This window comes from Panthera leo, chromosome C2 (assembly GCF_018350215.1).
Source record: "Panthera leo isolate Ple1 chromosome C2, P.leo_Ple1_pat1.1, whole genome shotgun sequence".
Taxonomy (NCBI): Eukaryota; Metazoa; Chordata; class Mammalia; order Carnivora; family Felidae; genus Panthera; species Panthera leo.
The window spans coordinates 52,523,717-52,812,074 of NC_056687.1; the positions used below are offsets into that span (position 1 = coordinate 52,523,717).

The window sequence follows — 288,358 nt, forward strand, 5'->3', positions numbered from 1 at the left end:
ATTCTTAAAATGATATATGATTATCGAGAGGCTATTTCATGTTTCACCTGAACACTCTTCCTGTGGTCCTATCTACCTGTAATATTCCCAGGAGCACCAAGAATTTCCCTGAGGATTGCCACAGTATCAAATTCACACTCATTAACACTATTTTAAGGCAATAAGGTCTACCTACCATTAAATTTCAAATCTAATCTAGAGAGAATCACAGTAGTATGTTTAAAGATCATAGCCCAAAAGTAAATACCTGTTCTGTCCATCACAGAGTAACTGATAATAAATCAACCTACAGGTCAATAAAAAGAAATGTGTGTGTGTGTGTGTGTGTGTGTGTGTGTGTGTGTGTGTGTTTTGGTGGTGATGATGATGATGATGATGACAATGATGACATTGGAGAGCAACTAAGCAGGGGAATAGAGCACAAACAAAAAGCACTGATTTAACCTGGTTGAAAATACAGACACCAGGGCTGCCAAAGGGGTAAAATCCCAGAGAGAATGAAGCCACAGAGAAGGGAGGATAGAAATCTATGTATCATTTCCCTTCAAGTTATTGACTCCTAAACTGCATAAACATACAGAAAGATTTTACAAAACCCAGAAGATAGTGGCTGCTAGAGATTGAAGAGCTGAGTAGAGATTTCAGTGCCTTGTGAGTGGCATGCAGATGGATGTTCAAATTCTGTTCGATTAGACAGGTCTGCTACAGTCAGGCATTCCCTTGAGGCCCATCCTGAAAGATCATATCCTAGGATTAAGAGCAAACCCCAAATAGGCCATATGTATGAAAGACTAAAACTAATCTTCAAAAGAGTAAGCGATCCATCTGATTTCTAGATATTTTTAAAAACATTTTAATGGTTTTTGTAGAAAACACCATCAAGAGCCTCTACAATTCTGCATCCACAATGTCAAGCTTCCAATCAGAATTATAAAGCAAGGCAAAAAAAAAAAAAAAAAAAAAGACTGAATACCAAGAAAAATAACAGGTAATAATAGGGAGAGACAAATAGATGATTCAGATATTTATATTTTCAGGAAAGAATTTTGTTTTATTTATTTTTAAATTTATCTATTTAAATGTAAGTTAGTTAACATATTGTGCAGTATTGGTCTCAGGAGTAGAACCCAGTGATTTTTATCATTTACATATACCCCCCAGTGCTCATCCCGACATCTACCCTCTGTAATGATGATTACCCGTTTAGCCCATCCCCCCCACTTCCCCTCCAGCAACCCTCAGTTTGTTCTCTGTATGTAAGAGTCTCTTATGGTCTACCTCCCTACCTGTTATCTAATTTTTCCTTCCCTTTTCCTATTTCATATGTTTCGTTTCTTAAATTATACATATTAGTGAAATCATATAACATTTGTCTTTCTCTGACTGGCTTATTTCTCTTAGCATGATACACTCTAGTTCCATCCATGTTGTTGCAAACGTCAAGATTTCATTCTTTTTTTTTTTTAAGTTTATTTATTTATTTTGAGAGAGAGAGAGAGAGAGAGAGTGCGCGCGCGTGCGATGAAGAGGCAGAGAGTGAATCAAAAGCAGGCTCCGCACCATCAGCACGGAGCCAGATGTGGAGCTCAAACTCACCAACCATGAGATGATGACCTGAGCTGAAACCAAGAGTCAGACACTTAACTGACTGAGCCACCCAGGCATCCTAAAATTTCATTCTTTTTGATCGCTGAGTAGTATCCCATTATAAATATACACCACATCTTCTTTATCCATTCATCAGTCAATGGACATTTGGACTCTCTCTGTAGTTTGGCTATTGTTGATAGTGCTGCTATAAACATTGGGGTGCATGTGCCTCTACGAATCAGCATTGTTGTATCCTTTGGATAAATACCTAGTAGTGCAATTGCTGGATCATAGGGTAATTCTATTTTTAATTTTTTGATAAACTTCCATACTGTTTTCCAGAGAGGCTGCACCAGTCTGCATTCCCACCAGCAATGCAAAAGCGTTCCCCTTTCTCCTCACCCTCACCAACATCTGTTGTTTCCTGAGTTGTTAATTTTAGCCATTCTGACCAGTGTGAGGTGGTATCTCATGGTATCTCATGTTTCTCTTGCTGTGCAGAAGCTTTTTATGTTGAGGAGGTCCCAATAGTTCATTTTTGCTTCTATTTCCCTTGCCTCTGGAGACATGTCTAGTAAGAAGTTACTGCAGCTGAGGTCAAAGAGGTTGTTACCTGTGTTCTCCTCTAGGATTTTGATGGTTTTCTGTATCACATTTAGGTCTTTCATCCATTTTAAATTTATTTTTGTGTATGGTGTAAGAAAGTGTTCGAGTTTCATTTTTCTGTATGGTGCCATCCAGTTTTCTCAACACAATTTGTTGAGGAGACTGTCTTTTCCATTGGATACTCTCCTGTTTTGTCACGGATTAGTTGGCCATACATTGTTGTGTGTCTCCTGGTGGTTTTGATTCTATTTCCCTGATGATAAGTGGTGTTGAGCATTTTTCCATTTGTCTGTTAGCTATCTGGAAGTTTTCTTTGGAAAAGTCTGTTCATGTCTTCTGCACATGTCTTCACTGGATTATTTGTTTTGGGGGTGCTGAGTCTGATAAGTTCTTTATAGATTTTTGATACTAACCCTTAATCATATCTCTATTCTGTATCATTGATCTATGTGTCTGTTTTTGTGCCAGTACTGTGCTCTCTTGATGACTGAAGTTTTTTAATACGGGAAAGAATTTTAAAATGAGTACAGTTGGGGTGCCTGGGTGGTTCAGTCGGTTAAGTGGCCGACTTCAGCTCAGGTCATGATCTCATGGTCCATGAGTTCAAGCCCCGCGTCGGGCTCTGTGCTGACAGCTCAGAGCCTGGAGCCCGTTTCAGATTCTGTGTCTCCCTCTCTCTCTGACCCTCCCCTGTTCATGCTCTGTCTCTCTCTGTCTCAAAAAAATAAATAAATAAACGTTAAAAAATTTTTTTAAATGAGTACAGTCAATATGTTCAAGAAAATAAGAGATTCCTGGAAGTTATAAAAGCAAGTAAAGAGAAATTCAGTTTTAGGACAGATAAACATAAGTCTTCAATATTCAGTAGATGTAAAGGATGTGTATTGTAATCTCTAAATGATTTTTGTTAACTACCAAGGGAATAATGAAACATTGTATTAAAAACTGATGATGGAAGAAAAGTAGAATAATTTTGAAAAGTTTTATTTACGCAAAGGAAGGCAAGAAAACATACACATAAACACAAACATATGAAAACAAATACCAAGACCATAAACTTAAACTTAAGAATCTGAGTAACTGAAATTCATTAGTATTGAACCTTCCAGTGAAAAGATGAAGGAGGTCATACTGGCTAATTATATTAATGTACATATATTTATATGAACTACACTTTAAATGTGTGAAGGAAAAGTTGAAGATAAAGAATTTTTAAAATGTACCATGAACACATTAGCCAAAAGACTGTGTATGTGGCTTTATTCATATCAGGAAAATATTTTTGAGGAAAAAATATTATAAGAGGTAGTGAGGGACCTGACATTTCATTATGATAAAAGTCAATTGATTAGGAACCCGTGACAGCTCAAATTTATATACATCTAATACCATAGCTTCAATCTCTATAAGGTTAATTAACAAAAAAGGAAATAGAAAAAAAAAACATAATTAGCTAAAGATTTTAGCGATCAAAAAATGAGTAAATACATGACCAAACAACTTGACTTAATTGGCATCAATTACATTTATAGAACATTGTACTATGTAATTGCAGAGTATTCTTTTCAAGCACACATGGACTATTTATAAAAAATAGTGCCTACACTGGCATCAAAGCAAATATCACCAAATTTCAAAGGATTAAAATTATTCAGGGTATATTTTCTAATTACACTGGAATTAAACTAAAGTAAGAAAAAAACTACCTAGAAAATTTCATTTGTTTGCAAATTAAGCAATATACCTCTTAATAACCAAATTCACTCAAGAGAAATGAATGCATATGTTCACTAAGAGACATATGAGTGTTTGTAACAGCTTTATTCATAATACTCCCAAACAGGAAATAATCCAAATGCCCTTCAATGGGTGAATGAACAAATTATATTCGTGCATAGCAATTAAAAAGAAGAAAGTGCTGCCACAAGGAACTATTTGGATGTGTTTTATAGACATATTGTTAAGTAAAAGAAGCCAAACACAATAGAGTACACACTGTATGATTTCATTTATGTGAAGTTCAACAACAGGCAGAATTTATCCTGATAGAAATCAAAATAGTGGTTATTTCTGGAAGAGAAGATAGTTTTGATTGGGATGCCACATGATGGAGCATTTGGGGTGAAGGAAATATTTCTATATTTTCTAGGAGGAAGTCACACAGGTGTTGAGTGTGTTTGTGTATATACATTTACTTTCAGCATGTTATTCTCCCTGTTAGGGACTGAACTGTGTCCCTCCCAAAATTCAAATGTTGAAGTCTTAACTGTCGGTACCTTAGAATGTGACTGTATTTGAACATAGGGCCTTTAAAGAGGTAATACGTTTAAATAAAGTCATATGGGTGGGCCATCATCCCATCTGACTGATACCCTCATAAGAGAGGAAGTTTAGACCCCAGAGACCCCAGGGTCACGTGTGCACAGAAGGAAGACCCTGTGAAGAGTCATCAAGAGGATGGCCATTTGCAAACCAAGGAGATAAACCTCAAGAGAGGCAAAGCCTGATGGCACCTCAGTCTTGAACTTCTAGTCTCCAGAAATGTGAGAAAACAAATTTCTGTTGTTTAAGCCACCTACTCTGTGGAATTTTGTTATGGCAGTCCTGGAAAACTAATGCAACCCCAAATTCAAAAATAATAATTTTTAATTGTTTACTATATGCTTATTTAATCCTTTCAACAATGCTATGAAGTAAATCCAATTGCCCTTATTTTACAGGTAATACTTAGGATAAGTGACTTGCCAAAGATCATGAAAGTAGTAACAAGCAGTCCAGTGATTTAATTATATGTTGCCTGACTCCAAGGTCCATACACTTTTATGTAGTTAGCTATTGGAGAGCAATGGTTGTGCAGGAGTTTCCATCAATATTCTTGGACATGAGCACTGATGGAAAGTCCCAGAGCTTGGGAGATTGTCAAAAACCAGTAATGTTAACAGGACCTCTAGCTTTGAGGGTGTGGGTGATGAGAGGTACCCTGAGAACACCCATCTTCTGTGTACCCATCAGCAGTAGTGAAGAAGCTGTTCACACTTGTAAGTTGATACTTGATTCATTCTACTCTAGCTAGTTATGAATGTTTCCCACCTTAGCCCTACACCATGAACTCTTGAAGCAAGGACTGTGTCTCATTTCCGTTATCTTATATAACATGAGACACCAAGTAAACACTCAACAAGTGTAGGCTGAATTAAATGGGAAGGACTGACAGATCTTCCCAAATGACCTTGCCCTACTTCACTTGTTTTCCTCGAAGCTAGTCCTACTCTCGTCTCAAATATCTAATGATGAAAAATAAATTGCGGGCTCACATCCTACTTCATGAGTTCTCTTGAGTTTTATTTGTTACTGCTAATCAATTATGCCAACTCTGACAAATGTCCCTGTTGAAAATAAAATGTGATGCAGCAGTGGATTTTTGGTGCCATATTTTCTCTGTTCTTTTAATATCTTTATTCTCCTCTAGAGCTTTATTTTATCTCTGTTTCTTGCATTCCCCAGATCCCTTCCCCTCTCTGCAGTTGTCTCCCTGTCTTTTTCTTCCATTTCCTCTGATTTACTCCCTTTTTTGGTGGATGTCACTGTTTCAGCATCTAGAGATTGATAATAATGTCTTGCTCTTGCACTGTAATTGCTGTGTCAAGACGGCAGGCGCAGCAGGCTGCCACAATTTTAACACTGACTAAAGAGGATATTTGCTACATGCTGATTAATTTCAGGGGAGGGATGATGCCTCACATGAGGATGTGGCTCTCAAAAAAAAATACAAAACCTCCTTGCTTCACTTTAAAGACAGAATCACTAACTATGCACTAGCACCCTCATTCACAGTGGTCAAAGTAATGTATCTTTCTTTTTTTTTTTTTATTTTTTTTAATGTTTATTTTTGATAGAGAGAGAGAGAGACTGAGCATGAGCGGGGGAGGGGCAGAGAGAGAGGGAGACACAGAATCTGAAACAGGCTCCAGGCTCTGAGCTGGCAGCACAGAGCCCGACGCGGGGCTCGAACTCACGGACCGTGAGATCATGACCTGAGCTGAAGTAGGACGCTCAACCGACTGAGCCACCCAGGCGCCCCAAAGTAATGTATCTTTCAATACATTATTAATTGGTGTTGAACCATCTTTTCAGAACTTTTTAAAGATAGTGCTTCTTTAATTTTTCCCAAGTTATTTTAAATAAATGAGAGACTGTACCACCATTTTTCTTTGTAGATAAGGAGACTGGGTCACAAATAATGTCATTATCTTTCTCACTGCCATGTGCAGAATCATTACTGATGACACAGCTAGAATTGCAGGGGATTCTTCCATTAAACCATTTTCACCTCCAACACACATACAGACGCACAGTTAATTAATGTAAAAACTAATAGAGATAATTCACAGTAATTCGTCTGTAACAATTATATTAAAGATTTTCCAATAAAGATCTGTGGGGTGGAATTTTGTTAAGCTAATGCACACATTCCATCTCACTAGACAGTGAGTCCCTGAGGACGATGTTTTTGAAGCAATTCTTCGGGGCCCTCGATGGTAAAAGTTGCATTTGCATAAATGAAGCATGGGATTGTAACTGGCACCCCGTGGCACTCCTAGTTCGAGATGAGGTTTGAGCAACACTGACCATATTTGCATTATAGGTAGCCAAAATATATATTTTAACCTAGGGGAAGCTTCATTTAAAAATACATTAAGAATTTGCACACGGCCTCAGTGTTGGACAGTCTTGTAATACGTCACGATTTCCTTGGTTTCAATTTACACAACTAAAAAATGCTGACTGCTTTGAACTCCCCTTCAAGTTGGAAGGAATATTATGAAATGACCAAGGATGGCAATAGAAATCCAGGCAAGCTCGGGTCTGGATGGCACATGGTGCGTATATCTCTTAAGATAAGGGCAAGGAAGATGAACACAGTGAGTTCTTGAGGGCCCTTCCGGGTCTACCCGTCTATGAAAATAACTCCTCAGTAATACCCCCAATAAGTTCACATTTAGCACATGGCCTGGAAAGGTTTCTTCAAGTGGGTAGATTTTGTACTGTGTGCTGTGGGTGTCCTCAGATAACAGGCATGAATGTAAAGCTCTCGGCGGCAACTTATCTCTAGGCTTCCAGAATTTAAGACTCGAGGATTTACAGCAAACCCACTGCCCTGATGGAAACCAAGGTCAGTTATCTTGCTCTGAACTAAACCAGGATGTGCTTAAAGTTAATCTCCCTAATAACGTACCAAAGACAGCTGCATCGTGAGCTGAAAGCTGGTGCAGAAGTTTCCCAGAAATTCTGCCTTAAATTCTGTTGGCTTTCAAATTCCTGCATTTACTGGAGTTTGCCTGAAAGTACACCCTCGTCTACAAAAGCTTCACACATATTGCTTCTGAATTCTCATTCATGGTGTACCAAAACCCAGACTGCGGTGTGTATGACGTGTGTATCATGAAGGTAGCCCCACCAGTCCTCTAATGGGAAGGGAACGGAAGTCTTCAACCTCAAAAAATATAAGATTTGATTGTCTTCATAGTTTTCATCAAGAGATGAAGTGGCTTATCTAGAATATTTTCCCCTTATAGATTTATATTTTCAGATCTCTATTTTGTCAGCTTTATTGAGGAATAATTGACAAGCAAAATTTTATATTTGAAGTGTACAACGTGCTCATTTGGTATAGACATTGTGAAAGAGTTCCTACAATTATCGCATCCATACCTCACATATTTACCTTTTTTTTTTTTGTAAGAACACTTAAGTTCTAGAAAATTTTAATTATAAAATACATTATTATCAACTATAATCACATTTTTATACATTAGATCCTCAGACCTTACTTATCTTATAACTCAAAGTTTGTACCTTTTAGCCAACCCCTTTGCTCCTCAGGGAAAAGTTACAGGTTCAGGGTTGCCTCTGGACCACCTGGCACTGTGACTGGCATGGGGTTTATGGCAAGAGTGCTTTTCCTTGGTAGGTAGGTAGGTAGCTTTTCCTACCTTAGGGATCCCTTCTCTAGGTTTTGGATTTCTCTCCGAGAAAAATGATCCGTGCGTAGCTGCGTATTTGCTGCGCCAATGGGAGGAGGGGAATTCAGAAGCCACTTATGTTGGTGTTCTTGGTGTTCTTCTCCCATATAGATTTAGATTCTAAAGAATGTATAGAAAAAAAGTCTAACCTTGATATGTTGTAGATGCAGAAACGTGCCTAGAGAGATGATAGTCACCGATTTGATTAACATTTCTCCTGGGTTTTTATATGACAAGAAAGTTGATACTGAATGATATCATGGACGAATGACTTCTGAAGTTATGGGCGAAGAATTTTAAAAGCCAGAATTTTTTCTGGGGCTTTTCTCACTGAGATGACCAAGACTTTAGAACTGCTAAGAACTTGAATAGCTGAAACTATGTATGGAAACCATAATACATGTATTATGGTTTCCATACATCTGTAAGCAATCAGTGAAAGAGTTCTAGTTCCTGATCGTTATAAAAAAATAAACATTTTATATATACATATAATATATATAACTAATATATATATTAATATATATATTAAAAATGTAGAGAGTATCACTGAAGCCACCGGAAGTCTTTTAAACTCAGCTGTGGATTTGCACAGTATCCTGTGGCATATATTCTTTCTAGATGAAGAAATTTGGGCATGAAGTAAAATCTGAGGATGGTAGAGTTTAACTTCGCTAAGGAACACAAAATAGAGTCTGAGCACTGCTACATCTATGCTGTGATTTAGCGCTTTTTCAGTGATATTTTATCAAATCCTTGACCATTCTCCTGGGGAAAGTGCAGCTTGAATCTCCTGATTTGTATCAGAACAGATCTTAATCAACAGTAGAGGGTTTGAACACTTTTGCATACTTTCAAATTTTCCAGGTGGAATGGTAGCGTGTGGTCCAAAAGGAAGCAAGTGCTCTTGTTCCAATCTTCAACTCCAAGTGAATTTAACGTAAGGGGTAACACCACAAAGAATTGACAAGTCACGCATCAAAGTGGTAGTGGTCCTTTGAGAAGAGAACAAGAACATTGGTCTTCTCAAGGCGCCGAAGTGCTGATGAGAGACATAAGTGTCCTTACATGCCATTAATCTGAAAGGCAAAGTATATTGAAGCTGAATTTGCAGTGTCCTTAACACGACAAGTTTATAGCCTCTCAGAGATTAATTGCATGATGGCCAAAGGTGCTTTTGTGTTACACGCTGGAGCTTTATAATGAAACAGATGTTTTTGGTTTAACCTGTGAGAATATTTGTTCCCCTTCCCTGCTTATTGGCTTTTCACTGAATCAATTATCTGCCTGTCTTTTGCTAAGAAATGGTAGGGTGTAATGTAATTTTTTTCCTTTTTAACATATACAGTGAATTAATAACAAAATAGGTACTTTATGCACATTGAAAATGGCTAGTTCGAATGACCCATAGTGTTAAGCCATTTTGCAATGCAGATTTATTAACTCCTGCACATTTTCAAGTTGTTATCACTTTGTGGGATTTGCAGTATATAGTTCAGCTTCAGCTACATGAGTATGTTTACTCATAGTGTTGACCAATTGCCAAATCATTTTTAATACAGAACAACTAGTCAATAAGGAAATATATTTATCTTGCCCACACTGCTGCCATATGCAATAATAGTAGTAGGTGAAGTCACGTGCTCATTTTCAGTTCCCTTGCTTGCCCACAAAACGATTGCTTAGATCTTGCCTGGCTGTTTTGAGATCTATTTTTAATATCTAATCTGTAGAGGGGGACTAATTGATAGGTTATAATTCGAGCTCTTCTTGTGAATTGTTGAATTGTTGAAAGTTATTCTTGACTCCGGCTTATGAATTCTCTTTATGTGCAGAGAGAAGATGCCAAGGATAACATACCTATTTCAAAAGAGCTTTGAGAACTAGAACCTTGAAAACAAAATAGAATACTTTCCCAAATCCAAAGTGCTATATAAATGTTTAATTATGTTAGCACTGATTTAAAAGCCCAATAGAGATACATTAGTCTTGCTTTCAACCACCTATTCCCCCTTATTTTGCAAGAAATTTCAGATAAATAGCATTGCACATCGCTCTTGATTAAACATTTATACAAATAACTGTCATGGTACTGCTGTTTTGATTCATGTCTGACAAGCCTCAGGTCTAGGTGCTTGTGGTTAAGTTTAATTTTCTGCAAAGATATTTTGCATCTTACACTGGAACATTTCTTCCGGGAAATGTGCGGTTCCTTTTGAGAGTAATTTCAGCACAATCAGTGATATTCTAGGTAAGTTGATGCCAGATGTTTATTTCATGCCCCACATATTTACCTCATAAACCAGCAAACAAATGAGGTTTGAATAGTTTCCTGTGGGAAAAGGAATGTCTGCCATGAAGGGAGGGAGAGTTGGGGATGAGGTTGGACCCCACACTGTTGGGTGATGGAGATAAGAGAGTCTTCACTGCAGTGACTGTGGGGCAGATAACTGGAGTTTTCAGCTAGAGGGCTGGACAGGGCTGAGCTTGCCAGGCAGGAAGTTACTCCAGAGACAGAAATGGAGTTGCCCAGCCCACAGCATCTTCCTAGTGAAGGACCTTGCAGTGATTTTGAATGCTTTTCTTTAAGCTACGGAAACCACCAAAGTCAATTTTAAATAAAATGGTTTTTGTTTTATTTTTAGTAACCAATTCACTGAACACTGTCAACCTGATGGGCTGCCAACACAAGTTATGCTGTAATTCCGCCCCCCGCCCCAATATCACGACTTTTGACTGTCAGTTCTCTCTTATCTGGTCACCAACATTCTAATCCAGTCTAGTCTGTTCAGGGTCTCCCAGCCCTGGCCAGGCTCCAGCCTCAGGGGTTAGAAGAAGAGAAGGAGCACGATCTATTCTTTTCTACCACTCCTCTTCACTTTTAGGTGTCTGCTGCTTCAGGGTTGGGACAGGGGACAGAGAGTTAAAGGGACACATTCTCTTTGCTTCACAAGTGCAACTGCAGCGAATCCTGGATGTTTTTCTTTCGTGTGTGTGGCAAGTCCCTCAGTGGAGGCTCTCATTGTGTTCTTATGTGAGTTCTTCAGGAGGTCGCTAACTGGGTTATTGTCTGACTCATAAGATACCCATTGGCCGAACTCCCTCATGACTGGTTTGGTAGCATGCACCCCAAAGTCTTTTGCTGCTTGGGTTATTGTGCCTGGTAGGTAGCCTTCATAGTTCCTGTCAGGATGGCTGAAGCTCAGAAGCCTTGACAGGAGTCTGCCTGTCCTGGGGGATATGATGCATCCTTGCCCTCCCCATGGTGGAGCTGCTTGTCAGTGATTCACTGCAGACCATTTTGTTTTCTTTTAACTCACATACTCACAGATGGCAGATCAGTAAGTCAACTGCACAGACATCCAATAGAAAGAAATGACAGTTTTCTAATCTTTGCAGTTGGCTTTCTGGAGCTATCCCTTGGATAGGGAGAGGTGGACTCAATCCTTAACATTCTTATCCATCACTCACTTCTCCCAGGTCAACCCCTGAATCCATCGTATACTTGGGAGGGTGCAGAAGAAAGTTCTGCTGCCAGCATCTTAATGAGTCCTGCAGAGGTTTGCTAGGTGGGTTTTTTAGAATATGGATGTGTTTCATCTGTTGTTTTATCTCTGGAGCTTTAGCCTCCTCATTCTAGGAGAAAAGGAAAAGTCCACATCAACATCTGGCCACATTTGGTATGAGGGGACTAAAGAACGCCACTAGTTTTCTTGCTTTTCTCTCTACCCTAAAGACAAAATTGATTTTTGTGCCTGAACTAGATTTTAAACAAATGAACAAAAAGGCGGCCTCTTGGCTGTAAATAAGGGGCTTCTGAATATTTGGTTTAGGTGGTCGTCAATGGGGAAGAAAACAGCTCTCAAGGAACCACACTGGCTTTGGCATTCCAGCCAGCTCACCAACTGTAATTTCTACCCTCACTGTTCTGGATTTTGAGTAACAAGCACAGGAAGAATGCATGAATGGTAGCAAAGGTTTTATATTCAAAACTCAACTCTGCAGTTTTTTGGCAGAATGTGTAGATCATTACCCTTAAAGTTTCAAATTTCCTGTTTAGCCACAACAGTCTTGTTCCACTGTTATCTGCCCTTTGCTTTGGCAGGCATGCTTCTCTCTGTGGTCTACTCTGGGGATTCCAAGAGATAAAATGTGGCTTAAGTGCCCTGGGTAGGGCATGTGGTAATGACAGCTGCCATTTATTGAGCATTCAATGGTACCAGGCATGTTCTGAGTTCTTTAGTGCATTTGCTCATTGAGTCCCCCAATTATCCTTTACTGTAGATGTGGTTGCCATCTTCCTTTTACATATGAGGCAACTAATGGGCAGAGAGGTTAGGATACTTGCTTAAGGTCACATAGCTTGGAAGTGGCAGAGGTAGAGATTGATCCTAGGTAATCTGGCTTCACAGCCTGTACTCTTAACCACTGTCATGTTGCCATAGGAATTTGTGAGCAGTAATCTCTAAAATAGACATTTGTCATAATCTCTTTATGAAGAAGTGAGTATTCTCTTAGCTTCTCAAGTTACTAAAAGACAGGTTTGAGCTTTACCAAAGTAAATTTTATAATCTCCTAGCTTTTACTTGGTGCATCTGAGTTTTTTGGTTATAAATAATTTTCCCTATCTCAACAGGGAACACAAACTGAGGTATCTACTGTGGTCATGTTAGTGAGTAGTTACATGTATCTTCTGGTCCATGGGTGAAGCAAGCAGGATCAAAGAAAGATACCATTTCACACAGAAGCTAGTGGCAAGCTGAAGCCAGAACTTAGGGTTGTTTCTAGCATTGGCTATTCAAGGGTGCAATTTTTATTTGAAACATCCTATTGTGCACTACGTACATGTTCTGTATTAGGAACTTGGGACACAGAAGTCAGATGCGCTACCTTTACGAAGGAAATTCAGTCTAGTTGGGACCATCTGTGGGATAAGGTGACTGCAGAACCACTTAGGTGTTATATTGCGCTGTGTTTGGCATAAAAAGATGGCATGCTCGACTCAATCTGTGGGATAAGATAGGGGGTGACTCACACAGGCAATGCTTGAGCTGGACTTTGAAAACTAAGAGTAGGCCAGACTGGGAAAAGGGAAAGGGATATTCAGGAGTAGCGCAAAGACATAGAGCATATTTCGGCAATTGTAAGCTTAGCAAAAGTGATGAGGGCCTTGGGTGGGAGGGGAGTATAAACAGGAATGCAGACAGGGAATCCCTATCATCGGAAGCCACTGGGGACTAACATTGGATTTGAAGTTCAGAACCTTCATTCTGTCTTGCATTGGAGCCTGGAAGTCAAATTCTAAAAGAGTCATAATTCAGACCTAAAGGAGGGTAGTGTCAGTAGGGATGACAAGGAAGCAAAAACAGGTAATTATGAATACTGTTCAAGTTTCATCTGAAAATCAAGCAAAAGAGGGACACGAAGAAAAGGCATATTAAAGGGAAATTAAATTTCCCTTAGCCTATTGCCTGCCATTTGATGTGGCAATTCCTGTTAGACACACCCTAATTCTAGTTATTTTCATGGTTACTGCCAACTCTGACCTCCAGCAACAGATTGCTAATTCAATGGTTCCTAGAATCTTAGATGTCTTGCACAGTCCTTTACTAAGAGGCACCAACATACTCTCTTCAGCCTTTTCTGTGTTCCTCAGACCCATTATTTCTCACCTTTGCCTAAGTAGCCATGTTTTAGCATGTGTGCTACTCTTAGTTGAAATGTTTTACCTCTGGAGTTTTCCTCTTTTAGGCTGACAAAATGTTATACAGCCTTATCACTAGTCAAAATTTCCAGAAGGAATGTGTCACTCCCTATTTTGCTTCTGAGGTCCTAGAAGAGGCCTGATGGTTGTTAAAAGTATTAAATGTTTTACTAAGTTCACATAGTAAGGGCCCATATAGTAGTACATGGTATATACAGTAAGGGTCCCATAAATGTTCTTAAGCATTTACTATAAATACATAATTCCAGTACAATGTGACCATTTCTTTGTAGCATTTATTGTATTGGAATTATTTGCTTATATGTATGCCCCCATTTAATTGTATGTGCTTGGAGGGCATAACTATTAAGGGCATAAATACTATTACAAAGATGCATGGGATTTTGCAGGTACTACTTTCACATTTTATGGTTCTTGATATAAAAGTAGTTATTAACATTTTTTTTTTCATTTCCATTGTTCCCTCCCCGTTATATACTTGCCCATTTTATATGCTCTCCATTATATAACAAATGATTAAAACTATCAAAAATTTAGAGAAAATTAGATGTTAGTTGATTAGGAATTATCAATTATATACCATGTCATCGGAAATGCTTCAGCCTTTCCCAGATAGGATTCTTGTAACCTTACCGGAACTCTGACTTTCACGTCTAAGACACAGAAGGAGCTTATTTATGTAAATATCTTAAAAGGATATGGTTTTGGTATTTAATAACTAATACCCATCTGGGATGGGCATTTGGTACCATTTTGTCCAGTTAACTTTTGAATCCAATGTCTTTTGTTTAACACAAAGAAAACATAGAAATGCTGTGAAAGAAATGTTTGTGTTCATTAGAAAAATATATACCAACTCTGCATTTTGTTAAGATTCATTTTATAAAATACCTTAAAAGAACAGATAAAGTACTTGAGTTTACATAATAACCAGAATTGAAAAAAGATGAATATAAATTAATTGAACACATAACTATTTTGCCACATTAGACAAGTTTTAAAAAGGCATTAAAAAAAAATAGTAATTGGGAAGAAACCCTTCACTCTATTGCTGTCTTTTTCTGGCAACTTTTCCTAGAAGCACTAAAATTCCAGGTCAACAGGCAGTACCTGTATTGTTGAAAACACACTGTAATTTGCTTCCAAATGTGTCAGCTTAAGAGAAGAAAATGAAAATTTTAACCAGGTTAGATAATTCAGTGCAAATTAAAGCTTCAAGTTGAAAATTCAAGAGGAAAAATAAATGTCCAAACTGTAGGAAATGCTTATGGAACTGAAAAAGAAAAAAATTCACATTATGAAGAAATCTTTGCAAGTGTTCTTGTGTGTGAAATATTGAGTTAACAAATGGACCCTTTGAAGTTGCAATTAGGGCTTTAGTAAGACTATTTGCAATGCGGGCGATGGGAGGTGAACAGGCAAGAGCTAAAGGTCATGTGGAAGGAGGTTCAAGTTAACCATAAGCACTACTCTGATTCAATTGTAGAAAATTTGGCCAGGGTATTGCAGACATCAAGGGGAAAAAAATTATGCAGACTAATTTACTGGGTTATCATTGAGGATAAGTACTTCTATCCCCAGAACATGTTGGGGGATGGAGGAGAGCAATATTGGCCATGATTTGAGTATATGGATTATATGGTGTACTGGCTCAAAAAATAATTGTATTACTAAGTCTTGAGAAATGGAAGGAATGTCTAACTTTCTGGATCACAGTGAAACCAAGTCACCTTCATTTCCAACCCTTAATGGGTAGTCACTTCTATGATTAAAGTATTTAGGTTTATTTCTACAAAAAATATATATTTTTTTTAGTTTGGTAGTCGTTGGTAATAGGTAGCAATGGGCTTTTCATGACTGTTTGAAAGTTTCCCTCTTTCCATTCCACTCAGGTTTTTGATTCATTCTTTTTCATGATAAAACTGATGGCTACTATTGGGTACAAGATGCAGAGATTTTAGTGGGGGCTAGCACATTTTCTTTGCAAAATAGATTTAAAAAGTCTGTCTAAATTTACTATATTATCACCAGTCTTTTTCTAATTCTCACTGGAAAATTTCACATATTTGAAAATTGTCTGAATGAAGATGTACTATGTTTCCTAACATTTGTAGTTTATCTCATTCCCTATTAAAGTTATAACAATGTTATCACAATGAATTGGCAACTTTTGGCTTTTAGTTGTACCTATGATCAGCAAGTCATAAAAAAACAAAATATACAGTGCTATTTCAATGTGACATCAGAGACTGGTTACACAAAAGTGAATAATCATGATATATGCAGAGTTCATAAATCAATGAAGAATTAGCTGATGCAATTTTTTAAAAGTACAAAAACTGCACTCCTCCACCTGGAGGAAGAACATCTAAGGAAAAGTAAAAATTCCTCTCCAGTGACATTAACCAGTGCAGAATCACTTGAAATTAAAACACCCAAGACCTGTGACTCCTCTCAAGGACCTCCTATCGTGATAGCCAAATTGACGAATAAGGATATGTGGCACATGCCTCTTTGAAAACAATGCATTAGTTCACCTCCTCAGGTTAACCTGGTGGCTGTTCCAGTCCTGAACATGGACTTCCCTGGGGTCCTGCTAGCTGTTTGGTCCTGTCCTTTCAAAGCCTGAAGCTCTCAGATGCATCCTATTACATCACACTGGGTGTGAAGTTTAGAGAGGGAATGGTAGAAAGGTGCACAAACCCGCAATTAGTCCATATTTAGGGAACCTTCTGTGGGTTCAAGCATTTTACACAGGCCTAGTTTTTGTCCCATTTCTCCACTACTCATTAGGCTTTGTCCATCAGAGAGAGACTTTTACCACCAAAAGCACAGATAAAGAATAACAAAACATTATATTGGAATCAGTTGCGAGTTTGTGCTTTAAAAACATAGTGCCTAATGGCATCAAGCACATCATAGATGCTCAATAAATATTTGTAGATTAAAATAATGTTTCTGAAGAACCAACCTCCATTTTGGGGGAGAAAAAAAAGCAAAACTAGATGAATTTCTTTCCCCTGACTGGATGGAGCAATGAGAATCTACAAATCAAATATGAACTCTAATTTGATTGCAGAGATTTTGCCAAAGGAAAAAAAAAACATTGCCACAGTAGCATTGGCACTTAACAGTGCATCAAAGATTTAACTTTTCCACTGCAATGTGAGCTGGTTCCTAAACCTGTTAGGTACCAGAGTATAATCACTCAAATAGGAAATGAACTCTATTCCACTTCGGGAAAGGTATGGTAATTTTATCTGAAAATTATTAATATATTTCAGGGAGACGGCCCTCTTACTCAGCATGCCTCAAAGTAATGCAGGCATAAATGTCAGGGGACCTCATTATATAACTTCAGTACGGCATTGTCATGTGCAAGTGTATTTCTCCCACATCTGCAGTAGTTGCTTTCTAATATTTTATATTTTTACAGAGTAGTGACACCCCTGGGATGGCAAAGATGAGAATATGGGAGGTTAAAGATCAAAAAACTTACACTAAAAAGGGATGTTCCTTTAGATCATATGAAAACCCCTTATCAAAAGGCAGTTAGTTCATTGACAAAAAAATGCTTTATACATTCATAATTTTCCCATCTCACAACAGCAAAGGTTTCCAAAGAAAAGACTCAGTAGTGAAGGCCACACACTTTTTTTTTTTTTGCATTAGTTTGACACATTGAAAATCTGAACCTTTAAAGCATCTTGTAAATGGGAGAAATGGAACTGGACCTGGGCAGGAGTGGGGACGGGGCGGGGTGGGGTGGGAGAGATCAAAATGAACATGTGACTTAGCTGTTGACGTGGACAGTGAGGGAGTTGGTGGGAGATGTTACAGCAGACCTGACCACTCTACCAAGGGTCTGTAAAGAACACAGTACAGGTATCAAAAAAACAAAAACCCTAAAACGAATCTAAAAACAAAAACAAACTGCAACTTCGCCAACTTGTAAACAAGGAAAAGCATTTCACAGACTCAAAGTTCAAGGGAAGTAAACGTCTTTAAATTATTTTTGTCAGTTCAACCCTGATTTAAAAGTATGGCTAGCAGAAATAAGCACAGCTGTTGACATCCTGAGCAAGCAGCTGTCTTCTGAGAAGCAGCACTTCCAAGCCTCTTCTCGAGATGCCACACGAGGAGACACCTTCTCTCACTTGTCTCTTTTCCATGATCCTGGAATATCGAATGCCTGCCATTTTGGTGTTGACAGTCTTGGCTGCTATAGATTTAGACGTGGAGAGACTGGAGGCGGGAAGGCAAATTCTCGGAGGATGCTACGTGCCACTTCGACGTTATTCTGAGCTATCTCTAAGGCTCTCTTCACTTCTTCAAAGGCATAACCCTCTCCCATGAGTTTTGCAATTTTCGCATCAACATTTTCCAATGCTGCCTCGGGCCCATGGGGTTTTCTGTGGTGGATTTCTGGTGCAGTCCTGCGGGGTCGTGGTTTAGGAGGTCTGGCTGGTGCTTGTGAACCATCTGTAGATTTTAAAAGAGAGACAGCATGTAAATAATGGGATAAAAATAAAGACAACTTATCGGTATGATCTCATTCTATATGAAAATGCTGTCATTATCTCCATAAAAAATTTTTTTTCTCATTTTTATATACTATTGTAGGGTAGGTTATATTGTCCCCATTTTGAACATTTAAAAAACGGAGTTAGAATGTGTTGGAAGTTTGAGAAATTAATACAGATTTCTTCCCAATTCTACATAGTATTCTTTAAGCCATATAAAATAAGGGATAGAAAAGGGGAAAAAAATTAAAAAAGAAAGGCTTTCAGTATGGGAACACAGCTTATTTTTTCCTACTATGGTGAAGGAACTTTTTTGGGAAGTTTCTACCAGAGGAAACTGTTACAAGGTTGTCAACATTCCTGGGAGGACATCCCCATCGGGTCCTCCATTCCACCCAGGCCACAGCACAGTTACTCTGAGCAATATGCACCGTAATGTCCTGGCCTGTCTGATTTTTTAAGTTAATCATGCTGTCAACTGTGCTGGGGAAGGGGGGAAATAGCAGGTGCTTCGGGTCTACTGTTAGTTAACCGGCTGAACAGAAGTAAACAGTGCTTTGTTCAAATACTGTATCCAGATTGCAACTTAGGAAGTTTTGCTAAAGAAAAAGCAAAGCCAGTGGAAACCTCAGCAGTGAAGATTTGGGCTCCATATAAGTCCCCTGATAAGTTTCTCCAAGTTAAATCAAATGACACTGGTAACCATGAATGGAGAGTAATCTTACTAAGAGAAAAAGTTACAGACCACCATGGCACACAGATCACCAGGGCAGGGACCAGTAGCTTGAAAAGGCACTTCTGTTGTGGAGTTCCATAATATCTATACTTGGTACTATATATCAAAAGCCTAAATTAAAAAAAAAATGAAAATAAAAATTGTCAAATTTATGCCATGAAATACATTTATGGATTTAAGACTCTTTAAACATCAATGCTTCTTTAATATCTTCCGCAGACCACTGACAAATGTCCGATGATAAATCAAAGTTAAGTGAATGAGGAAGTGAGGGTACAATCCAAATGCCTTGTGACTCTGGTCTCCATCCTCTCCTTCCTCGTCTCTGCTGCTTTGCCAACTTTCCCAATACCTTCATGGGAAATTGTAAGCAGATATTTTCAATAATAATCAAATTGAAATAAAAAATTATCTAGTCCATTCTTTTACATTTTTCTTACAAGTCTATTTTTCCATGAGAAGGTAGCTTGTAAAAAATACCCTGTTTACAATTCTAGCAATATAGCAGCATAGAATACATATGTGAAAGCCTCCGGTATGAAGATACTCAGTTCCACACCACATTGTATGGCAGTCTTAAATTTTCTTATAGGATACTGCCCAGTTTGAAAAAAAGATATAGCTGTAGATACAGCTTATTAAATTACGCTCATATACAAGAACATACATTAATTTCTGGTTCTTGCTCAAGTCTGTACTGTTTCTTGCATCCGTAACTAAACATCTCAAGTTAATTATGGTCTGCTAAATTGCATTTCTTACTGTGTTTTCAGGTTCCATTTATTTTCTATTAAGTATTTCCATTATGTCACACAGAGATGGACAATAAATTTTACTTCACTTCTAATCATTTCCAAAAAAAAAAAAAAAAAAAAAAAAAAAGATTAGAAATCCTAGCAAGCTTTCTGAGCTTCAACACAGAATTTATACATTGAAATCTTGTCTGTTCTGATTTACTTTTGGGTGAGAAAAGTACTTAGACTTAAATACAAGTCTAAATTCCTTGTATTCTATAGGTAATTCTTTAAGAGTTTTTTTAATACTGTTATTTTGTTTTTGTCCAAAATACGGAGAAAGGCACATGAATGTCAAGCATCTTTGAAAAGAACAGCTAAATATATCACATAAGTGGGAAGGCTACTGTGGCAGCCAGAGACATATTGAATAGTATAACTGACAATGAAGTCTTAAGATTTGGAACTTTTAAATTTAATAAGCTTATGTATTTTTAATTGAAGTACAGTTGACATAAAATATATTAGTTTCAGGTGTACAACAATGATTTGATATTTATATACATTACTAAATGCTCACCATAGTATAGTTACCATCTGTCACCAAAGTTATTACAATATTATTGACTATATTCCTTATGTTGTACTTACAACTGGAAGTTTGTTCTTCTTTTATTTTTAATGTTTATTTTTGAGAGAGAGAGCGCAAGTGGGGGAGGGACAGAGGATGTGAGGCAGGCTCTATGCTGACAGCAGAGGGCCTGATGCAGGGACTGAACCCACGAACTGTGAGATCATGATCTGAGCTGAAGTTGGATGATGAACCCACTGAGCCTCTCAGGTGCCCCTCGAAGTTTGTACCTCTTAATCTCCTTCAGCTATTCTGCCCATTTCTCAACCCCCATACAACTACTAGTTCTCTGTATTTATGAGTTTTGTTTTTGTTTTTGTTTTTTTTTAGATTGCACATACAAGAGAAATCATACGGTATTTGTCTGACTTATTTCATTTAGTATATATAATACCCTCTAGGTCAATCCACATTATTGCAAATGTCAGGATCTCATATTTTACGGCTAATATTCCAGTGTGTGACTTTCTGTGTGTATATACACCTTTATCCATTCATCTATGGATGGACACTTACATTGCTTTCATGTCTTGGCTATTGTAAATACTGCTGCAATGAACACAGGGGTGCATCTATTTCTTTAAGTTAGTGTTTTTGTTTTCTTTAGAAAAATACGAGAAGTGGAATTACCCTCTACCCTTTTAATGTGTTTATGTAATATTGCATATACTTTTATTATGAACCTCCCTTAACTAATTATTGTTGATACAGTTGATTTTACCACTTTATAAGTAATTGATCTACTAGTTTTACTATGTAAGGCCTTTTTTATTTTTCCACTTAAGAAGTCCCTTCAGCATTTCTTGTAACGCTTGTTTAGTGGTGATAAACTCCTTTAACTTTTGTCTGGGAAACTCTCTCCTTCAATTCTGAATGATAATCTTGCCAAGTGCAGTATTCTTGGTAGTAGGTCCCCCCCCACCCCCCACTTTCAGCACTTTGGATGTATCATGCACTCCCTTCTGGCCTGCAAAGTTTCTGCTGAAAAATCAGCTGGAAGTTTTATAGGTGTTCCCTTATAGAGGTAGTTGCTTTTCTCTTGTTGCTTTTAAGATTCTCTTGTTATCTTTAATTTTTGGTATTTTAATTATTATGTGTCTTTGTGTGGATCTTTTTGGAGTCATCTTGCTTGGGGCTCTCTGTGCTTCCTGAGCCTGACTTTAGCCTGAGCTACAGAAGCTTGTAGCTATTACTTCTTCAAATAAATTTTCTGCTCTTCTCTCTTCTGGGACTATTATAATACAAATGTTAGTATGTTTGATGTTGTCCAAGAGGTCCCTTAACCTATCCTCATTTTTTAAAATTATTTTTTCATTTTTTCTGTTCAGCTTGGATAACTTCTACTGTTTGGTCTTGTAGATCACTAATTCATTCTTCTGCATCCTCTAAGCTGCTGTTGATTCCCTCTAGTGTGTTTTTCAATTCAGTTAGTATATTCTTCAGCACTGACTGGTTCTTTTTTATATTTTCTTTGTTGAAATTCTGAGATCATTCGCTCTTCTCCCAAGTCCAGGAGCATCTTTAAGACCATTTATTTGAACTCTTTATCTGTTTCAATTAGTTTTTTTTTTTTTCCCCTGAGGTTTTGCCTTGTTCTTTCATTTGGAAATTATTCCTCTGTCTTCTCATTTTGTCTGACTCTGTTTCTACATATTAGGTAGATCAGCACTGTCTCCTGATCTTGAAGGTAGTGGTCTTGTGTAGAAGGTCTCCTATAGGGCCCAGAAGTACAGTCTTCTCCAGTCATCAGAACCAGGTGCTCCAGGGGTATTCCATGTGTGGTTTATATGCGGGTGGGGCTGGCCTCTCCCCACCCCAGGGCAGGAGTTCCTTCGGGGGGCAGCATGCTGGTCCTGACCATGGCTGCCCTCCAGGTGTGTCAGGGCAGGAACCACTTTGGAGGGACATCTGTAGGAAGTGGCAGGGTGGGTCCACAGGGGAATGCCAGGGTGGGATGAGCAGTGCTAGGAAAGTAGATGGAGGGTGTCTGAACTGGTGACCACCAGCATTGGGCTAGCTAGGCTAAAGGAGGGCAAGAAAGATGGTGCCTGCCAACACTTCCATGCCTGGAAAAAGTTTTTACAGATCTCTGTCCCTCCTGCGCATGTTCTATGATAATAAATTAACACTAATGGCACCGGTCCTTTTTAAAGTGCTGCTTCAGTGCTAACTCTTGGAGTGAGTTTATGTGTGGGCCCTTTAAGAGCAGAGTGGAGTCTGAATTTCCTATGGCCCTCTGGTTCTTCTGGAGTTAATCCCCACTGATTTTCAAAGATATTATGGGGTCTCATATTCCCGATGCAGATGCCTAGGGTCTGTGGGGGGGTACCCAGTGTGGGGCTTGAACTGCCTGCTCCAGCGAGGACCTCTGTCCCGTGATATCCCTCCTGCTTGTGGGCTGCCATTCCAGGGGTTTGGTTCACAGCCACATTTCCTCTCTGCCCCTTCTACCCTTGTCAATGTGGCTTTTTCTTTTTGTAGCTCTGGAAGAGCTGTTTTGCTAGTCTTCTGGTCATCCTCAGAGACACTTGCTCTATGTGTGGTTGCAGGCTTAGTGTGTCAATGAGAAGAGGTGAGCTCAGGATCGACGATGCTACCATCTTCTCACCTTAAAGGTATGTATTTTTGATCCTAGTAGATAACACTAAAAAAAAAATGGTACCTTTTACCAGGAAAAACCCCCAGGAAACCCATCTGTTATATAAGGCTGCTATAATTAATACTGGCAATGTAATTTGCGGATGACTCTTCTTTACTTGAAAAAAATTAGTAAACATAATTCAAGAAATCTAAGTTAAACAAGGAAACACACACACAATGATTAAGTCAACCCGAGGGTAGTGAAGGTATCTCTGATCCTGAAACTGGTATTTTTTCGTTTTACACACAAAATATCAACTAGGGAAAGTGATTCAAATGACCTCTAAAAGGAATCAGGACAGATTTTAAACACAGTTAAAAAAAAAAAAGACTTTCTTAAAGCAAAGATTTATTTTCCCAATTGATATTTTCCCTTGAAATTCAAAACTCACATATCCCAGCTCATTTAAACCTAGTCCTCATTGCAATGTTAGGGCAATGTTCCTCAAAACAATGCTGGCATCTCTTCAAAATCTCATAAATGCTTGAAATTTTAATTTTATCATGTATTGGAGCCTACAAATAGAAGTAAAATGGACTCTGTTTCAACTTTTGGCCACTTGTTATATATAAATTTCCATTTATTAAGAATATTTATTCAATTTGGCATAGCTTAATTTTTGTTCGACTGTTTTAATTGGATAGAATAACTCTGTACCAGGTAATTGACAGCTACAACAGAGACTTCACTTGATGTAGATGAGGAACATCACATAGAGATGGGACTGGTCAGATGCATCTCATTCTCACAACTAAGATTTTGAGTGACCTTGAGCTAAGTAATTTACTTGTACAATTCTCACTTTCTAAATCTACTTTCCTATCTCATTTTTAGAGGTATTATTTATCCCTTCTCAGTCAGGCAGTATGCAAATTAATTAATGTAATGGCCTCTTCAGCACATATATTGAGCATTAAAAAGAAAGGACAATGAATTCGCTCTCTATGATAACTGCTATACTTAAATGCTATGGAACAGTAATTACTCTAAATTAATAGCAATGTCAGAGAAGTGTGGAAGAGGGGGGAAAAAAGCAGGGGATTTGTTGTGAGTGCCTATTTTTATACAGAAAGCTTTTAAGGAAGATCTGTTATAACCTGAACTAAGAGTGGAAACTATTAAAAAAAAAAAGTGGGGAGGCATTTTCACGCTCATCATTAGAGCAAATTACTTAAAACCAATCCTTCTTTCTACACATCTTTTTAAAAAACTTACAGACAGCCTTCACTTTCCCACTTGTCATTTTTTTACAATGTCTAAAAGAGACACCGGGTCCTTATTCCGTTTAGAATGTGTAGGTAATAGAAAGCAGCAGTGAAACAGAAGATGAAACTATCTCATAGTTCCCGAAATGTTATTATAATTTTGGAGTCCGCTGGAATTACTATGAATTTTTCCAACTCTATGGGAATTTCTGTACCTGAATAAATGCCATCCTTGTGTATTCTGGTGCCGCTGCCCATGCTCATCATCGTTTTGAACTATGAGCAATGGCAATGATATCAAAGTAAGTGCAAGAATACTTGGAGCGTGGGTTATAAACAGTACATCTTTTTGAAGCACCAGTTTTACTCGAGGAAGTGAGAAAGTCAGTGTTTTTTTAAATACCAAAATGAATACAGATTTACCAAGGAGGAAAATGTAAAATTTGCCTAAGTTTTTAAGATAAAACAGACTTTGAAGCAACTTCCTGATTGTCCACTTTTGGTTAAAGCCACAGTCTCTGTGCTGTTCAGAGAAAGTGTATCAACAAATGATACAAAATACATACATATATATATATATATTTATAACTATATAATTACATGTTATATATATTATCTCTCTATACATAATCTATATATATTTAAAATACTCAGCCTAACATTTGGCCCACAGTAACTGCCTTTTAGAAATGATTATTATGTACAATCTGAGACATAATCTCTGTTAATTACTACTTCATGGCTATTTGATTACAGACACCAAGACTTAGACTACTGATTTTCTCAACTAATGATATCTGAGAATTAATGAAACTAATGATATCTGAGAATTAAAAGAAAAATACGAATTTAACTGATCAAGGCATTAGAAGAAATTTTAAACACATCATCATTATGACTTCGTTATTCTTTAAGATAGATCAACTAACTCTGGAACTTATTTATATCATAAGCTTCAATTGCTATCCATAGAGATACTCTGATTTTATAAGCACAGGTTTTAATACAGCTTTCACTAAATTACAAATAAAAAAATCTTCACATACATAGTGGTAGCTAATTATGATAGTTAAGGCTAAAGTTATGTAATTTTTTAATACATCCAAAAAACTGTTATAGGAGAATTACATTATTAAATTTTTAAGAAAAAAGATTCCAGATATTGTGGTTTGAGAACTAAAACTGTAAGGAAAGACGTTTGAGGCAGTTGAATTGTAGTAAAACCTTAACACTACGTTTTCCTTTATTGAAACACCAAACAAAATCTTATACATATAATTTATCTTTAAACATCTTATCACTAATAACTCCACAGTTCTAACCCTTGAGTGAAGTGAAGCCATGCTTTTCAACTGAGATCTTAATAGAGATAATTATAGAATATTTGGTCTTAATATAAAATTCACTCAATATTCTATGACTTTCCTTTAACCTAGTTAAAAAAAATAGTAGTATTGGAATTAATTCCTCTTCTGATGAGACTTCCTTTATTTTGTCAGTGTATTTGGTAATGAGAGCTTTTACCAAACACATTTAACATAAGTCATGTGCTGAAATTCTAATTTTTTAGTAGTATCTTCAACTGCCTTCTACATATTGAGAAAATGAAAAAGCTTCCCCAGAGCAAATGCCACATTTCAGCAGCACGAGCACAAACATACTTATTCTACTATAACTTGGATTCCCTAGATTTTTAAAGAATGGCATTCAAACCAAAGCACATTATCTCTTACAACAAGAGAAGAGGAAACTGGAAAATTTATAAAAATGCACACATAGCCCGTATAGTTATGGACCTATGTGACTAATATACCCATGTTAAGAAATAAGATTAAAAAAAAAAAAATGTCTGCCTCACATACAGGTATATATGCGAATGTTAACAGTCTGGTGAAATCCACTCTTCTTTTTTGGAAATCCACTTATTTCTGATGAACTATTATGACATTCATATCATTAAAAATCAACTGTCACATCTAATGTATTTTTGGGAAGCAATAAAATATTTGGAAGACTGTTGCTATATGTAGACATACATGTACCCAGTCTTTTTAGACAAGAAGATAAGGAAATATTTGTAATCAATGAAAAAGTATTTTTAAAATTATAAAATTTTTTTTAATGTTTATTTTTGAAAGAGACACAGAGTGCGAGACAGAGTCATAGAATCTGAAGCAGGCTCCAGGCTCTGAGCCGTCAGCACACAGAAAAATATTTGACCCCAAATATTTTTAAATTTTTAAAAAATATTTTTCACATAAAGTTGATATTTAGAACAACATAAAAGACAAGAGAAACTGAATTTGTAGGATGCAGCAGTTATACAAGAATCCTTAAAGGTCACCTTAAAAAGGCCTTAATGAAAACATGTCATGCAAAATAAGGACTATTAGAATCCTAAAGGCACACAGCACCTAGTCTCAAGTTTTCAATGGAGAGACCTAATCCAAAAGGCAAAGCCAGCCCCTTTGCTGCTGTGAAATACACTAGTGGACAGCCTGTTAGTCCTGTGAGCTACATGACAGCAAATTATCTTGATGGAAAAAAAGAATCTTATTTTTCTGTGGTTTGACTGTGTTTGTAAAGAGAGTTCAGGGAGAAGGTTGAAATGTTTGAAGTTACAGCTAGCTGAGGCCTTCAGAGCAATAATCAAGACAATTTTATCACTCAGGTAAAAGCCAGTTGAAGCTTCTGGTAAATCCCTATTTGGGTATATTTTCACAAGGTTGTGACTCAAAGTTCCTCCTTGAAATTTCTAGTGTAATGCTAATCAGAATTCCTACCATCTGAAACCGTATGTGAATGATGTTCCTCTGGGCTATACAACACCCACATATTATGAAGCAAAACTGTAAAGAAGCTGTGTAAATACAGCATTTTGGCCACAACTTTCAAAAAACTTGAATATATGTTTCTTTTAATCCAGAGTTGGTGGCAGTGAATATGTTATTTTAAATCAGTCATGGTACTTTCCTGAAGGTTATATTTTAATGTTATTCCTTAAGGGATTTGTTTCCTTCTCTTATATAGAGGCTGTCAGATAATGTCACTCCTTGAATTACACATTTTTTTCATCTGTCTGGAAATCCAGCCCTTTTGACTATTGTTTCAATGGCCACCCATCGATATATCTGAAATCTTGGAAGGACTAGAAGTTAATAGGCAAGACAGCGTGGACCAAAATTTGAAAAGGTTAATAGAATTTTCTATACTTTTCTGAGATATCTTAAAATGTTAAAACATATAAAACCATAGAGGGACTTCTACTTCTCCCATGCATATCATCAAGTACATAAGAACTACTGTGTTAATAATTCTTAAAGCAACTCATTAATTATCTTTATTCCGAGGTTACGGAATGTATGGCTGTCACTATTAACAAATCTTGTGTGAACTGAGCTGTGAGTTTAAAAAAAATCTTGAAAAAGGACAAAAATCTACATAGGAAAAACTTATGTTTACAATTGTAAGACAAAAATATTGTTTACATTGGTCAAAAAATGCGTGTGTTCAATTCTGGTCCAAAATGGTGACATAAGAAGACCCTTATCTCACCTTCTCCGTGGGGACACACCAACTCTGAACCTATTTATAAAGCAATTCCTCTTGAAGAACTGAGGGCCAACTGAACAGCTTCTATACAACGAAAGAAGGACCAGGCAAAACGGCAAGAGACATGGAGACTTGGTAATGAAGGGAACCCAGATTTGTCTGCCTTAGGGCACAGAAAAAAAGCTGTGGTTTAAAAGAGCAACTAGAATATAAAGGGACTAGCCCTAGAACCCTGCCCAACAACGGGAAAGCTGCTGAAACTCCAGGTTGGAGAGGCTGGTGAATGCACAGTATATTTCCCCCTCCACCTTGATAGAGAGGATGGGAAGCAGGGTCCAGGCACCCTAACTGGACTACCACCTCACTGAGCCCTCGGCCCCCAGTCCATACCAGCCCTAGAATCCCACAAGGCAGCTCCAACGTGGTGCACCCTGGTCAGCACTCAATACGGTTCCAGCTGTTGCACTGAGGTGGCAAAGGTACAAAGAACCCTGGAACACTTCCTACACCGCTTCAGCTTCAGACAGTTTGCTTGGGCACCCCGGGGTGCAAAGTGCTCTGGGACCTCCTGGCTCACGCCTGCACTGGCTCTGAGTGCCCTGGGCCCCTACAGCCGACATTGGCTCCAGTCACCCCTCCAGGGCAACTCCGCACTGAGCATCCTGTGACACCCTGGCTTGCACCCACTTCAGCTGTCCTGCCAGGGCGTTCTCTGCTTGGAGATCCCTGGGACCATGCCAGCCTGGGCACACTTCAACTTAGGGACCTCCAGCCAAATGCAACAGGCACACAGTCTATACAAAAGAGGACCATACACGAGACTGTTTCATCATGTTTAGAAGTTGCCATTCCACCTAATTCATAGACACCAAAATCACCCAAAATGACAAGACAGAGAAACATGCTCCAAATTATAGACAAAACCTCAGAAAAATAAATAAATTAACACAGATTATTAGGCATATTGCTTAAGAGTTTAATGAACATAAAAATGAGCACTGGACTGCAGAGAAGAGTAGAACTCAACTTCAACAAAGAGATAAACAATATAAAGAACCAGTCAGAGCTGAAGAATAGAATAAATGAAAAATACACTAGAGGAAATTAACAGTACTTTAGCAGATGCAGAAAAATGGTTCTGTAAGACAGGATAATGGAAAGCACCCAGGATGAACAGCAAAAAGAAAAAAAATAATTCAAAAAAGAAGGCTAGGTTAAAGGATCTCTTGGACAACATCAAGCAAACATTGAAAACATCTCTAACTTGGGGAAGAAAACAGAAGAATCTGGAAGAATTCAGGAAGCATATAGTTCAAAACAAGTTGAACCCATGAGGTCCACACTATGACACATATTCATTACAATGTTAAGATTAAAGATAATTTTAAACGCAGCAAGAGAGAAGCAAAATGTTATATACCAGGGAAACTGCACAAGGCTGATCTCTCAGCAGAAACTTTGCAGGTCAGATGGGAATGGCAGAGTACATCCAAAGTACTGAAAGGAAAAAACCTACAACCAAGAATACTCTACCCAGAAAGGCTGTCATTCAGAATTAAAGGATAGAGTTTCCCAGACACAAAAGTTAAAGTTCGTTGGCACTAAACCAGAGTTAAAAAAAAATGTCAAAGGGACTCTGAGAGGAAAATATAAGGTCATAATTAGAAGAAAATTGTGAATAAAAAGACATAAACTATGAAAACATATACATAAAATGTGGAGGGGGGAGTGAGAATGTTCTTTGAGCATAGGTTCAAACTTAAGTGACCATTAACTTACTATAGACTGCTATATACTTAGGATATTTATATATGAACCTTATGGTAACCACACACCCAAAACCTATAATAGGTACATAAAAAATAGCTAAGCATAACACTACAGAAAGTCATCAATCACAAGTAAAGAAAGAAGAAAGGAACATGAAAACTATAAAACAACCAAAAATTAATAAAATGGCAAAAAGTACATACCTATCAATAACTACTTTAATGTAAATGGTCTAAATGCTCCAATCAAAGGACACAGGACAGCCAAATGGATAAAAAACAAGACCCATCTGTATGGTGTCTACATGAGACTTGCTTCAGATCTAAAGACACATACAGCCTGAAAGTGAAAAGGTAAAAAAAAAAATTCCATGTGAATGGAGATGGAAAAAAAAAAAGCTAGGGTAGCAACTTATCAGACAAAATAGACTTTAAAACAATGACTGTAACAGGAGACAAAGAAGGGCATTACATAATGATAAACGGTTCACTCCAACAAGAGAATTTAATGGTTTTAAATATCTATGCCTTGAACATTGAAGCACCTAAATATATAAAGCAAGTATTAACAGACATGAAGAGAGTACTACTGACAGCACTATGATTGGGGACATTAACACTCCACTTACTTCAATGGATAGATTATCCAGACAGAAAATCAATAAGGAAACAATGTCTTTGAACAACACATTAGACCAGATGGACTTCAGATATATGCAGAACATTCCATGCAAAAACATCAAGACACATTCTTTTCTAGTGCACATGGAATATTCTCCAGAGTAGATCACATGTTAGGCCACAAAGCAAATCTCAGATTTAATAAGAATGAAATCATATGCTACATCTTTTCCAACCACATGTTATGAAACTAGAAATCAATCACAAGGGAAAAAAAAAAAGGAAAAAATTCAAACATGTGGAGGCTAAACAATACACTACTAAACACCCAGTGGGTCAACAAATCAAAGAGGAAATAAAATAATACATGAAAACATGAAAATGAAAACACAACAGTATAAAAATTTTTAAGATATTGAGAAAGCAGTTCTAAAGGGAAATTTATAGTGATCCAGATCTACCTCGGGAAACAAGAGAAGTCTCGAATAAACAATCTAGCCTTCCATTTAAAGGAACTAGAAAAAGAAGAACAAACAGAACCCAAGGTTAGTAGAGGGAAGAAATAATAAACACCAGAGCAGAAACAAATGAAATAGAGACAAAAAAGAAAAAAAAAATTGCAAAAGATCAATGAAACCAAGAGATGGTTCTTTGATGAAAAAAAAACAGACAAAATTGATAAACCTTTAGCTGGATCATCAAAAATAAAAACACAAAATTAGAAACAAAATAGAAATAACAACTGAAACCACAGTAATACCAAGGATTGTAAGAAACTACTGCTATAAAAAATTCTATGCCAACAAAGTCAACAAAGTAGAAGTGGATAAGTTCCTAGAAACATCAAATCTTCTGAAACTAAATCAGGATGAAATAGAAACTCTGAAGAGACCAATTACTAGTAATGAAATTGAATTGGTAATCAAAACCTCAAAACAGTAGTCCAGAAATGAGTTAAAAAATGAGGATTCATAGGTGAATTCTACCAAATATTTAATACCTATTCTCCTCAAACTATTTAAAAAAAAATAGAAGCTTCCAAATATATTCTGCAAGGCCAGCATTAGCTTGATAGCAAAACCACCAAGACAAGGACACCACACACACACACAAATATCCTTGATGAACATAGATGCAAAAGTCCTTAAAATATGACTAAACCACATTCAAAAATACATTAGAAGGACCATTCACCATGATCAAGTGGAATTTATCCTAGGGATGCAGGGATGCTTCAATATTTGTAAATCAACATGAATATACCAGATCAACAAAACAGGATAAATATCTTATCTTAATAGATACAGAAAAAGCATTGGACAAGATTCAACATCTGGCTGCTCATGATCAAAACTCTCAACTAAGTGGGGTTAGAGGAAAGAGACCTCAACATAATAAGAGCCATATATGAAAAACACACAGCTAACATCATACTCAATGGGAAAAACTGCGCTTTCCTTCTAAAATCAGCAGGAAGACAAAGATGTCCACTCTTGCCACTTTTACTCAACATAGTACTGGAAGTCTTAGTCACAGCAATCAGAGAAAAAAAAAAAAAAAAGAAAAGGCATCCAAATTGGTAAGGAAGAAGTAAAGCTGTCACTATTTGCAGACAACATGATACGATTTATAGACAACCCTAGACGCCACTAAAATCTGCTAGAATAAATGAATTCAGTAAAACTGCAGGACACAAAATTAATACACAGAAATCAGTTACATTTCTATACACTAATGATGAAGTAGCAGAGATACAAATGAAAAAAATCTCATTTACAATTGCACCAAAAAGAACACAGTACCTAGGAATAAACTTAACCAAGGAAGTCAAAGACCTGTACTTTGAAAACTGTTAAGACATTGGTGAAAGAAACTGAAGATGACACAAGCAAATGGAAAAGTATTTCATGTTCATGGATTGGTAGAATTAAAATGTCATACTACTGAAAGCAATCTACAGATTCAATGCAGTCTCTATCAAAATACCAACAGCATTTTTCACAACTCACAGAACTTTTCACAGAAATGGTACTAAAATTTGTATGGAACCACAAAAGACCCCAAATAGCCAAAGCAATCTTGAAAAAGAAAAACCTAACATGAGGTATCTTAATCCCAGATTTCAAGATATACTACAAAGCTGCAGTAATCAGAAAAGTATTGTACTGGCACAAAAATAGACACATAGGTCAGTGGAACAGAACTGAGAGCCCAGAAATAAGCCCATGTAATCTACAACAAAGGAAAGAATATACAATGAGAGAAAGACTGTCTCTTTAACAAATGGTACTGGGAAAACTGGACAGCTACATGCAAAAGAATGAAACTGAACCACTTTCTTACACCATACACAAAACCAAAATGGATTAAAAGTGAGTCTTGAAACCTTAAAACTCCTAGAAGAAAACACAGACAGAAATTTCTCTGCCATCAGCCTTAGCAACATTTTTCTAGATAGGTCTTCTCAAATAAACAATTGGGACCACACCAAAATAAAAAGTTTTTGCACAATGAAGGAAACCATCTAACATACTGAGTGGGAGAAGATATTCACAAATGATACATCTGATTAGGGGTTAACATTCCAACTATATAAAGAACTTCTCAAACTCAACACTCCTCCCCCAAAATAATAAAAAAATGGGCAGAGGACCTGAACACATTTTTCCAAAGAATACAAACAGATGGCCAACAGACACATGAAAAAATGTGGAACATCACTATCAGGGAAATGCAAATCAAACCACAATGAGATCACCTCACAGCAGTCAGAATGGCTAGAATCAAAATGAGAAGAAATAACAAGTGTTGGCGAAGGTGTCCAAAAAAGGAACCCTCCAGCACTGTTGGGGGGAATGTAAATTGGTGCAGACAACAGTCTGGAAGTTCCTCAAAGAATTAAAATGGAAATACCATATGATCCAGTAATTCGACTACTAGTATTTTGCCCAAAGAAAACAACAACACTAATTTGAAAAGATACATGTACCCCTATGTTTTTGCAGCAGCATTATTTATGATAGCCCAGATACGGAAGGAACCTAAGTGTCTACTGATAAATGAATGGATAAAGCTGGTGTGTATGTGTATATGTGTGTATGTGTGTGTGTGCGCGTGCACAGAAACAGACCCACAGAGAACAAACTGATGGTTGCCAAAGGGGAGGAGTATGGGGGGGATGGGCAAGATCAGTAAAGGTGAATTGGAGATACAGGCTTCCAGTTATTGAATGAATAAGTCATGAGGATAACAGGTACGATACAGGGAATACAGTCAATGAGATAGTAATGGCACTGAATGGTGAGAGATGGTAGCTACACTTGTGGTGAGCATACCATAAGGTATAGATTTATCAGATCCCTATGTTGCATACCTGAAACTAATGTAACATTGTGTCAACCGTCCTTCAATAAAGAAAACCACAATCCTTCAATAAAGAAAAACGTGTGTTCAGCATAACCCATACATCAGCCACTCCTCTACTCGGCCATCCACCTATCCAAGAGCCACGTGCTAGGCACTCTTGTGAACGTATGTGGATACAGCAGTGAAGCAAACCATACTCCTATCTTCAAAGCATTAATATTCTAGCAAAGAAGATGGACAAATAAGAATTCAAGCAAACGAATGGAATTTCAGGCGGTGACAGATGCAATGAAGAAAAATAAAGCACAAGAAGAGTGCAGAAAGGGACTGCGTAAGGTATGGGGAACCATTTTAGATATGCTGTTGGAGGAAGGCCTCCCAAAGAAGCAAAGCAGCGGCATTTCATTATTAATGGTTCCGAGTATGACTGGTATTTACTGAGACGGCACATTCTTCCCTCATTCTACGTAATAGCTGACAGGGGAGCACTGCAGTATCACCCTTAAGTAAGGTTGGAAAATTAATAGTTTGGTGCTAATATTAATTCTAAAGAGAATTCTCCCTTTAATAGAGAAACAAGAGAATGCAGCATGTTGATGCACGAAGAGATTTTTCCCATTTCTCATCTCTGGTATGGCAAAACAAAGGTTAGAGAAGGAACAGACTCTGAATCAGAATATGTGCTTTACTGAGTGACAAGGTTAATATGAAAGCTGCTTCTTTTTTTCTTTTTTTTTCTTATTTGTGGGGCAGTTTCGTAGGGATTCCACTTGTAATACAAGTTTTGTAAGCACATTGTAAAGTGACAAAAATACTTTGCTGGGAGTGCTCATTAAATTCTGTAACGAATAAAAAAGTGCTCTGAAAACCAGCAAGCACTGTATAAATGCAAGGAAGCAGTATTACTATTATTTGCTAACTCACCTGAAGATGAAGGAAGCGGATCATAGTCCTGTGATGCTCTGTTGGCTTTGACATTTTCGCCTGGTAATCTCCTAGCAGGAGGCAAAGGAACTTGGCCACTTGCTGGATCAAGAAAGGGATCTTAAAAGTAAAGATAATTTTCAAATTAAAATGATTATCTCTACCAAGTGGCTGAAGGAAAAAATCCTAGAAATTCTCTATAAAGATCAAAGGTTTTGGAAATAAATTAGAAAAATAATTTCATGACTGGTATTAACCATTTTCTAATCCACTTGCCTATTTCTAATTTATTCGTCACTCAAATATGCTCCTCCTATTTATTCCTAGATAATACAAAATACTAATTTTATATTTAAAATTTTCAGATCTTAATTATAAAATTCTTAGTGATACAAGCTGCTTCAAATTATTATTTTCTGTCCCATTCTGTCCTACACAATGAACAGAAGCTGTTGTAAAAAATTTTTTTTGACTTTTGCCTATAAGTGTCATTATCAAATCAGTTAATCTTTAAAATGGACCTGACATTCGGGATTTGTGACGATTAAATAAATTCATGTACATAAATTTCCTGTACATATAAAGTGTCTTTTAAAATACTACTATATTGGGCATCCTATGCTAAAAGTCTTATTTTTGAGAGAGAGAGACAGGGTGGGGGGAGGGTGGGGGTGGGGCAGGGAGAGACAGGGACAGAGGATCTGAAGCAGGCTCTGTGCTGTCAGCACACTTTAGGGCTTGAACTCACCAACTGTGAGATCATGACCTGAGCCTAACCATGTGAGCCACCCAGCTGCCCCTAAAAGTCATTTTTAACTGGCTCACTAAATAGTAAATTCAATTATTAAAAATTGTGCTATTAACATTAAGGTTTGCACATACACTAAAAAGTGACATTTTCAACCACCTTGGCAGAGAGGGGGTATCTGAAACAGTGCAAATTGTGAATTGTACACAAATAAAAAATTATTTTGCTACTTCTGATTATGTTTATTAACTGGAACTGAAGGCAGAAAAATAAATTTTGTCAGTGGTACTATAGTAAATTGTTAGGATCATAAACCTAACTGATTTAAAATTAGTAGTTTATGGATTTAAATCCATAGAACTGGTTTCAGTTCTGAGTAGGTCCACATTACCTCTGCCATTTCTGATTCACTGATAATTTACTTAGCCACACCACTTCTATCTCTGGTTCCTCTGTTTTCTTCTCTCATATTACTTTCTTTTATGTCTGTCAGTATCTCCAGAGGTACTCTAAGTTCTTTTGAGGGCAGGGGTCTTACGTTACTCATCATGTTTGAATTATGTCCTCTAACACACAGTACCAAGCACGCTGCTTGGCTAATAGCCTAAACTTCAAAAGTATTTGCTTTTAACTACCAAAAACAAACCCAAATAGATTAATATTTTTCACAAATTCAAAATCAGTGAAATCTGAAATGCTACCATAAGTAAAAATTGTAGATATTAAGGAACCGATTATATTTCATTGTTTGAACATCCCTTTAAGTTTGTCATTAAGAATATGTAAGGATTATTTATAAGAAGAAAATGAACACATATTTATACTAGTTTTTGACTAGATAATGTAAGGCAAGAGTTGAAGTCTTTGATTATTATTTTCCTCTCTTGAGTACAGTAATTATTCCTGGCTTTGCTGGAGGCTTTTTGACCTAAGTCAGGCTACTAAACTTGCTTTCATTAAATTCGAGATTAAAATTTGTGTTAGATTTAGCACTTTCAGTATTTGAAGAGTCAATGGTTCAGCCTCATTAACTTTGTTGAAATATTTTAGGAAGCAATGAGAAGATAAATCAAATTCCATGCAACAAATGTTAATCATTTGATTTGGAAGAGTAACCAGTGGAACCAAGTATGGTGATTTCTGCATAAGTTTAGAAATTTCCTCACGATTTAGATTTAAATATTCATAAAATTTACTTTCAGTTATTGTGCATTTTAAACATCACTGATATAACATTAGGTCAGAGGAAAGACTGCCTTTTACAATACACATACTTTTTAAAAATTTCTTTAGGGTAATTTATAGGTTTGTCAGATATGCTGTTACTAATCATGCATTTAAGACTAAACATTAGATTCTGGATATACTACAGGTCATAAGTAGACTAAAATATACAGCTGTATGATAATGCTCCATGAAACTATTTCACTTAAAAAGTCACTAGGTACACTAAAAATATTGTCATAAACAGCAAAAATACTTAGTTCAATTCTGAATCACTACCATACGTCTTCCTTCATGCTAACTTTGCTACTGGGCAGGTATAGGGCACACTGGGCTTCTATAGCAAGTTGTAAAGTTGAAAGTATTCATGCTTCATTGGGAAAAGATAGACAACACAATTACTACGGAGAGTACAATAATCATCAATGGTCTCCTGATAAAAAGAAAATTTGAAAAGCAATAAGGTTTTCAAAAATAAATTCTTCAAAAACTAACCGAAGTAAAATTTTGTATCCACACTTAGAATTAAAACGTACAAATTGAAAATACCATAGCCGATGTACCATTTATATAGTAATAAAAGTTTGAGAAATGAGTGAATAAACATGATGGGATTAATCTATTCCAAAAAGCAAAGTGCTATTGCCTGTGATTTACAGTATGGTAATGCTAAATTGAAAATTTAATACTTCATTTAAAGATTATAAAAATCTAAGGAAAGACAGGGAGGAAAGGTTTGCTCGCTGTAAAAGAAGTGGGAAAATTTGCATCGACCAAAATTATGCCGTGTAAGAAGGAAACCTATCGAATGGTTATCTCAAGGAAGAGGCATCATGGAATGTTTTTCTTAATTCTTGTTTTTGTTATCTGAAATACTTCCAAATTTTTACTCAAGTGTAGAAAAAGAGGCAAATAAAACTGGACAGTTAAAACAGTGGCATATTTCCTCTGGGGCTGTCCAAAGACCATCTGCAGTATTTACCAGTTATCCCCCAAATTTTAAAAGAACAATGCAGGATCTAATAGCTAGAAGGGTTTGAAGAGCTATGTAGGTGAAATAAAATTCCTCTCTCTCTGTGGCCCTCACTCTTTAACTCACATTTACAAAATCCACACTGTGTAGTGATCTGGCCACTGATTAAATCTTCCAGTATTAAAGAACTCACTACCCCTCTGAGATACAATAATTCTTTAAAAATTTTTTAAGAATTCCTTAAGAATTTAGGAAATTACGATGAAATTTCATTCTTAATTATTCTTCTCTGGTCTGCCTTGGAAGGAGACACTGAGGGTATCAAACCCTTCTTTCCCAAATATTGTAACTAGATACAATATATATATAGATATATAGATATATATATATCTATATCTATATATATATATATCTATATATATATCTATATATCTATCTATCTATCTCCAAGGTTGTGTCTCTCATTAAATGTTGCAGTTCTTTTAATCTGCTATAGTTTTTTGCAAGCAGGTGTAAATTCCCTTCAGCATCCTGGCTCTCTTCCCCCAGGAATACCCCAGCTCAGTATTTTTCAAAATTGAGCATGCCTCATAGTCCCCTAGAAGGCTTATGGAAACACAGATTGCTGGGTGCAGAGTTTCTACCCCAGAGTTTCTGATTTAGTAAGTCTTCTGTGGAGCCCAAGAATTTTAATTTTTAAACAAGTCCCCCTGGCAGGGGACCTGGCTCAGTGGCTCAGTGGGTTAAGCCTGACTTCAGCTCAGGTCAAGATCTCGTGGTTCATGAGTTCAGTTAGTCAGCTGTGCTGACAGTTCAGAGCCTGGAGTCTGCTTCGGATTCTGTGTCTCCTTCTCTTTCTGCCCTCCTCGCCCACCACTCGTGCTGTCTCTCTCTCAAAAATAAACAAACTTAAAAAAAATTGTTTTAAACAATTCCTCTGGTGACACTGATGATGCCGGTCTGAAGACTACAATTTGAGAACCAACCGCTGCTCTAGCCCATCAGTCCTTCAACATGTCACCACAGTGGTCCCACGCCAGCCGAGCACTGGGGAAGACCTCACCTCACCCCTCCAATCTGATCTCTGTGAGTGCAACCCTCAAATGTCACGAGCTCCCTTGGTAGCCACATCATGATAGTGTTTCATAAAGGTCATAGTTAACAAAACTGCCTAAATTCCCTTCAATAACTCTTGCTAACAATCCAAATATTCTATTTTACTTGTGAAATTGCATTTCTGGATCCAAATGGAAAACTTTCATTTTTGTAATAAAGTCAAATTTGCTGGCTTTTAGAGTTGAATTGTGACTTTAAGATTAGAAAAGGACTTCAAAAGAGATCCAGGTTAGAAAAATAGTGAAAGGAAGGTTCAATAAGGGCTGCCAGATGTGTTGTGTATTTTGCGCACTGCACAAAGACATGCAGTTATGGGAATGAGCAGAGTTCAAGACAGCCTGGGCTTTGTTCCAGGAGCACCGGCCCTGGCACAAAGTGGAAGGAGGGGTGCCTCTTTCAAGCCACCAGCACAAAAGAAGTGCCTCTGTGAATGGAACAAAAGCACATATATGCTAACAAAGTGTAAGGCTGTTTTTGAGGATTCTTGAGGTTTTGTGAAGATAGGACTATAGCCCGTCCAGAATGGATGCTCATGCACAGCAGTGGGCATTACTATTTGCCAAAAGAAATCTTGCATGAAGGCTGAAGACAGAAAACAGATAAAAGAAGCATCAGAGCTGTGCCCTGCTTTGCTTCCCCTCCAGCCCCTGCAGGAATCCTGAGGCTCCTTTGCAGAAACGCAGGACCTTGCAGTTTGAAAACTGCTGTTATAAGGCTGGAAAGGTGAACCTGACTCTGGTGTGCAGGGCACTGAATACTGGGAACAGAGACAGAGGTTTGATTAGGTATTTAATACAACGTCATGAGGAAATCCAATCTTTTTTTTTTAAGACATCTATCCTTTGTCTTTAATTAGGGAGAATGATTTCATCAAGGAAACCAAATCTCAATCATGCCAGTAAAGGTTACACTGGACTAAAATTCTAAAGACTGAACAATATGAAAACAATGGCAGTGCAATGCTCATACAGTCTGTTTAATGTAACAATCACCTCTGTTTACCTTTTATGGTTCTAGAATTATTGAGTCAAACTTTCATTTATCATTTAGAGAGTATTTCATGAAATTCAATGAAAGAAGAGTGAAGAAAGGTCAAAAGTCTTATACTTTAGATATACAGTGTGTTAAATAATTTGTAAAATGATACTCACTTATTTATGAGTGAAAAGAAACCTACATGTTCTATTGTTATGTAAGAAAAATTACAGTATTTCTTTTGAAAAAGAGGAGAGCTAACACATGTGGCTTAAGAGGGTACAAACTTCCAGTTATAAAATAAATCATAGAAATTAAAAGTGCAGCATAAGGAATATAGTCAATAATACTGATATTACACTGGATGGTGACAGATGGTGACTACACTTATTGTGGGGAGTACTGACTAGTGCATAGAATCACTGAATCGATACGTTGTACACCTGAAACTAATATGACATTGTATGTTAATTATGCTTTGATGAAAAATAAATAAAATTGAATAAAAATAGTCTCAATGGATCTCAGAAAGTATTTGGCAACAGACTAGAAATTTGTCATGTGAATGATATGAAAGGCTAGAAGAGGGAAAAAAAAAGTTTTTTTCTTGGAAGTATTTATGATCAAGGGATGCCAACATTATTCAGAGTGGAATTAGAATACCTCCATGTATAAAAGAAGGTCAAGAATGACAGTCCCAGGTTCCAACAACACCGCCTTGGCCCTATGCTAACCTCACACCACAGGTTAAGGCTGACTACTGCCAAGATGCCTGGCAGCCAAGCAAAATCAAAAACAAGCAAAACTCTATAGGAAATAAAACCGTTTATGTAAGTTTTGTTTTAATGAATAAAAGGGGCATTTTCATTCTGTAATTTTTTAATAATGAGAGCATTTTTGTGAAGTTTTTTATATGAAGCACCATGAAAAATTAAATTATGATAAAGAACTCAAATGTTTTACAACTAACTCTTTTGATTAAAAACAGGTAGACATCTGTATTTGTGTAAAATGTTCTCTTCCAACTCCTGGAAGGCTTGACTTAATTTTAAAAGAAGGTACTACACTGGCTTTTACTTAATGGGGCCTAAATCATATATATAAAAGGTAATAGATACACTGCAGGAATCTGACCAGAGACTATCCAGAAATTAGCCTTGGGAAAGGTTAAGATTTAGAGTAATTTTTTTTTTTTTTTTTTTTTATGTTCGAGTCCACGTGTAAAACAAAGATTTGAAGGAGAGAAAAAGATAGCAAATGTTATCAGTGTTTATAAGAATGAACAGAAGTCTCATAGTTATCTATGCTTTCTGCTTGGATTCGAAGGCATATGAGTTTTCACCCTCTGATTAGCAGTACCCAGTGAATTCACTCCAGGAGAGCAGGGAGGCATCCAACAGAGCGGGTGACACAGAAGACAATTCAATCAGTATTTACTGATGAAAAAGTGAACTCAAAATTATTTGTTAAACTACTTTTAGAACCTGAAGCTACCTATTCTAAGTTACAGGTGTGTAATTTGTGGGTCTTATCCATATATGACCTCAAACATTCTAGGTTATCAAACTAAGTGGAAAAGAAAACCCTAGAAGAAACATGAGTGCTGAAAGTGAATGATAATAGTGAAGATTCACAAGTTTTCACTGAGGCACAGAGGAGGCCAAAGCACAAATTGAGCACTTATTAAAAACTGATTTTAAAGTTTGCTTATTTATTTTGAGAGAGAAACAGAAAGAGAGTGAGAGAGAGAGAGAGAGAGAGAGGGAATCTCGAGCAGGCTCAGTGCTGTCAGCACAGAGCCTGACACTGGGCTCAAGCTCACAAACTGTGAGATCATGACCTGAGCCAAAATCAAAAGTCGGACAGTTAACCAGCTAAGTCTCCCAGGCGCTCCACTTATTAAAATCTTTTAATGATTTATCTAACATACAAATGTATCCAAAGTAAATTGAGATAAATGTTTCCGAACACAGATCAGTCTCACCAATATGACAGATTGGAACAGTTAATATCAGCAGATTCACTGTAACTGATTATTTTTTCCTGACAGTTCTGACTAATGGAGCAGATGGCTTATTAAGTCTCTTTATTTTTATTTTTACTCCTCACTTGAAAGGTTTAAAAACAAGGTATGTATTAATTTTTCCTGGAAAAACAATAATTTGAGTAGATATATTGAGACATTAAAAATAACGATGGTAACAATAAAATGTAGATATTTCAGAAAAACTTCTCTATTAATGCTGTAATAATGCAATTTACCAAAATATTCTCTTTTTGAATAAAATTATAGCCATAGCTAGTAAAATTAAAACTTATTAGAAAAACATACGGTACACAGAATCGGGACAGTCTAAATTCTGTCGTCATCACTACTAGGTTAATCACGGAGCCCTTTTGGTTCTCAGGGAAGCCTTTTGTGACATTAGGGTGTTATGTGGATTGGAGGAGCTCCACAGAATCTATGATTCCTATCGCTTTTGTCATTTGTGGAATCCTTTGCATTAAAATCAACCAACTGACAAGCAAACCTACGCAATTTCTCCTTTTCTCTACCCAGAATGTTCTGCTAGGGAGCTAGAAACCAATAAATTACTGATGCTTATTTGACGGTATGATCTTAGAAATATTCTTGCTTTAAGTGAAAAGTTTTCTTTGGCTTTTTCCTCTCACCTGAAGGAAGAAGGAAAAGGTCCTGTCCTGAGGATGGTCGGCTATTGGAGCCAGGAGGTTTTGAGTGTTCAATGAGGCTGTGCCTTGCAGGCGGTGGGGGAGGTGGCAGGGATGGGGGGAGGGCATCAAAAGCATCTTCACCTGCATTTAAAGAAAGGTGACTATCAACAGCAAAACCTCATTAATGAAAACACAGCACCAGGCCAAAGCAATGATTGATTTTCTCTTGCTGCTCCTACAGAACTTCACCGGCAGGGTTTATCTAGCAGTTTACCAACTTTGATAATGAAAGCTAATTATTTTCTGGGAGTGTTTGGAGAGAAACACAGGCACACAAACACACATGTACATGTGTAAACTTTTCCTATCACCCAGGCCTTTCTGTTAAAAAAGCAGTACTGCGGGTTATGAAAAAGCTGATTATCTACTTACAACCTTTATAATAGTAAGACACGGGAAGTTAGAACTAAAAATTATTATAGGTCATACCATCAAAAGCAGAATTCTTTATGTAACAATAAGCGTTCACAGCCTCTTATTAGAAAATCACAATATGCACAAAAATTTTAATGTTACAGAACAGAATAATCTTTTAAAGTTTGTTCCGAATTTTAATTCATTTAAACTAATGTTCCACATATTTCATTGTTAAAATATAGAAAATGAACATACAGTACAGGAATATATTTGTCTACTTATCAGATATTTCTAAAAAGGAACAGCTAAATATAGAACTATGTTCTGTGGTCCCCAAACTACTTATATCTGCATATTTCCCAGCTTTAGTAACTACAGAATATTGCAGAATGCTTTTATGTCTACTTATTTTTCCCCTGCCACATCTTACTATTCTACTCACATTTTCCCATATCTTGATTCTTTAAAACAATAAAATTGCAAAGTATGTATTTTTGTAAGTAATCTCAAATACTTTGTGAATCAAACAGGATATAAACAAACACGTACATGTTCCAGTAATAAAAATGCATGTATTTAAATTTATCGACTTAAGCCAAAGTTACATTTTAAAGAAAAATGGTTTTACCATTCATCTAACTTGCCTTGCAAAAAATATTCAAAACACATTCTCTAATGATCATAAATATTTGTCTAACTTAAAATATTTGAAGGTATGAGGATGGAGGGAGAGAGCTTTGCTGTCAGCCCAGCCTTCAGCTATTTGCTACATTCATCATCTTATTCATTCAAATCCTTTTTTCAGCCCCTAAATGTCAGGTCCCATGCTAGGCACGTGGGTAACTATGAAGATCAAAATCACAAGGACCTGATCCAAGGAGCTTAGAGTCCACAAGGAGATCTAAGAAAAATTCACAAAGAGGTATGATTCAGAGGTGAAAGTATCACAGGTCCCACAGAGAAAGCTACACGCTTAAGAGGGAAGGGAAATGTAGAAAGTGGCATTTAGCAAGGTGTTACCAAGAACAGGAAGGCTGGGGATATCAGAGCCTCAAAACCATTTATTCATCAAATGCTAGGATGGTGTCTTCTTGACAGACTGAATAGTATAAAATAAATAGTATAAATAAAGCATGAAATGCACATGAAGAGCTAGAGGAAGGTTGAGCTGTAAAGACAGGCGGGAACACTGATCTGCACTGTCCGATGTGGTAGTCAGCATCCACACATGGCTATTTAGCTTAAATTAAAATTCAGTTCCATTCAAAGTCACACATGTGAATATATACATTCATCACTACATAAAGTTATATTGGACGATGCTTGATTTAGATCATCAAGACTTGGGTAGCAGGTCAAAAACCAGCATATAGGAAGAAGTGGGAGGGAGAAAAAAACTGGAGGTAAAGAAGTTAGCAGGTGCTTGTAATTCATGTAGTTGAGAATGAAGCACTGAACTACAGAAAGAACAGGAGCAAAAGACACTGCTGTTACATAACTAGAAACACTGGTTGATGGGGTTTGTGGAAAAACTCAAGAGTCATTTCACATTTCTGGGAGCCTAATAATTAATTCACATAAGCCTATAAACAGACCTTCATCATACGTTATGTTATGGTGACTTGTGAAGTCTTAAGGTGTGTGGAGATTCTAATTGTCTTCCTCTAAAAATAGGAGAAGCTTCCAACTTAGAATTAATGAAATCAACACAGATACCAGCACCAGCCAAGTTTAACATATATACACACATGCACCTTCACGCATGTACACACACACACACACAAACTAGTGTACTTCATATTAAAATTTGAACCAGAAAAATTGAGATTCCTTGGATGTGTAGTTGCAATGATTCTATGACAGAATCTATTTCTCAGTTCTCTAGAATAAAATATGTAAGTTTCCAAAATGTAATTAGCTAAGTGAACGGGGTCATTGTATCCTGAAAGAAAAAGTAAGTACACATTCATTAAAGAATTGTACTTAAAGAAAATCTCAGATGAACATTTCAAGTCTAGTGGAACACAAGGCCTCAGGGGAAGGAATGATGCTCTGATAGGTTTTTAAGATTGCATTTAGTACATGAGGAGACATCTTGATAACACGCAGATTGATGGCCAACTACGTACACCATTGCTTCAATCATATAAATGGAATAATGGTTACATGAATTTAAGAGCCACCACTATCCAGAGAATCCATTCTAATTCAGACCAACTCATAACCTTGTAAATCTGTGTTACACTGAACTCTGAATTCTAATAATTCAGATATTAACTGAAAGAAGAGGCAGGGTGGCTTATTTGAAAGATTTTTAAAGGTTTCAACCTAATGGAGGGATGAGAAGATCATAATCAGAGGGCGTCCTGTTGAGTGAAGAACCATGCTTTGGATTGTCCCGAGTTGGAGGCCTGGCAGGTGGTAATGGCACTGGATCAGAGGCTGAATCAAAAACATCTCCTAGAGGATAACACAAAATCTTAATGTATTTTCAGTACAACAATGGCATGGAATTTTGCCTTTAAATTCTGACCATTAAGATGAAGAACACAAAGAGGATAGGTTTTATACATACCCTTTAAATATATGCCTAATTCAGGGATGTTTGGTTTCTTCATCTCTGAAGATGTACCATGTGTTCCATTCAATATACAATGACCATTATCACAGGACCTAACACAGAGATCAAAGAACAAAAATCATAAGGAAGATTACTTTCCATTTAAAAGTAATTTGGAGAGGTGATAGGAACTAGCAACCCTGCTCATATGCTAAAGTTTGAAAATAAATGTGATTTTCTTTTCTGGAAAAAGTAAAAGAAATATTATTCAAATATTCTTTTTAGATTTTTTTTTTGAAAGAGAGAGAGATGGTGCACACACACCTGAGCACACAGGGAGGTGGCGCAGAGGGTGACAGAATCTTAGGCACCATGTCCAGTGCAATGCCGGACCCAGGGCGGGATCTCATGACTGAGATCATGACCTGAGCCAAAATCAAGAGTCAGACACTTAACCAACTGAGCCACCCTGGCGCCCCTATCCAGATATTCTTACTGAACTATTTTTGCAAAGAAATAAAATAAGTAAAAAGATAATCTTTTTAAAAAAATGAAATAAAGAAATACAAGCACCACAAAAATTGTTGATTTCCTAAACACATCTGTGAAGTTAACACATCATTCTGGACAAGTTCAATAATACCTTGTCAAGTTTTTGAAGACAAAAAATGTAGTAAGGCCTATATGTGTGTGTGTGTGTGTGTGTGTGTGTGTGTGTGTGTGTGTGTGTGTGTGTGTATACACATGTAATAGTCCCAATGACTTTATTATTTGTTAATGATGTTTAACATATTTTTATTTCTGTAATTTAAGCTTTGCTTAAGGTAAACTAGAGCCCACAAAGAAGGAGAATTATTAAATGTTCTGTAATTTCATTAAAATTTTGACAGGCATATTCAAAGACCTAGGGTCTGTCACAGTTTCACTACTACTATGAACAAAACCCTGCCCTTCTGATAACTGTAGAAAAATGACTTTAGCAAAGGCTTTGGGTACACAACAAGGTGTCTGTAAAGGATAATACTTACTGAAGCAGTATTTTTGTTGTTAGTATTAATACTTTGAACTATGTGTTCATTAATACTATGAACACAATGGACAAAACTGGGGCCTGGGAAGATATTAGGAAGAGAAAGTACAGAGCATACTTTGTCTTTAGAATATAGCTGTGTAACAATGAACTCTCTGCTCACCAAGCTATTCTGTTCATAAAAAGCTATAGAAAACAGAGTTTACATTTTCCGTTTCTCTGATTTACTCTGAATTCTTGGGGCAAAGTAAAAGTACATACATAATGGAGGAGATAGCGGATATTTAAATAGTTATTGCAAGAGGGCTTCATCTGAAATTCATTTCTATTCTCTCCGGTGGCCACATCTGTTTCAGGGGCCAGAGATGGTTCGTTTTAAAATAGTTATCATGTATTGAATTTTCATAATAATGATGGATTTTTACTGAAACTGAATTGAATTATTCATCTACTGTTTAACTTTTTCTGCATATTGATAATTTATCTCTTCTGATGTTCCAAAGGGTGGGGGAAACATATTAGGATAGGAAGTATTTAAGCTTACAGAGTGCTCTGTGGAGGAAAGAAGGTACTTCATCCATTGGCTTTCAAGAACAAAAAGATAAAAAATTCACTCCTATTAAGTTTAGGGATAATCAACATTTATTACTTCTCTATAACAATGGAAAGATAGTAATGGCGGTCATAATTCAAACTTATTTTCAGGATTTGGGAGGTCTGCCACCAAAAATCTCATCTGATATGATCTAACAATTAAAATTCAAAGCATTTCAAATATACCTCTCACCTCTTCAGCAAGGAAAAAAAAAATGAAATCCCAAGAAGACCAAAAAAGCTCATCTTATTTCAGTCTTTACACATTACTATACATTTGTAGGAGCCAAAGGGACTAAACATTGTGACCATTTGTATTCGATATGAAGGAATAACTTTCCTCTAATAAGAGTAGTAGACATTTGGTTCTTCCAAAATAACAAATTGCCTCTCAGTCATTTATCTTCTCAAGGACACTATTTTATCAACAAATGTCTTAAACACCAGCGATTAGCAAGAAATGAAATGGTTCTTGTTTTGAAATATGAAGCCCTAGACTGCAGAATGTTAGTGATCCTGGTTAAGAATTCTGTAGAGTGTTGATAATTTTAACCAGGATCACTCATTTAGACAGATCTCTGGTTAAAATGAATATTTGCTTCTCTTTTCCAAGTACTGCATTTCACCTTGGTGTGATAGTCTAAGATAGACACTAAAAAATTCTATTTAGATTTTTCATCTGAAAAGGAGGGAACACTCCACTCACAGAATGCTTTCCATTGATGGACTTGACCTTAAAACGGAAACGACGCACGAAGATAAGACAGATGGCTGAAGTGTTCAGTAGTTTTCCTATCCTCAATCAAGAGGTGCTGGAAGGCAGCAAGGCTGAGCCACCAGCTGTAGTGAGTGAAACCCCGTGCTGTATGCCAAGCAAAGCTCCAGGGATTCCGTCATACAAAGGAAATGAGCTCACTAAGTTTTAAAACTGAGATTTGACTTATTGAGCACTTCATGTAAGTCAGATGAGATAAAGAAAAATAGTATTAGATTACAGATTAATAAATCAATTATACAAGTGCAGAATCATCCTACTTAAACACAAACTAATATTTCAGTACGCACCACCCAGTTTTAATAACTGCTCTATACCTCAGTGGGGCTGACACTTCAAGGTTGTCTCCATTACAATGAGAACAAACAACCGGCAAGAAGAAAAAAAAAAGAAAACCCTATTTCTCACATTCTTATTTGATCTAAGGAAAAGTAAAATAGTACCTCATTAAAAAACACAGTTAAAGTAAATACTTCTTAGTCTTTTTTTCTTAACTTCTTCAGGATATGATGAATAGAAGTAGGCAGCGTATCAAGAAGGGAAATGAATATAAATTATACTAGTGCTTACATCAAAAAAAATTCTAAGAAAGGTAATACTATAGTTTCTGGACACTGATTTTTCTTCATGAGGTATGTACTAAGAACTGATAAAATGCATTGGAAAATAGTATATTGAAAATTCATGAATTAATTACCACTATATGTAATATACAGCCAAGTTTTATTAGATTATAATTTGTTTTGGGGGAAGAGGGGCAGCAAGATGTTCCATTAGATTTACTAGTCAATTAGTTTAGTCAACTGACTTCTTGAGTAATGAGAAATCTGCATCTTTTAGTTTTCTATGAAAGGAATGCAGAAAATAGTACATGAGAAGAGGAGGCTTTGACGGAGAAATCAAGGATTTTTATTTAAATAGCTGTGATTCAGTTGCCTACAAACAAATACCACACATGATAATGCTTATGCAGATGTGAGATGATAATAAGCTGCCCATATGCTTACCTAAGAGGAGGTTTTACGTTATGGCAATGAGATGGTTGTGAATTCAGGGAAACAGGATGGGATGAAGGAACCTTGTATTCATCGTCATCTTCCTCTACTGGGTCTCTGGTTTTCTCTGAAAGGGAATTTGCTAACGGGCCAGTACACCTACCAGAGAGGGAAAAAAAAATCCAGTCTAGTTTAAGCATAACAATTCAGAACAGGCAAGTTGAATGTGATCTATTCAAATCAAAGGAGCTACTTTGTCACTTGTGTTCATTTTTCAATTACAAGGTAACATCAGAAGGGCTGTTCTTATACTAAATACAAATGAAAGGATTTTCAATCTTTTGTTAAGACTCTATTGACGAAATAAAAGAATTTCCATACTTATAATTTTAAATGGCAGAGTAAGAAAAACTAGTAACCTGTCAAATTAAATACAAAGATCTTGAAGTTAAAACAGAATGTATAAAATTATCCAAACCAAAGCTATTAAAATATTAACATTTTGTTCCAATTTAACTTAAATGGGTAAATTAAGATTATATATATATATATATATATATATATATATATATGTACATGGTAGTTTTATATATTAATGAAGTCTTTATAAAAAGGTCAACTTTGTCTCTTGTGAATATTACCTGTAGCTGAAAACAAATCCAGTTCAATTAAATGAATTATTTCTCCAGTAAGGTTCAAGTACAATTCAAATTATTAATTTTTTTCCCAACAACTAAGAACTAAAAATGACTGGAACAGTTAGAAGTAGATAATAAGAGAACTTATTAAGTCTTTGAGGTAGAGTACATTATTTTCACGGCTTCAATTCTCTAATAAAAAAGAAAGAAAATGAGTAGAACAATCACCCAATATCCAAAGAAGTTTTTCAAGCATACTCATCCATGAGAGCAAATAAACAAAAGAAAACAAAGCCAAACAAACAAGGAACCCAGACCTTTTTCACAATTTTTCACAATTGTTATTAATGGAGTTTAACTCTTGCTTATGCAAGTGAAAAATATCAAAGTAGAAACACACCAACATACCCTAACGTTAGGACACCCAACTAGTTTGCAAGACAAAGCTTTTGATAATCATAGTGAACGTCTGTTTCTTTCTTTCTTTTTTTTTTTTTTAATCTTTGGAACTGCAATTTTGAAGCACCTTCTGTAGAGGGAGCAAGAGTCCTTTGGTATATGTGCCATTGAACCTGAAATAACTTTTTCACTTAGATTTCTTCTCGCTGGTTAGAATGCGAAAATTTTTAAGGGCTTTTCTTTGTGCCCATTACAAGAAGGCATTGTGAAAAACCTCGAAGTTTTCAAGCTTCAACTATGTATTTGAGTCTCTAGAAAGTTCAAAAATTAAAGAAAAATCTCTCCCAAGATTTTTCAAAAGCATATTTCTACCTGTCTTTGAAGACTTCTTCAATACTGATTTTTGAATTTTTGTTTGTTTGAGCAACCTCTGAATTCAAATGACAGCTTACAGTGAGATAAAATCATAGTAACAGAGTGACAGAAAGTCCACTGTCACTGACCAGAGGCCAAGCTAATAACCTTATGAGGAACTACCTTCCTATAGTGTAACCTTAGAAGAGATACATTCCAAATGAAGGCTGGTGAGTACATGCACTGCAAAACTGTGATCTGATGGATATTATGGTAGGGATTTCAAACATGACCTTTCCACAAAATCTTATACACATGGACATCAATTTAGCTAACTCAAGGACCAGAATGGGTGCTATTAGCAAATGAAACAATATACATCCTTTCTGTGCCCTACTATACTTTCATTCATAATGAATCTTTTTTTGCCAATGCAATTCAAGCATATCCGGTATTAAAGAAAAAGGAAAAGACTTCTTGACCAAACGTTCAGCAACAACATCAATGTCAGAAATCTATCTGCCGGTTGGGGGTTACTTCCAAAGATTTAAGAGTTTCCAAAGAAGCACGGCATATTGAGGCAAGAATGGACAGTTTATGAAATCACATCTGTTGTGGATGATTCTATATTTTCTTTTCAATGATGAAGAATTTCGTCTGGGTAATTCCCCCTAGTCTTTTGCCTTGAAGTAAATCAACAGAATATTTCTGAAGAAAATGAAAAATAAAGCTCAAATAAGATTTTTGGAATAATAAAGGCTTACCACTAAAATTTACTAATCAGAGATTATTAGCTTAAATGGATTTTACTGGATTACATCTAGGAAGGGAAAATGTCTTCAAGTGGCATTTGTATCTAAATCCCAAAAAAGTGCTTCGATATCCCATTTATCACCTTTTTAATAAGTTCTAAAGAGTCAGATATTCTTCTTCTTCTTTGTGTTTTTAGTGCAAACTTCTGATATCAGTATAATAGTCTATTTACAGAAGCTAGTTTATAAGAATATCATTCCAGCGCATTTTATTCAGGATTACATAAATTTTTATATCAAACTAATCTTACCCAGTTCAAAAGGAAAAAAAAAATAAAAGTAGTTTCTATAATAAAAAATAGGAATGTACACTATGGGCTTCGAGTGATTACATATCAAAACAGGTTCATCCATTTTAACAAATGTACCGCTATGGAGGAAGATATTGATGGGAAGGGAGAGGGACGTGTGGGGGCAGGAAGTATATGGGAAATCACTGTACCTTCTCAATTTTGCTGGGAATCTAAAAAAACAAAGTCTTTAATCACTCTAAACTTGTCTAAAAAATAAAGTTCTAATAAAAAAGAAGGTACAAGTGAGATAAAGAAGTTGTATATAAAATATCAAAAAAGAAATCTCGATTCATGTAAATAATTACACTATTTGTAACTATACTTGGGATTTTTTCTCCTTCACAAACTAATTCAAAAAGTACATTCAATTTTACTTGAAATAAGTGGTAAAATAATTAGTGTAGCAATTTTCATAAGCTATCATGTAAGTTTACTTTTGGCAGTGAAGAAAATATCTAACTTAAGGGACACAAGAACACTTCATTCATTGATTTGGCTTCTGAGAAATGTTTGGGATATCAGAGGAATAAAACAGAGCAAATTATTATTTGGTTAGTTCCAAGTTAAAGTGGCCAAGTAAACCATCTTACCATTTATACCCATTACTTCATTCCCTTTGTATTATCATCGTACATCCATGGACTATTCTGCACTGTGGCTGTCATTCTGGAGTTAATACACGGGTAATGAACAAGGCCACATTCTCTCAAAGATGCACAGCCATCCTCTCCCCAACCTGCACCTCCTGTTAAATTCACTGTGTGTTAGTTATCTGAGCCTCCGGTGAGAAATACATCCACTTTCTGCAAGTGCACACTTGGAACCAACCAAGAATACATTTTGCAATGCTTTTCTTTTTTTACATATTGAAACAAACTCAGATACACTCCTCTATAATATTTGATATTCTTGGTGTGAGAGGCATATCATCAGAGGGGTTTATTTGTGTAACTTTTCTTTCAACTTTGATTCTTTTGATTAATGTAGATTTAGTATATGTGCCTTCATTGACATTGTGATTTCTATATATTCATTTATGTCTTTCTGTCGTGAATCGCAAAATGCTTAAGGGTAGACCCCGAGTCAACAAAGGCCTGGCATGGTATGCGTCAAGGGAGGCACTCCCAGCTTTTAGACAAAAATGAGTGGTTATCAGAGAAACAGATGACAAAGCTGTTAAAGGAGAGGGAACAATCATTTTTAGGATTCTTTCCTAATCTAGAAAAACATTTTTAAATATATTATTTCGCTTGCTTTCTACATGTAAGAATCTTTATTTAGTAATTTCTGAAGGCATTTTTTTAAAGTATCTTTTATTAAAACTAAGTCTTCAGAGCTTGCTATATACATTAGTCCATATTTCTTGTATTAACTATCAGAATCCTAACAGGGAAAATAAAATACTTAACTCAGAGAGATCAGTCCTGAAAAGTGGTAACACAAAATAAAGCTGTATCTGAAAGGATTGCATATATGCCACAAATAAGTAATTTCCCCAGTATATCAGAGTGAGTTTTATAATACTGATTTTAAGCGTTCTTTCATGACATTAAGAAAAGTCTGTGGTATATTATTAGGTTTAACACAAGCTTTCCTGTAAGATTTAATTATAAGCATTTCACTGACTTGTTTTTAAATTGGAGAAACAGATTTTAAGTTACATTTTTAAGTTAACTTAGAACCAATACGCATTTCTAAAATTTTCTGGGGTCTGCTTTAAAAATCAAGAAGACAGATACTGAGGAAACACATACTTTTCTTGTGAATCTAATTTTCCAGTATGTTGGACATTAAAGACTTCATGATGATATTTACAGTGGCATTATTTGTAATTGCCAAAAACTGGAATCAACCCAAATGTCCCTCAGTGGAGGGATGGATAAAGCATGCCTTATAATGGAATATGTACTCTGCAGCAATAGAAAGGAACCAACCATTGATACACTTGACAACACTGATGAATCTCAAATGCATTATACTAAGTAGAGAGAAGCCAGACTCAAAGGGGTACATACTGCATGATTCTATTTATATGACCTTCTGGAAAAGGCAAAACCGTACTGGACATAAATTAGACTGGTAATTTCCAGGGGTCTGGCGTGAGGGAAGAAGCTGACATAGGCACAGGGGGATTTTTTGGAGTGATTGAACTGTCCTAGAACTTGATTGTGGTGGTGATTACCGGACCATGCTTTAGTCAGAACTCACAAAACTGAATTTTACTGTACATAAGTTATGCTTTAATAACTGAAAATTTTCTTTTTAAGATTAAAAATTCATTTTAACTCATTTCAGGTATTGCAGATATGCATCCTTCACAAATATGCTGAATATTCTTAGTGGCCTTCACATAACTTATTTAATTCTATTTGAGACTACAGAGCAACGTTAACATAAACATGATAAATGCTTGACTGTTGTGGAATATGCAAGGATGCCTTCCCTTAATATGAAAATAAAATCTCATTTTAATCCTATACATTTTCTATCAATGGATCAATATGTTCATGGACAAATGGAGAATATAGGATAGATCATGCCTCTGTGGGACAAAAAAGAAACAATATAAGGAATATATTTTACATTGTATATTTAAATAGAATCCAGTGGCTCACATTTCAATGGCTAGGTTTTTTGTGATCATAAATCAGCTTTTTTGTAAATGATAACTAACAGGTTTGTCAGACTATTAGGATTAATGTATATCCGTTCTTGTCAGAGCTTTTAGTTAGAGACAATGAAAGATCAGTGGAATTAGTGATATTCCCCCTACCAAGATTATAGCCATCCACCAAACGTCATTTTCCCACAAAAGATGAAAAGGGATTACAATTCTATGTGAATTTAGAAGTTACAACACTAGAATAAAAAGGAGAGAAATAATACTCATATTACTGCTTTTTCTGTTGAGACTGGTTTAAAATGATATAGTGGCAACCCTCAATTGTTTTCATCAAGGCATCAACCAGTAGTTTCCAGGGATTCACCACCACAAAACACCAGAATATCTGAGTTCGGATGGTCAAGTTATTTTGCAGGAGATTTGAACAAAGTTTATTTTGCTGCATAAACTCACCGATTTATAAGTTAAGTCTGAGTTTCAAATATCAAGTCATATCAATAGGTCAGACTCAAATGCACAAACATTCTACATGATACAATGAGAGAAGAACACCACAGTGATCACAGTGAACAAACTGAAAAGAAAGACCCACCCTCCACCATCCCTTATATGTCATGTCAGTTGTTACCTACAGGAGACTGCCATCTTTGGTAATAATGCACCTTTCCATTTACCTAAGGTAGAATAAACAAAAATAGTGCAATATCTTGGCCAGTCTTAAAAAGATTTTAAGGTACTGGAGGAAAGCTGGTTCAGAGACTAATGAAAGAGCAACCATATTCATTTACTAGGATTAAAAAAATAGGGGCACCTGGGTGGCTCAGTCGGTTAAGCATCCGACTTCGGCTCAGGTCATGATCTCACGGTCCGTGAGTTTGAGCCCTGCGTCATGCTCTGTGCTGACAGCTCAGAGCCTGGAGCCTGTTTCCGATTCTGTGTCTCCCTCTCTCTCTGACCCTCCCCTGTTCATGCTCTGTCTCGCTCTGTCTCAAAAATAAATAAACGTTAAAAATAAATTAAAAAAAAATAGAGTAGCCTCTTAATTACAGCTTTACCTTCCATTGAAAAGTTTTCTACCATATTTGTCTTATACTTAAATCAATAATAATTTCTTATCATTGGGCATAAAAAGGATTCATGTAAAACCAAAGTACATTCAGTCTACAGGAATCTTCAGGTGAATAACAACAGAATATGTTTTCCTGCTCTTTTGACACTGAGCACAAATAATGAGACCTGGTATGCACCCTATACAAAATGACACACTTCCATCAAGCTCATTCCCTTTCAGTGGTTTTAAATTACAATGTGATATTTGGATTAATATCTCCCAAGGCTTAGTACTTTTTTCTCTTCTCTGTCTTCAAATCTTAGTCAAAAACAAAGCAAAACAAAACTCTCCTCTCTCCCATGAGTTTGCCAAATAATTTCGTTCATATTCATCTAACTTTATAGTTTTACACTTACATTTACATATAGACCATTCTGGAGACTGTTTAAAGACAAACACAATCACACGCGTGTTCACATGCACAGATGCTGATGTTTGGAAGTGTGGACCTTTTTGGTGACTCTGGAGGGTGGCAGTAGTTGAGGTTACATTCACAAAACTACATTTCTAGTTTATTTTCTGAAGCAATTTGGTAATAAATGGAGATTTTGATAAGAACCAACAATGTTTTTACAATCAACATTGCAGGGGTAAGTGGTATAGTCTCCTTCAAGGTAATGCTTTAATACGTAAGTTCGTATACTGTTGAAAATCTCAGAGTTACACTCGTATGCCTAAGAGCGTAGCCAATCTACTAAATTTGTGATTTGACATGTAGGAATAAATTTATTAGCTTTAGATAGTACCTGCTGAAATATTTACCTGAATATAATATTTGGATGTTATGTCTAATTGCTCCCTCAACACTTCAATTTAGGTAGGTGTGTGTGTGTGTGTGTGTGTGTGTGTGTGTGTGTGTGTGTGTGTGTGTAATAGGCATCCCAAACTCTTCAGGTCCCTCAGTCTCCATTTTACACCTCTGTCCTGTTCCCACATCTGTTCCTTCTCCAGTCTCCCTCACTTTGGAAAATGGCACCAACCATTCACTCGGTTTCTTTAGCCAAAAACTTATGTAAGACGAGTCGTCACTATCATACCTCACAGATATCCAATTTATTAATAGATACCACTGGACCAAAATATACCCCAGAGCTGACCCAGTAACTGCATCACTGTTACTCCAGTCAGAGCCCTGACCATCTCTGACTGGTCTACCGCATCAGATGACGGCACTCCCCACTGGTCTCCCTGCTTCCCCTTCTGCTTTCCTAAAGACAATTCTTTTTTTTTTTTTTTTAATTTTTTTTTCAACGTTTTTTATTTATTTTTGGGACAGAGAGAGACAGAGCATGAACGGGGGAGGGGCAGAGAGAGAGGGAGACACAGAATCGGAAACAGGCTCCAGGCTCCGAGCCATCAGCCCAGAGCCTGACGCGGGGCTCGAACTCACGGACCGCGAGATCGTGACCTGGCTGAAGTCGGACGCTTAACCGACTGCGCCACCCAGGCGCCCCCCTAAAGACAATTCTTCACACAGCAGCCAGGGAAATTCTTTAAAAATGCAAACCAGCATCATGTCATAATGCTGACCAAAACTTTCTAAAACTCACCAAACCAAAGTTCTTACCTTGGCTTTAAAGACAGTATACTATTTAGCCCCTGAATACCGTATTCAACTCTAGTCACACTGTCGTTGCTGCTCTTCAACATGCTGAAGGGATTCACGTGCCTCCCTTTTCTACACTTGAGTCGTCTAGCTTTCATGCTCTTTACCCAGATAACCTCATGGCTTGCTCCTTTACTGCTTCCAGGCTCCGGTCAAATATTACCTTTCCTGATGACTTTACCTAAAGTATAAACCTCCATATACTATTTATCCCCTTCCCTGCTTTATTTTTCCTCCTAGCACTTACAACTACCTGACAAAATACAATATCGTTATTTGTTTACTTTCTGTTCTCCTAACTAGAGCACAAGTTCTAGTCAGGATGGGATTTTATCTTGTTCATGCTGTATCTCCACTTATTACACATAACTGAGTAAAAAGTAGCTCAGGCAAAAATTAGGATTCTCTATTCACCGAACTGAAAATGTTGTTAGCACCTTATCTGTTTGGAAAAGTAGGTAACAGTGATCAACACCACCGTCTCCAACAGCAAACCTTTCTTTTTTTTTTTTTTTTTTTAATGTTTATTTATTTTTTACAGAAAGAGAGCACACACGAGCAAGTAGGGGATGGGGCAGAGAGAGAGGGAGACAAAGAATCTGAACAGGCTTCAGGCTCTGAACTGACAGCACAGAGCCCGACGTGGGGCTCGAACTCACAGACCGTGAGATCATGACCTGAGCCGAAGGCAGACACTCAACCCACTAAGCCACTCAGGCGCCCCTAAACCTTTTTTTTTTTAACAAAAGTATTAATCAAATAATATTTGTTCAGCATGCATTTGAAGGCTTAAGATTAATATTCCAAAAGTACAAAAGGTGCATTTCTAAAAGACAAGGTACCCAAAATATTCTTCTGAAAAAAGAAAATGACATTCGTCTGCATTCTAGAACATCTTACTTGAAAATAATCATTCCATTATTACTGGCAATAATTCTTCTGTTTATTTGTCAATATCTTGTGTCAAGTGAAATAATTTTTTTTAACTGTTTCAGATTTCATTTAAATTTTAAAAAATCAAATTATTTCAAGACAAATATAATTTAGTAAAAATTTAGTAAAAATGTAATAAAAACAAACCACATAGGATTTTTTTTCATTCTCCCCCTAGAAAATAGTAGGCACTCATGTTTCAAGCTTTTATTTAAAATTTTACATTTGTAGCTAAATGTCAATGATGTTAATTAAATAGAAACATTTAGAAAAACTAAAAAAAAAACCAAAAAACAAAAACCGAATCAATGTATACTAGTACAGTTTCAGCTTTCTTCTACAAACAGGATATTTCTTAAAAATAAATTCTGTATTCTTCTAGGCCTCAACGTAAGTCATACAATAAAAGTCACATAATTGCAAACAGTTTTACAAGAAAGTAAAACTATCACAGAGTAGCCTCTTATATCAAGTAAATGGTGATCAGAGTAACATCAAATAACTTATTACTCTTTAGTAAATATTTATAACAATACAAAGTACATTTAAAGGTAAATGCTAGCTGTGACTTTCCTGAATTCAACACTGAGGGTCTCAACGTTTGTGAGAACTGCAAAAGTCTGGGTAGTAATTTGTGATTTTGCTTTGGACTTATTTTGAAAGAGTCTAACATAGAATTAGGTACTTGAACATCCAACATCCCATTTTGTCCCTATTTGCTGAGACCTCTGTTCTATGCCCCTCCAGTACTAAGGGTCTATTCCTCACTGTACCCTGGTTTACATTCTAATGAGGCCCAGATAGATCAAACATAACGAACAAACGCAAAACTAGAGCAGTAATCCAACTCACGCTGGCTTCAGCAATGAGACACAACGAGCCACAAATGAACATTTAAGCTGCCAAATATTTCATGTAAGTCAGCATTATAGATGAGCATCCCTTAAAAAAACATATTGCATAGAATCTAAAAAGTTGAAGCTCAAAAGGAATTTGGAGATCATTTAAGATAAACACTCTTTCATTTATCAGATAGAGAAAGCGAGGCCCTGAGAAGTTACTTTGTTCAAAGACAAGACAAATATTTAATATGCTGGAGTCAGGTCTGGGACCAATTCTGATTTAATTTTAATGTTCACTTCAGAATTCCATGCTGGTTTCATAATAAGACAGTCCATAAATGACTATGGAAAATGCCTACTAAAATATTAAGTAACAAAGAAGGGCATGGAAATTATCTCTATAATATAATCTATGTCATGTAAAAAAAAGTCTAAAAATGTCAAAATGTTGAAACTCTGGACATGGATATTTGGAGTGTGTAGATGCTCGAATTTACATATTTGTTAAATTTTTGTCATTTCTAGTTTCCATATTTTATGCAATGAACAAATGCCACCCATATAGTCAGAATAAAAAAATTGAAGAGATAAATGTGCAATGAAAAGTCAACCCTTGCATTGTTAACTATGGTTAATTTGCAGTAGGCAAAACAAAACTAATTTGCTGTTAAATCTGCATTGTTTAAGTATTTCTCTGTTTAAGTAAAGCAACTGCACTGTTTCTGAGGGAAAAATCAAGAATAAATGGAGAGAAAATATACTTACAAGGACTTACAAACTGAAGTACTAGAAAAATGTCAATACATTACACTATGAATTTATTCTTACTTTATAGGAGAAACACGTAACTAAAATACATACGAAGCAAACTGCAACCTCTGCTTATCCCACTTGCCAACATGAATTTAATAAACAGAATGTGAAAATTTAACCTAATTGGCAAGGTTTTATTTACTTTGTTTTCTGACGTTCTCTGAATTATCAGAATTAATTGAACTTAAGATATTTTATTACATATATTCAGTGTTCATCTGAGGCTATGATATCATATGTTCTTACTGATTTAGAACCTACTATACAGAATATGTGTATTTGCTTCCAACTTTTATGTCAGCTACATTATCTGGCAGTTCCCAGAAAAGTTACCACTGGAGAATGCTCCAATGAGCTTAGTTTCCCACTGTCCCCTGAATGATGGCAAACTTCACACTCTTGCTGCTTCTCATCTGCTCCCTTTTTGAACTGTGCCTATTCTCCATGACTCAGGAAATTTCCATCTCTTTATGAAACATCCTTGACTTCCAAGGTCTATAACAGTCTTTCCTCCAAGTGAAAGTAAAAACTAACAACTAGAATTGTACAAGTCAACATAATGTTCTCCAGAGGTTTCATGTGTGTTAATTTTATTTTCTAGAGTAGAGTGCAAACTTCAGGGGCTGGGTTTAGCTTATCCTTCTTTTGCATCCATATGTATAGGGGATCTCAGTGACCAGCAGAGAAAGGAGTGAAGATGCTCTAAGACTTTCAGTTGGAAGTGAGGATCTTACCCGATAATCAACCAAGTAACCACATATTTGTGATATATGCACCACACAGCAAAACAGTAAAGTGTTAGGGAAGAATCAGAAAGGACAAGAAAAATATTTTGCTCTCAAAACCTTATAACCTTTTTTTTAATGTGAAGAAGCACTTTAAAATTAGAAAACAGTGGAGCAGAGTACATAATTAAATGTAGACAATAAACTGTAGGAAGAAGACTGAGAATTAGTCTTACCACTTATTATCATTATGAATGAAGAAGTCAGAGAAGTTTTCATAAAGAAACAGAGCCTGAGACATGGACCTATAGAATAAAGATTCTGAAAAGGTGGTGCATAGGAGGAAGCGGCTTAAAAATTCACAAAGCCAAAAAAAAATCAAGACAAGATTGGAGGGGAAACATTAGGAATTACTGAACAATATTTTAGTTGGGTAAAATTCTGTGGATCTTACTGCTAGCAGAAGAGCATAGATTAACTTAAAAGGAAAGAAAAAAACAATGCTGGGTTTTGAGCAGGAAACTGATCTGGGGAAAGCAGAATTAAAACAATTCAGCTGTGTAAACAAAAAATATTGGAGAAAAGGCAGGTAGCCTGATTTAATATAAAGAGTGGAAAAATTGGAATTAGGAGACTTGGTTTTATCCTGGTTTGACTTGGGTACCTATATTAACTAACTGCCTAATGTGCTCCTTGTGTCCCCATTTTTCAAATGAGATAACCCAGGTTAACTTATTTTTCAGTTAATGCATTTTAAAATCCATTGATATTAATTCTAAAATCATAACACATCATCCATCATGTCTGTTCTTCCAGACATCCAGCTATGAAGCAACAGGGAAGATTAGCTGACTATAAAAAACTTCAAAAGAACAAGCAAATAGGACTTACTGGCTGAATGGATTCAGAAATTGTGAAAATTGAAAGAATCAAAGATTAATTTTCTGATATCACACTGGATAGTTGGGATAAATGTGACACCACTTGGGAAGAGAGATAAATTGAGGGGAAAGCGCACCGCGCTACTCTGTCCTCTTTATTTTTATTTTTATTTTTGAGAGAGAGAGCAAGAGAGAATGACCACAGGAACATGAGTGGGGGAGGAGCAGAGAGAGAGGGAGAGGGAGACACAGAATTGGAAGCAGGCTCCAGGCTCTTGAGCTTTCAGCACAGAGCCTGATGTGGGGCTCGAACTCATGAACCGTGAGATCATGACCTGAGCTGAAGTTGGATGCTTAACTGACTGAGCCACCCAGGCGCCCCTGCTCTGTCTTCTTCTTAGATACAAAGAAGACTCAAGTTCTCTCTCCCTGTTGTTCCATATGCAACCTCAGAGTTTAGGTAAGTATCACATATGCTGTGGTTACCAGCAAAGAATCAGGAAGGACCTTGATTTCTGGTACTTTATAAATCTGGCTGAATCACTTTTATTGATGTGTTTCTATTCACCTTGTACTTTCTGTATTGAGTACCTCATATCGACTATTTACCATATCCGTATGCATGGAGAGATGGTCTGCAAATTCAGTAAAACTCACTTGATGCTAGGGAGAAGGGCAGCAGCTGGAGGAGGAGGAGAAAGCCGGGGAGGAACATCATATTCTTCACTTCCCAGGTGACCATTGGAAAAGACCTGAAAGGAAATCCAAGGGTTCATTTAGAATTTAACTTCTGGAGGACCTTAAAACAGTAGAAGCTCTCAGAAAACCTATAATTTTGAAAAGAATATGTAATTTCTGTTTATTTAAACAAGCGCAATATCATATAATTTACTTAGGAGTCAGTTGCACCATAGTGATTATTCACCACCACCACCCAAAGGAACACCAAGTTATATGTAAAAAGTATAATACAACACGATTCTTAAACACATTGAGAAGGAATGCGTACTATAATTTCTATAAAACAGATACACACAGCTTGATACACAGATGGTGAAATTCCCCAAATAACCATCAGTTTTTATTGAAAAGTTACCATTCTCCATAGGATTCAGGGAAGAAAAAGCAGTACCAGTGCAATTCTTATTTCAATTCTCCCAAATAAAAATGTTCTAAATTATATCTCTCTGGGGTTAACAGAACATTTTTAAACTTCTTGATAAAACCTTACAGAAATGCCTTTCATCTTTCAAGGCTGAAGCATCAACACTATTGGGAAGTAGAGCCAACCTGCTCTTTCAGAGCGCGTGCAATTTTAACCAGAATTTTCAGTGTGAACACCACCAACTAAAACAATTACCTTGCTCATAAGGTACCGGCAGAGAACCAGTGTTTTGTTACTCAGAATCAGAAATTCTGATTCCCAGGTTTCTCAGTTACACTACAGGGATTGAGCAACCGTGCTTGTGACTAATCCGAGAACTTGAAATGAAAGCAATTAAAAAAAGAGAAAATAACTTCATATAGACATATTCACACACATACAAAAAAGATTAAACCTATTTTAAAATCTTTAAGTAATTATTAGTGTTTTATCATGGGGCGCTCACCTCAACTCTTACGCATTCATATTTAAAAGATAGGCTTAAGTTGGAGCAAAAGGCTATAATGTAACCTGAATAGACCTAAAGCCCCATCAATGACCTACCAATTTCTTTTCCTCCCCCCATATTTCTAAAATGCTGCTGAAGCTTTAGAATGCAAAATTGAAAAGCCCATACCTTCTCTATCAACTTAAAATAAGAAATATGGTTTAAAGAATACATTTGAAATACATCAATATTTGCATTTCAAAGTTACACAATCTAAATCTTATGGCATTGAAGTTTCACTCTAAAAACTAGGACCTGTGCTAGAGTTCCAATGTCTCCTTTGCGCGGCTCCCTCATTCAATGCGCTATTATAGTTACACTATGATAAAACAGATCCTAAACACGGTTTCATTCTGAATTCCATGTTCCCACCTGTACCCACTTCACTAGACTTAATCATTTTAGCTGCCACTAAAGGAGCTGAGGGAGTGCAATAAATTACAAGTTGGGCTAAAAATAAATATTTTATGTTCTCTGGAGATTTGAAAAGCCTGTTTAAAAATAGGAGAAAACAGTAATTCCTCAAATGTGCGGATGGATAGCCATCGACTGAAGCAGTTCGCACTGAAACCCCACAGATTCAGGCCTTCTTTATTCAACTGAGGAAACAACTTTTTCCTCTGTCCCAAATCTACCGCAATTCCACTGAAATTACTACCAACATAAATATTCTGATACTATTACTCCTCTGCCAAAAAAATAGAAAAACAAACAAAAACAACAAAAAAACCTTTAAGACCTCTTTCCTAACAAATTAAAGATAACATAGTATAGAATTCAAGACTCCGTATTATTGGTTAGAATCTACACTGCCATAATTTCACCTACCCTGCCTATTCTCTCTCTATTCTATCCATTGAAAATGGACTTCCTTCACTATGCATATTTTCTCTAACCTCATGCGGTTCCTTCCTGTCGTGTCTATAAAAACACCTACTAATCTTTTCATGTCTATAGCCAGTGACCTTCTTGTGTACAGCTTTCTTTATTCCTTCTTTTACACTGCATCTCAATTTGATTTTTTTTCCTTCTTGAGGATCCCATATTGTATTTTCTGAACACTTCTCTTACGCCTTATCTTTTAGTTAATCATACACCTGTCTCATTCTCACCACACTACACTGTGCTTTATTCATTTTGTATTTCCCATGCTGTCTTGAACATCCTAAGTACTCTTACAGCTAAAGGAGGTTGAAGAATGAGGAGACATTAAGGTAAGTTTGGGCTTATGGAAGAAGTTTAATCTGAGTTATCACACAACTTACTATAAATTCTAGGTTATCCTAGATTAATATTTTTCTATATGCCTCAAGACAGCATTTGTTACTAATCTTGGAAGTCCGAAATGTCTTATGATTCAACTGTTGTCTAAATATTAAGCTTAAGGTGTTTGGGATCCTTGAGATTCAGGGAACACATTTGTGATAATCGTAGCACAATTAAGACAAACCTTTTTATCTGTACAAAACCCCAAACACAACCCCTTTTCCCTATCCCACACATGTAAACCCACACAAAATCTACCCCAAAAATATCACTATAGTTTGTCCTTCTACACCATCAGATTGGCAATGAAGCCAGTGAACATAGAGGACTTATTTCTTGATAGACAGCCCTTGAGATTTAGAGATAAGTTTGAGGTCATTCACATAAACATGTGCCTCTCCACCAAAAGAGCAAAAGCCACAATCTCAAAAAAAGGGGAATCTTTCGATGCATTTATCTAGCAGCATCTTCAAAAGATTATTGTACACAGGGTCATTTTAGAATAATGTCACTTGAAGTAACATAACAAGTCAGAGATAGTTTTTATCACATTAGAAACAGCAGTATTCTTAACCTTTCGAGAGAAACCAATAAAGATAGCTTAACACAACGTTAGCATCTAGATCTAAGTAGATAAATCTCAAGTTTCCAATGATGTTTTAAAGCATTTTAATGCAAATATTTTCACCTCAGCTAATTAAAACAAACCAACAACAGTAAGTATCTAGCCAACAAAATACTTATTAAGGGACAGGTGTCCTACTAAGGGACAGGTTTCTAGAACGCAAGAATTTCAGAGAAAGGAAACAGTACTATAGGAAAGAAATCTCTTACCAATAATACAAGATAAATAAACCTAGTAATTCTTAGCTTGCAGCTTCATGTTAAAAGTAAAGGATTACTTTAGCTAATCTGATCACGTAAGGTAGGGGTGGGGGGATAGGGAGTTGATGAAAGTCACAGGGAATTCTTACACTTCATTTTAACGATGAGCTGGACAGCTCTTTCCCTAACAGCTCTGTACAAGTAGGAAATGCAGTAGAATTTATTCTTGCTGTCCTTACCATTTGCCAAGCGAAGATGCAAATCAAAAGGGCAAATGCCTCTAGTGGATGATGGGAAGTGGCACAGGGACAGAGGACACATGATGAAGGAAAGCGAGGTGTCACTTCATGTACAGGGTGTCCATTTTATGAATTCCCTTAAGGTAGGTATTCCACAGGTACACTTAATTCTAATGTAAAAATTTGGTGCTTATTTGGGTTTCTTTAAAATGGGAAGATGATATTTAATTTGAAGTATTACCTCTAATGAAAATAAGTCTAAAGGATAGTTGCTCCTATTTCACACAAGAATGCATTTGTTTACAATTAATTGGGGAGACTGATGGGTTATGTGAAGGTACATCAACTTCCAGATATCTAGATCCCCATGCCCTTTATTCCCATGATAAAATGTTCTAAAAACTGCATACTAGGTAATAGGTATGGAGGGCGAGGATACATTGTAACATTTACCATTCTCATTAAAAACAGGAGGAAAAGAAATCCTATTTTAAACAAGGAGATTATATTCTACCTTTGGCTGAAGGCCAGTGCTGGAAAAACACATTAAAAACTGTTTTCAAAAAAAAAAAAAGGTGGAGGGCACCTGGGTGACTCAGTCAGTTAAGTGTCCAACTTTTGGCTCAGGTCATGATCTCGCAGTTCATGGGATCGAGCCCTGCATCAGGCTCTGTGCTGACAGCTCAGAGCCTGGAGCCTGCTTCGGATTCTGTGTCTCCCTCTCTCTCTGACCTTCCCCTGCTTGCACTCTCTCTCTCTCTCTATCAAAAATAAATTACATGAAAACAAATTAAAAAAAAACACCAACAAAACAACTGTTTTTCTTCCTTGTATGTCACGGGTGTTCTCTTCCTCCAAGCCCTCTCCTGCCCTGCCCTCACCCACACAAACCCAGCACGCATACACTCTCTTGCTTCTATCATCAGCTTCAGTACTGTACTAACTTAACAATCAAGTGCTTACCAAGTGCTCATTAGGAATTATGCTAAATAAAATGAGAGGAGAGAGAGACAGAGATGATGGTTTTAGTTTTAAATTTATAAAAAAGAAAGGACAACTATTTTGAATGAGGATGTCGAGTGTTACAACTTATACTGCTACTTCGTGTCTAGTTGTTACTTTTGGTTTTATTCCAGACCTGAGGTGTATGAAGATTTAGATATTTGGAGAGTGATTATTTTCCCAAGATACTAGGTACTATTATTCTTCCACTTCATAAAGTAAGAAAAATAAGAGAGACAAAGCAAGAAACAGACTCTTAACTAAAGAGAACAAACTGATGGTTACCAGAGGGGAGGGGGGTGGAGGGGATGGGGGAAAGACATGATGGGGACTAAGGAGTGCACTTGTAGTGATGAGCACCAGCTGGTGCATGGAAGTGTTGAATCACTATATTGTACACCTGAAGCTAATATTACACTGTATTAACACTATACTGGAATTTAAAATTAAAAAAAAATAAATACTTTTTTATGTTCTAAACAAATCTATTCATTATAAAAAAAGGTAAGAAAAATAAGTGGACTTGGGACAAAGGTGTAGGAAGTTGTTTGCATCCACAAAGCCAGCAAATTCTAGAGCAGGAAGTAAAATTCAGTTCTGATTCCAGAGCCTGGTTGATCTGTATTGATAAGATTTTTAGTAATGTTGAAATGCAGCTATCGGGTTTGCTTTATCCTTATCATTTTCCTTCTGCCTGAAGGGGCCGAACAGTTCCTCTGCTACAAAACATTGTTAAATTTGAAAGGGAAGAGAACACTGGGATTCTGGTCATCCTTGAACATCAGAAGGGTCTCGCACAAAGAACACACTTAGAAATGTGAAATTAAGTCAGTTTGGATGGAGGACATGCAAAGATTAACAAGGTGAGAAAAGTCCAAGGCAGGATCAAAGAAACTGAGAAGCACAAGTCCCAGGATGGGCTCAGTCTTCTGTCAGATGTTAGTTAGTTGAAGCCAGCCTCTTACTCCTCCGAAGTGAAAAGAGAGGAGTGAGGCTTTTTCTACTTTATGTAAATAATGATGTACCTTGCAGTCTACTGAAGTTCCTTTGTAAAGACAATAAAAGAGAAAAAGAGGAGACATCTAGTTCATAGCATTTATTACATTAACTACATATAAATCCTTCTTTATAATCCACCTTAGAAGTTGAACAACTAGACTGAAGTCATAAATCTTATAAGTCTCATTTTGGTTAAAACTTCATGTCTAGGGGCGCCTGGGTGGCTCAGTCGGTTAAGCAGCTGACTTCGGCTCAGGTCATGATCTTGCAGTCCGTGAGTTCGAGCCCCGCGTCGGGCTCTGTGCTGACAGCTCAGAGCCTGGAGCCTGTTTCAGATTCTGTGTCTCCCTCTGTCTGACCCTCCCCTGTTCATGCTCTGTCTCTCCCTGTCTCAAAAATAACTAAAACGTTAAAAAAAAAAAATTAAAAAAAAAACATGTCTAGTTGTTGTAACATGAAATTAGCTTAGAGAGTATAAGCACTGCATTAGTAATACACACAACATATGAGATTAGACCTTAAAGAATCTTAATGAGGGTTATTTAGCCAGAACTAAACAAGATTAAAATCCAGCTTTCTGTAAGAGATATTTTGCAATTTACTCAATGTTTTCTGGGACAGTAACATGTATCAATGATCAGGACATGAAACTTCGGATAGAAAACATTTAAAGGAATCTTCATAACTGAAGTCACTATTAATATTTCATACCTATAATTAATAAACTAAAATTTCATACCTATAGCCTAAGAAATTATAACCTCAATTTAAAAAATGGTAACCTTCCATACAAAATTAACATCCAGTGTTCTAGGGCTTAGAAGGACAGGTTTATATTCGTGCTAAAACTGTATAACATATTATGTAAAATAACCCTGAAATAAGAGATCTTCACTGAATTGGCTAAGATAATTATAAGTATTTTCCACAATCCATTCAAGAAATAAATTGTAACATGTTGCTGAGATATAACCATTCAATTCACATCAGAGCCTGTTCTGACACTTCTCAAGACAAGCATGATCATGTATGAATGAAAAGTAATAGAGGTTGAAAGGAAAAAGAAATTATGCAAAAAACCTAAAAAACAAAAAATGAAAAAAACCAGCCGGTCCCTCCAATCCACATTCCAGGTTGTGGAATTCCAGGTTGTGGAAATATACATTTGAGCTTGATAAGCATTCCATTTTCAGAGAACATTACTAAAAATGCTTTTGTAAGTACTTTTTCTTCCATTTACATGTTTAGATAACCTTCAATGAAACTTTTAGAGATCTTCATATCTAAGACAGATGAGAGACTGAACTCACCAAGGTGAGTCACTGGCAGAGTCATGGCAACCCCCCCCCCCCCCACTCTTCCCCTTTCTTCTGAATGCCACACTAGACATTGGAGTCTTTCTATCCTGGAGACCCTAGAATATCACTGAGGTTAAATATTACCATATGAACTTTCCATTATCACCCAACGATGACACACAAACACGTGTGTGCACACACATGCATGCACCACACAGAAGCTGAATGTGTGTCGTACTTCACACTTTTTGTTCTTGAATATATGGTTAACTCACCAACTGCAAACCGTTATTTTGAAGGAATTGATTACTGTCCTAAAACAACAAAGAGAAACAATAGAGAGGAATCAATTTAATATTAGTCTTCAAAAGAGGCAAAGCCTCCTTCAGCTGAGGGAAGATGGCAAGCATCTGATCTCACAGCCAAAAATACCATGGAGGGAGGCAAACACCAGAAACTATCAAGAATACCAAGAATTCTAAACTCATTGATTTCTGCTGCTGCCTCTCTGGTTCCCTGTACACTTAAATTTTTTCTGGGTATTTAAATGACAGTGGTGATATCTTTCAAGCTAGAGCTCAATATGTGTGACAGCCTTTCAGTTTTATGGATAAAGAACCTGCTTTGTGAGAGTGATTGGAAGTGGTGTTTTTACGTAAGGGAGAAGTTCATTTTACCTGGATGCATAAGGCATCTGTCCTTGGCAACCATTCCAATGACTGATTTACGACACGCTATAATTATTCAACTGTTTTTCAGATTAGATAGAACCAGGACAGCTTAAAAAAAACAATAGTGCCGATTCTCCCACCAACAAGTTATTAATAGGAAAAAGTTTTGGCAGATGAAATAAGAGGAGGTGAAATAAATCTTTGGCAAAGTGTCTAGTCTTTTCACATTAAAATTAAATCATTACTCTGAACCTTCTTCCTGACTTCTTTTAAGTTCAAGTTTTAATGAGCTCCTGATTATTTATAACTTGGAGATAATTAAAGACCTTCAGGGAAGTGCCACACCAGGCAAAAATCCCCCAAAAACAAAAAACCATTGCCCCACCTTTCACACTACCTCCTATCAGAAGAGTTTGAGCAGCCTGGTTAGCTTCTGCTTTGCTTATTTCTTACCTTGGTTCCTTCTAAAGGCAAATCATGGCGTCTGTGTTTCCGCATAAGCACGGGGTCAGAGCCCACTCTACTGTGTCTTCCATTCACATTTGAACTTGCTGTGATTCCAGGCTTTGGAGAGCCATCCCCTAAGAGTCGACATCCCACCACCGACTGATTACTCCCAAACACCTCCCGAGGGCACCAGGCTTCAAGAGGCATTGGCTGGTCTCTAGAAGGCACACTTTCCACGTGATGGAAGTGACGACTCAGTCTATTGTCAGGTGGGATTGGGGGAGGTCTCTCAGGTGGAGGCGGAGGAGGATCTCGTAAGGGAGGAGGAGGTGCGGGGAGTGGTTTATCTTGCTTTCTCACCATGCAAGGAGAAGACTGAAGAGATACAATAGAAAAATAAATAAGTTAGAAGTTGTACTATTGATGCAGGGAAACATGATTTCTGGACTCGTCTACCATTGCCTTTGTTTTCTAAGCCATAATGAAGTTTTATTAGATTTCTGTGTCATCTTTTAATGTTTCTTTTTATCATCAATTAATGACATTTTTAAAAATTAATGAAAATCTTGTGTAAATATATCTCATTAGAACTTTTTTTTTGTAGAAGATGAATACATAAACTCAAATGTTAAGGACTATAAACACTACACAGGAAAAAGTAGCAGGGCATCAAAATTATATGATGATTTTGACTGGTTGACAGTAAAATAATATTTAGTCGTTTATTTATTTACACTTTTACACAATTTAGGAGACATAAAAAAAACTATCAAAGTTGTGGTTTTACTTTTTCAAAGAGCAACTTGATTTGTAATATCTCTGAGGGACTGAAAGTATAGGTTCTGCCATTTTTGTGTTTCCACTGCAACATAAAGCAACTAGTAAGGGGAAAACTTGCTCTGATCTTGTCTTTTATAGTTATTACCAGAAGAGTGGAAAATCACAAGTAATAGAGCAGCATTATTTATAAAACTTACTTGGATTTTTATGGATCCTTAAAATGGAAAAATATTGGTCTAATTCTTATATGGAAATATGAACATATATGCACTTGAATTGAATCTATGTGCTTTTTATGATTTTATTTTTATTTACATGGTTCATCTGATGAATGATTTTGTGTTTTTATGGTTAGAAAATCGTACAGAAAAAGGGAATGTGTTTACATAGTTCTATGTTTACACCATTCTGACTAAACACCATCCAAAAAACTCTTAATCTGATCTTAAAACCTAAAAATCTTAATGTGATCTTAATTGTAACTGAGACCAAACACTACTAAAATGTCGTGCTTCTGACTCATTTTAGACTCTAAAGCATATTACCAAGTGGAATTAAGTTTTTAAATCGTATATTTGATAAAGCAAAATATGCCATAATCAAATTTGGAAAAAGAATTCCACAAAACTAAAATAAACTGCGGGCTTAGATTTACACAGTTAGAATTATATCTTTAATATTAAGGAGTAATGTAATTACTTTGCAAATACTGTAATTCTTTGCAATTAATTCCTTCAGGTGAAGGTGAGTCACCCTGAAACACATATCTTAAAGCCCTTATGCAAATATACCCCCATCACATTTTTCTTGTCAGGACACTATGAAAATGAGTGTCAAATATCATTCAATAAAAGCATGCAATTTATTTTAATACATATAATGATTTTTCAAAGTCCATTTTACAGAATAACTATACTGACTCTCCTCTGCATTTTTACAAATCAGGGAACTATTACAGACATATACTCTCTCTGAGTAATTGTGCAACTTTTATAGTAATAAAACAAAAAGAGGACAGTGGGCTCACCACAAACAAAATGAGGAACATGTCAGAGTTCTACATCAACAATTGAGAGCCCAAGAAATACAAGTAATGGAATTCAAAGGAACCTGAGCAATCAATAATTGTCACTTACATTCTGTGTGTTTCTAATAAAATCAGTTTACCTTTGGTGAACCAGTGGGGCTGCCACAGGGAGACCGAACTATGCCTTTCTGAATTAAGTCCAGGCGAGGAGGCACTGGTGGCAGGCTTAGATGTGGGATCTGGAGAGGATCTGGATGCGGCTTTCTTCTCTGTGCAAGGGGAGAGGATCCTGGTGATGTAACTGGTGAATTCTGCCTGTCAGTGCACTAGAATAGAGAAGGACAAAGATCATGTGATATGATGTGTAAAGTGTATACCTTTCAGTTCTTAACGAAGACCTTTGGTTTTGAGAAGGTGTCTGCCATTGAACATCTGTTAAAATAAACTCCGTTTACTCTGATTAATAGATGGAAAGCGCTCACATTGTCCCTCAAGGGCAATATTACGTAAAGAATAAATGGATAAGTTTCTCCTGCATATTACAGAAAGGGTCTAGGAAAAAAGAAGAGCAAAAGCATAGTTTAAAACTATGCAATCAAATACAACAATCAAATGCAAACATCTCCGGCAAAAGCCCATCCACAGTTTATGAGGAAACCAGAAATACACAATGCAGTGATGCACATTGCTCTTGGTTTCTGTACTATGGAATTTTCTTAAATCTTCAATTTACAGTATATGCTAGAACTTAGAAGTCATCTTGTTCCATATAAAATATGTATCCAGAGCATACTTTCCTACAAACCAATTAAATCAGGCAGAGTTTCAAAAATAAAAATGTGTATTTAAAATAAAAACAGCCTAATTGTTTTTTCCTGTAGGACTTCACATGGAAAAGAAAGCCTCAAGTTTTTATTTGCTACAACAGGTTTCTACTTTGTCTGGCAGATAAAATGGCATCAAAAAGCCAGTAAGATGTGCTTTGATAAACCCTTTTTATTTTGTAATTTATCTTTTAATGTGACATAACTTGATTGCAATTTGGTATAAAAATCATACTAACTAATCAAATAGCTTTACCAAGGTAAACAATATTGTCATGAAATATCAGGCAGTTTCCTTTTCAAGGCTAAGCTACTAGCTCTTTGGAGATCTAGGCTTGATTTTTACACCTACTATACTTTGATAGTCATCTATTTCCTAATGCTATTATTTTTAGAGTTTTAAGCTGTTGTTAACCCATTTTTCCTCTATCAGTCATTTTTATAAGAGTAGTCAATGTCAACAATTGACGATTTAATTCAAACTGCGGCAATAGTGAGACAGATTCAGCCATTCTGTCTTTATCTGACAGGGGATGATAGATTTTTGTTCAAAACCACACTTAGGTACATTGTGTAAGGCTTTTGCTAATGAACTAAAATAGGGGTTTATCTGGTGTTTTTCTCATGATTACACTCAGGTTATGGGGATTTTGAAGGAAGACCACGAAGGTCAACAAATATTTTAACAGCATCATATCAAGGGTCCACGCTATCAATATGATTCATCACTGTTGATGCTGACCTTGATTACCTGGTTAAGGTACTGTCTGTCAAGGTTTCTTCACTGTAAAGGTACTCCCTTTTTCTCCCCCTGTCCATACTGTACTCTCTGCAAGGAAGTCACTGTGCACAGACCACACTTAAAGGAGTGGGAAGTTACAGTCCCCATTGTAAAGACTTTTTAGATAAATTTGAGTGGCTACAAAAGCTTCTAGACCATACCTCAGATATGCCTGAATATTGTCATGACATTGCTAAACTGCTAATTCTTTGCTTCTTTCTGTCAAGGGTGCCAAGTAACTAAAATAGGTCAATAAATTTACCCATAATTTTACATGACAATTTTAAGAACCTTTCTTTCTTTTTAGTAATTTCATGATTCTTTTTTATATGTCTTACCCTATGATGAAGCAAAAAAGTAAAAAATCTTAACTGCCACTAAAATTAGAAGAGAAAAAGTAGAAACTCTGTAGTCACAATAAACTGATTCTAATGCAGCCATCGATTCTTAACAAAATAAAAATTCTATGCAAAAAGCCATGGAAGTCTCAGATGGTCAGGAATTTGAACCTTCTGGATTAAAAACAATCCAGAAATGATCATACACAGAACAGAAAGAATTCCTGATGTAAACTATGCACATCACAACATCATAGTATTTTGAGTTAGGAAATGTCACAGGACCTCTAATTCTCCACAATTCCCATTAGGATAAATTACATTCTCTGAGAATTAGCAAAACCATTACCTGATAAAAATGCTTTGTTGCTCTGGTTATTATCCTTTACAAAAAAGACTCAAGAAGCAAAACTATCAACAGTTCCTATCCCAAACTACATACACAGACACATGCACATACACATACACACACAAACACACACAGGGAGAAAGAATATTAATGCATAGCACTTTATCCATTTAGTTGTTTGCAGGGAAATTTTTCAGTGCTAGGTGCACACATAGCAGACTGCTTATGAATAAAACCTCTGCTCCTCTGAGCACTTTTCTTTCACAACTATCTTCCTGCTTCCCTCAATACCTGAAAAAGAGAATTCTGATACAGGCAACAACCCACCATCACTATTGGACCTTGACTTCTGCTTTAATTACTAAATTTAAGCAGTTACCAAATTCCTAATATGTTTAAATAAAGGGATGGATTTGATGTGTGGTGAGTGAACTGTTAGATATAGAAAGGGTATACTAAAAATCCTCAGGACAGACATTCATACCAAGTGCAGCAATAACCTTGAACCTTAGATATCTCCAGATAAGCACATTCTCAACAGCTTTGTGAATGTAAGTGGAAGCAGACCTTGTCTAAGCACAATTCATACTGTACTCTCAAGGTGATGATATACTGTCTTCCTGAAAAACTAATTCATTCTGAAGCATTACAGTATCTGTAAGTTGGCTTAGTTAGAAGAATTTTATGGAAGATGTATTTGTATATGAAGAAACAAAAAATATTTCATCTTTGTGATTATGTGGACTACATTCACTATAACTCATTTATTTTCCTGAGTTCCCCTGAATTATATTAAAATCCCCTTGTAAGAGAAGATAATTAATAATGCCCTTTAGATAATCATGCATTACTCTTTGCTGAACCTTTTGCTATCTCTATGAACAAATCTGTAATTAAGAGATTTGCATTAAAACTAAAACTTTGCATTAACTTTTGTGGCTGGTAAAATTTCATGCTAACGGTGAACATTTGTAAACATTCTTAGTAGACATTTTTAGTAGATGGTTACATAAATGGCCCCTTTTAATTTATTTGAATAACCGTCATTTTTCTTTTCTTCCTATTTGATAGTCTGAGGAGAAAAGATACCTAACACAATGTTTCACACCTCAGCCCATAATTAAATTCTTAGATGAGACATTAAAAATTCATGACATCAAGTGATTAATGCAATGTAAAGAATAGAAAGTGGGTCCTTTTTGCCTGTCTGACAATAAAGAGAAGCACAGATTAGATTGATTTAATGTGGACCCCAAATTATTTCTCCTTTAACTACACCTCTATTTCTATATAATATTTGAATATTTAATGGTCTTTTAAAGGACTTTGATTCTACAGTATCAGAATTTCCCCTTGTATAGGTAGGAACAACAAATGCCTCTAGAGCTGAGCTGTGACAAAGGCATATGGTCAGTCATATTTAGTCTACAGATCAATATTATTTTCCAAATAGATTCTACAATCGGACATTCCCCTCAGCTCTTCCTCCTATCTTCTTCTACAGATCTAATCCCCATCCCAAGATCACTCAGGCCATATATCTTCCTCTTCTGATGTGTGATAAAGGGAGTTATTGGGGAAAACAACAACAACATACAACAAACCTGAACTTACTCTCTGGCTAGGATTTAAATTCTAAATCTATGAACTATGCAAACTTAGCCACCTCTTACTGATTTGCTCAGCATTCCTCATAATCACTACAATCTCCATTCTGTATAGAAATGCGGATTTAATACATGTACATAAAACCTCAAGTAGAAGAGCAGGAAAACATTTATTTAATCCTGAATAATAACAGTTAAGTATTTTGTTGCTAGGGAATTGGAATATGTGAATTTCAGATGTGGCTACCACTCAAACTAAAGTTCTAAAGTCAACTGATTATTAAAAGAAATAACCACATAATTAAAAAATAACCATATAATTAAACATATAATCCGACTTCCTACACATATATTTTCCATATATAATATGTGAATTTCAGCTAGAACTTTAAAATGTCATATAGTCTTGTACAAATCACCCACTTGTTAATATTGTTACCTGTAGATTAAAAAATAAGGTTAAATCTATTTTGTGGAGACTTTATGGGATAATAAAATTAAATGAAATATGAAATAAAAGCTGCTACAAAACATTTAATTTTTATTTGGACGATAGAGTTAGGAGTATTGACTCTTTGATACAGAGGTGATAGAATGCAATCTATTACATCTTCAAAAGTCCAAAGTTTGCTCATCTTCACTACCGAGAGATAATTCTACTAGAGATATTTTTAAACCAAAGTTTCCCCACCTTTATTTCTTATTTTGTCCTAGACAGTGCTAGATAGTTCTCACTACCAGGTCTAAACAAATTCAAGTATCCAAACAAATAATTAGACTAAAGTCTTACAATATGTTCAGACGTCAAAACTGTCATTTGGATTATTTATAGTTATTAATTTTGACCATTAGCACAAAATTCTAGAATGTAATAAATTTTTATTTTTTGCCTCTTGATCTGGAGAACATGGTAACTATAGAAATAAATAATAAGAGAAAAAGTAGTAAATTCTAGAATTTAACATAAATTTTTTTCATCTTGATCTGGAGAACGTGTCAAATACAGAAATAAATAATAAGAGAAAAGGTAGTACAAAGTAGGTTTAAAAGTTTAGGGTCACACATGTTGTCCGACTGTTCACCATAATAAATAAGTTTTACTGATTTTGGTGCTCATCTCTTTATATCTTTACAATTGTATTTTCACCATTCCACTTTTTTTCTCATTATAAAGAACACAATTTCACCGCATAAAATTGGGAATTATAGGAAAATATATAGAGGTTTTGAAAACATGTACACAGAGCCATTGGTGATGTTTCCTAATCACATACACAATTTTTAATCTACTCTATGCTGGATGACAGTGTTATACCGAAGGAATTTTAGTGGCCACTAAACATTCTTCATGAATGTAATTTTAAAGGGTGAATTATATGGATATACCAACATTTACATAACTATTTCCTGCCATGAACACTTGGGCTATTCTCAAATTTTTTCTACTATAAAGTAATAACATAAAAAGGTCTTTCATGATATACATTTTAATTTTTTTGTAGATCATTTAGTTAAAAAAACCTTTTTATTTAGTATAGTTGACATACTTTTTTAATTTTTAAGGGAAGAATCACAGAATGTTAAAAAAATTTTTTTTAACGTTTATTTTTGAGAGAGAGAGAGAGAGAGAGAGTGAGCGAGCAGGGGAGAGGCAGAGAGAAAGGGAGACACAGAATCTGAAGCAGGCTCCAGGCTCTGAGCTGTCAGCACAGAGCCCCACGCAGGGCTCGAACCCATGGACCACAAGATCATGACCTGAGCCAAAGTCAGATGCTTAACCAACTGAGCCACCCAGGTGCCCCTAGCATGTTTTGAGTGTAAGATAATAGGGTTATAACTAAACTCGGTAAAAGTTTATGAATATGCATAATATCTTTTGCTGCCCAGAGAGTAAAATCAATTTATTTTTCTACCATTTATGTGTGATGGTTACCACTGCACAAACCTCAAAAGCATAAAGTATGTTTAGTTCTGAATTTTTTGTTTACTTTGATAGTTGGCATTTTAGTGGCACATGTTAATGTTTCAATTTGAACTGCTTTAATAATTAGAAAAAACTGCAATATTTTTGCCATGTGTATTTCTTCTTTGGGTTACAGTCTTTGTATGTTCTTTGTGTCATTATCTATTATATTCTTTTATGTACCCCTCATTGATTAGAATGACTTCTTTATATATTAGGATTGTGATTAGTTCTATGTTACAGTTGTTGTAAATACTTTTTTCCCCAGTTTATTTTCTAATTATTTTATGATAGAGACTTTACCTCTGTTCTTCTGGTTTTAATCTCCTAACGAATAAGTAAAATCTAGTTAGTATAATAAGGGGGCATATTAATCAAGGGATTCTTTAAAGGATCATGTCCATCCTGCCACTGCCTTAAATGGAGTCCTTTCTTTGTCACCCCTTCATTTTTATCTGTCTACCGTATTAAGTTAGAAATGGAAAGCTATGGAAAAATTAACGAGTAACGAGGATGTGGACATGGAATTAATTGTACAGAATTTATGCACCATATAAAACAACCATTTACATAAATACAACTGCAAGAGATGAGACGATGGAACCATATTTTCACATCACAGAATGGCTGATTCATAGAGTTTCATTCCTTTATCTTGCTTTTGGGTAATTCTCACCGTTTTCTATTATTACACTTGCTTTTAGAACTTTAGAATAAATTCTCTTTTTTCATTTCAGCTCTTTTCAAAATATAAAAGCTGAACACCTTAATTCCTGCCTGTATTACCATCATACCAGTATATTCGTCTAACAATTTCTCCTCAGTTCTTTAATATTGGTAGGTGATGAGTATGTCTTTAACAAATTGGAATCCTGGTGCTCCACAAATTTGAAGACCACATCTGATTCCTTTATGTCTACATGCTTATCAATTTTTCCTAGCCCTTTGCTTCCTTGAAATGAACAAATGCTATTCTTTATTTTTCTGACAAAATTTACAGAAGTCTTTAGTACTTAGAAAAGGATGCTAATGATCACCACAATGAATAGGGGAATCCAAATTTGCAATTTTAACAGAAATTCCTGAGAGAAAAGGCCTGAGAAGTAAAGTAGTCAAAAGCCCATCTCAGCATGCTCAGCAATTACCAATAATAATCGGGGACTCATTCTATTTTAGTCACTCTTCATTTTATCCACACCTTTTAAAGAGCGATTTTATAAAACCTTTAATAAGATCCATTATTATGGAAATGGCAAAACATTGGTAAGAAACTTCAAACCCAGCCAGGCTATTATTAAAAACAGGACAAGAGAAAACCTCTCCAATTACTATTAAGATGAGAGTACTGACAATCCCAGAGATAATCAAAGTCAATTTTATAATATTTCTAACAAGATTTTTACTTAATGAATTTTCATATCTGAACAAGGTAGATACATGTATTATAAAGATGATGAGAAGGACTCTTAGAAGGTCAACATTTTTCTCTAAATGCATGAAAATTAATGAAGGACACTGATAAACCTTTTATCATTAAAATATAATATCATAAGGATATTTTCCTTGCTGCTAACTATCCTCTTGGTTCTTTTCTCATATTAATTTGTGAACATACAATCTCAAGTCTTTTAAATAATAGCCTATGCAGAACATTATTCAGAAGGTATCTATTAAAAAACACTTATCACACACACATACACACCCATAAGTAATTATGACTCATGGTGTCTATTTTGGAATACCTGTACCATTGTTTCCTTTTAGATAATAAACAAAACTTGTTTGAGAAATATGATATAAAAGCAATATAATCATGCCCTGTTTATCCACAGTCACACTTCCAGAAGCTTTAATCTGTAGGAAACTAGGGAGAAACTGAGAGTAAAAAAGAAAAGCCCTCCCAATTTGATCTACAGATTTAATGCAATTCCAATCAAAATCTCAGCAAGTCATTTTGTTCATATTGAACTATTCTGAAGTTTATACTGAGACAAAAGACCACAAATAAACCCACATGATATTGAAGAAGAACAAAGTTGGAGTGACTTTAAACACTTACTATAAAACTATAGTAATCAAGACTGTGGAACTGTCAAAAGAATAGCCAAATACTTCAGTGGACCATAATCAAGAGCCCAGAAATAGACCCACATAAAAACAGTTAACTAATCTGTGACAAACGAACAAAGATAATACAATGGAGCAAACACAGCCTTTTCAACACACGGTGCTGAATCAAATGGACACCCACGTGCAAAAATTAAAAAAAAATTTGGACACAGATCTTGTACCTTTACAACAATTAAAATGGATCACAAATCTCAACATAAAATGCAAAATTGTAAAACCCTTAGAAGATAAATAGGAGAAATATAGATGAGCTTGGGTTTGGTAACCACTTTCCGGATACAACACTAAAGGCATGATTCAAGAGAGATAATTGATAAGCTGGACATCATTAAAATTAAAATTAAAATTTCTGCTCTGGAAAAGAAACTATCAGGAGAATAAAAAGACAACTAGAAACTAGAGGACAATATTTGGAAAAGACACATCTGTAAAGGACTGTTGCCCGAAATATACAAAAAAAAAAAAAAAAAAAACCCTCTTAAAACCCAACAATAAGAAAATAAGTGGATTAAAAATGGGCCAAATACCTTCACAGATACCTCACCAAAGATAAACTGATGCCAAATAAGCATAAGTGGAAAGATGCTTCACATCATAGGTCATCAGGGAAATGTAAGTTAAAACACTGAGATACCACTATATATGTCCTTGTTGCCCAAATCAAGAACATTGACAACACTAAATGCAGGCGAGAATGTGGAGCAATAAAACTCTCATTCACTGCTGGCGTAAATAAAACATGGTACAGCCACTATGGAAGACCGTTTTGTGCTCTTAGAAAACTATACCTATTCTAAATGCGTATTACTAAGTGAAAGAAACCAATCTGAGCAGGCTACATAGTGTATGATTCCAACTCACGACATTCTAGAAAAGGTAGAGCACAGAGGATTTGGGGGGGCAGTGAAAATTACTCTGCATGATACTATTATTTATAGTGGATACGTGTCATTATACATTTGTCCAAATCCATAGAACATACACCACCACAAGCGAACGCTAATGAAAACCATGGGCTCTGGGTGACAGTGATGTATCAAAGTAGGTTCATCAATTGTTAACAAGTGTACCACTCTGATGGGGGATGAAGATAATAGGGGAAGAAGCTACACATGTATTGGGACAGGGGGTACATGAGAAATCTCTATGATCCCCTCAATTGTGCTGTGAATCTAACACCACTCTAAAAGTCTTAAAATAAAAGTCTTAAAATCCCTACACGAAACAAAAGAAAAAAACAACCAGCCAAAACCAAAAAACCAAAAAACCAAAACCCAACAAAGTCCTCTAAAGAGGGGGAAAAAGTCTGCTGCATTTCTTCCTGTAAAACATAATGTAGGCACCATGTTCCCTCGCTAAGACAGATATTTAATTTGTATACAAAATGATGTTCAATATTTTAAATTATCATTATTGCTTACATTCCACTAGTAACTTCCAGATGTTTTTAGATACTACAGATTAGAAGAGTAGTGAAGAACAGAAAAACTGCTGAGTGGAGGAGGAGTTGCCTTCCCTAAGGTTTGGCAGGGAGGTGGTTGATAAAATTGAACTTTAAAGAAGTGCAAACAGCCTCACAAGTGGAATAACCCCAAAGACTGCTCCATTGAAATGTTAAACACTGTTAACTACACTGAGCTATGCTGCTTCCCCCTGAAGCACCTGTTCTGAGGACATAATCCCCTGGCTTGTGACCAGCCTCCATAACCCTGAAATCTCTTTGAAGTTTATATTTTACTTTAAACATTTATATGAATTTTGCATCCTGATCCAAATATATATGTGATTTTAATTTAAAATTATGTTCCCCTTTCTTCGTGCAACCTTTCCTGAAATCTCGTAGCAAACGTAAGCTTCAAGAAGTATGTCATGCTGATTGTAGTGGCTTCTCATGCCCTTGGATTCACTCAGCTGCATAACCAATTTTGACAACTCAGGGAAGGGTGACATATAATTCAGAAATATTTCCATAAAAATGGCTGAGAAACAAGAACATTCTGGGGATTAAAGGAATAAACTTTAGTTGCTGAAAAATGCCCTCATGTGAAACCTATATTGCTTGCAAAATACCAGGTACAGCTGGTTTGAACAATAAGCAATTACTATTTAGTTACTGTACTTCTTCACTGTCCTTTAGAGACTAATTACTTCAATTTACTTATGTGGAAAACAAGACTACTGTAAGCTTATCTAAATTATTTAGCATTTAAAATAGCATTTCAGCTGACCTGTTGGCAACTTTGCATTTTTTTTGAGTTTTAAAGACTAAATAATAAATTATTTTAACGTGGCCATGCAATGAAATCATAACTACGTAGATATTAACAAAGAAACAAAACCAACTACTTGCCAAACCAACACAGTTTTGGTGTCTAGTTCTTCCTAAATAATAGCTAACAGTATCTAAAAGAAAAAAAAATAAACCTCCATAGACATCTCAAGAATACTGATATTTAATTCTCAGAATCACAGCAAGATCTCAGGAGTCTTAAATATTAACAGTATATAAAAACAATGTTTAATTACAACTAATACTTAGCATTTACTATGTACCAGCACTGTTCCAATGGCTTTATATATAGTAACTCATTTAATTTCAACCCTAAGAGGTAGGGTTTCAAAGATAAGGCCACTGAGACACAGAGGGTTAAATAACCAATGCAAAACACAAAAGATATTAAGTAGAACATAAACCAGGTTGGTAGACTCCAGGGACCTCTTCTTCAGTGTCACTACTGAACATTCAGTTAAAAACAAAACAAAACATGAAATCATGCCACTTGCAGCAACATGGATGCAACTGAAGGGTCTTACGCTGAGTGAAATAAGTCAGTCAGAGGAGGACAGATAGTGTATGTTTTCACTCATATGTGGATCTTGAGAAACTGAACAGAAGACCATGGGGAAAGGGAAGGGGGAAAAATAGTTAGAAATAGAGAGGGAGGGAGGCAAACGATAAGAGACTCTTAAATACAAGAACAAACTGAGGGTGGATGGTGGGGGGGAGAGAGGGGAAAATGGGTGATGGACATTGAGGAGGGCACTGGTTGGGATGAATACTGGGTGTTATATGTAAGCAATGAACCAAGGGAATCTACCCCCAAAACTAAGAACACACTTTACACACTGTATGTTAGCCAATTTGACAATAAGTTATATTAAAAACAAAACAAAACAAACAAAACAAAACAAACCTTTCTCCATGGCATACTATGTGGTAGGTACTATGCAAGTCTCTGGGAAGGAAAAGAAGGGCAAGGCACAGCCTCCGGTCTCCAGGAGCCTGCGGTCTACCATAGGAGACTGACTCAAACCAAGTACAAGAGTTCAAGTGCTTGCTTATCCTAAACTACTAATTATTCAAACCATTTTTAAGGAATACATAACAACATCTTTACAGTCACCTGGAACATCATATGGCACTTGGACAAGGCAGTTTTTTCCTTTGTTAATCACACACTAATAAAAAATATGCTACTATTTTGCATGGAGAGCTTTAAGAAAATCAGTGAACAGAATGCAATTAAATGGCAAATGATGAACCTGTGACTTTGGATTGCTTACTGTCACCCATGACCACCTACATTGCATGGAGGGAGGGGTGAGGACTACTGGCATGTGATCATAGTAATTCTTGGGTAGCACTGTGCCATGGGTTGCAGGATGTCTCGTATCTCTGGCCACTAACTGCCACAGATTTCTCCCACCCTTGGTCATTGTGAAAACCAAAAACATCCTCATATTATTTCTGAATACCTTCAGGAGGCAGAACTGCCTGTAATTGAGAGCGACGTCCTATATTCTGAATGTCTACTGTCATTTTTGTAATTCACTTTTGTTCTAATTTTGGTCTTTTCTACTCTCCAACATGGACCTGAACTCTGTGGTTGGAATCAAAGTCATATTAAAAAAGCAACATTTTCCTAAAAATACTGAACCCTACACATGAACTCTTTCCTTAGGATCAGGAATACTACGGGTCTTCTCCTCACACATTATTATTAGGAAAAGCAAGAATTAGGTAATAATATCAAGTTTTTAATTAGTAATATGTATTTTAACTGATGAGGGCAACATTAGGAGAATGCATAAAAAAGTATAAAGGAAGAATAATTCCCTTGATCTCGGGTCACACCTGTATTTATTTTTATAAGGCCATTCATTAAAATTTTAAATTTGGTTTCAAGAAAATATAAGATTTAAGACCAAAGGAATAAATCTCAGTTCATATACTAGCTCAGTCTGTCAACATTTTCACTTTGAGTGCAAATCTTCATTTTATTTTACGTATGTGGTGAAAAATATGTTCTATCAACATAATTGCTGAGGAATTGTTAAGACTCTTTACACTCTTGACAAACAAAATTCTGACTGGCAATTCACACCTTTTCTTAGCTCTGATCTGATTGAAGTCAGAGAGAAGGACATGATCTTACCAATCACACCCTAGACTTCCTCTGAGGACTCACTCAGATCCAATTATCCTAGAAATTCTGACAGCTTGAGACCTCAGGCAGTGCTACAATTTCAAGCAAAAGCTAAAACATTTTGTAGTTAAAATTACAAAATAGACTATTTCTAGGGTGGTAACCAATATGCTATACTGTAGAATTATACATTCAGTTTGCTTCTGTAAGATTAGCATTAATATATTTATAAAATAAACAATAAAAACATATTCTATATGTTCAGTATGCTACTATTTATAAACTCCAGCTACAGGATATCACCATGGTAACAGGAATATACAAACAGCTCCATCCTCCATGCTATGATAGAAGCATCACCAATTTAAAGAATGCAATATGCTTAAGATGGGCAAAAATTATTTCCAAATATAGTCAACAACCTGCTCATGAACAGGAGAAAGATAACTACTGAAATAGAAGATAGAAGAAAACAGAATCGTTCTGCTGCACAATGACTTACAGTCACTCTTGGAACTGAGAGAATGAAATGTTTAAAAACGAATGAATGAATGAATGAATGAGCGAGTGAGTAAGTGAATGAGGCAACAGAATGACTGAAAAAACAGAAAGGAAGAAAATTCAGGTAGAAGAGCTACTATGTCAAAATGACAGTGTGATATCTGTTTATAACCTCAGCTGTAAGAACTGAATAGAACCTATAATTTGATATTTTGTACATTTATATTCAGTCTTCAGTTTGGAACAAAGATGTATAACATCGGGTCACTGATTTCAAAGAGCATGCGAACATGCATGTACATTTGTTATTTCACTTAATAAATATTTGCTGTGTGTGTTTAGGCACCAGGAAACACAAAACAAAGAAGACATTGACACCAGCCTTAGGAATTAATAGTCTAATGGATAAGGCAGTCCTCTAGATAAAACATAACAATTTAGTGTAACTCCGGAAACAGAAGTACATATAAAGCACTATGAGAACATAATGACATGGCAATGTTTTTCCCAATTAGAAAGAACTGATACTTGTATCTACACTAAAATCTAGGTTTTACTGAAAGTTAAGTGGCAGTGATTTATGAAATATTATAAAACTTACAATCTGTTTAATTGACTAGAGGCAGATAAGTGTACACAAAGACATTTACTTGAAATATGATTGCTCAACTTAAAAACAAATAATTACAAGTTGTTTACATTTCTCCAATACCTAACTAGTGTCAAAGGAAAGCAGAGAAATAACACTGTAGTGGAGCTTTATTAAATGACACTGTTGACTGCCAAAAAAACCACCGAAGGGTGACTTCTGGAACAATAAATGTCTGAGACCACCATCTCTTCTTGGGAAACTAAAAAGATCAATGTAAAAGTCTCTGAACTCCCTTGACAGAAAGCTCACCAGTGTGCCCAGGGAAAATAAAACACGCACGGTCTTGAGAGTAGGTGAGAAGATGTAGGGAAACCACGAGAGTCACCTTTGAATATTCTGCTGCTCATTTTACGTCACCAGTGAGTCCTGTGGTTGTCAGGGTTCCTAGTGAAGCAAGGCTCAAGTTTCAACTTAATTCAGCGGGAAATAGACCAAGACTGCAACTTTGCCTAAACTCATAGAGGGCAGCTACTGTTTCCCAGCGAGCAAAGTATACAAAGTTCTTTAAAGAATTACCCTCAAGACCCCACATTCTCCCCTGACATCAATGAAAGAAGAAAACCCACTTAGTAAAGAAAAGTGAAATGCCTTTTTCCTAGCTAGAAAACATTATCTCCTAGGTCACTTGAACTACTTGAGCTGTTGTGTGTTTCTTAAATAACTTTCTGTCTTTCCCTATTATCTATGCATTCAATAAACATTCTTTGTGTGCTTACTGCATCCTACACCCGGGGAATGCAATCTTTTTCTTAAAGGGCCAGATAGTAAATATTTTAGGCTTTGCAGGCCAAGAAGAAAAAAAAAACAACAACAGAAAACAAAAAAGCAAAACAGAAACAAGCAAATTATATAGCTACTTATAAACGCATTTAAATATATAGCCATATAAAATGTAAAATCATTCTTAGCTCACAGAAAAACAAACCAACATAAACAGGTCATAGCTTGCTGATTCCAGTGCTATATCACTGTCAAATATCCAGGCCAAGCTAAGACCATTAGATTATTAAGTTAAAAGGAAAGGTTTTGCATCAAGAGCTAGCTTCTTCCAATAAGAGCTTACAGGGGCGATCTAAGAAAGCTCTGTCCAATAGAATTATCTATTGGAGAATGGATATTTCTCCTATTTCAATAGATATCTCAATACGTATAGAAAATGTTCTATATCTATACAGTTTAGTACGGTAGCCACTAGACCCAAGTGGCTACTGAGCATTTAAAATATATTCAAGGGGCACCTAGGTGTCTCAGTCGGTTGAGCGTCTGACTCTTGATTTTGGCTCAGGTCATCATCCCAGGATTGTGGGATCGAACCCTGCCTCAGGCTCCATGCTGAGCGTGGACCTGCTTGGAATTCTCTCTCCCCCTCTCTCCTTCTCTCTTTCTCAAAAAAAAAAAAAAAAAAAAAAATATATATATATATATATATATATGTTCAATGTGACTGAGGAACATTTTATTAAATTTTAATTATTTTAAATTTACATTTAAATAGCCACATATGGCTAGTATACTGGACAACAGATTTAACAGTCATTATATATCAATTAACAGGTCTTAACTGAATTTGCTTGGGTTTTTGGCGACCTATTAAGTTAGCGTGGGTGTAAATATTTTTATAGGGCATAAATATATTTATTTTTATAATTTTACGTTTTTACCAAGAGATCAAATTCAAATTATTTTTAATTTCTAGTTACAACTGTACTGGGAGTCCATAATTATTCATGATGTACATTATATCATGGAGCTGGAAAGACCTTCAGAGGACAATTAGTTACATTCTATCAAGTTCAATGTGTGTGACATGTTCCAAAGAGGGCAAAAGAGGCATATTACATGATGGCTCCAAACTGGATTTTTGGAATTAGGAAGATCTGGAATAAAGTACTGGTTCTACTATAGAGTAACTAGGATCTTAGGCAAGATATTTCATTTCTTTACTCCTTAGCTTTATCTTTTATGAAACAGGACAGTAACCGTAGCTTCTCTATTGGGTTGGAATGATTGTCGAATGAGATCAAGAACCCAGAACAGCATCCTCTCACTGAAATCATCAATGTCACTATTTAATTACCACCATTATTTAAAATTAATAATACTGTATGATAAATATTCTAGCAATACACTCTATAATCTGACTTAGTAGGAACCATTTCATGATTCTGCATGGGAGTTACACATGTGGTTTGGGATACATCACTGTATTGTTATCCAGAAAACATAAGTTAGAATCTAGTTTCTACAACCTACTAATGTAGCCAAGTCACATGTGTAGTCTGAACCTCATTTCCTTATCTGAAAAATGAGAAGAATATTTGCCTCTCCAAGTTGTTGAGAGAATAAAATACGTGAAAAATCTTTGTTCCTATAAAAGACACTGAAGAATAACTACTTCCTTTCTTCTGTCTCTGGGGTGAAAGGGATTATATCCTTCAAAACTTAGTTGTCAGGATTAAAGGACAGAATCAAGAGTAGTTTCTCTGCGAGTTAAATTATGACATTTATGAAAATTAATGATATGAAGAATAAAAATCATCTCAGACCAAAAATGTCAAAGTGGCCATGTTGGTGATGGTAACATACCTGCACAGGTGAAAAATCCCATGGGCATATGTCTTTGTTGAGCATGGAACATTGAAATGTAGAAAATACAGGAAGCCAGGAGATAAACTTAAGGAAGTTAAGGAAGGAGTAACCCAAACAAATGCCTCCTCTGTTCTCTGTGCCAAGTGTTTCTCTACCACGGAGACAGATGCAAATGATCTGATGCCATTACACATTATTATCAGTCCAACTACATGGCAAATAAGATTCATGTTACCTGCCAAATCCTAATGAACTGCAGCGGAGGTTCTATAAGGCCAGGTCTGACCTCAGTAGGGATGAGCGCCATGATTGATTAGCCCTGTCTGCCATGAGTCAGGAGGAGGGCCAGGAGGGGACACCTTCACACTCCATTTTCAGCAACTTTTATACCACTCATTGCTAGTTCTCTGATTTTGAGAACACAAAACTTTGTGAATATGACTTTCACAGATCTTTCCGTACAGAGCATGGCCTGATATCTGAGAGGCCAGCTCTCTTAATCATTATATTTCTGGCTTGTAAATTATTCAGTTGGCATTCTGGTTTATTGACTAGTTTCTTGTGGGCTTAGTTACTCCAACTGGGCATGTAGGATCCATTCTCAATTCACAAAGTCCATTTTCTGAGTCAGCAATTTTGATAAGCAAACCCCACACTATGGTAAATTCACAAAGGTAAATTTTATGTGACAGAATTCTCAGTAGCCAAATGGAAGCCTGGCTCTCCTGGTCAGCAAATCACTATCAGACACTTCTTTTAGACTTTAACAAAGACTATTTGTAATCAGTTTCATCATTACCAATTTTTATATTTTCTTAGTTTTCTTAATTTTTCTTAATTTTTTATTCACAGGACTGCTTTTGCCAATCTTAGACGATCTTGGATTCTATATGTAAGCTCTCACCATCTCTCATTTCGAAGTTTAAAAGCAGCGAAAGAACTTTGAGTAGACTCTAGTTCTTTGTCTATGATTTCATCAGCCTATCAACATTACCGAGGTCTTCACCTTTCTTTTGATTCTTTCATGTTTCTTTCCCAAGCCCCCAAACACTCAGACATAGCCCATTAGGGACAGCATCATTCCTTTTTCATGTCCACACATGACTCCGATTAAACCTGCGTTTTATAATTTTACCTTTCGAACATTTGCCAACCGATTCATCATCAAGGACTCCTCTCGGTCATCATCATCATCCAGGTCCAGCATCGGCACTCCAAAGGGGTCAATGATGCTACAGCACCTGGAACCTTCATCCCTTGGATCAAAGGGGTCGACGATGATGGGCTCTGTTCCTTTTATTTCACAGCGACAGAAGGGGCAGCCCTGGCCATCTGACTCCTGAACAAACAAAAAATGTAATTGGTTTTTGTTCAAATACAACAGTACTGAGAGGGGCCAATGTTCTCCAGCTATAAAAAGAAGTTGCATACAAGAGGTTTTAGGGTAGGCAGTGAGAGTGAAGGAAGATCTGTCTTGAAGAAGTTAATAGAGTAGAACACCAACAAAATGTGATAAACGTTCAGTATGTCAAATTTTCAAAGAAAGATTTATCTTAAAAAAAAAAAATCTCTGATTTGCCAAAGAAAAGGAGCCTAACTATTTTTCTGAATGTTCTTTTACAATTTTAATGTATCAAAACTTCAGGGTCCTGTAGGAAAATGGAAATTGAATCATATCCCTCTTTACCAAAAGGCACCAGCTAATTAAACATTCTACAAAAAGGACATTTTGATAAAAATTCATTATAAATAAAGTAGCAGTATCAATTAAAAGAAGCCATTCTGGAAAAGTTCCTATGCATGTAACTATGGATAAATATTTCCATTTAATTGCCTAGGTTTTTAAAAGTCTTGATTTATAATTGGTGGGAGAAAATAAAAGTAAATTTACATCCAGAAACCATCATCTGTCCTGAGAGCCTGTCACTCTGACCCAGCTCATTTGGGATATAATGCCATGTGAAATATTAAATTCTACCTCTCATCTTGCTTTCAAATTAGATACTGCAAAAAGATCTGTGCTAATACTTTTGGGCCAGAAACTCATTTATTGGTAATTATTGAAGGTTTTGTTCAAAGTCTCCCAATTCCGGAATTCACAATTGGCAGGGAAATAGAAGACTCTGTTCTCGCCCTGCATGTGATGCTGTCTTCTAGAAATAGATGGTGTCTGATACTCACCATCATTCTTTGTTTCTGCATTTTACCCTGATTTTAGTAGCGTGTTATTTAAAAAATAGTAAAAAGCAGGGGCGTCTGGGTGGCTCAGTTGGTTAAACATCTGACTCTTGATTTCTGCTCAGGTCACGATCTCACGGTTTGTGAGATGGAGCTCCATGTCGTGATCTGCACTGACAGAGTGGAGCCTGCTTGGGATTCTCTCCCTCTCTCTCTGCCCGTCTCCCCTCCTCTCAAAAATAAATAAGTAAGCTTTAAAAAAATAGAAGAAATCATAAAATCATTTAAAGGCAGAAATGAGATGAATCAGCACCATTTTAGAGATGAGACAGGGATGCAAAGAGAACTAACATCTTTATAAAGAAACCATTTAGTACTTAAGACTGTCCCACCCACTTGTTATGGTGGGAAACTGGTGATCTACATCCCCTCCGGTGACACTCTGATCAGCAGTGGAGTGATGCTTTTGCTTCTCCTCTCACTGGACAATTGCTGATCTGTCACTCAGGCAGATCATGTGCTGGATGGGTTATTCTTTTCCAAATATCACTCAGATTAACAAACTGAACATGTCTCTCTGCCACACCAATTGTCAAAAAAGAAAAACAAACATTCTTTGCATAGGTCAATGAAAAGAAAGCAGAGCATTTCCTTATTCATTTACTGTTAGATAATTTGGGAAAGAAAATTGGAATGGTAAAGTCGTTGAACTAAGGTGCTGTGGAGAAATACAGGCATGCCGATAACAAAATCCTTTGATGTTTATTGCTGCATATGCTTAAGCTGGTGCGCTTCAAGGCAACTTAAATATTTTGCTCCATCATTCTACAACAGATGATAAATCTACGCCTTAATTATTTTATATTACATTAACATTTCCTAACACAGGAATAAATACTTAAGGAAAGCTAAACCATTCTCCTGTCTTTCGTTAACAGGAACATTAAACGTAAGTGCATATTCAATATGTTGTCATCTAGATAAAATCCCCTTATCAGAAAAGTCAAAAGGGATCCATATTCTGTGACTGTAATGGAATTTTCTAACAGATCTATGTAAGATAATTTCAAAAAGATAGTCTAATATATAAGGGAAAGATAGGAAAGGTGTTCCCTGTGTGTCTTTAGTGCACGAAGGACAGAAAGTAGGACTCTGGGCCCTAAGCAGACACATCATTTGTTCATATGTTAAAAAATATATATATAGAAAATCTGAAACATATACAGAAGTAGAGAGAAAAGGGTAATAAGTTTGTATACACCTACCACTCCACTCTAACAACTATCAGTTCATGTCCAATCTTGTTCCATCTGTACCTTCCACTTACTCACTTGGATTATTCTGAAGCATATCCTATACATTACATAAATTCATCTATAATGTTTTAGTGTGTATCTAAAAACAGAAAAATTTATTAAGACTTAACTAAAGTATAATTACCATAACTAAAAATTAGTGCCCTTGATGTAAATATTAAAGTCATTATTTTTTAGTACAGTGCCCACAACGTTTATGCCACAGCACTCAGCTACAAAAGTTTCTCTTAGAAATTTCAATGTCACTTCGCACATTGCTTTGGTAAGGATGACTTGGAGCTCCCGACAGAGAGTAACTGAAAAGAGGGGTTCGGAAAGAGAGCAGGGGGAGGTAATAACAGCATCTTGGTGGTACCAAGAGAAAGATTAGGAATAGCTAGCTCTTCAATACCTGAATTTAGATTTCCTCCATCTCTGCTATCTGAAAGTTTAATACTATACAAATTACTGATGTATGTTAGAGTAGCTGTTTTGTGAGTACACATCACAAAGAATATTTTCTGTTTAGCTTTATCTTTGTAGAGGGTTCACATTACTCACTGAATGAAAAACAAAAAAAAATCCCCCCAAAACCCAGCTGCAATGTACATCCACTTTGATTTGCAGACATAGATCACAATGAACGTGTCTCCTTAATGATATTTACTCTAATATGACTTCACCCATCACTCTTTCTCTGTAAACTAAATACTGCCATATGCAAATTAAGTCTAACTATAAATTCTCAAATGCCACTTTGATACTCTGCCCTAGTTTCTGTCATATGGTTGATTGAATACACATGAAGAATGTCTTCGATAGACATATAACTCATCAGGATTGTGCCTCAATAATTAAAATAATGTTTCTGTCAACATATACTTAATGCAAGATCAAGGAACATATGTTAATAAAGAAAACCAATAATTCCTTTTCTAGTCCTCAACATATTCACATTCTGAGAATGTTAAGAGGAAGCATTTGGGACTCCATCCATTCTAATGGACTCAGTAGATTTTACTTCCTCAAATAAGAAATACTTCCAAACCAAAGATATATAAGTTATCAGAGAGTACTACACTCATCTGAAATGTTAACTATGTAATATGCTCATGACAAAGTAATTTAGACTCCCATGCCAACCATGAATATTGTTAATAATAGTAAACATAAATATAACTTTAGGTACCTGAGAACAAATTAACATTTTACAGAAAAATAGAAAAAAATTCTTTAACTTCCCAAATTGCCCATTCCCATAGTAACACCTTATGTAAAAATCCAAGTAAATATCAGTATCTCATCACCACCACCACCACCACCACCATCATCATCATCATCATCATCATCATCATCATGTATTGGTCAGCTTCCATATGCTTTCTGTTTATATACTGTTTTCATATGGATTTTACCTCTTAAATACCTTAATTTTTTAAAGACACACTATATATAGTGCAATTTATTTGCTCTCAAGATGATTATTAGAGGTCACGCTTTGTTTTAAGGTTAATCACTACATGGCTTTCCACATACACAATATACATAGAGAACCCTAAAAAATAATAGGACTTCTTGAGTCTCATTTTGGAGTGCATTTTATACTTTTTTTAGTCTGTGTGTGTGTGTGTGTGTGTGTGTGTGTGTGCTTTCTGTAGCAGTAACTTCTAATTTATATTACTTTGCTAATATTTCATAATATTTTGAATACTTTGCTAATATTTCTGCAAACCATGGAACAATTATAAATAAGTGAATAACTGGATAGATACATATATACGTATCCTGAGAACAAATTGGGTCCATATTAAGCATTTTTAGAGCACAATATTTCCCACAGAAATTCAGTAACTTGTTAAAAGAACATATAAGAGAGTTAATAGTAATCTTACAACAAATGACTCAGAGTGAAAGAGATGGTTGGTTTTGGTGCTCTCTCATGATGAACAAGGAAAAAAGACATTGGTGAATCTAGGCTCTTCTGGTTTTAACTTGTGAGGCCCATGAAAACACCAAGTCAGAAAGAAAGCACAGACATTCTGAATCAGGACACTTGAATTGGAACCCTACACCCACCAATTACAGCTGTGTGATCCTGGGTAAGCTATCCATCTTATTCCATAGGGTGTAATGAGGGAATGTACAATTTAAGGGATATCTCAAAAATAAATTAATTCAAATCTTTCAAAGTGCTATGCAAATACTGGCAGAATTACTATAAAGATAATTTCAAAAGCAAATTAGTATAGTAAGATACCTGAAGAAACATGTCTTAATATCTGAAAAAATTCACACATCCACAAGAATTCCCACCTTATGAAATGAATGCAATTTTTAAACTACTTTTAAACCACAGAATCACCAATGTTCATAAATTAAGAATAATCAGAAATATGAGACAGTTTCCTAAATGATACTATCAGGTACTACATTAGGAACAATACTAAGATTCCAGGCACTGTTGAAAACACTATACACGTATTAATTCATTTAACCCTATGAAGTAGGTACAATTATCATCCTCATTTTACCAATAGAAAAATGAGTTTATATAATTTGATGGAGGTCACATAGCTAAGCATCTGTGTGCAGGAAATTACATTCAGGTGGCCTGTTATATGAATCGAATCATTTCATCACTACACTACCACTATCCTACACTGCAGCATCAGGATGTAGTTCCTTAAGATCAGATTCATAACCTAGGTTAAGATGAAGTTTAAAAGTAGCTGCCTACTATTGATCATTCAAAAATGAAAAAAAAACCCTATTGTTCAAATTACAAAACTACTTTAATCAATAAATATTCTATTCACTCAAATTGAAAGGTTTCAGCTTTTAATGAAGATGAAAAACTTGTCCTAGTAATTATAGGATTCCTTGGGATATATTTTTACATAGTAAGAGCTTTCAAAATAGTTGTTGCTAGAACCCAATTTAAAATGTTAATTCATGAAGTTTATGCGTTTGCATTCTGAGGATGCTTTATTTAAGGGAGTCAACTTTTGAAGCACCTATTAAAGGCCTTTGTTAGATCCAACTGAAAATGTTTCCCAGGTGCCAATACCTGCTATTGTCCAGGCACAGCACCATACAGTCAGACCCCATTTGATACAGTCACTGGACTCAAGCATTTGCTCTACCAAATTTTATTTTCTCCTCCCTTTCATTCCTACTGTCATCACTGTAGTTCATGAAATAATTGTAACATCTTTTAATGACTCTAGTAGCCCCTCATCACTCCCACAGTGAAACAGGAGCTCCAACACTTTATCACTTTTATACAAAAAGACACAACATGTAATCAAGGGGAGAAATACCAATTTACAACATTCTTATAGGCAAATATAATTTTATTATTTGTAGTACTAAGGTTACAAAATTACACTGAGGCTAGAAATGTGAAGGTTGATTGCTTTTGAGGGAAGATACAGAAAAAGATTATTTCTTTGTGCCTTAAATGTGACCATGTGAGCTGGCTTCTCTCCTCTCTTAGTAACTACACATTTTTTGCCCCACAACGCTCTCTAAATATGGGACATTCATAAATCTCTTTAATCATATTCCATATTAAAATCAGGGCTTACTGATTTTCATCTAATGACTCTGAAATATTATTTTGAACATTCTAATATCTTTCCTTTAAATTATTTGGAAAAAGTACAGAAGTAATAATCATAGGAAAAAGTTAATTTTACTTTTAATTGAATTAAAGTCCTTGGCAGTAATTCAAAACAAGGCTGCATATCCAACTGATATATATGTATCCATTTTTATTTTGAAATTTTTTAAAATGTTTATTTCTGAGACAGAGCATGAGTGGGGGAGGGGCAGAGAGAGAGGGAGACACAGAATCCAAGGCAGGCTCCAGGCTCTGAGCTGTCAGCACAGAGCCTGACGCGAGGCTCGAACTCACAAAACGCAAGAGCATGACCTGAGCCGAAGTCAGTCGCTCAACCGACTGAGCCACCCAGGTGCCCCTATCCATTTTTATTTTGAAGATTTGAAGAACATAGTTTGGAATTTGTGCCATTCACAAGCTCAGAAGCCATTTTCTAGATTCCTGGAGCAAAAAACAAAAAAACAAAACAAAAACAAAACAAAACAAACCGTATGAAAAGAGCCCCTTACTTTACACCTCATGTAGTAAGCCTGCACCATCACTGCTGCTCAATATGCTGCTACAAAAAGGAAGATATGGAGGAGTTCTGGATGAAGAAGAAAAATGTTTTGTTAATATCTATGGAACAGCAAGGAAGTGAAAGAAAACTCTGCAGTCTTATTGCCAAAGACAGAACAGAAAAGCCGCACCCAGAGAGAGATTGCTTCAAAGATTGCCTCTAGAGAGTTGATTATCCAACTTATTTAGTATTCTGTGCAAACTCTGCCTTGCTTATTCAATTTATTAAATAACACAGATGTTTCAGAAGGCGAAAGAAGTATCTGACACCTCTTCAGAGGCATGACTAATGGGCCATTATGACAAAAATTAAAGGGTAACCACTTGCAGCCTGTAACAACTAAGTGACACCGCTACTGTGCATTTCTTAGGGTTTCCGTTAATTACATAAAATTTAAGTTTGCGGTGAATTCAATTAAACCAAAAGTAGGGCATCAAATGGAAGGAAAAGTTGGTGAAGAATGACTTGCTAAAAATGCATACTGGCTGGACACATAATGTTTTATGGTCAGGGTTTAATATTTCTTTCCTATTGGTCTCTGATTTATCAGAGCTTCTTGGCAGACATGCAACCTTTAAAATCCTTTTCCTATCAGCATGCCCAACCAAAAGAGTAGAAAGTAACAAAAGATATCTCAAATCCATAATTAAATTTGAAAGATAACAGGATGCTCATTTCAAGTAATTATTATTAATACTATGCCTCTGTATAAAACTTTCAGATTTACTTGTAACTTCTTGAGGGTCAGGCCTGAGTCTAAGTATTCTTTCTAGCTCACAGATTCGTACTGAACCAGGACAGAGCAGATGCCCAGGAATGTTTCCTAAATAAAAAGATAAGTAAATGGACTTGAGAAGTTGGAGAATGATGGATGAAACAAGCCATGTATGCTTCTCTCAAGTAAAGTAACAAATGAGCCTATGCATAATTGAGTTGGAAAACAACCTTTTCTCTATAGAAAAAAGAAACAAGCATATACAACAAAAACTCTGGCTTTAAAGTCAGGAAATATGGACTACAGCTCTGTACCAGTTTGAATCTGGAAGACACTGAAAAAGAGAGACATGAATGCTGTACTCTTATCCAGACTTCATACTCATACATTTCCCACTGCATCTACAAGTTTAGATACAATGTCTGACAATATACTGCAGAACTACAGAAATGTTCAATAACTGTTCTTAGTTCTCTATTCACCATCAATTAGGTTAAATCCTGTGAGCAGTGATTGAGGCCATAAGGTGGGCTTTTTAGCAGATCTATAGTTTGTCAACTGCATTTTAACTGGAATAACTTTGTAACAATTTGATTTTTATTAAGTAATGGGCATTTTACAGTAACATATTTAAATGATTGTCAAAAATTGCTATTCATATTATATGAAAACGGGCAGATGTGTTGGTTGGCAGGAAGTACTACTTTGTGAAATCTATATGCAGAGGTAGAAATATTCAGGTTATCCCAAAGTGGAAATGTTCAAAAGTTGACATTTCCTTTGACCACTAAGATCCCAGTGAGACATAAAGACTATGGTATATCACTTTGGAATTCTTAAAACCTGGCCCAAGAATAATATTCTTCAGTGTAGAGAAAACATGAATCAGGGATCACCATGTGTGTTTTTTTGGTTTAAAAAAGTAATAAAGAGGAACTCAGCTTCACTGCCTCTAGGTTAGTGCCAGCATTATTGCAAGCAATAAACGTAAAATAATGTGGCTCAAAAATAAGCGGACAAAATAAAAATGTGAAAAGTTGAAGGGAATCATCCAGCAGCTACTGAATAGAACAAATCTGAGAATTAAAATTCTTAGAATTCATTCTCAGATCTTGAGCATAATAAAAGGTCTTTGAAAAAAATCATAGATAGTTTTCAGAAGAGAAATGAAAAGAACTAAGACATTTGATCTACAATATCAACAATTTATCTAATTTATCTATTTAACATGTTTTCAATGTAATCTTAGTCTTCTCTCTACACTATTTACCATATAGTCCATAAATATTTACTGAGTAACAATATTAGAAGAGAGGGATTCTAAACTAGGTTCTAGAAGAGAAATAGGTAAATATATAATGTTTACAATACAAATACAATGAGGTAAGAGTTTACAGGTACATACATAAATTTTTTTAATTACAAGAATATTTATTAATTACAAGAATATTTAGTAATTACAAAGTATTTTGTGTGGGAAGAATTAAAAATAATGCTGAAATAATGCTTTTGAACATTTTTCATTAACCTATATGCAAATTTCTATGACCAGATTAAAATAACATTATTTGCTAATAACAGTGTGATATAATCTGATTATTATTTCAACTTTCTGAGTACTTTTTCATTTGTCATTTTTTTTTTTTGTTTAGTTCACTTACTAAACTACTACTGCACTTTATAATGACCTTCTGCTAAAATTTTACTCAAAGACTGTTTCCAGTGCTTGGCAATTTATTCAGTTCCTCAATTTCTAAAATTAAAATTGAGAACTACTTCAGAGTAAAAAAAAAAAAAAAAAAAAAAGTAAATGTTAACAATTTACAAATATGACTGGGCACATCTTAATTAAGGCCATTAGACCAGTATTAGAAATCATGAAGTGAATCAAGGCACTGAGGAGCTGTACCATTTGGAGAATACACAGTAATATACAGAAACGTGTGGTGATGTAAGGGACAAAGGATTAATAACACAGTCATGGCGACAGGGAAACATTCCTGTGTCTTTTGCACACAACATACCTGTTGCAAATAGTTTACAAACTTACTGAATAGAATGTATACTATTGTCCCTGAAATTTTAAACATAAATTTCTTTCAAGCTGTATACAAAAATTAAAATAAATAAAATCTGTTTGTTTTATATTCAGTCATACTGTTTTACTTACTCTGGGCTTCGAGGTAAACAGCTATTTTGTATTATGCTTTAAACAATCTTTACTAATCAAAGGTTTCTTCCAAACTAATGGGAGCTTCTGACTTTTAACCGACTTAACTTCCAAATACCAGGTAGGTAGCAAGTTAAAGGCGCCAAGTCCTGCCATATGTAAATATGTGTATGCTCCCAGACTAAGGCCCCGAGAGTAGAGGCCAAAACCAAGCATACTGCCACAGAGTACTGGGATTTTGTACCAGCCAAAAATTCTGGTTTTCTTTAGGAAGAAATATAAAGTTTTAGTTTCTTTGTACCCGTGAAAACCATACAACCACCCTAAAGGCATAAGTCAATACAAAGTCACAATCCAACTGTGACAAATCTAATTGGCCTCTACTTACCCTGAGATACCGAATGGGTTATCAGGTAAAGCAAATCATCATAACAGACACAGTCCTATCTGTCAGGCACTGACTCAATATCTCTGTATTATTTTCTACTGATTGAGGTGAAATACACTTGCAAACATAGTTCTCTCTTCTACCAGCATAACTTGTTGAAAGTCATTTATAAAAAGACATTGTTACGTCTGCAGAGCAATTATTAACATAACTTACACAGCAATCAAGTGCCTACACACTGAGAATGAGTTTGCTGATGCCACACTGAGCATCCCTCTTCCTCCACCTTCTCCCTGTACTACACAAAATTCACCAACATCATGAAGGGATAAAGGGAAATTAGGGAGAGTAGATCAAGGAAAACCTAAGTAAAATACAAACCTATGCACACTGAAAGAGAGAAGAGTAGGGATGTTGAACAATTTTTACTGAGGTGGCAAAAATGTCTGGGAGTTCAGAAATGGCACTGAAAAAGTAAATCAAATTTAACTCACTTTCTAGTTCTTCCTCTTTTGCTTCTTCCATCTTTCAAACCTCCCCAAAGGAAGAAGGCGTTCTTTTTCATAAGATTGTGAAAACCATTATATGTTATTACCAAGTAATGAGCTCAACAGCACCAGTGCTCCTGGGCCTGCATTCTCCTGGCCTGAGCCTCTAAGGCTACCCCTCTTCCACAGGCAATGCCGAGGCTATTGGTTAGACAGAAGATCAAGCCTGACAGGGCTCAGGAATGGGGTAGGGATGTCGATTATATACTCAATAGCAAAATTTCTAAAAAGGTTTGAAAATTTAATTACTTGCTTTCTTAACCCCATCAACAATATTGACTTTCGATACTGACTATGTTAAACAGCAGTGAAAAAATGACTTGATCAAAATCTTCTGTGAATCCTTCAAATATTCAAAACTGGAAATCTGTCCAGACTCATTTTCAACCCACAACCTCTGTTACAGATAAAGAAACAGAAGAAAGCCCATGAGGAAACTAGTTATTCTCTGGGTCTTATTCTAAAACATCAAACCAATTGGTATTTACTGAATATCTGCATAAGAGGTAACTTGGATTCTGCTTCGGTAAACTGGAAAATGTTATGCCTGCTTCTGTGAGAACTGTAAGTATTCGGGAGACTTTCCCCATCAGATTTTCCCATTCGCAGCCACTGACATACATGACATAGGAGCCACATCTCCTCCTAGGAAAAGGGCCTGCTGAAACATCAACGTAAGATTTATTTCCTGGGATTTATTTTGCTTCAGAAGGTGACCTACTATAAATAGAATCTGACCCACCATAAATCACATCAATATGATTAGTTGGAAATACTGATGTGACATTCTGAAATCAGTGGTGTCACAGAGTTACAAACTACTCATGACTAAATCCTAAAATTAAATTGTACATGCAAAAGAAACAATATAAAACACAGCCAGCAAGAAAAATGAAATTATATAAGACAGAAAATCAAATACATGAGATTTTTCAAATTACTCCAAGAAAGCACTTATCAGATCATTTGCTGAATGATTAAGATGAAGAAAACTGAAAAGAGAAATAGCAACAGAGAATATAAGGAAGACATGAGTGTTGCTCATTAAATCTTGATTATACCTGCCATGCTGTAAGGCAAGAGGTGCACATCAAATGCCCACAAGGCTCAATCTTGACATCTTTGTCGTTCTCAGCACAAATTTTACAAAGCTGAAAAGTGGAGCCCATTTCACAATATAATTCATATTGTTCCTGGAATTTGGGGGGGAAAAAAAGGCAAAGTTAATGTATTTCTAACATGAACTGGTACTACTGAATTTTCTCAAATACAATGACCTACAGTAAATGCCTCACACTTGATCCTGTCAGGAATGTTACTACTTAAGACATGTTTTAAATTGGTAATCACAATTTGGTCGACAAAATCATTTTTTAAAACATTTGAGCTTATATCAGCAATTTTATAAGCTTTTGTAATACTTCAGACTACTTAATGTTTTGTACTGTTCCTTTAGGAAGGGATTTGCGTTAATAGTGACTCAAAAGACAAAACTTACTGTTTTAAAAGAAAATATAAATAGTTTTAGTTTCTTTGTAAATGCCACATTCTCACCTAAATTCACTTCAAAATTGGAAATATATATGTATGATATATATAATGTATATATATATAATATGTATATATAACATATATAATGTATACATACATAAAAAATATATATATATTATTCTAACTGAACATTAAATTCTGGAACAGAAGAAAAGCAGCATTTGCCAAGCCCTTCCTGCATGCTACATACTTTGGTACACATTTATTATGTCATATAATCTCCAAAGCATAATAAGACACATTGATTAAAAAAAAAATATCTGAGGCTCAACAAGTTTAAATTATTTTCCTCAAATTCTATATTAAATTTCTAACTCTAAATTGCATACTGTTTTCCCAATCTAGCACCATCAGGAAAACTAATCACTTCAGCAACCAAAAATTGTTTTATGAAACATCTATTCTCTTGATTAACTAGTTTTGAACATTTTGGCATAGTAAAATTCTTGGTGTCTAAATATTGAAAAGCTCTAGGTCACAAAGAAGACACAAATGTATCAGTAAGTATAAAGAAAATATGAAAACAAAAGGTGTTAAAAGGGATACAAAGAAAAGTAATTAAAATTCATTTAAAAAAGGCAGTGTTTTAGTCAATAAGTGTCTATTAGGAACCTGGCCCTGGGCAGGATAAATAAATGACAATATTTAGCCTGTAGCATACTAAAAGATCTTATCATCATGATGAGAAAAATATATATACATCTACATACAAAGATACACACACATGCACGCATGCACATTCATATATAAGTTGTGTATGTTTGTATGTATGTATGTATGTATGAAGTATGTATGTTTATATAATTTTTACAGAAATAAAAAAGATGATAATGGATCAAGATAAAAACTAAATAAATCTGAAAGCAATTAAAATTAAATTATAAGTTGGGGTGTCTGACTTTTAATCTCGGGTTGTGAATCCAAGCCCTATATTTGGTGTAGGTAGAGGTTACTTAAACAAAACTTTTAAAATATATAAATAAATAAATTTTAAGTCCCTGAAGTCTCTAAAGTAATAGATAAGTATTTAAATTGTTATGACACCCAAAGGACCACTTTATAATTATTTAAAACATTACAATAAGCTAAAATCACAGATGCAGAACTCAATGCAACCTAAGGGGTAACTTATTCAAATATTTATGAATAATTTAATGGGGTGATACTACTCCTGAATATATATAGTTTTAAACAGTGGCTGTAAAAAGAGGAACTATTTTTGCAAGTGTGCTTTCACATACATGTGTTAGAACATATAGAATCATTTACCTAATCAAAATAATGTCAATTATATATTAAATTTCAAAAACTGCCCATCAACTGTACATATGTCAACAAATGTGTTTCACATAATAATACCAAGACCACTGGGACTAAATCTAGACAATTAGAAATAAAAAAAATTATCTCTTGTCTTCCCCAAATCTGTAATTTCTGATTTTTATTATTTATTATACAAAGCACAAAATATCTAAATTATAAAGTATTTTAAAACTAGATTAACATAGAATAAAATACTCATTTTCTCTCTTCAATCTTCTTCCTAATTCCCTAAAACTTCTTACTTCCTCAGTTAAGTAATGTTACCAGTTTGGTAGTTTTTAATTTTTATTTTTAAAAAGTATGTTCATATGTTCATATATGGTAATTTCTTTCTTTCCAGAAATTGAACTTATGTAATGTTACTTTACAAATGAAATGTTATATAATTGAACTTTACAGTAATGGAACTTTTTTTATATAATAAAGATGCCGAAGTTCCCATGTGAGTATATAGAGCTACCTTCCTCTCAGTAATGACTTTAGTATAATGCAGTATGAATATACTATGCTTTACTTAACCTATGATTAAATAGCTTGGTATTTATAATTTTTCATTTTTAGGAAAATTGCTAAAGTGAAAACCCCGATGTACAGATGTTTCTGTGTGTATGTGAGTGGTATATACAGAATCCAGAGTCAAAAATGGTTTTGTTTAGATTTTGATTAATTACTGAATATCACCCTCAAGAAAGGCTTTATAACCAAGCTACACTCTCATTCAATTTATGGGGTCGCCAACAATGGATTTATAAGAATATAATTAGGACCTTCAATAAACTTCAATTACACATTTGACTCGAAAAGCTAATGCATATTATTATTCCAATCTTCTTTGGAGTTTTCTCAATCTGTAACTCTCTCCTCATATGTATCTGCCCATCTATGGGTTTATCTATGTCTCTGCATAAATGCCAATATTATATTGGAAGTAAGAATATTAACAGCAGACATTTTTATCCAAAAAATGGAGAAAGTATTTTTTCCAAATACTCTTAGAATTCCTGTAAGTATCTTTTGCATGAAATGCCGGTACCAAATTTTATCTACAGTAAAAGAGGATGCTTTTTATTTCAAAAATATTAGATACATAATTATAAATGCATTACCAGAAACTGTCTTTACCTGGGTAACTTTTATATGATCATGGGGTGTAGGTTCACATAATCCAGTTAAATCAGGATTATAGCTCCTCCCATCAGGATAAAGATAGCTAGATTATAAACAGAAACTTTATTATAAATGCACAATTTTTAATTGCATTTAAGATGATTTAATCAGATTCTTCTGTATTCAAACCCATATGCTGAAGTTTCTTTTTTATGTAACTTACATCAAGAAGCTTTGCTATTGTTTGCATAATATTACAAGTTACTTTTAGAACATTTAAAAACTAGAAATCATTTTCATATCAGAAATACAGGATGAACATGGACTCAGCCACTAAGCAACCATTTTCAGTTAAATACTTTTTACTGTATGTCTTTTAGGTAAGTTAAAAATTTATTTTTTCTGGTCACTCATGGTCTATTCCAAAATACTCTGAATGTACACCTATTTGCAACGATTATGTCTTTTCATGTGAAGCACAGTTAATGTGAACTGCATCGTTTTACACCATGCTTAGTAACTTGAGGGAAAAATGGAATTAAAACCCACAGGTTTCCTACAAGAGTTATGCAAATACCGTTTTGATATTCCTGTTTTTCCAGTTTCTCATCCTCTGTGTTTCCATTTAAATTCTCACACACATACAAGTCTACAGCCACACACCAACACACTCACACGTACACACACACATCTAAAGAAATTACAAAATGCTACAATTATGTTTCATTTACTTCAAGCTACAAACACAGAATCACTTATAAATATGAGGCTCCATTATTAATTTTATTTATTTATTTTTTGAGAAAAAGCATGTGTGCACCCAGGGGAGGGGCAGAGAAACAGGGAGAAAGAGAATCCCAAGCAGGCTCTACACTGTCAGTACAGAGCCCGACCTGGGGCTCGATCCCATGAACCATGAGATCATGACCTGAGCCAAATTCCAGTCAGACACTTAACCCAGTGAGTCACCCAGGCGCCCCGAGGTTCTACTATTACAGAGGATTAAAATTAGAACTAAAAATGGTAGTAATTATGCCATCTTTTTGTGCTAAAAGTCTTTATTCATTCATTCATTCAAAAATGAAATTGTGTTGGTAAATATCTATTTTAGATTTTACAAAATGGTAACATTACTGCTGGGTCATGCTGACTGATTAAGGTATAGTTAATTTTGTTTAGGAGCTATTCTAACTAGCTGCAATGAAAAATTAAGAATGTAATACTACCGTGGTCAATATTTTAAGGAGCAAAACTATACTAAATCTTTTCTGTGGAGTAACAAAAAATATTTATCCTTAGTCTATAAATATGTTCATAAGTGTTAAAATTCATCCAGGAAAACCACAAAAATAATTGAACTTAGATGACAGATAATTCTCATACAGTAAGGAACAGATCAGTGAGATAATTTTCCTTTTTTTTTTTTTACAATTTAGAAAAAGGAGTTGACTACATTTGTAATGACATATTTAGAGTGTTATCACAGGGGTGGATTAAAATTCTACAATTATTAAATGAAGAGCACTAAGCAAAAGTTGGTAAGTAGCTTTCCTTTTATATCCTAAAATGAGGCCAGATTGAACAATTATGACATAACATTTTGCTCATCATCATCACACTTTAAAAACACATATAAATTCTATGACGAATTCAAAACTGAAAGATTATAAAAATAACAATAAGGTTGCTAGAGGAAAGGTTAAAAGGTTCTATTTAACGTGTAAGGGGCAATTCAGTGATTACTGTCCTCAGTAAATGAGGGTGTACTGATGAGACCCTCTCAATGGCAAGTAAGGAATAAAGAATCTTGGCTGGTTATCAAAGTGAACTTCTTTATTACCTATGTCACACTATACTGGGTTAACTATAAGTAAGGAAAAGACAGCTGACCTTGATAATAGCTGGACCAGATAATATCCTGTGTTTTACTCATCTTAGGGAAAAAAAAATACCGAACATAATAAATAATATCTATTTTAATGTAATCTAAAAATCTAATCTATTTTTAAGTAAGATTAAAATGTTAATCTGACCTATTTTAATGTAATCTATCACTAAAGTTCAAATTCAACTAACTAAATGCCTCTGAAGGGTGTGTGTGTGTAAATATTAACAGCTGATTTGCATAGGAGCTCAGAGGCTAAACACTGATTACAATATAACTTGTTATTTTTTATTGGCTTTTAAAAACCAGATAGAAGGCATTGTAAACAATATAAATAAGCTGTATCAAAATTACTAACTTTACAGATTTGCCCACTCGTAACCTCTAAAGTAAAACTTTACAGCACATTTTCTTAAAAACAAAATCCTGTTATCAGTGAATCAAAAGCTATAAAATTTATGATAATTAAAAAAAAATAGAAACACACACTTGGTACTAGTTTGTCCTACAATTCTCATGTAACTATTTCTTGAAAGTTCATAACTTATAAAAAAAAATGCATTTTTTTCCTTCACATATATTCCACCACTTTTTCTCTTTTGCAATTATTTTAGAAAAGGTGTAACTTAAATTATTTGCTCTTTGCTAACTCTGGTGGACTTTCTCCTGATAGGTTTCTATCACAAACTGTGCTATAGCAAATAAGGGAATATCTGTCTCTAAATTACTTAGCAAAGGCAAAGGGCAAGAAAAGTGAGCATAATGATGTGACAATAGAACAAAATAGAAAATAAAACAAAAGCATGAAGGGAATGGCACATAGACTACAATGACTAAAATGAAAGAGAGGTATTTACTATGAAGGCACCTATCAGATTATCTACACTTTGTGGAGGAAAAAAGATATTCTTACTCTAAAAAAAAAAAAAAAAAAAAAAAAAGGAAAACTTATTTTTAAATTAAAAAAAATAATAGCTTAAGATAAACTGAATTCAGCTACCAACATAATTCTGGAGCAAGGATTTAATATCAGAAGACAGACACAAAGACAAAAGGAAAGGAAGGAGTGAGAAAAGGGTAATAAGAAGAAACAGAAAATCTGTTACTACTGGTCAAAAAGTAAAACTAGCAATTTGAGGGTTACATGAAGCAACAGAAGTCAGTTATTTTAAAGAATTATCTTCTGGGGCGCCTGGGTGGCTCAGTTGGTTAAGCGTCCGACTTCGGCTCAGGTCATGATCTCGCAGTCTGTGAGTTCGAGCCCCACGTCGGGCTCTGTGCTGACAGCTCAGAGCCTGGAGCCTGTTTCAGATTCTGTGTCTCCCTCTCTCTCTGACCCTCCCCATTTATGCTCTGTCTCTGTCTCAAAAATAAATAAAAACATTAAAAAAATTAAAAAAAAAAAGAATTATCTTATAAGTTTTTTTCATCTATTCTAAACTACTGTTAAGTGCTTTTTTTTTTTTCCCTGTGAGGGATACAAACTCATGTTCTAATTTGATGTAGGAATTTATTGCCTAAAAAATATTAGTTTAATTCAAATCGGTTACCTTAAAATGGCTATTTTAAGAGATGAACAGTAAAAAGTAAGGAGCACCCATTCCTTAATCTTGAAAAAACAAAATAAAACAAAGCAAAACAGCCAGATCATCAGACGATCTTTTCTCTCCATCGCAAAGCAGTGTCTATCTTTCAAATTGGGGAATAATAAGCACCCTGACTCCCATTTCTCATACTCACAATCCTTCCCTGCTGCCGTCAATCAGGGCTTGAAATAAGGGCTTGTTATGCGGTATGGTCTGTAAGATATTGCCATCCCCTGTCACATAACCGATGGCCCACTGTCCCAATCTAGTGCAGCTTAACCGGAAAATGTAGCTGTAAAACATGAGAAAATGATGTTTAGTCACATTCAGAATGTATGCTAACTACTAAACAATCTCTTAGATTTTTTTAAAGTCAAAGAATAAACAGAATAATTTAGAAAATCTGAAATAAGTTTCTATCTTCTTATTTTAAGAAGCTGTCCTTCTCCATTCATTGATCTGTAAAACTCCCTTCATTGAACTGTATAAGAAGCTCTGATAATAATTCCATTTAAATACCTCCAGGGCTATAGGACAAAAGAACTGAAGTTGATGTACTTGAGTATCAAAGGTTCTACTGCCATCCCCATCAGCAGGTGCCCTATATGAAATAGTTGATGGCATGAAACAGCTAGGACCTGAATCATTTTTGGAAAGTAAAAAATAAAGAAGTAACAATTTAATTTGTCACCTCAGACAGAAACTGAGTCAATTTATACTGTGTAATTCAATATATTACTTTGAAACTTTAAAACTATCCATATTTTGTTGTTAATGACTTGTTTGCAAATAATAACTTTTCTTTCAAGCATTTCAGCCATTCACCCTTAAATGAAAGATCAAAAGTGCCCAACTATATTAATGAGACGGCAAACTAGATTAAGTTCATGGCTACCGTCTAACCCTGTCCAGTTCAATGTCTTGCAACAGGAAGGCAAAATAGTTCAAAAATATAAATTAAATTGATGACAGACACTGACTTGGTTTTGAATTCATTGTTATTTATTTATTAACATAGCTATCTACTTATTTCATTTTAGCTCATTTACGTTTAAGTGTATTGCACTCAATCTTGCCACCATGAAAACTATATGTGGATTTTATAACCCCTTAAGTAGCTCAAAAGTAGGTCAACAATCTGCTATATTTGAGTACCGTGATTGCTATACGTATGTGACAAATTCCTCTCTCCTAATAAACATTAGTTACTGATGAACCAAGTGTTATAAAAATAACTTTACAGGATACTTAACATATGTAACAGCTATTGAATCTAATTAACTTGTATCTTTAGCACTGCAATGTAGTTTCATTTTCAAAGAAAACTGGGTTCTTAAAGAAAGGAAGAAGTTGTGGTTTTTAGATACGAAGAACTTCATACTCGTTTTAGATCCTTTGGAAAGGACTCTTCAAGAAAGTCCAAAAACATATTCTCCTAGAGAGCCTGAAAATAGAATACCATCCTGCCAATTAATGGAATCCTTAATCAGAATCATAGTCAAAATAACTGCACACAGATTTATGGTTGTCAGCTGGATCCCCAAAAAAGCAAAACGAGAGAGACTCAAATGTCTTTGGAATAGGCCCCACTATTTTCTGTACCATGAAGCCAAGGAAAAGAAATACTTTCCAAGAGGAAGTAACAGTTTAGCAGGTATTCCGCAAAACAAGTACTTATCAAAATTATTTGTTCACTGAGTTTTCCTAAACTTTACATTTTAAATACCACATCCCACTTTACACATAACAATTTACCACAGACTGACCATTTCATCTTTGCCTAAAACCTAGCAGAATAAATTGTTACAGGGCAAGCTGGGAAGGAAAGGAAGACATCCTTTCGGAGGGCGCTGTCCTTTTATTAAGAGAACTATTCCAATAGTGATGAGGCCTGGCTTTTGCTCCCAACAATGTTCTCTTCCAACATTATTTATCTCTGTGATCTTGAACAAGAGAACACAAAAGGGACTTGGTTTCTTAATTTCCCAAATAACTTCTGTGTTAAATTTGTATGATTGTGTAATTCTAAACATAGCCCATCTTTCAAATCATACTCCAAGAACAAGAAGATACTTTGATGCCAATCTATGGAACAGAAGTTATGGAAAAATCTGGCTATGAGAGATCCTTGACCAAAACAGAATGAGTCATTTAAGCCACCATCAAAATCTCAATGAGAACCAACTCTCCTTAGTCTACACAGAAGACTTGCACAGGAACTAAACTGTTTTCTGTACCCCCTGCCTTCTTTTTATATACATATAAATGTTTGAAAATATAAAAAAGATGGAGATTTTCATTATGGCAGAGAAAAAGGAATCAACAGCACTGGCTTGTACTATAAACTAGTTTGTTAAAGAACAAACACCATTTGCATTACAAATCAAATAAAAATGGTATTAGAAGAAAAATGCAGCCTTAAAAAAAAAACAAAGAAATTCATTCCTACAATGAAATGACTCCCATATGGAAATCACTGTACTCATGGATGTTGGAATGGCATCTCCTACTAAAATGTGAGTGTGAGGACAGGTCTCGACTCTCATTGCTGCCACACCCAGCTCACTGCTTGCCATAGTACAAATGCCTACTAGGTACCTAACACATTTCTAAGTGGGACGTGGGCAAAATGCACAAACCAGGAGACAGACTTTTTGATCCCAGATTTGACATTAATAAAGTATGATTTCTCAGCCAAAGCCACAGGGACTGACAAAAACAGCCAATCTCTGTGAGTTTTACCCAGTTTCATCATCTGGAAAATAAAACATAGGGGCGCCTGGGTGGCGCAGTCGGTTAAGCGTCCGACTTCAGCCAGGTCACGATCTCGCGGTCCGTGAGTTCGAGCCCCGCGTCAGGCTCTGGGCTGATGGCTCGGAGCCTGGAGCCTGTTTCCGATTCTGTGTCTCCCTCTCTCTCTGCCCCTCCCCCGTTCATGCTCTGTCTCTCTCTGTCCCAAAAATAAATAAAAAAAAAAAAAAAACGTTGAAAGAAAAAAAAAAAAAATTTTAAGAAAATAAAACATAAATTCTGAAGCTATAAAGAAGCATAAGGTATTCTGGAAGAAATTCTTACGGACATGAAATTGGTTGGATTGTAACAATGGGCTTATATATGTTTACATGCGTTTATCATGTATGTATAGGTAAACGTATATATATACTTATATTTGTTCATATGTATTTACATATCATTATGTGTTTATCATTGAACCAAATTAAATATCGTGAAAAATACTTTAAAATAATGAACATGAAACTGATTTACTTTGTGTTTAGCACAATATTTAAGTATTCAAATATACACATACAATTTTATACACAAACACAGGTGTCATGAAAACAGACAATATGCTAATACCCTACTCTAATTTGAAAAATCAGAGCTCTGAGACTTAATGAAATTTTAAGTTTATCAAATTACATGGTATCACATCCTCTTTTACTTTATGAACACAGTTTCAGTACCAGCACAACAAAATCAGTTTAAAGGACACAATTAAGAAGTACCAGGAGCCCTATTAGCATTTCCTTCCCTCCCTCCACTCACCTGGGTGTTACTGATTTACCTAAGAATGACCTAGAGAGAACTCTTCATCATTAGATATACCTCATAATATTACTGTTAAAGAGTCTTACCTTCCGGGTTTGGTGCTGTATTTCTGTAGTCGTGCTTTAACTTCATCATATGTGAGAAATGCCATGTAACCTGGATGTGTTACAGCTAAGAAATTCCAATTCCGTAAAATAGAGCCCCAAGGCTAAAAATATGAATAAATGAAAAGATATTATCTAGATGATATCAATTATCAATTATATGCCAACCCATCATTTAATAATAGTTACTGAAATCTCCTGGATGAGTTCATGTGGCTTAGGTCAACCTTCAATGCCTAACAGCAAACATGTAATAATACCTTCTTCTATTTTGGAGAAATATTAGGCAGAAAGTAGGACGGAATACAGAGAACAAAACAGAAAAAAACACACAATTTCTTTACAAATTCTATTCCCAATACAGCATTTGTGATCACTTTGGAACCTAACACACATCACTCTCCTGTTTAAAACCCTCTAACTTTGAGTAAAAGCCAAAGTCCTTATAAATGGTCCAGAAGAGCTTCACAGGGTTGATGTCCAGCTCCCTTTCTGTGCCTATCTGTCATGACTCTCCCACTTTCTGCCTCTTCTCCAGGCACCCTGGCTTCTTTGTAGCTGGTGTGAACACAAAGATACTCTTCTTCCTCAGAGGTTTAGTATTTGCTGATTCCTTTACCAGAATTCTTTCTCCAAATACGTAAGTGATTCTTCTCCAATGTTACCTCAATGAAGCCTTCTCAGACCACTCTACTTAAAACTGTTAACTCTCATCACATTCCTTATCTCCCTTTGTGTCTGTTTTGTTCACTACTGTACTTTTAAGGTATCTAATTTTATAGAACAAGAAGCCATACCATGGAATGTAAGTGATTTGGCAAAGGTTACATATTAACCACAAACTACATAAGAGTAAGGAACATGCAGGTCTTGTTCACCAAGGGGATACTATAATGGATGTAGGATCAGAACATAGTGACCAGGAAGGCGTAACTGTTGTTGAAAAGTTCCTCTAGCTAGTGACTTGTCTGAAAGGCCCTGACTCCCAACCTACCATTCTTTCCATGGTAAGAGACTGGTGCTCATGCTCACATTTGCCTAATTCTTGCACAGTTACAAAAGGTTTATGATTTAGCAGTCAGGAAATTAAAAATCTTTCACAGAAACACACAAATGCACACACACAGAATTTGTAGCATTCTTTCATGTGATTAGCTATCCCTCCAGTTACCATGGCAAGAGAAAAAAGGCAGTCAGTGATAGACAGTTTTGCTTGAGGGTGTGAGTGAATCATCTCTGCCACATTTTTAAGGCTGAAGCTACATTTATTCCAAGGACTTGGCAGCATACTCTAGCTGATGTGCCAGATTATTAACTCATATCTTCTACATAAAAGAAAAAAAAAAGGTATTTTGTGTTGCCAAGTGAAAGTGGTTGAAATTGGTAGAGGGTTCCTGGCTTTTGTTTGTTTTGAGACTTGCTCCCAATGATTGTTAAGCAAGTTTCAGATTCACAAGGTGGAATTCTTCAAGGATTGTATCTTTGAGATGGGGATAACAAAGGAAAGAATTATTTAGTGATGAAAATTTTTTTAACCTTTTCTGACATAACAAGAAAAATCTTCAGGGTATTTCCCTATCACACTAAAATATCTAGTTGGGCAAAAAGGAGCTCTGGAGAACACTATTATCAGAGTTTCTACGTACTTGGAAAAAACCAAAACATGTTTCTAATTTTCTTCCAAAGTCATGACTAAAAATTGCATAAATAATATTTGGAAGATTATCACCCTATGTTTTTAAAAACAGAAATAACTGCTAGTATAAGCACTGGGTTTTGTTTTGTTCTACTTCGCACCTACAAAGGGCAAGGATGGAAAAAATATAAAATATTTGGGACACTTCCATTAAAGTCTACAAAAATTAATGGAGTTGTAAAAAAGATACTGAACTTTACGGAGAGCCAATGCACAGATCAGAATACAGGTGGAAAAAAACTGAAATTGGAGTTTTCAGTCAACAGCTACAGTATTAAGCAACCATTTCTTAGTACAAATCCACAGGGCCAGCTTCTAACTACAAAAATATTTTTGTAATAGAAAGAGTCTGTGTACTGTTTTTCTTGTGAATGCAACCCACAGTCAGAACACATGGTAGTTACATTTTTTTGTTTGTATACTTGTTTTGTTTTCTTAAGTATTTTGCCAACTAATGGCTTAATGAAGGCAAGATAAAATGCTTTGGAGAAAAAGAATTATTTTTATAATTTGTTTTTAGATTAAAGGAAATGTTTTCACACCCACCAACACAAAATGTACAGATTCTTAAATGATTACAGAAATTAATTAAGTGAATTAAGGAAGCTATTCCCTCCATTCTTCCAAAATGCTACTATTTTCAAGAATAGCTGTCTAATGACTTACAACTTATTTTGGAAGAGGGGCCTGGATTGGTCTGTCCAGACTCACTCTCTTCTTGCTATAATGGATGACTTTCCTTCTCTTCTTTTGTTCCCTATTCCATTGATGCTATATATTCCATAGTCACAAATATATTCCTTCAAATCACACAATCTTTATCCCACCACCCCTCAAATTTATTGCCCCATTTCTCAGCAACCCAATCTCCTCTAGTAGTGGGGAAATGGAAGAAGTGGGGCAGCAGCCCTGGGGAGAGAGTAGAGAGAAGCAAAATCCATCTATTTCTGTTCCAGGACTTTAGTACCTGCCAACCGCAGAATCTCTGAACTTCCTGGAAAGGAGAAAGAGAAGATTAAAGGCAGAAGAAAGAAGAAATGAGGAAGGTCTCCACTGTAAGATCATTCCAATGACTTCCCGGCATTTGTTCATGTGCTGGCAGAATATCAGGATAAGGGAAGAGTGGAAAAGAATGTATCTAGTATCCGGCTTTACATTCTTTTCTTCCCTTCTTCTTCCATTTCCTGGCCAATTCTCCCAGTCCCCGCTTATGACTTCTTCAAACCCTAATGCTATTTCTCTACATCAAACCCCAATCTGGAGCATGTACCTTTCCTACTTTCAGATCCCATTCTGCTAAATATCCCATTCCCGACAATTCAGATATTAGAATTCACTACTAATTAGCCACCGCCATTGTCACTGCAGAAGAATATATGTTCATGCAGGTACACTACTCACAAAACTTATATTTTTTCATACAGAATGCATAATTATAACTTAAAAAACTATTACTCAAAGTTGTATAAAAATGAAAGGTAAGTAAAGTTCATATGTCTACTTTCCAATTCATAGAACGAATTTCCTAATATTTTAAGGGACATGTATGATTAGTTAAAACATTTGAGTAATGAAACCAAAAGAAGTGAAAAGTCATAGAAATATATAGGAGTTAACAAGAGCTCTTTAGCTACTTCTATAATTATGTGTTTTAAAAGAGACTAGACATTTTTGTCCATAGATATTTTTTTGGTTTTGTTATCTAAAACTTTTCACAGTAATTCTATTTAAAAAGATTCTTTTCCTCTCCCATCCCAGTGAGCATAAATAAGATAAACGTAATTTAGAGTATTAAGATTACCTGCACTCTTTTAAATGAAACAGCTTATAAGAAAATATGTGCACATATTAAATAGCAGTTTGGTAAGTGTTTAACCAACATTAAGGTGGCCTCATAACTCTAATATATAACTGAGGCGTTCTAGCATTTAACTTCCACACTAAAAAGCTGTCCAGGCTCCCTACAAAAAACACATTCTTCCTAGAATGAACAGTTAGGTTTAATGTATGAAAATAATCTTTTTTCTCTTCCTTCAGGAAGAGAGGGGAAGAAACAAAGCTTCTACTACTTCAAATGTCTGTGTTGTATCATGTTAAATAAAAAAAAATTATAAAATTATCAGAAATCTTTAATGAAAAGAGAGGTTCTGTTATAAAATGATCAGTATCAGGGAGCACAATCTTTTTTATAAAATGTACCTTAAAATCATTTTAAAAAGTAACCTAATAGCCTATACAGGCATACCTCATTTTATTGTGCTTTGCTTTATTGCACTTCGAAGATATTGTGTTGTGTTTCTGTGGGGTTTTTGTTTTCAGATTGAAGGTTTGTGGCAACCCCATACTGAGCAAGTCTATCATGGCACCATTCTTGCAACAGCACTTGTTCACTTGAAGTCTGTCATATTTTGGTAATTCTTAAAATATTCCAGATATTTAAGTCATATTTGTTATGGTGACTCTGTGATCAGTGATTTTTGGTCTTACTGATGTAATTTTGAGGGGTATCATAAACCACATCGATAGAAGACATCAAATGTAGCCCACAAATGCGTGTTTGACTGCTCAACTGACCAGCCATTCCTCCATCTCTCCCTGTCCTCGGCCTCCCTCTCCCCTGAGACACAGCAACATTGAAATTAGGCCAATTAATAAGCCTGCAATGGCCTTTAAGTGTTCAAATGAAAGAAAAAGAGTCACACATCTCTCCCTTTAAATCAAAAGCTAGACATAATCAAGCTGAATGAGGAAGGCATGTTGAAAGGCAACACAGACTGAAAGGTAGGCCTCCTGCACCAAACGGTTTGCCAAGTTGTGACTGAAAAGGAAAAGTTCTTGAAGGAAATTAAAAGTGTTACTCCAGCAAACACATGAATAATAAGAAAGTGCAGGAGTCTTATTGCTGATATGATGAAAGTTTTAGTGCTCTACATGGTGGCCCTAACTCTCTTCAATTCTAGGAAGGCTGAGAAAAGTGGGGAAGCTGCAGAAGAAATGCTTGAAACTAGCAGAGGTCGGTTCATCAGGTTTAAGGAAAGAAGCCATCTCCGTAACATAAAAGTGGAAGGTGAAACATCAAGTGCTGATTGATATAAAAACTGCAGCAAGTTCTCCAGAAGATCTAAGACAATTAATGAAGGTGGCTACACTAAACAAGAGATTTTCAGTGGAGATGAAGTGGCCTTCTATTGGAAGAAGATGACATCTAGGATTTTCATAGCTAGAGAGAAGTCAGTGCTTGGCTTCAAAGCTTCAAAGGACAGGCTGACTGACTCTCTTGTTTTGCTAGAGGCTAACGCGGCTGGTGACTTAAGTTGAAGCCAATACTCATACCCTAGTCTGAAAACTCTAGGACCCTTAAAAATTATGCTAAATCTACTCTTCCTGTGCTCTAGAAATGGAACAACAAAGCCTGGATGACAACATATCTGTTTGCAACATGAGTTCCTGAATATTTTCAGCCCACTGTTCAGCCAAAAAGTTCCCTTTCAAAATATTACTTCTCATTGTTAATGCACCTGGTCATCCAAGAACTCTGATGGAGATGCACGAGTTTAATGTTGTTTTCATTCCTGCTAACACAACATCCATCCTGTAGCCCATGGGTCAAGGAGTAGTTTCAACTTTCAAGTCTTATTTTTTTAAAATACATTTTGTAAGGCAATAGCTGCCATAGATTCCTCTGATGGATCTGGGCAGTTAACTAAAAACCTTCTGGAAGGGGTACACCATTCTAGATGCCATTAAGAGCATTTGTGACCTATGGGAAGAGGTCAAAATATCACCATGAACAGGAGTTTGGAAGAAGTTAATTCCAACCAACAAGGATGACTTTGAGGGGTTCAAAATTCCAGTGGAGGAAGTACCTGCAGATGTGACGGAAACAGGAGGAGAACTAGAATCAGAAGTGGAACCTAAAGAGGGACTGAATTGCTACAATGTCATTATACAACTTTAATGGATGAAGAGCTGCTCCTTAGGAGCGAGGGAAGAAAATGGTTTCTTACATAGAATCTACGCCTGTGAAGATGCTGTGAAGATTGCTGAAATGACAACAACAAAAGAGTGAGAATATTAGTTGATAAAGGAGCGGGAAAATTTGTGAGGACCGACTCCAATTTTGAAAGAAGTCCTGTGGGCAAAATGCTTTCAAACAGTATCATATGCTACAGAGAAATTGTTCGTGAAAGGAAGAGTCAATCAATGCAGTGAACTTCATTGTTGCCTTATTGTAAGAAATTGTCACAGCCAGCCCAGCCGTCAGCAACCACCATCCTGACCAGTCGGCAGCCATCAACATTGAGGCCAAGACCCTCCACCAACAAAAAGATTACGACTCAGTGAAAGCTCAGATGATGGTTAGCATTTTTTGGCAATCAAGTGTTTTGTAATTAAGGTATATACATTGCTTTTTAAAGACATGATGCTGTTACACATGCAATAGACTACCATATAGTGTAAACATAACTTATAAGCACTAGGAAACCAAAAAGTGTTTTGAACTGCTTTATTGTGATATTCACTTCATTGCACTGGTCTGGAACCGAACCTGCAGCATCTCCAAGATGTACCTGTATATACCAAGGGAATAATCATGAAACTAATGTAAACTGAAAATATGCAAAAACACAATTTCTGCAATCATTTATCTAATTTCTTATCCTATACACCTAGGTAGAATTATGATCTGAAAGTTGTAATAAAAACAATGTATTCTATGAGTATTGTTGACAAGAGTTAATTTGCCTTCTGTTAACAGGTTCTTTCATAAATTAAAACTTAATCCCACACAATTTTATTTTCTTACATAAATCAGTCACCAGATCCTTGTAAACTAGTGCCAAGCAGAATCATAAATCAAAGGAGCAAAATTCTTATAACATGGAAAACATGAAAACCAATATTATACTCCAACATTTGTTGAAAGCACGTTTCAAATGCATAAATCTTACTGAGACTTAAAATAATAAAAAAATTCCATCAGGATACAAGCAAGCCTGTGTTCTGATCAATTTACCTCACTTACTATATAATTTATATTACTATAATTATAAAGATTTTAAGTGGGATTCTTTCATTCTGTGACTACTTGAATTGAACACCATAGATGATATACAATTTAGTGGCATAGTCAAATTCAAAACACAAATTTCAAGTCTTCATGTTTAATGTAATTCCATGAAGATATACAAAAGAATAAAATGATAGCACACAGCTTACATCATTTAATGGTACCTGCTTCTGAAAAGCTATGTGAAGACAATTATAACGGATAGATTAAAAAAGAAAAACAATAAACAGGACCAGAAGGTTAATATCACAGCCATACATATTAGAAAACAGGGGAACAAAAAAGAAACCCTAAATTTTCCAAAAGAGGAATTTATTAAAGTAATGACATACTATTTTGATGAAAACATTACATAGCAACCGGAAATCAATAATTGTATTGATGAAAAAGATTTATTGACATGAAAACACGTTTATAATATGTGGTTGAATGAGCAACGTAAGTTGTAAAACAGTATACACCACAGGGATCTTCTCTACAGAACATGATAAATTTACTATTTATTGCAAAGTTTACTATATCTCTTCTCACCTAATGAACACAGGACGCAAAGCAGAAAAGTTGGGTTCCAACCTCAGCATATACCCACCCATATACCTCAGCATATACCCACCCATAAAATTTGCATTCTGTCAGTTACTGGGCTAAAAGGACAAAGTAAAGTGAGAAACTAGGAAATTTAAAACAAAGCTCCTTTCCATGAATCTTCTCAAGGCTAACAAGCAATCACCAGCCTCACAGAACCTGATACGCCAAACTTTAAACCTTAAACTTATAGCAATGACCAAAAACTTACACCAGCGACTTCAAAATTATACACTACCAAAAAATGAGACTATTTCTCACATGCTTGTGTGTGAGAGAGAGATGTACTCACACATGTGCACACGAACAAACGTGTGCACACCACATGCACACATAGGAAGGAAATCAGGAGGGAGGAAAGGATTCAGCAAATAGAAAGCTTACCTGAAAGAGTCTGGTAAAAATATCAAATTCAAAAACTGAAATGTAATCATTACAAGTTAAATCAATTGTTGATTTCAGAGCCATTGCTTCCAGGCCGGAGCTAATTTGATGAACCTCATGAAGGCACTGTCTGAATACTTTCCATGGCACAATAGTCCTGTGTAAGAAAAAAAAAATGAGTAATTGAATCAAGTGTCATTTAAGACATACCTTCCACTGAAACAGAAGAGTTCAATCATAATGTTAATAGAATTAATTGCATTTGTACTAAAAGATAAATAGTTGACAAAAAAGACAAAGATATGTTCATAATTCAGAACATATGTAATAGGTTTTGCTAACTGGACTGTTTTCTATTTGCTAAGAATGTGACAAAAATCAAAATCAACTTCTCTCTCAAACAATCCTTGCCTATCAACATATTTCTAAAAATACGTCCAAAAGAAGGGATTAGGTCAAAGTCCTATGTGTCTTACCTCTTGTGTATACAAGATCATTTGACTTTGCATCAAGTTAATTTTTCCCCTCTATTTTCTTAAAATAACGGTAAGACTATGGGTTCATATAATAGTAGGAATTATGTACTCATGGTACAAAAGAGTAATTTACATCCACCATTTTGAGAAAGCTCAGGTGGAAAGTCATGAAGACATGTTAGCCATTACCTCCTTGTATTCTGCAGATAAAAAGCACATGCTATTTAACCTTTTCATATTAATACAAAGGAAAATGTTAATATTTTTAACCAACAACACTGGCTAGCATGTGGAAATTTATTTATTCATAACTTACTTTTCTTAAATATTATGCATCAAATTTTTTATTAAGTAATGCATTTACATACTTCAAAAACTTAGAAGAGCAAAAAATGGTATTCAGGGAAGTCTCCCAGTCTGTCCTCCATCTGACCATTTTCTGACATTCACCTACTTCCTTCCCACCATGAAAATAAGTAACACTCATTTTTCATCCCTTAGTTAATTTTCCTCCTTTTGGAATGTTAAATGCCTATTCTTGAATAAGTGGAAGAAAGAAATCATTTGTGTTTCTTTAAAATTTTAAGCTGCAGTTTTCACAGTAGGACATCAGAAGAGCTATATACACCCTCTTTTAAGAATGTACATATTTAGGTATTAGGTTTTTCTTTACCATTATCTCTTAAGAAATAAAAGGCTCAGAATGGACTACATTGGCCCTTTCCTATACTAATTTTCCCAGTGAAGCATCACCATAAATGTACAACTTCATATTCACTCAATAATTATCCATTTCAGTGATTGTCAAACTTGAGCATTCATCAGGATCGTGGAAGGGCTTGTTAAGACAGAAATTGCTGATCCGCAACCCATGATATTCTAATTCAGTATGCCTGAGGTGCAGCTGAAGAACTTACAGTTCTGACAAGTTCCCAAGTGATGCTGACACTGCTGGTCTGGGGATAACACTTTTTGAGAGTCACTGATCTATTGCTAAGGTAAGGCAGTGTCGAGAAATACACCTATGAAAATAGAAGATACTATCTGTCCTTGAAGAACACGCATACAGGGTAGAAATAAGATGTGTAATGCTAAAAAACATAGGTGGGGAGGGGAGGCATATTTAAGGCAGTGCTGGAGGAGTTCCAGAGAAGGAGGGGTCTGTGGCAAGCTGAACAAATGAATGGAGAGACAGGCTTATGATACTATGCTGCATTTATAAGAAAGTTTAGGCTTGATAGACCATTAAAAGAAAGAAAAACATGAGGCTGACTACATCAAAAGGTTTTTCTCTATGTATGAAAAAAAAAACAGGAAACCACAGAGAACCGAAGAGATACACCACATCAGACGCCGTTTAGAAGAAACACACGTCAAGCTCTGATTAAGGTTAACAAAATGCTGCTGTTCTCAGAAAACAAGGATAACTTTTGATAATGTTAGGAGGCCATTGATTTATGGCAAAGTGTAAAAATGAAATTGTGTCCAGTTACATTACAGTTACTGCTAAAGTAGTGCTTAAGAAGCACATTTGTCTTTTCCAAATTAAAGTTTCAAATATTCAACACATAAAAGGGACATGAACCCTCATATTCAAAATTTTTAAATATTAAACAAAGAACTACTGACTTAAGAATGGCATGTTTTAGTTTTGCATAGAAATGTTAAGAGAAACTTGTCTTGCATATAAAGTATAAAAAGGAAATCAATGGGCCTGATACCTTTAATACCTGCTACCATAAAAATATATGTATCTCCATCCCAATATTTAAGGAGCATGCAGACCATAACTCCTTCCAATACTCAATGATTTCCCAGAGAAAATTATAAAAAAAAAATGTATGAACTTCTAAAACTGTAGTCTGACATACTACTTTGGGACAGTAATTTACAAAGGAGCAAGCTACATTTCTGTGGCACTTGTGTAAATGACACTTGCTCACAGTTCACTTGTGATAAACCGAAGGTCCAGATATGCTTACATAGGGTAGTGACAGGGATTAAGAAGGGCATTATTTGGTTAACTAATTATATACAAAATTTGCAAACAGGTACCTTTCCTTTGATCAGCTGAATCAAACACCCACCATCGAAAATATCAGGGAGGAGAAGGGGTTCACAAGTGAAGAGCAGAAACAGCATGCAATGACTTCTTTTTTTTTTTTTTTAATTTTTTTTTTTTTAACGTTTATTTATTTTTGAGACAGAGCATGAACGGGGGAGGGTCACAGAGAGAGGGAGACACAGGATGTGAAGCAGGCTCCAGGCTCTGAGCTGTCAGCACAGAGCTCGATGCGGGGCTCTAACCCACGGACCGTGAGATCATGACCTGAGCCGAAGTCAGACGCTTAACCGACCGAGCCACCCAGGCGCCCCAGCATGCAATGACTTCTTACAAAAAATATATTGTTCTGAAACCGTGGCACTAAGGATCCAACCTTTCCAAATAGGACGTCAAGTTGCTACCACCTTCTTTCCTGATGTGTATGGGGGGAGGGAAAAAGAAGAGGATGGCTTTTCACACCTTTAATTAAACTGCAGCAACAACACATAGTGGTTTCTACTCTCTTTCCCTAGAGATGAAGCAAGTCAGAGAAAATATTAATGACAAATTGTTTTACAAATACGTACAAACTTCATTGTGCTAACAGAAATCTGGGAATATGAAAAGAGGAAGAAAAAAAACAAATAGAACATAAACGCTTCATGCTTTCCCTAATCCAGAAATATTTTAATCTGTCCTTTTGCCACTTTCAATTATAAATCACTGTGATTACAAGTTAATTCAAACTTCAAAATCTATTGAAAAGCACAAGTAACTGTTAATCCACAAAGAATGGAATACAAGGCCAGTGGTCAGCCAGAAACTTATAATAATTATGATTTCAGGATTTTTTAGACTTGCAATAGGAGTAAGAATAAGGGCTGCCATTTACTGATGGTCTACTCTCTCTGCCAGTCATCACGCACTTTATGTCTATTACCAGAGTTTGTCATGATAACACTACAAGACAGACAATATATTTATCTTCATGATACAGTTGGGAAAACTGAGGCTTAAAGAGGTTGAGTAATTTGCCTAGGAAAGACTTTACATGTTCCAGGTACTGTGGCATGTTCAAACCACTTGTGAATAGACTATGTTGTGCCATTTGCAAAAGCTATAGAAAAAGATGAGGGTGCCTAGGAAATCTCATAGGATGAAGTTCCTTGAACCGCATCTTATTCACCTCGGTACAAGACAGACAAGGTGTGCAACTAAAATTTGTGTAATTAAATTAAACTGTGTCTAGGGAAGGCAAGGGAATGTTACATGGAGGAGGAGCCCAGAAATTTGGGCTCCACTCCCTTTCTCCACTACACAGAAAACTTGAAGACAAAAGAGTTATACTCTGTTCATACAATATCAGGAAAGATAAGAACTTAACATAGGCTACATTACAATTTTGTTATTAGATAATAAGTCTTGGTCTATTTACCAAGAAACAAAAGAGTAATTGTATTTTTTTAGACTTGAAAATAGAGTTAGTGGCCTTTCAGATAAAAACAGATACAGGGAAACAAAACTGCAAAAGTGTCAGTAGGTCAGCAACTGACAAGTCACTCAATCTTCCAGGCTTTCTCCTTCTCAGTAAAAGTTGAAAAGTGTATTAGATATTCTAACTTGACAATCTTGCAGTTTAAAATAAAACAGTAAAAGGAATGGAAGACAAAAAATGTTAGGAGATTATAAAAAAAAAGGCAAAACATTTTCATGACACTACAAGTTCATAAAAGGATATATGTTTTGTTTTTAATTCATATGAAAAAAATCCACATAAGGTGTGAATCTCAACAAAGTCTACAGTATTTGAAAAGTCATATACTTCTGGTGTGAATGAGAATTTATACAGCATTTCTAGAAGGCAATTTGGCAGCAAGTGTCAAAAGCCTATATTTTTTGAAAAATCTACTTCTGGGATTTCACCTAACAAGATTATGTAAAAAAAAAAAAGTATACACACACACACATATATATCTATATGTATATATATTTATACACATAAATACACAGCAACACAAATATCTACCCATAAATCTCTTCAATACAGTGTTGTTCATAGTAGCAAAAAATTAAAATAATATGTTCAATAGTAGTAATAGGAAATGTTAAAATCTTTGGATATAATATGTAACAGTAATTAACAGTTGTAAAAAAGAATATTGTCATGGAAAAGTGTCCATGGCATATTTAAATGGGAATTGCATTTCTGAAATTGTATGTCCTTTATGATCCAATGCTGAAAACTATCTAGAATGTTTGGAGATAACAATACCCATTTTAACTGATGATAACTGGATTGTGGTAGGAGTATGAGTGATTATTTTATTTTTCTCTGCAAGCCATTAGAGCATATTAATAAATATCCTAAGAAATAAAATATATACTAAAACTTTTTTTTAATTTTTGTAACATTTCTTTATTTTTGAGAGATAGAGCACAAGCAAGGGAGGGGCAGAGAGAGAAGGAGACACAGAATCCAAAGCAGGCTCCAGGCTCTGAGCAAGTGTTCAGCACTGAGCCTGACACGGGGATCGAACCCACGAACCATGAGATCATGACCTGAGCCGAAGTCAGTCACCCAACCAACTGAGCTACCCAGGCGCCCCAATATACTAAAACTTTTAAAGTACATTATGTAATCATACAGGAATCATTTAAAAACAAGAATTATAACAGTATTTGTCTGAGACATGATTTTATATGTGTAGTATATGTATACAAAAGAATTTGCAGATTAAAGAAGAAATAAGAGAATTCAACATGGTTGCTGAATATAAAACCAATATACAAAAATCAGTTGTATTTCTATAAATAAGCAATATATTGTTAGAAAATAAAACTTAAAAATACTTGACTTTTACAATAGCATCTGAAAATATTAAATAAGTAGAAATGAAGCTAAGAAAAGCTGAACAACACACAATCACAGAGGGATATAACACTTTAACGGACTAGCAGATTCAATATTGTAAAGATATCAATAATTCTCAAATTGGTGCTTAGATTTAATATAACCCTAGTCAAAAATTCTAGGAGACATTTCTGTAATAGGAAATGATAGGCCGATTCTAAACTTTATAGGCAAATGTCAAAAGCCAAGAATAATCAAGCCAATCTTCAATAGGAACAACACTGACAAACTTTTACTCTTTACATAATTAAGACAATGTGATATTAGCACAAGGATAAACAAATAGATGGAACAAAACAAAAATTTTAGAAAGAAATGCAATCATATTTAGACACTGGATATGTAACATCCACTAGATTTAAACAGCAGTGGGGAATGAATGACATTTTAAGTAAATGCTGCTTGGTCAAATGGATATACATACAGAAGAAACTACCCTTACTTAATACCATATAAAAATTAATTTTAGACTATTGTTTTCTCTTTCATATTTAGGTATAAAATTAAAGTGTTTTATTTATTTTTTTATTTTTTTAAGAAGAAATTAGAGAATATCCTCATTATTCTGGAGCAGGCCAAAATTTAAAAAGGGCCCAAAATGCTCAATGGATAAAGGAAAAGATAAATTATAACCTGTATTCATGAAAAGATATCACTAGCAAAGTGAAAAAGAAAGCCACATATTGGGAGACACTATTTACATACATATAAACAACAAAAGATTCACATCTAAATATTAATAAGTACTAAAAAACTGAGCAAATGATTTTCATATACACAAAGAAATCAAAACGTTCAACAAAGATCTATTCAGCATCAGAGAAATGTACATCAAAAAGACAGTGATATTCCACTCGACCCCACCAGTATGGCTTATGAAGGAAAACAAAAAAGCAAAAAAAAGACAAAGGATATCGAAGAGTTGGGGAAGATAATATGGAACAACAGGAACCTTTAGGCACTACTCATAGGTGATTCAGTTGGTAAGCCACTTTAGAATACTAGAAGCTACTAAAGCTAAAATTGTGCAGGAAGTAGGAGCCAGCAATTCCATTCCTAGAAACACATTCAACAGAAAAGCATACACAGGTTTTTAAAAATACAAAAAGAAAAAGTTCATAATAGCACTACTGATAATAATCCGAAAGAGGAAGAACCTAACGTTCATTACCAACAGAATCAATAGGTAAGTTATAGTGCAGCTGTACAATGGAGCAAGAATGAAGAGTGTGTCGCATGCAAGAACAGGGGTGAATTTCATAAACATAAAGAGTAAAAGAAGCCAGATTTTTTAAAAGAACATAATTGTATGATTTCAACTATGTAGGATTGAATGATGCTAGAAGTCAGAACACCATGAGCAAACAGTGACTGTATGGAACTTGCTGAGGGTTTGGGGGTAAGAGGTGTTCTGAATTATAGATAATATGCTATTTATTTGGGTGGCATTTACATTGGTGTGTTCACTTCTTAAAAATTCTTCACCTTACACTTATGATTTATGTGCTTCCCTGTATGTATTATTAAACTTAATATATACAGTTTTAAACATTTTGACAATAAAAATCTAAGATGAAAAAGAATGGGAAATGTGGGAACGGATGAAGTACCTGCTGAATAATAAACAAGGAAGTCAATGTTTATTTGTTGTTTGTTGGTTTTGTTGCTGTGGCGGTGGGGGTGGTGATGGTCCTAGTTGTTTAAAACTCATTCTAGCTCAAGGAGGTAAAAATGTCATCTTGATTTTAAACAAAATGAAAATCTGTTCTATCCTTATTAACCCATTCCTGTTTTTAATTTCATCTGAATTTTGTTAGAAAATTCACTTCGACCAACAAAGATGTATTTAGTGTCAGTAACTTTAAATTGAGTGCTAGCTTTGTTCTGAAGATAATGAAACATTCATAAGACCGTTTATATCTTTTGATTTTTATTATGGATGCAAAATATTAGGACTGTGGTTCCTCAATCTGTTGATACTTATATCTATAGTTATTTCCTACATCTAATCTTTTTCTATAATAACTTCTGTAATTTGTTAAAGAATATGAAAATAGATTGTTATCAGGCTATACTGTTCTTACTCTGCCATCACAATTGTTTCTCAAAACAAATGCTTTTGTTTGTTTTTGAAAAGCACATGTTTTCCAGCAACCCACACAAAGAACATATTAAAACTCTGGTCAAGTAGTTGCCTCACAACTCATCATGGACAGGATGGCAACCATGGTTATCAAGGATATTCATAATTAGATCTAACCATTCCTGTGAAAATTCTTGACTCTCATACAGAAAGACACAGATGCTGGGTATTTGTGATTATTTTTGTCAAAAACGTTTGTGACATTTTGTCTATAGTATGGACATTCATTAATTCTCTGTAAAATAGACAAGTATCATTCTCATTTTCACATTCTGAAATTTACAAACACCTTTTATAAGATTGCAGAAACAAGGAAAATAGCTTCTTCAACATTATTCCTGATTTTCTCACTAACCTCACTCATATGAGAAGTTTGAGGTTTTCTGACTTCTGGTCTCACAGCCTGACTTTTGAACATGATAAATTTCCTAGAGCCATGAAATTACTTTGTACATAATTTCATTTATTTTCTGACTTTGAAATAAAGTTTATTGGTGAAAAGGGATGGGAAGAGGAACTATAAATACAATCCATAAGAATATGTCAAAATTCCGTATTTCATTTTCTACTTACTAGCCACTGACCATAGCAAAACAAAGATTCTGGTCTTAAAACAAAAGAGGATTTGTTCTTTTCTTTCTCACGCACAGCCAACTGTGCTTCACTATATTTTCTTTGAAAGGTCAGTGATACTTGGTAGGTTTGTAAAACACGTAAGATACAATAGCTCATGGATCACAGCAAAATACCTTTGATCTGCTGAGGTCAGATTAAACAAAATCAGGAAGTTGTAGATCCTAAAATTAGAAAGTCCTGCCACAGAAGGGCTTAAGTAAAGCTTTAAATGATCTTCCTTTTAGCATTAAGAGTCCAGTCTGTCTTATAAACAACAAAGCCAGTAATGAAACAAAACTCTTCATAAGTCTCTCTTTGTAGGTCAAATAAATTAACAATCGATGGGCGAAATCTGATAGATATCTAAGTCAAACTGAGGTAAAAGAAATATAAAACTTCCAAACCTCTAAAATCCTCATTTAATAAACTGCATAAACACGTGGAACCTATTAAAGCTTTGGTTGTAAAGGAGACTTACAGAATTTTTTCTTTAATAGAAAATAAATCAGGTTATAAGCGCCTTGTTACTACATCTAATGGAAACTTTTAAGTCTATCTTGTTTGATCTTTTAGTACTATTATCTGGTTCATCTCCCTTTTTCTTTAAATCTTATCTTCCTTTAGCATCTATAACACCACACACTCTTCATGTTTTTTCCCCCTACTTTTCTGACCATTCCTCCTTTTCTTAAATGTCCTCTGGATACTTCATTCATCAGAATTCTTTAAGGATCTGTCCTCTTCATTCTCCCTGCACATTCTCCATGGTCTATATCATTTAGTTCAATGGCTTCACACAGCTTTCAGAGAATGTGAACTCAAATATCTAGGGACCAGACAGTTAACAGAAATAAGTAAAGAGATCCAGGTGAGGATTGCAATGAATTGAAGGAGAGCACATCTAACTTGGGCAAGCTGGGACCCAGGTATAGCCAAATGCTGCCTTGTCAGAATTCAGATCTAGTGGTGCCATCACTCCCAATTATTCAGTGAAACTCAATACAATATTTTTGTGGAAAATAAATCTTTAAAAGTTACCAACTAATTTTTTAATTAAACATTTCATAAGGCCAGGAAAAATATTCCACAGGTTGTTACTCTGTATGCTCTCATAAATACACTGTCAATTCTAAAATCTCTATCCCTATTCTATATTCTTCCCGTACCCCCAAGGTTGTATATCCAACCTAATATATATCACATGGAGTTATTTAGGTGCCCCAAACTGAACTTGTCTGTTTGCCAAATCCCCTCTTCTTCCTACTTTTCCTGTCTCAGTGCAGGATACCCAGTTGTTCAAAGCAGAAATTGAGATATCACACTTGACTCATTTCTTTTACCTCATATATCTTAATAGTCAAGTATGGTTAATTTTATCTCTAGGTCACTCTCAAAGTCATGTACTTTTTACTTATATATATGTACATTTATTTTGTGTACTGATTATATATTATTTTATATATTGATTTTATGTATGTTATAATTTGTACCTAGTTTTCTACAATAGCCTCCTATCCGTCTCCTATTTCTAATTCTTCAGGTTCTAATGGGGGAAGGCAGTCAGACCTTAACATGATTATTTTTTAGATGGGAAGAAAATATTGAAATTCTACTTGCATTTTTATGTAGCTTTTAAATTCACATTATATGTCTTTTATTTGTATTACATATGAGAATACACATTATTTGTGTAAGAATATATGTATATATTCAGATCATAAATAATATGCTTAAAAGTATTTAATAATAAGTTAGTAATAAGGAATATAATCAAATGGGTTTGGAAGCCACTACTCAAATTCATTATATCTACTTCAGCAAGAGTCAGCCACCTAAAATCCAAGTGTGACCACTTTCCTATTTAAAACCCATCAGTGGTTCCCCATTGTTCTCAGGGCTCCAAAGAACAGTTTTAAAAATGCAACTTTGTATATGGAAAAAGAAATACAAAGGGGAAGAAATGAACAGAGCTTTCAAAACACAGTGCAAGAGAGAGATTAATAGTTACAAGTACTTTGGTCTTTGAGACAGGGTAATTCCCATGGTGGATCATAAACCACTATTTTTTATTTGGATTCCTTGTTCATCAAGGAATTTTCTAGATAGGATATGGCTCCACACATCAATTATCAATGGGGACACAAATATCCTCATCTGCCTGACAGTGGCGCTAGTCACTGTAAATTGAAAAATACAAATGTGGGTTATAGATCAGTTTATGAGCTCAACTGAATTGTGTCTACTCTGTAAACACACTCTTGGTTGTATGAAATCAGATTTCAAGGCTGAACGCCAGAACCTAAATCATGTTGCTTTTGCTAGGTAAAGGTAACTTAGTAAAGGATTCAGAGTGGAGAGAAGGAAAAAAATGAAGGCATTTATGTAAACTTGAAATTATCTGTACCTTTGTTTTGAACTCCAGCAGACTGTAACAACTCAGTCCCAATCACAGCATTTTCTACCCAACAGACTGCTAGACTCCTTAGTAACAAATGTGCAGCCCACCCAAAATACCAGCTCCTCCACAGTGCCTGAGCGGTCTGCTCTAGTAAATAATTCAGTATTTGTGACATTCCTTAAGCACCTTTCTAATGGAATAGAACTGGTTTCAAATATTTACCAATTCTGGATATACTATCGCCCCAAATTGAATACATACTGCCTAAAGGTAGAAAACTACAATTTGGTATCTTATTTGCTTTTATGTATCTTGTTATAAGGAGTCAAACAAAATAGGCCTGTAATTTCATTTTCCTTATTAATATAAACAGCCTTAGTTTTGTTTTTTTTTTTTTTAAAGGTGACAATAGAAGTTGCCTAAATAATAGAAATATTAAATAGCATTCCTTGAGTTCTAGGTCAGTTTTTTTTTTTTTTTTCTCTCTGTACAGTTAGTTACCTGGTGAAAGTCCTTAATTTCTCTTGTGTACCTCCTCCTTTAATTAAATATGACTAAGCTGCCTTTTCTTTGAGTAGAGGAAATGGCTGATCTAGCTATTATGCTAGAAAAACACATATCTCACTCACTGGAAAGGTAAAGAAACTATCGTCCTTTGTTTCTTATTAAAAGTGAAAGGAAAATACAGGAAACCAAAGAAGGTCCATACCACTTCCCCAGGAAATCAAAGGTAGAGGCAATGAACTGAGCTTTAAATAGATCATTTTTCCCCCCATGGTAAGCAAGATAGTTTCTTATATTCTGTCCTATGCCAAATTTTAGAAAATGTATTATTTATTTTTGGCTTTCGCTTTTATGTTTCTAGGGACTGTGGAACACCCATCATATGAAGTTGAATATTAACTATATTATTTGCAGAATAATTAATATAATGGAGTCTTTAGGGAGATTGAAGGTTTAAACTGGTTAACTATTCCACAACACAAAGGGCTTACTATGTGCCAGACACTATTCTACATGCCTTATAGGTAGAGTTTAACTCTTTTAACCTTCACAACAACTCTGGATAGGAGGTATTATTGTCATTTTATCAACATTTTATAGATGAAGAAATTGATGCATGGAGAAAGCAAGTAGCTTGCCCAAAGTCACAAAGCTAGTAAATGTTACGGTCACAGCCTGAGCACACCCACCTACACACGCACCCGTAAGCACACTGCCTCCCAACCAATTAAGTGAGCAAACTCTGTGTCTCTGTCTTTATCTCACTATGCAGACGCTCACACACATCCCTTTACTCCTCAACTCATTTAAATTAAGTAAATGACAGTTCCTACAAGTCTAAATATGAGACATTGTGCTAAGCTACTTCAGGAAATACAAAGATGAGTAATAAGCCTGATTTCATGGAGTTTATACTCTAATGGGAAGTAAAATAACTAGGCAGATGATATTAAAACAACAAAAATAATAAGTACAAAGCATAAGCAAGAGTAGAGGAGTTCAAGGAAGAGATCTAGTAATAACAATAGGGATAGAATCATAAGCAAGGCACACTTTGAGGGATTAATAAGAATATTTATGCCAGAGATTATAAACACCTTCAAGAGGGAGGAGCAATATGGGCACAGACATAGAAACCTGTAATTGATGTGTCAGGAAAGAGCCAAAATGTCCCACTTGACAGAAGAAAAGGACAGAAGTAAAAAAGAAATGCTAGAAAAATACATCATGAATTAATCCAGCAATTACTGTCTGTTATGTATACAGTACCTAAAGGACACATTCAATACATTTAAAGGATAATAAAGACTATAGTAAAAATGAAGTTAGCATATGTGAAAGAACTAGACACAGAGTCTGACATATAATAACTCTACTAACGTATCTGGATGAAATTTTGTGGATAAAATGTTAACAAGGAACTTCATAGTCACACAGAAAAGACCCACACAGTAAACATACATTCAATAACACAAACAGGTCTACAACACAATAGGGACACAAAGCATGGAATTATTGAAGTTGAACATACGGAGGGATGTATATTAGTGAGAACACCCCAGAAAAGGAGACTTCTGACCTAGACCTGAAAAATTCTGGGATGGTAAAAAAGAAAGAAGAGGCAAAGGAGGCTTTCAGGAAATTGAACTGTAGGAACTAAGGATTAAAAAAAGAAAAAAAAAATCAATTTGTAGATAATAAAGTCATTGAATATTTTGAGCAGAGAGTAAACATCATTCATCCATTCACCTATCCATCCAACTATCCATATAGTCTGCTGATATTTATTAGTGCCTGCACATTCCAGGAGGTGTGCCAGGTTCTGAGAAACCAAATCCAGGAAGGCAGGTCCTTGCTTTCAAGAAACCTTTCTAGTCTATTAGGAAGGGTGATCGTGTCAACAGTTCACTGCAGTCTAATATGACAGATATGAGCAAAGGCGCCTGGAACAAAGAGGATGGATATCCACCTTAGAGTAGGGGAGCTTCCAAAGTGGCATGGCTGACTGGCTTTCCAAGCAGTGGATGCCGTCTAGGAAAACAAAAACACATTGGGAAATAAAGTGTTGTGTAGTTAGGTTCTTTCTTTGAGAATGAGCAGAGTACAAAGAGATGAAGCCAGAAAAAAACAGTTCCTAAAGCTGGTCATGTTAATGGGATTTGAGATTTTAAACTAGAAGCAGTAACAATTCATGGAAGCATTTCAGACAAAGAGACAGAGAGAGGGAATGATTAGTTCTGTTTTTTTGTTTTTGTTTTTTGTTTTTTTTGAAAGAGCTCACTAGTCTAAGAACAACAGGATAGGTTGTTACTGAAGATAGGAAGACCAGTCAGAAAGTTGCTGCTGTAATTTAGGGAAGGGTTTGAACTTGAAATTGAAGAACAGAACTTGAAGTAAGAATGGAGAGAAGATGATGTATAAAAAGATTCAGGTTTAGAATCCATGATTCTTACTGAATTACAATTTTGTTGGAAATGAAAGTCCAGATCTCCCCAGTATGAAGTAGTACTTAGCACCATTAGCCCCAAAATTGCTACCTGACGTGCTTAGAAAAATGTCACCCAGAGTGTAATCACATCAATGGATTTCTGTTGGTCTAAACAGTGGGTAACCCATTTTTTCAGGCTCATGCTTAAAGCTTCTGGACTCTAAACTACTACTCCAGAGTAGTTGCAGAACACTCCAGAGTGCCAAGATTCAGTTTGGTACTGATCTTATTTTGCAGTATTTACCTAGACACATTTCTTCAATAGTGTCACTTCTCTTTTCCCATATATTTCTACTATCCCCTGGTCAGCAGATTAAGAAAGCAAAAGCAGGACTCAACTATCAAAACATTCGATGAATTTGCATAACCACCTAACAAATGCAGACCTTCCAAACTAATTTACCTGACACATGATTATTATTGATCTCCTTGGGACTCCAGTCAGGCACAGTCTCTTGGCAGCTGGGCTTGAGTCCTGAGAAGAGAGGTGGGTCCTGCCATGACTTCAAAAAGGTTGAGAAGCACAGAAAGGAAGTATTTGGCATGTAACACCTAAAATTTTTGTCTACTGGGATACCAACTCAACATACAGAAATCTGCTCCATTTCTATACACTAATATTGAAGTAGCAGAAGGAGAAATCAAGAGAACAATCCCATTATTACTTGCACTTAAAAGTGCAAGTACCTAGATATAAACTTAACCAAGGAAGTGAAAGACCTTAACTCTGAAAACTGTAAAACACTGATGAAGAAATTGAAGATGACACAAAGAAATGGAAAGACCTCCCATGCTCATGGATTGGGAGGACAAATATTGTTAAAATGTCCATACTACCCAAAGCAATCTATGGATTTAATGTAATCTGTACCAACATACCAACAGCATTTTTCACAGAACTAAACCAAATAACCCTTGAATTTGTGTGGAACCACAAAAGACCCTGAAATAGCCAAAACAATCTTGAGAAAGGAGAAGAAAACTAGAGGTATCACCATCTCAGATTTCAAGATACACTACAAAACTGCAGTAATCAAAACACTACTGTATGGGCACAAAAATAAGACACACAGATCAATGGAACAGAACAGGGAGCCCAGAAATAAACCAATGATTATACGGTCAATTAATCTTCAACAAAGAGGGAAGAATATGGCAATGGGAAAAAGAGTCTCTTCAACAAGTGGTGCTGGGAAAACTAGACAGCTACATGCAAAAGAATGAAACTGGACCACTTACTTACACCATAAACAAAAATAAACTCAAAATGGATTAAAGACATAAATGTGAGACTTGAAACCATAAAAATCCTAGAAAAGAACACAGGAAGCAATTTCTCTGACATTGGTTGTAGCAACATTTTCCTACATATGTTTCCTGAGGCAAGGGAAACAAAATCAAAATAAACTAATTGGACTACATCAAACTTAAAAGCTTTAGGGGCACCTGGCTGGTTCAGTTGGTAGAGCACACAACTCTTGATCTTGGGGGCACGAGTTCAAGCCCCATGTTGGGCATAGAGCTTACTTGAAGAAAGAAAACGAAACAAAACAAAAACTTCTGCACAGCAAAGGAAACAAAAGGACAACCTACTGAATGGGAGAATTTATTTGTAAATGACATATCCAATAAGGGGTTAGTATCCAAAATATATAAAGAACTTATACAACTCAACACCAAAGAAAGCAAATAATATAATTAAAAAATGGACAGAAAATATGAATAGACATTTGTCTAGAAAAGACAACCAGATCTGGGGCATCTGGGTGGCTCAGTTAGTTGGGCGTCCAACTTCAGCTCAGGTCATGATCTCACGGTCCATGAGTTCGAGCCCCGTGTGGGGCTCTGTGCTGACAGCTTGGGAGCCTGGAGCCTGCTTCAGATTCTGTGTCTCCCCCTCGCTCTGCCCCTCCCCTGCTCATGCTCTGTCTCTGTCTCAAAAATAAATAAAAACATAAAAAAAAAAAAAAAAAGACAACCAGATGGCTAACAGACACATGAAAAGCTGCTCAACATCACTAATCATCAAGGAAATGCAAATCAAAACCACAATGAGCTATCACCTCAAACATGTTAGAATGGCTAAAATCAAAAACACAAGAAAAAAGTATTGGTGAGGATGTGGAGGAAAAAAAAGAACCCTCTTGCACTGTTGGCAGGAATGTCAACTGCTGCAGCCACTGTGGAAACCAGTATGGAAGTTCCTCAAAATTTAAAATTAGTGGGGCACCTGGGTGGCTCAGCTGGTTAAGTGTCTGACTTCAGCTCAGGTCATGATCTCATGGTTTGTGAGTTCGAGCCCCACATTGGGCTCTCCGCTCTCAGCACAGAGTATGCTTCAGATCCTCTGAATCCTTCTCTCTCTGCCCCTCCCCCACTGGCACACTCACGAACATCCTCTCTCTCAAAAATAAACATTAAAAAAATTAGAATTACCATATGATTCAGTAATTCCCCTACTGGGTATTGACCCGCAGAATATGAAAACACTAATTTCAAAAGATGCATGCACCCCTATGTCATTGCGGCATTTATTTACAATAGCCCAAATATGGAAGCAGCCCAACGGTCCATAGATAGGTGATTGGATAAAGAAGAGGTGGTATATATGCACAATGGAATATTACTCAGCCATAAAAAAGAACAAAACCTTGCCATTTGCGACAACGTAGATAGATCTAGAGGTTTAATGTTACATGAAATAAGTCCGTTAGAGAAAGACAAATACCATATGATTTTACTCGTATGTGGAGTTTAAGGAACAAAGAAAAAGAGACAAACAAAAAACTCTTAACTAGAGAAAAAACTGGCAATTACCAAAGAGAAGGTGGGTGGTGGATTAAGTGAAATAGGTGATGGGGATTAAGAGTATGTTTATCATGATGAGAACTGAGTAATGCATGGAAATGTTGAGTCACTACATTGTACACTTGAAACTAAGATAACACTGTATGTTAATTACACTGGAATTAAAATTAAAAAATAATAATAAAATAAAAAATCTTGTCTGCTTCCTGTTTTTATGAGATCTGAATACCAAAACTGCCTTTGGGAGTTTTACAAAATCTCTTGAAAAATAGCTTTGTCCCAATTTTAGTCCAAGCATAATATCTTTTTCTCTCTGACCATTCCTTTGAAAAAAAAATACAATACTCCTTAAGCTGAAAAACTACTTTATGAAAATCATAAGTTGTTTGGCTGTTTTTAGAACTAACTCCTCAATGCTTCTGCTTTTAGAAACAATACTAGTCTCAAGTTTAAAGGCACTGGTTAGATCAAATGAAAGCATTCTCACATGTCCTCAATGTGTAGCGAGATAAATGACAGAAATGCTTCCGTATGAGAACTAAGTTACGTGAAAATATAAACTAGTATTAGAGCATAAGGAAGATAAAAGAATTCAACCTTTTGAAAGGCTACATCATTCATTCATTTGCTTGCTCATTCAATAAAATACTGTGAAATAAGGTGAAAACCCACAGAGAATATAAAGATGGTTTCTCCAATGATCTAATAAAAGAATCATTAATTTTGATGACTATGGAAATATGTCTGAGTTCCAGAAGGAGCTTTAAATTTGGCTCTCATCCCAAAAGTAAAATATTAAAGAAAAATGGAACAGCTTTCTCAAGGAAGTGAAGACAAAAGAAAAAGGTATAAAGGTTTGGGAGGTAAGGACGGTATTTAATCAGTATTTCAAGAATCCCCCACTTGATTTAATAGTGCTTTCACTCATGTAGCAGTTGGAAGAAATTTCAGCCCCTTGATGTCTATGGTTATAAATAAAGGGAAATAAAGAGGTCTCAAATGCATAATTCTCTGTGGCTCGAAGTGCCAGCAAAACAAAGTCTGCTCTCAAAAAAAAAACGTGTGAGCAATCTTTCCATTTTCTACTGACCTTTTGACAAGCAAACAATTTCATAACTCACCAGAATTTTCAGTTTTCAAAAAGAAATACCACAAACATTTTGTCCTGTAAGTTTTCTTAAAATTTTAAGATAAAGTATATTTTGAAGGTTACCAACTGTTTGCATTAGGCTCAAAGTATTAATACATGAGCTGTGACTTCAAGAAATCCTCTTGGTTCTTACGCCCAGAATTGGGCAATGCCTTTCTGCTTTCTACAGTCCACAAATATTTAATTAGCATACTTTTGGCTGTTATTCTAATTTAGATGAGGATGAACCTTTCCTTTTAATTTCTCATTTGTGAATGGATATAGGAGCATTATAAATAGCTAGATTTCTGGAACACAAAATGTCCATGTTAGTGGCAAAAACCGTATTTCCCCCTTTAGTGCCAAAAAATCATTCAGAATATATTTTATTTAAGAAATAGGAAAAGGGCTTTAATACTTCCAAAGTCAAAAGTTAAGAAGCTAAGCACTTAGCACTTAGATAAGCAGAGTACTTCATAGAGAAAAAAAAAAAAAAAAAAAAAAGGGAAACCCACTGTTACAGTTAATTTACCAGTGTCAAAAGATGAAGACCATCAAAAGTATATACCAACATTTTATAGGTCTCATTTCACCAGTGAATGTATAAATATAGACATTTAAAAAGGGGATAAAAACAATAATCTATGTGTAAGTGATCACTCTTCTCCTTTAATACTCAGCCAGGATTCTGCCTACATTCAAGGACATTCTGAGGGTGCTCACCAAAGTTTGTGTCTGGGGAGGAAGTATCTAAAGGAAATCATCTTTATCTAGCTACTTCGTGATAACACTTCTATAGCTTGTTTACACAAGATCCTCATTTCTATATCTTGTTTACACAACTCAAACTCTGTGCAATGATACAAAGAAAACCTGAAGTGGGGTGCTAAAGTATTCTCTTTCAGCTGAATATCAGTTCTCAACCAAGCTTACTAACCACCTCCTCTAAGAAGCAGTCCCTGATTCATTCAATCATGAAGCAACTGTTACCCTCTCTGAATTGTCAGAAAAACTTATTTATGCCATTTTTAAAGTCTCTATCCCTTTCTGCCTCTTATTTTGTATACGTGCCCTAGGTGTGTACTAAGTTATAAAAAAGATACGAGCTTCTGAGAGATTCCATCTTCTATACCTCTGCTTCTTAGAGGTAAACTATTTAACTCAATGAATGCTCATCAAATAAATAATAGTATGACTGCTATTTGCTTTATAGTAACATAAAACTATTTAGTAACTAAGGCATACTTTTGGTGGCTAAACAGAAAAATTAGCAATCAAAACATTTATCAAATATGCTCAAGTACAGTCTCAAAATATTCAAGTAAAATCTATACCATATGGAACTAGAGGTAAGACGAGGTCATTCTTCAAAAATGGATGCAGATGATAATAATGATTTGTACTTACTTGTCTCCAAAAAACTTTCTCCAGAACTCAGCAGCATCTGCTTTCGTGATACGAAAGTTATCTCCCTGGAATTGCCCATTAGGAAAGATTGCTTTAATTTCTGCCAGCATGTGACTGAAGATAAGGGACAGTTTGGTGAGATTTCGTCTGTAGACATAGAGGGGGGAAAATGAAAAAAATATATATATAGGCACATGTTAAGTTTTAATGGGAATACATATTATGAAAAATAAAATTATGAATAGTATTAACATAGGTCTTAGTGGCTGATCGTGAACCTCAACTGAATAATGCATCTAAAATCAACGTTCATATAAACTATACATTTAAATTCCTAAGAGGCTTTCATTTTATATTTATCCATGTATTCATTCAACATAAACAAGAACAAGATAAATTACATGATTTCAATGAGCTCACAGCTTAATGGGAGAGGTAAAAAAAATCATAATCAAATATAAATGCTGAACACAAAAGTCAGAGTGACTATTTCTACATGAGGAAGAAAGGAAAGATTAATAATCATCAGAGGAGGATCTAGGGAAAATTAAGTAGTTTGACGGATGAAAGACTTGGAGTGAAAGGGAGGAAGGGAAGGGAAGGAGAAGGTATCAGGGTATTAGCAACAGCTTCTATACAAAAGTACAGAGGGATGAAATAGAACTATTTATGTCATTTCCAGGTTTAGCATGGCTAGAGAAGAGCAGAAAAAGATGGAAGAAAATGGCATGACACAGGATGAGAAAGTTTGGTGAGGACGTGAAATAAAGAGGCATCTGGAACAATGACCAAACTTTTTGTCAAATACACTTCTACTCCCACTAAGAAATGAGAGTTTCTGATGATGGGCTCCAGATATGCTCATATTTCAGAAGCTCCTTGAGCAATTCTACTGTACTCCCCTTGTGAGGAGCTACTGCTAGAAGGAACAGGGAACCAAAATGGATTAAAAAGACAGAGCATATGATTAAATCTGTTTTAGGAAAAAAAGTTATGGTACACGGCACCCAGGTGGCTTAGTAGGTTAAGCGTCTGACGCTTGATTTTGGTTCAGGTCATGATCTCCCGGTCTGTGAGTTCGAGCCCCACACCGGGCTCTGTGCTTACAGCACGGAGCCTACTTGGGATTCTCTCCCTCTCTCTCTGCCCCCCCTCCCCCCCACCGGCTTGTGTTCTCGCTCTCTCTAAATAAATAAATAAACATTAAAAAAAAAAAGACAGGAAAAGTTATGGTAGTATGAAAAAAGTGGTTTAGAATGTTGGGAAAGGCAGGTGTTATCTTCACTGTAATTACCATGGTAAGTTCTGGGGATTCTGGCAGGGTTTAAAACATGATTCATACTTCAGAATACTACTATCACCTGCACTCCTTCCTGCCACTTCGTAAGAACTTTATAAAATGTTAATCAGCCCAAAACTGCTGGAGTTAACCAGTAAAGAAGCAATTGAAACACAAAACACTAAAGAGCTCTTCAATTTTGAACTGACCATGCTTCTTTATATTCCTGTTTACTCAGAATCACCAGAACTCAGTAGATACATATATATAATATCTTTCCATTTTGAAGCTTCAGCTGCTTTTGTGTGTGTGGTGAGGGGCCAAGGGTGAGGAGAAGGGGGAGGCAATTGCTTTAGGACTAAACATAGAGGATAATTAACAGAAAAAGCCATCACATTTGCAATGCATTTAAAACTATACAATATTTCAATAAGCCTATGACACTAAGAGATATGGTTCTTTACCCCGTTTTCATTCATGTATTTGTGTTTAATGACTCTCAAATAACAAGCAAAAACATGTTAGGTACCAAAGACATCACACAATATGCACCTGTCAATAATGTCAATGAGTATCACTCTTTCTAAAACATTTAGAAAAGGAACCTATAACTTCCCATGTAAGATGAATACAGAATAAAGGAAGGTACTCATGATAAAAAGCAGGAAAAATAGGAATGAAAGGAAAACAATAGTATAAAGTACTCTATACCTCAATGAATTCACCTCTATTGGAAAACCAAAACTGTCCCAATTTCCATAATGTTTATAATCTATGAGAAGACTTATGACAAAGAGGAATCAGAACTTTAGGCCATATTTTAATGCTTAGCAACAGTAAACAATCTGCAAAGTCATTACGGTTATACATAATATTCCATTATTTTCTTTCTTAGATTCAGCCACACTGCCACACCATTCAGCCTAATCCAAATGTGAAAGTTCTTTAGTCAACTTTGATCTTATCATTTATGTCAATACATCCTCATTTAGTATGTATGGTAGATACAAGAAATTCAGTTGTAGGAAATGAAAACGGAACTATAGAACTAGATCAAAAGGAAGAAATGTGGCCAGTACAAGCTGCAACTGACTTTTGAAATTTGAGTTGAAGGAAGAACATAAAGTCATGTTAGAAAATCTGCAACAAATTTACTTATATAATTAGGCAAAAGGGTTAATTTTCCACCAAACTTCCAATTGATAGATACAGGGGAAAAAAAAAAGAAAACATCAATATGGCTATAATTAGGGTAAACCAACTGTTCCTTATGTCTGAATTGGTTGCTCTCCATCCACTTATGCCTTTGTTCTTTAATCATATCCAAATGTTCTTCATTTTTATTTGTTAGATCTAAAGTCTGAAGCACAATGCCAGTGATTACCCATCTCAGCTATGTGATCAACTACACTTTAAAGCAGAACTACTAACATTTTATCTTTATAATTTACAGTCTAGAAGCTGTAGTAATCACTAGTACCTATATAAATTAAATAATCAGTTTTAAATTATCAAATGTAGGTAAGAGTTCAACTTTCTTAATTCCTGCAAGTGGATCACCACATTTTTTTTTACATTTTGCATAAACTAAGGCAGTGGAAAAAGATATAGTTTTGCCTTTAGTCTTTAAAGAAACTTAAATTCAAGTTGTTAAAAATATGTGAATGCAACAGTGTTGTATTACCTTAATTTTCACAGATGAGAATATATATTTGTATTTATTTTATATCTAGTTTTTAAATGCATGCACATACCATACACATGTAAATGATCACCTTGGAAATGCATTATTTAAAAGATCAGTTTTTAGAAGTTGTAATTCACAACAAGATATGAACTGACATCTAACTGTACTATCCAATGTCATTTAAATTTATTATCACAGCATATGGTTTTTGTCTTTTCAATAACGGTGGGGCTTTGTTGTTGTTTAATATTATTTTGCTATACATTATGTGCTTTAATTCCCCTTCTCACTTTTTTTAAATAACTTCCAATTTTGAAAACAAAATCCAAGAATATAATTATCTCTAACCATTTAGCCACAGGAGGAAGAAAGGCAACAACAATACATCTTCTTTCTAGATGAAATGTTTTTTCCTTATTATGAAAAATTTCCATACTTGGCCAATTTTCCCTAGGCCCACTGACTGCTGCTCATCATAACACCAAAATGATGAGTGGTTAATAAAGGATTTGATTATTACTAGTTAAGAGTGTATTTCTATCATCAAAACTCCCCTACCCCAAAACATCTAAAAAAGTAAAAAAGCTCATCCACAAAGACTCAATAACCTTGTAAACGTAACTTTAATTTTACAAAGAATTCTGCAACACTTTCACATCAGAGATATTTTGACTAATTACTACATCTCCCATTAATCAGCACAAGCTACGCCATTTTTAATACTGGTTTTGTGTGAAATTTCCTTTATTAAGAAATAAGCTTCAGAAAAGGAATATCTTGAAATACCAAGTGATCAAAAAGTAGCTTCCAGATGGCAATACTGGGTAAACCAGTAAAGATGCTGATATTAGAGGAAACTTGAAGAAGAGGAAGGAAGGGTGGATGAGAAGGAAAGCTAGCTGCATTATTTTAAAAAGGATGCATCAGCAGTGTCAATATTGCCCATGCAGCAAGGTACCTCTTTTTTTCCTGGATTCAGCCACCTAATATTGTATTTCTTCAAAACAGTATGAATCAATTTCTCCAAAAGTCAGATTACATTACTGCACAGAATGTGAGGTTGAACCAGAGGGAATTAGCATGACTTCTGGAATGATGGAGTTTCCCTGTTTAGAAGTAAGTCTCAGTAGCCTAAAGTGGCTACAGCCAACATCCTAAGAGACTGGAGGCACATGATGATGAGGGATAATACAATCCTACCCTTAATAAACACAGCACATCATATGGGAAAAAGAGACATGAACAGATTATTATGATGCAATACGGCGGGGTCAACACACCGAACACATAGCCGTCTTGACATGATAAATTAAATTTGAAAAATGCATAAAAAATATATCAGGATTCGATTAGTAGCCTCCACTAAATGTGAGAGAGACACAAAGAATGTGATCTAATCAGACTGTATATAGTCCTTGCATTTTTTTCAAGAAACATCTGTGTCATAAATCAAGGAAAAAATAAAAAGCTTTAAATGCTGAATTAGTGAAAAACTTCATATGACACTTTATATTAATGAGGTCTAAAGTTTGTGGGCATGTACTACCTTTGGTAGAAGAAAACAGGGGACCATTTTTTATCTAAAAACCATTAATTCAATTCTCACATTTAAAAAGTAGAACATGCTCTTCTTAATCTTTACAAGGTGAAACAAATTCAACATGAAAAGAAAGGCAGGACATAAAGAATATAAACAGTAGCACTTAAAATGAGACTCACGTCCAGTTAAAGAGCAATTTCCATTCACTGTATTTCTAATGTAGTGCCCTCCAAGATGGGTGTATAGAGTTATTTCACACTGTTTTTGACCTTGGGAACATTTAGATTCCTAAGAAAGTGAAGAGACTAGGCTGATGTAAGCCTTGCCTTTCATTTCTCCCTCGTGGGAACAGACTATTATTAAGATGGATCCTGAGAGCCTTAAATTAAACTGGATCTTACCCATTCCCTGCCCAAATGCTTTAAAGTTTCCAATATTTCCAAGGGAGTGTGAGGCAGAGCTTCCAAGTCCAAATACCAACAAACACTCAGAGTCCACCCCAAGTCATGAGAGGAGTAAAGAGTGTGAGCAGAAACTAACCAGAGTTGCAGGGGAAAGGATAATTTCTCAAGCTTCCCCATGTTACTTCTTAGAAACTGAAGTGCTTGCTTAAAAAGGAATTTAGCAAACCATGTCAGTCCCAAAACTGCACTAAGTTGGATAACAAAGGAAAGACTTTTTCCTTTGCTAAAGAATGGATCACCTACCACTAACATGGCTGGGAAAGCCAAGCCCTACCTTGTGGCTGGGGAAGATGAACGCCGGGCATCCTTTGATCTCGATGTGGCATATACTCCTGAATGTGTTGCCTGCAAAGGTCTATTAAGAAGAGCAAGACGCCATCTCTCAAATTAAGGATGTTGCTCTCACAGTAAATAGATTTCCTTTCCAAAACAGTTTTAAATGGACAATTTACAAATGCCTTACTTAAGCCTAACTCAAGCATGAAATATGCCTATTATGTTCAAATATAATATCCTTTGACAAATTCCCAGGTGATATTCAAAAGATATTCTGCTTCATCTGTCAACTATTCTATATTAAGGAGTGTGGCCCTGAAATGGACAGTACTAGGTTTATATGTGTACTCTTGAACAAGTCGCTGAAGCAGTCTGCATCAGTTTCCTCACCCTCAAAATTTTAAATAAAAATGCTTGTCCCACTGAGTTGTCACGAGTAAATAAGGCATGTAGGTAAGACCCTAACACATCAAAATTTTAAAACAATAATTAAGAGTTATTATTAGTTCTACCCACCACCTCTTTAAAAGTGTAAGTATCTATCATTAGTCTTTCTTTCTTCTCCCATATATTATTGTTCATTAAATTGAGGGCCAACTTTAAGGCAAAAATCATCATTCTCACTTCATCAAGATCAACAGTTGTCAATGGTAGCCCTTTACACTTCCACGGCAAGCAATAGACAAGAACTGGGTTCATCCATTCAGTCATTTATTCCACAAATCTTGAGTATCTATATATACTAGGTTTGGTTTAGGCACTGATAATGCAAGGATGATGGCACAATCCTACTCTTCATAAATTTAGGGGGCTTAGACATCTCCAATGGCACAGGACAATGCAGTGGGAATAATGCTGTGAAAGAACCAGAACAACGGTGGTAATCAGTGAGGGAAGCAGAGGAGTTTACAACTTCTGGAGTGACACAGAACTGACCAGAACGTAGCCCTGCAATGGGTAGGTACAGTAAGGCGAATGGGACTTCACCTAGGAATTAGATAACTCCAAGGTTGAATGGGGTCATTTGTGTGGATTTTGAAATTTCTTATGATTATGACAGTTTACATAAAGATAATAACTACAACAAACCTTATCTCAATATATTCAAAAAGGCTTCCAAAATAATTGCTTTAAGGTCAGTTCTTTTAACTTTGTGGCAATGCCAAAGTGGGATTAACAACATCTCTTCGAGGATTTCAAGTTTTATGTGGAAAATTTATGATGAGAACATACTTCAGTACGATATCACTAGTACTTTCAACTGGTTTAAAGGCTTAACAATATCCACTTCAATAAAGAAAACTCTCTACTATTGGATGTGTTTTGATTAAACCTAGTCTTTAACAAGTATCCTTTTGTAAAAGAAATCTTAAAATGTAGACCAGTCTATCACTTGAGAGAGAAAAGAAAAAATCCATTCCTACATCCTTTTTTATTTAAGATAAAATACAATGAAAGTTCTGTGAACTAAGTGAAGTCATCGTCGCTGTGAGATTCATACAGAAGCAACAAGAACACAGAACTTTGTTTTCTTTGTTGGGTTCTTTTTCAAAAGAAACACTAGAAGTTCAAACTATACTTTGATGACCCGGCGTAATGTGATAAAAGACAAGTCTCATCAACAAAGTGAACTCCGAAGCAACACTTTTTCTTTTTTTTTTTAATCTAGATTTATTTTTTTGTTCTTTGCAATTCCTTGTAAACTACCAAAAAAAAATTACAGTGAAGTAGTAATCTGAATTACTCAATTAGAAGTATTGTTTCCAATGGAAAATTCTTAATTATCTTTCACTTGTTACACTCCCTACCCCACAATTTTTATTTTTCATCACATTTGACACTTCAAAGGTGGTTTTTGTTTTGGTTTTACTTAATAAAATATGGTTTAAATTTTTTCCTAAAATATTTCCTTCAGGGATTTCTGCCATCTGTGGGACAAAGCTACCTTCCTCCATTTCTTTTTTTGGTTTTTAAGTATATTTATTTTGAGACAGAGAGCATGCACGAGTGGGGGAGGGGCAGAGACAGAGGGAGGGAGAGAATCCCAAGCAGGCTCCACGCTGTCAGCTTAGAGCCTGATGTGGTGCTCGAACTCACAAACTGTGAGAGCATGACCTGAGGTGAAACCAGGAGTCGGACCCTTAATGGATGGAACCACCCATGTGTCCCCCCTTTGCCATTTCTTTCACCATTTCTGTGTGCTCTCCTCCAGCTATTCAAATTGTCTCCTGCTTTCTCTGCTCCACACCTTGGGGTGACCCATCCTTTCCTTCTCTCTGATACAAAGCTTCCATGCCTCAGCCTATTGAGCTTCCACTTGTACCAATTTTATCTCAAAGTACTCGCATGCTGGGGCGCCTGGGTGGCTCAGTTGGTTGGGTGTCCGACTTCAGCTTAGGTCATGATCTCACAGTCTGTGAGTTTGAACCCCGTGTCGGGCTCTGTGCTGACAGCTCAGAGCCTGGAGCCTGCTTCAGATTCTCTGTCTCCCTGCTCTCTGCCCCTCCCCTGTTCATGTTCTGTCTCTCTCTGTCTCAAAAATAAAAATATTAAAAAAAAAAAATTACTCCCACGCTATCTTTCCTGTATTCCTTTCTCAGGTGTGATCTATCACACGTCCACCACTTTACATTACCTGCCACAGCCCAATAGTCTCTCTGAAGAGCAGCATGATTATGTATATACACATTGCATTTCACTTCCATCAGAGCAAAACTCTTTTTTTTGGAGAATGAAAAGTCTTATTATATTTTTAAAAGCTTCTTATGCATAATAGATATTCAATAAGTGTTATATTTAAGGCTCATGACATTTTAAGAACTATAAATAAGAAAGTTTTTCCTGACCCCAAAACAGTGCCAATGAACAGATACAAATAGAAGCAGTATATAAAAACAGTAGAAATGCCACACAGTAAGGCATCAACTTTCCAAACTTTGATGAAAAGAAATTTTACTGAAAGCTGCTTTAAGAATTAAAAATCTGGGGGCACCTGGGTGACTCAGTCGAGTTAAGCCTCCAACTGTTAATTTCAGCTCTGGTCATGATCTCACGATTCATGGGTTCAAGCTCCACATTGGGCTCTGTGCTAGGAGCGTGGAGCCTACTAGGGCTTCTCTCTCTCCTTTTTCTCTGCCCCTCCCCTGCTCACATGCTGTCTCTCTTTCTCAATATAAATAAAGACTTAAAAATAAAGAATTAAAAATCAGGGGGTTGACTCTAAATTAGAAAAACAACATTTGTTCTAGAAGTCCTAAGATCTTTCCTCCCTTATCTTTTTTAATTTTCCTTGTGAATGGAAATATCACACCAGCAAGCTAAAGGAAATTAGTGCTATATCCCCCATGTATAGTTTCCAGAACCTCAATTAAATTGAACATTTGTCGTACTTTCTGAGGAAGCATAACATAGTTTCCCATCACATTACTTGTTCCTGACAGTTACTTCCTCCTTTGGCTCTGGAAATTTTCCTAATTGATACCTCTGCCCCACTTCAACGCTGCTCTCTTGGAGCAAGTAAAAGATAAACGAGAATAAAGTTCTAGTGCTCATGTTGTGCGTGACCAGCAGAAGAAAACTAAAATCACAAGATATTTTTTACATCTCTTCTCCTTGGGTTAGAATTATCTTTATTCAAATGGTTGGGGGAAATACAAACACGGTTTTTCCAAGCAATTCTCATTTATTTTTGGTATAATCTCATGTGGATACCACATTATAACACACTGAATGTGTATGTGCATGTGTATGACATAAAAGAGACAAGGGGAAAAAGGATAATAAATAGTATGCCCAGTATAGTCTTAGTTCTATTAAAAAGCTGAATATCACATTATAGATAAATAGAAAAAAACTATAGGATATACACAAAAAGATACAAACAGTAGTAATCTCTGGGTAATTTACAAATGGTTTCTTTATAATTTTGTCTTTAAATTTTCCAATTTTCAACAAGAAACAAAAATGTCTTCGGAGAGTCATTATACTGATCTTCTCGAGCAAATCTGTGATGTATGTATCAGACAGTGAGTAGAATTCCACACCCACTGCAATGTCCCCATCCTGTGACAGGCCCCACTGGCATCTAGGCTGCTTTGGCTTTCAAGTCAAGTCAAGCAGCATCTCCGGTACAGTCACCCCAAACCTCTTGACCATTGATTCCCAATTTTCTAAAATGCATTAGCCTTTTGACCACAGTACAGCCACCAATGGCACACTAGTACTTTCCCAAATCCCTCTCTAACAGAAGAACTCAATTACAATTTCACATTTTTAGAGCATTAAGCAGGGACTACAAAGGTCAAATAATCGAATACTGCTAAACAGAATAAGGAGTCATCTCAATCTGTTTCAGTCTCATTATCTTTAAATGTAGTTGGTGATTTTATCTCCTACCTTTAAAATAGTCTGCTTAAAAAACACAATTCAAGTGGAGTTACTTCTCAGGAGTACAGTTTGATAGTTATACAGACAAGTTAGTACGTCACATATATTCTTTGTCATGAAACAGCGTGAAAGTAATTTCTAGTTACATATGACCAAAAGATTCAATTACCCACATTTTTTTCTTCAGCTTACCAAATATATGATATGTATACATGGCAATGAGTCAAGAGAAGGGAGTTAATTTAGAGCCTCACAGAGAAATGCTAAGGTTTTTAAAGCAATGAATATAGTGAGAAATTTTTTTTTTCTTTCAAAATGAAAAACAAAAAGGTAAAGCAATCATACAAAGACATGGCTGTCACACGTCTGTTAGCAGTATGATTTCCCTGGACCACTGTACACTTTTTAAACTTTCTGAACACAGAAACGAGAGATACATTAAAAAAAATTTTTTTTAAGGTCTAAGATTTTCTTAAACTGGTGAAAGTTCAACTGGATTTAACTTATTCTGTAGCTGAGTGGAGGTGATGGGATCTTCTAGACAAGTGGTTTCTACATTTCCAATAACAAGCCTCATGAAGGAAATACTATAATATAGTGGAGGAAAACAGGACACTGGTAGTGTAGGGTTCTAGACGCAGCTCTGTCTGTCTCATTGCTCCATGATATGAAAAAACAGCTGAAAACTTCTTATTCAGATTTTTCCCCACTATAAAATGAGGTGATTGTGGTACATCATTTCTGAGGTCCCATAACATTCTATAAATCTATCATCACTTTTATTCCAGCCGGTAGGAGGTGACTAGATAGACCGGGCACAAAAAAGCCCATATGATTTAGATAAAAATTGTGAATCCATTTTATAGCCTGCAACCAATATGAAGTATAAGGTGCTATATAATCTCTCCAATTTACAAACTTCCTTTAATATGCCTCCATCTGGGACTGCAGAAATCCTTAAGTCAGGATACAAAAACCGAAGATAGAATTGAAGTTACAGTAAATACAAAAAATCATTAGTATATTTGGAAGCTGTAATTTTTATTGTTCTTTACCATAATAGGCGTCTCTGACATTTATCTTTTTTCAACAAAGAAATCCTTGAACAACACTGGCTCTCAACAGAAAGAAAACCGCAAAGCAGCAGAAGTAACAACAAAAAAGACAATGTAAAAGCTCTGTGTTTCATGTTAATGAATAGTAAACTCTAGAATATTGAAACCATATGAAAAATGTAGACTTCTAAAATAGAATATGCCCACTGGGAAACTTATGGTTTAAAAAGTCACTTTTATTTATTTGTTCTTGGTAAGGAAATGTGCTAATATGTGTAGTAAGCATAGGATAACAACAGGTCTAAGAATTTTAACTTTCATCTCAATCAAGAGTTTAGAAATATCCAAATTTAGGGAGACTATTATGTTTACCACATGGTGGCTGATCAATAATATGAATCAAATCCCTTTACTATTTCAGTATGATTGCAAACAGAATAACGACCACATCAATAAAACTCCTTCAGATTTTGGTTTTGGAGTAGAAAGACAAATAGATCGAATCTACCTATACTCTGAAGGCAGTATATTACATTAGTTAAAAGGGGCAGCTCCAGAGTCAAACTAACCTCGACCTGAGTTTAAACCATTTAGTACCACTGAATGACCTTGAGTACTAAGCTATACCTTTTAAACCATGGTTTCCTCATCTCTTGAGATATGAATTATATGAGGACTAATCTCATTGGATTTGTGGAGGATTACAGATAGCCAAAAATTCTTTACCACTCCTCCCATCATGGAGTGGTTTCTACTTCCCTTCCCCTTGCACCTGGACTAGGCTATGCCTCACCTTGATCAATAGAATGTGGTAGAAATGACACTATATAAATTCCCAAGCTAGGCCTTAAGAGATCTGCAGTTTCTGCCTTTGCATCTTAGAAAATGTTCTTGGCATTTAGCTGCCATGCTATAAGGATGCCCAACAAGTCATGCAGAAAGACCCAGTGTGTTCCCAGCTGCAAGGCAGCAACACATGCTAGGTATGTGAGGGCACTGGACCTTCCAGTTGAGCCAGTACTCAAGCCAACATCATATGAAGTCAACCTACCAAATCATAACAAACAATAATTGTTGTTAAATTAATCCACTAAGTTCTGTGGTGGCTTGATATGTGGCAGCAAATAATTGGCTTAGGAAACTGACACATAGCAAGCATTGGATAAATGTTAATCATTATTACTATTATTAAGTACTATCAACTTATTATGATAATCATTATCATCATCAATAGCAGCAGTTGAAAGGACTGGACACTCTTCTGTCAATATGAATAAATGACATGGATTAAAAAACATCAAACTTGTTATTTAAAAGCTGTATTTCTACCTAACAAAGTATTTTTACACATTGGAAATTATAAAGTTTTCAAGCACTATATTTTCTCTGATACTAAAACCAACCAATCAAGAGATATTTTTAGACAAAATCTGGACTAACTGAAAGCAGCCTACTCTAACTTGGATCGGAAGGAATTTACTACAGTTAATTTCCCAAACATATTTATTTATATAACCACACAATGAACTGAACTGTGAAAACACCATTAGGTTAATCCACTGATTTATACTGACAACAGACTTAATTTCTACAAGTAAATGCTCAAAGGTAGAGAATCCCCTTAGTATTATTATATGAATGTAAAATGTACGCAAAGACCTGAAATGTTTACAGCCTGTAGAGAAAGGCCTTTTAATTGAGCTGCCACTTAAATCCCGTGTGTTCGGAAGACGACTTAACGTAACTAGATTTGACATATGTCTAGATAAGAAATCATCCTGGGTTTTGGCTTATCTACTTCTATTCACTGGGGTCTCTGCTTAAAAGTCAAGCACTATTAATAACCCCTTACTTATCAACACTGAAGTATACAGTGAAGTATACAGTGATAAAAAAAAACTGATTTTTTTATTTAAGCATAATTCTTTCAGCTTTCAGCTGTACCTAAATCATCATTATAATGTCACTTGTGAAGACATTTAAGAGGGCTGCTAACAGATCACTGTACCTGTCTACCATGTAAATGCTTTTTAGTGAATTGTTATTCAACAGATGTACTGGTATACCCAAAACTTGCAAAATTTAATTTATACACTAAGCACAAGAATCAATCATCATTCCTCTCCTGGAGATACCTATCATTTAAAACTCCACATGAATAAGAAAATCCAATTATTTTAAAAAGTAGAAACCATTTTTAATATTTCAGTTAAACATCAGAATGATGTGAGATAGATTGTGTATTAACTTATGAAAGTTTTATTTTCTGCTTAATCAAGTATTTCTTAAGGAATCAAATATTAGGAGAGAAAGAAAAGATACAAATAAACCAAAAAGATGAGGCTCTAAAAGCAGCAACTGGTGCTTTTCACTTACTGGAAGATCTTACTCAGAATGCAGCTCCCTACTTCTCTGAAAGTCTAGCTTGTTTGTACAAACCTAAGCTCTCCCTGTTTTTTAGAATAATTTCATATTCATAGAGATTCTGATCTATATCTACATAGATATATACAGATACATGGAATTCCAGTGACTTTAAATAAAATTATTCACTCAATAAATATTTTCGAGACACTACTATGACCTGCCACTAACACTAAGCAGTGGGGATAGTAAGATGAAAACCAGTTATGCCCCTGCCCTCCAGGAGTTTATAATCTAAATGGGTAATTATATTTAAAAACACACATTTACAGTATGGTGTACCTGTATAACTGAGGTGCATTCAATGTGCGTCAGGAACACAGAAGCTAACAGAAGAAACTACTCAACCCTGGGCCTCTTAAAAAGGAGACAGAAAGGCACGGGAAAGGCAGAAGAACAGGTCAGATAAAAGCAGCAAGCCTGGTAGACAAGCCTGTGGGGGTACAGGAGTTTGGCAATGTGACAGATGGTAGGCTCAGAAGTAATCTGTATTCAGGGAAGAGACTGATAGGGTAACAAGACCATGCTATAGATATTCAACTTCCTACCTATCTGGGCCTGCCCATTTTACTAGCACAGGCCCACCATCTACCCAGGCTGCTAAGGATGCAGAGGTCTATCTATATATCCGACCATAATTCCATCAGGGAGGGCTGCATCTGAGGAGAGTTTGGAAAAAACAAAAACAAAAACAAAAATTTAATAGAATGCATCACAAGGTGTAATTTAATAACTAGGGATTCTTTGATCGTTATCCAAATTTAAAAGCTTTTGTTGAAGATTTCTGTCATGATAATTGAATTTTGAGAGTTTCTTACTTGTGTCCTTGATGGAATATAAGCTAGATTTAACAAACTGACAAAACAAGCAAAAGAAAATAATAGCAATGCAGACAGGAATGCACCAGAAGCCTATGTCTTAGAAGCAGATGTTCTACTTTGGCAGGCTCTCAGCCTCTGGTGTATTTCCATTTGAAACAGGCTCAGAGATCACATTGCCGAAGCACATCTGAAAAGATGTGTTTCTATTTCAAAATACCACAGTAATTCCCTCACTTCCAGAAATGATTCACCAGATAAAAATTTAGTGAAGAAATGTGTCCTTTTCCATGATTTAAAATAAGAATACTGAACTGAGTATGGCCAACCCCAAACACAAATATTATCAATAGCCAATCAAATACCATGCCACCAGGTGACATTCTAGTAGATAATTCTCTGGATAGGGGGCCTGCCAAAGCTCTCAAGAATAAGACCCAAATGGTTCCACTGAATACACTGTAATCTGTTCTTTAAAAATGGACTGCAGTTAAGCAATACATTTTTCCATTAAGTTTTATGGAGCCTGATGTATTTCCTGTGTCAAAATCTGTCACAAAAATCTGTTTTGCAGACATCTGTTAGGTATAACACACATGTGAATATGGTACCACATGGAGATGTCTGCAAATAGCAATGTGTAGCCCGGCATTTGGTTTCTGCTCAGAAGGAATTTCTGTATGTTGGTTGGGGATTTAATTTGGATCCTGTTCCTATTATTTATCACTGTTCTTCCCATGATACACCTATAATATATATACCACAGGGAAAAATAAAATTATCTTCTTCACTATGAATAGCATCTCCATAGTCGTGGTAAGAAAGAAAGACTAAACATGAAGAAGAATGAGTGATAATAGTTATTTACTGGGCCACAGGTTTCAGCTCAACATTTAAGATCTAGGGCAAGAACAAAAATAAATGTCTAACAATTACACTCAAACTTCAGTCCTTGGACTAGCAACAGAAAAGAAACATCACCTCACAGCTTGTTAGAAATGTGAAATTTCAGACTCCACCACAGAACTGCTAAATCAGAATCTATGTTTTAATAAGACCCCCAGGTGATTCATATGCATGCTTAACATCTGTAATATACTGGTTTAGCAGGAACCTCAAAAGATCTCTTATTTTTCATTGTTCTACCTCTAAGTAAAACTGCATCGAAAGCAGCCTCAAGATCTAAGTACCTAATTAGAGATTTGTGAAAGATTCCACTCTGTTTTCCAAATCACGTATCTATCCATCCCTATCATGACACAGCCAATGTGCTAGGAGTCAGCTAATGTCATCACAGGGCTGGAAAGTCATTGTTTTGGAATGATTTAGCTTCTCTTTTAGCACAGACTCAAGGGCAACTACTGATGGGTTTTCATTTGTCATCACTCTTGCTCAATAGCCCTGAAGAACTCACCCTGAGTCCTGGATGGCCCAGTCCTGGAACAGTCTGTACTTTGCACATTCGTAAATATCAACATCAGGCCGATAATAACCTCATCACCACGCCCCACTTCACCCCCACATCTCAATCCTAAGAGAACTAAATTCTTCTGAGTGGTTAATATATTGCCAGAGGTCAAAGAGAAGGCTTGCTTCCTCCTACCACAGGAAATAGAAGATGACCACACACATCACTAGTTCAGCCTAAGTGGTTCACCTAATTTGAAAAAGGAGCAAATTAGAGGGAGATTATTGAAGGCAGAGCTATCACCATTAACCTTTGAGATTCCTAAATGAAAGCAATTATTTGCTATGTTTGGTTCTACCCTTAGAACCAAGGGGTGGGGGGCACTGGGTAGCTCAGTCAATTAAGCTTCTGACTCTTGATTTTGGCTCAGGTCATGATCTCAGGGGTTCATGGGATCACATCAGGTGCCCTAATGATAGCATGGAGCCTACTTGGGATTCTCAGTCTCTCTCTCTCTCTCTCTTTGCCCCTCCCTGCTGGCATGTGCGCGCTCTCTCTCTCTCTCTCTCTCTCAAATAAATAAACTTAAAAAAAAAAAAAAGAACAAAAGGGTGGGGGGAGAGTAGAGAAATTTCTCTGCCAGCAGAAAAATTAAAAATATCTTCTCCAAATGCCACTGAAGTGCTTTCTCCACCTAGAACTAATTTTTCCCACTGCTATAAGTCTCCCTGTAACTTAATAATTAAAGAGCAATCAGGGCCTCCCTGCCTATCCACCAGCATAAATATCCTTGGAAAATGTCAATCAAGCCAAGCTAACTAATTTTATCATGAGAACCTCTAATCAAAGAGAGAAAGATGTTGGCACTGCCTGTGGGGGAGTGATGCTCCCAACACCACAGGCTGGAACAAGGCCAGAGAGCATCCAAGTCTGAAAGGAGCAGCTGTGTTATCCTAAGGGTAATGCTACTCCATTCTGGCACCTGAGAGAAGGAAAGTAAAAGGCAGAAACAGACTCTCTTGGCACTGAGCATATAGCATGCCCAGTGCTCTCTGAGAGGCCAGCTTGGAGTAATAAATCAAGGGTAAAATTAACCAAGGCGCTCAGAAAAATTATGATGCAGAGAAGCTAACCTTTTCAATATAAAAGGGCCGATGGGGGAAGATGTTCTATGACCAACTGTTTTCCGGATGTTTTTATTTAAAAGACCTTGAAATGTTTAACAATAACAAAAATAGGGGAAACTAACATAGGATTTCTACTTATTTCACTAAAGGACATTAGCACAAAACCTGTCATGTATTTGATATTAAATAATATTTTCACACCACCAAAAAAAAAAATAAGACGGACATAATTTCAGGAAAAAAAAATGTATTCCTTAAAATGAAATAAATTGAACTCCATGAAAGATTCACTAAAATGCCTGCCATGACCTCCAGTTCCAGGCCAGGGATGGGTCTGAGGAACCTTTGTGAGGAGGAATTCAGAGACTCCTACAGACTCTAAAAGTTTCATGCTGCAAATCCTCCACATGTCCCTAATCACAGCGAAGAACTGAGCTAGGGACACACTACAGGCTTTGAAAAGAAATGAAACAAAAAGTGACAAGTTCTCACAAAAATGAACTATATCTGGCCTGCAGATAACAAATTATTATTCATCTATTAAATATTTGCTCATTTTTCTCCAACTCTGAAACTGACTCACAAATACCGATTATACATGGGAAAATGCCATAGGAAAAAAGAATGAATTATTGAAATATACCCAGCCAACACTAAAAATAAGACCATACACAATGATCCCCATTTGATTCATTTAGCTCAACTGAAAGTTTAACACACAATTCAAAGATTTCTTTGGACATGAAATTCTAGGTTATCAAATTATTTGGATTGTAAAACTTAGTACTGTAATTTCAAACATTCTGTTAAACTTCCTGAAAACTGTTACCATGTAAGGAAAAAATCATTTTAACATGGGTCCTATACGAATTAGCCTATTAAAAGTCACGCCTGTTAACTGAAAAGCCCAAATATATCCCTGCATATCCCTTACTTACTATTTACTTACTTACTTACTTATTTACTTACTACTTACTCACTACTACGTAGTTTTGTTCCTTGAGTTAGCAGATCACAAAAACACACTTCTGTCACATTTTCGTGGACATTTCAAAATAACTACACAGAAATGTAGAGATGAAATCATATTATAAATCATATAATTATTCCTATATTCTCATTTATAGAAGTGGAACCAAAAACTCAAAAGGGTTGAGGCAGGCCCAATATTACAGGCCAATCAGGGGCTAAGAAATGAGTCTTTAAACCCTTAATTATACTGAAACCACAAATACATTTAGTCCTGAATATAAATGGGCAATACTTTTTTGTGGGCTGGCCAATTAATCAACCCATAACTCACTTTTAAATGACCAAGAAAGTTAGCAACAGATACCAAATAAATATACTGAAATGTCAAAAATGTATACATATATTCTAATAAATTGGAATACATGCAAACTCTATGACCCAGCAAATCCACTCTTAGGGATATATAGCCATCAGAAAGGCATGCATATCTGCACCAAAAGACATGTTCTCGAATCTTTCACAGCAACATTATTCAAACCGAAACTACTCAAATGTCCGTGAATAGCAGAATGGATAGTGAAATATTCCCCAAACAAAATACCAAACAGTAATGAAAATGAACGAACTACAACAGGCAGCAATGACGCTCGCAATCATAATGTTGAGCAAAAGAGATTCAAAAGTGTATACTATGTGACTTCAGTTCTCAATATTTATTTAGATCATATATGGATATATTACCTATTAATATAGATGTCCATAAATATGTGGATATGTATATTCTATACACACATGTACGTACACCCACACACACATACACATTTCCCCCCACTCTCTGGGTAAAGGAGGAGGAAGATTTCTGCTCTTTTCTTCACATTCACTGCTTAAAACACAAGCTTATGACCTCAAGAGACTGACCTCCCCACTGGCTACTTTTCAGTCCAAGCTCACCCCATTAAAATAAGACAAGCAGCTCCAAATGGAGCTCCAAATGCTAAATCCCATGTCACCAAACTGAGTCTTAATTACAGTTTTGGCTCTCCCAGAAATGGAATCTTAAACCAGTTAATCAAGAATCAGCTCACTGGTACTAGTTACGAACTCTAACAGACCCCTAATCATCCCCTAAAGTAAAATAACCCTGGAATAACCAATCTGCTTTTTTGCCTCATATAACTTCCTCATCCCCACTCCCTTCTACCTATAAAAATATTTCCTTTTATTTTTTAATTTTTAAAAAATCTTTAAGTAAGCTCCACACCCAACCTGGGGCTCGAACCCATGACCCTGAGATCAAGAGTCACATGCCCCACCGACTAAGCCAGAGAGCTGCCCCCAAATCCTGCCTTTTCTAAAGCTCCTTGGAGCTCCCTTCTTTCTGCCAGATTGTATTCTGCCAGATTTTAATTGATTTTTGCTCAAACTTTTAAGATTTTTGATATGCCTCAGGTTATCTTTTAGCATCCCTAAAGCAAAATGTGAAACTGCCAAAGTCCATGAATTGAGGCTAATATCAGGAAAAAGCTGGCTCATCATCTTTTCAACCTGCAACTGTGGATACCACACTTTTTTTTTAATTAATATTCCTTCTCTTGAAAAATACAACCACTAACTTCACATAATAAACTCAAAATTTCAATAAAAATTCAGTTTCCCAAAAAACAAAATACTTCTGAGTTTCTAAGATAAACATGAAAAACAACATAGGTAAAATTAGGCCCACTTTAAGTTTGTAATTTGTTAATTCAGATTTCAGGACAGCTTGATTTTCTTGGGTATGAATCCCTCTCTCTCAGGTATCTTTTAATTCTGTACATTGAAGCAGAAAGAATAATTTGAGAAAAGGAAGCTCTGTCTTTTTCATTAACCTATTCCATCTTGAGCAAGGCGGTTTTCCCTGGTTGTATCCACCACAATGGTAAAAGTAAGGCACAGGCTAATTACTGAGCAGGTGTCAGGTGCCGGGTGAGGAGCAAGTCCCAACCACCTTCTAAGGGAACACCCATTATTAAAAACGCAGATATTGTAAGAGACAAAGTACACATAGAATACTCTTGGGAAATTATGAAACATGTATCTTAGTTAAAAATGCTACTTTAAACTTGTTATATTGAACAAAGAGATGCAAAGCACTAGTTAATTTTTTTTAATGTGTAGTTTTAAAAATACACAGATATCCCATACCACCATGTGAATTCTGCCTATGTGAATTCATTACCTGTTCAAAAGTTAAAATATAAAAACAAATTATATTATAGTAGATGAATTAAAAGTCTGGTTTTTGTTTCTAAAACTAGTAGATTTTTTTAATGTGTAGATGAATTAAACAGATCTGGTTTTTATTGTTTCTAAAACAAGACAAACACACATGGGGCTCAATGGTAACTTCTTTCTTTCAGAGTTTCATTAAAAGGATGATTCAATTTAGCCCTCTCCAGAAGTTTGAAATGCTGGCATGCTGCATTACAACGACTCAGAGAAATATAAGGCATCGGGCACCACCTTTAGATCTCCTGTTACAAGTCATTAACCAAAACATCTGACCCTTCAGACCACAATAAAAATAGAAATGTTATCTGAAATCAAACTGTTTGAGGGTAAGAGCAGGCTGAATGGGGATTTAAGTCTTTTTTTTCCCCCCATCTGTAGTCAGAACCAGATGTCAGAGATTCAGATTAGGGGTGGGGAAGAAAACTTCCTCTTTTAAAACCCAAGAACTACCCTTTGTTCCCCTTTGCTTATTTTGAGTGACATGAGTTTAAGCAAACGTACAAGGTTTCAAATGAAAAGTGGCAGCTTAGATGTCAAAATCTGTTAGTGAATGAATGTATGTGAGGAGGTCAGGAATTTGGGGAGGCATTTATGGTTTTGTTGTGTTTGGGGATGGAAGGGCATCACAGAGAAAGCAAAAGGTTGATTAAGTTGGACTCCTCAGAAGAGTACCACACAGTGGGAGGATGAAGCAGCAAGGAAGGACCCAATTCCTTTTAAAAGAAACATTAATACTTCTAAAAAGAAATAGTGAAAAATGAAAAGAGATCCCCAGGGTGATAATTTGTTGCTAATCTCTCAAAATCTAATAACATGTCTAGACTGAAAAATAAAGTGTATAAAAATGACCAGAATAATAAAGATGGAAATGCAGAAGAACAGAATAGCAGTGGAAGAAAAGAACAGGTGATAATTAATACGAAAGAACAAAGAAAGCAAAAGGTCCCTGCAATTGAGAAAATAAAGGAGGGGCACCTGGGTGGCTCAGTCGACTGAATGTCTGGCTCTTGTTTTGGGCTCAGGTCACGATCTCACGATTCGTGGGTTTGGGACCTGCATTGGGCTCTGCACTCACAGCACGGAGCCTGCTTGGGAGTCTCTCTCTCCCTCTCTCACTGCTCAAACCCCCCTACACTCTTTCACACTCTCTCTCGTGTGCACATGCACTCTCTCTCTCTCTCTCTCTCTCTCTCAAAACAACGTTTAATGAAAGAAAAAAATGAAGGAAAAACAAAGAGGGAAAACACCAATAAGGAATTAATAAAATAAACAAAGAAACAAAATAAAGGGTAGGGGAAAACAAACAAGAATTTTAATGTAGCTGTTCTAAAAAACAGGGTAAGCAGAGAAAAGCTACAATTTGACAGTCCTTTTCTTTTTATTAACTACATATAATAGGTATAATTGGTACACATTTGTTAAATAAGGCAGTAGTTGCATTCAGAAGCTTTAGTACCTCGTAAGACAGACTAGTCCCATCTACAATTAACATATTTGTATAATAAGCAGAGAAACAAGAGCATTTCAGCATTTGATTCTGAAATAACATTTGTGCGATGTTATCGCTGAGTGGTAAGATTATATACATGTGATTTTTATTTTGTTCTTTACACTTATATATTTCCATATTTTCTGTATTTATTCACCCTTTAATCCAGACAAGAATAAAACATATTTTGAGGTATGATGTGAACACAGGGTGAAGGAATGTTCTCCTAGGAATTAGGATTTTACTGTGTACCTTGAATTAGTGTCTATACCAATTACCCCTCCCCCACACACATATACACATACCCAACACATACACATACCCAACTAGTCAGGTTTGTATAGTCTTTTGTTTGTTTGCTTGTTTGTTTTTTAAAGTAGGCTCCATGCCCAGCATGGTGTTTGAACTCAGGACCCTGAGATCAAGAAAGAGTTTCGTGTTCTACTGACTGAACCAGCCAGGCGCCCCCAGGTGTTTACAGTCTTAAGGCTATTGTTGTAACTGATAAACCTACTCCATGACCTGCAACAAAACTCCAAAACAAACATCCACATAATCGTATTTTTAAAAGGAAAAAAAAAGGATGCTCTACTGAAATATCTCAAAATTCGAACCTGTCATCTATTGCACCCATTTCTGTTACAGATGCACAATTAAACAAAAAAAAAAAAAAAAAAAAAAAAATGATGTCCCCAGAAAACTTTTTTCCTGCAGAAGCAGTAACAATTCTTCATGAAAAAAAGAGCAAGATGTGAACAAACCATCACAAAGTTACTTCTCTTAAAATGTCCCTTTTGTTTTCAGAGGATATCTATCTTGTACCTTTAGGCCATTAATATTCTATGAAGAATAAACAAGTTGTAATCCATCAACAAATACTTACTGAATAAATTACATAGCAGCTACAAATTCCTTCCATACCTGTATGCACATGCCTTTGCAATGTGACTGCTCCCTCCATCAAGAGGTGGAAACTCATGCTCCACTGCTTTAAGCAAGGCTTAGTCATGTGACTTGCTTTACCAATGAGCCATTATTAAGTGCGGCAGAAGCAGAGGCTTATTCAGCCCTTGCGCCGCCGTGGCTCCCTTCTCCTGCTGCTGAGAACCATTATGCAATCTTATGAGCATGCCCTGGCTATCCTCTTTAAGGATGAAACACATGAAGAGAAGCTCCAGACACCCACATGAAGCCTCAGACACACACAAAGGGATACCATCCTAGGCAGTCCAGCCATAGCTGAGCAGCCCAGACCAAAGCAACCACTCAGCCAACCCAAAGAATCAAGAGGAATAATAAATAATTGTTCTCTTAAGCCACTAGGTTCACTGTGCAGCAAAACCAAACTGATATACATACTAAGTGCTAAATATGGTCCTAATATTTGTAAAGTACTAACTACTTAGCATCTATGATCACTTTATAAATGTTAGTATCTTATTCTCTTATTTTAGGTCCTTCAGAGAATACAAAAGGTATGTTAATCCTTACCTTAGGACAAATTCAGTAACTCTGGGGTAGACTGAGAATTTGCTTTACCAACCAGTTTCCCAGAAGCTGTTGCTGCCGCTAATTCTGCACATTTTGCAACACACCTGCCCTAGAAGTTTACAGTCTACTTTGTTCATTCAACAAATATTTCCTAAATACACCCTTAAGTTCATGAAGATGCTAAATAAAGACTACAGAAGGACGAGTCTATTAAAGTGTTGTGGAGGATAGAGGTATTTGGTCTGGGTCTCAGATTCCTCATCTTAAAAAAAAAAAAATTGGTGACCAGTGGTTCTCAATTTTGCCTTTGTGCTACAATCACCTGACTATTCTATAAAATCCCCATGCTCAGGCAATATCCTAGAACAACTAAAACTTCTGGGGGTAGGGCCCAAATATCAGAGCTGTTTAAGCTTCCCGCACGATTCCAATGTGCAGCCAAGGTTGAAAAACGCTGAGTAAGAAGATCTCCAGGTGCCTTCCAACACTCAACAGTTCCAACGCTGGGTTGCACATCAGAATCACCTGAGGGGCATGTATAGCCAGCCCATCATTGTCAGGGCCCATTCCAGCCCAAGTCAATCACAGCCTCAGAGTATCAAGGCCCTGGTATTGCTTTTAACACTCTCCAGGTGATTCTGACATACCGCCATGATTGGGAATCACTGTCAAGACTCACATTTAATTTACAGAAAAATTAACTTTAGAATTCTTTAAATGGCAAGCACTTAACTGTTTTAAATGGGTGTGTTGACAAAAACCTGGGATTACAAATTTCTAGGAAAACAAAATCTATATAAAACCACTAACCCCAATCCAAAATTGTAAGCCAAGTAATATCCCAAATTATCCTACTCATAATTTTTCAATAAATCCCTAATATGGTCTCATTTACTGAGAAATTACATTTATAGAATTGGTATAGAAAAAAAAGGAAGACATGTAATGACATAATTTGGGTGTCAGCAAACAACTACACAAATCAAACTGAGTAAATAAACATAAAAACAAATTGTGAAAGACCGTCAAATGAATATGTAGTTAAAAAAGACTAATGACCCATTTGACGTATTCAACCACATGAAGAGAGAAAATGATACCTCAGAATATTTTTTTAAAAAATCCTGCATAAGCCAATTTGGCAATAAATTATTTGCAAATAATTTATTTGCAGGACTTTTTTTAGTCCTGCAAAGGGATTTAAAACATGTGTTATGTTTGAATGTCTGACTTATGAGTTTTCATGAAAAAAAATTTTTTAATCATTCATGACTTGAGCAGGTTGAAAGCCAAATTTTACAAAGGATTTACTATATCTCTCTGTCACTGAAATATTGGTTTAGTAATAAAAATAATCCTTAGAGCACCCAGGAAAATAACATAAAAAGCAGCAGCAGCCATTATTAACACATAAATGGCCTATAACTTTAATAGCTTGCAACCCAGGTACAGGAGACTAAAATGATACTTAATTACTGTGTTAAATACCGTACTTATAAAAGTGGGAAAAGACAGTATTTTTAATGAGCAGGCATATCATTTTTAATATTTCAATTTATTATAGACTATTTAACATATGTTTTGCTACTAAAGGATAATGAACTCAAAGGTTAGAATGAGTAATCTAACAAATGGCTACTCCAATTAGTCATTTAGTCTTTATAAGTAAGCATTAAGCATTAAGACAGGTCTGAAAAATTTTAATTTTCATTTTATAAAGAACTTTGTTGTGCTTAACCACATCACTGAATTCATTTACATGAAATGGCCTTCTTCCTTCAGTCTGTGTGGTCTTGTGAACAGTGAGGGGACTTCTTAAAACAGGCTGGGCCTGGCCCACTGCCATCTTGAAGACGACTCTGCAAGTTGTTGTCTTTGTTGGCATTATTTGGGCCTGGGCAAGATACTCTAAGCTAACGACAACAACAATAAAGCCTGTTAAAACTCCTAAGAGTAAGAATTAAGGATAACAGGATTTCCCCCCAAAACATGCTTCAGAAATGGGGACAAGCTCAGGACTCCACCTCTGTTAGCAGGTCACTTTGGGCTGTAGCAGAGGGCAGAATCCTGAAGGATTGCAGGGATATCTGGAGGAAAACGAGGAGGTTCCCTGGATTGTAAGAGGGAGTCGAAACAGCTCTCTTCAAGCACATAAAGGAAAATACACATAATTAAATCAGAGTTGATAAAGGATATCAATTTGCCAAAAATAATTAGCTGAATCATATTAATAATTTTCAAGCTAATCCTGTGAGCAAGCCACTAATGGGACATAAATCGAACATACCTCCAGAAGAAAGTCACACACTCATAAACACCCACATCATATTGGATGTCAGATTCCTGTCGTTCATGATGTGGTCCCTGCCTCCAGCCTCATTCCTTACTGCAACCTTCACACACACAATTTGCAGTTACCTAAACAGCTGGTTCTGTTTCGGGCATCAGTGTGCCTCCTTACATCCAGTCCTCTCCAGCTGGAACAGTTCCCAGTTTGCTTCTGAGCCTCATTAATTCCTCCTTGGTCTTACGCAAAAGTATTCGTGTGCGTAAGTACATCTTTACGGGAAAAAGAATCCACAGATCTCTACCACATTCTCAAAGGTGTCTGTGAACCAAAAGAGGTTAGGCACCAGTACTCTGCAGAGTTGTTAGCTAACAACTTAAGTGGAAATTCTATACTGCATGTGTGCTAAATACCAAATTACAGTCTCAGATGCTCACTACCAATGCAAGTCTCAAACAGTTTCCAAAGAACCCACACCCAGCACCAAAAGATGAAAAAAAAAAAAAAAAAAAAAACCCAAGAGAGTCTACCCATCAAAGTCACTCACTGGCGCATACGTTTGGGGAGGGAAAGTCAGAAGAGAAGAGGAGGATGTTCAGCTGTCTCCACCCGGACACACCTTCAAATCTATACTTGAGAATGTAAGTAGCTTAAAGTAGCTCAGATATTTTATAGTATCAATGGATTTTACTCTTAAATTGTTCCCTAAACCATTTACAAGACCCTGTATTTTTATATTTATTATATATTTATATTTATTTTAGAAGACACTGAATTTAATAAGGGGAAAAATGTATATGACATTAGCAAGAGGATGAACATACGAATAAAGAGGTATTTTCCTAGAATTTATAAATATAATTGTGTGTGTGTGTGTGTGTATATATTTTTTAATTTACATCCAAGTTAGTATATAGTGCAACAATGATTTCAGGAGTAGATTCCTTAATGCCCCTGACCCATTTAGCCCATATTTGTATATATTATTAAAATACAGTATCTGATTTTGCCAGTTTAACTGCTTTATTCTAAGAACAGGTAGATACTGAGGCAGCTAACACTTAAACCTGTAGTGTTGATGAAAATTAGAGAAATCAGGGAAGTCTTCACACCAGCCAATGCTAACAAGCACTCCATTCATTATAAATAGCTCTCATGCATAGTCATTTTATGTACAAATTTTGGTTACAGAAAGATACTCTCCGAGCAAACAATTCCAGGTAATTTGCTAGTTGTGATTATTGTAATGCGTAATTTTTAGTTGTGATAATGACCCAAGAGATTTAGAATACACAATTTGAGGAATAATTATGGAACTTCTGTTTATTTCTTTGGGCTCAGTATTTGAGGAGAGCCCGAATTTATGAGGCCTGAGATTAATTTCTCAAGCCCCTACTGAGTTACCTTTTTATGAGAGTGTGTATGTCCCTGATTCCCCACTATGACGGCTATCCGTTATTGAATACAGCTCCTTTCAAAGTGTCAAAGACACCCAGAGTTTATTTTTGTTGAGTGAACCACATCCTCACGTTTCTCAAAGCTTTATAAAAAGAAGCCCACCTCGAACCGTTCTGTGCACACCTTCCATCTTCCTGGAGTGAAAAGTCAGGGTGGTGCACAGTCAAGTTGTAGCTCGACGTCCTTCACAGATCTCAGCTCTTTCCCAGAATTCTTTCAAGTGCTAGTTTTAATTATCTCTTCTATTATTCTAATGGGTAGAGGATGTGGGGGAGCAACTCATTCTTAGTAGAAAATCAAATTAAAGTTGATTAATGTGACAAAGTTAATAAAACTGTGTATACATTCTTTAAGATAATAGAATAAATTTAAATTTATTATGTTACACCTCTTGAAGTGGCTACTTATTTTTTCATTATGCTCTTTCTTGTTAAGTTACACTTTCCCTCAAAAACATATTGCTGGCTTAACAATATTTAAAACAAGGAACAGTTACCAGAACTAGCAAGACATTCCATGACAGGACTGCTTTCTAGGTTAATGCTGAGAAGTTACTTCCATTCAGCCAAGAACCTATGTTTTTCCTCCTTTAAGCTACAACTTTATTCCAAGAAATCAGCGGTTTTCACATACCACTCCGCACATTCCAAAACTCTAACATTCTGAATATGTATAAATTGTAGACGATGTAGAAAAAATGACTTCCCAAACCTGCACTGCCCTATACGAGCAGTCATTAGGCACATGTGCTATTCAGTGCGTCAAATGTCCTTACCCTAAACTGAGGTCTGTTGGACGTACAGATACATAGTGGATTTCAAAGACTTAACATGAAAAAAAGTGTAAAATATTAAGAACCTGTAGTATCGATTACATGTTGAAATGATAACATTTTAGATATTTTAGGTTAAACCAAATATTATTAAAACTAATTTCACCTACTCCTTTTTACCTTTTTGATATAACCACTGGATAATTTAAAATTACATAATGCTTTGCGTATTTCTGTTGGACAGGGTTGCCCTTTGAGGTCATCTGCTCCCACTTTCTATTTTATCTTTTGCTTTGTTTCTATTTTTCTTTAGTTTTTGTCTCCTCTTTACAGATCCTTGAGTCCACTTAGATATTCCCCTATAGTAGAGTAGCTGTTCCCCTCTCCTCACTCCACAGTGAGAAAACATTCCATCTCTCATATCTGTCACTACCAGCTATCTCAAAAAATAGGCAACACTATATTTATTAATTTCTCTTCCTCACTACACAGTAACTTCGACATCTACCACCAGAGTAACTGTTCTTCAGAGGTCAGACCCTCAGTATCTCTCATCCAAATAACAGCCATGGGCAGCGATCAGCTCCCCTGCTTCCGATCTCTCCCCTCTGATACACTTTCATACTTTCCCCCATTATGGTCCTTCTAAAGCAGAAGTTCTATCACTTCATTCCCCTACTAAAACAAATGTCAATGGTACATACCCTCATTTTAATAAGTCCACATTTCTGAGCATCACATTCATTCTCTCTAGACTGAATTGACAATCCCAGCCACACTTATTCATTATACCTCTTCTTAAAACATCTGACTAAGCTTCTATTACTTGGATTCCCCAGAATGCCAACTGCATTTACAACCTCTCTTTTTACACATGCTATTGCTTCAGACTGCAAGACCCTTCCTTCAAATAGCTGCTATCCAAATAATCCTCCTCCAAATAGTGAGGCGATCTCCAGCTCCTGAATTGCCAAATAACTGCCCTGCTTTTTGAAGCCCTCATATCACTTTGCCCATATTCATAGTGCCCATATTTATATTTTTACTTCTCTTGAATTATATCCACATATCTGTCTCCTCTGCTGGAATTCTTTTCAAAAAAAAGAACAAAAGAATGAAAGGGAGGGATGGAGAAAGGAAAAGGGAGGAAGCAGGGGGAAAGCACACAAAAAAAGATTCTTAAGGATAGGAAGCAGGTCATGTTAACCACTATGTTCCCACAGTACCTATTCTCACGATGTGCACATAGCAGGGACTCAGTAGGATAAGTGGCTGCTAAATATAGAACTGTATGAATGACGTTTGTTCTGGTTTTAAAAGCTCAGAAATTCAAAGAGATTTTTAATCATCATTTTCATGTGGCATTACATATAACATATGTGAGTTAATTAATAAATGAATTAGCTTCTTACACTCAGATACCGTGTGCCTGGAAGATCTCAACAAACATAATCATCTCTACCACATAAATGAAGTTTCAGGACAATGGAACACAGTCCTCCAACCTGCCCTATTCTCAAATGTTCACTAAACTCCACTTCAAAGCAAAAGCAGAACTTATTATTTGTTCATAGGGTCTAATGAACTGACTCTTAAAACTTCTCAAAAAAGGCAGAGATAGTAAGTATGAGACCCCATCTGTTATCAGCAAGTGGATAGTCTTTTTAAAGGTCACAAAGATATGGTGAGCCTTAACCCCTCGCTAATAAGCTTTGCCAAATACAGGGCTGAAAAGCAACTGAAAGAAAACAGATATGCCACAGGAAACAGCATGTTATACCAGGTTATTTTTATTTTTAAGTTAAAAATTAATGGGTATAAATTTCCAAAAAAGAGATACAGAAAAAAAAAAAAAACCTGAAAACTGTTAATACAGATCAATAATATAGAAATGTTTAGAAACTAAATTTTAACTTATCCGAATTAAACTTAAGTGGGGCCAATTCTAGATATAGATTTGTTGTAAAACACAAATTTTCTTGCTTCCAAAATTAAAAAAAAATGTATATTTAAAGCAACTCATTTTCATTACACAGTTAAAAATGGAACCATATGAATTACTAAGGTATTGTTGCTGAGCTATTCAGAAACACAAATCAAGATTTTCTTAGGCTTACTCACTGTCTAACTATGTCAATGAGATAGTTTTAATTAGAACAAATACCAAATTAAATACTTAAGTCATCTAGTACTTAGAATAGTAGACCATACACATATCTAATACAATACCATTATACAAAGGAAAACAAACATTTCTAAGTAAATTTCTACTAATACATCCCAATTTCACCGAAATAAATTTTACAGCTAAAAAAAAAATTTTTTTTAATGTTTATTTATTTTTGACAGAGACAGAGCATGAGCAGGGGAGGGGCAGAGAGAGAAGGAGACACAGAATCCAAAGCAGGCTCCAGGCTCTGAGCTGTCAGCACAGAGCCCAATGCGGGGCTTGAACTCACAGACCACGAGATCATGACCTGGGCCGAAGTCGGATGCTCAACCAACTGAGCCACCCAGGCACTCCTAATTTTACCAGTTTTTAAAGAAAGATTAATCACCTACTTTCCTAACGATTCTACTTGTCATCAAAAAAATCATGATAAAGACATCTTTCATTATCAGCAGTTTAATTACTGTACTCACGAGCAATGTAATCTTGTAAAGAATCCTGAGAATTTACTGTGTCCAGTAAGCATTTTTAATGGCTCAATAATAATTTTATTTGTGAATCAGCACCACAATATTAACAGAAACACATATAATTAAGGGAAAAATATATAAAAATAAAATAAGTATATAAGTATATAATATATATTGTAAACATACCTACACCAAAAAATAAGAATTTATAACCAAAAAACTCTTATTTGTTTTAAAAAAGAAAAAAAATGGTGATCCTTCTCAAGATCATGCTATTAGTGCAATGATTATTCAGATACTGTTTTTGAAATAGAATTTAATATATCAATATAGGGCTGGAAAGAACTTCAGAGATTATGTGGTATAACTCCACGAAATCACGGATATGTAAGAAAGCCCAAGAAACGTGCCTGACATCACACATCCAGCTGGAAGCAGAACCAGGACTAGAATCAGAATCTCAAGATATTTCCTTCGCTATTGATTACACTATTATTGTGCATGTAATAAATGTGTATTTACTTTATGTAATAAGATCAGAAAACCAGCCACCAAGAAAGAACCTATAATTACAAAACTTTTCCCAGATGATATTGTTGATCCTTTGTCTGTCTAGCCAGCTTGGCTATTTAGGGTTCAGTACTCACATTTTTCTTCTACTGAGCCTTCTAAACCATAGGAAAAGGGTTTTTGCATATACATTTGAAAAGAAAAAAAGTTAATTTCTCATCCTTCTATAAAACATCATTCAATTTTTCATCTGAAATGGTGTTTTGTTAAAACACTTAAGCAGAATCCTATAAAATTTATGTATTTACGTATATACATATGTATGCATGTATTTTAGAGAGAGGGAGCAGGTGAGCAGGGGAGAGGGGCAGAAAGAGAGACAGAGACAGAGAAACTTAAGCAGGCTCCATGTTCAATGCGGAGCCTGAAATGGGGCTTGATCCCATGACCCTGAGATCATGACCTGAGCTGAAAAAAAGAGCAGGACGCTCAACCGATTGAGCCACCCAGGCACCACCCTATAAAATTTATTTTTAAATATCCTTAGCAGAACATTAAACCTGTAAGACTTAAATTACTAATGTTATTCTCTCCACTCCAACCTTAAGTCATGCTCAATCCATGTCCCATATTCTATAGTAATACATGTTTCTCTAAGGATCTATTTTAGTGGAAGGCTGTTCAAGCAATTATTCATTCACTAGATATCCAATTAGGACTAACTCTTGTGTTTTCATAATATAAATTTTACATCACTTTCTCTACATCAGTTTCATGCTATATCATAGACTTTCTTATGTCATCATACTGTATTTACCCAACTATACTCTTATGGTTCTTGAAGGCAGGAGTCATAATTTCTATTTCTTCTGTTTTGTTCCACCTGCTTTGTACATAGTAAATATGTAATAACTTAGTTAAAAATAACAGAATCCATGACACAGATTTCATTCTTTGAGACACCAACAACAGACATTCAAGATAAAGAATTTAAACATGAAAATAGCATTAATAGATATAATTCATTGCCAATATGTTCAAACATTAAGTTGCTTGTAGGGTGCCTGGGTGGCTCAGTCTGTTAAGTGTCTGACTCTTGATTCCGGCTCAGGTCATGATTGTACGGTTCAGGAGATCGACCCCAGGGTCAGGCTCTGTGCTGACAGCGAAGAACCTGCTTGGGATTCTCTCTCCCTCTCTCTGCCCCTCCCCTGCTCATGCACTCACGTGCTCTCTCTCTCAAAAATAAATAAACATTTTAATAAAACTAAAAAATATTTAAAAATAAATCACTTGTTTATTTGGTTTGTTTTATTTTGTTTACAGAAACTAGCATCTATTGATGTGAATACTTTCACATGACAATTTTAAAAACCATTTTAGGACAAATTCAAGACAAATTATATCTAAAAACTAGAAGGACTGAAAGTTACTTAAGAAAAAGTCCTAAAACTAAGTAATGTTCTAGCTAACTTAATTGTAACTTTTAGATTTTAAGATCAGAATCAATGCTCTGCCAGCTGCTTTAAATAAAAACACAAAATAACCCTACATTTAAGCAGATCCATTCATTCATTTCCTCTTTCACTCATCAAATATTGAGTCCAGTTATCTTACAAGCATAATTCTGGGCAACAGTGATACAGCAATGAATGTATAAAACAATACTTGGATAAACAAATGAATATATATAAAATATATTTATATATTTATTATATATATGAAAATAGACAAATTTATGGATGAAACAAATTTTGAAAAAATAACTTTAGTTTCATCAAAGTCTACTTTGTTATAATAAAATCCGAGGTATTTAAGAGAAAAAGTATACAAGCAATACACTGCATCTAAGAAAAGCTCAGGAAAAAAATACTCAACATTTGAGTTTAATCACAGTGATGATTAATATAGTTCAACTGAATGATACAAGGAGATGATCATTACTTGAAAATTGTATCAATAACTGTTTGACTGCTATGTGAAAGTCTAAGAGCTGCTGGGGGTAGGCAGGATACTGTAAAACCACCTCAGGATGATATATCTGTCACACAGACACTCATCAGCCTACCAAAAGTGCCTTCCGACTTTGTCTTATTTTTAGGCATACACATAGTCTGTCAAGAATAACAAGCAAAAAAATAACCTAAGGCAAAACTATGCAGACACTAAAAAAGATCAGTAGTTGCTTGGGTGTTGGGGGAGGGGGAAATGAACAGACCGAGAATAGATTTTTGGGGCAGTGAAAATATTCTGGATGATATCATGGTGATAAATATATGTCATACATTTGTCCAAACTCACAGAATAGACAACACCAAGAGTGAACCATAAGGAAAACTATGGTATTCGGGTGCTAGGATGTGTCAGTGAAGGTTCATCAATTATAACAAATGTGCCACCCTAAAGGAGGATCGGTTGATAATGGGGAAGGCTAGGTATGAGTGCGGGAAGGGAGTATATGGGAAATCTCTGTACCTTATCCTCAACTTTGCTATGAACTTAAAACTTCTCTAAAAATGTACAATTAAATAAATAAAATAACATTATCAATGTCTTGTATTTTTTTAATTCCAACATACCTAATAAAAGGTCTGCTTTATGCTCACTCTTGTTTATGGTTATTAGCATCATAAAATCAAGGACTGGGAGACAGGAATGTGTACAAATCCCAGGCAGACCCAGCAAACTGCCAAACACTGTTCTTATTGTTTTCCTTTGCAAATCCTGGTTGGTTAACTGCTTTCTCAAACAGATGAGGGCTTAGATGGGGCAAAGGTCACAGACAATGTTTAATGGTATGTAGCAAAACAATAAAGCAGTGGTAAACTACACATGTGGCTTTAATGTCCCATTATCATCTTCTGAAATGAAGAAATTTAGTAAAAAATGAAGTTGGGACATTTACAAACAGAACCAGCACTCCCCTAATAGCTTAAGTGTAGCTAGCATAGCAAAAATAACAAGTCTAAAATTCCTAACCAAACATGTTTATAGATATTAAAAGAAAAAAAAAAAAGGAACTTTGAAACTCTCCACTGACTTGAAGAAGAAATATAAGCTAATGATCCACCAAGTACACAAAGCATACACCCAAGACCATGCTTTCAGCCTGGCTAGGAGCTCCACAAATGAAGTGAAACTGGTTTTGCTATGGATTTATGCCCGTTTAAAATCAATGACTGCCTGCAAATGGTGCCAATTCAAAGACATTTCCTACTGGGAAATGTTTTTCCTAATTTTTATTAAATGAAATTAATGATACACTGTACATTTTTAATTATATTTGATCCAGCATTCTCTATTTTATTACTCAAATAAAAGTTTCTTGGCTCAAAATCTTTAAAAAAGTTCTTGTAAAAAATTACAACATTCAATTAAGATACTCAAATGTTCTGTGAATCAGATTTATTTGAAATGGTTTCATATTTTTGTTCTAAATTCATAAGAATCACATATTAAAAAAGACAAGTTATATTCCAGAGTCAGTCTATCCTAGTGAATTACAAAAACGAATTAGGTATAACTTGAACTTAGGACAGAAATATCCAATCCTGGGTAACGTTTTATTCCTAAATCTCATAATTAAAAATCAGAGAAAGCCAAAACACTGTGCTGGTCATGTCAAATGATAGAAAACTTAATGACCCCAATCAAAGACATTCCAAAGCTTGAGAAAATACTCCACAGTTATGAACCATTTTTTTCTATGATCATAAAATGTAAACAAGACTAAAAAGAAAACTTGCAGGGTGCCTGGATGGCTCAGTTGGTTATGCCTCCAACCCTTGATTTCAGCTCAGGTCATGAACTGATTTCAGCTCACAGTTCATGGGATTGAGCCCCATGTCACTCTCTGGGCTCACAGTGTGGAGCCTGCTTAGGATTCTCTCTCTACCTCTCTCTCTGCCCCTCCCCAGCTCGCATGCATGCACTCTCTCTCAAAATAGATAAACATTTTAAAAAATAGAATGACTTGTAACACAGGAAGAAATTTGATTATCAGATTCCAACACCAAACCAAACTCTTATGTTAATTTCTTCATACTTGTTGGGCACAAAGAGCTGCTACTTCCAGGAAATACTCAGGTTGCCCACAGATCAATTATAAACCTTAAGTACTTCACAGATATAAGTTTAAAACACTGTGTTTTAAGTGTACACTTAAGTGTTTTAAGTGTACATATTCTATAACATGTATAGTTCAGATACCACATTTTTAAAACCCATTAAGTCTCCACTTTTATTACCACTTTTTATTATCAAAGCAATTAGTTACCAGAAGAAAAGCATTAGCAGATATACATGTGATTAAAAACATTTCTTTTTTATTCTAATCCAGGTGATTAAGAATAGTTTCAGGAAACCTTAATTAGGCCTTTCCCTGAATATTAGGGGATTCCTGCTGGGCAAAAACAAGAGTCGGGCTTTAATTCCAATTTCTGACATAGATCCAAGTTGATAAAACTAAATATTTTTATTCTGCATGAACACAGTTGACTAACAGGCATAGTTAATATCTTACAAGATAGGAAGATTAGGAAAGTTCTGGCACTAATGCTAATGAACAATCCCTGACATTGGTAGAATTCTATATAGAACTCCGTAGCAATATGGAGTTTAAAAATCAACTATTTAGTCCCATGGCTTAGTAGTGACCTTGAGCAAATCACTGAAGCAAGTCTATAAACTTCTATTTTCTCATCTTAAAAATGTTTAGCCTATACACACACACACACACACACACTCAAATGAGTGCACGTTTAACTGGAGAGACCTGAAGGAGTTTTGTGGATGATGCCAATGTCAATTTTCTGCTACTGATATTGTGCTTTAATTATAAAGGACAGGGTGAAGGGGAGGCTGGGTGAAGTTCCAAATAAAAAGTTGGAAGAAAAAGAGTTGCCTAGATAAATTCCAATATTGCATCCAGCTCTGAAATTCTGTAACCCTGTGAAAATCACTTCCTCTTTTTTTTCTATTTGGTTTGCCTCCCTTTCTTCCCTTTCCCCTTTGTATACCTATTTGTTTGTTGTTGTTTTAATATACCCTCCAATGCCTTGAGCCTACCAGTAATATCCACATCACTGAGTTGCTATTAGTGGCACATAGAGTAAAAGAGAGGATAATGCAGACACTGACAAAGATGACTGGCTGAGTGCACATATTAAGAGACCATGGTGGGAATTTCAGTAAAGGTAGTTTCAGAAACCCATCCACTCATTCAACAAATATTTACTGAGCACCTCTATGTACCAATATGCATGCTAGTCACTGCAGGGTCCAACAGTGAATAAAAACAGACCTAGATGAGGCATAGTCAATCACAGAATTTACAGGTCAGTGTGAGAAAGGCAAGAATCAAACTATCATGCAAATGAAAGTGCCCCTGCAGCTGTGCCAAGGGCTATTCAAAGGCATTTGACCTAGCAAGGTCTGGAACATCTTTCCTGAGGAAGATGAGCTCTGAAGAACAAACGGGAATTATTGATAAATGACAGGAAGAAAAGGACAGCTCCAGACAGGAATGAGCATGGGCAAAGCTCTGTGGTAAAGGGAGCAGAACAATTCCAAGGGATTGGAAAAAAGGGTCAGTGTGGATGCAAAAAAGACATACAGAAATCTGGTCTGAGATAAAGCTAGAGGGCTGATAAGGGAAAGACTCAGGAGGACCTTTTAGGTTATTTTTAATATTCAAGACCTATCAAATATTTGAGAATCTTATTTTTTTTGTTTTCCTATTTCAACAAAAGAAAAAAAATATGTAGGCTAACTGCTAAGCTTCTCCTTAACTACTACTGTTTTAAATAAAATCAGTGTCTTAATTTCAGAGCCCTAATTTCTTATTTCAACTTAGTCATCTTAGGTCACTTAAACTGACAGTCTATCAATTTTCTTAAAAATCATCAAGGCCATTTATGTCTCAGACCTGGTAAGAGATTTAGGTGGCAAATTGCATTTCAAAGGATGAAGCAAAAATTAAAGTGGTATATGAATTCAAAAGTGATATTTAAAATGCTCTTAAAACTAACCTACAAAAACTATTTTTAAACTGTTAAAATTTGGCTACCTCAGTAAACACAAGGGGGAAACAGTGATAAGTTATTTTCTCTGAAAAGGAAGAAGAGTGATAAATTAAGAAAAACTCTAGAGAATACTTCACTATATCATAACACATTCTAAATGACAGATATAAAATAGGAAGAGGTCAAATTAACGAGATCAAACAAAATCTCCAAAATGGGTATCTTGGAGCTCATCTCTGTTGGCTTGTTTTTCTTTATTTACTTATTTTTTTTAATGTTTATTTATGTATTTTGAGAGAGACAGAAAGAAAGGGAGCAGGGGAGGGGAGAAAGAGAGGGAGACAGAACCCCAAGCAGGCTCCACACTGTGAGCACAGAGCCTGAAGCAGGGCTGATCTCACGAATGATGAAATCATAACCTGAGATGAAATCAAGGGTCGACGCTTAACCAACTGAGCCACCCAGGCGCCCGTTGGCAAATTATTTTTAAGAAATCATATTTTTAAGAAATTGGTAATGACAGATTTCAGAATAAAAGAAAACCCACTTTATAGACAATAGTTATTAATTATTCTAAATTATTATTAATATAAAATGGGTACTCCTTAATCACTTTATTATATTTGCAACATAATTTTTATCCAGAGCCTTTTATTTTTGAGTAAAGTTACAAAATCCATCGTTTCTCCTCCTCCCAAACAGTAGTGGAATTTTTTTTCTACTATGAAAATATTAGTCCAAATTATAAATACAAATTCATCTTTCAAGGTCTGTAAGATCATGGCCCCAAGGGCCAAAAATAATATTGCATTTATAATTTATCACAGAAATATTACAGAATATATAATTTTGTGACAACAGATTCACATCTGAGGCCCAAGTCAGCAGCTGTACATACAGAACCAACATTTGGAGATAACCGGTAAGCCTATACCAAAGAAATTCAGTAACAAGAACTCCAAGTTGGTATTACTCAACTACTCTTAGAAAACTGGGACTACTTGTTTGTCTTCCCCACTCCTGGGAAATCTGCTTTTCTTCTCCTCATCATTAATTGCAGCAATTCAGTAAAGAAAATCTGTCTTACATGCTGCCTGCAAAGCCTATTAGATTCTCCCATGAAGAAAAATCCTAGGGCAGAAAAAAATTGATGGAGGATACTGACACTTAAATGCAGTCTGACTTAAAATACAGTTAAGTAATTTTGATTTTTTTTTTAAATTCTCACTAATGAAAATGAAAAGAAGGATCATCCGGCTTTTATGCTCAAACATTCATGTCTCAGAATTTGAGAAAACAAAGAGTAGGACTCAAAATCTGAATAGGAATTTGGACAGGATTAAATTCTCCCAACCAAAGCTTTTACATACTTTATTTGTTCATCAAAGATAATAAGAAAAATAGAATTTGATGAAAATAGAACTTATAAGATACAACACGGGTATCAGGATCTGCCAATACACCTAAGTCAACTAATGAGCATTACTGAGGCTAAGTAAACCTGTTGCTTTCATTTTGTTTTGTTTTAAGCAAAACAGTATATTTAACTTGAATTAAATTCCATAACAAATCTGACATCATTTTTTTGTCATGAGAACAGACTTTGGTGCTACAACTAAAATCTTTTAATCAAGTATCTTCCACTGTTGACCATATTTGAGATGGATAGTATAAGTATATAATATATGATGACAAGATCACTAAATAGAGTCGTGGAAGCATAAAGGGATGTGGTACTAAGTTTTGCTGATTCTTCTGAAATCACTCTTATGCCCATTCCTTATTTCCCATTCTCACTGGCACCACCATAAATTTAGACTTCAATTACTTCTTATTTATATACTACCATCACAGTCTCTACAGGAGTGTCCCAATCATCAACTTCATCAAACTTCAACTTCTCCTGAACAGTGGTATCAAATCTCATAAACACACCTCTGGTAATGTCACACTGCTCTTTAATTATTCCTCATGGCCTACTGAGTATGAGACATATTCCTTGGTCTACAATTCAGGTACATCCAAGATCTGGTATCATCCACCTCTGGAGCCAAAGTGTTTTCCCCTCCCTTCCAATCACCTCCATATACTTTGCATCTGCCGCCCCCATGCCTTGCGTTGTATAGTGCCTCCATTTCCCACCCTCTGCTCAGTAATATCCCATCTATTTCTGAAGCTGGAATCAAGTGCTTTCCACAAAATTCTTCATGTTCGGGCCAGCCTGGCATGAGAAATCTCTCCCTCTTCAGGAATGTTTTTTTATTATACTTCTTTCTTTTTTTTTTTTTTTTTTTTTTTTTTTAATTTTTTTTCAACGTTTTTTATTTATTTTTGGGACAGAGAGAGACAGAGCATGAACGGGGGAGGGGCAGAGAGAGAGGGAGACACAGAATCGGAAACAAGCTCCAGGCTCCGAGCCATCAGCCCAGAGCCTGACGCGGGGCTCGAACTCACGGGCCGCGAGATCGTGACCTGGCTGAAGTCGGACGCTTAACCGACTGCGCCACCCAGGCGCCCCTATTATACTTCTTTCAAAGCACTTCCCATCACCTTTCTATTCAAAATAATAACGTCTTTTGTATACCTATATATCATTTCCCTAATTTGATAACTCCTTCGGGGCAGACCAAGCTTTAAATCTGAGATTGCCTTACACACCTGCAGGTACCTATGTCTTTATTGAATAAATGGTAAAAAATATCTTTGTTTCCTTTGAGTTCAGTATTGAAAGAATAGTTAAAAATGAAAGCATCCATCCCATTCAAAGGATGATAAACGAAAACCACAGGAAGAAAGGCTGTTAATGGATTGATATTACAATGAAATATCAATGGTAACTTTTATCAGTTCCACTGAAACATACATAATTTGCATGGTGTCATCTGATTTAATCTTGTTTTCTACTTTAACTAGGAGCAAGCTGAGTGCCACAAAGCCACATGAAGCAAACCTGTCAATTAATTTCATCTAAACATTTAGATAACTACTGAGCAGGTTTGCTCAACCTTCATATTTAGCACTTGGGCTTTTCTTTGTTGAAAAGTTCAATTTTGCTAAGTTAAGCTCTTGGGTACACCGATGGTTCCTAAGAACCTTTATTAATAGAACTCTTACAAATACTAACCATCATTGATTGCCTATACTAAAAAATACCTTCAAAAAATAAGAAATAATAAAAAAAAATAAAAGCACTCCATAAAGTAGTCTATAAAAAAAAAAGAAAGAAGTATTTTTTAATAGTAACTATAGGAGTAAATTGTGAATACACTGGATTCTACTCTATGTGTTTGTATACGTGGGCTGTTCATCTAATGTCAAGCTAAGCACTTTCAAAAAACAAAAGTCTTTATTTGGAGATGCATTATCTACCACCTCCTTAATCAACTCCATCAACCATCAAGTTTACTGAGCACCGCTACTCCAATGGATACCTAAAATAAATGATCTCTAACAAAAGAATCTAAATTTTCATTGAAGTGACAGGTCTACCACAATTGCGAGCAATGTAAAACAAAGTGTTCTTTGGAGTACATTAGCATCCAGCTCTTGGAAGCTAAAAACAGGTTCAGAAGGAGACATCAGGAAGCCCCAAAGTCTCATGTTAGAGCTGGGACAGGCACTGGGTGGACAGAATGAAAAGTTTCCAGATGGATGGGAGAGGAAATCATGACCAAAGGTACAGAGACAAGAATTAGCATGACACGTTTCTAGGATTATGAGGGAATGACAAAAAGGTGGAGACAAGACTGGAGTAGTAAGAACTGAGATGGGGTATATAAAGAAAACCAGATTACAAAGAAGACATATAATCTTCTGTAACAAAGGCAGATGCCCACAACAGGGATTAAAGTGTTCCCTAGCTTTAGCAAAACAGAGGAACAAGATACTGAAAGGCCAGCCATTAATAGTAATCTAGCCATGAGGGAGAGAAGGCTGAAATAACACAGTTGTAAGAAAATAGGAAACAGGAAGAAGCAGAAAAGTTTATATTTAGGGGAGAGGAGATTTAATGAAACTCAGAAGTAAATGAAGAGAGGAAACAGATGAAAAAGATGAGTAGTCATAGAGCACACTAACAGAAGCAAGGAGGAGTTCAAGTTCATTAATTTGAAATGATGTTATGGGTTCCAAGCATATGTGTTGATAGGCAATATGGAACTAGAGCAAAGTTGAACAGAAAGAATTACAATCAAAAGAGCCATAAGCATGACAGTGATAATTGTGAGTTCAATAAAATCGCCAAAAAGAGAGTAGACTTGTGTCAAAGACTGAGCCTTGGGGAATACTGGCATTAGGAGGGAGAGAACCCAAGAAGAGGAATGCATATGGAATAGTTTAGAGGCAAGAAAGGAATTGAGACAGATGTTACTGAAAATCAGAGAGGCAAATATCTCAAAAACCAGTGAGGTGTGGCAGACGCCAAGCCACAGAGTGGAACAATAAGGTCAAAGGAAATCTCAGAGCAAGTTCTGAAAAGTGGAATATGCCAAAGTCCAAATCCAAGACATGACCGAAGGTACTGTTTAGAACAATTAAAGAGCTGTGTATGCCACTAGTTTAGCAATAAAGGCAGGCAGAAAAGTGACTGGTAAAGGTTTCAGGTTGACGTGAGAAAGAAGTTATTTAACAAGCATCGTGAGAGTGAGAGGTAGTACACACACATACATACAGCAACATATACCGTCAGAGCCAATAAGATCGAAGTTACATTAAGTCTTATGTCTGTTCATTTATCATTTTAGATCATTACACTGAAACTTGTTTCCAGGAATGAAAATGCCTTGTGAAAATAAATAATTACTATTTCAAAGGTTTAATTATTTTATCTCTTGTTTAAATATTCTGGTTTCCAGAAACCCTTGTACTTTCATTTAAACATATCACAATACTACTGAGGTGTCTTTAAAAAAAATAAAATACTACAGGGGCACCTGGGTGGCTTAGTCAGTTGAGCACCCAACTTCACCTCAGGTCATGATCCCACAGTCTGTGAGTTTGAGCCCCACATTGGGCTCTGTGCTGACAGTTCAGAGCCTGGAGTCTGCTTCAGATTCTGTGTCTCCCTCTCTCTCTACCCATCCCCTGCACTCTCTCCCTCTCTCTCTCTCTCTCTCTCTCTCTCTCAAAAAAAATAAACATTTAAAAATTTTTTTTAAAAATACTATAAACTTGGATAGAATTAGTGAAAATTTTCCCTGAAAAAACAAAAAACAAAACAAAGAACATCAGATGATAGTGATTCCAAAGAATGGATATTAATAAATTGGTAATAATAAAATGTATTTACATTTTATTGTGTTGTAAAATACAATGCATTGTACTGTATTTTATGTATTGTCAAATCAAATTCTGGACTTAAACATAAAAATCTTTCATTTCATAATTCAACTTAGCAAATAAGCCCATTGATTTTAACAGTTCTTCATCAACGATCAACATGTACTAAGATTATACTACTGTACTAATAAAAGGAAGGTTTGAGGCAAAAAATCTCCAGATCCTTACAATGCAGGTAGGAAAACTGGAGAGACATTAAAAAAGTAATGAAATGGGTTCGTGTTAATAGTATTCCCTATTGAAAGTGTAAGAGTAATTGAAAAACAACTGACTATACAGTGTTTGCACATCAGTAAAAATTCTGAGAAATAACACTGACATTTTTGAAATTAAGGCAACAAATTAAAACTCAAAATTAAATTAAAAGCAAAAAGAAAATCACGCATACTTTTGATAATAAATAAGCCAGAAACACAACTGTGTACTACCACTGAATTTACTGCAAAGGGTTTAAATAATTCTAAACACAACAGAAACTGTAAGAATCCTTCAACCAATAAATTAAATTATAAAAAGCCTACAGAAGTTTAGAAAAATGGATAATTGGAAAGGTTAATTTTATTTAAGCAATTTTAAATAAGACAGTATACAGCTATTTTAAGCTACTCTATTACTTCAACAGCTTTAGTAGTTTACTAACTATAAGGCATAGAAAAATTAAAGCCAAAAATTTTGATTGAGAAAAGTGAGGACTTCCCCTGGGTACTGACTTGTAAAAAAAAAAAAATCCTCAGAGCAAGTAGTTATGTCAGTGAGCAAAAGCAAAGCAGAAAAAAAAGTTTCTTTCAACTCAACTCCATCTGACTTAATTTCACAACTGTACCTGTCAGTCCGCAAAACAGAAATCCTTCCACTGATAATGTAGACAATAACTCCATTATGCTTCAAACATACTTAGCATACTTAGATATAACCTAAGTCTAGACCCATATATCAGCTAAATGCAGTCAACCACTGTGTAAAGCAGTTAAAAGGAATAATTATAAATATTTAAGTTGGGGCATTAGATTTCCCTGAAGGTCAAAATTAATAGATGTATCAAAATACATAATGAGGTAAAAGTAGGTAATGTAACTTAGTGTAGAAAGTTGTCTTCTACACTTGTCTTTCTCAGACTGAAATAATCCACTTAGCATAATACCCTCTAGGTCTATCCATGTTGCTGAAAATGGCACAATCTCATCCTTTTGGAGTTATCATATTCCTGTGTGTGTGTGTGTGTGTGTGTGTGTGTGTGTGTATCCATTTGCCTATCAAAGGACATGCAGGTTAATTCCATATCTTGGCTACTGTAAATAATAAAGCAAAATTCTTTAAATGGATGCCATACTTCCTTTCAGTTTTACACACTCTACGTATAAAACATCAAACAATTCCAAAATTCCATTGATATACTATTTTCCTATTATTACAAAGAAGAAAAAAATCCTAAAATGAAAAAATTTATTTTACATAATGAAATCCACTTATCTTAACTATACTAAGGTTTAGGAAGAAGAAGCTAGCAGAAAGCACTTAGAGTAGTAGAAGCAAGATTAAAGGAGGGGGCTACATTTAATTTGATTCTAGGAATCAAGGCTAAGATATCAACATCCATGCTCACCAATTAGTAGTTTTCCCCACGTGTTCCAGCTTAGAGAGAGGGCATCAACTCATTTGCTTTAAATTTATCACCATAATTAAGTTGTATGAATTTCACATACACACAAAATTAAAATATGAAACCTCAAAGAGTACAGAAAGAAATTCTTTGAAATAAGCCTTAAGAATTTTATACCACAAGGGCGCCTGGGTGACTCAGTCGGTTAAGCATCTGACTTTGGCTCAGGTCATGATCTCACGGTTCGTGAGTTCGAGCCCCACATCGGGCTCTGTGCTGACAGCTCAAAGCCTGGAGCCGGCTTTGGATTCTGTGTCTCTCCTGCCCCCCATCCCCCCATCCACTCATGCTCTGCCCCTCTCTCTCTCTCTCTCAAAAATAAACATTAAATTAAAAAAAGAATTTTATACCACAAAATCAAGAAAATACATACCGAAAAACCAGACTTGCCCCCTTGTAAGGAAATCAATTGAACTGACAACCTGGAAATTCATTTGGCTTAAAAAGTCCTAGAAAGTTTTTTTTTTTTTTTTCCATCTTTGTAACTCCCCACTCTATTTTGCTCTTTACCAGGAAAAGTAAAATTCTAATTTTAGAAAAACCAGTAATTCAATAATTTTAATGGAGGTTCATAAGATGTGGTTTAAAGAAACCATTTTACCAAATCCTTAAAGGTAGAACATAAAGTGATGGCTGTGAGGTACCATAAGACACCATCATCTCCAACACTTAAAATTTTAAACAAATGCCAAATAAAAACTAAATATTCCATTGTTTCTATTTTGCTTGATTTTATAGGATTCACAAAATTGAACTAGGTACTCATTCTGTCCCTTATATCCAAACACAAAATAATTTAGGTGCCTGACTAATATTCTTCACCAATCTTTGTCCCTTAAAGATTGGAGGCACATAACTTACTATTCAAATGGTGAACAGCTATCTAAGAGACCCATCAATATTCCAATGCCAAACAGTCCAGAGGTTTACACACTCACCTCCTCACCAACCTCCCAGAAGTCAAGTGCCAGAGCAAATGATCTAAATAGTAAGTCCTTAGAAGTTCTACCAACAGGTAGCATCATCCTACCAAAAAACCAGTGTATAGACAAGATGTTAAAATTTCACAACAAGAATACAGATTCATACAAAATACTAATGCCAAAAGGGGGAGGGTAGAAGGAAAGAAAGACACAAAAAAGAAAGAAAATGTCTAGAAGGCAGGTAGAAAAAGAACCTGATTACAAAGCTCAGTGGCACTTCAGCATGCTAGTACCAAATATGCATTTGTATTCTCTCCTCTGAACATATGAGAAGGTGCTGTAATCACCCAATAAATGCACCTACTTTCTCAAGATTCCCAAGTACTAAAATGTGCATTTAAAAAAGACAGGATTTGTGCTCACTGACTTCCCCTCCTTCCTTCCTCAACTAATTTTTCATCACTTCAATATTTCTCTATATCTTCACCCAACTTCTTCTCCCCTCCTGTCTCAGGAAGAAACAGAGCTGCTCATTTCCAAGGTCATGACTCCATCCCTTCTTATCTCTTCTCATAAACAAGCATAGAGGTAAATGAGTGTGTCTGCATATATCCTTGTTCCCACCATGTTACTGTACTAAACACATCTGTCTGCATCTTGTTTTACTTTCTGTATAAAACCTTGTAAACTGCCAGCAAGCACATATTGATACAACTCATTACTTTTATAAATGGGAATATTCCATCGTATGGATGTATATAATTTCCTTAAGTGATTCCCTGTCGCTTGCTACTATAAATACAATTGCTATCTATAATTATTTTTATTCATATGCACTTATATACAAATATATAAATATAAATGCACATAGTATATGCACATACACAGAGGCAGCATTTAACAACAAATTAAACTTTTGAATGGGATAACATGCTCAGTATCTCTAAACACAAGAGGCCTGGGAAAGCTGCTCAAGGAAAACTGGAGAATATGAAAGAAAAATGTTTTAACTATTCTCAGACCAGTTAACCCTTAAACAACTCCAATAGCTCCCATCCTATTCTTAGGATGAGCATGCTAACAGGCAAACATTCTAAGTCTTTCCATTGCTGGTCAATTCTGGAGCGAACTGGTACTCCCTATTTTGAGTACTGTGAATGGGCTATCCTCCCCTTGAAAGTGAACTCAAATAATGTTCTCACTCAGTTACATTTGCTGGAGGGTTAGTATCTCTTCAGGCACAGTCAGAGCCAAAGTAAACAAATAAATTAAATCTAAAATAAAGTGAAGGGATAACAGTAGGACTCTTTCAGACATGGATGAGAAAATAAATCTCCTGTGTGAGAGGATTTAAAACTTTCTTCAAAGTCTCCTCTGCTAATCTTAGCACCCAAACAATTCTACTCATTTTGTTTTGCCTTTCATCTTATGGTTTCTTTAAAAAGCAACATGTGTTTAATCGATGTATAATATTATTCACATATCAGCCAGGAGCACTGTCCAGGGAACTGAATAATGGCAGTTAAGTGCATCAGCATTTTCTGATTTATAACTTCAGTGTTCCCTAAATCAAAGACAAGAGCTGCTTCCCCAGATTGGAGCAGAGAAAGCTCTCCAACCTTGCCCCTCTCATCACATCCCCTGTCTTACTGACATGATACCATTGTGAGGCTTGTGTTCCTGTTTATGACTCAGAAAAGTACTTGTTTATAGAACCCATTCAATGCCCTATTCATCCCCAGAAGTGAAGTGTGTTGAAATTAAAAGGCGGTACTTGAATTTGATAAGTTTAATGACAGAGAACAGAAAGTCTAAACAGCTTTAGTTTAGGCCCTTATAAAAGGCCCTAAAATTCAAACATCACCTCTGACATTCTTCCTGCTTCTACCGAAAATAGACAGCAAGGTTAAACTTCACTGAAACAGCTGTTTCTGGTTATGATCAGTGTCACTGACAGACAAAACCACACGGAACGGAAGGCTCCCTGGCCTGATCTCATCCCGGCCTCTCTTGGAGACCTTCCATCCACACGACTACGAAAGGGTGAGAAAAATCTCCCTCCTGGACTGAACCACCAGCATTGGCATGTCTTTTGCTACACCAGACCCCCTCAGGGCCACAGCAGTGCAGCACAGACATTTTCAGACCCACAAACCATTTTTGTTATAAGAAAAAATCTTGAGTTCAAAATAATCAGTTTAAGAAACACACAGGACGTTTTATGTTTCTTGATAAGCTTATATCCTACTTCTAAATCAAGTGATCAATCAAGTCCAAATATCCCCAGTTCAGTCACCTACACGCTTTGATACACCAGCTACTGCCTTTCCTACTGGGTTACCATTACTCTTCCTATTGCAGAACATAGGCTGAGCCACGCACCTCACAGGCTGGACCTTTGAAAAGGAGGATGCTTTTCTGTCTTGGTCACAATTACTCTTTGTTTCAAGTTGCAACTTATCTTCCCTTGTCCGGAGCTCCAATTTGCCAAGGTCCCATAAAGCCTGCACTTAGAAATTCTCCCCAGCCCAAAAGCACCCTCTAGGGCTCCCTTGAGCCTCCCTCCTTACTTCTCCATCACTCTCCTTCTTCAACGTCCAAACCAAACTCCGGCCCTACTACTATTTCTAATAGCTGACTCCCCATCTCCCCGCTATGTTCCGAGTTCTTCTTTAAGAAATCCAAATACACTTCTTTCTCTCCATTTCTCTCCACATGGCCACCAATCCTACTTCACCTTTTGAACTCGGGGGTTCTCTAACCCCTGCGCCACTCTTCTCCCCAGCATCAGCCCTCCTGAGGAGCAGGCAGTTAACTGGGGAGTTTAAACATAAGCCTTCCGGTATGTTCTTCCTACAGAATCACAATTCCCTAAGCTCCAGACTGACAGGCTGTCAAATCTACCCAAGTCCCTCTGCAGCCCTGCTCACTCTTCAGGGAGAAATGACAGGGGGCTGCAGTCTTCCTGCTGCAAAGGGCAACATTATGCACAAGGGGCCTCATCAAGGGGTGCTATTTGTGGAAACTGTTACCACAGCCTCAAATTCAAATCAAGTACTCCCCCTGCATGTGAAATGGACTATAACGGGCTGGTTTTCTGCCGTCCAAGCAAGTCTGCTTTAGTTAACAAATGTACCTAGAACCTAAACCAAATGCCACATGTTTTTGTCACCTTAAGAAGGTCAAATACCGCAAACCTCGCCTTGGTTCAGGGAAGCTGTGAAGCAGATTCAGGCTGTCTTTAGTGAATTACACCCTCCCCTCTCTGGGTCCCTTTCTTCTCTGTACCATTCCCTGGGGCTGATCACCCAGCCCATTCCCACTCACAACTGACTTACGGTAGTGACAACTTCGAAGAGGATTTCGATACAGACTGTGGAAGACCAGGTGGTAGAAACGGAGAAGGAAGCTGACACAGCAACCACTCCACTTCACACGAGCCACTGAGAGAGAGATTTCACTTCTCCACTTTCTCCCTTTTGGACTTAGACCCAAGCAAGAACTATCCCCACTCCTTGCGAAAGTCTTAATAATGACAACCAGATGTAAGCAGAATAGTACCCAGAGCTTTACTATAAGAGCATCTCCTCTTTTTCTATCCTCTTACCCCAGATGACTCTTCCTCAGAGCACTTACCACTGACTGAAACTACAGCATTTTGCATGTGTTGTTTTCATGGGCCGCCTCCCCTACTGAAACGTACACTCCATGAGGACTGGAGCTGCAGCTGGTTAGCTCACCAGGGACGCCCCTGTGCCTGGACATGGCTGGTGCAGCAAAGGCCCTCAACAGGTAGCGATGCGATGAAGTAATCAATCTGGTCACAGTCATCTCTCTTGTCACAGTTCTGCCGCTAATGTCTTATGAGACACTGTGCCAAGATTTAAACCCAGGGTGGGAAAACAATTCCCTTAAACCAATCTTCCACTCCAAATTCCCACCTCCTCATCTCCTTGAACACTGAGATGGGGAGGAAAAGAGGAGCAGGGTGGTAATGGGAAGGAGAGGAAGATGACAAAAGAGGAGAAGGAAAAAAAGCACTCAAAGTAAAATGTAGATGGTGTTCAGTGTTTCTGATATTTTCTGTCTGTTTTCTATACACATGGAAGAGGATTCAAGCTCAATAATTCATAATTCCCCTGTATGACTAAAACAGGGCCAGGACAGAGTAGGTGCTCAAAAAATCATGTTGAAGGAACCAATGAATATAAATACATGAGTTAATAAGAATTTGAAGAGTAAGGTAAACTAACAAGAGCAGATTTTACTGCCATGTGTCTCTTGCCTCAGTTTTCAGATTAAAAACAGCTCCTCGTTAAATTGTTTTAAAGGTACAAAGTGGTTCGGGCGCCTGGGTGGCTCAGTTGGTTGGGCGTCTGACTTCAGCTCGGGTCACGATCTCGTGGTCCATGAGTTCGAGCCCCACGTCAGGCTCTGTGCTGACAGCTCAGAGCCTGGAGCCTGCTTCAGATTCTGTGTCTCCCTCTCTCTCTGTCCCTAACCCATTCACATTCTGTCTCTCTCTGTCAAAAATAAACAAACATTAAAAAATAAATAAATAAAGGTACAAAGTGGTTTACCAGTACCTGAAATTCTCACCTGACTTTGACTGACTATTCCTGATGAACAAGTGTGAAGGCAATAATTTAAGAAGCATTATGTCACCATCCTAGGTTGGTATTAAGCATTCACTTTCCAGTATAATAAACACTGCACTATATCACCAAGTGAACCCCAATCTTTTTCACTCATATTTCATTTGAAATCTGAAAGGCATATTTGAGAGTATTCTGATAACATATAAATCCACAGAAATTATGCAAAATCAATGTAATAAGATTAAAAATCTTGAGAAGACTCCCCTAATTAAGCACCTAAACAACAACTACAAAAGCTTTTGAAATTTAAAGCCGACAGGGCGCGTGGGTGGCTCAGTTGGTTGAGTGCCTGACTTCAGCTCAGGTCATTATCTCACGGTTCATGGGTTCAAGCTCCACGTCGGGCTCTGTGCTGACAGCTCAAAGCCTGGAGCCTGCTTCGGAATCTGTCTCTCTCTCTTTCTCTCTCTGTCCCTCCCCCACTTGTGCTCTCTCTCTCTCTCTCTCAAACATAAATAAATAAACTGTAAAAAAAAAAAAAAAAAAAAAGAAAGAAATTTAAAGCCAAGCATTTCAGGCTTCTAAATGGTTCCACCAGGACATGTCTCCTATTTTCTTTATGGAGACTCAAGTTCAATGTACAACTCAATTAGAGCAACAAGATAGTAGATACTTCAAAAGAAATCCATTATCTCATTGACCAAAGAAATGAATTCACATTTACTACATACATAAAATTTTCTCTATTAAGTCATTCATAAAGAAGTAATAAAACCATGTGGTGCAAAATGTAACAATATAAAACATGACCTACATTAAGAAGAGACAAAATATGAGATGAGACACACTAACCTGGGAACGTTACAGCTTCAGTATTTAATCCAACAATTTTCCTATCCATTTTCTAGCATTTAGCACTATCACATAAACTGTGGAACTGAGTAACCTTTCACATGAATGATTTAATTGGTGCCACTTCACTACTGAAGAACCTGCAATGGTTCTCCACAGCTTCTGTAAGATCAAATCCACACTCCTTAACCCTGCCTTATTTTGTCCCCAATTTCATTCACCTGTTCGTCATCTTTTATTCTCTCAAACAGTATTACAGACAAAAGCAGCCCACATTAATTTAATAACCACTAATTGCCTTGCACCGTATTAGACAGTTAACCAATGTTTTTCTATATACTCTCAACCTTGCCACTAGATGGGTATTATAATACTTTTCTTATGAGTAAAGATATTGAGACACAGAGAATTCAGGTAATTTACTACAAGAGCTAGAGTTTGAACCCTGACTAATGATTAATGGGATTCAAACCGGGTATGGAAATGAGTAAAGCCTAAAGAGAATCAAGAGGTCAGAGTCGGAATAACAGAGAATATCAATGAAGTTTAAGAGCAGACTACATGGGTATGAGGAAATAAGAGAGCTGGAAGGACTGACAGTATGTGTGCTGAATGAGATTTTGGACTTAAGGATTCCAAACGACGGCACGAGTTGGCTAGGGATAGACACGACTGAGTGGAATAAAGGTAAGAGCCCCTGATAATGAAGTCAATGAGGTGAGAATTATAGTTGCCTCGAACGAAGGTAACATCTGGGGTGCAAAAAGACTCAAGTTCCCTTCAAATGCTAGTGTGTGCTCTGAAGACTAATATTGACATCTATAAAGATGTGTCTGCTACAGGAGTCAGAAGATTGTGGAAGTACTGACAGGGAAAGTTTTTGAAAGTAAACAGAAGAGTAATGGTCCACAAGTGGGCTCCAGTGAAACAAGAGAAGTCCAATAGTGCTCCAAGGATCAGAATACAGTCTGGTCCTAAACAGTTTTCTACACTGATATGGAAGGAAACGTTCCTTCAGATTTTCCATGCACATATAAAATGAAATTTAAAGTGAGGGTGAATCACAGGCAAGGAAGATTACATGTGGTCATTCCCTAGTTTTCTTTAAATGCAAGATGCCTGGTGTTTGCAAGCAGTTCTAGCTATGCATACAGAATGTGATGGAATTTGGCACAGTCACAAATAGAGAGCATATGCATTGTTCTTGTAATATAATACTGCCCTTCTTTCAACTTTCCCACTTAGAGCTTCACACATAATTTACAATGATTCTGCAGAAGCTGAGTATTTCAATATAATGAAACATAACTAAATAACTCAGGCACAAACCACATCATTCAGTGAAGCTATATCCCATCCCAGTGTGATGATGTAAGTTGCCTTTTGGACTGAAAATGACAAAACTAAATAATGCTTTCTGAAAATTTCTCACTCATCATTATGAAACTTTTTTTTTCCTAGTACTCATCTCCCACACAAAAGTTGGTTCCTATAACATGCACAGTTTCTTGTAAGTGTTATTACTTAGTCTAAAAGGTTGCAAAGCACAGGGCATTTTTCCATCCATTATTATATAAGCCCACAAACTCCCTAAGCAAGTAACTGAATTTCACCAGTGTGCATGTTCAGGAATAATGTCAGGCACCTGGTCTCTATTAAGGTCCCAGAGCTCTGGAGAACTGGAGAGGCAGAGCTGTACCAGAGTTCCCCCCAGACACCAGCCAAAGGTAGAAGGGGAAGAGAAAGATGTGGGGGATAAAGATAAAGGGAAGTATAGGAAAGCAGACACAAAGACTACAAACAAAGGAAATCTGGACTATCAACAGATAATATCTGGTTAAACTCTTGATGCGTCATGATATCCAACAGTCAGGGATAGTCACACAATAGTATGACATAGAATAACTGTATAATATAATCCATAACAATATAATATTAAAGAGCCTCATTAGCATGAATTCAGTGCTCCCTTTTAGCTAAACAAGGCACAGTTAATAAAGCTTTATTTCACATGGCTCTCCCTTACTTATGACTATTATCCAAATTGGAAACTTGTATCTCAAAAACTGCAGCAGAAATGGTTAATATTGTCAGCATAGTGGTGGATTCTAGCATCTCGTTTTGGCTGTATGCAACACTGACACAGAATAATAGTGGCTTATGTTCACGTTTATTTCCCTCTCATCTAAACGTATGGCAGCCTACAAGATGGTCAATGATCAAGGCTCCTTCTCCCTTGAAGTTCTGCCACTCCCCTGCTATCGTGCTCCTCTGTGTGGCCTAAGATGACTCATAACCATCTTCACATCCTGGCCAGCAGAGAGCATGAAAAGAAGTGGGAGTTTATGTGGTCTCCCTTTAAGGGATGATCTAGGAGCTGCACACCTCACTTCTACTCACATCCAATGAGTCAGAACTTACTCACAGGGTTACATCAGCTCCATGAGAGCCCCCCAAACACTCTTAACTATAACAATGGACGAATACATTATAATAAGAAAGGAGCCAAATGAATTTGGAGGCAGAAATGACGACGGAAACTGCAAAATGACTCTCATTAGATATAAGTGAAGCTTCACTGATTGAATTAAGACAAATCAGATGATCTTTCCTTAAAGGAGAAAATATTGAGATACATGCCAAAACACATTAAAGATAGGATTTTGTGGGGTGCCTGGGGGGCTCAGTTGGTGCAGTGTCTGACTCTTATTTTCGGCTCAGGTCATGATTTCACAGTTCACGAGTTCGAGTCCTGCATCAGGTTCTGTGTTGACGGCATGGAGTCTGCTTAGGATTCCCAGTTACCCCTCTCTCTCTGACCCTCCCCGTCATGCATGAACATGCACATTACCTCTCTCTCTTTCTCTCTCTCTCAAAAACAAATAAACATTTTAAAAATAAAAATAGGATTTTTGTGAAAAACGAAATATTTTTTAAAACACCAAAAGGAATATTTTTTGCATTTTAGTCTTATTTTTTTTAGCATAGAATAATAAATAAATAAATAAATAAATAAATAAATAAATAAGCAAGCAAGCAGGCATCAATAGGTTTAAACAATATTACCCTTAAGGTTGGGACAAAATATTACCTTTCTCTAAGTGGTAAGTTTACAAGAGAGATGATAATATATGAAATATAAATTGAAGTATTTTCATAAACTTACTTATCTGAACACAACCTACTTGATTTTTTTTAAATAATCAGCAGGTCTAAGATATCTCAGACTTCAGTATAGAAAAGGTCAAAGGAAGTTTTACACAACTTTCTCTTGGCACATCTCAAGGTATCACCTACATCAGCAGTAATGAAGTAGTCTGAAAAGGTGAGAAAACATTTCAACCACAACGGAACAGAAGCTTCTAGGGAAATTCTATGCCGCATTTCTAGACCAGAAAATTTAACATGTACAACTTGCTGCAATTATTTTTTAAGTTACAGTCTTTCTGAGGGTAAAAAACAATTTAAATAACATTTTTTTAACCTTCTATCCCCCTGTGTAGTAACTGCTAAAGAGACACTATACTATCCTCTAACATAATGATGAAATACTATCTTAAAGACCATTTTTATAAAGCTCATGAAAATACATACATCAGGAAATCCACATTGCTTTTCTAATCTGGTTTTGTAGTTTATGGCAAAATAAACACTTTAGCATTGAACACACAGGTGAAATCAATGTAACGAATACTGGTTATCTACATAGTTTTTCCACAGTGAAGGCAGAAGATCAACTCCTAAACACAAAACTGCAGCTATCTTTATGATATGGAAGATTTCCTTCTAAAGTCAAATTTTTCTGTCCTTCTCCTCTACTTCTGTTGGAATGAGACCTGATATCAGGAATTCCTAGCCCTGTGGCATTTCACAATTCTCCCAGTTGTCTTTACGATGAACAAACTCTAAAAAGAAAATCCTTTGAAGGTTAATTAGCATTTACTTGAATGTAAAATTCCATATCACTTCATCTAGCATATCACAAACAATTTTTAAAAGATCCATTATTATTATTTTGGAAACATCTCTTCATATCGCTAATTCACTGTCCCTTTGTGGAGGAAATTCTTGCTATCGAAAGCCATTACAAGAAGGGCAAATAATTTATTACTACTGAAAACTGAACTCAGTGCAGTCCTGATAACAATATTTGAAGTGCTGTTTTCAAACACTGACTATATTAATTTCAAGAGATACCTAATTTTATACGTAATTAACACACCTGTAAACCCAAGAACTCCAGCGATCGGGTACATCTGACTTGACTCCATTTTCACCTGAACACTTGGGAATTCTGCTTTAGATGTTAAGAAAAAAATAAGAGAGCAATAACGCACAGTTAGGATCTGTGCTTTCTACCCCTCCACCATAATGCACTGTTGTCAACATCAGAACAACTTGTCTGTGGTATAACCACTTTATAAATCCTGGAGAACCATGACAGGAAAAGTCTTCTAATAAAGCCACTGAACAGGTGTCTAAAACTGCCTAATAAGGTTGTCCCATGTTTATATGACAGACATTTAGATCCTTGTACTTCATTTCCTAAAGGAAGCAACATTTCCTATTAAAGGCTTTTCCTCTAAATGTCTAATACTTTCCCCTCAGTCAGCAACACAAGAATCTGAATATTTTTCTTCTGCCAGGGGAAGAGCTGGTCACCTTGAGTCAGGATCAATTTTATGAAGTGTCATATAATAATTTGAAAGATTAATCAGATTTTGTTGTGAGACACAGATGAGAACTACATTGTTTTTTTCTTTTAAAGAACCGCTTCTGTCACGAACAGTTTGTTTAAAAAAAAAAAACAACCTACAGTCTTAAGATGAAATGTTAAAGTTGAAGTTATAAGATAGGAAAATATCTGATTATAGAACTTCAGAGACAAAAACATTTTAGAGTATGCAAGTAAGACACACATCTGTTCATCTCATGAGCCTAAGGTGAAACACAATGTCCACTACAACTTCAACCAGGGCACAATGAAGACAAGTTACCAAGATTAAAGGTCAAACTCTTTTCTCAAAAGTTGGTCAATTCCTTCAGTGCCCATTGTGCGTGTGGTACATGGTCCAGGGCAAACCATTTAAAACAAGTGAGACACCAAACATACAAATCAGTAGCACTAGACTTCACGAAATATCCTAAATGCAAAAGTGTCATTTAAATATGAAATTGTGCGGTATACTATCAGAGTAACTTCCTTTTTTCCCCGCAAAACATACTCCCCTCCCCACATCAGAAACATAACCATACTCATACTTAAAAAGTCAGAATAGCAAAAGTGAAAATGTCCGAAAAGGAAACCCAAGTCCCCCAATTCCCACCCTTCTGGGTACCCCAAACCATAAAACCCCAACACAATATGCATTTACATACTCCTGAGCTAGGTGGGTATTTCCCACTCCTTTCAAAGGTCTTCCATGCAACACTTGCCCTGCCTGTACCTAACTGCTACTCAGCCCTCGAGAACAGCTCACACGTAATTCCCCACCAGACATCTTCCCTGAACCCCAGGTGGGCTCAGGGGCCCTCCTCTGTGAGTACTGAGGACACTGAGTTTTACCCAACTAGAGCTAAGACATTCAAAGGACCAAGACAGAGCTAGGTTTCTACTCAACCAACCACAGTGGTTTGACATATATTAAAAGCTCAAAAAACTCAAGTGCTGACACTTAATTACTGAGAAAATGTACCAAGAATAAGAACTCCCATTATAACTTGAAAGAAAGGTAACATAATTGAGGAAAAGAAGAAAGTATCAGCAAACATTCAAAATACTGATTGGCACAACCTACCAGATGGAGTGGTCAAAGAAGACGCATTTAAGGAGGTGATATATACACAGATCTTTGTCTCTATCCTAAAATTGTGAAGTTAGGGGAAGAGCTTTTTAGGAAGGGAAAAGTATTTGAAAAAGCAACAAGTGGAAAATATCTTGGCACCATCCAGAAATTGAAACTAGACAAGTGAGGCTGAAGTGTAAATTATTCAAGAGTAAGCAAGAGAGTAATACGGTAAAATTTAAAATTATTTCCAATTAAAGGAACTAAATAAACAAAATATTATGGAGAGAATTACTGTAGTACGCGATACTGAGTAATGGACGGAGGTAGAGAATACAGTTCAAAAAAGTAGGATGGAGCCCAAAAGCTCATCAAAGTAGCTTCAGGTTTATGGAACTGGAAATAAGGAATCATTTAAAAACTGTTATAGGGGAGACTGGGTGGCTCAGCAGGTTGAGCGTCCAACTCGACTTCGGCTCAGGTCACAATCTCACGGTTTGTGAGTTCGAGCCCCGCATCAGGCTCACACTGACAGTGCGGAGCCTGCTTAGGATTCTCTCTCTCTCCGTCTCTCTTTGCTCCTCCTGCTCTCTCTTCTCAAAATAAAAAAGCTTTTAAAAAATTCTTATAAAAAAGTAATCATGCATGATACAATTATTAAAATAAAGGATGGCAATTCATTTACAAAGGTAGTAAGGAATGCCTGAATACTGTTCACCTGCTCCAGGAAGAGATAATATATATCACAGACTCCTGTATATAATATATTCATAATACTATGTTCATTAACTTAAGAGTCAGAACTGGGAAAGTACCCAATGACACCTCTGCCATAGGGATTTTGAAATTTTCCTTTACTTTGCATGAGGGGAAAATATTACATGGATTCATCAGGTGCCAATTTCGTGTTTCTCAGCAAAACTTTTAAATATGCTAATTTGAAGCAGCAAAATACAACAAACAATTAAATATGTTAAAAGTGGCTTCAGTTGTAATTCTGATGTTTCTGTGCTATTTAGTTCTCTGCTAACACAGATTCTAGACACTGGTTCTAATTACGGATCAATAGGCAGAAGAGGGATGCATGTGGTTTCAAGGCCCTTTTCATCCTCTCTAAAATGTCACATGAAAAGAAAACCCTCAGCTGATTAAAAGAAATATTTCTGGACCACGCAAGATTAGCAAGCCCAACTTAATTAAATTTCTCTGGCTTAATAACTATTAAATTTCTCCTTCCATCCCAAAAAGGAAACAAAACTGAACAAAACAAAAACAAACCGACAACAGCTTCTGTCCATACATAGGTTCAAAACCACCTGCCAAGTTTCATGAAGCTCCTTAAATACCACATGGCTTGAGATTGGCGTACACGCATCCCTCACTCCTTTCATCCATGGTGACTGCATACCTACCACGTGTAGGATTTGGAGGAGGCACTAAGGAGACAGCAATGAAGAAAAGAAAGATTATATAGATTAAAACAAGATCTGGAGAGAAGAGAACAGAGGACCACAGAGAAAGTAAAGTGTGGAACAATTTAGAGTGATTGGTCAAGGAAAGCTTCTGAGGAAGTGACATTTCAGCTCTGATCTGAAGGATGAGCAAGAGTTAAATAGCTGAAAAAGTTTTCAGGCAGAGGAAGCTGTGGATGTGGAGGTCCCGAAAGCCTGAAAAACTGAAAAATGAGTGGCTAGAACAAAGACCAGAGGGAGATTGTCTTGAGATGAGGTTGGACAGGCAGATAATGGAGAAATATAAATGATAAACCACTCATATGAATAAACAGTGGTTTTTGTTGTGTTATTACTCAAGCTGCCAGCCATCACAGTTTCCATTCATTCCAACCATATGGTCTTGTATGGTGAGAATAGATTTTGAGGCTAGCAAATAAAAACGACTCATTTGGCATGATGGTTCTGGACAGCATTCCAGAGTCCTGCTTCAAGCAGAATAGTGAAAGCAGACCAAACACCTTTCTCTGGGTCAATTAGGCTTATTAATTTCCATGACCAGTTAAAACTAAAGACAAAATTTAGAGCCTAATATAAGATAAAAGTTAGTAATGTTTACTTTTTTATAACTCATGTGGCTTACAAACAATCAGGATATTTTCGTTCTGCTTGTGATCACTTTCATTTTCTGAACAAGAAATGCTGCTAAGATTTGTTTTCAGTACCCAGAGGTATTATAATCATAAATGTCTGATTTTAATTCTGATTTTAAAAAAAGGGAAAACTCACTCACATTCCTAGGTATTTTCTTTATAACTCAAATAATTTTATTTTTCATAGAAATTTCAAAAATTGAGTATGCATCTCTTTTAAATCAAGTGACATCAATAATGACTAAATTTGAGATAAGGCTTTTTTGTTTTTCATTTGGAACTGCATAAATTTTAGAATGAAAACTCTGAGCTTTACATAATAACTTTCCCTGAGACAGTTAATCACTAAAGGCCAGTATTCTAAAGGAATTAGTACTTGATAATTATATAAAACACATGAGTTACTCTTTTTCTAGATCTTAAGATTTCCAGGTCCAGAATAAACGAACTCTCTCAAATTATCCATCAAAGAGCCTGTTTTCTACTGATGTTTTGGGTTTTTGTTTGGTTTTTACTGCAAAAGATAATTAACTCCTTAAACACCGTATCAATCAAAATTTCCCAGTTGTGTATTAAAATGAACTCAGTGGCGTCTGTGTTGCTCCGTTGCTTGACAGTCTGACTCTTGGCTTCGGTTCAGGTTATGATCTCACGGTTCATGGGATTGAGCCCTGCGTCAGGCTCTGCACTGATGGCATGGAGCCTGCTTGGGATTCGTTCTCCCTCTCTCTCTCTGCTCTCCCCTGCCCACGTTCGTTCTCTCTCTCTCTCTCTCTCTCTCTCAATACATAAATGAGCTCAGTAATTTGACAACAAATTATTAAGGACTAGGGTAACTCTGATAATAAAAGATTACATAGGGAAGATCTAGCCCAAATAAGAATGTCATAATTGTGCACTGCTTTTATCATATTGACATCATCTGAAGAAATAATTCTATAAATTCTGTAACATACAATGGTATAACAGACTTCCTAATGGTAATTTTTTAGGGCTTTCACTCAGAATCCAAGAAACTACTTCTTACACAGTTGTATACAGTGGGTGGTATTGTTCCAACAAAACAATGCTAAGTGCCACCTAAAGAAACAAAAAAGCTAAAGGAAACACAAATATATTTCTAGCAATTGAATAGAACCCCAAAGATTTCTAAAACTAACTAAAGAGGGGACAGGACTACATAACATTGATATCATGTTGTATTTACAACTAATTTTAGCACAAAATTCACTATGTAAACTGATAACAAACCCAAAATGAGAAAGAAACTAAAAGGATTAGTTAAAACAAAACAAAACAAAACAAAACAAAAACAGAACACATAGTGTCTACAGGTCTTTCTCAAAATTCTAATGTTATCCTGTCTAAGTTTATAACATTTAAAGAAAGTGGCTTTTCAATTTTAACTTTACTATTACCATATCATGACTCTATTCTTCAGAAATGCTGTCATCTGGAGGGGAAAGAAAAATCAGCCATTAAACCTTTCATTGTTAAATTTTCTTGCTCGCCCAATTAGACCAGGAATACATGCAATCCCTAGAACTGGTAAATTGCACAAACTATGTAACACTTTGCAACTCAAGACCAGTCTGCCCTTTGCCTATCACTTACTAACCTCCGTAAACTATAACACCAGTCATATTTTAAGGCTTTATATTTTTATTGTACTGGTAAGAAAGAAGCAACTGTTTTTTCAAGATCTTCATATGATTTGTATAGATGAAAAAATACATAATTAATAAAGAATAACCTGAGAAGTCTTCACATGTGAAATTATTTTCCTATACTGTGCTTAGTTCTAAAACCAGCTTCTATCTGAAAAAAAAGCAAAAAACAAAAAACAAACTGTGAAGTCCTATTTCACAGAAATTCTTTTTGAAAACTGAAGAACAGAACTCTGAAATACGTGTAACAACTACTATCTCATGGTGGAGAAAACCTCTGGTAGCGCTGTGGGAAATTAAAAATAATCACCATGAAGAAAAATGAAAATGAGCTTACTAAAAGTGAAAGATATCAGAAGAAAATTTTCAATCTTTAAAACAAAACAAACTTGATCCTAAACTCCAACCAGAAGTTTAAAATAGTATTATTAGAATTAGGAAGAAAAATAGTTTTGCTCTAAGGCACACTGGGACCCAGGAAATTTTTATACTCTTAAAAACATAACCTACTAGTTCCAGATGAACTTTCAACCACATGCAGTAGACTACTGATATGTTAAAACACTTGGTGTACATTCTGCTTCAGTCCAAGCTTCAGTGACCTGCAGTGAATTGGAAACTTCCTAAAATAACATCTAATTAAAATTCTTTACAGTAGTTTGAGATTGTAATACAGCAAATAAAGTCCTGCTCTCACCTTGTTTACTTGCCATCTGTCTCTCTCTTAAATGTCAAGTTCTGAAAATGCTAAAATTATTCTAGTTATTTTAATCTCACAGAAATGACAGTTTACAATGAATGCATACAAGGAAAATTTTAACTTGCTGCTGGAATAATGCCACATATATAGTAGAGAAAATAAAGAGCAGTTACATAATAGAAAGTTACCAGGGACACAACACATTTACACTGTTCTCTGAATGTAATGGTTAACCAGGGTGACTAAAGGAAAACACTTTGTCTTTTGCTTCTCATCTTAAGGCTTTACTCCCCAACCTTAAAGTCATGCAAAAGATGTACAGGCCCATCATGCTACATTACTCCCTGGAGTGCCACTTCTCTCAGAAAACAGTAAAAGGGCAAAGACATCGATCTCTGCCTAGACCACCTTCTCTTTATATATGGTTCCTGAAATCAGAAGACCCATTCAAATCAGTTTCAGGAGCCTCATCCTCTCTTTTAGACAGGGACTTCCTCATCCCTGATCAAAACAATCTGTTGTGATTATCTGTGTCTAAAACTACCTCCCAGGAAATGAAATGTGGATTTAGGAGTGTTCCCAGTCTCAACATAATGAATAAAATTAAATTCTATCATGTAAGAAGAACTATCAGGATAAATTGAAAAGGACAACTCAAGGAGGTTCCCAAATTAGTCTGGGGAAATACCATGAACATATCACCGAAGCAATGTGAAACAAACAACGTATATATCTTAAGAATCAGGTTCTGTTATAGAAAGGGAAAAACTATTTGGCAAATATTTTTAGGGCAAGTTTCAGGACTAAAATATTGCCTAAGAAATGGATGGATCATAGCCAATCAAAATGGTAAAGTTGAGATTACTGACATCCCACACTAGATAACTTACAAAAACACACAAAACCACCCCCACTTTGGTATAGTGAGTCAAAACAAACCGCTGACAAATCCTAACAGCTATGTGAGGGGGCGCAACAATAACACACAGTGAGAACACACATGCCTCTGTTTTCCTTTAAAGTCTGCTTTTGAGTCTGCATGGTTGATGTAAGAGAACAGCAATTCCCTGCTTTAAAAGCCCTGTCTACATGTTCAGAATGTCTCAGGTGTCCTTCAGAGCCAGTATGCCCATGCAAAAGAAAAAAAAGAAAAAAAACTGTATATACGGCAAGAATACCAGATCCAACCATCCAAACTCACCTTTTAAAAGGAAAGAAAAAGAGATGGCACTTAAATAAATACATAAATACAGGAAAATTTTAGCTAAAATCTGAAAACTAATTTTCAAGTTTGAAAATCCTTCTCTGTATTAGAGAATTCCATCCATAAGAATGATTACCATTAACAAGACTTTTTAAATCCGTGAGCATGTACTTATGCACTCTGAAGACGTAACTACCGTCTGCTGCGCAATAAGCTATAAAGAGGATGAAGCACTTCTGGCAAAATATATAACAAACGAAACTGGACTATTCATGTCGAAAGCATGGAGGATTCCCCAGTTGCTAAAAAGTCCTGTGTATTCAGAGTCATATATACAACAGCACAGAAACAAAAACAGTCTTTGAAGAAATGTTAAAATCAGAATAAGAGGAAGTGAAAACACCCATAAGAGCTCAGATGGAGCACGAATAAGCCAATAGGAAAGCCATGAAATATGCTCGTTGCCATGTGTAGGTTGTGGGAACATGCAGAATGGTGAAGCTGTGTTTCAGGGCTTTATCTTACAGGTGCTAAGGGGGGGCTACAAGGTCACTCCATTAAAGAAGTGCTTCCCAATCTCAGTAACTTCACTAACTTTATCCAAGAATACCGTTCCATTAAGGCATTTTGTGTACACACAGAATTAAAAAATTGTTCTAAGATATAAATAATCTATAATAAGTAATAATGGGTGTGACTATGCGCATGGACATGTTTGCCTTCTAAAATCAATGGCGCTCATTGCCAAATCTGAAGGTGATATTCAGAGCTCATCTACAAATTCTAAAAGCTAAGCCTCCAGACACTTCATCAGACACTTTCCAGTGTAACATTTTCACTTTCTCCTGTTTCTATGACCTAGTAGCTCATAATCAAGGAATAAAGCAGAATTTTCAAATAATCTTACAGTAGTTCTGGAGAAATTATATATATATATACATATACATATATATATATATACGTGTATATATATATATATATGTGTATGTATATATACACGTATATATATATATATATATATATATATATATATATATATTTTAATATTTATTTATTTTTGAGAGAGAGAGAGAGAGAAAGACAGAGAATCCCAAGCAGGCTATACACTATCACCACAGAGCCCGACGCAGGGCTCAAACTCACAAACCATGAGATCATGACCTGGGCCAAAATCAAGAGCTGGAAGCTTAAATGACCAGGCCATCCAGGCACCCTAAAATAATACAATTTTTATGAGTATTTACCAACAATGCAATGTCTGGATACTGTGAAAGATAACATAGAAGAAATTAGTTTTGCCTTAAAGAATATGTAATGGGATATTTAAAATGATCTGTCTTGGGGCGCCTAGGTGGCTCAGTTGGTTAAGGCATCCAACTCTTGATTTCGGCTCAGGTCATGGTCTCCCGGTTCATGAGTTTGAGCCCCGCACCAGGCTCTGTGCTGATGGTGTGAAGCCTGCTTGGGATTCTCTCTCCCTCTCTCTCTGCCCCCCCCCACTTGTTCTGTCTCTCCCTCTCTCAAAAGTAAATAAACATTAATTTTTTTAATAAAATAAAAAAATAAATAAAACGATCTGTCTTCTCACCATTTTCAAAAGATAGCAACATTTGACAATATATAGTTAAGTACCATAAGAAAGGCCTTGATAAATGCCACAGTCCATGGGAAAAGAGATACTTCAGCAAGTATCTTCAGGAAAACCTGATGAGGGTGGGGGCGAAGGGTCTTAGCTATATTAATAATAAGAAAGACTTTGCATAAACGGGGGATGAAAGGAAAATGGCAAGATACCAGGCTAGCATGCCACCGCAAATTCTCAGGGTGGTGATTCAGCCAATCTGAAAAGAATATAAAATGATAATTTCAATCCTTCTTTTCTTTTCGAACAAAATTCTTTCAAAGACCTTACTGATACTTATCTTTCCTGGGGATCCTTTAAAATGACGTACAACTGGGAGTGGAGTCCTGCAGTGGTGATAAAAATGTGTAGTAAAAGTGAAAGATCTGTCAGACCCAGGATCCTTGTCCAGCCCTGCCCTCTCAGTAGTCTCTGGTAACTGCACACTGAAGGTGAGATGATTTCACTCAGGGGAACTCTGAGAACAAGCACGACATCAGAAACAGGTAGGGCACTTTTAAAAATGTAGATACTCAGATCCCAGCTGGTAAGGGCAGAGGTAATATACAAAGTCAAGGACCTGCACTTTATCATTCTAGAAGATGAGAACACATCACCTGGTCTGTGGACTCTGTAGGGAAACCACTAGATAAGATGACTGCCAAACACGTTAGTGACATATCTTGTGTTAAAAAAAAAAAAACACAAAAAGTTTAAATTTTATGCACTTTAAAATTATATACATCAGAATACTGACACAAGACAGGAAGTGGGGGTCTCTAAGAACTTTAGCTTTCAGTCACAGATGGCCTGCCATTAATATTTTAATGTCTTTAGAGGATGCCAATGGCCAGCAATTCGTATAGCATTAGGCAGAAATAGGGGAGAAAAGAAAAAGCAAAGAAAATGTTTCTGTTTAAAAAATGCCATGTTTCTAAGACTGCCATTGGTGATTATATCAATCCTGCAGGGGCTGGTAAACTTTTTCAGTTAAGGCCCAGATAGTACATATTTTTAGCTTTGTGGGCCATAGAGTTTCTGTGGCAGCTACTCACTTGTGCCACTGTAGCCACAGAATGGGTATGTCCATGTGCCACTGAAATCTTATTTACAGAAAGAAAAAGAGGCTGGATTTGGCCCACATGCTGTAATTTTACCAAATACTGATAAAGTGGAAAAATGCACTGTGATAAATTACTAACTTCAAGACTTCAGTCACTTTATAAAAACATAACTGAAGTGTTTGAAGCATCTGTAAAAAGAGCTACCAATTTATTTTCAGAAAAAATTTTCATAAAAAAAATTTAGGTAAACTTTCCAATTTCCTTAAAGGGGAAAAAAACACTTTGCTCACCTAGAAAATTAAAAGCTTAAAAAGTCACAAGCAGAATTTCTGTCTCTGTCTTTGTCTCTCTCTCTCTCTCTCTCTCTCTCTCTCTCTCTCTCTCACACACACACACACACACACACACACATACACAAAGGCATGTGAAATGAACTTTAAATGAAGCTTTAAATAAACAGTCCTGAATTTAACTAGCAAATATAAGCTGTCTTATTTAAAAAAAAAATTTGCACTGACTGACCATTTGACATACAATACATACAATATTCACACTGGTTTAAGGAGGATGAGAAAACACCTCATTTTCACAAGCATAAAATGTGCTAATTGTTCAAATAAGTCCTCCTGAAACAAAGGCGAAAAGGCTCACAATGCTGATACCCTTCAGATGCCAACAGCTGCAGGCTCACACATGCCAACTTGGTAATGAGACATCATTTAGAAATATACCACACGTAAATATATACAATTCTTGTCAAGTCCTGTAACCTGCAATCAATTAAGCTTCTCTAGATAGAAAATGGAACTGGAATACTAACTACTTGCCTCTGAGGTATAGTCATTGGTGACAAAAATAACTTTTTTCTTATAAAACATAATTTCAATGGTCCTTACCACTGAAACAAAGTATTTGCTTTTGGCTATTTGTGTCTAAACCTAAGTTTACAGTAGTCAAAGTCTAAAAGAGGTATTACTCAATGAAAAAAGAAAAAATTGTTTTCTTTTTTAAAGGATAACCAGTTTGAGATGAAGCTATCTTAGTATATTTGTTCCTCGTTTTATTTTTAAATATTTTTTTTTCCCATAAAGTTAATAAGAAGAGAAAGAGTTTACTCTAAAAAGTTTTCAGTATTGTTCTGGATGTCACAATTATTTCATATATATGAGATCCCTAAAATATATATTTGATATTTCACATATACATAACTTATTACACATGGTAGAACCCAAAGTTTTGGTCTTACTAACAATCTGAAATACTGCCATAATATATTATTCTTGAGATTCACATTTCATAACCTAAGACACAATTAAGGTTTCTAGGAAAGAAATGAATGTATGTATTCTGGGAGAAAATTCTCCGTGGGTCTCTCACATGTCTGTCTGCATGTATTTTGACCAAAAATACTGACACCCTTTGTTTGGGACTATTCTTTCAGAAACATTTTTTTTTAATTTTTTAATTTTTTTTTAATGTTTATTTATTTTTGAAGGAGAGAGACAGAGTGTGAGTGGGGGAGGGGCAGAGAGAGAGGGAAACACAGAATCCGAAGGAGGCTTCAGGCTCTGAGCTGTCAGCACAGAGCCCGACGTGGGGCTTGAACTCACGAACTGCGAGATCATGACCTGAGCCGAAGTCAGACGCTCAACCGACTGAGCCACCCAGGCGCCCCTCAGGAACGTTTATATAGCAAACAGCCTTGGGTGACAGCAATAGTGTCTCCTTCTGGAACAAAAACACTATCCAGTGTCTCCTTCCAGGGCAAAAGTTAGGTCAGTTTACCTCTCATTATAAAAGGCCCAGGTTTCTTAAGTTCAAGGTTCTTCAGTAATGCAACCCATTGGATGGGCAGGTGTAACCTGTCCTTTATGTCCTTCTATAGGAGTTGGGAGTCAGGGAACTGCACAAATAGTGATACTCTGCCTCTTGCTATTACTATGACTAATAAACAGTCATTTTGGTCCGACAAACATCCGTATGTCTTCTGTCAGCATTTATGAAGTGCAGATTAACTTCAAAATTAGTTCTTGACAACATAGTTTAAAGAAATAAATCCTACCAAGTTACACCATAAAATATGTCCAAGTTAGTTGTGTCTATGGATGTTGGGTTTATTTATTTGGGCAGATACTGTAGACTGAATACCCCTTCCCAATCCTTTTCTCTCTTGCCTTCCTCTAACATGGAGGCTGAACTTGAAAATTTTCAAAAGACCAGTCAGCTTTGTAGCAAGAGGAGATTCTATGTCCTAATAAGACCTCAGAGAAATCTGCTGGAAGGAGCAAATCAGGTAGAAAGCTTCCAGGCAGCTTTTTGATCTGTGATAAAAAGAGGACAGACATGTGTGGTGCTGCCCTGCCCTTCTTTCCTGTCTTGTAGCCTTAAAAAAGACAAAGCCACAGCAGAAATTTTACAACCATGAAGTGACTAGAATAAGGACAAACCCAACTAAGAAAGGAGATTACAAAGCCAGAAAGAGCTTGGGTCTCTGTTGAGAAATACACATCCCTACACTTGTAAGCCACTGTTGGTCACATACTGTTACTTTTTTAAAAAAAAAATTTAGTGTTTATTTATTTCTAAGACAGAGAGCATGAGTGGGGGAGGGGCAGAGAGAGAGAGACACAGAATCAGCAGGGTCCAGGCTCTGAGCTGTTCGCACAGAGCCTGACGCGGGGCTCAAACCCACAAACGGTAAAAACCCACAAACCTTAAGTCGGTCGCTCAACCGACTGACCCACCCAGGCACCCCACGTACTGTTACTTTCAGCCAAATTAATTGATGCAACTTACAGACTCAGTCATGTTGATAAAACACTTTCAAAATTTTACTGTCCAAAAATAAGATTAATAATACATTAAGCCAAGAGTTGGCAAACTATAGCCCACAGCCTTTAGTCTACCACATGCTTTTATACATAAAGTTTTGTCGGAACATAGCCATGTTTTCCTACTATAAAGGAACTGCTGAGTAGTTGCCAGAGACCATGTGGCAAAATCTAAAATATTTGCTATCTAGTTCTATATAGTTTGCTGACCCGTGGGTTACGCTATTCGACATGCCACTTTTAGAAAAAATTATTTACTATTTTTTAAACTAAATTCTTGAATTGATTACCTAAAATCCTAACTTGAAATCCATACTTATAATACTTTATATCATAATATTAAAGGCACAAAGTGAATGTGAAATGTAGCATTCCCTATGCCACCAACATGGAACACACCTCTCACCTCTCTCTTTTTAATTACAATACAGAAAACTTTGTTAACAGATTTAACAATGATGATGTAAGTCATAATCATATTTAAACTATTTTAATTGATCCTCCAGAGTTTTTATCACAAAATAAAAGAATAAAACTGGGATTCTTAATCAAGGGATAATGATTCTTAATATTATAACCTTTAATTAAATATACATATTTATAGTATAAATAATTTCTAAAGATAGCATTTAATACATTGAAATCAGAAAGAATGTTTGTTCTAACAATGTATTTATAAATTCATTTATGTCAACATATACAAAAATACAGATGAAAATGTAATGCACCATGCTTTTAATATATGCATAAAAATTAGTCAAGAAATTAATTCATATGCTTTTTATTATAAATCTTTAAAAATCTACAAAAATTATTGACCTACAGGTAGGTCCTTCAAAACAAAAATGTTTAAGTAATTTTCTTTGACATTATCTTCAATAGAGCAAAGTTTTTCAGACTTCTCATGCCATGAGAATGAGTTTCCATTTTCTTCTCCTCCTGACTATAAATTTTATACTACCATCATTTGGTCACTATTATGGGTTGAATTGTGTCCCTTAAAAAGATCCACTGAAATCTTAACTTCAACCCTACCCTGAATGTGACCTTATTCGGAAACAGGGTCTTTGTAGATGTAATAATTAAAATAGAGTCACCAGGCTAGGCCCTGATCTATCACGACTGGTGTTCATGTACAAAAGAAGGAAATGGAGACACAGGCAGAGGGAGGAGAACACCACGTGACGACAGAGGTAGGGACTAAAATTGTGCTGCTGGAAGCCAAGGAATGCCTGGGGCTACCAAAACTGTAGTCCTGGAGGCATCCTCCCTAGAGGGTTGAAGGGAGCACAGCCCTGCTGACAGCCTGATTTCAGACTTCTAGGCTCCATCAGTAAGAGAGTCAACTTAAATAGAAACTGCTGTTTGGGCCCCTTGGTGTATAATATTTTCCTACGGCAACCCTAGGAAATTAATACAGTCACATATATTTGATTAAGAGATCACATGATCACAAGATCAGATGTTCAAAGTAATACAGTTCAATAAATCTAAATTTATCTTTTTTCAACGGTTCTACCAAACCAAGCAGCCTCAATCTCTATTTTTTGAATCTATAAATGAGTACTTTTTGTAATAACCTCATCTGTATATCCTGCTATAATCAGCCCATCTATAAACAATTGATTTATAAATGCAAACTCAAACAAAAACTCATGTTCCAAAAACGAGCTTAAAGAGACAAAAGATTAATATTAAAAATGGATTTAGAAAACCAAATACTTCTGAAGCACTTTATTTCAAACAGTCAGACATGAGTACTATTTTATGACTTACCCAATTAGTGCTGGATGTTAAAATGTTTGGATTCCTGGAAACTCCACTTTGTTAAATCACTGAGGGAAAAAAGGGGGTGCTTCTTGGGCTAGATTTCCAAGCATTCTTCAGGCTATAGGATTATTACTGCAGCTTGTCAGTTTTATAAACAGACTTCAATTTAGTTTTTTTAAGAAACTGCCAAAGGAGCTGTCTTTAACTAAGTAACAAATCTGCCACTTGAAAGACATCATTCATCAACCTTCTTTGTTGGGAGCATTGTTATTATGAAACTAAAAACAGGCATTCTTTCTTGAGTGCTTCTGGATTTTAATTACCAAATTTGAATGTCACCAGATATTCACTGAAAGGGAAACATCAATTTTAATAAGCTGCCTTAAGACTGAAAAACATAAAAGGTATTCAACCATAAAGTCAAGTTCACTTTGAGTCTCGTAAGTTGGCTTACTGTCTTATAATACGATGCTTATTGCTCTCAAGAATTTGTAAACATTTAATAAACTCTAAGCTGTAGGGAGGAAAAGTCTCCAATTTTAAAATCAAAATATTATATGTGTATAATACATAATTTGACTTGGAAGGTATTTAAATAAATTGCAATAAAATTTTTAAAAGCTAATAAATCAGGAGTTAGGGGCTGCATAATATTAACAGAGGGCTGGGGGAAAAGTAAATAAAATGGATTAAATATAAACATCTTATTTACAAATTTAAAAAATAGTGAATTTAGTTTTAAATTACATCTTAATAACTTCTTTTGTATTTTTAAAATGTACCCCAAAGGGGAAATTGCTGGCAAAACCCCTTTCACTTTTCACTTACATGAAAATCAGTAAGAAAATCACTTTGTGTCTACTTAGCAAAAGCATCATAGATGAAGTTAGTCATAAAGTCCTCAACAGTCAAAGATTCTTCAAGCTCTCACCTGCCCACTCTAACAGACTCCCTTTGTTTAACTTCGAAAACATTTGTCTAAGTAACTTTCTTGTGGTCTCTCCTTTCACAGTGTGTTAATAAGCCCCTTCATTTCCAAACTTTAGAAAAGTATATTCACAACTCTCAGATGCTTAAAATATGAATGAAAGCATTCTTATCAAGACTAAATAAACTTTCTATTCATTTATGATAAGTCAGCCTGAGGAAGATGTTCAAGTTTTCTAAAGAAAATTCCATTTCCTACCTGGCAGACACTGCTACCCAAAGGAGTCGACCACTATTTGTCCTCTGCATCCTACTTATATATTATCATTTTAAAATATCAAAAATTAATCTTTTGGTTCCTCTAGTCTTCCACCGAAAAGGAAAAAGATATCTAGAATGCAGACAAACTGCAAAAAATTGAATGGCAACTCAACACGTTTATATTAAAGAACTTGTGTTCAAAAAAGATTAGGAATCTATTTTGATTTATTTAGAAATCATATTTTTCTGTTTGCAACCTGTCCCTTGTCCTCATGAAATGTAAAAAAGCTCTGCATTTTTCACCATTAATAAACAAAGAAAAGAAAGAGACTAGATCATTGTTTTTGTCAGATTATTTCTTAAAAGACTAATAATCCATTCCCTCTCATGCATCATTAAACAAGAGATATTTCATAAAATATAGGAAATACATTCAACACTGTACAAGTTATTTATATAAGAAAGATATAACTTCCCTAAGATTAATTCTCCTGAAAATGGTTATTATAATAACAAAGACAGTATTTTTACTAGAAACTACTATTAGATTTGGAAAATTATTTATTTATTTTTTTAAACTTTGCGGGTTTTTTAATTTTTTTTATTTTTTTATTTTTTGAGAGAGAGAGAGAGAGAGAGAGTACGAGTGGGGGAGAGGCAGAGAGAAAGGGAGACACAGACTCCAGAAGTGGGCTTCAGGTTCTGAACTGCCAGCACAAAGCCCGATGTGGGGCTCAAACTTAGGGACAGAGAGATCATGACCTGAGCTGAAGTCGGTGACATAACCGACTGAGCCACCCAGGCGCCCTGAAAAATTATTTAATAGACTAGTACAGCAACAGTAGTAGCCTTTAGTTTGAAACAAACTACATCTTTGTTTTATGATGTTGAAACGTCTGAACCAAAAAATATTGTGACAATCCAGAAAATAAAGACTAAAAACAACACAGATCACAGGTCAGAAAACCAACCAACGCTACAAAGAACACTTGGAGCATAAATGACAACAGACCATTTGAAAGCACTCTTTCCTCATTTCCTTCTCGCAACTTATAGTGCTGCCTATGAGAAAACGTAGAACTTACTGTGGCATTTTAAACAAGGCCATAAACCTGTGAGTTCTAGTAATAATTAAAACTATTACCTAGAGCCTCAATTGTGCATACAAGTCAATCTCTTTTTATGGTTAAACTGAAAACCCAGGGGAACTTCAAGCCTACTTCCATGACCAAGCAATCAACAGCATTTATATTTATACAAATTTAAACACTTCAACTGACACACTATTATCTGGCCAAAGCAATGCTGGCATACGGTGGTATGAAGAAAGCCAAGTAGGTTTATTTGCAGCTTTGTGTTTTGTTGTTCCTGTTATTGTTGTTGCTGGTATTTTTTGATTCGATTTTTAACTTAACCATGAATCTTTAATATATCAGTTCCAAAATGTTCTTGGTATACTATCTCATAAATTACAACACAGGTATAAACAGCAAGCATAGTGATTAGTAGTCCTTTAGAGGAAAAGGCACTTTATTATATTAATACAGCCAGTTTAATATAGCATTTTTCTTTGTTCAGTCAAATGGTCAGTGGAGAGGAAGATTTTTGCCTGATACTCCTGAAGGATTTTAAATAAAGGATAGCATCTTCCAGGACGAATTTTTCTATGTCAAAATACTTTAAAAAAAATCTGGTTTGGAACGAATATTATTATACAAGCTATGCACACTGTGATTTTCGACAATATATGTGCATGAGGAACAGCCCAGGGGCTCTGAAATGACATTAATAATAAGACAACATCTATGTATTATCCTCTGGTGTGAATTTTTTAAAAGCCTTCATTTTCTTCACTGATGGGTTATCAAACACAACTATTTTTTCCACCTCAGTTGACTTTTGGTTTTGTTTCAGTGGTTGTAAACCAGAGTGTGGGAGGGGAAAATGGTTTGTTGCACTCTGGTTCACTGAAGCAGCTATGAAATACGGAAAATCTGAGTATCCTTAGGCCATCACCTCTGGGTGTTCTAAAACAGTGTCTAACACCAGGCCTTGCTGAGCAGGTAATTAACACACAACTTTTTACATGAAAGAGTAAATTTTACTATCAAAATGGTCAACTGATGAAACTACCAGTCATATCACTGAAGAAAAGCCCCTCCTGGCAATTCTACATTTGTTAGCCTCACATTCATTCGGACTTTTGCCACGAAAAATGTAAGCCATGTGATATAAAGTTTCACCTCTTCTCTGTACCTGAAACTACAAATTCTCCCTTCTCTACATGATTCCCAACCCCCACCCCATATATACACAGGAAAACTTTATGGGTGCCTGATATCACTAAATTACTCTTCCCAGAAAGAAACACCAGCTCCGAATGGTTTAGACATTCAGCTGGAGTTGCACTAGCTCAGTGTGAGGTTCAACCATTTGTCAGAAAAAAAAAAAAACAAAAAAACAAAGAAACAAACTTGGGAGAAGTGATGCTAGAAAAGAGGTTTGCCATGAAAGTCAAGCAAGGCATGCAGCATGCCTCTAACCAGAAATCGTCATCCCACCCCGTTCTCCAAGTGAGAGGTTTGCCCTACACCCACAGTATCTATTTCACTAGCAAATAAACTTTCTGCTTCTCACCTAGAGACAAAAAATACACTGCATGCCATTTGCTATACTTATTTTCCTATTTACTATATTTGTCACAATTATATGAAACTGCTTTAAAAATTCAGGCTACTCATATTTCAGCAATTAATTAAAACCGAGCTTAATCAAAATAGACACCTGAAATTTTCCCATTTGCCCTTACGTTTAAAACAAATCCACAAAGAAGTTTCTTTTTGACACAGCAGGAACATGAAAACAAACTTTTGGATTCATGAACTCATCCAGCACTCTTTTTCTCAACAAAGTACGTAATTTGCTGGTGGCAATGCTGGTATAGTCAGTGGGCTCCAAATCACTATGTCTCCTATTACTACCTCCTTCAGTTTTAGCTTAATAATACCAATATCCCTACTGACATTATTTGCAGAAGCAAAAACTGTTCAGAGAATGTATAATATACCCAGGAATCACTGTGTCATCCATGTTAGATAAGAGTCATTCCACCAAATAGAATACTTTGTTGCCTAACGACCATAAGAACATTCTAAGAAATTTCTTTTGTTTTCTATAGAGCAAAATGTCTCACAGCTCCATATACAATGGCACACTTTAGCCTCAGCTTGCATTTAAAATACTAAGGCAACCTAAAAATGAATGTGTAAAAATATGTAACTACCAAAAGAAACATAGATCAAAACCTATGTTCTTACTATGGTGTACCAAGAGTGGTACATTAGTATGAATTTTGATTAAACATGTATCAAATGTAAGTTCTGCATAAAAACAGTGGTCAAAGAACACCATCAGCAAATGGAACACAGATGACAGAAAAATTCATTTAGGAACACGCTATACCAGCATAGAAACTAATAAGCTCTCTCTTAGGGTTGAATTTAGCAGAGTGACAAAATTTACTTGGACACTTAAAACACAGAATTTAGAGTCTCCTCGACCTGATCAATCAGCAATATACAACCTGTCATCATCTGTGGAAATCTACACACAAGCAACCAACATTTTACAGAGATTCTCCCATGATATGCTCCCACATAAAAGTCCAAAATATCAAAGTTTATAAATGAAATGGTAATTATAAAGACATCTACTGGGTCAGGAAATGTTTCAAGTTTCTAAAGAAGTTATAAAAGTGGGGTACAAGTTCACCACATCTTATATGACTATATCCAATGAAAACACTGTATCCACTCAAATTCCTAAACTGAGAAATTACATGCCCTCTCACTGGACCGATATCCTAAAAACGTGAAATTAAATGGATTTCTTTGCTGACTCATGAAGAATTTCAGGGCTACTAAATGTGAATAAGAAGTATAAAGACAATTATAAAACAACTTGATTTTATTAGATCACTTGTAGAACTACAAAGTAAAAATACAGTTTTAAACATAAACAGCTGGCTTCCCTATAACTGGTCATTCTTGAAAGGTTTGTTGTTCCCTATAACTGGACATTCTCTGGAAGAAACCATCACTACTATATTTCCCTACTTTATTTATGATACCATGTGGTGATTCACACTCTGCTTGGCAGTCCAGGAGAGAGTCTTAGAGCTTTAAAACTAAAAGGCAACTGAAAGATTCACCATCCTCAAAACGTGTAAACTGTGATCCAAGTATATTACATAATGAGCCTATAGTTACAATTGGTTAACACTTATGATTATGTTAGGTTCATCACCAATTTAGAGAGCAAATTATAAATAAGTAAACATTTATGCCATTTTACATTTTGGCAGATGGTTTTTCTGTGTTTGATTTTGATGGTTTTACTCACTCCGGGTATTTGTTTGGCCAGTATTTACAGACAAGTTCAGAGTCTACACAACTAGATAAGTGAACCTGCTATTATACAACCCTATGTTTTATCAGACTGAATGAGGCTAGTTTTTCTGACCTGAAAGAAACATTAGAGGTTTCTTGGAGGTTTCCCTATACGGAAGGAAACTAAAATACAGAGAAGTTAAGTGTCTTAAACAAAAATTCAACTTAACCACATTAAAGTCATATATATTTTAATATTTGTTTTCAAATTTGGAAATCTAAATATACTATTACTATCAGTGAATATTCTAGATATATTTAAAATATCCCAGAAATGGAAAACTAACTTTCGTCAATTGATTTAAGATAGACCATAAAATTTAACATTGAAATAGCCAAACAAACTTCAAAGGGGAGCCTCTAAGTCTGGAATCCTGGCTGTAAAGTGAGGATTCAGTTGATGTCCCTTCAGTCTTCGCCACCCCTGTTCAGTTTCTCACTTAACAGTCAAACACCGAGACTCAAGCTATATCTCCCACCCACGTCTATCACATATACATATCCAGTCAAGGCAGCGCCTCCAGTACCAAATACGGTAGATGGGAGCAACAGGAATTCTCATTCATCACTGGTGGGAATGCAAAATGGCACAGCCACTTTGGAAGACAGTATGGGAGGTTCTTACAAAGCTAAACATAGGCTTACCCTAAGACCCAGCACTCATGCTCCTAGGTAGTTACTCAAATGAACTGAAAGCTTACGTCCACATAAAAACCTGCATATGAATCCTTACAGCAGCTTTATACATAATTGCCAAAAGCTAGAAGCAACCCTGATATACTTCAATAGATGAATGGATAAACAAACTGAGGTACATCATTACATGATAATGAAATGGCAGATACATGACATGTATTTGTCAAAACCCACAGAACTGTGCAACCCAAAGAGTGAATCCGAATATAAACTATGACCTTTAGTAAATACTACTATATCACTATTGGTTCATCAATGTACCACACTATGCAAGACAGTAAAAATGGGAGAAAAGCATGTTGGCAGGGAGAGGTAGATGGGAACTATGTACTTGGGAGTAATTTTTCTGTAAACCTAAAACGGTCCTAAAAACTAAGGTCTATTTTAAAAAAGAACGGCATCTCATGAATTAGTAATTATCAAGAAATTTAAGTAAAACTACAAGGTTTAAATAATGTGAAAAGCAAAACACAAATGCAGTATTTCTTCCAAAAAACAAAAAAGCTGACAATTATACTATGATGCAAAAAGTAACAGAAATATGACCTTATCACTAAAATAAATAAATAAATCTGAAATATTCTTACCTGTCCTGTGACTGCTCTTCGTACATCCTCTCCTTGCCTTCTTTAAAGAGTCTTATTGCCCGTTTTGACTTTTTCATTAAACTGTCAATGTAGATTTTAAAATACTCATTCTCACTGAGTTGGGCAAGTTTTTGGTTGTCATCATATTTACTCAATATAAGTCGCAAATGTTGATATGTATCAGGTAAAATATCAAGTATGTATGGTGGGCTATTTTTCAACTGAAGTTTGGGATTTTGGCACAATCTGACCTAAAAAAGAGACAAAAATAAAATACTTTCATATGAATCACAATAACTTGTTTCATAGAAAAGTTATGAAATTCATCAAACTGTACTATTTCTTCATTTTCCATAATATAAATTTTGATCTTAAAATTACTATCTCCAAGCTACAAAGAATTGGTAAATATTTGCATCTGTCTTGATATAATTAAATCCAATTTTCTTCTCCTCCCATTCATGCTTACTATGTCACACCTTTACTTTCCACCTCTTAAGTTTTCTTTCTCTCTTCTACAGTATCCCATTGTTCATGGCTTCACAGAACTCCAATGTGCTAATTATTGTATACCACTTATAGTCTCTTTGTTTAAATAAAAATTAGGAAATGGGCGTCTTCTGCTGGCAACCAACGTCGCCTCACATTTAGATATCATTTTACTACACTGAACTCCCAGCTAAAGCTCTTTCATAGATTTTAATTAATGTTTTGGCATATTGTTCCTGAACCCTGAGGAGAATAAAACAAAGAAGTGCTATTTTAATAACTGAGTTATTAAGTAGTAAATGGGTATCAGGTCAGAGCGAGTCTTTTCCACCTCCCCATATTATATCCCGTGCCTGTAGACATGCGTTCCATAAAGATTCAGTCATTACATCGGGTGTCACCCAACCACTGGGGCATTTGGAGCTGCCTGCAGAACCTTCTGCTAGGATGAAAAAGTAGCAGCTCAACTACTATATTCAATTCTACATGTTCATGCAATTTAGTCAAAAGTTAGTTAACTCATCTTATTCCTCCTATCCCTCAAACCAGGGCATAAGGAACCACCCAATTAAATAATTTGTAAATGAATTCATTGGATACTGCCCAAGAGCACACATAATGTAAAGGTGCACAATCTCACAAAAAGCAAAGTGTACAAAGCAAAGGCAGCTTTACTGAGAAGCCAGTGAAGCATAAACTTGATGGTCCCTCAAATAGCTAGCCCTCTTCTAAGGCTTTCATCACATATTTTTGTAACACTTTCAAGAGCAAGATATTTTATTTTATTTTTTATTTTTGAGAGAGAGAAAAAGTGTGAGCGGGGGAGGGGCAGAGATAGGGGGAACCACAGAATTCAAAGCAGACTCCAGGCTCTGAGCCCCTCAGCACAGAGCCTGATGCATGGCTTGAACCCACGAACCATGAGATCATGACCTGAGCTGAAGTCAGTCCCTCAACAGACTGAGCAACCCAGGTGCCCCAAGAGCAAGAGATTTTAAACACAAGGTTAAGGGGCACCCGGGTGGCTCAATCAGTTATGCCTCTGACAGCTTGATTTTGGCTCAGGTTGACTGGAACCTGCTTGGGATTCTCTTTTCCCCCTTTCTCTGCTTCTCCCCCCGCCCCCTTCCCCCACCTCATGCTCTCAATCTCTCTAAATATAAATAAATAAATAAATAAATAAATAAATAAATAAATAAATAAATAAAATAAAAAAACACACAATTGGTTATGATTTCTTTTTCCAGTATGACTTCCCTTTCATCACACTTAACCTCCTGTTGGGTGGCACTGAAGTGGCTGTAGGTATTTTTCAAATCTGGCTGATGGGAATTTGAGTTGGAAAATACATTTAGTGTGGCTTTAGTAGAAGGTATGTGAGATGCACAGTTATTTCCAGGACTAGTTAAAATATTGTCAGCTAATGCAACAACAACAACAACAACAAAAAATGGATTCAGGAATACTTCAAGTGCCCATCAAGCAGCACACAGCATAGGAGCAAGAAGATCCAATTCCAGTTTGGTAATTTAAACATGTCCAATGGTACCCAAGACCATTTGGCATATTAAATAATGCCAAATCATTAGAAAAGTATAGTTAAAGGGGCTGATAAAGCTTTTTACCCTCCTTTTACTTTGTGACACTTTGATATAATCAGAGAGGCTCATTCTGTCCTAACGACTGATGAAATACTAAACAGGTCAATGATTGAATAAATTCTGGTTGAAACAGCATATAGTTTTTCAATTCTTAAAAAATAAAATAGTATCACAAGTATGCACGAATTTCAAAAATATTGCCAGCAACATCATACAGCAGACACAGTTTAATTTCAGCAACATAAAACTTGCTACAGCACCTCACAGATTGATAAATTATTAACTTGTAGTTAGGGGACTATCCAGTTTCAAATTAATTTCCTCTACCGGTGAACTTTTTAACTGATAAAAAAAAAATTTCTTTCAGGTATTTTCTTCAGATATTCCAAATAAATATTCTTTAACAGATTTTTTTAAGTGTTACAGATTTTTAATTTGCTATTCTCTACCTGACCTTTTTCTCATTTGCTTTATTTAAATTGTAATTCTATCTGGGAATTTATTATTTTATTCGGTACAACTGTTTGCATAACTACTATATACCAGGTACTGAGCTTAGTGCCAGGAAATTATAGATGACTACAACATACTTCCTGCCTCAAGGAGTCTGGCAGAAGAGACCTAGTTCTCTATAATTAACTTAGGAGCAATGTAATTCTTGCTCTGAGGGATTTTAGGAAAGATCCTGTCCAATCCATTCATTTTCAGATAAAGAAACTAAGAACTACAAAGATTAAGGGACTATTAAAAAATCATTAATCCAACACAAGAGCCTGCATCTTCTGAATCTCAGGCTGATCTTCTTTCTAACTATATCACAATTTAATTAGAATTAGGCATATAATTAATGATCTCTGGCTAACCTCATTTACATTTTTATTTTTATGCCATTTGCAAATTTACATGAATTTCAGGACCCATTTGTTAATTCTACAAACATTTCTGTTTCAGGCATTGTTACAGGCCCTAGGGAATGCAGAATGAAATAAATCACAGACCTGTCCTCAAGGAGTTTTCTAGTGAAAAAGACTGATGGCTTAAAAAGAATTCCAGGAGACATTAAGTGCTATGATGGAGGAGAGTACAATGTGCTGGAGGAGAAAATCAGCAGCTCACTCATATTTTGACATGAAGATATCAAGAAAGGCATTCCTAAATTTGCAAAAGGAATATTCCAGGCAAAAGGGTATGCAAAGGCTTAGGAGGCACTAGAGAATAGATCAGAAAGAAAGGAGTCGATGCAGTCATTCTAAAAGGTAAAGGCACAGGAAGCCTAGGGTTGAGTGGCACAAGGCCCCTGTAGGCCACACAGTTTTCTAAATTTGCATTTGGGAAAGTGTAACATACAATGCTGATATGCTGCTGAGTACACAGTTGATCAGTTGGATTAGCATTAAACTCTGTGATTTATGCCAGCTTCTGCCAAAAATGAATAACCCTACACCAGGACTATGACTTCTAGGCAGGTCAAATTCAATTCGATAAATATTTATTGAGTGCCTGCTACGTGCAAGTAACTGTGAAAGCCAGAGAAAGAAAAATTGCTTTTCTAAAAACAGTATGTTAAGGAGAAAAATCAAGCTCACCACAAGGTTCAAGTTCAGATTCAAATGACTTAGCCGTCTTCTAGAAATATCTAAGTTGCTTCCTAAGATGAAAGGTGGTCCCAACACAGAAAAGCTTTAAAAAGAACAAATCTACAATCTTATTATACAATGACGAACTTTTTAACACCAGTGCATAAAAGGACTGGTTCATTAGCAATGTTACTCTTTGCTTTTAAAGGAAAAGGCAAAACATTTACCACTGAATTAGGCCACAAACTCCATGAGAGTCATTGACTCAAAGAGTTTTAGAGCTAAAGAGGACCTTGGAAATCACTATGACCAATTCCCTCCTTTTTACAGAAAAATACTACAACACAGAAATGGAACATAGCTGAGTTTACTGCTCTCAACCCACTAATGTCTAGACTTGAGAGAGTCAGGCATTCTCTCCATAACAGTATGCAACTACCTACTGTATTTGTTTAAATGTATTTAGAGATTTTTAAGGGGGCCTCTCTGTATATGTCCATACCATTTCACATACATAAAAATATATGTCTAATCTTTACATATGCTGTACACATACAATATGTATTCACATACATTAAATATATCTTCAACAGTATCAAAGCAAAGGCACAAATATAAACACAGGATTTACTAGTGCTATAAGAATTTTCAAAGCCATCAATTATTCTTGGAAAACTCTTGCATTTAAAGAGTTTCTCCACTGAGCCTTAATTAAAACTTCTAATCAAAAGGTAACAAAAAGGTATTAGGTCAGCTAACATATTTCTTAGGTTCAGGACCCAGCCCCCGAAATGCATGAAAGAAATTCTCCTGAAACAAATGGCAAACTTCACCAGTAAGGAATTGTGCCTATACTGTAACAGACTTTCATTATAGAGCACACCTCACTTCACAGGGCATTCAGTTATATTAAATCATGTACCCCTGAAGTGAAATATCCCATTTTTAACAACAGTATGGAAAGCCTGAAAGAATCCCCTGTCTGTGCTCCTCACGTAAATGTTTTAAGAGATTCCTTACTGCAATTACACAAAAGTATATCATTATGATAAAAAGCATCTATGAGTTGAGTTCTTCCCATTTTAATTTAGCAAATCATCCTAAGTGTATAAAACTATATAAATGTATCCAGTATAAAATGTAAAAAGTGTAAAGATAATACAAAAACCCTTTCTACATAGAGTATTAATTGGGCAAAACAAGTAATTAGCATATCAAACTGGTCAGGAGTCTAGTGTATTAATTGTGGTAGGATTTAGGGGCAACTACCCAATCATTTATGGTTTTCAATGAAGGTTTCTTTAAAAGATTTACATAAACACATTAAATAATTGACTAGTTGTAACTAAACTATCAATTGTGTATTCATTTGTTCACTTTCCTCCAAATAAGAACAGATCTTCCTTAAGGGTGGAAAACATATCTCTCTCACTGGTCTGTCTCCATCACCTAATGTAGAATCTTGCAGAGAGTAAATGCACAATAAATACTTGATGGAGGAAAGAAAGTGTAGAAGGGAAAGAACAAAGAACTTCTCAGAAGAAGGTAATATTATACATAGGAAAACCACACCTAGAATGACTAAACCTGTCTAAACGAGTACAAAGTTTTGAAAAGAATTTGATCATATCAAAAATTAGGGGGTGAAGATCTTTTTGATTCACTTCTCACGGAAAGGGGAAGAATCATATTATTCCATGGTCTGCTTGAATCTTCATACTATGAACACAGATGCTAGAATCAATCAAACCTAAGATCTGGTGCTGCCATTTATTAGCTTTACAACTTTGGGCCAGTTTCTTCCTTTAGAAAACTCTTTGGATGTTATAATTCTTAGAAAAAGAAATGTAAAGTGCTCTGCACAGTACCTGGCACATAGTTGACGCTCACTACTTTTTAGAACTTCCCCTTCCATATTTTATATTATACCACAACATGGTCAACTCTGCAGATTTTGCCAACATAGATAATTACACCAAGGGCACTGACTGCTCTGTTGAAGATCATTAAGAGTTTCTTTGAGATCCTGAAGTTCTTCACACTACCTGAAACCCTGTAAAAGTCTGGAGTGTTTTGTTCAAGAAAGCAGCAAACAAGGCTAATAATACATCAGCAGTAAGTACTCAGCTGATGTGGAATCTGAACAGGTAGAACATTTAATAACTTTTTTTGTTATTGCTATTGGAAGATAGCATGAGTCAGTCAGAGTGGCTAAAATGAACAAATAAGGAGACTACAGATGCTAGAGAGGATGTGGAGAAACAGGAACCCTCTTGCACTGTTGGTGGGAATGCTAACTGGTGCAGCCACTCTGGAAAACAGTGTGGAGGTTCCTCAAAAAATTAAAAATATATCTACCTTATGACCCAGCAATAGCACTGCTAGGAATTTACCCAAGGGATACAGGAGTGCTGATGCAGAGGGGCACTTGTACCCCAATATTTATAGCAGCACTTTCAGCAATAGCCAAATTATGAAAGAGCCTAAATGTCCATCAACTGATGAATGGATAAAGAAATTGTGGTTTGTTATGCAGATCCTGAGAAACTTAACAGTGTTAAGACCATGGGGGAGGGGAAGGGGAAAAAAAAAAAAGTTAAAGAGGGAGGGAGCCAGACCATAAGAGACTCTTAATAACTGAGAATAAACTGAGGGTTGATGGGGGGTGGGAGGGGTGGGTGATGGGCACTGAGGAGGGCACCTGTTGGGATGAGCACTGGGTGTTGTATGGAAACCAATTTGACAATAAATTTCATATTAAAAAAAAAGGGAAGATGACATGAGTATATTTAACAATTATTTAAATATTAATACGTTAAAGAGCTAAAAGTTTGGTCACTTATTTTCAAAATGCTTCCTTCATTACCAGGAAAGTATCAGCAACTTACAATTATATATTTAAAAACAAAACAAAAACCTTAACTATATGCCCAAGCAGAGTGGATAAAAATAGTATTGTGGCATGATTTAAGTCACAGCATGTTTCTAAAATGATCTTAATCTGTAAGATAAAAACTTATTTCCAATGTTTTACTTATATACACATTTCATTGCTGAAGACTGATTAAAATATACATTGTTCATTCTGTAATAAACAGTTTTAAAACATGGATTCAACACTACAAATGTTATTCCTTAAATCACTTCATGAGAACCCAATGTAAAATTTACAAAATCTCTCAACACTCTGTGTATTTCCTAACTTCTCTCTTATCTAAGTAGAAGTTAGTTATCTACCCCAGTTCACTCTTCAACTTGTTCTTACCCTTTTCCTCCCACACTGTAATCTTCTAGGATGCCACTTTATTATTTCTTCTTTCTTTGCATTTTAAATCACTCTCTACCTGTATCCCTTCCCTTCAATCTGTGAAGCTCTCCTATAGCACCCACACACACACAATGTTATGTTCTACTCAAACCGGCAAGCTATCTATGAGAACTTTCTTCTTTTCACCAGTTGTCACACTTCTAGAACGACTGTTAAATGACCCACACACTCTTTTTAATCTAGTGCCCTCACGTAAATGAAACCACTCTTGAAAGGTCAACAATGGCCTCTACTCATGAAATTTAGCAACTTCTTCAATTTTCATCCTGCTTGGTTTTCTCCACTTGGACTTGAACTTGGTTTTCTCAGAATGTGAAACTATCTCCTTAATTGAAGCTGTCTCTACCCAAGAAATCAATATGCCCTAATTCTTTTCCAACCTCTCATCAGTGTTTTTTGTAAGATTCTCTCTCCTTCACTGCCATCTAATTATAAGTACAACCCCACAGAGCCAAAATGCCAATCTCTGACTTTTTCTCGGACTCTCATCTTCTGCTCTGCATTGCAAATCTCTTGCTGTTCTACAACTTGAAATGCAAACTCTGTGGGCATATCTACTAAACATATGTCTCTAGTTTCAACTTCTCTCTTTAACTGCACATTCAACTTTTTGACTTCAAAATGGGTTTCACTCTGGCATGTCAAACTCAACATAGCCAAAAACAAACACAGGCACCAACTCCCAGGCTTCCTCTTTTTCTTACTATGTTCCTGATCTCTTTAAGGGCATCACTGCCTTCAAGCTAAACACCTCGAGTCACTTTCACTTCACCTTCTCTTTCATCCTCTATCTCTAAAGGGTCACCAGATCTGTAACTTTTATCTCCAAAGTGCCTCCCATGTTTGAACCCATACTCGCTATACAGACTCTCAATTCTCTAGCTCAGCCCTTCATTATTTCTTGCCCAGTCTGTTTTAATTTCCCTGGATCATTACTCCTACTTTTAAGTTTCTTTTCTCTTAATCCATCCTTTTCAGAGTCAAGAGAGTAATCTATCACAGCATAGCCTTGACTGTTTTTCACACTCTGGTCAAAGATTTTAAATCCAGTCTAAACTCCTTGAAAGAGCAGAAAGCCTCTTCATCTTTCTCAAACTTACCTTCTTAACAATCTCCCTTTCCCCACATTCCTTCAGCATGATGTGTCCTCCACCTCACTGGAATCCAAAACATCCTCAAAAGAGAAGCGGGCTAATACCTCTACCATGCCTCATTCCATGTCAACTCTTCACCTTAGCAAGCGCATTCTCCTCCACCACATCCTAAGTCACAGCACTTTATTTATATCCCATTACAACACTTACTACACTCTGTAGTATGTAGAATACACTATACTACATAGAATGGAAGGGGTATTTACAAATCTCTTTCCATAAATGGAATTTGATAAATGAATGATGAAATCAATAGACAGGATATAAAGCAACTTCAAAGAAAGGAAAAGTTGATTCAAATGAATGGTAAAGATTTTATAAGAGTTAAAAAAGATTACTAACTAGGACACCTAGGTGGCTCAGGCAGGCAAGCGGCCAGCTCTTCTTGATTTAGGCTCAAGTCATGATCTTGGTGTTCATGAGATCGAGCCCATGTTGGGCTCTGGGTTCTATGATGACAACATGGTGACTACTTGGGATCCTCTCTCTCCCTCTTTCTCTGCTCCTGCTCCACTCACACTGTCTGTCTGTCTGTCTGTCTCTCTCTCTCTCTCTCTCTCTCTTTCTCTCTCAAAATAAATAAATAAGCATTTTTTAAAAATTACTGATTAAAGCTTCTGTTAAATGAATGCCCTATACCACAAGGATAAACCAAGGTAACTTGGTAGGATTCTTTTTAATGTCTTACTTTATAAAAGTTTTTCCTAGAAGTAGAAAAGTAGCAAACTTTGGGATCACTTCATTTATCTAAGCACAAATTCAAACTTTCAGTATTAAAACAAAATTGTCCGGATATTTAATGTGTTATCTACCCAAGTCAGGCAGTGCCCATGATTCTGCTAACACGGAACAACTTCACTGAGGAAAAGAAAATATGTGAAGAATAATTCAAATAAATGCTATTCCCTATTCCAAGGGCCTAAGGATGGTGGTATCTCAAACCCAACAAACACAAACAATAGGCATCCAAAACCTAAGTTTCATCCCACATATAATTTTTTAGACTTATGGGGAATTCACCTTAGAAAAAAATACCTACTATTAGTTTTTTTTTTTTTTAAATAGCATGTATTCCAAGCATCTTTGATTGACAAACTTTAAAATATATCATGGTTGCAGTAAAATTATAAAGACAGAGAATGAATTGCATTCCAAGCTTGACAAATGTACTGAATATACTGAGGGTAAAAGGCGGAAAAGGCTATTTGGCATCATCGCTTTTTAAATGCTTTTAAAACTCTTTCAATAATGTAATTTCAAATAAATGACAAGGACAGCAAGACAAAACGTAGGCAGGTATTCAACTTGCTTTGCTCTTTGGCATCAATTAATTAGTTTCTAATTTCCTGAACATCCATGTAAGTCCAGTACATTTAGTAACTATTAGATGGAAAACTGTTTCTTCCCTTTTCCATCACCTGGCTAAGACACTTATGAAAACCATGCTCAGGAACCTCGCATGAATAAATTATCATTCCTACCATACTGATTAGCAATCATTTCCTTACCCTCACCTCAGCACTTCCAACAAGAGTACAATAATGCTGTTCCTAAAGGTAGTGCCCAGCAGAATCCAGACAGACAATTGTCTGAAAGGCAGCCAGAAAAACAAGGTGGATACTCTTCACTTTGCCCCCAGTGTACTTCATACACGTCTGTATTACAGCCTTGTCCATACTACATGGCAATTACCTAGTAAATATAATAAGTAAATAATAAATTACCATGTATATGTCTGGCTCCGATGTGGGTCTGAGTTTTTTGACAGGTCAAAGGCAAAGATACATCTTATGTAGCTTCATCCCTAGCAATAAGCACTTATTGTTGAACACAGTATAGGCCCTCAGTAAATGCTGACTAAGTGTTTAAGAAACCCATCTCTGTAACAGCTTTGGAACAAACTCCACATTCCAGGTATTTTTGAACCGAGATATGTATTCAAGAATAATAGTTCTGTCACTGTATCAACCAGGCATCCATGGACCTGAAGAGTCTGGGGTTAGCTACTGACTTAAACTGACACATAGAGCTAAGGCCAAAAACTACATCTAAATGGGATGCTTTGGGATATGTTACTGTTCTTTTTCTCAATAAATGTACCTTGCTAACTCTGTGCCACTGATGTTTTATCACAAAACACTTCACATGTCACAAAAAACACAACTGAGCAATGACTCCCTCCTACTCTCAGTGACCTTGTATAGAAGGTCTGCCCTCTGAAACCATAACAATTAGTTGGAACTGGAATCCCAGTTGACTGTTTTAAATCCTAGAGGCCAGGGAATGGGAAGACTACACACTTATTGGATATTTCTCCTACAGTCTGAGACCATTTCATATCTCCTGCAAAATAAGTGATTTTACTTTGAAGGTAGCTGAAACATACTGAACTTTAATCTGGTTTCATGTTTATACTTCTAAGATCTGCCCTTGTTGAAGAAGCTTCCTAAAGACAAAAATATTAACTAAATATTTAACCCTGCCTTTTACGTAACTACCAGTTAGGCTTGACGGTTACTTTTTCTGTTATTCACAAGCTACACTCATGCTTATTGCAGTTATTTTATGAAACGGTTAGGTAATGTGTCAAGGGATTAACTTTTGGACTAATAATAAAGATCCTGATGTAATCAGCAGGACAATGTTGAGGTTATGAACCACTTCCTTCACCACTGACAAAGAAAATAAAGGTAAACACATGTGGGGGGATGATGCTTCTGCATTACACAATTAAATAAAATATATTTTCAGTTAGTAACTCTCAATGCCTTTTTATTAGCGTGTGATCGAGTAGTAATAAACATCCTGAACTCTTTTATAATGATTTATGTGATTTCCCTCCATAAAACCCATGGATGCATTTGTAAATGAACACAATTTTTATTCTTGACAAATAATGAAGACAAATAGGGAAAGCCATACCAATGCACCTTTGCCAGCACCCAAACCCTCATCCCACTAAGTACAGACTGTCAATAATAGTTTCCCTTATGAGTCGAGTTTCTCGATTGGAGAGGCTAAACCCAAACCCACAAAAGGGTTAATAAAATAAACAATGGCAGAAGCTTAACTATCAAAAAACCATCTATTTTACTATAACTCATGGTGACATAATTAAAAGTGGCTAAGACTTATGTTAACAGTTACAAACCAAAACTATGAATATATTTCCTCATGTTTGAAAAATAATGACTTTATATGAACTATAGTTCACCACTTCCTTATATAAATCTTTTTTATTTGATGTTCTCCCATTCACTCACAAATGCACAAATTCTGACCACTCACAGAAAGGGGTGGGGAGGGAGGTGCAGCTCGTTGGGAGAATCGGACCCATCTGTTGGCCACTCATATAACAGGTAAGTTAGAGAAAAACCTTGAATTCCTTCTCTTACACCCAACTAATGATTTAGGCAGTTGAGAAAGACCTTACAGTGCATACTCTTTGGAAAAGCAAAGACAGCTAGTGTTGCGCCTGCCAGATACATGCAGCTCTTTCAAGTGCACACTCCTTATTCTTAAGTATCTGATGCTAACATCAAAACCTGACCTCAAGCAGCAAGTTGCAATGTTCTGACACTATGACATCATTCTGTCTGGAGCATTTTAATATCACAATTTGAATAAACTGGCAGAAGCTTAAATAGGTCACACTAAAGCCAAGAACTAAGGATATTTAGCTGGCAAAAATTTCTGGCTCTGCATTTAGCACCACCGGCCATAGAATGGCAGGCCTATCGTTCATCTATCCATCTGTACTTCCCGCAAGGATAAATGAAGATAAAACAAATCTCATCACCTTCCTGTACGGCTAACACCACTGGCGGTGGCTTTTTGTGGCAAACATTCATACACAACTACAAGCCACGGTAAAGGCAACTGCTACCATAAGCTTTCAAGGAGGCTCTCGCACATCCCTACAAAAGATATTTTTTTAAAACTCCATTTCTGCAGTCACAAAAATATCAAAAGCCTTGCATCAACTAAATTTATAATTAGCCCCAAATATCTATGAAATGAAACCAGATGGTGCTACAAACGTTTACCAATATATAGCAGACAGTACCACTGCTTCAAAAGCAAGAACTATTAATTCTGCACCACAGCATGCTACATCTTAATCATATTTATTTCATAATCCTACTTAGTAACAGAGGACAGTGGAAGCTACAGTTTCTCAGTAGACCCCTGTAAAATATTCAAGTTGCCTAGACTTCTCAGGGTATGGACATCCAGCTTGATTTCTTCTTGAAATTAGAATTCATCTGATAGCAACATGCAGAAACCACAGAGGTTTCTGATACTCTCCGCCCCACCACCTCCATCATAAATTTTCCTTTCACAATAAACAATGTGCAATCGAAAAGGTTTCCTGTTTCAAAATGGAATAGATGAAAGAAACTGTAACTCCATCATTGACAACAACAAAAAAGTTCCTTAATGAAGATGAATTCTCAAAGATGAAAATGGAAACTCTCTCAAATACTGCTTCCTCACTTAAGGACTAATCTGGTTCTTTCCCTAGTAGATATTCTCAGCATCAAGTACTGTGGTTATCATGAGGGGTCCATCAGAGGCTTTTCTTAAAATACTTGCCTGCACTCTTTTGTTATTTAACAGTAACACAACGTCATAGAAGACAAACACTTCCAAACTATTCTGTGGCCATGTACCAACAAAGGGCAGCCAAGGGTAAAAACTTTGCATATCTGAGTCATATAGAGGAACTCTGAACCTTAAAGAGCAGGACAAAAGGTGAAAAAACAAGTCTGTGTTCTGATTCCAACTTTTTAAAACATAGAGTGGATGTTAGAAAAATGGTCAAGCCAAATCAATAGACTGTTGCCATAATAATAATTATTAATGGTAACAATACTAATAATTAATGGTTCAAATAAAACCATAGAGGAAGAAACCATATCCAGGGCAAATGAGCCTGCACACAGGCACAAGCATACAGAACTTACCACTTTGTCCATGAGTTTCCAAGTTTTCTCCACAGTCCTGCGATCTGCTGCTGCTTGCTTAGGAGGTCCAACTGCATCTTGAATAGCATCAATAATTCCCAAAATTCTTCCTTTTCGGGGGTTTCCTCCTCGACCACCAGGGTTTCTGCCATTCATAGAATTTGCCATCTGGAACCTTAGTTCTCTGACAGGCAGATTAAAAAAAAAAAAAAAAAAGTTAGTTGGACATGAAAATGTTTACCCAGGTGAACTGAACAGGTGAATTTGTACCCACTACATTCTCTTTCATCAGTGAGGAGAAAATCCTGGGTCCCCGATTCAACTTTCAATAGCCTATGAATTTGCATTCTCAATCTGTACACCCAAGGTTTAGGAGCATTGACCTTACATTTGCTTTTGGAACAGTAAGAGTTAAAGATGCAACCTTCTCACATTTCATGTAGCAGAAGCCTTGATTAACAACCAACTCATAACAACAACAAAAAAAAAACTTAACATAGGTTTTCTCCAACTAGATAAGCACACGATGTTCTCCCCATCCCTGCCTTAATCACAATTCAACGTACATACACTAGAACTAAAGCCCCCAGAAAACATTCTGAAAGCCTCACTTAAAAACTGCATTTTCACTCCGTTAGATTTCCTCAAGTTATATAAATGTAAACATTATTTTACAGGACCATAAGGGACATATCTGTTGTCAACAAAGGCTTAGGATTTGGATTTTCCCCGCTAAAACCAACAAGTATGGACACAGGAACATAGACAACCGAACACACAGTTCTTTAAACCAACGCGGTGAGGAGTTAGCCCCAAGTTAAGAGCCAAATAAACCAACAAATAACCCATTTTAAAAAGAGGGTTAAGAAACTGACAAGAGCGGGCACAGAAAGGAGAAGAGAGTTCACTTAGATCGTTCCTTTCCTCTCGTCTCACCCCAGGGGGATGGGGGGGGGGGTCCAAAGCTTTGTTTCGGGACGTCTTTGCCCCCTCCTTGTTCAGGCCCCTCTCCGGCCACTCTCGGACCTCAGCTGGGGGAGGAAGGTGGACAGAGAAAGGACAAAGTACCCCCTCGCACCCCCAGAGCCCGCAGCCCCGTCAGTCTTGGGCGCCCGGCATTCGGCTCCCAAGCGGACGCACCCCCCCACCCCGCCCCGGGATGTCTGCAATCCCAGCCGCCTGTCTCCCTCTACTCGTTCTCCTTCCTCCTCGGGCCAAGCCAGGGTTCCGGTCTTTAAATACCCCTCTACAAACTGTGCAGGCGGCGACGACAGCAGCTGGAAGCCAGGGCTGTCCCCTCTCCTTCCGTGGCCCGCGCCTGGCTGCCCCAGGGCCCCCTGGCCGGAAAAAAAGCGGCAAGCCTCCCCGGCGTCCCGTTCCCTCCCGGCCTCCCGGCGCCGCAGCTGTCCAGAGACACGCGTGTGCGAGGGTCCTACTTTACACACACGAGCCCAGGGTGCGTGGATAGCCCGGGCAGGGAGTGTGGGATCGCCGTAAAAGCACGTTCCCGAGGAAGAAGCAACCCAGAGCGCAGGCCACCGAGACAGGGAAACGCAACAATTACCGTCAAGACCAATCCACACCCGCTCTCCCCTCCCGCCCGATTCTCGGGGAGGCCGCGGGACGCCGCAGCAGCACTAGCTGGAGGAGGAGACCACTCGCTGGATACCCCACCCCTGTAGCATACACACACAGAGAAACCCAGGAGCGGGGCGGAGCTGAGGGCGGGGCCTCCTGCGGCTAGACCAATCCTACGCGCCCTTGCACTGCCCGACAGCGGGGAGCGCCAATGGTGGGGAGGCGGCCGTCCTCGCACTACCACCCAGTCCACGTCTCCCACAGTACACAATGGCCCCAAAGGAAGGCCCGCTCGCGGCACGTCCCAAATGGAAAGGGACTTGGAGGGTAATGGGAGGACTGGACTCACCCAAGAACGAAAGTGGAAAAGGGAAAGGAAATGGAAGAAAGGATGCCAGGCACTGGGGAACTGACCAATAAGGAGTGGGCGAGTGGGCGTGAGCATTGGGAGCCGGAGCCAAAGCCAACTGGGGCTAAAAGGCGGGACTTCCTGCTTCGCTCACCTTCCTAGTCTTTTGTTTCATAGCAACAGAGTAGTGGCTGAGAGGGTGTTGCTTCTCTACTCTGGGCGGGTCCGAAGCTGAAGAATTTCATCTCCCTAGGGCTGCCAAACTCTTCTACCCAGGACAGCAGCCAGACAGGTCTAAGGCATTGCTTCTTGCTGGCTGTCAAAAAAAAGCACAGCAGTCACGCAGCTAGCTTCTAAGATGAAATATAAACCTCGCATAGAGTAGACTAGGGTTAACACCTGAATGCCAACCCAAACTTCCTAAGTTTCTGAGTGTATCCCTTTACTGTTAGTTCTAGAAACAGTGAAGATCAAACATCAGGCTCATGAAAAAAGCAAATAGTTGACCCTGCTGACCAAATAGTGGCTACTAATAAAGACAGGGCAGTAAAAGAACCAGACTATGGGAATTGCTAATATATGCAACCCACCTTTTAATTTAGTATAAGTTTCTGCCTAAATGACTGAAGAGGAATCAGCTTTTGTATTTTGTTTGAGTCACTTTATATAGATTTCTCTCCGTCTTAAAACCAACCTCATTGTATCTGCCATTCTCTCCCAGCATTTGTGATCTCTTTTCTGTAGTTCCATCACTATGCCCTTAGAAAGAACCACATCTGGCTAATCTTAAAAGGAAAAATCTACTGTGCTGGGACCCCTCTTTCAACGAGATCGTAGATTAAATAAATGCCTTCTATCTCTTTCTGTTTAACTTCAATCCTGCCACAGGTGCTACTGACAATTGCTCTGAACTGTCATGCTTTGGAATTTTCTTTCTACCACCGTTGGTGGTGCTGAATACAGTTTACACCTTGGACTTCTCAGATGTGGTGATATTTTGTGTCTTTAAGAAAATATATTTCTAGGGGCACCTGGGTGGCTCAGTCAGTTAAGCATCCGACTTCGGCTCAAGTCATGATCTCAGGGTCCATAAGTTCGAGCCCTCCCCCCGTCGGGCTCTGTGCTGACAGCTCAGAGCCTGGAGCTTGCTTCAGATTCTGTGTCTCCCTCTCTCTGACCCTCCCCCATTCATGCTCTGTCTGTCTCTGTTTCAAAAATAAATAAATATTAAAAAATTTTTTTGAAAAATTATTTCTATTCTTTCTCTAACCAGTTAACCTGATAAAATATTTCTCAGTGGTCCTGACTTTCTTTCTAAATAACCATTTTAGTACTGTGATCATTACTGTCAAGGATCCTAAGTTGTTATAATTTACTGTGCAGCCCTAAATTCAGATGGTGAAGATTTTCATTTGATTAAAACAGGTAGTCAGGTGATAAAATGTGGTTCAGGAAGTAATTTTGTTTCTTTCCCATTATTTCTATGCCAATAATTAAAGAGTAGTTCCTTGTTTTTACATTGCGTTTATCTACAAAAGTGTTGACCTCTCCATATCTCCTCCACCCATTCATATCTCCTTTACTCATGTTAACAGTAGCTATATTGACTAAGGGGAGACTGTAAAAGTGAAAAAATTATTGGCTCGCCTTTTAAACAAATTCAAAAACATATAAACTATGTATAGAAATTTTTTCAGCATGTAGAAAAACAGTGGCTTAAGGGAACACTGTACATGCATTACTCACACTCACATCTGGATAAATGTAGAGTAAGTAAAATACATGTTATAGCATGTGGCATTCCTTTTGTATTAGTTTTGAAACTGGAAGAGATAATTAGAATACGAAATTTCCTATGTTTCAATACCATATTGATACAGATTATAAGCTTTGTGGGATATGGTAATATATACATGTATATATGTATGCACATATAATACACACAGGCACATTCACACACAATATCAAGAAATTACAGCTTCAGTCTCAACTAGCTATTTTTATCAAAATCATCTAGAATCTATGTTAAGTTCTGACATAGCAGGGTTCCCATCTGAGCCCAAACTAGGATTCATGGTTTGGTTATGAACTAACTGATGGGGCAGTAGCTCTCCCTGCAAGCTGTTAGCATGAGTTGATGTACATAGGAGAATACAGACCTATTGGGATGAACTTCATACCCTAGGAACCTCCAATGGAAACATGAGAGATAGAGTATAAGAAAGCACTGCATACTGCAGGGCTATAAATAAGAACACAAAAGAATGCTTTCATGGGAGACTTGGGAGCATAAATGGTAGCATTTCAATGTGGCAGAGTGGACTGGAGACCTAGTTTCCTCATTTCTACATAGAACACCTCAATTGCCAAAACAGTGCAGTTTAATATCAATGCAGTATCCTTTGGCAGTGTGGGAATTTGTAACCTAGAGCGAACTTGGAAATGGTATCTTCACAGGACAGGAGTGTTGTGGAAGATCCTGACATGAAGCAGAGTGGTAAGGGATTCCTACCTAAGAGTCTTGCAAGCACCATAGCAGCCAGTAGGTGAATAATACGCAGAGGCTCATCGTAAGCACGGTGACCTCCCCCCTAAGATTCCCAGAAAAGCCTAGGAGGCTTCATGGCTGGAGTACTGAGAAATTTTGTAATGGCAACTATGAACCCTTATAATTCAAGCATTAATGTCTGACATTAATATCTGTACTTACTGGCTGGTGTCTTCTGGGGAAATGTAGATTACAGTCCTATCTTTGAACACTTTTCATCTTTTTTTTAAATCTTTTCAGATACTTTCCATTCAGTTCAATTTTTTTTCTCTTCTTTTTTTTTTTCTAATTTCTCCTAATTCACAGGTGTCCCATGTGATAAAGACATGAGTTGACTAAATAACAAAGCCTTCCCACAATTTACTTGACCCATAATAGCTACTCAAAAACAAAATACTCGTTAAATGAATGAATAGACTGATCAAGGGTATTGCATAGGAAATATAAGGTTGTTCCTGTTTCCATGCAATGGAGAATCCATGGTATTCACAATTCCAAGCAAGATGTTACATTTCCGGGGTGCTTGGGTGCCTCAGTAGGTTGAGTGTCTGACTTTGGCTCAAGTCATGATCTTGCAGTCCATGAGTTCGAGCCCCATGTCAGGCTCCATGCTGACCACTCAGAGCCTGGAGCCTGCTTCAGATTCTGTGTCTCCCTCTGTCTCTGCCCCTCCCCTGCTCATTCTCTGTCTCTGTCTCTCAAAAATAAATAAACATTAAGAAAAATTATTTTTAAAAATGTTACATTTCCCACAAAGCAGATTTACAATGCCCCTCCTAAAATAAAAATAGAGAATGATACACTGCAAAAAAACTAATATGGACATAAATTCACAGGCTAGAGAGAAATAAGAACATTATTATCTAGTCATATTTGGGTTTAACAAGTCATTCCTTGTTAAGAGGAATAGATTTTCATCTGTCTTTAACAACACATACTAATAGCTGGCAGTGAGGAGTAATGGATATATGGTTTCATCAGACATAACCAGACTCCTGAGTACAAGTTTGGACTCAACTGAAATTCTTTCTTAACAGCAACAGCAACAACAAAAATAACAATGACAAACAAGATAGAATCTTATTTCTCTCGCACACTGAAAAAAATCTGAAAATAGGAATTACAGATAGGAATGGTGGGTCCACAAATTTCTTAAGGACCTAAGTTCCTCTTTCTTCTGTATCATCCCAGTACCTGGCCTCCTACCCTCAAAGCCACCTTACATTCCAAGATGGCTGTCGGTGCTCCAGCTATTATTACTAATTTTCAGAGTAAAAGCTAAGAAGAAAGTGGGAGTCTATATTGAACTTCCAGCTGAATCAATCCCCTTCAAGCAATTTTCCGAGAACTCCCCCAAATATTTCTCTGTAATAGTTCAAGGCCAAAACTCAGTCCCATGCCCAAACTTAGCTACAAAGATGTCTGGAAGACAATGTGCTTTTTATTATAGGATGCAATATAACCAGCTAAAAATTAGAGTTTGGGGTCTAAAGAGAAGAGCCTGAATAGGTGTTTGGCAAGAAACTGGCAAATTCCACCACAAAGATCTTGTTTTAAAAATTAAACTTATGATTAATAAACCAGTTCTTGAAACAAAAGCTGTCGTTTCCAATACTGGTGGTATGAGATAAGAAAAATTTGGGATACTCAGCTGAAATCCAGAACAATATACATATATATAAAGACATGTATTATAATAGGTTATCACTTCCCAAGCAAAACCTAGTGTCTGCTATTACTAGATACATATATGCTTAAGATTTATTATATGAGAAAGTATGCGTTGTAAATTATATCTAATTCTCATTACAGAATGTGGGCTCAGTAATCCTAAACAATTCAAAATCATAGGGTGCAGAATAGGCAAAATCAAGTAATTGCCTCAATACATTTCCACCCTAAAGCATGTATCAGATTAGACAGTTACTTAGGTGAAAGAAAAAAAAAAAACCTTAAATGAATTTCTTTGTGATCTTTTTCCCCAGATAATAGATTCCCAGATCAATATTTTCCAGAAAACGATTGGACAGTTGTTATTCGTAATAAAAAGGATTTACGAGCGCCTGAGTGGCTCAGTCAGTGAAGCTCCCACTCTTGATTTCGGCTCAGGTCATGATCCCACAGTCTTGAGATGGAGCCCCAGCTTGGTCTCTGTGCTGGAGCATGGAGCCTGCTTAAGATTCTCTCACTCCTTCTCCCTCTGTCCTCCCTCTCAAATAAATAAATAAATAAATAAATAAATAAATAAATAAAATTTATACGACAGTGTTAAATATAGTAACTTTAACGCTTGGAACAAACCTACTACTGGGGCGCCTGAGTGGCTCAGTTAATTGAGCACCCAACTCTTGATTTTGGGTCAGGTCATGATCCCATAGTCATGGGATCAAGTGCTGAGTCAGGCTCCGGGCTAAGCATGGAGCCTATTTAAGATTTCTCTCTCTCCTGCCACCTGGGTGACTCGGTTAAGCATCTGACTCTTGATCTCCACTCAGGTCATGATCTCACGGTTCATGAGTTCAAGCCCCATTTTGGGCTCTGTGCTGATAGCTCAGAGCCTTCTTGGAATCTCTCTCCCTTTCTCTCTTTCCCTCTCTCTCTGTTCCTACTCCACTTGTGTTCTTTCTCTCTCTCTCTCAAAATAAATAAATAAATGTAATTATTTTTAATTCTCTCTCTCCCTCTGCCCCTCTTCCCCACTCATGCTCTCTCTCTAAAATAAAAAACAAAAAATTTAAAAACCTACTACTTTGCCTCAGTTCAGTGTTCCTTCATACCTCCGCTGCAGTCTTCATATTTCATAGTACATTTTCCATGTTCACCTAACATACCTTGATTTGTAAAAATGTAGATAATTTTCTTTTCCCTCAAGAGTATGTGTGAGGAATGTAAAATATGACAGACTTTGTCACAATAATTTCTCTATAATCCCTACACATTTTGATTTATAACACATTAATACAAGATTGAATTTTTATTTTAATTTTTCAATTTAACAAAATATAAATTCAAAATTTCAAGGCTGAAGGGATCTTGGTACTGATCATATCATTCAGTTTGGCAGGTCTGGAAATTAAAAAAATTTGTCCATCGTGATTGAACCCTAAAAAATATAGATAACAAACCCAAATTCAGGACATTCATGTGTAGTATACAAACAACGTAATTGTGTGAGAAATATAACTGCTAATCAGACCCGTATTAATATAGACCAGCTTTATATTCATTTTTCTACTCAAGAAGCCAAATTATAACCAGAAAGTTCTGAAATGAATGTATAAATCAGAAGCACATTACCTCCAGGAGTAGCTCTAATAATGTCAACAGAGATCTAATATATTCCAAGTCTACAGAAAGTCTCTCTACTGGTTCCCAAGTTCACAATTCTCAACAGACAAAAGTTATCCTTTTAAAATTTTTTATTGTTTTGAGACAAAACATCTACTAGGTATCCAATTTTATTTTATCAACAATGACTTCTAACTGCTCATTTACTCATTTATTCAACAAACCTTTTTGAGCATCTAAAACATGCCAAGCATTATGCTAGACACCAGGGAATACAAAGATGATTAAGCACTAGTCATTGTTTTCAGAGAGAAAGCAGGCATATTCAGAGATCATTATAAACTCAAGTGGCAAAAGCAGTAATTTCGTGAGGCAGAGATCATTACGAGAAATTGGGGAAAAGCACCTAACCCAGCTTGGAAAAAGTGATTACAAAGCTGAAACACAAACAGGCTTAACAGTTAATCACAAAAGGTCATTTCTAGTCAGAGGGGACCTCGTGAGCAAGGACATGGAAGAAAGAAAACAACTTTTTATGCACAGGGAGTAAGTGGGTCCATTTTGTGGGAAGCAGAGAAAGGTAAATAAAAGGGAAAAAGTGGCAAACGACAAGTAAATTAAAATAAGGCCTCAGGTGCCCAGTTAATGACTTGGATTTGATCCTTTTTGACAAGAAGCTGTGGAAGGGTTTTAAGCCACGGGAGAGTACACAGGATTAGAAGAGCCAGGCAGGTGCCATTGTAACATTCCCATTTCAGAATGTTCATCCTAATGGGCGGGTTGATGACAGACAGCAGAGGGATAAATCTGAAAGTGGGTGGCCAGAAGAGGAAGACAAAATGCAATAAGTGATGAAGACCTAAAACGAAGTAGTGGTACTGTAGGTAAAAGAACAAGTGATATATTTGAGAAATATTGAGAAAAATGGTTTCCAATCCTCTCTTCCCATTAGAATAGCCAACTTCCAAGTCCCTCTCCCAAAGATTCTGCTTCCGTTGACCTAGGATGGTTTTCAACTTTGCAAGGTGACTCTAGTTATCCTAACTAATCCTGTGAACCAGATCATTTAAGTTAGTAGTCACTGATAAACATAGAAATATTAAAAGTGCAGGAAATGGAGGAGTCAAGAATGATGGTCAATATTCTAGTTTTAATGACTTGGTAAAAGAGAACCTCAACAATTATCACAGAGAATATCAAGGGACAGTCTATTTAGGGGAAAGGGAAAATTAATTAATTAGTTTATTCCATAACTAAAAAACTTAAGGCATCTATCAAGTAAGCAGATGGATATTTTAATTAGACAATTGGAAATATATGATGATAGGTTTGGCAACATTGACAAATGAGTAATTACCTCAGAGTCGTAATGGCATAAAAGGAGATTATCTGAGGTCAGAAGAACATTGAGTTGAGAGATGAACCTTGAAGGTCAACATTCAGAAAAAATCAGGGAAAAAAATGGATTCACAAAAAAGATGGAAGATCACAAACAAAACCAGTTGGGTGTGGTTTATGGAGACCAGGGAGTCTAGTATTTCCATGGAACAAAAAAAGTTTCAATTCTAGGAGAGGGGTCCAATAAAAGAAAGGCAAAATGAAAAACATCCATTGGCATTAATAACTGAGAGATCCTTTGTGACCTTAATGAGAACAATGTCAATTAAAAAATGGGTTTAAAAGAATGGAAGTTGAGGAACTGAAAAGTAGAGATGAGTCTTTTAAGGAATCCATGTAAGGATGGAGAAGAGAATTGAGACAGTACCTATAGACGAATGCAAAGTTGCATGGAGTTAGGGAGGGCAAAACTTTGCAATCAAAGAAACTTCAGCATGAGTGTACATGCTGAGAAATAAATTACAAAGAAAGAGACTGAAGGGCATAGTATCCTACAAGAATGGGAAAAAAAGGAGACCTGAGAATGAAATGGGAGGAACATGGAAAAATTAAAATAATAAATCTATAAAATAAATCTTAAAAATAAATCCATGAAACTAAACTATGTGTACTTTTGGGGCACCTGGGTGACTCAGTCAGTTAAGCATGTGACTCTTGATTTCAGCTCAGGTCATGATCTCACAATTAGTGAGATCAAGCCCTACTTTGGGCTCTGTACCAACAGTGCAAAGCCTGCTTGGGATTCTCTCTCTCTCTCTATCTCTCTGCCCCTACCCCCACCTCCCGCACTCTCATGTGCTTTCTCTCTCACACAAATGAAATAAACAAACATTAATAAAAACTATGCATACTTTCATTATAAATACATTTCTAGCTGTGGTAAGAGGTTGAGGGTGACCATGTTTGATCTTCTAACTCTACTAGACAAAGTGGTAGACAAAATTGACTTCTCAAATTGAAGGAAACTTAAGAGGGGTGAAGGTTTTGAGTTGAAGAAAAGAAAAAGGGCAAGGAAAAGAAAGACTGAGAATCTCTTCTAAGAACACAGTGGAGCCTGGAGACCATGAATTAGACCATGATGCTAACATGGAAAGATTTGTAAATTTCTCTAGCAGGGTGCCCGGGAAGTAAGAGTGTAGCTTCAAAACAGGTTTGTGTTTTGACTGAATAGTTGTTGCAGAAATACAAGACTGAAAGAAATCAAGAAATCAAAAAAAATCAAGTCTTTTCTTGAGAATATAGTTCAGATGATCAGCGTTAGGGTTCAAGGTGGGTCAGGAAGAAAGAGATAGTACACAGAAAAGAAAAGACAGTTTATCTTTTTAACATAGTGTTAACACGCCTCATCATCAGCAAAGCCATGTTATAGCAATCCAACCACAAAAGAAATTATTCTATTTCCTCATGCCTGTGTGCACGTGCTTGTGTAAAATTTTACATAATTGTATATGGCCCTTTACATCATTAGACACACTTCTATGTACAGTCTATGTGTTGTTACACATATTTAAATACTCTATTTTTTATAGCAAGTTTTGTTTTCCAGTAGCCAGAGTAAAATATAAAATAAGATACTTTCTCATATAATTAATAAAATTTTGATTTAAAATGTTCATGGTAATACATTTTTCACAAAATAATGAAACATTAGAAAACAAAACTGTTAAATTCATTTTACTATTTTTAAATGGTTCTCCCAGACTGCAAAGGTAATTTTTAAAAACCAAGAGGGTTATTGGCTTTTTATCCATTTGTATATTTTAACCACTGACTTTGTATGTGCCTGTTCACACTGAGTGAAGCAATAATCATCTAGAAATAAAGTAGCCTTGGGGCACCTGGGCAGCGCAGTCAGTTAAGCGTCCGACTTCGTCTCAGGTCATGATCTCACAGTTTGTGAGTTCAAGCCCTGTGTCGGGCTCTGTGCTAACAGCTTAGAGCCTGGAGCCTGCTTCGGATTCTGTGTCTCCTCTCTCTGCTGATCCCCCACTTGTGCTCTGTCTCTCTCTGCCTCTCAAAAATAAATAAAGGTAAAAAAAAAATTTTAGATGACATACAGAAACATGGGACACCCCAAGGGCAACTTTCTGAACTACTAAATGCCCTACTACATGTCACTTTAATATTTTGATCTATGAGTAAAAGGTGTATACAATTATTAGTGGGATTCATTTCCAGTAATAGGGTACTACTTGTCGAAGAATCCAAAGCAGCATCCAAAAAAAAAATTAACAATATTGAGTCCTTCACCAAAACTCATGTTTATATCAACTGTCAGCATCTCTGAACAGACATTTTACCAGACCATGCCATTTATGAACTAGATTTCCAGTGTTTTTGATAAGGGTTGGACCTGGGTGTGACCGGGATCTTCTGACCATTGTCAATGGTTTCTCTTGTTTGCATCTCTTTCTCACTTCATGGCAATGCCCTCTACACATTGTGTGCATACACACATACTGACATCTTTATGTGGCCCATGCGACCAAACCTGCTTGACTTAACCAATCTCAAGTTTCTAGGACTCAGCTGTCCGGGCTCTTTAACATCACAGTGTACCCACATTGTGCACATTGTATTCAGATAGTATTCAATTTCTTTCAGGCAAGCTCCTGTTTTCTTTATCTTCCCTCCCCCTCTCCATCCCTATCCCCCAGTTGCTTGGCAAAAAAATTATGACAAATTTTCCTGCATGATTGGTATATGAGCTCAATGTGTTGTCACTTTCCAAACAGTTACATTTTATTCCAGAGTAACAGGATGTCTTCATCAGGTAGCATTTTATGAAGTGTCAGGCTTGGGTAGGGCTGATGATTTTGGTTCTGTGCACCCCACCACCCCACCACCACATCAAATACCTCCTCAGCAGGAAGTCACTTGGTCCACTTATATACATTTTTCTTCTCTGTCACGTCTTGTTTTCATTTCTCCTGCTAACCAGAAGAAAGCGTCTCGTTCCAATATTGAAAGAGAAGATCAAGAAGGCTTCATGTTGCTATTTAATTTTTGACATTAATGAAAAAACAGATGTATGTTTAAAATATAATTTTATGACCAGCAAGCCAGGATGAGAGGCAGAAACCTCAGTCAGGAGACATGAGCAGCTTATATTTTCTATACTATTGAAAAGAAATATTCACATGAATAATACTTACCTATGAAATACAGATCAAAGCCTTTTTTACCAGCTACAGTTGCATCTAAATATGAAGGAAAATGGATTTGAAAATAAAAGATAGCATTTTGGAAGACATCTGGGAAGGGAGTACAGTGATGAATACAATTAATTTCCTACTCTTCTTCCCCTTATGCCTGCTCTCTAAATGACCTCTGCTCAATTTTCCATTTTACTCTCACAGGTCACAGAAGATTTCTGAGAAAGCAATCAAAATTGTGAACTTGATTTTTTTAATGTACATAGAAAAATAAATGAGAGGATTGTATGACTTGAATGTTAACAGCAGAGAGAGAGACCGAACTACCACCTGCTAAAGTTGGTCAATTTCCTAAAGAAGCATTAGAAAAAAAATGTTTATAAAAATTCTTGGGGTAATTAACCACTTTGATTCTTCTCAGTTGCTAAATCTCTTGACAATCACCCCTTGCCCCCCAACTGCCCCAGTTACAGTAGGTACCCAAAAAAGGAAGAAAGGAAGGAAGGAAGGAAGGAAGTTAATTCATACCCTAAAATTCTCTTTTTTCCCATATTTGTCCTTACTTGTTTTTTTTTTAAGCGTTAAATAATTCTACTATTGCATCAATGCATATAAAGAGTAGCCAGAGAGTCTTTGCTCTGGATCAGGTACAAGGTAATTCTTGCATGAAATTAGCTATTTCTTGGCAGAACTAAAACCAAACTGAGATACTACCGTGGCTCATCCAGTTTTCAAGCAAGTTTCTATTCTAAATTCTGATGTAGATGGCTTATCCTCTGCCTCTTGGCCACAATGCTCCTGATGGAAGTATTTCCTCTGACCTGTGGATATTGACAGAGACACATGTTTTTTTCAGGGTTTAATGTTGTAGGAAATAAATGCTATTGTGAAATTGAGATTATATAAAGCACAATGAAGCCATGTTATTGGTGGAAATGAACAGGACTATATTGAGTATCTGGAGTTTCTCTCATACACATTGTAATTAGCTGCTATTAGTTTATTCAACAAATATTTTTTGTCAATATATAATTACAGTGCCTCCTATAAAAGTAAGAAAGAAAAGGGTATTTAACTTGAGCAAGAGAGTGAGGGAATACCCCATGGAGAAAGTAAACTACACCTTCTAGGGTGTTGAAGGAGGGAAATACAAGTTGGGAGATGGGGGTTAAATGGAGTGTATACAGGAAGTATAACAAACAATTAAATCTGCATATCCAAGGGAAGACAAGGTGCCAGCTCCTATGCCAGGAAGTTCATTTTTAAAATGACAAAATGCAACAGATAATAAAAAAAAAAAACTATGGGAAGTTTTAAATGATATAATTGGGAGTTTGTACCAATTCTGTAGCCAAAAGGGAACTTTAAGGGTTACTGAAGAGGGTAAAGGCAAAATAAAACCAGTATTTGAGGGAATCATTACTGGTATGGTAGAATATCTAAAAAAATATGGAAATAAGGAGAATAGTGGCAAAGGCTCTTATTAGAAGACTGTTGACCCAGTTTGGATTTCTGCAGTTGAGGGTCTGCAATGATGGATAGCTCTAGCAATAGGAAGAAACTAAAAGGATAAATGTTAGACACACTTTTAAGCAGGAGAAAGATCATGACTTTGGCTCTAACTGAATATGATTTTAAATAATGTAAAAAGTATCTGAACATGTATGTATTTGATAAAAATAGAGAAACAAGAAGGGGAACAGACTTGGAGTTATAGTGAGTCCATTTTCATACGCATGGGTTTGAGGCCCTATATGATGACAAAGAGCTCTTTTTCATGGAGGTTTACTGCTTTCTTCTATATCGCAATATCTAACAATATCTGGCAAAATAGTTGTTAGTTTGATAAGCGGGAAAAAAATCTCAGGGTAGAGGAAATCTCTGGGTTAAGAAGATCTACTGCTTCAGTTCCAAATACAAAACCCCTACGTACTGATATAATAACTTTTGGTTAAACATACTAAAAGAGTATTCCATTTCCATCTGGACATTTCTGATTGTGAGAAGAAAGCTCTTCCTTGCAAAGAGCAAAAGTCTTTGTACTAGAAGATAATTCAATGACCTCAGTTCTGCCGCTTGGAACCACAGAGAAAAGTGCAATCTTTTTGGTTGAAAGCTCTTCACAGTATATCCATGTGACAACATATAGTCCCCTGAACCTCCCGTTCTTTTTTAAAGTACATATTTTATTTTATTTTCATTATTCTTTTTTTTTTATTGAAGTATACCTGACACACAATGTTGCTTTAGTTTCAGGTATACAACATAGTGATTCAACAAGCTGCTATGTTATTCTATGCTCACAACCAGTGTAGATACCATCTGTGACCTTGCAACACTATTACATTGACTATATCCCATATGCTGTTCTTTTGTTCTCACGACATTCATTCCGTAACTGAAAGCCTGTATCTCCCACACCCTTTCATCCATTTTTTTCCATTCCACTGTTTCCCTCACCCCTGGCAACCATCAGTTTGTTCTCTGTATTTCTGGGCCTGTTTCTGCTTTTTATTTACGTATTCATTTGTTTTGCCTTTCAGATTCCACATGTAAGTGAAATCATATAGCATTTGTCTTTCTCCATCTGACTTATTCCAGTCAGTATAACATCCTCTAGATCCATCCATGTTTTTGCAAACGGCAAGATCTCACTCTTTTTTTATGGCTAGTAATATTCCATTTTCTATATATGCCACATCTTTTTATCCCATTCATCCATCAATGGACCCTAGGTTGCTTCCATATCTTTGCTATTGTAAATAATGCAGCAGGGGTGCCTAATTGGCTTAGTTGGTTAAGTATCTGGCTCTTGACCTCAGCTTAGGTCTTGATCTTAGGGTGATAAGTTCAAGTCCCATATTAGACTCTCTGCTGGGCATGAAACTAACTTAAAGAGTGAAAAGTAATGCAGCAATAAACATAGGGGTGCATATATCTTTTTAAACTAGTGTTTTTGCTTTCTTTGGGTAAATTCCCAGTAGTGACATTACTGGATCATATGGTATTTCTATTTTTAGTTCTTTGAAAAACCTCTATACCATTTTCCATAGTGGCTATACCAATTTATATTCCCACCAATAGTGCACAAGGGCTGAACCTTCCATTCTTTAAAATAAATCATCTTAGTTTCTTAAACTGGTCATCAGATTATTTGGTTTCTATCCCTTTACCTTTTGGTGTTTCTTCTCTGGTCATACTCCAATTTATTTGTATCTCTTAAAATATGATGCTCACCTAAGGTAAACTATGGACTTTGGGTGATTATGATGTGTCAATGAAGGTTTATCATTTGTAACAAATGTACCACCCTAGTGGAGGATGTTAATAATGGGGGAGGCTATGCATGTGTAGGGGCACAGGGCATATGGGAAATCAGTGTACCTTCTCAGTTTTGCTGTGAACCTAACTCTTCTAAGAAAATAAAGTCTTAAAAAATATGATGCTCAGATATGAATATTATTATACTTGGATTTATAGAGTATATTCAGGCTTAGTCATTTTATAGACTGTAAGTTTATAAGTCAGCCTTCTACATGAATAGCTGTGGTCTATGGGCTCCTTTGTTTGTTTAAGCTTACCTATCTTGTTAATTGCATAAATACACTTTTTCACCATCCATCAGTTAAAACGTGTACACACATGTACAACACACACCCAAACTCTATGGATGGATAGGACAATTTGCCATACAGCAGGCTCAAATCCAAGAAAGTTTTTAAAGTATACCTTAAATGACTTTTATACCAAATCCACTTCAGGTAAATTCTCTTACTGATTAAATTCAACATTTATGTAAGAGAAGACATCAGATGACATGCAGCTAATGCCAGAAATGGGTAAGCCTATTCATTAGGAATGCCTCAACATTCTTCTTGAGGTGTCCTCAAAGGTTACACTTTAATAAGAAACAGAAACTTAAGAGAAGAAAAAAGCGTTACAATGACTTAATACTGATATATGATTAAAGAGTTGTGCTGATTCAGGATTTGAGGAGAATATTCTTGTTTTGCAAGTTTTAGGTCTGTGTTTTCTTTTTATACATGGCAACTTCTAATAAGTAAAACTTAACTAGCTAAGAAAGCTTATCATTCTGGAAACAAGAACGTTTACTTAAAGTCTGAAATGGAATAGGTGGGTTTCATTCCAAAGAGGTCTCAATGGTGTACGTATAATAAAACCCATATTAAAAATAGAAAAGGAGGTGAGCATAGTCATTAAAGCACAATGTATGAAAGTATTTAATAAATACTGGCTTATCCAAATAGTAAAAAAAAAAAAAAAAAGTGGAGAAGGGCTCTGAGAGTGAAGGAAAGTGCTTTATATCAGTGTAAATTCAACTACTCACCTGACATGTAAGAGAAAACAAGGCTGGATCAGATTAGGCCAGAAAAAGTGCAAATAGAAATTGAATTAATAACTTTTGAAGGAACAACAACAACAAAAATATATAGCCGTGGAGGGAACGAGCTATGCAGTGACTAAATTTAACTGTAGAGGTTGGTGGTTCTTGGATATCAGTGAGACGCACCCTGTTCATGGCCAGAAACAAGATTTATTTATAGATTCTTATGTCGAGATATCAGAAGTATAAATACTATAGTAGGTACAATCAAAATATTAATAGGACCTGGAGGTGGGCACGTGCCAATACAGAGTCCATAGGATGCTCTAATTTCACTGCTTTTGTCCTTAAGATAGTCCCAGAAAATAGGAAATGGTGCCTATAATTTCATGAGAAGAAAAAATCACACCAAAATTATGGCCACTATATTCACAGTTGGAGGTAGAAGTCAGATTTTTCCATTCAGATCCCAATGAAATGAGGAATAGGAGAAAATCCTATTCTATTGCTCATACAATGGAGAACTAGTACTTCTAATTATCTCACTCAAAATAAATCAATACAGGCTTACAGAAGTAGCATTTTCAGAACAACTGGGTATAATGATAATGGTAACAGTGATTATATCAATAGCCATAGTAATTTTAACTTATTATTTATTTCATAAGTTTAAAAGCTTATTTGCAATTTAAGGATACAAAAGGCATTAAATTAAACACTTACAGTGAGGACCAGTTTATGAAGTTAGACCTCAGGGGGCAGCAAGAGTGAGAAAGAAGGTACAATGTAAAGACTAGACAGAAAGGCAAATGAAAACAGCAGGAGAAGATTGCCTGGAAATATTTATTTGTCCATCCATCAACGATGAAAATAGAGGGAAGGGGAAAAAAGAGAGTGGTCTTAAATGAAAATAAACAAACAAAAACAAAACAAATCACACACACACACACACACACACACCAAAAAAATCTAAGTTATTCGTTTCTCAAAGTGTTGAGATTTGAATAGAGCAACAGTTTGGTTGAAACTGTTTCTCACATAACAAAATGTTTTTGAGTAGCAAGGGGAAGAAAAGCTTTAAAAATGCTTTAGTTTGTCTATGTTAAATAGCTGAACTGCTTAATTTTAAATCAGGGTATGTTATCACTAAACACTGACATTTCAACTTTATTTAATGTACAAATGGAGGTGTGCTGGTATACAAGCTAAACAATGAAAAAGCATTGTATTAGAACATTTTTAGGTTTAAGTGGTGACAGCCCATCTCAAACCAGTATGTGTAAAAGGGGGAAGGGGGTGTGGGGAACAGTGCTTTTGTCTCAGGCCCACCACAGTCTCCATGGGCTCAAACATTGCATTGCCTCTGCATTGGTTTTATTGGGTAGCAAGTTAGCCATGGCCAGTTTTAACTTTTTCTCATTCACTCCACCTACTATCCTTGTAAGGAGCCTCTCCTTCTGATAGTTTGAGGAAACTAATAGGGAAGGCTTTGATTAGCTTGGCTTGTATCATCCATCAGTCCATCTCCCAGTTACTGGAGCCAGAGATTGAAGTGCTGATTCAAGGGTCTCCCTGCAGCCATGTGGAGTGAGAATGGAACAGGGAGGTCTAGATGCTAACTGGACAAAAAACAAGTGTCCCCTAAGATATCTCATAGTTATGAGAGTTCTACATGTAAGATCTGAGTTAAGTCTTCACTCTACTGATTACTGTCTGGTAACTAGTGACCCAGTCACATTAACTTCAGTTTCCTCTGAGGTAGAAACATAGACAGTTGTTCTCACAAGATGAAAGAGTATTCTGTTCATTGAATGACAATCCCAAGACAAAGACTTTCCTAGTTTTACTTCTACCTTACTAGCTACCCTATCTTGTCTTCTGCTGCAACTTTCTCATAGCTGGGTCTCTGAATTTGGAGCTGATTAGCACTCTGCCCTGTATCCATCTCCTGCCCTTCTCCATCGACATCTCTTTCTATTTTTTTTTTAGTGTTTATTTGTTTTTGAGAGAGACACAGCACAAACAGGAGAGGGGGAGCGTGAGAGGGAGACACAGAATCCAAAGCAGGCTCTAGTCTCTGAGCTGTCAGCCCAGAGCCCAACATGGGGCTTGAACTCATGAACCACGAGATCATGACCTGAGCTGAAGTCAGACACTTAACCAGCTAAGCCACCCAGGCGCCCCTCAACAATGTCCCTTTAAATGATTTCATCCTCTCTCATGGTTTTAGATACCATCTGTATGTCCAGTATACATATCTATCTCCAATTCTGACCTCTCCTTGCAACTCCAGACTCCTATATCCAAATATCTACATGAATATTCCATATGAATGTTTAATAGACCCAAAAAGAACTTTTGATATCATAGACTCTCAATCCCACTTCCTCCCCCCATTGTCTGTTGGATCTGACCATTTCTATCCCTCACCCACACTGGCTCATTCTCGCCTTAGGGGTTTTGTTCCAGCCACCCCTTTTGCCTGCTCCTCCCCTTCATCTCATCAAGACTGATTCTTATAGTCAGCTCTAAGTCTAAATATCACCCACATAAAATGTTGTTATCTAGGAAAAACTCTCTTGTTATTTCTCTACCATTCACTCAACACTTCTGATCTCCAAATGTGTGTGGGTTTTTCTCCACATGAAGCAATTCTCCAATTCTGACCAATACCAACTGCATGTCCTAAATTCATTCAGTTCTGACACTACCCACTTAGAGTTAGCATTAGATCCCACAAATTAGGGGCTCAGTCCTGTAAGAGGCGCCCAACCCAGACTTCAGATGCCAATCACAAGTCTATGTTGTTTACCTGCGCTTCTGACTGAGTGGCTAGAAGTCGGATGCTCCCACATGATGAGAGAAAAACTTTCTAAAGGCCTGAAATATAGGGGAAGCCATTTAGATTTCTTTCTAAGTCAGCATGACTGTAGGTAAACTTTGTTTAAACCAAAAGCCTAACTTATGGTCCACCTAGCATACACTGTATGTCTGCCTTTGAGCAGCCTAAAGAAAACTATCTTGTCCTTAAGATACCCATCAATGTTCCTACTACTCCCTGTATTCCTTCACGTTAAAACTCGGGATTCCTGTCTATATGTTAAACTATAATCTTTCGAGCTTCTACAGGATGTAGTTAACTCTGTAAAAACTGCTCTATTTTCTAGACACTTTGATCCCTTTGAAGAGCGTGTTTCTTGGGCAGCTTCCCTAACTTGGGCTCCAATAAGATTTTCTTTCTTTTAGAGATTCTAAAAGCTTTCCTCATTTTGTACCATACACATCCCCCTCCTTGGGTTAGATTAATTTGCTAGAACAGCTCACAGGACTCAGGGCAAGTTTACTTACTAGATTATCTATTTATTATTACAAAGGATTTTAAAGGCTACAAATGAAGAGATAAAGGGAAACAGGGCCAGGTCTGGAAATGTTGTGAGCACAGGAACTTCTGTCCCTGTGAAGTTCAGGGGTGCCAAACTTGTTCACTAACCTGGAAGCTCTCCACACTCCATCATTTCTGGGTTTTTAGTGGAGGCTTCATTATACTAGCACAATGGATTAAATCATTGTCCATTGGTGACTAAGTCGATCTCTAGCCCCTCTCCCCATCTTGGAGGTCAGAGGGAGTGGGTAGAAGGATGGGGCTGAAATTTCCCACCCTCTAATCACTTGGTTGGTTCCACCTGGCTACTAGCTCCCTTCCTCAGTGGCTTTCCCAAACTCTCTTCGTTAACATAAATATGGTGTGCTTGAGAAAAGAGCTTGTTATATATAACAAAAAAACACCTTTATTGCTCTTACCACTTATTACGTATTGCTCTTATTCACGATGTTTAGGAGTTCCGTGCAAGGACAGGGTAGAGACCAAATATATATTTGTTAGAAATCACAACATCACAATAGTTCTCCAATTATTGAATCAAAAATGACCATCCAATCTCACTCTTTTATAGAAGTCTGTGTTTTTTTTCCTCTAAAGGACGAGGCAGCAAATACTTTAGGTCTTGCTCACCATATATTGTCTGTTACAACTAATTGACTGGTGTAGCAGTGGGAAAGCAGTCATAGACAATATATAGAGAAATAAAATTTTATTTACAAAAACACTTTGCCAATACCTGCTCGATTAAGCAAGCTGTTCTGATTCCCTGCTTAACAGCATCTTATTTGTACACTGGGTTTTCAAACATTCAAATTGGACCTCTGCCCAAACATCCTCAAAAGAGTGCCCCCAGGAGAAACAAGCCTGACCATTACACTTGACAGCAACATACTTGTGTTCATTGTGGATGTCAAGGCCAACAAGCACCAGATCAAAAAGGCTGTGAAGAAGCTCTATGACCTTGATGTGGCCAAGGTCAACACCCTGATCAGGCCTGATGTAAAGAAGAAGGTGTATGTTCGACTGGCTCCTGACTAAGATGCTTAGGTGTTGCCAATAAAATTGGGGTCATCTTAGTTGACTTCAGCTGGCTAAATCTAAATCTAAATTTTTCACCATAAAAAAAAAAGTCTGTAAGAGCACCAGCAACTTTGATTATCTCATTGTTTATTGCTTGTTTGTTTTCCCTAACACCTAGCTATTGGAGCAAAAACAGAGCTTGCTTCCCTGCCGGGAAACTCTCATAAGGAAAAAAAAATGCTTACTGAATGAATGGTTGGATGGATGGATGGATGGAACTGACATATAAAATTCAAAACGCTGCAGAAAAAAACAAGACATCTCAGAGTGTGTACCTAATTTTTCATTAGGAAAAGAAAGATCAGGAAATTATTACCATAAATAGGTGATTTTACTATTTAAAAGTCTCTATTTCTGCTTTAAATACACATAATGAGAGAAAGACAAAGGAAAAATTAAATTATATCTCCACAGTTTGCATTTTACAAATTCTACTCATTAAAAAAATTTTTTCAATGTTTATTTATTTTTGAGAGAGAGAGAGAGAGAGTGTGAGCAGGGGAGAAGCAGAGAGGGAGACAAGGAGTCTGAAGCAGGCTCCAGGTTCTGAGCTGTCAGCACAGAGCCTGACGTGGGGCTCAAACTCACAATGAGATCATGACCTGAGCCCAAGTTGGGCGCTCAACCGACTGAGCTACCCAGGTGCCCCTCTACTCAGTTTTACTTTGCATTAAGGCCCTTTTCTTTAGCCAGCCGTTCTTGACCTGATGATATTGCCTCTCAGGGGACATTTGTCATTGTTTGGAGAAGGGTTTAATTTCAGAACTTGGGAGGAGGGAGTACTGCCTGCATCTAGAGAACAGAAGCCAGGGATACCACTAACTATCCTACAATGCACAGGACAAACCCTTACAAGGAAGAATGATCTAGTCCAAAATCCAACAGTGCTGAGATTAAGAAATCTTGCCTTAGGCGTATTTCCCATGAAAAAAGGTCTTTGATTTTAGGGAAATTTTATAGAACTTCAGGATCTGTAGACTACTTTTGAAAATTTGTGAGAAGGCCTATTGTATTTCCTAAAATCTGTAAGCTTTGTATGAGATTCAAAGCCATTCTGAAAGGTACATTTCAGTTGGGAAAAACAAAGGACCTCACTGTCACATTTGTATTCCAAGAACATTCAGGCAATATGAATATCCTAAGAGGAGTGAGACTTCAGACTGCCTGCTTGTGGACTCATACCAGGTTAAGTGCCTACCACGTTTCATGATATTCATTGGCCAAATGACAACAATGACAGTAAATTTGAGCTGACATCCTATGGCAGCAACAAAACAGGAAAGGAAGGAAGGAGCATTCCAAGGGCAAGAACAATACAGCAAGTATCCTTTTATAGTTTTCATGTAAGCCCATGGCTTTGTTGTTGTACGCTGATACCGTCCATTGTTGAGTTAAACTGGCCCTATGCCACACTATTTCAACAAGTTAAGCTCAAACAATAGCTATAATTTTTTGATAGTTGATGCTAGAAATAATCTCATACTTATTTTAAAATTTTTTACCTCTCAAAAGAATATAGCAAGAATCTAATCATTTAAATAAAGACCCAGTGTTGAGGAATACATAGAGAAACTCTCATAAGCATTTACTCATACTTACCTAACATAGGGGAGAAGATGTGTGTGTGTGTGTGTGTGTGTGTGTGTGCACCTGCGCACATGCGCATGCCCATGTGTGTGTTGCATGGTGGGGAAAGGGCATCTATGAGACAAACAAAGGCAATGTTTGCACATTTTGATGCTGTTCATATCATTAAATAAATAACAGGGATTATACATGAACAATGTATAATTACACCTTCACAAACCTCCACAATGTTTCATTATTCAAATTCTACTCCAGTCTCTGATTATTCCTTTCCTGCCACCTTCCCACAGAGTTCTTCCTTTTGTTTTCTCATGTGAATAGTTTTTAAAGTTCTGCCTTTGGTTTCCTCTTCTAATTCTGTATTTATTTTCAGATTTCATCTACTCTAATGGCTTCAACTATTGCTTCCCTGCCGGTGACTTTCAAGTCTTTACCTCCATTTTTCACCTACTTCAGGAATATCTATCCTTCTATTTTAATGGCTATGGATGTATGTGTTTGGAAATCCCCTCGGTGCCTTAAATTGCAAAAGTCCAAAACTCAGTTTGTAGCTTCCTCCTTTTATGTGGACCTTTTCCGCTGACTCTTATCTCATCCATCCCATTGGATAATACAAAAATATAGAAGTCACCCTGACCATTCTTTCCTCTGAATGTGTAATTTTCAATCCATCATAAAATGCTACTCTTTTTCCCTCTGAAATCTTTCTTTTTTTTTTTTAATTTTTTTTTTAACGTTTATTTTATTTTTGAGACAGAGAGAGCAGAGCATGAACGGGGGAGGGTCAGAGAGAGGGAGACACAGAATCTGAAACAGGCTCCAGGCTCTGAGCTGTCAGCACAGAGCCTGACGCAGGGCTCGAACTCACGGACCGCGAGATCATGACCTGAGCCGAAGTCGGCCGCTTAACCGACTGAGCCACACAGGCGCCCCTGAAATGTTTCTTAAATGTATTTGCTACTCCCCTATTTCCTATCACCACATTAGTCTGTGTTACCATCTCATCCTCTGATTAAGATACTTTCATGTTTAAACATTTTCAATGTCATCCTAATGCTGTTAGGGTGACAGATCCTTGAAATAGACTATAAGGATATGCATGGATTAGCTGTTTTTTGCCCCCTTACCTAGGATCCTACCCTCCCTTCTTTCACTCAACTTCAGGGACATAACTATCTTCCCATTTTTCATACATACCATCCTCTTTTTCTCCACAAGGTGCTGTAGCAGTAATGGCAGTTGTTTCTACATCACACACACACACACACACACACACACACACACACACACACTCTGCTTTAGAAGGACCTTTGCTGGCCTCTTCTTCTATTTGACTGTCACTATTAACCCTTCAGATGTCAAATTAAGTGTCATTTTATTGGGAGGAATATTTCCCCCAAAGCACCGCAAGTACTTCTTTTATTGTAGCCTCAAGTGTAATTAGGTATCTCCCCTTTATGGTGCTTGTCACATTTGTTACACTGTTTATATTTGTTTGTGTATTATCAAAGAGCCCACCTGTTTTCCTCAATAGATTATAATCTGTTCTCAGCATTTTATCCCTAGTATTTAGCTCTGTTTCTGGCACATGATCGGATATCAATAAATATTTTCTAGAAGTATGTACAAAAATTAAGCTCAGCATGTCAACACATCAGTTCACCCCCAAAATGCTTATATTTATGAGTTCTCTAATTTTATTGGTGTTACCATTATCTACTAGACCCCAGGCCCAAATTTTAAGATCTTCTTGGCTTCTCTCTCTCTTTTGCCACCTCTACCTGATTATTTGCTAGTATCATGAATTCTACCCCAGGGTACATTTCCATAAACCTTCTCATTGCCATTACTGCTCTTTCCTGCTTCAGGCCCTCCCCATCTGTCTCTAGGTGTTGTCAAATCACCCAGTTGGGTTCTGCATCTAATCTTTTCTTGTCCCAATCTTTCTTTAGTCTTCAAACAACACTTCTCATGTCGCTCCTATGATCAAAATGAGTTTAGGATTCCTAACTGTCTATTCAATACAGAATAGAGCAGGCAGGTACTCTATGATCTTGACTCAATGAATATTTTCTTAATTATCTCTAAACATTCTCATTTTCACATCCTATATTCCAAGCAAGCTGAAATATTTTGTGTTCCTTGTACATGTTTTATTTTTAGCACTTCTAGGACATTATCTGTAATACTTTCTTCCTATTACTTTCTGTCCTTCAAGCATACATTCAGCTTTCCTTCTCAAGACTACTTTCTTATATGCAGGGATTCTCTTATTTTTCATTGTATAGACTACAGTGATTACATCAGGGCTTTGGACACAAATGATGTTTAATAGATATATTTAACAAATCACTTCATTTATTTCTCCTTTCTCTATGTAGCATTAGTTTAGGAAAAGGTACATATTTTCTTATGTATTTTATATCTTTCTTTCAGAGTTTTTCCATGACTTTTTTTTAAAAGATAGCCCCAAAAAGGAGATTTTATGGTCTGCCTCCTTTGCCTTTTAAGGGTACTTCATTTGTCTCAAAACTGACAAAATGATAGGCGCAGGATTTTAAAACTATGACCTAGGAACAACAAGTACAAACACTTGTTTAAAATTTGTGCTTTTCGTACATGAAGATAACATGCAATTCATAAACTGATCAAAGACTAGAGAAAGATGAAGTTTATCTAAATTAATAATATACACCATAAACATCAAAATAGTAGCCCTGGAAAACTTTAAGTTGGCTTTCACTGCAAGTTACCTTTTACCTCAATGAATATTTCAACTATTTCTTGAGGATGTTAACCACGAGTGTTCTTAAAACTTTAAGCTAAGACAACTTGTCATAGTATTGATTATATTTATTTCTGTGGTAGTCAACCTAGAAACTGTAATTTTGAATTGCTAACACCACAGATGTTTTTTCTTTTTAAAAAATTTTTAATGTTTATTATTTATTTTTGAAAGAGAGAGAAAAAACAGAGCATGAGGTGGGGGAGGGGCAGAGAGAGAGGGAGACACAGAATCAGAAGCAGGCTCCAGGCTCTGAGCTGTCAGCACAGAGCCTGATGTGGGGCTCAAATCCATGACTGTGAGATCATGACCTGAGCTGAAGTCGGACGCTTAACTGACTGAGCTGCCCAGGTGCCTCTTTTTCTTTTCTGTAAAAACACTAAAATTGAGTTTAAAAAACAAATATTTTTAACAACTATACATATACCTTACCAAGTGCTTTGTACATATTTTCCAGTAAGACTCCATTTTTTTAACATTTTATTTTACTTCATTTTATTTTATTTTGAGAGAGAGAGAGAGAGTACCAGTGGGAGAGAGGGGCAGAGGGAGGGACGGAGAAAGGGAGAGAAAGAAAGAATCTCAAGAAGGTTCCATGCTCGGCACTGAGCCTGATGTGGGGCTCAATCCCAGGACCCAGGGATCATAACCTAAGGTGAAATCGAATGGGATCCTTAATCAACAGAGCCATCTGGGCACCCCTCTACTGTATTTACAATACATATATATTATAATATACATATTTAATGTTTATTTACTTAGTTTGAGAGAGAGAGAGAGAGAGAGAGAGAGCACAAGAGAGAGAATCTCAAACGGGCTCCATGTCAGGGCAGAGCATGACTTGGGGCTCGATCTCACAGACTGTGACATCAGGACCTGAACTGAAATAAAAAATGGGACACTCAACCGACTGAGCCACCCAGGCACCCCAAAAGCAGATTTCATTTTCCATTTTAAATAGTCTCTATCCATAAACTATGTAAGGGCTGAGACTTTTTTACTAAGCAGATATTCACCTATTTTTGTTTTTACCTTTTGTATCATTCATTGCTCCAAGCCGTATGCATACACACACAAACAAGTATGCTTAATATAGTGCTTACAGAATAAAAGATTTATAGATTAAAATGAGAATATGAAAGTTTATAGCATAAGGTTTAAATACAATCTTTAAAGAATCTTCCCACATGAAAATCGTGGTGGTAAAGCCACAAACCAACCAATGCATGCAAATCTTTCTTTTTAAGTTTTAAGGCTTTTCCAAACAGAATTTAAAGCCCTTGAAGGCTTTTCTGTGGAATAAACTGAATGTGCACGTGTGAAAGCATCTAAAAATAAAAAATTATAACCCTTGCACCACTTTAAAATTTAAGTCTTTGTGATCATGAAGCCAATAGTGAGTGTCATATTTCAAAGTTGAGATACTGTGTGGAAACAGACCACTATCTGTTAAGATGCCTTGGTATATGGCAAGAAGAAAGTTTATTTAGTTAAAACTGAAATTATAAAAAAGGAACCTAAAGAAACTCTATTGAATTTATTTTAACGTTAATTTAACACCTCATTAATTATTAGGTAAAGGTAATTTATGAGATAAAAAGTGTTATTTCAGACACTGACGTCAGGAATATGTTGAGAAAAAGACTTTATTTTAGTAACAGCTGAGTAGGATTAATGGAATATCTCACTTCCTAATAACATCAGCAGTGACAATTATTACTATTAGTGTTACTGATATATTTGGCAGCATCTTATAGTTTTATATTTTGATTTATAGAATTTATGGAACTTACTTTGTAGCATACAAATTTGCCTTGGGTTTGATAGGTAACTATCATTTTGAACACTTCTTGGTTTACATTTGTTAAATATTGACTGGGAACCATGCACTACGCAAATTATTGTACTTGTATTTTTTTTGAGATTAATTCTTTAATTGTTCCAGCACCCTTATGAAGTAGGTGGTATTATCCTGATTTAAAGAAAGCATGATTTATAAAACTAAGCAGTCTAATCAAATAATGTGGCTGGTAATTAGTACAACTTAGTTCAGACCCAGGCCATTCTGCTTGCAGAACCCATGCTTACATCCATCTCACATCATTATTGATGCCTTACACTGAGATTTCCTGACCTAAGACTGTTAGAAAGTTAAATCCTAACATTGACACAAAGTACAAAATGTCATGTGTGTATTAAAAATTAAAATTGTGGCTCAGTTAAATCAATTAGCTTGTACTTACGTGTTATACCTGAAGATAAAAACCATGGTTCGTCTCAAATTAGAGCCCATGCTGTTTTCACTATACCAGTCCAACTGTACCTTTAGCAAATATGGATGTGATTTCTCTTGGCTCTCTAATAACATAGCTACATGTGGCTACTTGAAAGATGACTAATGCTACTGAGGAACTCTGTCTTAAATTTTTACTTACTTTTAATTAATGAAAATTCAAATTTAAATGCTACATGTGGTTAATGGCTATACCACATAGCACAACCAGGATTGAACTCAATTATCCTGACCTTGTAAGCAGTATATAAAGAGAACTTTATGAAAAGAAATAAATGAACTTAGTTACTAAATGAGCTTAACTTTAAATAAATGTATTATTCCTCATTCGTTAATCCTTTAATTCAATATAAACTGGAATTTCTTAGTAAAGTAAACCAGCCATATGCAATGTAGAACTCAAAAACTTTCCTTCTCAATTTTTGCTCTATTTGCTTTTTTTCCTAATTGCTTTATTTCTACTTAACTTTTTTTCAAATTGCTTAAAAATAAACACACATACATATACACACACATTAAATCATGTTGGAAAAACATGTTGCTGTGCATCTTTGACAGTCTTTCCCTTTATTTCTCTGCATCTAGAAAATGTGAGCTCTGTCTCCAATCTTACTGCAGCAAATCTGTTTTGTATTTTACTGGTCGTGTTGTGACATTCACAGATCAGTAAATCCCAATTTAGAGGACTAGGAGTCGGGGATGAGGCAGTTAAGTCAAAGGGGATTGAATCTAATGTCACAGTTCCTAGTCTGGGCAAACAAACCAAGGCACGAAGCTTTTGGTTTTTCACTCTTCCAGTAACATGGGAAAATTACCCAGAGGCTTCCAAAATTAAATGTTTCCCAAGGCTCAGGTCTGTGATGAAAGCTATTGGAAACTGAGCTGCCTTGATACCAGTCTGAGCTGCCTGCCTGATGGATGATGGTAGCAGATCCTTGTCTCCTTACTACCCTCACTAACACTGTGGAGGTCTGTGTAGGACCAGAAGATACATCAATATATGATTTAATCTTAGAATTAGTCCTAGAATCTGGTAGGATATCAATCTGGACTTCTGAGAAACAGCAAATAAAACAACTTTTGTTTAGCTTGTTGAATTGCTGTAGGGTCTCCTTATGCTACCCCCTTTTCCTCTTGTCCTACCCACCTCCAGAATCCAGAGAATACTCCCAAAGTCACTTGATTAGGAAGAGGTATTGATCTATACTAGCACATATTCATACCTGCTGAGCAATTTCTATTATGCACATTTCCCTGATTTTTCTTAGAATCCAGGTACCTTAGTGTAAACTTTGATTAAAATCTGAACTCTTTAGAAAAGGCATCCCTGGGGCACCTGGCTGGATCAGTTGGAATAGCTTGTGACTCTTGATCTAAGGGTCATGAGTGAGAGCCCCACATTGGGTGTAAAGATTACTTGAATGAATTAATTAAAAAAATAAAATGTAACATCGTGTTTAAAAAAAGGAAAGAAAGAAACAGCATCTCCCTTGTCTTTGTGATTTAAAAATCAAGCACCATTCTCCTTGTCATAATCGATTCCTCTAGATATTTTTTAAACCTGATTCCAGCTTAAGATTAAGCAAAAATCTCACAATGTAACTCGTATATCAGCAGTAAGGAGATGATTTCAAAATCAGTAGCCATATTTCTTGTCACACACTACTCCTGACTCATGTGAACGCTGTTATTGAATTAGGTTGATTAAATGTAAATGTTACTGGTTTTCTGTTTGCGTTGAAATCCTGATTCTGACTCTTGCAAGCTGTGGTCAAGTCGTTTTAGTCCTCTTAGTCTTGGTTTCTTTATCTGGAAAATGGATGTTACAATGGTACTCACTATATGGAAGTGCTGTAAGAATCACATAAGATAATTTATGTGAATTACTTAAAATATGGCTTGACATATTAAAAACACTTAACAAATGGCATTAGTGTCCTTCTATTGTGTCCATGTAAATACATGCAGGAAAACTAATGACAACTAATAAATACACACTTTATTTATATGCAGAGCAATGCACGGTAATGAATATTCAGCTACAACCAAGGGAAAAATTTCAGTTGGCTAAAATGACCAAATTTGATATATTCTCATAGTTCTAAGATTAAGTTCTTACCCAAGCTAAAAAAGATTATTTAAGTATTAGCTATAAGGAAAAATATTTTAATTTTTACAAAATATTTATTTATTTTTGAGGGAGAGAGACAGAATGTGAGCGGGGGAGGGGCAGAGAGAGAGGGAGACACAGCATCCGAAGCAGGCTCCAGACTCTGAGCTGTCAGCACAGAGCCCGACGTGGAGCTCGAACTCACAAGCTGTGGGATCATGACCTGAGCCGAAGTCGGATGTTCAATCGACTGAGCCACCCAGGTGCCCCTAAGGAAAAATATTACAAAATATCTATGAAGAATTAAAGCTGGGGGCACCTGGGTAGCTCAATTGGTTGAGGGCCCAACTCTTGATTTCAGCTCAGGTCATGATCCCATGGTCCTGGGATCAAGCTCCACGATGGGCTCTGCACCGGGCATGGAGCCTGCTTAAGATTCTCTCTCTCTCTTCCTCTGCTGCCTCCCCCACATGTGCACACTCTTAAAAAAAAATAAATTAAGCATGAAGACAGGCTGCTCATTGACAACACATTTTTCCCACTATCTGAAGAATAAATAAAAACATTACCCCTACTATTTGAATCAAACATGAATAAAAAAATAATTACAATGGTTTTTCCTAAGGCTTTACCTAGAGCTACCTAATGACAATTTCTCTATTTTCAAGAAAGAAAGATTTCTCAAGGTATAAGCAGAAATGAAGCACCACTTCTTATTAATAAAATCAATTCATCTTCCTGGTTTTTAGTTTGTTTCTTCTTCTCCTTCTCCTTCTCCTTCTCCTTCTCCTTCTCCTTCTCCTTCTTCTTCTTCTTCTTCTTCTTCTTTTTAATTTGTATTTGCTCAAGGAAGGCTTCTAAAGGCCAAACAAGAATTCAGAGTTGAGATGAGATGAAACCCCCATCTCTCCACTACAGGTAAGCAGTAATTAGACCAGGCTTGTAAGTGTAGTTAGGTCTCAATGAACCTTGATGACAAAACGTATTTTGACATACACTCTAAAACTCAGAGATTATCTCAAAACTGTATCTTTATAAATTTCAGCATACAGTTTTGTAACACCTTCAACCAGTATTGTTTTTTTAGATTTTCACAGGATAATGTACACTTGTGAAACAAGTACGCTTGTTTCTATCTTGTGAAAATGTAGTCATGATGTTTCTATGAAATGTAAGATTAACTTGCTCTTATTTTCCAGACTAAAGCAGGAAAAAGGGTTTAAAAAGGCAATGAAAATGGAATTATAATAATGTGTATCTTTCCTCTCTGCATACTAATATACCACACTGTGAACATTTGGTACATACTGAATGTCAGCAACAGAACATAGCAGGTTCCTCAAAACATAGAGCCTAAGATATATAACATCCCACACATTTTGATAAAATTTGAAAATACTATTAAAAGCAATAAAACCCACTTCAAAACTGACATAATAACCTATCCAAAATCAAAGTTAAGTTTTCGTGGAGTCTAAATGCTATCTGAGTTAAATTAGCTTTTTCAGAAGTTTAAAGAATGGCAAAGCAATTATTTCTGAAAAACCATATAATATATTAATGGACAACTTTGCAATTCATTTGCAAATATCCGAAAGATGACAAGAGAATCAGTTATTCTCAGTAAGGAATATTTGGTTGCATGCTTTTGTCTTAACTTTCAATGTAAACTTTAATAAATTGTCAAAATGTTACATGTGGGTTTTAGCAAACAAAATCCATCACTATCAGCTGGACCCTGTTTCTTAGACAACTCAGATTTTTGTTTCAGTTAATAACATGTCCAGCTAAAAACAGACTGCTTTGCAGCTAGAAGTGGCTCTGTGACCCAGGACCAGAGAGTAGGATGTATGAGAAGACCCTGGGGAAGGTGTTCCTTCCAAAACAGAAAGGCGAAATCGTGGCAGGATGAAGGATTTTGCCGTTTGCATTTTCTACTGCTTTCTGCCTGGAACAGGGATATGATGACTGGAGGTGTAAGATCAATCTTGCAATCACGAGGATAAAAGACTATGTGTCTAAGTTAATAAGAACAGGAAAGTAGGAGCCTGATAAATTGACAACATCATGCAGCTGCTTCAATTGTCTAGACCGCCACCCTCGGACAACCTGTTCTATGAGAAAAGTGAGCATGCTCATTGACTAGGCCCCCATCGGTTGGGTTCTTTGTAGAATGCAGCCAAATGCAACCTAACAGATCCCACACACTATAAAATTACAAACGTTATAAGCAGTGATGTTTAATTATTTGGCTAACATCAACTATTGAATGAAAAATGACAATGTGTAGAAATGGAAAGGAGAAATAATGATTTCATACTTTCAGTATGTGTGTGTTCTCTTAAGTATTCTGTAACCAGTCTGTTATAAGATACTTCAGCATTTTTGCAAATTTCAGTCATTCCAAAATAATGGTTTTTTTTTTAATGATTTAAAGCAGGCTATTTCGTCATCAAACGGATAGTAAGCTCTTTCTTGGTTTGCTCAATTCTAAAGCAGAGTGATAAAAATGATCAAAGTCCTTAGGTTAAAATAAATGCCCAAATCAGAAGTACTGGACTGTAGAGAAAATGGACTGTTCACTCTTTGGTAATTATCTCTTTACACAATATAAACAAATGATATAGTGATAGAACTTCTGTTAGGTAAAAGAAGCATTTGAAAATACTTACTAAGCAAGAAATAATTTCATGTATGAAAATTTAAGAAGTGAGATTGGTGGTAAAAAGAGCAAGAGGTGTTGCTGCATGACGCTGTCGATATTTCAAATTTAAATAAAATCTTTATTCTCTGTATTTATAGACGCATTTAATTTTGTTATTGGATGTAAATGAAGTTTGCCATGTCTTATGAAAAATTAGAGTAAGGTTTAATTTCTATCATAAAATCTTTTGCAAAAAATACTCTGGAGCATCCTCTGTACCTATTTCCTTATGTGTAAAATAGGAGTATATTTCCTACCCCATAGGGTTGTTAAATGATATATATATTAAGCACATCAAACTTGCCTGGCACAAAGGAAGCAAATATTAATAAAATATTGTTGGGGCGCCTGGGTGGCTCATTCGGCTGAGTGTCCGACTTCGGCTCAGGTCATGATCTCATGGCTTGTGAGTTTGAACCCCACGTCGGGCTCTGTGCTGACAGCTCAGAGCCTGGAGCCTGCTTCAGATTCTGTGTCTCCCCCTCTCTTTGCCCCTTCCCCACTCACACTCTGTCTCTCTCTTTCAAAAGTAATTAAACGTTAAAAAATAAATAAATACAATATTGTTATTTTCACTGCTAGGGTGGGAGATAGGATGATGTGTTTCCCCAAAATGTGTCCTTTCCTCCTTCAATATTGAGCTTTTACTGGGAAGTGACTCCAGAGCCAGGGACTACATTTCCTAGTTCCTCTTGCAAATCAGTGGACTGTGTGGTTAGTTCTTGCTTGTGGAGTGTGAGTGGGTGGAATATATGACTTCTAGGTCAAGGCATTTACCAAGTATGTATGTTTCCCTACACTTTTTCTGCACATCTGCCCAGTGTATACAGATGAACTCCAAGACCCTATGAGGTGAGGAGGCATAAAGTGGAAGAACCCAGCATCCTTGAGTCACCAAATGGAGGAAAGTCATGTATGTGGGAACAATAAACTCTAGAATGAATTTATTACATGAGTAAGAAAACAAACTTCTATGATGTCAAATGACTAAAATTTGGGAGTTAATTTGTTATTTGTTAATCAATTGTCACAAGCTTTATGAAAGTGATTTAGTAAAATTCATATTTACCACATAATCTAAAAGTAAAGCTCTAATTTTTACTATGGATTGGTTATGATATACTGATAGTTGTGTATTTTCTAATTAAATCACAAAGATAAATTTTAACATCATTACATTATTTCTTCTATATGTTTTAAAAACATTAACTTCTATGATGTTTCCTTATAAAACCCAATTAATTTTTGTGGGTTTGAAATTTAATTATTGAGGCTGGAGAATGCATTACAGAAGCTATTATAATTCAAGATTTTTTCCTTTTTTGCAAATGAATGGTCATAACAGAAATTTACAATTTAAAAACCAATTAAAAAGAAGGATGTTCTAGTAATTGATGTTCTAGTAATTTTGCTGGTGAGCAAAAATCTGTGAATGTAAGTCAGACCATCTTACACTTGACATTTGCCTGAAATGATACTACGATTTTAGTTATGATGTTATGACCAGAACCAGTAGCTATTTCTTTTAAATAAATAATCAGATTTCATTTCAAAGCTTCTATAACTCAATTCTTAAAAGTAAAGTGATGATAGTTTAAAAGTTGTGGTAATACCAAAAATCTTGGTGACCTCACTTTTTTTTTTAATTTTTTTTTTTTAACGTTTATTTATTTTTGAGACAGAGAGAGACAGAGCATGAACGGGGGAGGGTCAGAGAGAAGGAGACACAGAATCTGAAGCAGGTTCCAGGCTCGGAGCTGTCAGCACAGAGCCCGATGCGGGGCTCAAACTCACGGACCGCGAGATCATGACCTGAGCCGAAGTCGGCCGCTTAACCGACTGAGCCACCCAGGTGCCCCAGACCTCACTTTTTTTTAATGAAAGTCAAAAGATATTTATTCTGACATATTTTTTTAAGGTTTATTCACTTTTAAGAGACAGAGAGAGACAGAGTGAGTGAGGGAGGGAAAGAGAGAGAGGGAGACAGAGAATCCAAAGCAGGCTCTAGGCTCTGAGTCCAGGCTCGAACTCATGGATGACGAGATCGTGACCTGAGCTGAAGTTGGACGCTTAACCTACTGAGCCACCGAGACACCCCTATTCTGACATATTTTAAGATAGATATCTTATCTATCTATCTATCTATCTATCTACCTATCGTCTATTATCTATCTATCTATTCATATAAATACATTCACAGGTAAAGTGTTTGGTTTTCCAATTGACCCAAACTCAGAGTATGAATGTGGAGCTGCTATAGCTTATTTGTTCAACTAAATGTTCTTTATATGAGCTCCAGACTTGTAAATGACATTAGCAGTATGTCTGTGTTATGCATTTATGTTTGTATATGCATGATTATGATTGTGCATTTGCATATGGAAAAGGATAGATGACAACTCTTATTCAACATGTTTGGGTGGCCCACATCCTTGGAGATCATTGTTATAGAGAAGTAAAGAATTACAGGTCTCTGCCTGCAAGTATCTTAAAGCATTAATTTTTTTTTTTTTTTTTTTTTTGGTAATAATAATTAATGCTCTTTTTAAGGGTATAATGATATGTTTGGTTTTGGCCTTAACAATTCTTTTACTATAGAGTTTCATTGTCCTGTTACGTTGAAAACAGTCAATGGTTAAATTATGTTTACTCAGGGAAAGAGTTATACAACCTGTCCAGTTGCTGTGTGAACTACATTTTATTAGTTCACTGAATTGATCCAGGCAAGAAAAAGGACAGAAACTTTGTAAGTGCTAAGGCAATATATACTTAGTAAATAAAATTTTGGGAAAACACTAAATAGTATTAAAAATGTTGGCCATAATTCTTTCACCAAACAAACTCTGGAAATATTTTGAGATGTTTCCTCTTTACCACACATAATTTTTACTGTGGTAATGGTATTTGAATAATTTATACATTTTTTATATCATTGTTTTCCAAATAACATTTCATCAGACTTGCTTCATTAAAATTATGCCTCAAAAAGAAACACACACAAGCATATAGAATTACATAGTCTTTAAATATCACTTGGCCACCTTGCATGTTAATGCGTTTAAAACAATCTGTGATAAAGTGCATTTATATTCCTTCTCCAAATGGTCTTCATAACATATTTTCTCTCAAAAATTACCCCATCCTTTGTTCAGAACCCATTTCACTCCATCACCACGTATACTGCTGTATGTGGGCAGATTTACACAAGGTTTACTCATGGGTATGTGTCAGACTAATTTGTAATGCAAACATACTTCTAAAGAATTAATTATCTGTGGTTGTTATGCCACATCTCTATTCCTGTTTGTTCACATATCCCTCTCTAGGATTGTTCTTTCTTCTTTGGCTCCAACTTTCATTTATTTACTCAATTGGAGAATATTTATGGAGTGCTTTTACATGCCAGGCAATGTGCTATACACGAGCTATGATAGATAGGCCACACTTTTTGACACTAAGTTACAATATAATGTGATGTGTCAATTGGCACAAATAGAAGTATTATGGCAGAAATAGTAGAAGCAGTCAGTCTCATCTCAGGTCCTTAAGAATAGCTTTCTTGAGAGCACGGCTTTAGCAACTGGAATATTGCCGGCCCAGGATATGACTAATGGCCAGAAAAGGAAGATTTAGTTGCTATGAAGAATTTTCTCAAACATAAATTTGGTAACTCAGGTAGCTTCAGGAATGAGACATTATTCAACTGGGATAATGTGAGGTGTTGAGGAAAAGGGAATCAAGTTCCATTCAAAGATTAAGGCAGGAAGGAGCTGGGTAATCTCATTTAGTTACAAATACTATCGCTTAAACTGCGTTGGTCATCCAATGGATAGTACTTAATGAGCATAGCGAGCTCTCACAAACATGTGTTCATTGATATCAGTTAGCTTAGCCTAATCGGTGGGGTAGTGAAATAGGGAATTTGAAACGAAATACTGGACATTAGGAGAACTTTCTATACATGGGAGAAACGTGGACAGAAAGTATGGAGACATGATTTGGGCTTGGAAAAGGACTACAGCCCTCGGCTTTGAATTCAGTAGGCTTCACTTCCAGAGACAAAATTCTTGGAGTCTAGAAAAATTAACACCCAATAGAATCTTAAGAGAGGAACCCCAGACTCAATCTTGTCTAATAGCCTGGGTCAACATGAAATGCAGGACTGTTTCTGTTATTGGGGAGGGCACACATTTTAGGCACCAGCTATACTGAATCCTTGACATAGTTAGGGATATTCTTTCCTCTTGAAATAAAGTATGTTCGTAGACACACTAAGCTGTTTTTTTCTCAGTCTGTAATCCTTCAAAATAGAAACTACCAAGTTTTAGTAATATTTTCAGTATAATACTTTTCAATGATTAACTCTTTAAGAGTAAAGAGGGGAAACAACCAGAAAAGACTTACTGGGGACACACAGTCTGACAAAGACTTCCAGTTTTATTGAAATCGAGGTGTGGGCTGGGTCCTATTCCAAGCTGTCCTGTGGAAGCTGGGATCTTTGGAAGGCAGCTCGTGGAGTCTCAGGGAAGTGTCAGGGGAAGAACAGGACTCTATGCTCTACTAGTTACACTCATTTGTGAGCTCTGACAGTAGGTGTTGTCTTTGTGGATTCATGACATACAAGCTTAGGAACTGAGTAAACTTTTGAGATCAATTCTCTCCCTAACTTCCATGATGATAAACAATTTCTGCTGATGGCCTTCAAAAAAGAATCTGAGAAGGACACAAGAAATTCCCACAGACTATCTCAGGAATTCATTTCCTGACTCAACAATCCCAGTCTATTAAGCAATAGGCAGAAGCTCATGAACAGTGTCTATGACTCCTGTGAGCAGTCATATGCATGAACTTCCTCTGACCACGAAATTTCCCTGACACTGCAATCCTCTTAGAGTTCTTTATTTATTATGAAGTTTCTCAAACCTAATTGTCTAATTTATATTTAATATAAAACATTTTGAAAATTCAGATTAAGTGTAGAGAGGGAGGAAATATCCATCTGTAATTATACCAACTTTTTTCAATTTAACATGTGAAGGATCTAAGTGTTTTGAGAGTCTGTATCCTTAAAAGGGCAGAAAACCTGAGACCCCTGCATTTTTTTGTTTTGGAGGATTCTTCCTTTACCTACAAAATTATTCAGAGAAGAGAAATGAAATTGTGACTGACCTGAGGAGCAAGTGGATTTTCTACGCCTAATCCTTCAAAGGCCAGTATAATTTCTGCCCAAACCTATATAATGTTTAGAAAAAGGCTAGTTCGAAAATTATGGCTGATTCATACAATGGAACATCATGCTGGCACTATGAAAAAGAAACAAAAAAGATTCTTTATTCATTAATATGAAACAATATTTGAGACATATTAATTGAAAACAAAATTACATGGTTATGATGTTCTCATATTTGTGTGATGTTCTCATATTTGTGTTAAAAGGGAGATAGGCACATCTTTAGATAGATAATGTATATGCCTGTCTATCTAGAGAAATTTTCCCGTAGAATATGCAAAAATACCCCCTCATAAGTAGCCTCTTATGAGTGGGTTGGGAAACAGGAAGGTTGGAGAGACTGGAAGCTGCAGAAGGTGGGTATTGGGTTGCTGGTGGGGGAGGAAGACTTAATTCTCATTTAATTGCCTTTCTTCTGTTGGATATTTTTACTATATAAATGTATTATAATTTTTATTAAAAATAGTGTAAAATATTACTCCGTAGCCCTTATGGAATGGTATAGATTTTAATCTAAAACTTACTTCTTTAGCATATGCTTGTATGAGATATCCAAATCATTTCTTAACATTGCACCTGCAAGTTAAGACTGTTGTTTGCCCATTTCCAATATACTACATATTTATAGGTATCTATAAATATGGATCTATGGGGGATTACAATGCAATCTTAAGGTATAATAGTAAATTCTATCTATTCTTTCAGGGGAGGAGTTTCTATAGTCTTAAAAATTGTTATTTAGGAGTTCAAACTTTGATAGAATTTTATACAATATATCCATCCTCTGTTTACTTTTCATTTCGTATTGTCTTGGGCATTTAGATAAACTTCACTTCATCCGTCACTTGTACTGCTAAACAGAGGCCTCCTCAGAATACCATCCATTGCCCAACCTGACAAAAAAATTGTAAGATACAATTTTATTCCTTTTGAAAAAGTAGTATGTACTGGATGTGAATAGCTTCCCTATAGCAACTGATGACATTCACTTCGTGAATCAAGAGAGATGTAGAATACATTCATTTGTTTATTTTTAATCCTCTAAGAAAAATATAGTATTTTAAGACTTCCTCATTAGTTATACAGATAATTGCAATTTAATATTCTAATTCTCAAATAATTCTTGATGATAGCCCAGGAAAGTAAGGCATTCATAAAATCTTAGGAGATGGGCCATTTTCTGGATTTATATATTTAAGAATATATTTCTCTTCTATTATTTAAAGTCTTCTTATTTTAAAGTCTGCAAAAAGGAGATGGATCTTAACTAAGGAAATTTTATTTCATTGTGGAAGATATGTTGGAGTGTCAAGAAACAACATATTTCATTGGAAACATTACCTAAGACTTGACAGAACAAATATATGACCTGGCACTGAGTAAGCAGATGAGAGGGAAGTAGAGGGGATTTGACTGAAATTGTCTATCTTTCCACTAAGAATTTTTTCCTTAGTGTTCTTTTTTTTTTTTTTTTTTTTTTTTGAGAGAAAGAGAGCATGAGCAGGGAAGAGGCAGAGAGAGAGAGAGACAGAGAGAGAGAGAGAGACAGAGAGAGAGAAAGAGAGAATCCCAAGCAGGTTCCACACTGTCAGTGCAGAGCATGATGCAGGGCTTGAACCCACAAACCGTGAGATCATGACCTGAGCCGAGATTAAGAGTCTGTCGCTTAACCCACTGAGCCACCCAGGCGCCCCCTCCTTAGTTTTTTGACTCTAGACATTTTAAATATTATTTTTGATTGCCTAAGGATACACATCTTTCGGGGCGCCTGGGTGGCTCAGTCGGTTAAGCGTCTGACTTCAGCTCAGGTCATGATCTCGCGGCCCGTGAGTTCGAGCCCCGCGTCAGGCTCTGGGCTGATGGCTCAGAGCCTGCAGCCTGCTTCTGATTCTGTGTCTTCCTCTCTCTCTGCCCCTCCCCCGTTCATGCTCTGTCTCTCTCTGTCCCAAAAATAAATAAACGTTAAAAAAAAATTAAAAAAAAAAAGGATACACATCTTTCATAAATCTTTAGTCTATGCCAAGCTGCCTCAACTTGGTCTAAAAACAAAATTGCATTATAGTAAGGCTATTGAAAACTACACACATAGCCAATTTATAATCATGCAGACCAAATATACTTTCCATAGCAGCTCCACTTCTAAGGTAGTTCTGTCAGTCTTTGAAAAATCAGATCCACTCCTTAGCACCTTTTATTAGTTTTGAAAATATTCCAAAAGAATTGTGATCTGATTGTCCACAGAGGCCTCAAGCTAAAAATGTCCAAAATTAAATTCCATATTTTCCTCCAATGACTGTCCCACCAACTCCTTTCCTTGTGTGCTTCTAATCTCAGCAAAGCCTTTACCATTCTCTTCCTTCAATAATTCCATCTCCTCATCTCATTCTGTCATACTGACCTAAACATCTCTTAGATCTAATCTTTTCTTTTCTCTTATTAACCTCAGCCTAGTTAAAGTTACAATAATATTGCCTGAATAATATAGCAGGTTAATAATTAATCTCCCTTTGTCTTTAAACTTTTCACTTAAAGTCCATTCCCACAAATTCTTTTAAGACGTAGATATGACTATGTTGCTTCCTTCAAATGCTTTCTTCTTTACGAAGAGTTCAAGGCCCTTTACCAGCTGTCATGTGCCCAGTTTTCCATGATCAAGTTTTAGCCTGTTATCCATATGTATTCTGAATTCTCAGGCATAGTACACTCATGACCACTGCTTTCCTGAATGAGACAGTTTCTCTTTTGATTTCATGGAATTGAAAGTGTAGTTGGGAAACAAGAGTCTTAGAAAAGAACTTCTGCAAATATCCCCAGGAAAAGACACAAGAGTAAATAACTTTTTAAAAAGTACATATGGGAAAAACTGGGCTTACTCTCTAAACAAAATAAAGCATAAATATAAGAAAATGTTTTTCCCTTATAGATGGATATTAAGCAAAAGACTACCAATAAATAAACCTTGGCCTTGCTAGAATGCACTTTGTGTGTGTGTGTGTGTGTGTGTGTGTGTGTGTGTGTGTGTGTGAAAATAAGGAAAAGATATTAAAGAATAATATGGCTCTACTCTTGCTATTTTCCTGACCTTGAAGAGAAAAGAAGGTCCAATAAGTAATTTGCATAAAAGTGTGAAGTGATGCCCTCAGAAGGAAGTAATGCAATGGTAATTGAGGCAGATGAAGAAATCCACCTTTCCAATGTCCCTTAAATTCAAGGCAAACCACACTCATTGCCTAGGGCTCCCTGAGGTAGCAGAGCTTTCCCTTTGAGCATGAGATTCTACTTTCAAGAAACCTCAAAAAAAAAAACAATAGAAATTAGAGCTGGCAAAATTTAGGCACAATTCTTCTCTCTCACCACCAGACCACTGGAAACCCCTTAGACATTCCAGCAATGTTACTTTCTGTGGTTGACACTGAAATTAGGACTTGGCTTTTGCTTATCTAAAGGTTCAGTTGGCTCCTTCATTTTACTGCTAAAGCTCAATTTTGCTGAGCAATTCCTTCCCCAGTCTGCTTTCATGAAGTATCTCCTTCCTCCACATAGACCAGATACCCTCCAAATCACCAGGAGTGTAGAAAAAGGCAGGATAATATCTCTTCATCTAAACATAATCTTTACTTTACTTTTCTGACTTAGGACAAAGATAAGGCCTTGGAGATGGGGTATTTGCTTTTCTCCTCCTCCTAAGGAAGGGTCATTCTGGGCAGTTAGTTGGTTCCTGTCTCTTCATTACACGGGCAAAATCCTTTCCCTTCAAGAATCCAGACTATATAACTCAGATATGGGAACATGCACTGTAGAAGAATATATCTAGGTACTAGTGCTAAAGTTTCCTGGAAAAAAAAATGAGTGAAGATTAGTCAAGAGAAGTTTTGGAAAAAGAAACACCAGAAGAGATTGCTGTTAATGTTATTATGGGGGAACAGGTAAATTAGGAAGTATGGGAGAGGTTCCTAGGAGTGGACTCTCTTGTGAGGCACTCAACTCTGTTTTCACTTTGGAAACTGAAAATATGCCATTTGCCATAAAGCTTTAGTTTTTCTTCTTCTGTTTAGTTATCATCTTAAGTTGCAGCAACAATTTAAATTGCAGCAACACTTCAGTTAAGAAAACGACTTATAGCTTCATATATAGCATGGGAGTCTTGGGAAGGCTAAAGAAAGAGATTAGGTGGTAAAAAGGTTTATCCTCCTGAGCAAAAGCAGGATCCTATGCAGACAGGGGCCATCATATCAGGAAGGCTGTGACTTTTGTCCTTTTCATTTTGATCCTTAAGCTAGATACGTTTTTCTCTGAAGAACAGGGCATGATGCATCCTGTTTGTCTCATGGATAAAAAGATATGCAAGTTAGGGGCGCCTGGGTGGCTCAGTCGGCTGAGTGTCCGACTTCGGCTCAGGTCATGATCTCACCGTCTGTGAGTTCAGGCCCCATGTTGGGCTCTGTGCTGACAGCTCAGAGCCTGGAGCCTGTTTCGGATTCTATGTCTCCCTCTCTCTCTGCCCCTCCCCCCCACTCACGCTCTGTCTCTCTGTCTCTGAAAAATGAATAAACCTTAGGGGAAAAAAGGATATGCAAGTTAGAAGGTCTAATGGTGAATTTTAGAAAACAAGACTGTGGTTAATCCTCAGCTGAGATATTGACTTGAATGAACATAAAAACACAAGAAAAACAGGGTATTTCTTCACAATTGAGAGAGAGCTAATAATAATAAAACACACAGTGACAGAATTTACAGCCAGAAAAAAATGGAGAAATTGTTCAGTCCTCATTCCTTGTTTTGAACCTGAGGTTTAAAGAAGTTAAAATCCTGTCCCCAAATCCTCCAATGTATGACAGGGACTAGGGCTGTGGTGAAGCCTAGAAACCAAGACTCCTGTCTATAATTTGTGTCCCTTAACACACCATCCTGTGCCTATTCTCAAATGGCCCCTATGAGCTGTGGTGAAAACCAATCCGTGCCTCAAATCAGCAGAGTCAAAGAGTGATCAGCTTTCTAGCCAACTGCGCCTGATGAGCTGTATGACCTGGATTTCTCCTGCAATGTCTCAATTTTTTCTTGCCCAGTTATTTTTATGACCTATTTAATAAGTCATAAAATTATATACTAAATTAAAAAGACGATAACTTGTAAGACTATATTATGAGGATAATGTCATCAGTAAGAAATCCTAAGTAGACTATTACTTTTTTAATTGCACAGATATCTATAAGTTCTGCTTGGGGGAGCTGGTTTGGCCAGGATACAAAGAAATTAGCCATATAACAATTTATCTCTTTGGCAAACCCACTTTCTTAGTTCTTTAAGATGACTCTTACTTCAGAAATGAACACATGTTCATAGCCAGTGCACAAACCTAACGGTCATTGCAATAATATTGCAAAACACTGTCTGACCTGCCCAGTACATATTTTTAGGCAGTTCTATAAATGGCTCCTTCCCACGGGATACATAGTTTTATTCCTTTTTTGTGAATGAATGTGTTCCCCACTCCCGCACCCTTCATTTACAGGAAGAGGAAGAAACATTGGAATTACTAAGTGGAGCATGACTTTTTTTCCAGACAACAGGCCCAACCAGGAGAATTAGAACGTCACTTGGCAACCAGATCCTTTTTCTATCCTCAGAGACGATGACACTTCAGGAAAGAGCTTACCTCCACACACTTCCTGAAGCCTCATAAGGTCAAGAGCATTTGCTGAGAAATGTTTATTTTCCTCTGCCCAATTTAAAGGCATCTCAGTCTTTTTCAGAGAGGTTTGAACTCTACAAAATAATTCAGTAAAAAGACTTTGGATTTAAAATTTGCCATATTAAAACTACTAAAATCAGTTTATTGGAATTGGCTCCAATCTAAAATAATTGTTTTTAAAATATAGCTCTTGTACTTGTGTGTGTGTGTTTTTAAAAGTCACCATCTTTTAAATCCTTTTACTATTGTTTTATCTTAATTATATTGAGGTTAATCAAAGACAGGGTTTTTTGCTTTTTTTTTTCCTTTAGCTTAACTGGCAAAAATGGAGAAGAAAAGCACAAAGTTTTAAACATAATCAATATTCAAAGTAAACTTATAGAGAAAATGTTAGATTCATCCTGTATGTAAATGGTTATTTACTTAAGTTCTTTTAGAAATCCACCAGGAAACTCTGTTCCTTAATCTGACTTGATGCTACCATTAGGATCTCTCTTAGTAATGCTGCCTGCCTAGTTCCTTTTTCATCATAAAAGCCAAATCCTCACTAAAAACTCTTGCTAGCAGAAGAACATCACTGTGGAGCAGAAAAGGGAAATATGCATCCCAAAGATATTAGAATCTACTTGGAAAGACAAATATAGAAAGCAAATTAGTGGTTGATAAATATTGAGAGGTCTTTAATGACTGAAGTCTCATGTACTTAAAAGTTATAAAACAGAGGCAAGCTGCCAGAAAGCCAATTGCTGGAAGGATTTGCTGAGCTCTTATGATATGATGTCACGAAAGCCTTTGGAAACATTAAAACACAAAAGTCATCACCCCACTTTCTTCTGAGAGAGATTCTAAATGCCACCGAAAGTTCAAGGTACTAAAATGCCCTGATCTCTTAAAGATCTCCACTCCTAGAATAAGGATCCACGATGTTTTAAATGTTACCTGGTTAGTTGACAAAAATAATCCTTAAGTCTCAGAATGCTCTTGATCTTAAACTTATTTCTTAAATTTTGTCAAGTTACAGAAAATGTTATGGTAAAACTGCATGGAAACTGATTACATCCCGACAAATGGTAACAGGTGAGCTTAATGACTGAAGCTTTGATAAAATTTAATTCACCCTTACTACTTTTTCTTTTGTTATTTTCTTATATTTGACATACCTTATGGGATTTTTGGGCAGTTTTCCATTTTAAAGCAAAAATTAAACAGGAATTTCAGTTACTTTTTGGAAATAATGTTTCTGTAAAAGGGAATTTTTATTTCTTTCGACAAAATAGGATTTTGATAGTTTAAAATAATATGGATCTGTGGTTATTGAATGGTGCTGTTTTGCTGGTGATTCTAGAGATAGTCTTACAACATGTGGAATCAGAAATGAAAGTTTGGATGACCTTATTTGAGCTGCTAAATTCAAGTAATAGAGTTTTGTCGATTTAGCATCTCTTAACTTGACATCAATCAAAACATATAATTTGGGGGCACCTGGGTGGCTCAGTCGGTTAAGCGTCCGACTTCGGCTCAGGTCATGATCTCGCGGTCTGTGGGTTCGAGCCCCGCGTCGGGCTCTGTGCTGACAGCTCAGAGCCTGGAGCCTGTTTCAGATTCTGTGTCTCCCTCTTTCTCTGACCGTCCCCTGTTCATGCTCTCTCTCTGTCTCAAAAATAAATAAATGTTAAAAAAAATTAAAAAAACCATATAATTTGTCTTTATTTACTAAAAATATTTTTAATGTTTATTTTTGAGAGAGAGAGAGAGGGAGGAGTAGAGAGAGTGGGACAGAGGACCTGAAGTGGGCTCTGTGCTAACAGAGCCTGATGCAGGCTCGAACTCATGAGCTGTGAGATCATGACCTGAGCCAAAGTCAGATGCTTAACCAACTAGCCACCCAGGCACCCCTATATAATTTGTCTTTAAATTCAGGTCATGTTGCTACCAATCATTATTTGCTTCATAAAGGGGCTTTCTTGGCTAATGCAGCCTTTGATTTACAGGATAAGAGATACATTTTGTCATTGAAATGGACTGACCAGTTTCTACCCATTATCTCAATAGGAAGGTATTCCTGTATTGCACATCTAACATATTTATAATCTTGAAGAGATTATTTAGAAATTCTTCTTAGTGTTTCTGATTTTTATTTTTTCCTTATTCTCTCTATAACAGTCTATATGCTATCAAACCACAAGTTAGGAAAACTTAAGGAAATTAAAAATAAAAATCATATATTTCATCTTGGGTAAGAAGCTGGGTGCAGAAAGAATCTATGGTAGGTTAATAATAAGCTTTTACATGATCTGTGTATGGATTATTTCATGTAAAGCAAAATTTTGTTACTGTCACAATTTTTACCATAAAAACTTTAGAATTTTTACAATTTTTAACATCATTTTATATTTCCAGATGTTGTGACAGGTGCTTTCTTGAAAGAAAAGCATGAAGATTCAACATTAATTTATGAAAATTAGCCTTCATGATCATTAGTAAAAAAAAAGGTCAAATAATGACTACTCTCTCAAAAATACATAGTGGTAGCTGGGTTTAGAGTAAGGTAATCATAGGGGAGTTTTAGGTTAATTTGGTATATCAATATTGTTCTTGACAGAATATATTTATTCATTCTTTTAAAAAATATGTAGGGGCGCCTGGGTGGCTCAGTCGGTTAAGCGGCCGACTTCGGCTCAGGTCATGATCTCGCGGTCTGTGAGTTCAAGCCCTGCGTCGGGCTCTGTGCTGACAGCTCAGAGCCTGGAGCCTCTTTCAGATTCTGTGTCTCCCTCTCTCTGACCCTTCCCCGTTCATGCTCTGTCTCTCTCTGTGTCAAAAATAAATAAACGTTAAAAAAAAAAATTAAAAAAAAATATGCATGAAGGGTTTATTTTGCATCACACTAGGAATAGAAAACTATGGTCCTCTCTCTCAAATATGGCATGGCCCAATGAATACAGTGATTGAGTTCTTGTAAGAAGAGTCTAACCTGAATTTGGGGTGGTAGAGGATAGAGGAGGGGAATTTTCCTGGAGAGAGTTTAATTGATGAACAGGAATTGGTCAAATAAAGGTGGGTAGGCTTTTGAGGCAAGAAATAGAGTAGTCAGAGAGGCTTAAGACAGATGGTATCTAGGGTACTCCACTAATGTTGCTAAAGCATAAAATAGGACATCAAAAGTGGCAATGGATGACTAGAAGCATGGGGTGAAGCCAGATTACGGAGGACTTTCTATGTCATGATTGAGGTCATTGCTTTCTTATAAGCAATGGAGAAATGTAGAAGGGCGATAAGCAGGTGTAGACACATAGAGATTGAATTTCAAGGGGTTAGCTTGGAGCCAATTGAGAGGCTGCTAAAGTAATCAATTTTAAAGATAACGCACTGAGAGCAGAAGAGAAAAGAACTAGATACATTTAAACAATATTTTAGTGGTAAAATCAGCAGGATATTTATTAAATGTGAAAACATAAGGGTGAAGGAATAATTAAGAATAAGTATTTATGGTGCAGGTGATTAGGTAGATGGTGAAGTCAGTCACCTGTATTAAATAATCCTAGAGAAGTAAGTGTAGAGATAAAGAGGACAGGCTGATGTTGAGACATTTTGATTTTAGAGAGGGTTTTTGGCCATTCAAGTGATGGTACCTGGCAGACACTGGTATATACACAGTCAAATCTCGAATATTTTTAACCAGAAATATTAATTCAGAAATAATATAGCTAGAAGTTAAAATAATAACTGAGGTCTCCTTGCGAAAGAGTATAGAATAAGACCAGTGCCCCAACAGCATAGTTTTTGCAAAGGTTTAAGTGATCAGAGAAGGGAAAGTTCAATAAGGAGACAGAATAGAATTGGCTGTAGGTGTTAGAAAGTTTAAATTGGAGAATAAAGTACCAATCAAGCCTAGCATATTAAGTAGAAAGTTTTATGTGTTCTATTTTTTCTAGAAAGATAGATAGAACAGTTATTAATTTTGTTTCCAATAGAAAAGTCCAGAGCAGTAGAAATCATATTTGCCTATAAATACAGTGAATAAAGAAGTCATTAGTATCTTAGTGAGATCTTGTCCAGGGTTGTGATGGGGAAGAATCCTTATCACTATGCATTAGGAATGATTGCACGGATGACCAGGTGGAGACAGAAATATAAACTAATCTTCTGAGAAGGTCAGATGAGAAAAGACTGAGAAAGATTAGAAATATTTCTTAGGCAGAAATATTGCATTAAAGGGATATATGTATCTTAGGTAAGATAATCCTTACCTAACAGAGCATGGTTTTACAAGAATCATTAGGGCACAGACTTTTTGGCTTAAAATAGGTGGGAAGCCACTGAATTTTTAAGTCCTGCAGAAAAGAAATGAGCTTGGATTTGTATACAGACATATTTGTAGATTTGGAGCCTGGAAGTAGAGAGATCATATGGGAAGGCTTCAATAGTATCAGTGCAACTGGGGATAAGGTCTTCTGCTGAGAAAGAAGATGGTAGGAGTTGATCAGGGGATTTAAGAAGAGAGTTTGGGATCTGGCATAATTGTTGATGGAAATGGAAGAAGGAATTTACCAAGGAGAATCACACGTGAACTATTGGTGCAGAGGAGCAGCTGAGATTTAGAACTCTGAGCTAGAGATGATCACAGCTTGGCTTGGTCATTTTCTGCTCAAGTGTTCTGTGCCTAGGGAACAGGAGCACAGAGGCATATTTTAGCATTAATGCAAGCTTTTGTTTTTGAGTGAAGGCAGCAGAGGAAGATGAATGTAAAGAAATTGAAGGTGATCTAAGAGTCATTTAGATAATCAGGTATAGAGTTCTATATAAGTAAAGAAGTAAGAGATTTCAGGAAAGACCTGATAGCTTAAAAGAAAACAGAAAGAAATAAGAAAGTAGGAGAATCAAAATTGATAAGGATAGATAGAAATAGAGAAGGAGGGGATCTAGAAAGATAGGAAGTTGTGGTCAGGGATTAGAACTAAAGGAAAATTATTGGACATACTATGACCAATATGTAATTCGGCCAAGACTGTATTACAATCTAGCAATGACAATGATCTTTATGTCCCTAGGATGCTTTGTTCACATTAGGTTACTTCTCACTTAATTTCTGTTCTACCTAAAAAAAGAAGAAGAAGGGAAGGGGGAAGAAGAAGAGGAAGAAGAGGAAGAAGAGAAAGAAGAGGAAGAAGAGGAAGAAGAGGAAGAGGAAGAAGAAGAAGAAGAAGAAGAAGAAGAAGAAGAAGAAGAAGAAGAAAAAGAATAGAAGGAGGAGGAGGAGGAGGAAGGAAGAGAAGAAAAAGAAGTAGGATTACCTTACAAATAAGAAGACTGAGGTAGGGTGTACTGTTAAGAGGCTTATCAAAGATACTAGAGAATTAATGAAGAGGGAAAAATATGTCAGCATGTTTTTTTGGGAAATAGGGTTAAAAATGCCACTCAAACACTTAGATAAAGTTTTAACAATTTTTTCTTCTTTAAGAGATACAGGTTTTTTCACCTAACATTGCTGTAAAACTTCATGCCTAACTAAGGAGATTTGAAAGAGTAGCACAGACAAACATGTGCATGTTTGACCTGGTGAGACATTTGGAAGAAATATCAGCACTAGCCCAGTGTTAGGAAGGAAGAGAGGGAGGGAGAGAGAGACAGAGAGAGACAGAGAGAGAGAGAGACAGAGAGAGAAAGAAATAAGAAAGGCAACTTAAATTTATAATGAAATCTATAAAAATATAACAAAACAGTTGAGGTACGCTGAGAGCTTTCTTTTATATTACAGACTGAAATACCCTAGAATCCTCTGCTTCTATCTTAGTATTTTACAAATCCTCCTCTGCCTCTCTTCTCCCTCTCTCTCCAAACTTAAAACAAAAATACAAACAACTGTCCCCAAAACTCAGACTCCAGTGGGTAATACCTTTTTCCCCCTTCTCAGCCTACCTTCCATTCTCTTCTCTACTGACACATCTCTGATGTCCTCATCACTAAGATTCATCCTACTGGATTTCAGAGAAGTGAAGGGGAGAGTAGGGGAGCTGAAAATCTATTAATAAATGAAATTTATTTTTCCTGTTGCCTACACTGCTGCTAAGATATTACTAGGAACAGCACTATGATATCCAAGGGTTATTCTATGTCTGCAGATTTACCTAGGGAATAAAATAGCAAATGAAGAGAAGTGTTATTAAAATGCTTAACTGTCACACTGTCTTTCTCTTTCATTTCTGTGCTATCTTGTAACAGTGAAAGCATGGGCTCTGGAGTCAGGCTGCTTGGGTTTAAATCCTGGCTCTTCTCCTTACAAGCGATGTGCCTCTAAGCACATTATTTAGCCTCTTTATACCTGCATTTCCTCATCTAAAACATGAGGGTGGTGATAATAGCACTGAACTCACAGAGCTTTTGTGGAGATTAAAGGAGATAATGTTAATAACATACAGTGAGTCCTCATTTATTGTGACAACTAATATAGGAAGAAGAAGAAAAAGGAGGTCAGAGAGAAGAGAATTTAAATGTGTGTCAGTTTACTCTAGAAATAGTCTGTGAAATAGAAAGCTATTAGGATTTTCCACTACATTGAAGCACTCAAAGCTAAGAGATCAGCAAACCTTCAAGGGTTTTTGATGACAAGTTCTCTGGAAATAAGATGGTTGTTAGCAGTCCTGGGTAAGATTTAATTACACAATTGAAGTCAGGGTGAAGTGAATTTTAAAGATGATTTCAATTAATAGGTGGCTCTTAATAGTTGCATACAGTATTAAAGTTAGAATAAGTTAGAAACTGATATGAAAAAAATAAAAAGATTATTGAGAAAGATATTAACAGGAATCTTAACCATATACTATATTATAAATCTTATTTTATAAAGACTATTTGATTCAGTAAATGTTACTTATGCTTGGTTTGATAGAATTTTCATTAAAAAACAAAAGTAGAAAATGTATGGTCATATAGTGCAGGTCAGGTCTGGTCCATGTGTTGTATTTCAGATTAGGTGACTGGTGTTCCTACTGGCATAGCTATTTTACATTTTTAAGTAGTAAATAAAATTCTTAAAATTTGAATCTCTAACCTAAAGCTGTTAAAACAGCAATAAATTTAACTTACATGACCAAATCTTCTTACAGCTCTATAACAAGTAACAAACAAGAATCTCTACTTCTCTGAATTAATGTATTGATAACTCCAGGCCACTCATTACTTACCATATATTGTCTTATATTATTAATCTTCTTGGGTTTATTACTTGATTCTTCAGCTGATACATAAGTCTCTTGAAAGCAGTATTATTTGGTCCCTATGTGTGACCTAAAATGCTACCTTACACCTGAGGCAGGTTTGAAAACAAATAAACAAAACTTTTACCTACAACTTTTGTTTGCTTATTTACTCTCTGACGCTAGGAACTTTATCTCCATGAGCTCAGCATGTAGTCCAGACATACTGCATACAAAAAATAAACACATGAGGGATGTAGAAATAAATAACTCTTAAAAGGCTGTAGGGTGGCTCAGTCGGTTAAGCTTCCAACTTCAGCTCAGTCATGATCTCACAGTTCGTGAGTTCAAGCCCGGCATCAGGCTCTGTGCTGATAGCTCAGAGCCTGGAGACTGCTTCCGATTCTGTGCCTCCCTCTCTCTCTGTTTCACCGCTGCTCATGTTCTGTGTCTGTCTCTCTCAAAAATAAATATTAAATTTTATTTTAAAAAGTCTGTAAACAGAATAGCCTTGGGCAAAATCGTAAAATGCATAAAATTGGTCTTTGATGTTTCCAGCCTCCATTTTTCATACTGTCTCCCATTTCAGAGACATCTCACCAAGAAAGTGGCTTGAATGTCCAGTATTTACTCTTGGCCACTAGGCTATCCCATGTTAAAAAAGGAAAGAGGAAAATCCCAGAGACAGGGCCCCAGCATCCTTGCTTGATCCAGGCAGTGTAGACACTTGCAAAAGAGGAAACCTGTGTATTTTCTCTTTGGGGGTGTGTTTCATTGAGTGGAGGTTGCTCTGGATTTTGATATCCAGAGGGGGTAAAAGGAAGGTCTCGTTTTGTTTTGATTAAGCAGATAGAATGCCACAGAGTTCTAGGCCCTCCAAGATCTTCTAGTTCTGCTGCTTGAATTTCATAAGGATGTATGGTTGATGTTGCAGCCAGAATAACCTTTTGAAGACATTGTATTTTTTACTTAATTCATATTTTCCTGACATCTGTGAAGATTGAGCATGTTTCATGTTTATCAGCTACTTGGATTTGCTCTTCCATGAACTGTCTATTCAAATCTTTTTCACTTGTGTCTTTCACGTTGTTAAGTTTTTTGTAAACGTTTTGCAAAATTTCTTTATGCATTATAGCTATTTAGACTTTTATGTGGCATCTGCATTGCAATTTTTTCTAAGGTGGTGTTTTCCTATCATCTAATATCAATGTATATTATTGAAGAAAAATATTATTTGTTTATTTACTTAAAAAAAATTTTAACACTTATTTTTGAGAGGCAGAGAATGAGCAGGGGAGGGGCAGAGAGAGAGGGAGACACAGCATCCGAAGCAGGCTCCAGATTCTGAGCTGTCAGCACAGAGCCCAATGCAGGGCTCAAACCCACAAACCGAGAGATTATGACCTGAGCCGAAGTCAGGTGCTTAACTGACTGAGCCACCCAGGCACCCCAGAAAAATACTTTTTGTAACATATGTATTTATTTTCTTGCTTTGGGAAGATCTTTTCAATCTTGAGGTTGTGAATGGAATCTCCTAAATTTTCTTTTAAGATTTTTTTTACTGGGTTTAAGTTTGCTGGACATTTAAGTAGTTCCCATTTTGTTTGTTTTTATAATAAGCAGCGTGCACTTAAATAAGTCATTGTTCATATATATAATGATCACCCCCCCACACCCCAGACATTCAAATGGCTAGTTATTAACCAAACCAAACCAAAACAAAGGAAAAGAAAACAAAACCACCCTCGAGGTTGGAAAATGGCAGCAGAGTAGAAGTCTCCTAGGATCACCTCATCTCATGAATACAACTAGATAACTATCAAACAATCCTAAATACCCCAGAAGTTGATTTGAAGACTGGCAGAACAAACTCCACAACTAAAGGGAGAGAAGAGGCCACGTCAAAGAAGAAGTATGGAGATGTGACTTGGGAGAGAAATGGACAATGGCCACTCTGGTGGGGAGGAATCCATTGTTTCAAAGAAGGGCAAGAGACACACTAGCACACAGGGGAGCACACTTGGAAAAGGAATCCCCATAGCAATTGGCTTGGAAAGTGAGAGGGGCCAAATTTTGTGACTTCTGGCAACCAGTGGGGCTTAAAGCTGGGAGTTTCAAAGTTCAACTTAGAATGTGTCCCAGAGAGAAAGAGTTCATGGAGAGACCCCTCTGGGAGCAAATGTGTTTCCCTTATTTTGAAATGGCAGGCTCCATATCCCTCCCCTGACCCTCAGCATAAGCACAGGGCCACCTTCAGGAAGCAGCACAGTTTGGACATTCACTACCTAACTTGGTTACACTACCTAACTTGCTTACCCCCATGCTGTGGGGGAACCACTCTTCCCAGTCCTGCTTGCCTCAGTCCCTATGTAATGGAGACCCCCTCCTGCAAAAGACCAGCCCAATTCCCTGCCCACACTGTGTATCTCAACCTGAGAGTTTTGCAGAGCATCAATTCTTGCAGTGGTGGTAACAGGTCTCATTCACCAACAGACCAGAGCATGTCTAATTAAAACTCATCATATTCAGACAACAAACACTGCCCTTAATAGGCAAAGAGAGCCTCTGCACATGACTAACCTGAAGGATAAAGTAGCCAGGACAAAACAGCAGAGCACACACAGCACACATTAGAGACACTCCCAGAAGTGCCAGGCCCTGAGGAATAGAGGACACTACACATTAGTGCACTACAGGACCTCTTCTTCATAAGGCTATTACCCTCAAGAACAAGAGACATGTAGTTTACTTTCTTAACACACAGAAACAAGCATAGAGACTTACACAAATGTGAATACAGAGAAAATTATTCCAAATGATAAAACAGGACATGGCCATGGACAGAGATCTAATGAAAGTTTTAAGTAACATGTCTTATAGAGAATTCAAAGTAATTATCATAAGGATACTCACTGGACTTGAGAAAAGAGTGGAAGACATGAGTGAGACCCTTAATACAGAGACAAAGAATACATAGCAGAGATAAAGACCTCAATAAACAATACGAGAAACACACTTGATTAAAGGAACAGCAGGCTAGAAGAAGAAGAGGAACGAATTAGTGACCTAGAAGATAGAATAATAGAAAATAATCAAACTGAATAAAAGAGAGAAAAAAATTATGCAAAATAGTAATTGACTTGGGGAACTCAGTGACTCCATCAAATGTAATAACATTCATACTATAAGGAGTCTCGGAAGAAGAGAGAGAAGAAGGGAGCAGAAAATTTATTTGAAGAAATAATAGCTGAAAACTTCCCTAATCTGGGGAAGGAAACAAACATCCAGATCCAGGACTCACAGAGAACTCTCATCAAAATCAACAAATGCAGATCCACACCAAGACATTGCAATTAAACTGAAAAAATATAATAGATAAAGAAAAAAATTTTAAAGCAGCATGACAAAAGAAGACAGTAACTTACAAGAGAAAATGTATAAGGCTAGAAAGGGATTTTTCAACAGAAATTTTCTGAGCCAGAAGGGAGTGGCATGATATATTCAAAATGCTGAATGTGAAAAATATGTAGAAAAGAATAGTCTATCCAGCAAAGTTATCATTCAGAATATAAGGAGAGATAGTTTCCCAGAAAAACAAAAACTAATGGAGGTCATGACCAATAAACCGGCTCTGCAAGAAATATTAAAGGGGACCCTTTGAGCGGAAAGGAAAGACTGAAAGTGACACTATAAAGGTAGGAAACACAAAAGCAGTGAAAATGAATATTTCTGTAAAAAAATCAGTCAAGGAACGCAAAATAAAAGGGTGTGAAATATAACAACATATACTTAAAATGTAGGGAGGCTTAAGAATGGGTACAAACTTAAACAACCATCAACTTCATTTAGACTGCTATGTGCATAAGATCTTATATACAAACCTAAAGGTAATCATATATCAAAAACCACTAATAAATATACAAAGAATAAAGAGAAAGAAATCTAAATATATCACTAAAGAGAATCAGCAGACCATGAAATAGAGGAAGCTAAGACAGGGTCAGAGAAAATCTTCAGAAACAACCACAAAGAAAATGATAAAATGTAAATAAATACATCTATCAATAATTACTTTGAATGTAAATGGACTAAATACTCCAATCAAAAGACATAGGGTGACAGAATGGGTAAAAAACAAGAGTAATCTATGTTACCTAAAAGAGACTCATTTTAGACCTAACAATACTTGCAGATTGAAAGTGAGGGGATGGATCAACATCTATCATGCAAATGGATGTCAAAATAAAGCTGGAGCAGAAATACTTCCATTGGAAAAAATAGACTTTAAAACAAAAACTGTAACAAGAGACAAGGAAGGGCACTATATAATAATAAAGGGGACTACCCAACAAGAAGATATAACAGTTATAAATATTTATGCACCTGACATAGGAGTACCCAAATACATAAAACAGTTAATAACAAACAAAAAGGAACTAATTAATAATAATACAATAATAGTAAGAGACTTCCTCACTCCATTTCCATCAATGGACAGATCATCTAAGGAGAAAATCAACAGGGAAAATGACTTTAAATGACATGGACTTAACAGATATATTCAGAGCATTCCATCCTAAAACAGCAGAATACATTTTCTTTTCAAGTACACATAGAACATTCTCCAGGATAGATCACATATTAGCTCTCAAAAAAAGGCTCAACAAATTAAAGAAGATCAAAGTCATACCGTGTATCTTTTCTGACCACAATGCTATGAAACTAGAAGTCAACCTCAAGAGAAAATCTGGAAAGACCACAAATACATGGAGGTTAAATATTATGCTTCTAAAAAATAAATGGGTCAATCAGGAAATAAAAGAAGAAATTTTAAAAATACATGAAAACAAGTGAAAATGAAAACAGAACAACCCAAAATCTTTGGGATGCAGCAAAAGTAGTTCTAAGAGAGAAGTTTATAGCAATACAGGCCTACCTCACAAGCAAGAAAAACCCTAAATAAACAACTAAACTACACCCAAAAGGGCCAGAAAAATAAAAACAAACCAAACCTAGAACCAAAAGAAGGAAGGGAATAATAAATATTACAGCAGAAATAAATGATATAGAAATTAAAAAAACAAAAGAACATATCTATGAAACCAGGAGATAGTTCTATGAAAAAAATCAATAAAATTGATAAACCTCTAGCCAGACTTATCAGGAAAAAAGAGAAAGGACTCAATAAGTAAAATCACAAATGACAGAAGAGAAATAGCAACCAATATCAGAAATACAATTATAAGAGAATATTATGAAAAACTATTATGCCAAAAAATTGGACAACCTAGAAGAAATGGATAAATTCCTAGAAACACATAAACCAAAACTAAAACAGAAATAAAAAGAAAATTTCAACAGACTGATAACCAGCAGAGAAATTGAATCAATAATCAAAAAACTCCCAACAAACAAAAGTCCAGGACCAGATGGCTTCACAGGCAAATTCTACCAAAAGTTTGAAGAAAAATTAATACCTATTCTTCTCAAACTATTCTGAAAAAAATGCAAAAGGAAGGAAAACTTCCGAATTCTTTCTATGAGACCAGATTACCCTGATACCAAAACTGGATAAAGACACCACTGAAAAAGAATCCAATATTCCCAAAGAACATAGATGCAAAAATTCTCAACAAAATACTAGCAAACTGAAGTTAAAAATAAAATAAATAAATCACTCATCATGATCAAGCAGGATTTATTCTTGGGCTGCAAGGTAGTTCGATATTCACAAATCAATCAACATGATACATCACATCAATAGGAGAAAGTATAAGAACCATATGATCATTTCAATAGATGCAGGAAAAGCATTTGACAAAGTACAGCATCCATGCATGATAAAAAACCCTCAACAAAGTAGGGTTAGAGGGAATATACCTCAACATAATAAAGGCCATATATGAAAAATTCACAGCTAATATCATCCTTAATGGGGGAAAAAACTGAGAGCTTTTTCCAGGATCAGGAATAAGACAAGAATATCTATTCTCACCAATTTTATTCAAAATAGTACTGGGAGTCCTAGCTACAGCAATCAGACAACAGAAAGAAATAGAAGGCATTGAAATCATTAAGGAAGAAGTAGAACTTTCACTATTTGCAGATGACATGATACTATATTATAGAAAACCCAAAAGACTCCACTGAAAAACTACTAGAACTGATAAATGAATTCAGTAATGTTGCAGGATACAAAATCAATGTACAGAAACCTGTTGCATTTTTATACACAATAATGAAGCAGCAGAAAGAGAAATTACGAAAATATTCTTATTTACAATTGCACCAAAAATAATAAGATACCTAGGAATAATCCTAACCAAAGAAGCAAAAGGCTTGTACTCTGAAAACTATAAAATGCTCATAAAAGAAATTGAAGAAGACACAAAGAAATGGAAGGACATTCCATGCTTATGGATTGGAAGAACAAATATTGTTAAAATGTCTCTCCTACTGAAAGCAATATACGCTTTTTTTTTTTTTTTTTTTTTTTTTTTAATTTTTTTTTTTTTAACGTTTATTTATTTTTGAGACAGAGAGAGACAGAGCATGAACAGGGGAGGGGCAGAGAGAGAGGGAGACACAGAATCCGAAACAGGCTCCAGGCTCTGAGCCGTCAGCACAGAGCCCGACGCGGGGCTCGAACTCACGGACGGTGAGATCATGACCTGAGCCGAAGTCAGACGCTTAACCGACCAAGCCACCCAGGCGCCCCGCAATATACGCTTTTAATGAAATTCCTATCAAAATACCAACAGCATTTTTCACAGAACTAGAACAAACAATTCAAACATTTGTTTGGAACCACAAAAGACTACAAATAGCCAAAGCAATCTTGGAAAAGAAAAGCAAAGCTGGATGCATCATGATTCCCTATTTCAAGCTATATTACAAAGCCATGGTAATCAAAACAGTATAGTACTACACAAAAATAGATACATAGATCAATAGAACAGAATAGAAAACCCAGAAAAAAACAAAGCAGGACAGAATATTCAGTGGTAAAAAAGGAAGTCTCTTCAATTGGTGTTGGGAAAACTGGACAACAACATGCAAAAGAAAGAATCTGGACCACTTTCTTACACTATCCACAAAAATAAATGCCAAATAGATGAAATATATAAATTTGAAACCAGAAACCATAAAAATTCTACAAGAGAACACAGATAGTAACCTCTTTGATATCAGTCATAGCAACATTTTTTCCAGGTATATCTTCTGAGGCAAGAGAAACAAAAGCAAAAATAAACTACTGGGACTATATCAAAATAAAAGCTTCTGCACAGTGAAGGAACCAGTCAACAAAACTTAAAGACAATCTACTGAATGGGAGAAGATATTTGCAAATGACATATCTCATATCTAATATCTCCAAAACATATAAACAACTTATAAAACTCAACACCCAAAAAATAAATAATCCAACTGAAGATGGATCCATTCTGAAGATGTAAGGTGATATCTCCTTGTAGTTTTGATTTGCATTTTCCTGATGGTAAGTGATGATAAACATATTTTCATATGTCTATTGGCCATCTGGATATCTTCACTGGAGAAATGTCTGTCCCTGATTTTTTTTTCTCCAGTGAAGATATCCAAATGGCCAATAGACATATGAAAATATGTTTATCATCACTTACCATCAGGAAAATGCAAATCAAAACTACAAGGAGATATCACCTTACATCTTCAGAATGGCTAAAATCAACAACACAAGAAACAACAGGTGTTGGTGAGGATGTGGAGGAAAAGGAAGCCTCATGCACTATTGATGGGAATGTGACAGGTGCAACCACTCTGGAAGACAGTATGGAGGTTCCTCAAAAAGTTAAAAATAGATTCAGCCTATGATCCAGCAATGGCACTGCTGGATATTTACCCAGAGGATAAATATGTCTATGGCAACATTATTCACAGTAGGCAAGGTATGGAAGCAGCCCAAGTGTCCATTGATTGATGAATAGATAAAGCAGGGGTGGGGAGAAGCATTAGGCCTCCTCCTGGGGGTTCCAGGCAGTGCTGCTGGGGACAGCTGGCAGCTCACGCTCCTGCGGAGCTAGAAGTTCACAGGTGGACTGAGGTCTTCAGTGTGTCTAAGAGCTCTCCCTCATTGCTCAGCCAAGCTGGTCTCTGGTCAGGAAGCCAGCCTGACATGTGTGCCAGGACAACTTCCTTGTCACACAAAGTTGCCTACAGGCAAACTCCAAGAAGTTCAAGTATGACAAAGGTCAACTTGTGAAATCAGAATTACAGAAACTAGTCCCTAAGAACAATAGTGTTGCTTTGCCCAAAATACCACCCAAAGCCCTTGTAACAGTGAGCCTCTGGGGTTGGCTATAGACCACTGCCTTCAGGGAAGGGAACTGCACACACACAGCTGTGCGTGATGCTTGCTCAGCAGGGACTGAAGAGGGACCAGTCCTTGCCAGCACATGGGGCTCTTGGAGGAGAGGAACCTCCTGGAAGCCATACTGGTAGGGCAGACCAGTGCTGCAGAGGGAAGAGGCCCCAAGTCCTCTGCTGCTGCAGATAGATGGCAGCGTCTTTCTGGATGAGGACAGCAACCAGCCGCTGGTGGGCTGGTTCTTTGGGAACATGGAGTTCATATAGGAACTTCCAGTCTTGTCCTTTGGTCTTGTCCTTCAGTGAGCAGATGAGAATTTAGGAAAATGCATTTCAGAGCCAAAATTGAAGATGACAATGATAGTGCAGAAATGTAGAGAATAAAATATTCACAGTGATTTCTTTGTATATTTAAGGCAGTTAATAGTCTGACAATTTAGCAAATTATGGGATTATATAAATTTATCTCCCCAAAAAATGTGTTCTTTTAAAAACTTTTTTTATTATATATTTTTGAGAGAGAGAGAGAGAGCACAAGCAGGAGAGGGGCAGAGAGAGGGAGATATAGAATTTGAAGTAGGCTCCAGGTGCTGAGCTGTCGGCACAGAGCCCTGTGTGGGGCTCAAACCCACCAACCGTGAGATCACGACCTGAGTCAAAGTTGGATGCTTAACTGACTGAGCCACCCAGGCACCTCCAAGAAAATGTGTTCTTTTTTAATTTTTTAAAAATGTTTTTATTTATTTTTGAGACAGAGAGAAAGCACAAGCTGGGGAGGGGCAGAGAGAGAGGGAGACAGGAACCGAAGTGGAGTTCACACTGACAGTGGAGAGCCCAGTGTGGGGCTTGAAACTCACAAGCAATGAGATCATGACCTGAGCTGACGTCAGATGCCTAGCTGACTGAGCCCCCCAGGCACCCTAAGAAAATGTGTTCTTAACTAAATGTTGAAACTCACCCATAAAAGTCCTAGTACAGAACATCAAATACTTGGAATATTTACACGTGTGACATAGAACCATCTCTGAGATTGCGCAGATGCTGCTCCCACGTGGATGCATTTTCTTGTATTTGTATGTATATGATGATGCTTTGAGTCCCCTGAGGCAGAATGGGATTCAATGAGGGAGATCCTTCCAAAGAAAACTCCTCATTTAAGCTCTTCAGTGTTGATAATATACAAGTTTATTTTCCATTATCAAAATCTGATCATTTTGATTCAGTAAATGCCAGTTCTTAAAGGAACTCACCTTTATTTCTGCATATGAAGCTAATGTTTACCTTGGAAATTTTGCAAAAACATATGAGAAAGAAATGAAATACATTAAAAAAAGAAGAGATGGTATATATAAATAGATAAAAGAAGATATATATATATAAATAGATAAAAGAAGATATATATATGTATATATATACATATATATATATGAGGGAATATTATTCAGCCATAAAAAGAATGAAATCTTGCCTTTTGCAATGATATGGGTGGAGCTAGAGAGTATAATGCTAAGAGAAATAAGTCAGAGAAAGACAAATACCATATGATTTCACTCATATGAGGACTTTAAGAGACAAAACAGATGAACATTATGGAAGGGAGAGAAAAATAATATAAAAACAGGTAGGGGGACAAAACATAAGAGGCTCATAAATACGGAGAATAAACTGAGGGTTACTACAGGGGTTGTGTGTGTGGGGGGGGTTATGGGTAAGGGGCACTAAGGAATCTACTCCTGAAATCACTGTTGCACTATATGCTAACTAATTTGGATGTAAATTTTTAAAGATAAAAAATAAAACAAAAAAATAAAACAACAAACAACAGCAACAAAAAAAATAATTTAAGAAACAAATGAGCAAAGGGAAAGAAAAAGAGAAAGAGACAAATCAAGAAACAGACTATTAGTGATAGAGAACAAACTGATGATTACCAGAGGGAAGGTGGGTGGGAGGTGGATGAAATAGGTGATGGGGATTAAGGAAGGCACTTGTGATGAGCACCAGGTGTTGTATGGAAGTCTTGAATCACTACACAGTACATCTGAAACTAATATTACACTGTATGTTAACTAACTGGAATTAAAATAAAACTTTTAAAAATAAAAGAAAACAACCTTAAATCATAGCAACTTCTCAAATTAATGTATTTAGACATTTTTGAGAGCCTATCCTGAACAAGTCAATGCTAGGAGACCTTCTGGTCATTATTTTGTAAATGAAATACGATATTTTATGACATAGAAATACTCACGATATTTTATGAGACAGCCTATCTTTTCATACTTATGTAGGTCTTATTCTAAATTAACAACTCAATTTCATTACTTAGCATTCTATTTAGAAGTAGAATAAGAGAAAAAAAGTAAAATAAATAAGTCTACACTCGTTCAAAAGATGCTAAAGTATTTTAAGAACAAACCTTGAAAATTTAGATAATTGTATTTTTCAAAGAGAATAGAAAATTCAAGCTTCACAGTATATTAGGGTTAGGTGATGATGTTGAAGATGATAAGGGTGCTTTTGAAGAGGAAGAGGAAGAAGGAAACAAGACGAAGAGGAAGAGGAAGAGGAAGAAGAAGGAGAAGGAAGAAAGTGGTGGTCATGATAATTCTCATTACTGCTTGAACCTAGCCCATGGTGAATGGTCATTATTAAATTTTCTGTAATGCACCTTATAGAAAATAATATTTCTTGGAATTTTCTTTTTGTAACATTGACCAACAGAACATATATAAAACACATGCACATTTATAGGGGAAGGAGCATTAGTTATCATTGAGAGAACTTCCATTTATCTGAGGACATAATAGACTACAGTATTCCTAATACAACAGGTTGAATGATCGGTATGAAGACAATGCTTTTCTACACCAAAGTTGCTAGTTATATATTTAAATGATAATATAAATGATTAACACTTTTTAGCAGATGATGATGAATGTATTTGCAAAGACATATGATAAGTATCTTTGGAATACTTGTCAGAAGTGTATGCACATTATCAAATGATAATTTGATTTTTAGATGTCACTAATAACAGTACCTGACATTTATTTTATGGTAGTATTCTAAGTAGTAATTAATTTCATACTACTTTTCTCAAAATTTTATGGGTGAAGAAACTGAGGCAGTGGTGAGTAAAAGTCACATGTGTAGAAGGTAGTGTAGAGAAACCCAATTGACTCTACATTACCTTTCAAAAATGTTAAACATAGTCCACTATCTAGATCTTTTAATGACATATGAATTAAATCTTACTTTAATAAGAACTAGAATAAACTTCTAATAGTTAAACTCAAAACTTAAAAATTTTAAGTTTTTCTATGTACTTAATGTAATTATATTTGCAATCCAGGATTTCATCATTTGCATTTACCATTTAATAGAAGTTAATTTTCAGCAGCACCTCCAGAGAGAATGGTCATTTAAAAACCTAACTTTAAAAAAAAGTTAAAAAAAAAAAAGTAAAATGTAATTCATGGACATTTACTGTTCTAAACAGTACTAGCCTTGGGCAGTAATCACCACAACATTCTTAACTTAAAAGGTTAATTTAGGCTTTAAGGGAAAAATAAAATGACCATTGTCCATGATCATTAATTTGATTAAAACTTTTGAAAAATTGGTTTCATCATGAGCCAGAGAACAAATTGATTTATAGAAATATATTGGCTTCATTTAATATATAAAAAATAAAAACCATGTGTATAGTTTTTGTTTTCCCTAGACCACAATCTGTTGGAGGGCTCAAATTTACAGAGGAACTTTGATGAGGAGCATGTGTTGAATTTAGAAAACAGGGCTTGGAAAATTACACTACAAACACAAACTCTTCCATATGAAGCAGGATCTGTGTGTACTTATCTTTGATAGTATTTTCACAAATAGACACAGAAGCACACTTATCTTAATCTCCAGTCCCTAGGGTATTGTGAAGGCTTTTCACTGGGTGAGAATCATTAGAGGCATATCTAGTCTGCTATGTCTGATGCATTTTCTTTGTCTTTCACTCCTCATTCTCTTGCTTGTCCATCGCCCAAAACCCAGCAGAGAAGTACCAGCAGATGACACAGGAGTAGCAATGACCACTGAGTGCTTATAAGTCATGGCCTCTCAACTCTTCCAGGAGCCAATTTTCTCCAAAATTTTCCAATTCTCTGGCCACATTCAGGGCAGCTTTTGGGGGACAATATGTAAATAAGGACTTTGGAACCAGTAGCTCACAGATCGAATTCAAATACTAACATGTTTGATTTGTTTGTTTTTTGGGTCTTTACTGTGTGCTTTATTTATTCATTTACTTTTAGGCTTTATATGCAGAAAATTGGATAATAATACTCCTAATCCATAGTACGGTATTATCATGTGCCCATGTAGGACTTCTCTGATTTTTTTCTT

General features: G+C 36.2%; 1 protein-coding gene across 8 annotated transcripts; it reads right to left on the reverse strand.

The window, feature by feature from the left end:
• Positions 1-15,860: 15,860 nt before the first annotated feature.
• On the reverse strand, positions 15,861-236,988 carry CBLB (Cbl proto-oncogene B). 8 transcript variants are annotated; one of them, XM_042955715.1, is made up of 20 exons: positions 236,914-236,988; positions 226,976-227,137; positions 224,895-225,078; positions 211,779-212,029; positions 136,366-136,512; positions 117,443-117,599; positions 109,689-109,810; positions 106,205-106,342; positions 102,595-102,682; positions 99,660-99,791; positions 88,259-88,462; positions 71,103-71,288; positions 69,162-69,530; positions 61,414-61,508; positions 48,739-48,885; positions 45,348-45,445; positions 45,101-45,232; positions 42,356-42,496; positions 34,647-34,766; positions 15,861-18,426 (listed from the first exon to the last, which is right to left on the reverse strand). In XM_042955715.1, the coding sequence occupies exons 3-20, from the start codon at positions 225,060-225,062 to the stop codon at positions 18,167-18,169; spliced, it is 2,955 nt and encodes a 984-aa protein (XP_042811649.1). In that variant the 5' UTR covers positions 225,063-225,078; positions 226,976-227,137; positions 236,914-236,988; the 3' UTR covers positions 15,861-18,166. The 8 variants fall into 8 exon arrangements, with proteins under 8 accessions (XP_042811649.1, XP_042811650.1, XP_042811648.1 ...); XM_042955716.1 differs by lacking the exons at positions 226,976-227,137; positions 236,914-236,988 and adding an exon at positions 226,586-226,605; XM_042955714.1 differs by lacking the exons at positions 226,976-227,137; positions 236,914-236,988 and adding an exon at positions 226,459-226,573.
• Between the last annotated feature and the right edge of the window lie 51,370 nt (positions 236,989-288,358).

Excerpts from the sequence above, each read along its gene's own strand:
- CBLB (XM_042955715.1), bottom strand. The coding sequence starts at position 225,062 with ATGGCAAATTCTATGAATGGCAGAAACCCTGGTGGTCGAGGAGGAAAC. Across the intron at positions 136,513-211,778 it reads GAAGAGCAGTCACAGGACAG|ACGAAATCTCACCAAACTGT; the intron begins GTAAGAATATTT and ends CTATGTCTACAG. Across the intron at positions 88,463-99,659 it reads CTTGCCTTACAGCATGGCAG|GAGTCAGATGGCCAGGGCTG; the intron begins GTATAATCAAGA and ends TTGTTTGTTCAG.